The following is a 288,358-nucleotide window of genomic DNA, read 5'->3' as shown; positions in this document are numbered from 1 at the left end:
GAGAGAAGATATAAAGAAGAAGAGGAAAGAAGATACAAAGAGGAGGAGAGAAGATACAAAGAAGAGGAGGAGGAGGAAAAGGAGAGAAGAAAAAATTTCAGAATCCCAGAGAGCGAAAATTGGGATTCTGAAGCGACATATCCTGCCTCTGCTCTCTCCCCCCAAAAGGTAAAAAGTAACTGGGGGATAAGATGTGTATATGGTGCCAGGCCTGGAAGGTGCCACCATTAACCAGGTGTCCATGAAGTTCCAAACAAAACAGCCCTTTTCAGGGCTACCCAATACTCTAGAAAAGAAATAACGATCGATTTGCCAATGTGTGTAGGTAGAGTAGTGTGAATATAAACACTAACTCTTTTTAAAAGATGTGAGGGTATGTGTTTGTGTGTTTGCGTGTTTGTAAGAGCTCAGGTATGTTTGTGTGAATAGTAGATTATGGGTTTCTTAGCGTATGTGGAGAGTATAGTTTGGGTTATATTATATGAAATGAAAAAGTAGGGGGATGTTTTCCTTCACGTTCGCGCGTTGTTGGGTCATGATCTAGGTAAGATCCATTTTATGTTTTTAGGGGGATGTTTTCCTTCACGTACGCGCTTTAAGTATAAGAACCCACAGTATTCGTCGTTCAAACCATTCTTCATAGAAGATGGCTTCAAACCACCTGGATAAATTTCAATCATTGCAAGACGTCCTTGACAATTTGGGAATGATAGAACAAATGCTCGTACGACTAGTTGAAGATCACTATTCTTATAGTCCGCATAGAGTAAAAATGGAAATTAATAATTTAAGAAAAGCAAAGGATATGATAAGTGGTGTAATGAAGGAAATAAAGGAGGAGAAGGAGGATGAAGAGGAAAGGACAAGGATGAGAGCATAGAATGAAAAAATTGAAAAAGAAGAAGAAAATGAGAAGAGGAAGAAAGAAAAAGAGGAGGAAGAGAAGAAAGAAGAGGAGGAGAAAAAAAAGAAGAAAAAGAGTGTAGGTGTGAAAATAAGAAGTTGGTGGAGGAAAAGAAGAAATTAGAAGCAGAAGAAGAAAACCCAAAGGCCCTTTTCAGGGCCAGCCATATTTCTCGAAAAGAGATAGCCTTTCCATTGCCTACCCCTTTTTTATTTTATTTTTTATTTTTTTTAAAAAAAATCCCATGTTAATTTCCTTTGTCGCTATATGTTCCCACGATTTTTCTCCATGTTGAAATCCCCTTGACGCTCAACAGTCCCAAGATTTTTCTCCATGTTAATTTCCCTTGTCGCTATATGTTCCCACGATTTTTCTCCATGTTAAATTTCCATTGTCGCTATATGTTCCCAAGGGGTCTTGTAATGCTAATTCCCATTGTCGCTCTAGTATCCCCATTCACTACTTATATCATTAAATTCAGAGATAATTTGAGGACCATAATCCTAAATTTTCAGCTTGACATAGATCTTGTAATGCTATCAACGTAATTAACTTTTGTGCCAATGCAAACATTGTGATTGAAATATAGTCTTCTAAGTCAGCAAGTCATGTCTTAGTCACATTTTCACATAAAATTTTAAAATGATATTTGATCTAGTTCTCCTTGACGCTAAGCTCACAACACATTTGATTGTAGTTGCAAATTTAAATTTATGCTGATGTAACGAATATGAGCAATACTATCTGGTCGCTCCATAGAATATGGCATTCACGGTCGTCAAGTTTACTGAAAAAATATCAAAGATGATTAAATATGCATTATTTGCCGACTCTAGTCCTGATGGTTACCATTTACGTTTCTTTGCCGTGAAGTCATCTTTGCCATTTGTCTTTCTCGTTGGAGCAACTTCACATGTTGCATACTGCACCAGTCGTTTGCATTACCCATTCAAGTGCAAGTTTATTCCACGGAAATATGAAGTACACTCATACTCTCTACCGACACGATAATGTGAATTTCAAATTTGATATGAAACGTGAAATGGAACATAAAACATGTACTTAAAAGTTTCAGATCAGGATCAACTATGCATACTGTCTTGCCAAGGCTGGCCATAGTCGGTGAATTATTGAGGATGTTCGTGATTCTACTGGTCAACTACTTTTGTTAGCTCTACAGCTGTACCACGTCGACTTCGATAAGCTGAAATTAAATCTAACATCGTGTACTAAAAATGGCATTGGCATATATGATAACACGTAATGACATTATATACGGTAGGCTATACAAAATTACATTATCGGCACGACATTACAAAACAATAAACAGGCTCAGAAGTGAACCTACCTGTGTCCGACAAGAATCCTATGGTACTAATGTTTCTTAATAAAATGCAATTCTATATTGCTGATATAAATCTCTTGCTAAGTCACAAACAAGAATGAAAAATATTTGCATTATACTACGTAAGACGAAGCTACATAGAAAATATATAAAAATAAACGCAGTAGTACAATAATTATAGCTTATACTCATGAAATTAATAAATCACTCACATACTTCTACATCTGAAGATGTGCAAGTCCTTTAATTTATTGATGTGGTCCCTCTCAGACTCGATCATAGAGAGGACCCCTAGTGCCGAAATTTGAATTATTTTATGTGTTCTGTCGCCCCCACAGTATATGCAGTGCGTGTATATTCAAATAGAATTTTGACAGATTTATTAATTAGGAATAAGGTTTTGTACACAATATGTAGGTATTAGTTTAGGAAATTAGAGTTATGGCAATTAATAGTAAATCTGGTGAAATCAGTAATAAATATTTAATTTAGGAGTAATTTCGAGACAAGTCTAATGTAATTCAGGCAGTTTTGAGAGTAATTCTTTAGCACAAATAAAATATAATGTTAAGTAATAATGTGTATGTTTGTTTGGTGTTTGCATGTTTGTGATTAGTAGAGAAATAGTAAGAATTCTGGCAAATTGCCTGTTTGTTTTTTTTATTCCGTAATCCTGAATATCCATTTGTAGTCCATAAATTGTAACCATTTCGTAATCAAACGATTTTGTAATCCATTTCGTAATCATACGATTTTGTAGTCCGTTATTGTAAACTTTCCATAAGTTCTAGTGTCAAGTATTGTCTTGAATCTGAAGTCCGTATTCGTTCCATTTCATGATTAAGTAAGGTATTAAGTCTGTTGTCTTAAATCAGCATCCGTATTTGTTCCTTTTGGTGAATTGGTGGTTTGTTTTTTCAGGCAAATTGCCTGTTTGTGGTGTGTTCAATTTGTGTTGTATTCCGTAATCAACAATGAGTAGCCTCTCACTGACAAGACGTTCCGTAATGTGAAGATATAGTCTTACGGTGAGGCATTTATACACAGACGATTCAGCCATACATCGTCTGTGCGCTGGAAGTATTCATTTTTTCCCATCGAAATCACTTCACACGTGCGGCATAGTATGAACCGAATTCACTGTTTCCAAATATTTGTACGACATAAATAAATCATCCTTGGGTATCCTTGTAGACATGGAAATAGTATGCCCTCTTCCAGAGGAAGTGAAAATGTGAGCGCCTAGATATTGTGAGTGTGTGTGTGTGTGTGATTTGGATTTTTAACGTAGCTTTAACAATTTTTCAGTCATATCGCAACGATGTCATCAATGTGGCAGTTTATAGTGATCTCTGGCACTGGGGCATCATGCCGCAGACATGTAGCATGATGTCCCACCCAGTCATATTATCCTGACGCCAGGCCGATCAGTCCTAACACTAACCTCTTAATGCTGAGCGCCAAGCTTGGCAGCTGTTAGTACCATTTTTGTAAGTCTTTGGTATGACTCGACCGGGGATCGAACCAACGAACTCCCGCATCCGAGGCGGACGCACTAACCTCTAGGCCACCGGAGCGGTCCGCCAAGATATGACTGTTTAGTTTAGAAATTTGGACTCGTGTTAGTTACCACACCGCGTGTATACTATATATTGTACACATATCAGTAGGAAGTGCAGTCAAGGACAGCAGTACATGAAAGTAATTTCCAGCAACCAATTTCCCTTAAATAAGCTATGAACGAGACGAGCATGACTGTAACATCAATTACAGTCGAACATATCTCACACAAAAAGTAACCTAATTTCTTGAAATCAGCCAATTATTAACTTCCTCTGACTCCCAACATTGTATTATTGTGCGCTTTACGATAATGCAAATGTCAGGATGTTTATAACTGCATACGAAGCTATTTATAATTAATTTGTTTTTCATGTAATCTATGCTATCGACATCCACCTAAAAAAATGTACATGTACCTTTACGACGCCTGCTGCCTCTTTTATGCCGTTCTTTATTTCAAAAGTTGCTCCTCATAAAGCGATTATTAAAACAGCCTTTTAATGTTCCCTTGAAAATTTAACTTTTGTATATTTAGTATTGGCTATAGAATTACATACAACGGGTAAAGGTTGTGTTAAATAAGATCAGTTGAATGAAATTTAATATATTTTTAAAGAGACAAATTATATCAGCACAATACTTCCTCCATTACACGTTTTATAACTATTCCAAAATATGTAATAATCTCCTCTGTTACCAACGCGTATGTCTTGTACCGTTTACACTCCGTTTTTGTACGTTTGCATACCTAACTATTTGTCACGTGTACCGCTATGTCTTATCCGTTTCCGTTTCTTGCAAAATAATTCGCAAAAACTCTGCTTTTAAGCATTTAATTAGGTTAGGTATACTAACGATGAGGGAGATCAAAATTCCAATGCAGTTTTAAAAATTTCAGATTAGAGATATTAAGTATAGGTCTAACTAATTAAAAAGAACTGCATTTTGAAGGCGTTAAAACTGTTACAAAATGTTTGACATTGGTCATTAATTTGGGTACAAATGATCTGAACCTTTTGTTAGTAAATGACATGAATAAGAAGGGCGATAAAATCAGTATGATAAAGTATCATAAACGAACGTTACTACTAAAACAAAAGAATGGAGAAATGTAAATTTTGTGGCAAAGCCATTCCTTACAGAATTATAAGGTGCGACACTTTGTATGCTTATTCATAGCATTAGAGTAGGACCATTTTTCTTCTGGGTAAAATCAACGCAAGTGAGTAGCTCTAAATGACGTAATCATTACATTATGACGTCATATTTTACATACGTATGCAGTAGCGTTGTGAGATCTAGCAGATACTGAAGCTAAAATTACGAGGTTGCGAATTCTGTGTTTTGTTAAATAAAGAATAATTCTTACACAATTTTAATAATTGCAACAACGGTGTTGTGACATAAAATGATTATGTCAAACGAAGATATACGAGACCTTGCCGAATCTTTAGTGATTTGAAACCTGCTGTAAACCTGTCCACAGGCTTTTGTGATCTTAATAAATGTATTATACTAAAATAGTATTCTCCCACCAACATACAAATTCCTTTTTACGTATGATAAGAGGAGTCTGTGGTCTTCCAGTTGTGCAAATTTGATGTATTTTTTAAGAGCTATTCATTTTGTTGTATTGTCAATTAATGACGGCCTACTATTTCCATACTTTTCTACGCAATGACCCATACTTGGGGATCAATTAATTACGGACTACTATTTCCATACTTTTCTACGCAATGACCCATACTTGGGGATCAATTAATGACGGACTACTATTTCCATACTTTTCTACGCAATGACCCATACTTGGGGATCAATTAATGACGGCCTACTATTTCCATACTTTTCTACGCAATGACCCATACTTGGGGATCACTTAATTACGGACTACTATTTCCATACTTTTCTACGCAATGACCCATACTTGGGGATCACTTAATTACGGACTACTATTTCCATAATTTTCTACGCAATGACCCATACTTGGGGATTACTTAATTACGGACTACTATTTCAATACTTTTCTACGCAATGACCCATACTTGGGGATTACTTAATTACGGACTACTATTTCCATAATTTTCTAAGCAATGACCCATACTTGGGGATCACTTAATTACGGACTACTATTTCCATACTTTTCTACGCAATGACCCATACTTGAGGATCAATTAATGACGGACTACTATTTCAATACTTTTCTACGCAATGACCCATACTTGGGGATCACTTAATTACGGACTACTATTTCCATACTTTTCTACGCAATGACCCATACTTGGGGATCAATTACTGACGGACTACTATTTCCATACTTTTCTTCGCAATGACCCATACTTGGGGATCAATTAATGACGGACTACTATTTCCATACTTTTCTACGCAATGACCCATACTTGGGGATCAATTAATGACGGACTACTATTTCCATACTTTTCTACGCAATGACCCATACTTGGGGATCAATTACTGACGGACTACTATTTCCATACTTTTCTACGCAATGACCCACACTTGGGGATCACTTAATTAGTGACTACTATTTCCATACTTTTCTACGCAATGACCCATACTTGGGGATCAATTAATGACGGACTACTATTTCCATACTTTTCTACGCAATGACCCATACTTGGGGATATATATTTAACTATGAGTAACACGAGAAAATGCACACCAAACACCCATACGTTTTAGGTAAATTTAAGCTGAGTAAAAATTATCTTCACTAAAAGATTTTTTTTACATGCAACAATATTTCACAAATGATCATCCTTAAATACCTAATAATTGCATCCTAAATGGTGAGCCATCCTTCAAAAATAAATTTAAAAATGATCCAATTCACGATGCTGTAGTAAGATTGAAATATTTCGTTTTTGACTACTGATATTCTAACACTGGGATTCCTGATATAAATATAATATACTCGGTCATTCCGAACGTTGGAGATTAAGAGTAAATTAAGCAAATTCTTCCATGTTTACAGGAGTTGCATAAAGACCCTTTGTTACAGCTGTATAGACCCCAATCAATTAACTGCACATGCATAAGTCAAAATTTATCAAATATATCAGATTACATGACATTCGTAAAGGTTGAACGAGAATAAAATTCACATAAGGAAACAATTTTCGGGCGGCAAGCGACCCAACAAGGACATTCTAAGTTATTTATGCGTGGGTTTTTTCCGTGTCTTTGTATACATTTCTAGATTGGGTGGTTACTGAAATAGGTTTCATTTTACAAATATAATTATATACATGTCATATGGTGAAGTTACGGTATGCCTAACTAACAAAGCTTACACTTTTAAAATTCCCATATACTACAATAGTAATTTACATTTGTTTCTAATGCTGGTCATTTATAAGGGTGTATGAAATCCCTACACTGTTATACGTGTTTTTAGGCAAACAAATAGCAGAATTCTTCAATGATTTCTCATTAATGGTGTTAAATGCATGGGCAATAACCAACTAACCTAGGAGAAAGACCTTCAGTGTGTCAACATCCAAGCGTAAAGTCATTGAGAAAGACATTCAGTGTGTCAACATACAAACGTACAGTCATTGAGAAAGACCTTCAGTGTGTCTACCAGTCTGACTTCTCTCATGACACAGAAGACTGTACAGCTACGACCATATCAAATATCAATATCAAAATGGCAACTTGGATATATCTTATTGCAACAAAACTTTTAAAACTTGGAACTCAGCCACTAATAGTCCAAAAACCACGCTCATAAAATTAGAGCCTTTACCAAAACATTTTCCAAGCTAGACTCAGGGATGCCCATTTTTTCCGGATATACAAGAAAAATGATCCACTTGATAAACAAAAGAACAATTCTTTTTTTTTTCTCCCAGCTATATCAAAACTCTTAGAACAAGTTATTTGCGACCCTATCACTAATTAATTTAACAATATCTTATACCCATACATGTCTGTGCTCAGAAAGGGTTTCAAACATCAAACTACACTAATTCGACGTCTAGATGAATTGAACGTAGCCCTAGACGAGTCGGCTGCAAATAAGTATTTGGTATAACTCGGAGAGGGTTCGAATCCGCGACCTACCGCATCCGAGAAGGATGCACAACCACTTAGGCTACCGGAGCGGTCCACCTACGTATATTTTAGCGTTTTGAACTCTAGGAGACACTGAACCTAAAATTGCGATATTGCGACTTCCGAGTCTTGTTTTTTAAAGAGAATAATTCATATACAATTTGAATAATCGCAGCAACAATAGTGTGAGAGAGAATGTTAATGTCCACGAAAATTATGCGAGACCTTTTCAAATCTTTAGCGATTTGCAACGTGCTGTAAAATTGTCTGCAGGCTATTTAGTGATCAAATTTAATTTATTATCCTAAACAATATTCTCCAACAACCTACATGTATCCTTTGTAATTTGATAAGAGGTGTCTATGGTCTGCCAGTTTTGCTAATTTGACGAATGTATAAAAAATTATTAAATTAGTTCATTGCTAGTTAATAACAGCATACTTTTTCCATACTTTTCTTTACAATGCCCTTTACTTGGGGATAGATGTTCTTTTTCTTTTAAAACTGAAACTTCAGACATCAACATTAAAATTTGCGTGATAAATGGTTACCAATCATTTAAAGCCTTGTATGGAAATGATCCAATCAAATATACTTACATTATCGTTGATATTTTACTAACACAGCACATTACATTGCTATAATTTACTATGTAATTTCGAATGTTCGAGATTTGAAGTAATTTTATCAACTTCGTCCCTGTTTAGAGTAGTTATATAATGACCCTCTTTTGCAGTTGTACAGACCTCATTCAATTAAATGCAATTTAGCAAGTCGTAAATTAGCAAATACATCAGTTTACATGACATTTGTAAATGATGAAAGATTACAACAGTAACAAAAGCAAACAATTTACTGACGAGAAACGATCCAGCAGGGGCCTTCTGCGTTACTTGTGCGCGTTGTTTTTTCCTTGTCGTTTTATACATTTCTAGAGTGGGTGGTAACTAAAAAAGGTTTCATGTTATAAGTATTATTATATACATGTCATATGGTGGAGTTACAGTATAACGATCTAACTGAACTTACACTTCTAAAATTCCTATATACTTCAATAGTAATTGACATTTTTTATAATGCCAGTCGTCTATAAGGGTGTGTGAAATCCCTTCACTGTTATAAGTGTTTTGTAGACAATAATGTTAGACCAATGAGTGTTTATTGTTGATCAGAAAGGACAATTAAAGAAAGGAACGTTACTATTTTAGCTTTTTCCCCACCCCACCCCACCCTACAGCTCCCCACTGTAATTCTAATGTAACATAGTAATGGCTGGCTTTGCAAAATGTATCATCCAGAGTCAAAGTCGTGTTATTATGTATCATCCAGAGTAAGAATTGTGTTATTCTGTATCATCCAGAGTCAAATTCGTATTATTCTGTATCATCCAGAGTCAAAGTCGTGTTATTCTGTATGAAACAAGGTCAAAGTCTTGTTACTCTGTAGCATACAGTCAACGTCGTGTTACTCTCTATCATACACTTAACGTCGTGTTAAACTGTATCATACAAAGTCGTGTTACTCTGCATTATGCAAAATCAAAATCGTGTAAATCTGTTCATACAGCGGTCATAATAATGACGTTTATTTTCTGTTTTACAACGTCTTTTCAAAAGAAACAGACAACAGACGTTACCCCGACAGAAAACTACCCTTATATGAACAAGTACTGCAGGGTATCTCATCCCGATACTCAAAACCCAAACTTTCGGTTAGAAGTCGTGTCAAAGCCTTTGTCCTCTATTGATGCCCTCTAAACTAAAATGTCTACACATTTTCTAAATGTCAACACCTTTTCAAGTAACTTATATTGTAGTAAATTTAGAGTATGTGCACTTGGTTGTAGTGCCCCGTTTTAAGCAATTCTTAGATTTGTGTGATTACTTGTTTGATTATTGGAATTCGGCGCCATGGAAATATTCCTGGTCCGAACTAATGAGCTAATGAATAGGAGCAAACGTCACGGAGTGAAGTGTTAGTGTGTTTCCATGATGTCCCGGTTCACTAGTAGTGAATTCCGACCAAAACCGAATGAATGTCCCTGTCGTAAAATAGTACATATTAAAATCTAGTGGCATACATTGGTAACGTGACTGCAAGGACGGTAATTACGGTATTAAACCTGTAAATTACACAAGGGCATAAATAAAAAGGGACTTGACAGACACCGTTCATGTCGCCATGTGGGCGAATATGGTGCAATTATATCGGCGAAATGTGCCTGGAAAGCATCATTGACTGGCCGCAGGTGGCGGAGTTAAAATAGTTCCCATTGTTAGGGAATACTCATATATGTTCTAAGGCGTGAACGGTTGGTGGTACGGAAACATAATGAAGCCAAAACACGCAGATGTACGGTTGATAGATAGTTGGCAGTTTGGTTTATCTGTGGTCTTGCATTAATTAGAGGAAAATTTAGGTATAGAATGGACACGTCGGGCTTTCTGATTTACAACTGAGGTTGTATGGAAGTCTTTGGAAAGTCGGGGAAACTTATGACTTCTAGCGAGAATCGCGCCAGGGTTTGACAACCGCTCGGTCAAGTAAATACCCGTGTGCGTGTAACAAGATATCTGATACGCCAATCATGTCTACTGGTCCTTTGAGTAATTGCTAACTAATATGATCTAGGTTGATGATCCTTGAAAAAAGACAAAGAAAGCAATCAGCTCCCTTCATCAATGACAACCTAGGAAGGCTCAGCTACTTCATAAATATCAAATATCTTAAACGTCAAAAACCTGAAACAACTACAAAAGATAAAGGAACTTGGTGACCGAACTTAGACGTGAAGCCATCAAAGTTCTGTTCTTCGATCACTGCTCATGCGGAGGAGAACGTATAGATGTATGACCCTCCATTGTTCCCATTGTGGTAAACAAAGGCGTTTTATCAAGAAACTCAGTTATCCTACAAGACAAAGGAAGATATTATCTCCGATCAGGCCAGTGCAGAAGAGTTCTTAATTGAGTTCTCATTTATAGTGTTAAAGAAAAAGGCGATAACTTCCTAATTTACGACGTACATCCAAGCGTACAGTATCCACTTCATACATGTGTGGTGGTGAAATATATCAAAAACGTTACCGTACAACCTGTCTCCATATTGCATAGACAAAACCAACGATTTGCTCGCATTTAAATGACAATTGTTTCATGTATGATGATGATGATTTGGGCATACGATGCCAAGTAATTAAAAAATCGCATACGTGCATAAGGTAAATATACATACATTAATCAATTACCCGAAAAAGATTAAAGAGAGGCCCCCTAATCTATTGTTGTGATGCGCTCGTATTCAGGTGTAAAACGAAATTGCTGTTTCATTTAGGTGTCGCCAGGATATACGAGGTATTACATAACAATAGTTTACGTTGACTGAGAAAGAATGCAGCAGTTCATACATTATGTCATATGTGTAGTTTTGTTTCTAATGTTCGCATTTAGGAGGCTATAAGACGTCAATCTATATTGCATTCGAAAATGCGCATCCGTTGTATTTGGTGTCATCAGGTGGTGAAATCTATATAATTGGCGTAGGGGAGGAAGGTACAAATTATAGTCTGCGACCTGGTTTTTAAATTTGTATTCGCTTTATTTACTTCATAATGTATGGCTTTAAAAAATACTTATCTAGACCGCGCCAGAGACTTAAGTCCACATGCCTGGCAATATAATATACTATTAAATACATCAGTAAAATAGGAAACATGCGGTATACTCATCTCAGCCTAAAGTACTGGTCTGGTGCAACTATCTGAAGTCTATCTGTCATTATATATATATATATATATATATATATATATATATATATATATATATATATATATATATACCTCAATGCCTCAGTCTTCATATATTTCTGATAGAACTGGGACACATACCATGGTAAATTGGCAAATACAAGAACATTGCAAAACTTTAAAGAAGTTTCAACATTTTGAAATTGTCCAAGTTAAAAATTGAAGAAATGGTTGTCCTCGAAGTCCGTTTAAAGTTTTAAAATAATACACTATCAGTTTTTATAATTGTCTGGTGACACAGTAAGGCAATAAGGCGGGATAAATATCTGAGAATGCATGGAAAACGAAATGAAAGGAATTAGCACCATACTAGGTTTTTGTGACACGCTCAGATGAAAGAAAATTAAACCAGGTAATATCGTATGTCAGTCATTTTTTTAGAGACATCCAGAAACCGCTTTGGAATAATTGAACCGTATCAAAAGGCTTATTCTTTTGGCTATATTGGGCTTAGTATGCTTTGTGAATTGTTCTTTTTGAGAGGAAATCCAATAAATGCACCGATAGGTAAAGATATTTGGATTACCTTTATCCTAGAAATCTGATTCTGCTCATTAATCAAAAGGTAAACAATACTCGACGTTAAAATAACATACACCTGTGAAACATCAAATGAACATTTCCTTCAAAGAGATCACATGACCTACATATCCTGCCGGCGGCCATTATATAAAGTGTTACAATCCAATCAATGAAGCAAGCATAGAGTACAATGCAGCCTTTGACACAACATTTCCAATGTCATTAAAGTTTTTATTCAGTAAAACAGAAATTTAGACTGGCTAATATCTAGATGGATCTCATATGAATCCTGGTGAAAATCAGTGTGTGCATGCGTGCGTGCGTTTCATTCATATGAGACTTATATCGTATGTGTTAATGAACAAAGTCTCCGCTCTCGAAATATGTCCTATGTACGTATGTATGTCTGTATGTATGTCTGCATGTATGTATGTATGTATGTATGTATGTATGTATGTATGTATGTATGTATGTATGTATGTATGTGTGTGTGTATGTATGTAAGTATGTATGTCTCTGTATGTGTGCGTATGTATGTATGTATGTATGCGTGCGTGCGTGCGTGCGTGCGTGTATGTATGTATGTATGTATAAATATATTTGTACGAAGTAAACTGTCCATGAAAATATAAATTAGGTCCCTTGGTGGACTTGTAACAAGGAAGACGAACAATATTTCAAGCATTATTAGGACAAAAATATAGACATCATCATGACAGTGATTATACTTACATCTTCTGAGTCCCTTATTGGTGATTCAAACAATATACTGTACACAGATGTTTACATAGTCCATAGCGGATCAGAATTCCTCCACTTTCAATGAAATAACAATTGTACGGTGTTCTCTAAATGCATGCAAGGTATAGATGTATGCCATATTTGGGTCAGAGACGTGAGTATTACTATTACAATCATCGGCGAAATATGGGATTAGGCCACACACAAAATAGGCATCAAAACTAAACGAGGGTTAATTGAGACGAGGGTTACTTGAGACGCAGCTATCCATCCTCCTGTGTGTTCACGCAACCAACTATTCATCGATACAAGTATGTATACTCGAAGAAGTCAGCTACTTGAAAAAATTCCATGAATACATCGGACACTGAATATTCAAAGAACATTTAATTCCCTTTATTTTGGTATATGATTGATGTGTGTAATATGGGTTATAGAGCATACAACTTGGCCTTGCTCCAGATGTGCACCTTTCAAAAAAGTGCTAGCTCCATTTGGTCATTTTCAAGTCCTGAACTTCAGAGATAAATTGTATAAAAAAAGAGCCGATAACTTTTTTTACATTTTATATATTTGGTAATTCATTCATTGCACTTTCAGAAGCTGGTATTGTCTAGTCTGGCAAAATTGATTTCTCCTATTTTAATAGCTGCTATGGATAGTGTATTTTAGACTAATTCAGGCTGAATTTTTAGCATAAGGGAGCATTCATTTTAGTTAGCAGTGTGTTTAAATCATGTACAATTTCCAAAAGGTACAATATCCAAAGAAATATCATCCACATTACATTAATGTAGCATAGAGGTATGCCAACATTCTCTCCATTGTGCATGTTTTAAATGCAAATAACTTCACCTTACATACGTCAATCTCTCAAAAGTACATACTAACTGGTGAGCGCCCCCTAAGACAGTTTAGTACAACCATAGTACCAAAAATTACATCAGAGCCAATTGGACAGTTAGTATAGCCATGGTACCAAAAAAATGACATCAGAGCAAATAGAACAGTTTGGTATAACCATGGTAACTAAAAATGACATCAGAGTCAATAGAACATTTTGGTATAGCCATGGTAACAAAAACGACATCAGAGCCAATAGTATAGTTTAGTATAACCATGGTAACTAAAACCTACATCAGAGCCAATAGAACAATTTAGTATAACTGTTGTATTTGAAACATATTGCCAACTTCTATTGAAATATTTTGATCTGTGTCGTGTCCTTGATCACCCAAAATAAAATTCTCAATTGTGTGTCATGTTCATTTGAAACAGACTGCTTAATGTCTTGTTCGTTTGGACTTGACCCCCTAAAATGCATGTCTCTTTAAAGCTCATACTCGGGTTTAAGTTAGATAGTCCTTCTTGTATTTGTTATTGTTGTTGTTGTTGTTGTTGCTGCTGCTGTTGTAGGGTTTAACGCCATTTGCAGCACAAGATAGGCTATACATGGCGGCCAGTATAAATGGTGGAGGAAGAACCGGGGAAAACCCCGCACAAAACACCGACCCACGAGAAGCTACTAGCAAGCTTTCTCACATACCCACATTGGCCGAACCCGAGACTCGAACTCACGCAGACAGAGGTGAGATGCTAGTGATCTGTAACGGTGAGATCTTTAGACCACTCGGCCGCTCGGGGCCCTCTTATATTACTATGTTGTTAGCATATGTTGCAGAAAAAAGCTAAGTCCCTCCCATTTTTTTTGTCACATGTGAACATTGAATTTATTTCTTCAGCAAGCATATGTCTCAGTATTCAACTGTTCCAGCTCAGTAATTACATTTACGTGTGTAGGTATAGTTATGTGATCTGGTCAGTAATTACATTTACATGTGTATATATTGTTTATGTGATCTGGTCAGTAATTAAATTTACATGTGCAGGTATAGTTATGTGATCTGGTCAGTAATTACATTTACATGTGTAGGTATAGTTATGTGATCTGGTCAGTAATTAAATTTACCTGTGCAGGTATAGATATGTGATCTGGTCAGTAATTACATTTACATGTGTAGGTATAGTTATGTGATCTGGTCAGTAATTACATTTACATGTGTATGTATTGTTTATGTGATCTGGTCAGTAATTACATTTACATGTATATATATTGTTTATGTGATCTGGTCAGTAATTAAATTTACGTGTGTAGGTATAGTTACGTGATCTGGTCAGTAATAACATTTACATGTGTATATATTGTTAGTAGTAAGGTGGGGCACTATACGTACAATGGAAATTAGCATTACGGAGACCCCTGGGTGAATATACGTACAATGGAAATTTAACATGGCGAAAAATCGTGGGTTAATATACGTACAAGGGGAATTAACATGGGAAAAAATTGTGGGCCGATATACGTACAAGGGGAATTTAATATGGGAATAGAGTTTGGGGGTTGTTTAGGGACAAAGGGGAATTGAATATGGGATTTTTTTTTTTTTAAATTTTTTTTTTAAAAAAGGGGTAGGCAATGGAAAGGCTATCTCTTTTCGAGAAATATGGCTGGCCCTGAAAAGGGCCTTTGGGTTTTCTTCTTCTTCTGCTTCTAGTTTCTTCTTTTTCTCCACCAAGTTCTTATTTTATCTCCAACACTCTTTCTCTTCTTTTTCTTTTCTTTCTTTTTTTTCTGCTGCTCTTCTTTCTTCTTCTCTTCCTCCTCTTCTTTCTTCCTCTTTTCATTTTCTTCTTCTTTTTCAATTTTTTCATTCCATGCTCTCATCCTTATCCTTTCCTCTTCATCCTCCTTCTCCTCCTTTATTTCTTTCAACAGATCACTGATGATTACCTTCATTTTTCGTAAATTGTTTATCTCCATCTTCACTCGATGTGGTCTATAAGAATAGTGATCCTCGTTTAGGTTAACCAACATTTGCTCTATCATTCCTAAATTGTCGAGGACGTTTTGCAATTTTTCCATTTTGTCCATTTGGTTAGAAGCCATCTTCTTTTTTTATTCTTTGCAGAATGGTTTGAACGACGAATACTGTGGGTTCTTATACGAAAAGCGCGGACGTGAAGGAAAACATCCCCCTAATTTTTCATTTCATATAATAAAACCCTAACTATACCCTCCACATACGCTAAGAAACAATTAACAAAATCCATAATCTACTATCCACACAATCGTACGTGAGCGCTTACAAAACCCAAACTATACTCTCCACATACGCTAAGAAACAATAAACAAAATCCATAATCTACTATCCACACAATCCTACGTGAGCGCTTACAAAACCCAAACTATACTCTCCACATACGCTAAGAAACAATAAACAAAATCCATAATCTACTATTCACACAATCCTACGTGAGCGATTACAAAACCCAAACTATACTCTCCACATACGCTAAGAAACAATAAACAAAATCCATAATCTACTATCCACACAATCGTACGTGAGCAGTTACAAACACAAACACACAAACACATACCCTCGCACTATGAAAAAAGAGCTAGTGTTTATAATCACACTACTCTACCTACACACACACACACACACACACACACACATTGGCAAATCGATAGTTATTTCTTTTCTAGAGTATTGGGTAGCCCTTAAAAGGGCTGGTTTTTTTTTTTTTGAACTCCAGATGCACCTATCTAATGGTTGCACCTTCCTGGCCTGGCGCCACACACGCATCTTCTTCCCCAGTCTCCTTTCACCTTTCTTCTGGGGAGCGCAGAGGGAGGATGATTCGCTTCAACACCCCAATCCTCTGTTTCGGGAATATTGTACGACATCCTCTCTTCTAGTTTCTTTTCCTCCTCTTCCCTCTGTCTTCTCTCCTCCTCTTCGTTCTTCATTCTTTCCTCTTCTACTATAGCCTCCGCGGCCAGTTCATTTAACAGGCACCTGACATATTCCAGATGTATCTGGAGTTCAAGAAGTTTGCTTATTCTGCTATTCATTCTTGTGTTGATCTATCAACAAGGGTAGCTAGACTGCCCAGCGAGTTTCAATTTATAGTGAAAGCGCGGACGTGATGGAAAACATCCCCCTAAAACATAAAATTGATCTTACCTAGATCATAACCAAAAAACAACAACGCGCCGACCTAAAAGAAACACTCACTCACTTTTTTATGCTACCCATCACTATTTTAAAAATTTTTTATAAATCACTTCAATAGACTATCCACATACGCAAAGCAATCCAATCAAATTTACACCTCAAACACCAAAAAAAAAAGACATCATTTTAATCTACTATCCATACCAACTTACTTAACCACTTACAAACACAAACACACAAACACATACCCTCACATTTTTTTTAAAAAAGAGTTAGTGTTTATATTCACACTACTCTACCTACACACATTGGCAAATGGATTGTTATTTCTTTTCTAGAGTATAGGGTAGCCCTGAAAAGGGCTGTTTTTTTGTTTGCTATGGCATTCTTTTTTAGTTTCTAAGAATGCGATGTCCTCTGAGGATAGACTTTCTGGCGATAGGTCTGCTTCTTCGAAAAGAGAAGAAGAACTCTTTGGTGTCGATACGACAATCGACAAAGCCTCTGTCAGCTTCAGGTTGCTGCTGCTGTTGTTGTTGTTGCTGCTGTTGCTGCTGTCTCTGAAGTCTGTACTTCTCTGTCCATTCTTCTTTTTCCCTGTTCATTTCTTCTCTGAAGAGCTCTTCTATCAGGTCTTCAGTGATTTTTAACATTCTCACATTCTCTATTTCTTCTGGCTTCGGTATCAGACTGTGTCTGACCCTATGCAAATTCACGTAGGCTTCGTTGAGCTTAGCTAGTTTGGAGCACATCTTCGTAGGAGGATGAGTCGACAATGGATGGTTAGACTGGAAACAACTCCGGTTCTTAAAGTCAAAGCGCGGACGTGAAGGAAAACATCCCCACGGTTTTCGAGTCGCAACGTTCAATGAGTGTCATGAGAGGGATAGTAAGAAATGAAAGAGCATCAATCCAACATTCTTATAGCTAAACAAAAGACAAAGGCATTTTTTTCAAAACACAACATTTTTTATTTAAAAATCACTTAACACTAAACAACAACAACTCTAACATTTTTTAACAATAATCCAACACTAAAAGTTTCTCCACTAGGTAAAGAGGGATAACAGTCTTCCATGGTTTCTAGTAATCTAGGATGACTTCTCTCAAACTGTTGATTTCTATGGTATTATCGAATTCTGCATACAGGATGACGTTCACCGTTTCATCAGGGTCTCGGTCTTTAAACTGAATTTCCACACGAATCTGGCCGGATTTTATAGGGTGGAAATGTCCCTCGTCGCTGCCTTGGTCTGGAGTGAAATCGAAACCCCACAAAGCGTAGCCTCCTGCATAATCCTCGTACGTAATACCGTGACTGGTATTGGTTCCTAACTGTCCGGTGGCTTCGTACAGGGACAAGTACGATCTCAAGTAATTCTTCTTGGTAAAGTCAGGTTCGAAAGGTCGGGTACACAAGGTCTTGCCATCGCGACTGACTTCGATTTTGGACACGCCAAAGTGTTGAAAGTAGAAAGGATTTTTTTCGGCAGCTCCGTTGAAGGCTGTATTCTCGACGATACCAACGATCAAACGTTTGGGTAACTGTCCTTGGAACAGATGATCTTCGATCATGGATCGCTGTCCCTTGGGAATGGTGAAGGTTTTCACTTCCACGCGTCGTATGGGATACTTGGCGGTCGTTCTGCTCAACGTCTGACTGATGTCGTTTCCCACTTTAGGTAACACTTCCACACGGCGTACGTAGAGTCTGGCTTCTAGGATTTTGGTTTTGTAACCGTCACTATCAGCCATCAAATGGAAAGCGGCATTGCTATGCTACGATTCAGTCTCAGGCGGACATCCACCCCGTTCAGCAAATACTTTTCTTGCAACCACATGTCCAAATGCAAACGATCCATCAGTTCTAAACTTGTGTCGGCTCCCGTGATTCTCTTTCTTCGTTCTACAAATCCATCATTGTTGTCTTTCTTTTCATCAGTTTCCAATATTTCAAACTTGGTAGGTTCGTCAGCTTCCCATACCACACAGGCATTGAGATGAGTGTTCTTGGCATCTATTCCGTACGTCAAGAGATTTTCCAGGTAGGCACGATAAGGGTAAGTATCCATGCTGCTACTGACCAGTTTGTTATTCAAGTACAAGTCCACTCCACTGAACAAGGAATGCATGAAATTGTTGACGGGAGCTACTGCTTCATCGTCTATAGCACCTCCAGTCTTATCTAGAATTTTGACTTTCAGGTACAAGTAACTGCTATTCAGATCGATGTAATCTTCGGGCTGTCCTTTGATTTCAAACTCGATGGGAGCGGAATCGGTCAGTGAGGAGACGGGGTGAAATTCCACCCACTGGGATTCTTGCATCGTCATCATCGTGGGGGGCATGGCAAACAGATCCAGTTCCGTCTTGGAACAAGCGCAAGATTCTCGGTGCATCATTTTTTTTGTCTCTTTTCTCAATAATCGAAAACGTCTAAGTCTCGAACGGTTCTTCTTTTCTTGGCCTTTCTCGCTTGAAGTCTGGTGAAAGGGTGTTTTCTTCGTCGTCTCTTTCTGCCTTGTCCTTGCTGAATGCCTGACTCGGTAGCGTGCAGGGCATTTATAGGTGTTTCTCGTTGGCCTAAAATGTCTTTGCCCGTTTGCAGCAAGACATTTTTGCCTGCCCTCATGAAGGCTTCTTTAGGGTTTTGTTTGTCGATGATGACATTTTGGAGAAATTCTTTGCCTTGCGTCAGTGCCGCATCTTTCAAGGCGTGCAATCCGCGTGTCACCATCGGTTTCAACACTGGGGCCACCGAACGAAAGGCCGATTTTAACATGTCTCCTAAGCCGTGTCCTCGCTGTCGAGCAACCCCTCGGTACACTGGATACATGACTTACTTACGAGTCGTGAGAGAACCGTTTTCGAAAATGGAGTTTCACCGTGACTTTTCCTTTGGTGAATGGAATATTTTGTCCCAGATCTCCTTTTATAGCAATGTTGACCGTGTCCAAATACGACTTGCTGACAGGCAAATAGTGAGGATGGACAAATTCGCGGTGGACGTGGTAAGTGTTTCCACCTTCCTCGTCAGCGCCCGTGGCAGAATCTACTTTGAAAGGAATGACACGCAGTAACGGTACGGAGGTGTGTCCCACCACGTTGTACTCCACCACATCGGAATACACGAACATCAAATTCAGTCCTTGGATCAGTTCTACCGGGGCACGAAATAACTTGCTAAAAGACTCGTTGTCGTAAACGATGGGTAATTCGTTTTTCTTGAGCATGGCCTTTCTCATGTCCATGTCTCCGCCCAACATGTCAAACAATTCAGGACAAAATAAAATGGACACGATTTTACTTCGTTCAAATTTCATCAAGAAGCGACGAGCTGCTTTGTGGTACTCCATGGTGACACTTTTGTTGACATGCTCCAAAGCTTTCAGAAACACGACATTAAACCTGGAGGCTATGGTGCTGACCAAATGTTGACCACTAAAATAATAGCCTGGGGGAATGAACAAGTGATAGGTGGTGTACTTTTGATTATGTGTACGGGTTTTCTTGTCATATTTGACATTGCTATCCATCCACTGTTGCATTTGCTCGTCATGAACTTCCACATCAAAAAACTTTTGATTGGGAAGGACATTGAGGACTTGGGTCGGGTGAATCATTTCTACTAACGCCACTTCCCAATGGGCTTCGTGATCTAACTGGATGGCCTGAGGTAATTTGGCCGTGTAACAGCACAACGTGTTCTTGGGAAACACCTCCATGGAACTGTCACTGGGTAAAGTTAAGTAAAATTGGTTTTGGTGACTCATAATTCCAGAGTTTTGTGGCTGTCCGAGGGGTTACTGGACGTCAGAGGCGTGTCTACGTCTAAAATGGGGTTCTGGTTGTGGTTGAAGTGGTGACTGGCACTGGCATTGGACACAAGGTTCCCGGGGTTCCCGTTCGAGGTGAATTTCAGGGAGGGATTAGGAAGCAGGTAACCGATGCAACTGCTCAATAAAATGGTCCACAATTGTTTGTCTCCTTGTTGCAAATTCAAATTGGCGATGGCTGCCCCGATGACACAATACACCACGAAGATTTGGCAGAAAAAGACGATTTGCGTTTTAGGCACACGTTCTCCACACCACACCCACAAGGGTTGTTTTTGTAAATCTTGCACAGAAGAACTAGGTGAAGGAGGAGTGGTCGACGTAGCTGCGTCTGCTGTTTGAAAGGGCATGATGGTCACTTCTTTTTATAGTCGATGACTTGCGAAGCGTCGATCCAAGAATCAAAACTGGGTGGATATCCTTTCCAACGTACTTTGACTTCTTTGGCACGTCGTTTGCCCACTTTACGGGTTCTGCGTTCGAGAATGCTTTCGATGTCGTACACGTCGTCTTCTTTTTTGGTGACACGTTGTAACTCGGGCAAATAAAACGTTCCTTTGAGCACTTCTCCGTTCATGTCTTCCAATTTATAGACGGCAGGATGACGGCCATGCACTCGTCCAGTGACGCGAAACAATTCGGTCGTCCAGTTAGGTAAGTAACCTTTGTCGAAAGTGCGTTTGGTTTTGCCAATGCGCACCCAATCTCCTACGGCCAACATTCCACTTTTCTTGGGGACAGCCCTCGTCGGGGACGTACCAAACAGACGCTCAAACACCAGCACTTCGTTGTCGGGAGTCACGTCTTGCGGGGCACGTCCGATGCTTCGATGGTAAGATTGGTTGTACGCTTGCACCAGGTGCGGTAAGATGTCGATGTACTTCAGAGTGTGGTGATGCGTAAAATATTTCCACATGCGTTCTTTCAAAGTGCGTTGAAAACGTTCCACGATGCTGGCTTTGGTTTCGGGATTCTCGGTGGTAAAAAAATGAATGTCACGTTTCTTTAATTCCTTTTGGAAAGCTTGGTTCAGAAATTCGGTACCTTTGTCCGTTTGCCATCGAAGAGGGTGACGACCGCTTTGTTTCAACACCCGTTGCAGGGCTCGCACTAACTCGCTGCTCGATTTGGAAGTCAAGGGCACGACCCAGGCAAATTTGGAAAAGACGTTGATGACACAAAACAAATATTTGTAGCCACGATTGTAGCTGGCCAAATGAGAGACATCGGCTAAATCGGCTTGCCATTGATGATCGATGCCTTCCACTCGGGTGCGACTTCTGGCAAACTTGCGTCGAATGGGTTTGTGTAAAGTGTAGGTAGCTTGTTCTTGTAACCATCGTTGCACTTGAGGTAAACGGAGACTTTTCAGTCGAGTTTTGTCAGCACGATACAATTTTTGAACTCCTGCGTAACCTGCAGGATGGGAGGGATCGTAGTAAATGCTGGCTAAGACTTTTTCCTTTTTTTTGTGTTGGTTGGTGTGTTAATAAGACACCCACTCTTGGAGGATGCTACTCTTTTTCTCTTGGGGTATTTTCTTGGATTGCAATGCTTTGCGTGTGCGGCCAGCAATAGGTGTCGAAGAGGAGAAGGATGTCTGAGCGGGGGATATCGGTTCTTGTTTCACTTCTGTCTTCACTTCTGTCTTATCTTTCTTTTTCTCTTGTGAGGAAGAAGGGGTGGCCATCATCTTTTTAATCCATCCAATTCTGGAGGTAGGTGATGTTGTTAACTTGCGTACTTTTTCTGGTGGAGTTTGAAACCCTTCCTCTTCTTCTCCTTTTTCTGTCTTGGTCACGGGTACTGGTGGTACTGGTACTGGTACTGGTGATGGTGCTGGACTTTTCATCAAGGTCTTAAAATCTTTCAGAGTGGGTAGAGCTGTTTCGTCTAAAGCTTTCTGGTGAAAGAGTTGCAGTCGTTGCAAGAGTTGACCGTACTTTTGCGATTTTTCTGTTTCGGACAAATCTTGGCGATCCATCAAGGACTGCAATTCGTGTTGTAACTGGGACATCTCGCTCAAATGGGGATTGGGAGGTAAATGCGGGGTGTGTTGTTCTTGCCACCGATGGTATTCCATCCATCGTTTGTAAGGCACTAAAGCTAGTTTTCGTCCTTCCATGGGGTTGTCAGGGGTCGATTCTGAGATCTTGGAACTTCCGAGGCCTTTTTATCTTGCTCCCACCAGTCCTCCCAACATGGTTCCCAAGACTCCTTTCAGTATGGGGCCTAACAAGAGAGGTAAAATCCCTCCACGTTGCACTAACATCTTCTTTTTTTGACGAATGGGAATTTTCTTTTGAACCATTTGGCGAAGAACGTGACGATGTTTGCCTAAGCATTATTTCTGGTGTTTGGACAAAGGGATCGTGCCTTTCAAAACGTTCAAACAACATTCGCACACGGTATCGATGACCTCTTTGGAGGCTGTTTGAATGAGTTTTTTTCGTAGGGGTGGAGAAGCTTTGGACAGGACAGATAACATGTCCCCATGTTTGGCTAAACGTGGTGGCAGTCCTTTCCTTTTCTTTCCTTGGGGTTTTCTGGAGGGTGACATCTTTGAGTCTTCAGGAGCACCAAAAAACACTGATACCCGACTTGGTCACAGGCCTTTTTTATACTGGAACGCGTCGCCACTGATTGTCTTTACGTCGTATTAGTTTGAGGACAGGCATGACACGTCGTGCAGGGGTACGTAACGGACTAAATCGAGCCAGTTCTTGCTTGGACAAATCCAGTAAACTTTGTAACATGCCCGATCTTTCTTGAACTTTGATTTTGGGAGAAGGTACTTTGTGAGCAGCAACCACTGCCACTAAATTGGAAGGTCCTGCCACTGGGGAAGTTCTTTTGGGGGTCATCAACGGAGAAGTTCTTGGTGTGATCAACGTCTCCAAGTACTCTTCAGTTCTGGGTGTCATTAACGGAGAAGTGAACAAACGTGAAGCTGCCGGAGACGCAGACACCGCTGTGGCAGGTCGTGGTTTGCGAGTGTAAGGTTGCGTCCTGGCCGAAGTGCCTCTCTTGCGATTAGTTTTCTGTGGACTTTTCTTTTTCTGGGGGCTTCTTTTCTTTTTCCGGGCTGGTGGTGTGTCTGGTCAGAGGATGGTCCTGCCACTGGAGAAGTTCTCCTTGGGGACCATGTCTTTTTCTTCCTGGGGCTTCGTTGGACTTTTGTCTTGGGTATAACTTTGGGGGCATTAGGATCCCATCTTAAGAGTGAGCGAATGATGACCCCTCCTAGAGTACCGCTCCCTCCAGGTTTCAAAATGATTTGTTTTTTGGTTTGAGTGTCGATGCGGGGATCGGCCAGTTGGACCAAAGCGACTTTGTTTCGATCGAAAAAGCGTTTGGTTTGATGAGGAATCTGAATGATTCCTTGGAGTAATTGACGTACCGTCACCGTGAACCATCGTAAGACTTCTTTGAGACTAGCTTCTAAGACACGAGCTCGTGTTTGTGGATCTTTTTCTCGACTGATGCCATACAAGGCACGAATCAATTTGACGGGAAGATGCGACTGAAGGGACGTCATGTTCGCACTGAGAGTGAGACAGACGAAAAAGGGTCTGAGGTTTTTATAGATTTTTTTATGGGGAGTGAAATGAAGTCGAGGACGGAGACGTGTACAGGACAGGCCCTCCGTCTTGGCACCAGTGGTGAAACAAGTGGGTACGAAATCGCAAATCCTCGGGAGTCGTAGGTTTCAAATCGATGAGTAAATAGGCGTGTGGCGTTTGAGTGGCATCGTCGTACGCCTGAGTCAGCCAAGGCGTTCCTAACTGTTTGGCTAAGACTTGCACTTGCGATTTATCACGAGGGCTTTTAAACAAGACCACGTAATGCGCATTGAGACTGATGGTGCGATGGGCTTTACTTTGTTGAAACAAATTTTGGGTGATGTAAACGACACTGGCATTACGGTGATGCCCTTTGCGTGTGAACCACAGTTTAATTTCTTCTTCGTCTTCTCCTAACATGTCGTCGAAAATGACCAAATGGGTTAGACGGGAGTCAGAGACGATGCCGTCGTCTTCTTTAGGAATGCCTTCCACAAACACGATGGAATCGCCTTGACTTTCTCGCAAGAGGCTGTACGCCGATTGCCACTCTTTGTAACACCACACGATTCGTTGAGGTGGTCGATCGATCAAATGATGTTTATGTTCGATCAAACGTTTGACGAATTCGGTTTTGCCTGAACCGCTAGGTCCAGCAATGAGCATGTTAAAGGGATGGCGAAGATACAAAGCCTCCCAACTGGCACGATCTAAGTGTTCGTCGATGACTTTGACAGTAGAGGAAGAGGGAGCAGAGACAGCAGAGGTAGCCATGGTGTGAGAAATGTCACTTGTGACACGAAAAACAAACAAGACAAGAGTTTATATACTTTTTTCAGAACACGTTTATTGAATGTTTCAAACATGAATACGAAAGACAAAAATGCATAAAAGCCAAAGGCTTAAGTACAAGAATAAAAGGCACATGATAACCATGAACGTGGAATAAACACAAGTGTCTGTACAACATGTTTTGGGTAAAGTTCTAACCAGTTCTATAGTAGGGGTAAGGTCACACAAGTGTCCTTCCGAAAGGGTCTTTCAGGCCTGTCCACGACAGTCCTGTCCTGGGTGACGGGTTCTTCTGGCACCGTCACTAACACAGGTTGAAAAGTAACTTTTTTCCTTGAATAACTCTCGTGCATACTGGGCCACCTCTTGTGTCCAAGCCTCAAAACCCTGGTCTCGGTGATGTCCAACATTTGACTCCTAACCAATCTGGTTTCTTCTTCGTCAACGACATGGTAAGTTACTTCAATGAACAATGAACTATCGATCTTGCCTAGGGTTCCTTTTTATATACAGACCAATACCGACGTGACCGTACGGTAAGGTGAAGTGATTGGGAAGTCGCACTCCTTCTGGTATACAATTTGATAGACTTTTTCCAAGGGTCGACTGACGATGTGGTGAGTGGGTAAACGTACAATCTTGTTCGGTTGATAGGTGGTTACTTTAAAGTTTCCATCCTCTCCCGATTGCAAGGCTTCTTTCAATACCCCAAAGTTGACCACTCGACTGGTACGATGATTCAGAGTCAGTCCTTTCACTTTGCACGTTGTGTGCACTTCTCCTTGTTTGTCCCGGTATTCGTAGCCGTAATTTTTGGGACCACCACTGACGAAACTTAGAATCTTGTCGTCGGGATGCTCGTCTGTCCAGGCTCCTAAACGGTCTCCTTCGATGTCAGAGTGCTGTTGAATCGGGTGATGGATGTAAATGCAACTGCCCATGTCAAAGTACAGGACGCGTTCTTCTAACAGTTCTAAAGCTTCGTACAATTTTAAGCGAGCATGAGCTGTCACGTAAGCCGCAATGATGACATTTCCAAAAGGGTCGTCTTGTACAAAGTCCAGATCTTCTTCGTAATTGACCAAGATCAAATCCTCTCGAACGACGTCCACGTGTTTCATGTATTTGGTTTTGTCGTGAATCATCTGGAAATAGCGGGAAGGTTCTGTCAAATATTCCGTCTTGGGTAAACACGGTCGTTGTGCCATTTTACCCCACAAGCAATTTAACATCACTTTGGCAAACGATCGCCTGCCTTCGTTTTTTTCGATGTGGTCTAAAGAGATGCCTTCTTGTGCGTAGTATTTCTCTTTGAATTGTATTTGGTCTTCGGGAGTGTGACACCAGGAAGGATAGCCGCTGGCTTCTTGCTTCAGTTTCAAAAAGGCATCCACGTAGTCGGCGAAAATGCCTTTCTGAGTAGGGTCACCCTTGTGGTACTGTTGTGTCTTGGGAAAGTGGCAAATTTCGTACACTTCTAACAGTTGGTATCCCATGTCCAGAGCTTTGAACAATTCCACGCTGACCCAGGTTCCTGTCAAGGCACGTTCTTCCTGGCTGTGATGGCAAGGTTGGTCCTGGTTGCACGTTTCGGCACAAGTACGGTACAAGGGAAACATCAGTTTGCCTTGACAATGGTGAGGTAAGACGGGATGGTATAGGTTCGTGGGAGGCAAAACTTTACACTTGATCAAGCCTTCGTATTGTCGAATGTTTTTCAGGACGATGTGTTCCGTGAACAATTGCGGGTGCCCTACAGGAAAGCGACAATATTTGCACACGTAGGGATACAGCGAACACACGTCCAAGTATTTGATTTCTTCTCCTTTCTCTTCGTCGGCTTGGTACAGCAAACAGGTGGCATTGGTCCTTCCTCCGTACAAACTATCCCTCGGGTTCAGCGGGTCCATGAACTGGTAACTTTCCACGAGGCGTTTAAACTCGGGATCGGTTTTCAAACGGTGATCGTACTCGTGTTCCCACATTTCCACCACTTGGTATCCTTGCTGTTCTAACTTTAGGCGTCGCTGACAAGTGTCCTGGTACAAGTCTTCCATGGTTCGTTGCAAAAACTGATTTTTAGTGTCACGGTCAGGGTAACAGACGGGACATCCGTGAAATAAGCAACCGTTAAACTCATACACGATCTTGGGGTTTTCTAAGTCCCAGCCATCTACCGAATACGTTCCGATGGTCTTTTCGCCTCCTCCGTTGCGGGCATGCTGAATCCATTTGTCTTCCTTGTCGCACAAGTAATGTAACCAACGTAGGGCTTTGACCGAGTATTGACGCTTGACATAGTGGGTCGTTTGAGGACTGATGACAGCCACGGTGTTTTCAGGCATGAATCGTTGGCGGTATACTAAGGAACACGCTTTGGCAATGGTGCAAGCTTCTTTCAAAGGATCGACCCCTCCGTGTTCCATGAACAGTTCTCGAAATTTTCCACAGCAACGTCGTAAAATGTCCACGTCGGAACGACAATACTTTAACATTTCTTCCTGAAAGTCGAAGGGGTCAGAGGCATGAGCCTGGTACCAAGCGTAGAAAGCTTCTCGTTGTTCGGTACGCATGTTGTCGGGGTCGTAATAGTGAGCCTCAGGTAAATGGGGTAGAACGGCATGTTGATTGGCTTCCGTATTGAAAAAGTGTGGAAAGTACCCTTTAGCCATTTCTGTCATTCCAAACGTTTTAGGCATTCGACTCAAAGGCATGGCCAAGTAACTCATCGAATTTTTAAACTGTACTTGTCCCACTTGCATGAAAATGATTTTGGCTCCGTTCAAAGTGACTTTAGGACGCTCGGTGCCTTGTTCCGCATAGTACCTCAAAAGAGACTGTCCATCGTATCCGGAGAAATTGTGAGCCATCACCGTGGCATGACGATGACAATCTCCGTAACGTTCGATGTCCTCTTGGCTCCACGTCTTGTCGATGGGGTCTAAGACCCATTGGGCAAAATCGGCTAACGTGTTTGGTCCCCGATAGATTTTTTCACGTCCTCCAGGAATCTTGCTGCAGTGAGGGCAATGACTGAAGATAGGTTCCTGAATGCACTTCTCGCAAGCTCGATGAGCCACGCAGAAATTAGGGATGTGAATGCCAGTCTCTTGCATGCATTCGAAATCGAAAAAGATGAAATTGCCTTTCTTCTTGTGACCGTCCTCTTTCTCTGGTGGGGGTTGGTATTTTTGCACGTAACATTTGTGTTCCAAGTCCACGATGTGGTGACAAATGTGACATTTTTTCTTTCCTCGACATACGTGTGCCTTGGCATTGTTGGTAAGTATGCCTTGTCCACACGTAGGGCACAATCTCAGGAGTTGACAAGCACATTTCTTCTGTGAACCTTGTGTTTTCAAATGTTGCTGGTAACAGGCAGGGCTGACAAACGTGCGCAGACAAGTTGAACAAGTCACTGGTTCTTCGCTCAGACAGGGTGGAGAGGCCAAACATCCTGGGCATTTCAATCCACAATGCTTGTGTTGCTCTCGATTGTTATAACCATAATCACATTTCTCACAATGATAACTGTATCCCAGGAATCCGGTGATACTGGTAATGGTATCGAAATGGTCATCGTAATAATAAAGGTGAATGTATTTTCCGTCCTTAAAATCCTGGCCTCGAAACAACAGAGACCCGCGCATTTCTTGAGGGTGCACTTTCAAGGTGTAGCGTGGAGCTAGGGCATCTTGCAATTTTTGCATCTCAGCAATGCCACAGGGTGTGTCTTTGGACAGGACAGCTTGTTGCAACAGGAGTTCTGCTTCGTTTCGTTGTTTGGCTCGATCGGATCGTTGAATAGTGTTCCAGGTTCTTTTCCATTCTGTCGTGTAGTTCTTGTTGGCATAGGTTCGTCCCACCACGATGGCACGGGCTAAACACATCTGGTCATGAGGATTGTGAATTTGGACAAGACTACGCTTAATGCTGCGAAGCTCGTTCACCAATAACATCTTTTTGCGTCCTGTCCCTTGAGGAAGAGAGACGTGGGCCATTTTCAGTGTGGCTTTACCATCGGTGATGTCAAACTGGTCATTAGATTGTTGTACGTGTTGAATCTTGTCCATGATTTTGGAAGGGGTTAGTTCTGCAGGTCTGCTAAACTCGATCCAAACAGGGGATTTCAAACCGTCGTGATCTATGGATAGTGTCAAGCGATCGTCTTCTTTGGGTTGACATTGTCGCTTGAGTGCGGTGAGCAAAGAATCCCACATCTCGGTGGTGAACCCTTCTGCTTTCTCCAAGGGTACGTCGGCCTTGAAATCTTTAAACTTCACCGTGTAGGTGTAAGCCGTGGTTCTAAATTTTCTAGAGGAGCGCTTTTCCGTCTCTCGAATGGAATAGTATTTTTCAGGGTTGACTAAGGGTGACGAACTTGGTTTAGAGGTTTCAAATTCTGGTTCACTCATGTCCTCTTCAAAATCACTGGCATGAATTTGTGCCAAGATTTCAGCCCTGGTACGAGGCGATAGATCACGTTTCTGCCTCTTACTTTCTTCTTCTTCTTCTTTCTTCTCGAATGAATGGGATCATTTCATCTTGAGTGCAAAACGTCAAATGACTCAAGTTTAAACACCATAGACTAATTTATAGTCTTGGCAAACCAGCGTATATAAAAAGGGTGTGTGTCTTGTCCTTTCACTATTCATTTCACTCTCAAGCCGAGCACAACGATGGAAGAGACTACCCAGATGGAACGTTTCGTCAGAGCTTTGCGAGGGGTCATTAGAAAATTCTCTTCAGACCAGCCGACGGACTACTCTCTTTCCTTTCGAGATAAAAGTCAAGATACTTGCTATATCTGTCAGAAGAAAGGGCATTGGTCTTCAGAGTGTCCAGACCGTCAAAAAAGAACAAAAACAGGGGCTAAAAAAGACAAAAGTCAAGATACCTGTTATTATTGTAAAGAAAAAGGACATTGGTCTCCAGATTGCCCAAAAAAGAAACAAGAGGAGTCAGAAGAAAAGAAGGATTCTTCAGAAGAAGAGAGGGATTCTTCGGAAGAAGAGAGGGATTCTTCAGAGGAAGAAGAGGAAGAAAGAAGACAATTCTATTTAAAAGAGGCAAAGAAACAGGAGAAGAAAAGAAGAAGGGAAGAAAATGAGGAAAAAACGGTGAAGAAATTCAAAAAACAGAGAGACTAAATAATGAGAAAGAAGAAGTGTACGAACTTTTTAAAGTGTTCTGTGGTGAATTGTGAATTGGATTGTAAAAAATGGATAAAAGAATACATGAATGATATAAGGTAAGTGTCTTTGAGTTTTGATTTTAAAATAAGAAGCTAAACTCAAGCACTCATACACAGACACGTACTATAGGGGTAAAATGGGTGGGGTTTATTTTTGAGTTATTGGCAAATTGAAATTGTATTTCTTTTCGATAAATGTGGGTGGCCCTGAAAAGGGCCTTTTTTCTTTATGGTGTAGGAGTGAGTTTAACCAATCAACTTTAACTGCCTTAAGCCTTTGCCACGGCCAAGGCCTACTTCTGATGATTGGGTTGAAATCACTAAGGGTGGTAGGACAGGCTTAGTCACAGGGTTGGCGTGTTTAGCTCGGGAAGGTCGTATTCTCTTCGGTCGTGATAAAGAAGTCCGATACATTTGTTTCAGACTTCTTAACTCCGCTAAAATGTCCAACAGTACCGTAGCCGTTTGATTTTCACCCTCTTGTTTCTTTGCTGCTACTTCTTCTTGCTGTTGTTGCTGTTGTTTTTTTCTTACCTCTTCTTGTTGCTGTTGCTGTTGCTGTAGGAGAAAAGCTTGTTCCGCTTCCTTTTGTCGTTGCATAAATTTCTCCAATTCTTCTTTCTGTTTCTGTCTAAAATTCTCCACTTGCGGTAATGAAGAAGGTAACGAAGGTTCCGGAACAAATTCTTGCGAGGTAAGAAAATCCACAAAATCCCAATGTACCTCTTCTGAAAGTAAGTCCGGGTTCCCTTGGGCAGTCTCCCCTGCTGGTGCACCCCAATGGATCGTTTTCTGAGTTTCCGTCATGTTGAATCACTGTCGCATAGATTGACTGCACACAAGCGCTAACGAATCTATATAGACCACGTGACGTCACAGACTGCTCTCTTCGGATTGGATGCGGGCTGACTGAATTTTGTAACGCGTGTTCGGATTGGTGAATGAATTCAATCCGTTTCAATCCTTCCTGTACCTATAAATAAGCGCAGTTCACTGCATTGATTCACCTATTCTCGTCGCTTCAAGATGTGGACCACAGTTGAGTCATCCATCCTTGTGTCTTCCATGATGTTTAGGACGGACATGCTCATGTATGTCAGGTCCAAGTGGACTGTTGTTGATAGGACAGATACTAGTCAATGGATGAGGAGAGTTTACATAGAAAGACAAGGATGTCTCAAGAGGGTACTTGTGTATGGACCGGCAGTTAGAAGGAGTTTTAGAAGAAGAAGAAGATGTGACAGATGCCATCTATGTTAATATTAATATTAACATAAACCCAAAGGCCCTTTTCAGGCCAGCCATATTTCTCGAAAAGAGATAGCCTTTCCATTGCCTACCCCTTTTTTAAAAAAAAAATTTAAAAAAAAAATAATCTCATATTCAATTCCCCTTTGTCCCTAAACAAACCCCAAACTCTATTCCCATATTAAATTCCCCTTGTACGTATATCGGCCCACAATTTTTTCCCATGTTAATTCCCCTTGGACGTATATTAACCCACGATTTTTCGCCATGTTAAATTTCCATTGTACGTATATTCACCCAGGGGTCTCCGTAATGCTAATTTCCATTGTACGTATAGTGCCCCACCTTACTACTATTGTTTATGTGATCTCTTCAGTAATTAAATTTACGTGTGTAGGTATAGTTATGTGATCTGGTCAGTAATTACATTTACATGTGTATATATTGTTTATGTGATCTGGTCAGTAATTACATTTACATGTCTATATATTGTTTATGTGATCTGGTCAGTAATTAAATTTACGTGTGTAGGTATAGTTATGTGATCTGGTCAGTAACTACATTTACGTGCGTAGGTATAGTTATGTGATATGGTCAGTAATTACATTTACATGTATAGATATAGTTATGTGAACTGATCAGTAATTACATTTGCATTTGTGTGTAATGTTTACGAGATCTGGTCAGTAATTACATTTACATGTGTAGGTATAGTTATGTGATCTGGTCAGTAATTAAATTTACGTGTGTAGGTATAGTTATGTGATCTGGTCAGTAATTACATTTACATGTTTAGGTATTGTTTATGTGATCTGGTCAGTAATTACATTTACATGTGTATATATTGTTTATGTGATCTGGTCAGTAATTAAATTTACATGTGTAGGTATAGTTATTCGATCTGGTCAGTAATTAAATTTACGTGTGTAGGCATAGTTATGTGATCTGGTCAGTAATTACATTTACATGTGTAGGTATAGTTATGTGATCTGGTCAGTAATTACATTTACATGTGGATGTATTGTTTATGTGATCTGGTCAGTAATTACATTTACATGTGTATATATTGTTTATGTGACCTGGTCAGTAATTAAATTTACGTGTGTAGGAATAGTTATGTGATATAGTCAGTAATTACATTTACATGTATAGGTATAGTTATGTGATCTGGTCAGTAATTACATTTACATGTGTATGTAATGTTTATGTGGTCTGGTCAGTAATTACATTTACATGTGTATATATTGTTTATGTGATCTGGTCAGTAATTAAATTTACGTGTGTAGGTATAGTTATGTGATCTGGTCAGTAATTACATTTATATGTGTATGTATTGTTTATGTGATCTGGTCAGTAATTAAATTTACATGTGTAGGTATAGTTATGTGATCTGGTCAGTAATTACATTTACATGTGTAGGTATAGTTATGTGATCTGGTCAGTAATTACATTTACATGTGTATGTATTGTTTATGTGATCTGGTCGGTAATTACATTTACATGTGTAGGTATAGTCATGTGATCTGGTCAGTAATTAAATTGATGTGTGTATGTATTGTTTATGTGATCTGGTCAGTAATTATATTTACATGTGTAGGTATAGTTTATGTGATCTGGTCAGTAATTACATTTACATGTGTATGTATTGTTTATGTGATCTTGTCAGTAATTACATTTACGTGTGTAGGTGTAGTTATGTGATCTGGTCAGTAATTAAATTTACGTGTGTATGTGTAGTTTATGTGATCTGGTCAGTAATTACATTTACATGTGTATATATTATTTATGTGATCTGGTCAGTAATTAAATTTACATGTGTATGTATTGTTGATGTGATCTGGTCAGTAATTACATTTACATGTGTAGGCATAGTTTATGTGATCTGGTCAGTAATTACATTTACATTTGTAAGTATAGTTTATGTGACCTGGTCAGTAATTACATTTACATGTGTATGTATTGTTTATGTGATCTGGTCAGTAATTAAATTTGCGTGTGTAAGTATAGTTTATGTGATCTGGTCAGTACTTGCATTTACATGTGTAGGTATAGTTTATGTGATCTGGTCAGTAATTACATTTACGTGTGTAAGTATATTTTTGATCTGGTCAGTTATGACATTGCCTTGTGTACGCTTATATTTATATGATCTGGTCAGTTATTACAATTACGTGTGTCAAGCGTATTTTGATATATTCTGATGAGAAAATGCATCGACGTGTGTAGGTATATTTTTATATGACCTGGTCAGTAATTTCATTCACGTGTTTTAGAATACTGTTATACGATCTGATCAGAAATCGCATTTACGTGTGGTGTTAGCATATTTGTAGCTTGCCCAAAACCCGGATGTACAGCAAAACATAGTGTTGGAAACTAAAATTATGAAGCATATGTAATTCCTTAGACATCTAAAAATCATATATTCTGTAACGGAAACAGAAATAATGCTGTCTTAGAATCCATTGTTACGGTGAGGGATAGATGATGTTTATTTTTTAACCGTACAATACATTGGTACGGTGAGAGATAGATGATGTTTATTTTTTAACCGTACAATACATTGGTACAGTGAGGGATAGATTATGTTTATTTTTTAACCGTACATTGTTACGGTGAGGATTAGATGATGTTTATTTTTTAACCGTACAATACATTGGTACGGTGAGGGATAGATGATGTTTATTTTTTAACCGTACAATCCATTGGTACGGTGAGGAATAGATGATGTTTATTTTTAACCGTACAATCGCAGTTTAATAGCTAACATGCAGTAACACTAGCCAAAACGTTCACGATAATATTTTATTACTGCCTTCTTCCTCGGGAACTGTTCGCATATAATGGTCTCAGGTGGGCATTTTGGCCGAGCAGCAGGTGATGGCACTAAATTCTGCCAGACCCCGCATATTACTATGACGTCCGTACGGGTTACAATCACGGGCGTTTTGTGTTACAATCAGGTAAGTACCTGGCGCATTTCCTGGACGTGTTTGATATTCTCACGTATGTACGTGTTAATAGTTATACTGCATTTGTATGGGAACATATGAACGAGCTTTTCTGAGCTATACTGCAATACTTTATGAGATTTTGTAACCTTTGTATTTCTAGTTAGCAGAAAAGCTTAGAACGTACATTTTGAGAAACGTTAAGATGCGGACTGGCAAGTAGATTTATTGTCGTTATTATTGGCAGTGATGCATGACATTGTTATGCCCCATTTGATGCATGATCTTTTTTGGACCCATGCTTTTGACAAGGTTGCCACACTAGCACAGTAGTCTTCCTAACTGAATGGTTGTTGATTCTCCCATGGATTTCTGCCTTTTCTGCAGCCGTTTTCACCAGATATCCCACTTCATTTATTCCCATTTATGTGGGGTGATACCTGTAAATTTAATAAGTGTCTCTTGTCAGATATGTTTTATTTCAGTTATGTTGGAGTGTACACTTATAATTGTCATGCTTTTTATGCTTTGCTTTCTTACATTTTCCAACGTTTTTTGTGCACAAGAATTATATTATATTAAAGAGTTTTTGCATTTTTTCGTTTGCATTCATATCTATTTATTTTAATTAATTAATTTATTCAATCTTTCCTTAATTCATTTATTTATTCATTCATTACATCATCTGAAATTTATGTACGACTCTGCTGGTTTTTTCTTCCTTTTATGTTCTACTTTGTAATAAGACCATTAAATGAATCAGTAGAAATATACTTACCATATTTGGGAATATTCTGTCAGTTACTACATTGGAATTGTGTTCAAATGAAAGGGACTGTCGTCATCCATCATTTTGAGGGTCCCCGTTTCAAATACTGTAGTTAACGATAAACTAGTTCTCGCTCATGCGCTGTTCTGGTGGAAACCGAATGCGAGGTACTGTGAATCTGTTGTCATCCATTACAGTACCGTCAAGGTTTGTATAATCCCTCTCAGCATATTGAAAATGCTGTGTACCGGTCCAATTTATGAATACTGATACATCTTAATTTTCTTTGCTCGTTTTGGCCTCGAAATCCAAACATTGTCTAAGCAGCAGAGGGGGCGAATCCGACAACTTTTTAGACAAAATTTGATTGAGGCTTTAAAACGACAAATAGAGCCTTCCTTCGAAATCTCACTTTTCGAACAAAAAAAAAATAAAGTCTCCGTTTGGCAAATGGAGCCTTAGCGTTTTTTACTCGAAAACGCTATATTTCGCCACATCATCTCGTTGGTGTTTTCCCGTGGTAATCATCGGGCGTCCCGCGTCGATGTCATCGCCCCCTCTGCTGCTATGATCTTACAAACAGAGTGATCACTAACTCCTCCTCTTGTAGGTCAATTAGGTTATTTGACTGATCGGTAATTCTAAAATTAATTCTCGTTAAAAACCGATCATGGCATCGCATATAGACCGGATTAATCGGACTCTCAACGATTAAAAATCCCGGAGGGGCTGTTGGTGAAAATGAATAAAGGATATATCCCTGTTGAGCCTGATTTGATTGCTTGGTATCCACCTGGTAACTCCCTTCGATAACATCACATACTAGATTGATTGCTATCACCGATGCAATATTTACGTTGTATGGAGCAATATGCCTACCACCATCTCCGTTATCGTATCTGAGGATAGTTGATGGGGGGGTGTCCGCGGGTGGATTCTTAGGCCATCCTAGTATGGTTCTTATTGAACTGTTATAAATATCAACCATATACCCCGGTGTGCTTATTTCAATCGTCGACGATAACGTCGGTTCATGAACCGTAATAGCGATTTTTGATTCTTTTCCTGTGATCGATTTTATCCTGCGTTGAAATTCTTTATTGATTTGCTCTATTTGGTATGACCCAGTTGGTATTGTAACCTCCTCCCAGTTTGGGGTCCCATCGGGTTTATTTGTCCGTGCAAAAACCAGCGAGTTATTAGGTTGTTGTCCGTTAAATGCGTTCGCTCGAATATTAGGCCAACTGTGATATATTCGCAATTTTGCCAGCGCTATTTCCTTCACTGGAACCGGCGACGGGAAGTTCACACTGAATTCGGGTTTCGTTGACGTTATCGATATCATATTTGTTTGTACCGGAGTGGTGTTCTCCGCGATCCGTTGAAGCAACTGAAACCCTTCGGGGTTCAGCGACATTATTATTATTCGTTGTCTTTAGTGTCTAATTTCAGCAACCAGGTGGTTCCGGCTTCCAGTTAAAAATCCTCGATTTTTGACATCGCGGAGCTATACAACTGGACCATCGTGGAGAATTCAACATCGGATACGAACAAATTATCAATCGATAATGAGATCAACCCGGATAATTTCGAGTACGCGTCGGATACTATTTGATGTTTTACTGTATACTCGTCGAGTTTTTTCTGAAAACACGATGATATCTTTTTAGTGATTGCGTTGGCGACTCCAGCAATTGTTGTCATCGCGGAGATAGCGATTGGAACAGCGATCGGGGCTATCGTGGTCACCGTGGATAAAATAACACCGGTGCCAGCTACTATACCCGACACCGAGTACACGACCGCGTCGATGGCGGTTATTTTACGATGGTATTTTTTTATTTTTGCACGGTATTGTTCGGAAAGCGTTTTTAAGTTCGCGGAGAATTCTTTTGCGGTATCGAATCGATATTGATGTGACGTCGGTGATACCTCTGATTCAATTACCCTGGTGGTCGTTTTATTCTAAAAGAGCTAGTGTTTTTAATTACTTAGATTCGCTACAAATTCCACATACCATGTGATGTTTGCCCGGGCTAAATTTCCATCAACGGCATAAATTGTAAACTGTTCAGTTGCGTTCTTGTCTATAATTGTTGATATTGTATTGTTAAACCCGGATGAACTCGACGATAATATATTAAACTGCATCATTGAAACCAGTGTCAATCGATAAATGCCCTTAACAGTTGCGGTAGTATTTACTGTATTCTGTGTAGGAGTCCAATCGAATGATCCATGCCGAATTGTGTATACTGTGTTGATGATGTTCTCATGAGGAATTTTTATTTTTTCGAATTGCTCTGCTACTCTCGGTAGTCCGTCTTTAATCGCTTCAACATCAGTTCCGATTATTTCTATTCTCCGCAAATTCGCGTCTATATTATTCTTGTTCGCTGCAACCCTAGTAATGAGTATATCTATTTCCTGTATATGCGCGTCCACATTATTCTTGTTCGCTGCAACCTTAATAATGAGTGTATCTATTTCCCGTGTATGCGCGTCCACATCTTTTTTGTTCGCTGCAACCTTAGTAATGAGTGTATCTATTTCCCGTGTATGCGCGTCCACATCTTTTTTGTTCGCTGCAACCTTAGTAATGAGTGTATCTATTTCCCGTGTATGCACGTCCACATCTTTTTTGTTCGCTGCAACATCAGTTTTGACTGTTTCTATTCTCCATTCATGCGCGTCTATATTATTCTTGTTCGCCACAATATCAGTTTTGATCGTTCCTATTCTCTGTTCATGCACGTGTATACTTTTTTTATTCGCTACAATATCAGTTTTGATCGTTTCTATTTCCCCTGTATGCGCGTCTATATTTCTTTTGTTCGCTGCAACATCAAGTTCGATTGTTTCTATTTCCCCTGTATGCGCGTCTATATTCCTTTTGTTCGATGCAACATCAGTTTTGATTGTTTTTATTTCCTGTCCATACACGTCTATATTTCTTTTGCTCGTTGCAACATCAGTTTTGATTGTTCCTATTTCCTGTGTATGCGCGTCTATATTCCTTTTGTTCGCTACAATATCAGTTTTGATTGTTTCTATTTTCCGTCCATGCGAGTCTACATTATTTATGATCGTTGCAACATTAGCGCCGATTATTTCTATTTCCCGTTCATGCACGTCTACACTCCCTTTGTTCGCTGCAACATCAGTTTTGATTGTTTTTATTTCCCGTCCATACGCAGTGATATCATTTATAGTTGTTGTGATTTCATCCAGCTTGGTATTTTTTTTACCAAAGAATTTATCAAAGTTGTCATCGATCCTGTTAACATTTTTTCGTAACGTGTAAAATTGGCCCGACAGCGTTGTAAACTCCGAAATAGTATTTTTTATTGTTGTAATATTCGGTTCGGTTACCGTCGGGGTCCCGAAAAAACTAGCGGTAGTGAGCTGTATATCGGTGATAGATTTTTTCACCTCGGTGGCAGATTTTTTCACCTGCGCGTCGAGTTCGGTCACCGATCTATCCAACCTTATAAAACCGTCTTTGACTAATGTTACCGCCGATATATGTTCACCCGGTTTGAGTCGTCCGTCGCCGGTATACAACGCGATAGTGTCCTCGGCGGCATCACGCTGTCGTGTTAAAACATCATCCAGGGACACATTACTGGATTTCAATTTACCCTGGCGGTCTTGAAATACGACTATTTCACCTGGGTCAACACTGGTTAAATTCAACGTATCGGCAATTTCATCCTCGATTAGTTTTTTTATGTCATCGGTGGAGAGTGTTTCCGTGGATTCCTTCAGCGCCGAAACCGGTCGTCCCCAAATATCAATCATCGTTATTGTAAAAAAAAACGGCGTTTCTAATTAACCCGCCGGGCCTCTACGACCCCACTAGTGTATTCGTTTACAACTACATGAGGTGGTTTTCGCGATGATGAAATCGCCGCGAGTACGTTCAATGCCTCACGGCCACATATCGGTGGGTCACTTAATCGCTGTGTTGGCAACGTGGAATAAAAAGCCCGGGCTGAACACGCCCGGATATACCGCATAAACTCGTTCGGCGGGGCTAACCCGTATGAATCAAAATAGACGATTGCACGCGGATCAATCGCGTATGCAACCCAATGAGTTCCCGCTCCGGAGGACCCATCGAGGTTAATTATGCCGGTTTCAATATTCCTTGGTGCCGCCGGTAATTGATCCCTCATAAAAACACCTCTGAAGTTTTTTATCGCTAACGCGTTTGCGGCGTCTATTAAATCAAAATTAGACATGGGAGTCAATGACTCCCGAGTCAATAAACGGTTCCCGGTAGTCTTAGACCCTTTCCCGAGTACCATGAATACGGGGTTCCCGGTAGTCTTAGACCCTTTCCGGCTACGGGTCGTTTTTTTTTATAGCCTTTCCCGGTTGCCTTCTTCAATGCCATCCCCGCCGCGGTACCAACGGCTCCTAACGCCGCCGCCTTAGCCACTGCTGGTGCGGCAGCGGCAATCAACGCTGGAATCGCGGCTAACAGCGGAAATATCCCACCGGTCTTTTCCATGTTTTTGATCGCTGCGGCTGAAAAATCTACCTGAACACCCTTTTTATTCTCCATCGCATTATTGAAATGTTTTATTTGACGCGCCGTCAACGATATCTTATGATTACCACCTGCCATCTGTGACGGCTTCAGCGTTATTGTGGTCCCGCATTGTTTAGCCGACTTTGATCGTAATTTCTTGACTTGACCATCAGTCAACTCTACACTGACGACACTATACGACATTTTATTGTAAACGCGTTTGTGCTTTCAATTACATGTTTTCCACTGGTGCATCAATGATTCTCATTCGTCCACCAACACCTTCTAGCAGCATTGATTTATCGCTGAGGATGACAGCAACCGCTCTGTAATTAACACCACCCGGGGCTATACGAGCTCGGAAGTGTATATCAACGACGGACTGTCTCGTTAAATCAAGATGTTCCAACGAAAAATAATAAATCGGATACAGCTTTTTAAAATCAAGTTGTGATATTTGCAAACCAGTGTCGACGTTTTGATCACGACCCATGTATGACAGCAATCGATGATACACACGTGCGACATGGTTGTCGCCGTAATTAAGCTGTATATCCTCGGATGGTTCCTGTTGTCCGTTTATTCTCAGCGAAACATCCCTGACTCCTAATTTATCAAATATCATATGGCTGCGTTCTTGACTGCCCAATCGTTCCCTATTCTGTAGCGCTATAAAAATATGACGCGGGGCTGAAACACCCTGTTTTGATGCCAGGTGCCATGTAAACGTATCGGCGACGTTATCCTCTTTAGCATCAGTTGTTACCGCTAGCCAACTCAACAACGATTTTCCTCCCTGTTCCATAAATGCTAACAATCGTGCTTCCGTGGTAACTGATGGAGTCAGCACCGGCATCCACAATGCCATTTTAGTTAAAATGACTTTACCGGCAGCGACGCCAGCAGCATGCCATATTGCATTGTTATCATCGCCCCTTCGCGTCAGCGCGATTGTATGCTTAGCCCCATAGATAACCCTCCTGACATTTCTGCAGAATCCAAATATGTGATGGAGTGGAATCGCGCATGAAAACTGTCGGCGTGGTCTTTGCAACATTGTTACTCGTGCTGCGAATCCCATATTGTAATTATCGTTAAGACTTTTTATAACAGTGAAATTAGCGTCTGGTCTTGCTCTGCGGTCTGGGTTATTTGCTTCAACCTGGTCAACTGCGGTATTTCTTTCCACCAGCACGTTAACGTATTGAAGATGATCAGCGTTATCGGTGGTGTCCTTCGCAAACATCATAGATGGGCCCGTCGATCTCGTATAATCGTCCGAGTATCTCGCTAACCCAATTATCGTCGTTGCAACATCAACCTCGCGTTCTATTGATTCAATTTCTCGCCCGTCAATAAGATATCTGGCGCTCTCAAATAACGCCATGATACCGTTGTTAACGAAGCCAACTCGAACATGATCGTTATCTGCGTATGGTGCATTATCGGCGGCATTTGTCACGAGTTCTCCCTCAATTTCGATAAACGCTTCACATGGCAGAAAGTATCTACTGGTATCTTGGACTTGAAGTTCAATTCGCGATCGTAGGTCGGGTTGCGCTGCATAATAAGAATAATATTGATAATCACGGACAGAATCATCCCTGCGCACTGGGGCATCCATATCAAACGCGGGATCAGCGGTTCGCGCAAACATTCTATTATTTATCATGTTGATGTTTTCAATTGCGATTTTCTTTGAATTCTGTTTAAGACCACTCCCCCGCTATTGTGTTCATGGGCGCGTTGGTGGATGACTGAGCCGCCAACGACTCTAGTTTTTCTTCCACGGCGTTATTTATTACTTTACTGACATTTGCAGGCATCACCGTCGTTGATGGCATCACCGGTGGTTTCTGTTTTTTTCTCCTGGATTTCACCAACGACATTAGTTTGTCCTTTGCTGCAGAAAGCGCCTTTCCGGCAACATCTCCAATGGCACTAATACCCTTATCACGAATAACATCAATAGCCTTCATTCCTAATTGTTTGGCTAACGGCGCTACTTTTGGAGCCATTCTTGTAAATAACCCCGCAATGGTGCTACCGAGACCATCTCCATAGTACGCGCGGTAAACAGGCAATCGCGAGTTTACCACGTAGACGAGTACTGGTTTATCATGGTTGTAGTGTATGATCATCCTTATTAAAAACACCAGTTTTCCAATTAGTGATTGATCACCAGTGATCAATTATCCACGAGTTCGTCTATGAGCGTTCGATATGAATTAATGTCTATGATACCACCTGCAAATAACCGCTTGCAAATATCAGCAGCCTCATTGATTATTTCCGTAGAGTTATTTCCGGCTCGTTTTCCTCCAATTAATACCTCTAGCCGTGATATATCACTGAGAACACTACCAGGACAGGTAACACTAGCGTTTTCAACTAGACCACTACCACTTGGATACCCCTCTCCGCTTGTGTTTTTAGAACCAGCTTTTTTTTGACGTTTTTCTCGGACTTCTCCTTTTTGTTGTTGTTGTAGTATATCATAATCATCAATCCCCCTTCTAAATTCTTTATATCCCAATTCTTTTGTATCCAAGCGATCAACCCCTTTATTCGTTTTATACAACCAATTAACCCAGTCATCTCGTTTTATATTACTGTTTTTATACTCGTCTTTTAAAAAGTCTTTTCTTGAATGATAGCTTTGAGCGGCAAAATTACCAAAAATCCTATAATTGTCGGGTTTCAGTAATTGAGGTTGTTTTATTTGTGCTATAGCCCCTTCAGTGAGTTTATCTATAAAGGGGGTTCCTTTTTGAGTGGAAATTTTTTGAAGTTCACCAACATCACCCTGTTCAGAATCATCAATATCAGCTAATCGTTCATACTCTCGTTGGGTTTTTATATCACTGGAAAGTTGTTTTATCCGTTGCTGTGTTTGTTCTGTCTCTGCTGCTATCTTTTCAAGCACAGGAAGAAGAGGCGCTTCTTTCCGTTCGCCATCCTTAGGAATATCCCCGTATATTGCTCGTTCTGTTGCAGCTGTAACATCCTTAGTCGCTTTAGTTACCGGGGCAAACAGTTGTTCGCTTCCAACAGTAAAATCGGTTTGTAGTTGCTGCCGCGTTTGAAGTTGTTCTCGGACCCTGTCTCGTAACGGTATGAACTTTTTAAGCGCCGCTAGCCGCTCTCTGGCTAGCCGAGTAGTGAGTGATTCGCCTACCATTATTGCAATTGCGAAGCAATTTCTAATTTCTCGCCGGAGGCTCCGTCTATAATCCTTCTAATGTTTTTGATCTTGCTAGAAATCTCCCGGCGTCGTTCATAAACACGTCCGAGTTTTTTTCGTATTATTTCAACGGCAGTAAATAGTCCAATGAATGCATTTGCGTCATTGTGGTACAAGTTTTCATTGATCGTATGTTGTAATCGTTTTACAAAAAAGTACTCGCGGGCCAGGGTAAAACGCCCCCGTTTCGATTGTTCGTTAATAATCTCATAATCGGATAATATTTTTTCACTGTCGAGACCATCAGATAATTCAATTCCTTGATTTTTTAATTTTGAAATCTCGGCTAATATATTATTGATGTCTTCGATATTCATTATTCCTATAGAACATCTTGTTTTTAAATAAAAAAAAAATGAAAACCCGTGTATCAATCCCGAGGTGTTTAATAATTCGTTTTCTTCCGGAATGGACAATTTATTGTCAGCGCCATAGGCGCCGGTGACTTCGTCAGCGCCATAGGCGCCGGTGACTTCGTATCTACATATGAAAATCGAATTATATGCCCGGTCTTTTTTGAGATTGCTGTTTGATATACTCGTTCTGCTACTTTTCGTATTGAGGCGATACAAATGTCAAAGTATCTACTGGCTTCATTCATCGACTGAAATATTTTTTCCTCGTGAGTTGTTGTATCAAATGACTTTACGGGTTTTGCTTTCTTTGGGTATTTACCGGTTTGGCCTTTTTTGGTATTTTGACTCTGCGAGACAGCTTGCAAGTTTATAAGAGAATTATCAGTCTTATTATTATTAATATGATCAATCACAAGTCCATTTTCGATTAATCCGTTAAATGCTTCAAATACCGCCCTATGAACATGGTACTTCTTCTTTCCGGCACCAAACATCAGATACCCCTGATTACTTACGGTACCAACCGGCTTCTTCAGTTTGCGGTTTCTAACAATGCCGTCGCGAGATGCCTCGTAATTGACGAGCACAGGATGCGGCTGAAATTCTTGGTCCATTTGTATAATAATACTACTTGTCTAATTTATTATTTGGTTTAATTATGAATCTTTCAACGTAGTCTTGGGGGGTTTTGATGACGAAGTCAGCGGTGGGGTCAATGACGGCGTTTTTTATTCGCTTGTCATAATAGCGTTTTAGTTCCCTGTATCGCTTTCCGCCACAATTGATACACAACTGTGATTTTCCTCTTACACCGACGTGACAAACCAAGCACGGGAGGGGGCCAAGAGAACCATTACGAACGCTTTGTAAATGATACCCGCAGAATTCACCTCTACATGATTTATTGCACGGGGTTGTCGACCCAATCATCAACCATTTGCAGTGATTCATTATACTATATTCTTTCATTTAAATACTTGTTTTAATTATATGGATGAGTTCGAGAGATTAGCAGCAATTAAACCCTGGAAAAATATTAAGTTCAATCTTGATAGAGTCCTCAAGGACGCACCAAAAGCGTTAATAAACGATAGAACCCTGTTGAGTAAAATACGCGATTGTATCGATGAATTCAAGCGTGATGGCGCATCTCATAGTTGGTCAACATTTCGAATTGATGGCGTTGTTGATGCTACCATGAACGACAACCGCGCAGCAACGATAATATCACAACTTGACGGTAAAAGGTATTTCTTCAGAGTAAAATTCATTGTCCGGGTGGAATCAGGTAATTGGATCATACGTGATAAATTTGAACCAGTTCTCAGCGACATGAAAACAGTCATTGTTAGCCGCGACTCCAAGCCGGGGCTGTTAACCGGAATTGACAGACCATACTATGAACGAGCGTATCCTGAAACAGCAGTTGTTTATGGAATATACCCGTTAAATAAGAAACCTGATATCGGAAAACTGAAACCGATGAAACAGTCAACGGGGATAAATTGTGTAGCAGAACGAATAATAGAACATTTCACAAATGAATGTCGAGGAAACAAATTGACTGATTTACGACGTAGCAAAATCAACCAGTGGGAACTAACCGTAAAAGAGCGTGGAGCGACCATCAGCGACATAGCGAGATTAGAAACGTCGTTGAGATTTCCAATAACCGTTACAACGATAACCGGTGAAGTATTATACGAATCAAAGTACAAATCAAATGGGGCCCCAATCAAAATTATTGATCATAACGAACACGCATGGACGCCCGCGATCACAATATTTCCACGGGATAGAACAGTAAAGTATATACCCGAAGAATTCCTGGAAGAGAACGGTTTTCTCGCGGAGAGGAAACTATTTGATGCTATTGCTTGCTTGTGTAAAAACGACCCTGTATCAGTGTGGTTACTTCGCAGCGCTGATACCTTTGATCAGTTTGTAAGACCAAACGGCGAATTATATCGCACTGAAGCGTTTCATAACAGGATGAAAAAAACCGCCATAGAATTTGAAGAGCATGATGAACAACTGCTAACAAATTGTTTTACGATTCCATCGGTTGCGGCTCATGTTGCAGCAAGGAAAAATGCGTGGAGACCAACGCGCAAGGAATTTCTACCGGATGTACAATCCAGTTGTTTGGAATACTATCACGGTGGACTATGGAACACTGAATACAACCGCGACGCTATGATTTCGGTTGATATGGTTGCCTGTTATCCAGCGAGTTTTCTCGGGTATGGATCCGCCGCTGAGTATTTCAAACGATTTGGACACCCCAGACATGAAATGACTCGTGTTGCTATTAATGGACCACTGCCTGATTTTGATTTAACCGGATTCGCTCGCATAGTATCATTTGAGTTCGCGGCAGGACTTCATCGCTGTTGCTATATTTGGATCGGTAGACACATGGCTGAAAAGAAGTGGTTGCCAATAGCGCTGCTACGGTATATGATTGATTGTAGCATGCTAGTTTCGTTGATTGTCAGTGACGCAATTATATCATACCGGGCGCAGACTGAAGTCTGGTTACCAGAACCGGAGCGTCTAGATAGCATAATTGACGAGTCCAGAAAAAACATTGATGCCGACGAGGAATATATCATCGAATGGTCCAGGAGGATATTTAACCAACGAAACAGAGAGGCAAAAGATCTCGGTAGAAGAATAATTGGTAAGTTTACACAAGGTGGAAAAAACCACGACTACAAACGATATTGCTCACGGCTGATTATAGATGACGCAGAATATGATTTCGTAATCAAGGACGCAGTGGCAAAAAATAGATATGTGAACTGCAAAACAGCTTTCTTGTCCAATGGAACAAGGTTGGGTACAGTTGTTACCTACAGCGACGGAGACAGCCCGGCGTATCCACATTTGAGGGCGTCTATGCTGGGTTATGCCGCTATCAATTTATTCTCGATGATAAATAGATTCCCCGATACCGCGGTTAGAGTAGCCGTTGATTCGTTTTATATAGACGTAGCGTATAAGGGAAACTTAGCCGAGTTTACTAGTCCGGACGAGAGTTGGGGTACATGGAGAATTAAAAATGAAATACGACGCGATTATTCCCCGTCAGCAAATGTCACCGTTGAAAATAATTACTTACGCGGTGATAATTTATCAGAATGGTCTAATGCACCACCGTGTTCTGATCCAATTTGTAGACACAAGACGGTTTATTTAAGCGGCTGTGGCGGGTCAGGAAAGACGACTCGGGCAATTGAATTATTTCGAACGCGGGCAAGTATAATCGTGCTTACACCGACCCATAGACTAGCGCGAGAGATAAAACAACGAAATGTTGACGCCGTTACTTATCACAGCTTTTTTCGATACAGCGGCGGTGAGTGGACTCCTGATCGAATGGGTGAAAAATTTATTCCTGGGGTTATCATTTGGGATGAGATATGTACTGTTTCGTTAGATGTTTTACAAATGTTTCTTGATTGGTTGCTGCTCGCGAATACAGCGGTGATCATGTGTGGCGACCATGGTCAACCACCACCATTTGTCGGCGAGGGTCCACATGATTGGTTAAAGGGTTTTGTGGACTATTATGAAGAAACCGATACTGATTACCGAGCACTTGATGAACAACTGCGCGGGGTTAAACAATTAATCAGATTACAGCCGGATAGAATTCAGTGTGAAATAATCCGCGAGGTGATTCCGGAAACGCCGTTAAATGAATTCTGGGAAACATGGAGACCAAACGATTTGATTGTAGCGAGTAGAAAGATAGTCAGAGACACACTTCAGCGGAAGTTGTTTACGTTGCATAAGGAAAAGTTTCCAACGCGTCCAGTGCCGTTATGTTATAGACCCGCGGACACACGGCGGCAGAACATTGAAGTTGAAATTCCAGGCCTGACAGCGTCAGGGACAGAAAAACAAATTCTCGTGCTGAATGATATTGTGCTCGTTGATATCAGCGTCGTCGAGGACGCGCTACGTGCTGATAAATCCCCGTGGACGCTAGGATACGCAACAACAATACATTCCTCGCAGGGACTAACCATCACGGACACAATTGTTTGGATGGTTGATAATCGCATCGAATGGTCGAATCTAGTCTATCTTGCAGTGTCCAGAGTACGAAGGATAAATCAGCTTCGAAGAATTGTTATTGACGGAGCCGGTGACGGAGTCACTGACGAAGCCGGCGACAAAGTCACCATCGATGCAAGCGTCATTGATAGAAAACTCTCGGGTTACCGCCAACAGGATAAAAAAAAACAGCGGCGTTTTGATATTGATGCCGAATTAATAATCTCGCTACGACAACAACAGAATAATCACTGCGCGAGTTGCAATTGTATAATGAGTTGGCGTTATTCGGATAAAGACACTCGCCAATTTACCGTGGATAGGATCGATAACAGTCTCGGTCATGTCAAAAACAATGTGAGGTTGACCTGTCTTGAGTGCAATAGACGCAACGGCGCTAGTTAAGACCACGCGGGGGTAATTGAGTATCGTCAGGTATCACTTGTAGTTGCTCGCGCGTAAATCCACGCTGAGGAGCAGTTGAATCCAGTCTATAGATCGGTGGTCTACCAGTTGATCGTGTTATCGTTGATATGTTATGTGTGGTAACACTCCAAATAGGATCAGTAGCTCTTTTTTTACCGCCTTCAAGCTCTCCTGGTTCATACAGATATCTAACAGTGACATCGCCGAGAATCGGCTTGGAAACGCTATCTATTTTTGATCTTCCGGGTATGTACTCGTATTTAATCGCGTCGCTGGGCTTCATGTTGATTGCTCGGGTAATCTCGTTATTTAACGCTGCAATTACACCTGGCAACCTTTTGACCCATTCACGAGATCGTTTTTCTTGGATGAATTCCTTCGCGTATTGATACCCAAATAACCGTTCAGCAAGAGTCCGATTGAATCGTTCAACAATTGCCTGATCACGATGTAGCGCAGTATGACCTCGTCGTATCGCGACGCTATGATGTTTCAGCGTTGATAAAACAGCGCCGCGAAATTCACTACCGGGATCAACTTGTAATAGATTTGGCCAGCGCAGAGGGCCTCTTCGATAAATTCTTTCAAACGCAGCGGCTACTTCAGTTGCCGACTTTGTTTTTAACGGCTCCGCTTGTTTGTATCGACTCGCAACATCAACTACGGTTAGCGCGTATTTGTAACCGTTGTCATGCGGCAGAAATAGTATATCAGCCTGATGAACTTCATTAGGTACGCTGACATCAAAGCGCGAGAAGTTGATTTGTTTAGGCGGTGGTAGATAGATTTGCCATATAGCCTGTTTGGATAACCAATTAGCCGCAGTGGTCTTTGTTACCTTTGCAGCGCTTGCAAGCTTACCAATTGCGGCCTTCCCCTTCCAGTATCCTCTCGGAGAATAATAGATGGATTTCATGTTGTTATTATAAACGCTATCGTTTTCAATTACCAGCGCCAGAAGCTCCGCTTCCAATCATTAATTTACCTTTCATAGCCGATTTTACCAACCATGAGGCTAATTTTTCTTTGACGGATTTATCAGGAATAGCATTTAGCGCGTGAATTAATTTTACATCCGCGATATGACGCTGTTGCAGATCGCTACTTTTGTAGTAAGCAACATCATGAGCATGACACGCCTTATCGATAGCGTTTATTGGATACTCACCGGGTTTGGGCTGATTTTGATCATCGAGTCTAATATCTAATCGTGTTCCGGGGCCACAGTAGTTATATCCTGGGAGGTGCTTTTCTCCTGGATACTTTGCCCACGGTGTTCCGGGGAGTTTTGCCAATTTGGCTGCGATGTCACCTCCTCGCTTTTTTTTAAAACATCCCCGGGTCTAATAGAAATAAATCTAAATTTCTTTGTACCGCATTGTACACACTTACCAGTAAGCGCCGATCTGTTATTTCTTGTTGTAGCGGTTGTCATATCATTTGTGCCAGTACGCACTCTACACTTCACACAATATAGATCCATAATTTATGTATAGAGATATGAATATAATTGATTTTTCGGCGACTAAAACAAGAGAACCAGTTAAGCATGTTGCAGCGTTACCAAACTCGATCCGGATGATTATCATCGGACCATCTGGATCCGGCAAGACGCAATTGTTACTCAATTTAATAATGAGATGGATGAAGTGGGATAAGTTGTATTTGATTGCTCCTAGCGTGGATGATCAACGATGCTACGAGGTGTTGAAAGATTTCAACGAGAATGCATCAGCGATCGCTAAAAAAAATGTTATTGAGTTTATTACGGATATCAATGATGCACCGGGTATTGATGATATTGATGGCGACGTTAACAATCTAGTCGTGTACGATGATGTTATGTTAGACAATCAAAAAAACCCAGCTAGGATATTTTCCAGAGGCAGGCATAAAAACACTGACGTGATATATGTCACTCAACGATACACTCAGATTCCAAAAGTAATCAGAGACAACTGTAATATTCTTGCTGTATTTAACGGTGTTGATACACACACGCTACGAAATATCTGGCAAACTTGGTGTGGCGGTGACATGGACTTTAATGGTTTTCGAAACTTTTTTAGTCATGCTCAGTCGACCCCACATGGATTCGTAACGATAAATTTACATGATCCTCGCACACGATATCGTATCGGACTTGACCAAATATTCGGTTAGTTGTAAATAATTTTCATTGTAAATAACCACTTAGCAGCAGAGGGGGCGATGACATCGACGCGGGACGCCCGATGATTACCACGGGAAAACACCAACGAGATGTTGTGGCGAAATATAGCGTTTTCGAGTAAAAAACGCTAAGGCTCCATTTGCCAAACGGAGACTTTATTTTTTTTTTGTTCGAAAAGTGAGATTTCGAAGGAAGGCTCTATTTGTCGTTTTAAAGCCTCAATCAAATTTTGTCTAAAAAGTTGTCGGATTCGCCCCCTCTGCTGCTGTCTAAAACGAGTAAGTCTGGGACAATTGCAAAGCAACTGGAGTGTGAGAACCCATTTCATCTGCGGAAAATGAAGCTTCTTCGTCATCTTGGCCTATCAATTCAAAAGCTCTTAATTTTCAGTTGTACGTTTTTCGAATTTAGCCGTTGGACCAACTTGTGAAAGGGCCGGTTCTAAAAGAGCCGTGATCAGGGCCGGGATCAGAGCCGGGTAAACCCAAGAGGTGAACATAGGAGCTGCCTATGATTTGGGTGGGGATGCCACAAACAAAGTACAATTTTAGGTATTCGTTTATCATTATTAAATATGTAGGCTAAATAATCAGATTAATAAATTATCAAGCCGAACGTATATGAATACTAATGAACATTTTATAATATGATGCCCGGATGAGGGAGGGGGGCAAGGTGGAAGGCTCGCCTTGCACAGGTACTGGACGAGATAAACCTTTCCATGGTCTATTTTTAGGACTCTGTACACCACGACACACAATCGGAACCATTCGGTTAGCTAATCATTATGAACATGTCTGCTAAATAAGTGTTTAAATGATCCGAAATTATATTTTCAATACAGCGTGTGACACGTTTGTTGTCATGAAGTTATTGCTGGACACGATGGCGGATATCATGTTGAGTCATTTGCTTGGTTGAAAGTTTCTCTTTTGACTCACTGAATTTCATCCACATTGTCAACTTTATCGTCTATACTTTCAAATGGCTCAGACAGTGTGTCGGGTATCCACTGACAAATCAAACGAATCAAAAGCTTCTACTACATGAGTGTCCAGTAGTTTCTTACACTCGTTTTGTTATAAGATAAATGTGTCGTACAGTATGGAGAATTTCTATACCGCACAATTCTGATAATTACAAGTTAATGGAGAACAAAATTAGAATATACTAGCATGTTAAATAATATAGTCTATATATAAATGGGCAATGCATGCAACGAGATAAGACTGAGAGAAAGGAAGGTGAGTTTTATTACAAAACGGGAGGTAACTGCTGCTTGTTGCATTATTTAGTGACAAGTTCTGCACATGGTTCTTGTGACAACGATCTCTCTCTCTCTCTCTCTCTCTCAAAATTGAGTTATGGTCTTTTAACTCTTACACTGTCTGTTTATATGAAAACATGGAGCGGTTTAGTATCGTTTGGCATGTTTATTGTTGTGGTTTTGTTTGTTGATTTTCTTTATGGGATTTTAGTTTATTTGTTAGGATATATTACCTCTGATCCTATCAAAGTTTTTCGGGTTCATATATGCATACGTCTGTATGTCTGCCTGCCTGCCCGTCTGTCTGTCTGTATGTCTATAGATAGGTAGGTGGGTGGGTGAGTGGGTGGATGGGTTTATAGGTAGGTAGGTGAAAGTGAGTTTCTCATCGAACAGAGAAGAGCTGAAACGGGATTTGCATGTATAATGTGCACGGGCAATGGTTAAAAAAATCGTAAAGAATTCTGGAAATATATACAAATGAAGGTAATGTTTCCGTAATTGCTTTGTAACATGCACAGACAATATAACAACAAATATTTTTTTTTTTAAAATTAACATTTCAACGTTCTTTATTGATGGTGTAACAATTATAATTGTATAGTTGTAACTATATATCACAAGAGAATGGACATTAATCGTTGCTTTTTTTAGTAGACTAAAAATAACTTAAAGCAAAAGTAAAGATATGAGAATGACGTTAAAATTTAAAACCTCAACGTATGCACCCATACACGAGGAGACAGTCTGTTTGTTTGGTTGTGTTTCCATTTTGAATGAGATTATCCTGCGGGTTATACAATTTCAAAACTACTATGACTCCCGTCCTAGAGAGAACGGCGGTATGACCCGGTAAGTTGTTGTACTAAGTACGTCTTGATTGATCGAATAATTTACTCATGAAGATGAAAAACTGTCCATGTATCTGCCCATGTCTTCATCCATAGATTAATAATTCATTAATGTATTTGTATCCATACCATAGAGACAACTCAGTAAAACAAGTACAATCAAAGACACGTTACAGAGAATTTAAGTGCCAAAAAATAACATGAAAACTATATATATATATATATATATATATATATATATATATATATATATATATATATATATATATATATATATTTTACTACAGAAATACTAATAATTAGGTATACATATGAATACATACAATGATACTGAATTAAAATAGAATAACATAAATTACTATATACAATGTATAGTGTGTATTAGCACCCACATACAAGCAGAGTAGAACAAGTCTGCCAGAGAATAATGTTAAGGCATTAATGAGAGTTTACGACGATCACTCTGTTTACCATCAATAGCGAACAGATTTGACCCTGAGCTAACGACTCATTATGTGACGGTAGATGTAGGTCAACATTGGTAGTTGGATATGCATTATATACGGGTGACCATGGTGTGACAAGGTCAGTACAATATGGAAAAGTGACAAAGACAACTGAACCGAGACAATTATTACTTTCCTTTGATCGTTATTCGTATATCAATGTTTCATTATTAAATAACAATCGTTCATCGAAAATGCAAAATAACCAAAGGTTGTATGCTATTCTGACAATTCTATCTGACAAAACAGTCATACAGTTCTGAAAATTCTATCTGACAAAAGAAGTCAAAGGATTCTAAAATATCTGTCTGACAAAAGACATGTTAAGGACGTGAAATTCAATTTGACAAAAGAAGTCATATGATTCTGAAAATTCTGACAAAATAAGAATCTGAAAATTCTATCTGACAAAAGAAATGATATGCTTCTGAAATTTCTATCTGACAAAAGAAGTCACAAGGTTCTGAAAATTCTATTGACAAAAGAAGTCATAAGATCTTGACAATTCTATTTACAAAACAAGTCAAATGAGTCTCAAAATTCTGATAAATGATGTGATAATGTTTTCTATATCTGTGACCATTACAGATAAAGTAAACGTTTCAGGAGATAAAAAAAGGAATGTACATCTCACTGATTTCCAAAATGAGATGAATTTTTTTGCTGTTGTCATGAACAACACCTCTCATTTTATTTGTTTTGTATACGTCCTCTATATTCATTTACATATTGGGAAATAACGTACACAGTTAGCATGTCCATTTTCGAAACAAACGTTTCATTTTTGTTATTTTGTTATTTGTTTTGATTTCTTCCCCGTGCATTTAAATATTGTAATACCTGAACAGGTAGCAAAAGTCGTACAAATTAAACCGGTCAAAATCTCCCCACTTTGCGTTATTTAGCCTTTTCATTGTTATTTTATTCAAATCATGTTGACTTCTCTGAGACAAGGTCAAATATGGCAAACATGTTAACTTCTCAAAGATAACATCGAATCTCTCAAACACGTTGACTTCTCTAATACAAACAATAATCCTATCGCCTTGATTCCAGTAATTTAGTACACATATGATATGAAATACTCACTTTTCATTTATATTTATATCCCCTTTTCCAAATTTAAAATTTAAAATTGAGCTAAAGTTGCGATCCAAAATTAAATTTTAATAAAGCTATCTAGCAAATGCATTGTTCAAAATGTTGCGGAAAAGGAGCATATAACAGACAACCAAAACTAATGATATATTTTGGTACATATCACGGAACATGGAGGACATATGTACATGGTCCAAAAAGTTCGTTACGTTACAGCTCAAAAACAAATTGCAAAGATATTAAAGCTTACGGGAAGCCATGACTCAGTCTGTTTTTCTTGAATTGTTCAGGGAAACAAATTTTGAAATGTTCAGTATATTTAAAATGTTATTTCAAAGACGCGAATTTAAAGCAACTGTAAGACTTTAAATCCCTGCTACAAAATATGCATTGAAACAAACACTATCTTTTCTAAAGAAATCTAATAAAGACAAATCATAATATAGTATTACCATCTTCACTCATAAACGGTTCGTTTCGACTATAAATATATATTGGTTATATAACTAAAAATGATTGAAACTACAATAAATTCCCGACAAACTTGCATAAATACAACTGTACTGTATGATTATGGTGCACTTTAAATACATACAATTCTTTTCTCCCCTCTTCTGAGTGCACGGAACCAAAACCCGGTTCTTCTACCTCGTGCAGTATACACTGTAGAATGGCAATCCGAGGTCGTTAACTCTTTGACAATTCGATGTCAAACACAAAGTTTTCACTAACGCCCGAAGGAGAAATGACCTCCCAAAAATGGGTCATTTCCAACATATGCGTTCCTTCTGACCTCCCAAAAAATGGGTCATTCCCAAGATATGCTTTCCTTCTGACCTCCCAAAAAATGGGTCATTCGCAAGATATGCTTTCCTTCTGACCTCCCAAAAAATGGGTCATTCCCAACATATGCGTTGCTTCTGACCGAAACGGCGATAATATGTAAATAGCGTACGGTAAAATAGCCATGATGGCTACCAAACTTTCACTTACTTGGTCGCTTGTTAGAGAGCTCCAAGCCAAGCTGAAAACGCACCGCCGTCTTAACGGCTTCATCACAAAAGCAAATTAATGCTAGCCGAGATTGTCTATTCCCATCAAACTTCTTCAGCTTCTTCCCTTTTTACATCATGATTATTGGATGCCTCTTTACTGTTTCCGTTAGCAGAATTCTGGGATGCATTGTTTCTATTTCCGTTAGTAGGTGGTTGAGTTGCATCATTTCCGTTTCCATTAATGGCAGACTGTTGATGTATTACGAGCTTTGTTTTACCGTTTTCTGTCTGTTGCTGCGACACATTTACCGGACCGCTTGTTTGGATAACAATTGGTTTTTTCCATGGGTTGCTAGGCAACAAGAAAATTTTATTTAGTTCTGCCCCGTTAGAACCCGGTGCGTTCATCCTAACACCACTTTTTAAATAAGAAATATGTCTGGTGGCCGCCCCTCTTAAAGCCGCCTTCACCGCACCTGCTTCTCCAAAGTTTTGCACGTGACCAGATAAAAGAACTCCATGGTGTAAGCCTAAATTATAGTGGGGATGAACGGGGAAATTTGGCTGTGGAAAATGTAATCCGTTCCCAAAACCCACTCGGTTGGGGATTATTTTGTGCCTATTAGTTCCAGCTGATGGATGAATTTCGGACACGGACTTGCCTGCATTTTGAGTGTCACGACCGTGGACCACTTCGGTAACTACAACGGTGTGCTTAATCACTTTTATATTGGGGTTATGTCTCTCAGCCATTTGTTCTTGGCTCTTGAGAAGAGAACTGACAGGGAGTAATCGTCCACTTTTTGTTCTTACATAGATGCTTTCTGGATTAGTTGCTTCCACATTCTTGACAACAGAGGGCACTGCTTCGGTTGTCAATCCGTTGGTATCACCAAGGAAAGGACTTTCATCAGAGTAAGGAACTTCGTTATTATGTCCTTGATCCGGATTGGGTTTTAAATCTAGTCCATTTTCCCCCTGAATTGAGTAAATAATAATAATAATAATAATAGCATTTTTTTTAATTAGTAGCTGTAGGAGATTATTATGACATCATTAAAATTAAGAACAACAAAATACAAGAATATAAAAAAAATATCGATGAAGTTATAGTGAACTGCTCTTATATGTATGTTTCATATCATTTTCATGGAATAATCTTTGAGTTGTTTAAATAAACATTAAATATGTCTATTTGTAAATTGAAAGTCGCTAATTATATCATATCCGTGTCCCTAAAGATTTCCAATAGTTCATATCACATCTGCTCCGTTTTAAATGAGACGGGATGTTTCTTATTGTCGGATTGTAGGCACATCATCATACGACAAGATCGAATAACAATTTAAAAGTACGTAAAATCGAGATTATTAAATCAAAGAGAGGCAAAACAGTTAACAATGATAATGTGTTGCTCTTCCTAAAGGTTGCTTCTTTATTCGACACTATATGACCAGACAATTGATAACGTGCCGTTAAAAATATACATACATATATAAACACACACACACACACACACATGCCTACACAAATACATGCATAGGGATATTGAAACGGAAAATACATAGCATCATTATCAAACAAATGAAAATTACCAATTTATCAATATATTTATGGCAAGTTGATTAATATAAATATATAAATACTTATATTCCCATTTTATTGTCATCTCATGAATGTACAATGAATATAATAAACAAAATGCATCATACTGTACCAAATGACCTAACAAATCTCTCTCTCTCTCTCTCTCTCTCTCTCTCTCTCTCTCTCTCTCACACACACACACACACACACACACACACATATATATATATATATAGATATATATATATATATATATATATATATATATATATATATATATATATATATATATATATATATATATATATATATATATATATATATATATATATAGTTATTAACTTCATTTGATAAATAGATAGTATATAGTTGCATAGATACAATTAAGTTGGTCAATTTAGTTCCTGTCCTTTTGACTTGTATATATATATATATATTCTCTGTGGCAACAAAATGTTTTAACCAGCCTACCAAACACATGCAAATAAATCTGTACCTAATCACGTACATTTACCACTATATTTAGCTTAGGTCAGATCAGCGTGAGAAAACGAAAAATTACATCAAAAATATTTTTCCCATTCAAAATCAACTTAATTAGAAAGACTGAAAACAAGCTTATAAAAAGAAACTTACGTTCCGACCACTAGGTACCGCAATTGTAGCACTAATCAACGTCAAGCCGACGATAAAGGCTGCTGCATTTTGTCCTAGAGCCATCGTATCAACAGAGAGTTACCAAAGGAAAGAATCAGAACACTATGAAACGGAAGCATGAAGATGTCCCTTTTATATACGTTGTCAGTCGTGAAACCTCACCATGCTATGCAGGCGGTCTCAATCTCAATGCATCTTGTGAGACATTAATTGTCAGTGAGATTCAATAAAAGAATAATATCATAGCATGTGCTTAATGAAGTATCCGTTGTACAATTACATTATTAAGGTGCCACGATCGTTTTACTTGGTCTATAGCGGACGTGATTTTATTTGTCGGTATACTGAATTCACAGGTGAACAAAGCTGACTTATTAATAGTCTAAGTCCCCATATAGTAATTATAATTTATTTAGTATCAGTGCCCGTCAAATCATTAGTATGTCTTCCTATCTACATACATATATACACATATAAATCATGAAAAATAAAATATTGAAAGAAAAATCGCGATACACGTACATCATGAAACCACTTTTCTTAAGGTGTGATTGAAATTTTAACCTATACAAAAAGAAGGCAGGTGTAAACATTCCAATTACAGAGCTATCCCACTATTTTCTCTTTAGGAACAATTATGGACATGATTGTATTCAAGCATTTAAACAACGTCTTCGTGAAAATGACTTTATTCAAGAACCTATGATTTGCATCATATGATACGTCTGTTCATCAATGAATCAAAATTTAGCACAACACTTGTTCATGCATAAATAGGTGTCAAGCAACGTGGTCGTGTAAAGAAACTGAAAATCATTTGTCACTTGCAGAATGGTCCAAAAGTTACTTATCGGATAGTACTATTTTGCGGTTTAAAATTCACGATAATCATAATTGAAACCAATTTAAGCAAAGGTTACACCGGGATCTACATCAGAACCACTTCTTCTCTTCTTTTGTATGTAAAGTGTATTGCTGATAAAATGATTAATCGTACGCGATTATTTTCTGATATTCACAAACATATTATCCCCTCCGCCTCCTCCCATTGAAAATTCATGAAATCGAATGTTCTTAATATACTGATCCTGAAACTTGGAAAGTAAAGGTCAAACCAATAGATAGTCAAATGAAAGATATATATATATATATATATATATATATATATATATATATATATATATATATATATATATATATATATACATACATACACACATTTATCACTTTTAAGACCACACTTTCAATTATGCCAATATTGTTAGAGAGGGTTGTTTAGGATATGATAACACTGGTATTGTTAGAGAGGTTGTTTTGGAGAAGATAAGACTGGTATTGTTAGAGAGGGTTGTTTTAGAGAAGATAATACTGGTATTGTTAGAGAGGGTTGTTTTGGGGAAGATACTACTGGTATTGTTAGAAAGGGTTGTTTATGAGAAGATAATACTGGTATTGTTAGAGAGGGTTGTTTAGGATACGATAATACTGGTATTGTTAGAGAGGGTTGTTTAGGATACGATAACACTGGCATTGTTAGAGAGGGTTGTTTTGGAGAAGATAATACGGGTATTGTTAGAGAGGGTTGTTTTGGGGAAGATAATACTGGTATTGTTAGAGAGGGTTGTTTAGGATACGATAATACTGGTATTGTTAGAGAGGGTTGTTTTGGAGAAGATAATACTGGTATTGTTAGAGAGGGTTGTTGAGGATACGATAATGCTGGTAGTGTTAGAAAGGGTTGTTTTGGAGAAGATAATATTGGTATTGTTAGAAAGGGTTGTTTAGGATACGATAATACTGATATTATTAGAGACGGTTGTTTAGGATACGATAATACTGATATTGTTAGAGATGGTTGTTTAGGATACGATAATACTGGTTTTGTTAGAGAGAGTTGTTTTGGAGAAGATAATACTGGTATTGTAAAGGAGGGTTGTTTAGGATACGATAATACTGGTATTGTTAGAGAGATTTGTTTACGAAAAGATAATACGGGTATTGTTAGAGAGGGTTGTTTTGGAGAAGATTACACTGGTATTGTTAGAGAGGGTTGTTTAGGATACGATAATACTGGTATTGTTAGAGAGGGTTGTTTAGGATACGATAATACTGGTATTGTTAGAGAGGGTTGTTTTGGAGAAGATAATACTGGTATTGTTAGAGAGGATTGTTTTGGAGAAGCTAATACTGGTATTGTAAAGGAGGGTTGTTTAGGATACGATAATACTGGCATTGTTAGAGAGGGTTGGTTTGGAGAAGATAATACTGGTATTGTAAAGGAGGGTTGTTTAGGATACGATAATACTGGTATTGGTAGAGACGGTTGGTTTGGAGATTATACTGGATTTGTTAGAGAGGGTTGTTTTGGAGAAAATAATGCTAGTATTGTAAGGGAGGGTTGTAAAGGAAACGATTACGCCAATGTCTTTCGGGAGGGTTTTTAAGGAGAATATCATGCCAATGTCTTTAGGGAGATATGTTAAGGAGAAGATTCGAAAAGGTTAGAAAAATTACAGTTAGAGGCAGAGAGAATTGGCACTAGACTCACTAGATATAACAAATTATAATATTTAAATAAAGAGACCCATTGGCAAATATTAAGTGACAAAATAAAATTTATAAACGGAACTTTTATAAAATAATTAATAGTCACTAAGCAGATTACACAGATGATAATGCTGTGTAAGCGCTTTCCTTATAGTGCTGATGGATGCATTTTAGACAAAAACGTTAGTCATTATTAGATTGGGTCATACTATTTGAGGGTATGATTGAAATGTTTCGAAGGCGAGGTAGAAAATTAAAATAATAGATACAATTCCTTGTTTTCCTTTATTTCTTCTCCATATGCTGAGCTTTCGATGGAAAATAAAGAGGTGGAAATTGTCAAATATGCAACTGTGTAGATACAAGCATTGATATCACAATTATACCTAGATCGGTATAAAATATGTGTATCAAGAAAAAAACATTTCTCAAATACATGGTCACAGATTGTTTAAGGACTGGGTCATAGAGTGGCCAATGACTGGGCCTCAGACAGGCCAAAGCCTTGGTCATACATTGGCCATAAACCTAGTCCTAGACAGACCAGGGACTTGGTCACAGATTATCCAATGACTGGACTGAAAAACCTACCAAGAACTGTGTGCCATAGATACGCCAAAGTTTTTTTTCCTCGACAATTATGGCATCTTGGTGACCTTTCCGTTTTTGCAACGGAAACAGCATTTTGCTAATTACTCGGAATCGATTCTACAATTTTCTGAGCAGTGGTATGGTGACTAAGAACTCTAACATCTGGTATGTCATGGTCATGTAAATCCTATACCAAACATTATTCCTACGCAAAAATATCTTTGTTTTCGGAATCAATATAATGCATATTTTTTTATATCTGACTCTCAGGAAATGAACAAGCTTTTCATATTTCCCATATTCTTGTTGTGAGAGCTGGCTGAAAAAGAAATTCTAAGTATGCGAGTTTTCCACGTTTTCAGAATTATTCTTACTAAGAGCGAACGAAACATGCTGTGATGGGCTCTTAGCAAAGCCATCATATATAGACGGCATCAAAGTACAGCCATGTCATTCCGCCAATGCTCTTACTTCAAGAATTCCCTTAAAAAAAGTATATTTATTTCAGGTGGCCTGAATGTATGTAGGACGAGGTATTCTTTAGTCTACGGCATCTATTTTATGGTCGCTGGTTGACAGTTTGATTTGCTGGCCAGACACATCCAAAATCATCAAGAACCTATTCAGAAGACAAACGTATAACCTATATGACTTAAAACAGAATTTATTAAAAATACTTAGATCGGACATCCACTGTTTTGCAATTCGCGTGAAACTTTTTGGCTAGTTCTCTGTACGTAATTGCACGACATACATTTCCCACGCCATTAATATTGTTGGCTGCTACCGCATCGCGTAACTGGTTATACGAGTCACCAGTCGCAAATTCGAAGTCAATCCTGCAGATCACATCTCGTATTTATGCCGATAGCTGCATTTCTTGCTTTATTAGCAACATTTTAGTCAGTCCAATTAAAGAAACATATGGTCCGAATCGATTGCGATTTGTCTTTGCGGAGAAATTTCAGTAAGCAAAATGCAAGAGCTTAATATAAATTACCTCAGTGACATATCTCCCATGCCGATATATACTCATTCCCATTTTATTCCGTCTGCAAAAAAATTATTATGTGTCGGATGACCTACCTACAACACACTCACGGATCATAGGAAAGCGCATAAAAGGGAAATGCACTCAGACGAGGTGTCAAATTATGACACGTTCATCACTGATTGATGCCTTCATGCAGCCGAATATCTGATCTTCATGTGGCTGTTTGTTTACACAATACAGATGCTGTTACATGTATTCAGTATATTAGAAGTGCTTCCTCTTTTATACAATCGTTTGTTTTATACATTTCGCGATTAAACGAGCAATCTTCTTGCATTGACACCTTAAGACAACAATGTGTCAAAAATAGTTCATTGCACAAATTTCACTTCACAGATAATTTAACTTCATAATCAGGTATAACTCATTGTATGAAATAGCAGCATCCGTACCTCCTCTGGCTTTATTTCCCTACCTTAACTTGTAATGGTCTTTACAACAGTAGACAGGCACCTCGAGTGGCCGAGTTGTCTAAAGTGCTCACCGTTACGGATCACTGCCATCTCGAATCTGTCTGAGTGGGTTCGAGTCTCAGGTTTAGCCAATGTGGGCATGTGAGAAAGCTTGCCAGCAGCTTCTCGTGGGTCGGTAGTTTTTTCCTCCTCCATTTATACTGGCCGCCATGTATAGCCTATCTTGTGCTGAAGACGGAGCTAAACCCTACAACAACAACAACAACAAAGAACGGTAACTCTTAATGTCGCTTATGCATAGTTATTTTGATATTTCACAAAATTTGTTCAACCATTAGGTTTTACCTATACGTTTCATAAATTCGGTCCTTTTCATACATTGCTGCTCAGTGTTAGCATAATATTCCTCTAAAACATGGAACACGGCCAGTTGTCTGCGTATCATAGACATGTGCAGTTAATTAGGTCTTATCGACAGTCATTGATTGTAGACTTTTGACTGATCGGTTCTTATCTGTGTAGGACAGGTCGGAGGAGTAACGGAAAGGTCGATTGCAGTTTCGGTGCCTTTGAGAAATATTGGTTCCGTTTACATATTTTGGTTAAGTACTCTGTTATTCATCTACACCGTCTACATATAATAAATTTGGTTCCAACCAAAACAGCCATACAAAATATACATATTTACTACGACAAAGACTGTAAACACCATATTTTGGTATGTATATGGTATTACACCATACACCATGCATCATGACTTTGTCTCAAGATAGTCCAGACTGAGTTCGTTGTCACATATATTTTGTCTGATATGAAAACGCTGCCGTTATGACCATACTACTCGTGTTCCTTCTATACGAGCAGCATGTTTCAAAGATTGGCTGTTTTTTAAACAAATTCTATTAATAGTACAGTAGTTCGAATGAAATTCATGCCATTGATTGGTAAGTGAGTTTCTATCTATCTATCTATCTATCATTCTGTCCGTCTGTCCGTCCATGCATCCATGCATCTATCTATCTATCTATATGTCTATCAATCATTCTGTCCGTCTGTCCGTCCATGCATCTAGCTATCTATCTATCATTATGTCCGTCTGTCCGTCCATGCATCCATGCATCTATCTATCCATCTATATATCATTCTGTCCGTCTGTCAGTCCATTCATCCATGCATCTATCTATCTATCTATCTATCTATCTATCTATCTATCTATCTATCTATCTATCTATCTATCTATCTATCTGTTTATCTATCCCTAAAGTCAAACTGCACATGTTCCATCGCACTTTAAAACAAGGTTATATTTTATTGCTATGGAATGCAACCATAAGGTTTTGTCCGGATGAAAACCACGGACCTGATTACTCACACGATGCTTGCTATATTACCCTGCAAATCATTTCTCATCTTTTTTGTCCAGTAAGATTAATAAATTCTTACCGTCGTTTATAATAGTAAGTTAGCATTCATGTACATAGGCTTTTTATTAAAGAATTGTACTGAGTAAACAAGTTTACCTATTGTATAGTTTTATTGTACGTCTCTATCCTTTATAACTAACTCCGTTTAGGTTTGCTTGTGAAAAAAGGATACCAAGCCATAGACATTTGGTTCTTTATAAACATAATTCTTACTGTAAGACAATAAAGATTTCATAAGTGAATAAAATTGTATAAACTCGAGTAAATTGTTGAATGCATATAACGAGGATCTAACTTTCAGGATTTCTCATATGTGTAGAATTTAAATTAATTTTCTGATGATAAATTTCTGTTTATGTACGTTTGTTGCATGTATGCCTATTGTTCTCGTTCTATGTCATTGCTTATAATGCTTGCAAATACTTAAAAATTCAAGTATTTTTACTCGACCTGCTTAGAACCTTGCTCGACCTGACACCATGGAAGACCAGATAAGATGATAACGCTTGAGACTTATGGTGATCCTCAAGAAGGTAGATGTTTAGAGAAAGGCCATAATCTCTCTCTCTCTCTCTCTCTCTCTCTCTCTCTCTCTGTGTGTGTGAGTGTGTGTGTGTTTAGACAATGCACTGCAGCTGTTATGGAATTAGCCAACGTGTATTGTATTGCTCTAAAAGGAACTTGCGTCATCCGCGAAACTGACTAATAAGAATCAGCGACGGGTTCATCGATGAGGGACGCTTTGCAATCAAATCATCGCTAGATCGTTTCCGTAAAATCGAGCACTAATCTCGAATATGGTAGGAATATATATTCTTTGGACCAGTTTTGTGACTAACATCCGGCGGGAGTACACCACATAAGTTTGGAGGTGAAAAGTCAACATCATATGGTGACTTTGTCTCGTTCCGACGCAGTACGAACAATGTTCTCAATGACAACGAATTATATCCGAGGTTTCTTAGTCGAATTGACGAAAAGACCAATGATGCTCCAATTGGAGGCTTGGCTGTTTTCTGATTGCTGATATAGTCATGGATACCTAACCAATCACGAATCATACAGCCACGATATTACGGACTTGCTGCTGTGTGTCTAGGAATTACTTCCGGTCCATACGAGTTTGATATTTATCGGACTGCAGCTTATCTATCTTGACCTGGAACATCTTATAAAAGACAAGCGTATGAGCCCAATGAACGGTCTTGTTAAAGTTTTGATGGGAGCCTTCGTTGCTAGACAAAAAGTTTGTAGACGCTACGACGTTGAAGCTGCCTCGGTAAACAGTCCAGCAAATCAGCGATTCGACCAGATTGTGCAAGCGGTTTGAATATTGGCTAGTCTTTCTTGACCAACGAGTGTACGGGTGGGGAACTTTGTAAATTACCAATAACGCCGTGTGAAGAGATGGACAAAACTCGGGACGCATAAAGCGGAAAACCTCCTCGGTCGATCGAGTTAATAAGAATCTGAAGTATACTGGTAATGATTACAGTATGTTTACCATCTACACTACATAAAATTCGGCCCTTTTTATGCCATTAGTGATCAACGTTAACACATAAGTAGTTAAGTGGGATACTATACGTACAATGGGAATTAGCATTACGGAGACCCCTGGGACAATATACGTACAATGGAAATTTAACATGGCGAAAAATCGTGGGTCAATATACGTACAAAGGGATTTAACATGGAGAAAAATCGTGGGACAATATACGTACAATGGAAATTTAACATGGAGAAAAACGCTGGGCCACTTTAGGGACAATGGGAATTTAACATAGAGTTTGGGTCTGTCTAGGGACAAGGGAAATTAACATGGGTAATAGAGTTTGGGCTTTTGGGATTTTTTTTTTTTTTTTTAAAAAAGTTTTTTTAAATTTAAATTTAAATTTAAATTTAAATTTAAAAAAAGGGGTAGGCAATGGAAAGGCTATCTCTTTTCGAGAAATATGGCTGGCCCTGAAAAGGGCCTTTGGGTTTATGTTAATGTATTCATTAACATAAATGGTACCGCATTGGTCTTCTTCTTGTCCTTAGGCTACGTCTCACTGTTGGTCCGTAAATCAACACTCTTTTCAGGCATCCTTGTCTTTCTACGTAGATCCTACGTATCCACAGGCTGGTGTTTGTCCTGTGGACAACGGCCCACTTGGATCGGACATACATGGGTATGTCCGTCCGGAACATCATGGAAGACACAAGCGTAGAAGATTGCACATCGGTCCACATCTTGAAGCGACGAGAACAGGTGAATCAATGCACTGAACTGCGCTTATTTATAGGTAGAGGCAGGATTGAAACGGATTGAGTTCATTCACCAATCCAAACACGCGTTACAAAATTCAGTCAGCCCGCATCCAATCCGAAGAGAGTAGTCTGTGACGTCAGTTGGTCTATATAGATTCGCTAGAAATTGTGTGCAGTCAATCTATGCGACAGTGATTCAACATGACGGAAACTCAGAAAACGATTCATTGGGGTGCACCAGCAGGGGAGACTGCCCAAGGGAACCCGGAGTTACTTTCAGAAGAGGTACATTGGGATTTTGTGGATTTTCTTACCTCGCAAGAATTTGTTCCGGAACCTTCGTTACCTTCTTCATTACCGCAAGTGGAGAATTTTAGACAGAGACAGAAAGAAGAATTGGAGAAATTTATGCAACGACAAAAGGAAGCGGAACAAGCTTTTCTCCTACAGCAACAGCAACAGCAACAAGAAGAGGTAAGAAAAAAACAACAGCAACAACAGCAAGAAGAAGTAGCAGCAAAGAAACAAGAGGGTGAAAATCAAACGGCTACGGTACTGTTGGAAATTTTAGCGGAGTTAAGAAGTCTGAAACAAATGTATCAGACTTCTTTATCACGACCGAAGAGAATACGACCTTCCCGAGCTAAACACGCCAACCCTGTGACTAAGCCTGTCCTACCACCCTTAGTGATTTCAACCCAATCATCAGAAGTAGGCCTTGGCCGTGGCAAAGGCTTAAGGCAGTTAAAGTTGATTGGTTAAACTCACTCCTACACCATAAAGAAAAAAGGCCCTTTTCAGGGCCACCCACATTTCTCGAAAAGAAATACAATTTCAATTTGCCAATAACTCAAAAATAAACCCACCCATTTTACCCTTATAGTACGTGTCTGTGTATGAGTGCGTGAGTGTAGCTTCTTATTTTAAAATCAAAACTCAAAGACACTTACCTTATATCATTCATGTATTCTTTTATCCATTTTTTTACAATCCAATTCACAATTCACCACAGAATACTTTAAAAAGTTCGTACACTTCTTCTTTTTCATTATTTAGTCTCTCTGTTTTTTGAATTTCTTCACCGTTTTTTCCTCATTTTCTTCCCTTCTTCTTTTCTTCTCCTGTTTCTTTGCCTCTTTTAAATAGAATTGTCTTCTTTCTTCCTCTTCTTCCTCTGAAGAATCCCTCTCTTCTTCCGAAGAATCCCTCTCTTCTTTTGAAGAATCCTTCTTTTCTTCTGACTCCTCTTGTTTCTTTTTTGGGCAATCTGGAGACCAATGTCCTTTTTCTTTACAATAATAACAGGTATCTTGACTTTTGTCTTTTTTAGCCCCTGTTTTTTTTCTTTTTTGACGGTCTGGACACTCTGAAGACCAATGCCCTTTCTTCTGACAGATATAGCAAGTATCTTGACTTTTATCTCGAAAGGAAGGAGAGTAGTCTGTCGGCTGGTCTGAAGAGAATTTTCTAATGACCCTTCGCAAAGCTCTGACGAAACGTTCGATTTGGTTAGTCTCTTCCATCGTTGTGCTCAGCTTGAGAGTGAAATGAATAGTGAAAGGACAAGACACACACCCTTTTTATATAAGCTGGTTTGCCAAGACTATAAATTAGTCTATGGTGTTTAAACTTGAGTCATTTGACGTTTTGCACTCAAGATGAAACGATTCCATTCATTCGAGAAGAAAGAAGAAGAAGAAAGTAAGAGGCAGAAACGTGATCTATCGCCTCGTACCAGGGCTGAAATCTTGGCACAGATTCATGCCAGTGATTTTGAAGAGGACATGAGTGAACCAGAATTTGAAACGTCTAAACCAAGTTCGTCACCCTTAGTCAACCCTGAAAAATACTATTCCATTCGAGAGACGGAAAAGCGCTCCTCTAGAAAATTTAGAACCACGGCTTACACCTACACGGTGAAGTTTAAAGATTTCAAGGCCGACGTACCCTTGGAGAAAGCAGAAGGGTTCATCACCGAGATGTGGGATTCTTTGCTCACCGCACTCAAGCGACAATGTCAACCCAAAGAAGACGATCGCTTGACACTATCCATAGATCACGACGGTTTGAAATCCCCTGTTTGGATCGAGTTTAGCAGACCTGCAGAACTAACCCCTTCCAAAATCATGGACAAGATTCAACACGTACAACAATCTAATGACCAGTTTGACATCACCGATGGTAAAGCCACACTGAAAATGGCCCACGTCTCTCTTCCTCAAGCGACAGGACGCAAAAAGATGTTATTGGTGAACGAGCTTCGCAGCATTAAGCGTAGTCTTGTCCAAATTCACAATCCTCATGACCAGATGTGTTTAGCCCGTGCCATCGTGGTGGGACGAACCTATGCCAACAAGAACGACACGACAGAATGGAAAAGAACCTGGAACACTATTCAACGATCCGATCGAGCCAAACAACGAAACGAAGCAGAACTCCTGTTGCAACAAGCTGGCCTGTCCAAAGACACACCCTGTGGCATTCCTGAGATGCAAAAATTGCAAGATGCCCTAGCTCCACGCTACACCTTGAAAGTGCACCCTCAAGAAATGCGCGGGTCTCTGTTGTTTCGAGGCCAGGATTTTAAGGACGGAAAATACATTCATGTTTATCATCACGATGACCATTTCGATACCATTACCAGTATCACCGGATTCCTGGGATACGGTTATTATTGTGAGAAATGTGATTATGGTTATAACAATCGAGAGCAACACAAGCATTGTGGATTGAAATGCCCAGGATGTTTGGCCTCTCCACCCTGTCTGAGCGAAGAACCAGTGCCTTGTTCGACTTGTCTGCGCACGTTTGTCAGCCCTGCCTGTTACCAGCAACATTTGAAAACACAAGGTTCACAGAAGAAATGTGCTTGTCAACTCCTGAGATTGTGCCCTACGTGTGGACAAGGCATACTTACCAACAATGCCAAGGCACACGTATGTCGAGGAAAGAAAAAATGTCACATTTGTCACCACATCGTGGACTTGGAACACGAATGTTACGTGCAAAAATACCAACCCCCACCAGAGAAAGAGGACGGTCACAAGAAGAAAGGCAATTTCATCTTTTTCGATTTCGAATGCATGCAAGAGACTGGCATTCACATCCCTAATTTCTGCGTGGCTCATCGAGCGTGCGAGAAGTGCATTCAAGAACCTATCTTCAGTCATTGCCCTCACTGCAGCAAGATTCCTGGAGGACGTGAAAAAATCTTTCGGGGACCAAACACGTTAGCCGATTTTGCCCAATGGGTCTTAGACCCCATCGACAAGACGTGGAGCCAAGAGGACATCGAACGTTACGGAGATTGTCATCGTCATGCCACGGTGATGGCTCACAATTTCTCCGGATACGATGGACAGTTTCTTTTGAGGTACTATACGGAACATGGCACCGAATGTCCTAAAGTGATTTTGAACGGAGCCAAAATCATTTTCATGCAAGTGGGACAAGTACAGTTTAAAGATTCGATGAGTTACTTGGCCATGCCTTTGAGCCGAATGCCTAAAACGTTTGGAATGACAGAAATGGCTAAAGGGTACTTTCCACACTTTTTCAATACGGAAGCCAATCGACATGCTGTTCTACCCCATTTGCCTGAGGCTCACTATTACGACCCTGACAACATGCGTACCGAACAACGAGAAGCTTTCTACGCTTGGCACCAAGCTCACGCCTCGGACCCTTTCGACTTTCAGGAAGAAATGTTAAAGTATTGTCGTTCCGACATGGACATTTTACGGCGTTGCTGTGGAAAATTTCGAGAACTGTTCATGGAACACGGAGGTTTCGATCCTTTGAAAGAAGCTTGCACCATTGCCAAAGCGTGTTCTTTACTGTACCGCCAACGATTCATGCCTGAAAACACCGTGGCTGTCATCAGTCCTCAAACGACTCACTATGTCAAGCGTCAATACTCGGTCAAAGCCCTACGTTGGTTACATTACTTGTGCGACAAGGAAGACAAATGGATTCAGCATGCCCGCAACGGAGGGGGCGAAAAGACCATCGGAACGTATTCGGTAGATGGCTGGGACTTAGAAAACCCCAAGATCGTGTACGAGTTTAACGGTTGCTTATTTCACGGATGTCCCGTCTGTTACCCTGACCGTGACACTAAAAATCAGTTTTTGCAACGAACCATGGAAGACTTGTACCAGGACACTTATCAGCGACGCCTAAAGTTGGAACAGCAAGGATACCAAGTGGTGGAAATGTGGGAACACGAGTACGATCACCGTATGAAAACCGATCCCGAGTTTAAACGCCTCGTGGAAAGTTACAAGTTCATGGACCCGCTGAACCCGAGGGATAGTTTGTACGGAGGAAGGACCAATGCCACCTGTTTGCTGTACCAAGCCGACGAAGAGAAAGGAGAAGAAATCAAATACTTGGACGTGTGTTCGCTGTATCCCTACGTGTGCAAATATTGTCGCTTTCCTGTAGGGCACCCGCAATTGTTCACGGAACACATCGACCTGAAAAACATTCGACAATACGAAGGCTTGATCAAGTGTAAAGTTTTGCCTCCCACGAACCTATACCATCCCGTCTTACCTCACCATTGTCAAGGCAAACTGATGTTTCCATTGTGCCGTACTTGTGCCGAAACTTGCAACCAGGACCAACCTTGCCATCACAGCCACGAAGAACGTGCCTTGACGGGAACCTGGGTCAGCGTGGAATTGTTCAAAGCTCTGGACATGGGATACCAACTGTTAGAAGTGTATGAAATTTGCCACTTTCCCAAGACACAACAGTACCACAAGGGTGACCCTACTCAGAAAGGCATTTTCGCCGACTACGTGGATGCCTTTTTGAAACTGAAACAAGAAGCCAGCGGCTATCCTTCCTGGTGTCACACTCCCGAAGACCAAATACAATTCAAAGAGAAATACTACGCACAAGAAGGCATCTCTTTAGACCACATCGAAAAAAACGAAGGCAGGCGATCGTTTGCCAAAGTGATGTTAAATTGCTTGTGGGGTAAAATGGCACAACGACCGTGTTTACCCAAGACGGAATATTTGACAGAACCTTCCCGCTACTTCCAGATGATTCACGACAAAACCAAATACATGAAACACGTGGACGTCGTTCGAGAGGATTTGATCTTGGTCAATTACGAAGAAGATCTGGACTTTGTACAAGACGACCATTTTGGAAATGTCATCATTGCGGCTTACGTGACAGCTCATGCTCGCTTAACATTGTACGAAGCTTTAGAACTGTTAGAAGAACGCGTCCTGTACTTTGACACGGACAGTTGCATTTACATCCATCACCCGATTCAACAGCACCCTGACATCGAAGGAGACCGTTTAGAAGCCTGGACAGACGAGCATCCCGACGACAAGATTCTAAGTTTCGTCAGTGGTGGTCCCAAAAATTACGGCTACGAATACCGGGACAAACAAGGAGAAGTGCACACAACGTGCAAAGTGAAAGGACTGACTCTGAATCATCGTACCAGTCGAGTGGTCAACTTTGGGGTATTGAAAGAAGCCTTGCAATCGGGAGAGGATGGAAACTTTAAAGTAACCACCTATCAACCGAACAAGATTGTACTTTTACCCACTCACCACATCGTCAGTCGACCCTTGCAAAAAGTCTATCAAATTGTATACCAGAAGCGAGTGCGACTTCCCAATCACTTCACCTTACCGTACGGTCACGTCGGTATTGGTCTGTATATAAAAAGGAACCCTAGGCAAGATCGATAGTTCATTGTTCATTGAAGTAACTTACCATGTCGTTGACGAAGAAGAAACCAGATTGGTTAGGAGTCAAATGTTGGACATCACCGAGACCAGGGTTTTGAGGCTTGGACACAAGAGGTGGCCCAGTATGCACGAGAGTTATTCAAGGAAAAAAGTTACTTTTCAACCTGTGTTAGTGACGGTGCCAGAAGAACCCGTCACCCAGGACAGGACTGTCGTGGACAGGCCTGAAAGACCCTTTCGGGAGGACACTTGTGTGACCTTACCCCTACTATAGAACTGGTTAGAACTTTACCCAAAACATGTTGTACAGACACTTGTGTTTATTCCACGTTCATGGTTATCATGTGCCTTTTATTCTTGTACTTAAGCCTTTGGCTTTTATGCATTTTTGTCTTTCGTATTCATGTTTGAAACATTCAATAAACGTGTTCTGAAAAAGTATATAAACTCTTGTCTTGTCTGTTTTTCGTGTCACAAGTGACATTTCTCACACCATGGCTACCTCTGCTGTCTCTGCTCCCTCTTCCTCTACTGTCAAAGTCATCGACGAACACTTAGATCGTGCCAGTTGGGAGGCTTTATATCTTCGCCATCCCTTTAACATGCTCATTGCTGGACCTAGCGGTTCAGGCAAAACCGAATTCGTCAAACGTTTGATCGAACATAAACATCATTTGATCGATCGACCCCCTCAACGAATCGTGTGGTGTTACAAAGAGTGGCAATCGGCGTACAGCCTCTTGCGAGAAAGTCAAGGCGATTCCATCGTGTTTGTGGAAGGCATTCCTAAAGAAGACGACGGCATCGTCTCTGACTCCCGTCTAACCCATTTGGTCATTTTCGACGACATGTTAGGAGAAGACGAAGAAGAAATTAAACTGTGGTTCACGCGCAAAGGGCATCACCGTAATGCCAGTGTCGTTTACATCACCCAAAATTTGTTTCAACAAAGTAAAGCCCATCGCACCATCAGTCTCAATGCGCATTACGTGGTCTTGTTTAAAAGCCCTCGAGATAAATCGCAAGTGCAAGTCTTAGCCAAACAGTTAGGAACGCCTTGGCTGACTCAGGCGTACGACGATGCCACTCAAACGCCACACGCCTATTTACTCGTCGATTTGAAACCTACGACTCCCGAGGATTTGCGATTTCGTACCCACTTGTTTCACCACTGGTGCCAAGACGGAGGGCCTGTCCTGTACACGTCTCCGTCCTCGACTTCATTTCACTCCCCATAAAAAAATCTATAAAAACCTCAGACCCTTTTTCGTCTGTCTCACTCTCAGTGCGAACATGACGTCCCTTCAGTCGCATCTTCCCGTCAAATTGATTCGTGCCTTGTATGGCATCAGTCGAGAAAAAGATCCACAAACACGAGCTCGTGTCTTAGAAGCTAGTCTCAAAGAAGTCTTACGATGGTTCACGGTGACGGCACGTCAATTACTCCAAGGAATCATTCAGATTCCTCATCAAACCAAACGCTTTTTCGATCGAAACAAAGTCGCTTTGGTCCAACTGGCCGATCCCCGCATCGACACTCAAACCAAAAAACAAATCATTTTGAAACCTGGAGGGAGCGGTACTCTAGGAGGGGTCATCATTCGCTCACTCTTAAGATGGGATCCTAATACCCCCAAAGTTATCCCCAAGACAAAAGTCCAACGAAGCCCCAAGAAGAAAAAGACCAGGTCCCCAAGGAGAACTTCTCCAGTGGCAGGACCCTCCTCTGACCAGACACCACCAGCCCGGAAAAAGAAAAGAAGCCCCCAGAAAAAGAAAAGTCCACAGAAAACTAGTCGCAAGAGAGGCACTTCGGCCAGGACGCAACATTACACTCGCAAACCACGACCTGCCACAGCGGTGACTGCGTCTCCGGCAGCTTCACGTTTGTCCACTTCTCCGTTAATGACACCCAGAACTGAAGAGTACTTGGAGACGTTGATCACACGAAGAACTTCTCCGTTGATGACCCCCAAAAGAACTTCCCCAGTGGCAGGACCTTCCAATTTAGTGGCAGTGGCTGCTGCTCACAAAGTACCTTCTCCCAAAATCAAAGTTCAAGAAAGATCGGGCATGTTACAAAGTTTACTGGATTTGTCCAAGCAAGAACTGGCTCGATTTAGTCCGTTGCGTACCCCTGCACGACGTGTCATGCCTGTCCTCAAACTGATACGACGTAAAGACAATCAGTAGCGACGCGTTCCAGTATAAAAAAGGCCTGTGACCATGTCGGGTATCAGTGTTTTTTCGGTGCTCCTGAAGACTCAAAGATGTCACCCTCCAGAAAGCCCCAAGGAAAGAAAAGGAAAGGACTGCCGCCACGTTTAGCCAAACATGGGGACATGTTATCTGTCCTGTCCAAAGCTTCTCCAGCCCTACGAAAAAAACTCATTCAAACGGCCTCCAAAGAGGTCATCGATACCGTGTGCGAATGTTGTTTGAACGTTTTGAAAGGCACGATCCCTTTGTCCAAACACCAGAAACAATGCTTAAGCAAACATCGTCACGTTCTTCGCCAAATGGTTCGAAAGAAAATTCCCATTCGTCAAAAAAAGAAGATGTTAGTGCAACGTGGAGGTATTTTACCTCTCTTGTTAGGCCCCATACTGAAAGGAGTCTTGGGAACCATGTTGGGAGGACTGGTGGGAGCAAGATAAAAAGGCCTTCGGAAGTCCCAATATCTCAGAATCGACCCCTGACAACCCCATGGAAGGACGAAAACTAGCTTTAGTGCCTTACAAACGATGGATGGAATACCATCGGTGGCAAGAACAACGCACCCCGCATTTACCTCCCAATCCCAATTTGAGCGAGATGTCCCAGTTACAACACGAATTGCAGTCCTTGATGGATCGCCAAGATTTGTCCGAAACAGAAAAATCGCAAAAGTACGGTCAACTCTTGCAACGACTGCAACTCTTTCACCAGAAAGCTTTAGACGAAACAGCTCTACCCACTCTGAAAGATTTTAAGACCTTGATGAAAAGTCCAGCACCATCACCAGTACCAGTACCAGTACCAGTACCACCAGTACACGTGACCAAGACAGAAAAAGGAGAAGAAGAGGAAGGGTTTCAAACTCCACCAGAAAAAGTTCGCAAGTTAACAACACCACCTACCTCCAGAATTGGATGGATTAAAAAGATGATGGCCACCCCTTCTTCCTCACAAGAGAAAAAGAAAGTGAAGACAGAAGTGAAGACAGAAGTGAAACAAGAACCGATATCCCCCGCTCAGACATCCTTCTCCTCTTCGACGCCTATTGCTGGCCGCACACGAAAAGCATTGCAATCCAAGAAAATACCCCAAGAGAAAAAGAGTAGCATCCTCCAAGAGTGGGTGTCTTATTAACACACCAACCAACACAAAAAAATGGAAAAAGTCTTAGCCAGCATTTACTACGATCCCTCCCATCCTGCAGGTTACGCAGGAGTTCAAAAATTGTATCGTGCTGCCAAAACTCGACTGAAAAGTCTCCGTTTACCTCAAGTGCAACGATGGTTACTAGAACAAGCTACCTACACTTTACACAAACCCATTCGACGCAAGTTTGCCAGAAGTCGCACCCGAGTGGAAGGCATCGATCATCAATGGCAAGCCGATTTAGCCGATGTCTCTCATTTGGCCAGCTACAATCGTGGCTACAAATATTTGTTTTGTGTCATCGACGTCTTTTCCAAATTTGCCTGGGTCGTGCCCTTGACTTCCAAATCGAGCAGCGAGTTAGTGCGAGCCCTGCAACGGGTGTTGAAACAAAGCGGTCGTCACCCTCTTCGATGGCAAACGGACAAAGGTACCGAATTTCTGAACCAAGCTTTCCAAAAAGAATTAAAGAAACGTGACATTCATTTTTTTACCACCGAGAATCCCGAAACCAAAGCCAGCATCGTGGAACGTTTTCAACGCACTTTGAAAGAACGCATGTGGAAATATTTTACTCATCACCACACTCTGAAGTACATCGACATCTTACCGCACCTGGTGCAAGCGTACAACCAGTCTTACCATCGAAGCATCGGACGTGCCCCGCAAGACGTGACTCCCGAGAACGAAGTGTTGGTGTTTGAGCGCCTGTTTGGTACGTCCCCGACGAGGGCTGTCCCCAAGAAAAGTGGAGAGTTGGCCGTAGGAGATTGGGTGCGCATTGGCAAAACCAAACGCACTTTCGACAAAGGTTACTTACCTAACTGGACGACCGAATTGTTTCGCGTCACTGGACGAGTGCATGGCCGTCATCCTGCCGTCTATAAATTGGAAGACATGAACGGAGAAGTGCTCAAAGGAACGTTTTATTTGCCCGAGTTACAACGTGTGACCAAAACAGAAGACGACGTGTACGACATCGAAAGCATTCTCGAACGCAGAACCCGTAAAGTGGGCAAACGACGTGTCAAAGAAGTCAAAGTACGTTGGAAAGGATATCCGCCCAGTTTTGATTCTTGGATCGACGCTTCGCAAGTCATCGACTATAAAAAGAAGTGACCATCATGCCTTTTCACACAGCAGACGCAGCTACGTCGACCACTCCTCCTTCCCTTAGTTCTTCTGTGCAAGATTTACAAAAACAACCCTTGTGGGTGTGGTGTGGAGAACGTGTGCCTTAAACGCAAATCGTCTTTTCTGCCAAATATTCGTGGTGTATTGTGTCATCGGGGCAGCCATCGCCAATTTGAGTTTGCAACAAGGAGACAAACAATTGTGGACCATTTTATTGAGCAGTTGCATCGGTTACCTGCTTCCTAATCCCTCCCTGAAATTCACCTCGAACGGGAACCCCGGGAACCTTGAGTCCTGTGCCAGTGCCAGTCACCACTTCAATCACAACCAGAACCCCATTTTGGGCGGAGACACGCCTCTGACGTCCACTAACCCCTCGGACAGCCACAGAACTCTGGAATTATGAGTCACCAAAACCAATTTTACTTAACTTTACCCAGTGACAGTTCCATGGAGGTGTTTCCCAAGAACACGTTGTGCTGTTACACGGCCAAATTACATCAGGCCATCCAGTTAGATCACGAAGCCCATTGGGAAGTGGCTTTAGTAGAAATTATTCAACCGACCCAAGTCCTCAATGTCCTTCCCAATCAAAATTTTTTTGATGTGGAAGTTCATGACGAGCAGATGCAACAGTGGATGGATAGCAATGTCAAATATGACAAGAAAACCCGTACACAAAAGTACACCACCTATCACTTGTTCATTCCCCCAGGCTATTATTTTAGTGGTCAACATTTGGTCAGCACCATAACCTCCAGGTTTAATGTCGTGTTTCTGAAAGCTTTGGAGCATGTCAACAAAAATGTCACCATGGAGTACCACAAAGCAGCTCGTCGCTTTTTGATGAAATTTGAACGAAGTAAAATCGTGTCCATTTTATTTTGTCCTGAATTGTTTGACATGTTGGGCGGAGACATGGACATGAGAAAGGCCATGCTCAAGAAAAACGAATTACCCATCGTTTACGACAACGAGTCTTTTAGCAAGTTATTTCGTGCCCCGGTAGAACTGAACCAAGGACTGAATTTGATGTTCGTGTATTCCGATGTGGTGGAGTACAACGTGGTGGGACACACCTCCGTACCGTTACTGCGTGTCATTCCTTTCAAAGTGGATTCTGCCACGAACGCTGACGAGGAAGGTGGAAACACTTACCACGTCCACCGCGAATTTGTCCATCCTCACTATTTGCCTGTCAGTAAGTCGTATTTGGACACGGTCAACATTGCTATAAAAGGAGATCTGGGACAAAATATTCCATTCACCAAAGGAAAAGTCACGGTGAAACTCCATTTTCGAAAACGGTTCTCTCACGACTCGTAAGTAAGTCATGTATCCAGTGTACCGAGGGGTTGCTCGACAGCGAGGACACGGTTTAGGAGACATGTTAAAATCGGCCTTTCGTTCGGTGGCCCCGGTGTTGAAACCGATGGTGACACGCGGATTGCACGCCTTGAAAGATGCGGCACTGACGCAAGGCAAAGAATTTCTCCAAAATGTCATCATCGACAAACAAAACCCTAAAGAAGCCTTCATGAGGGCAGGCAAAAATGTCTTGCTGCAAACGGGCAAAGACATTTTAGGCCAACGAGAAACACCTATAAATGCCCTGCACGCTACCGAGTCAGGCATTCAGCAAGGACAAGGCAGAAAGAGACGACGAAGAAAACACCCTTTCACCAGACTTCAAGCGAGAAAGGCCAAGAAAAGAAGAACCGTTCGAGACTTAGACGTTTTCGATTATTGAGAAAAGAGACAAAAAAATGATGCACCGAGAATCTTGCGCTTGTTCAAAGACGGAACTGGATCTGTTTGCCATGCCCCCTACCATGATGACGATGCAAGAGTCCCAGTGGGTGGAATTTCACCCCGTCTCCTCACTGACCGATTCCGCTCCCATCGAGTTTGAAATCAAAGGACAGCCCGAAGATTACATCGATCTGAATAGCAGTTACTTGTACCTGAAAGTCAAAATTCTAGATAAGACTGGAGGTGCTATAGACGATGAAGCAGTAGCTCCCGTCAACAATTTCATGCATTCCTTGTTCAGTGGAGTGGACTTGTACTTGAATAACAAACTGGTCAGTAGCAGCATGGATACTTACCCTTATCGTGCCTACCTGGAAAATCTCTTGACGTACGGAATAGATGCCAAGAACACTCATCTCAATGCCTGTGTGGTATGGGAAGCTGACGAACCTACCAAGTTTGAAATATTGGAAACTGATGAAAAGAAAGACAACAATGATGGATTTGTAGAACGAAGAAAGAGAATCACGGGAGCCGACACAAGTTTAGAACTGATGGATCGTTTGCATTTGGACATGTGGTTGCAAGAAAAGTATTTGCTGAACGGGGTGGATGTCCGCCTGAGACTGAATCGTAGCAGTGCCGCTTTCCATTTGATGGCTGATAGTGACGGTTACAAAACCAAAATCCTAGAAGCCAGACTCTACGTACGCCGTGTGGAAGTGTTACCTAAAGTGGGAAACGACATCAGTCAGACGTTGAGTAGAACGACCGCCAAGTAGCCCATACGACGCGTGGAAGTGAAAACCTTCACCATTCCCAAGGGACAGCGATCCATGATCGAAGATCATCTGTTCCAAGGACAGTTACCCAAACGTTTGATCGTTGGTATCGTCGAGAATACAGCCTTCAACGGAGCTGCCGAAAAAAATCCTTTCTACTTTCAACACTTTGGCGTGTCCAAAATCGAAGTCAGTCGCGATGGCAAGACCTTGTGTACCCGACCTTTCGAACCTGACTTTACCAAGAAGAATTACTTGAGATCGTACTTGTCCCTGTACGAAGCCACCGGACAGTTAGGAACCAATACCAGTCACGGTATTACGTACGAGGATTATGCAGGAGGCTACGCTTTGTGGGCTTTCGATTTCACTCCAGACCAAGGCAGCGACGAGGGACATTTCCACCCTATAAAATCCGGCCAGATTCGTGTGGAAATTCAGTTTAAAGACCGAGACCCTGATGAAACGGTGAACGTCATCCTGTATGCAGAATTCGATAATACCATAGAAATCAACAGTTTGAGAGAAGTCATCCTAGATTACTAGAAACCATGGAAGACTGTTATCCCTCTTTACCTAGTGGAGAAACTTTTAGTGTTGGATTATTGTTAAAAATGTTAGAGTTGTTGTTTAGTGTTAAGTGATTTTTGAATAAAAAATGTTGTGTTTTGAAAAAGAATGCCTTTGTCTTTTGTTTAGCTATAAGAATGTTGGATTGATGCTCTTTCATTTCTTACTATCCCTCTCATGACACTCACTAAACGTTGCGACTCAAAAACCGTGTGGGGGATGTTTTCCTTCACGTCCGCGCTTTAACTTTAAGAACCGGGTTGTTTCCAGTCTAACCATCCATTGTCGGCTCATCCTCCTAAGAAGATGTGCTCCAAACTAGCTAAACTCAACGAAGCCTACGTGAATTTGCATAGGGTCAGACACAGTCTGATACCGAAGCCAGAAGAAATAGAGAATGTGAGAATGTTAAAAATCACTGAAGACCTGATAGAAGAGCTCTTCAGAGAAGAAATGAACAGGGAAAAAGAAGAATGGACAGAGAAGTACAGACTTCAGAGACAGCAGCAACAACAACAACAAGAGCAGCAGCAGCAGCAACCTGAACCTGACAGAGGCTTTGTCGATTGCCGTATCGACACCAAAGAGTTCTTCTTTTCTTTCCGAAGAAGCAGACCTATCGCCAGAAAGTCTATCCTCAGAGGACATCGCATTCTTAGAAACTAAAAGAAGAATGCCATAGCAAACAAAAAAAAACAGCCCTTTTCAGGGCTACCCCAATACTCTAGAAAAGAAATAACGATCGATTTGCCAATGTGTGTAGGTAGAGTAGTGTGAAAATAAACACTAACTCTTTTTTAAAAAATGTGAGGGTATGTGTTTGTGTGTTAGTAAGTGCTTAAGTAAGTTGGTATGAATAGTAGATTAAAATCATGTTTTTTTGGTGTTTGAGGTGTATATTTGGAGTTAGATTGGATTGCTTTGCGTATGTGGATAGTCTAATGAAGTGATTTATAAAAAATTTTAAAATAGTGATGGGTAGCATAATAAAGTGAGTGAGTGTTTCTTTTAGGTCCGCGCGTTGTTGTTTTTGGTCATGATGTAGGTAACATCAATTTTATGTTTTTTAGGGGGATGTTTTCCTTCACGTCCGCGCTTTCACTATAACTTGAAACTCGCTGGGCAGTCTAGCTACCCTTGTTGATTGATCAACACCAAAAATGAACACGAGACTGTCTAAACTGTTGGAACTTCATGTGCATCTGGCATATGCCAGGCGCCTGTTGAATGAACTGGCCGCGGAAGCCATTGTGGAGGAGGGAAGGATAAGAGAGGAGGAGGAAAGAAGAAAAAAAGAAGAGGAGGAGAGAAGATATAAAGAAGAAGAAGAGGAAAGAAGATACAAAGAGGAGGAGAGAAGAAACAAAGAAGAGGAGGAGGAGAAGGAAAAGAAGAGAAGAAGAATAAATTTCAGAATCCCAGAGAGCGAAAATTGGGATTCTGAAGCGACATATCCTGCCTCTGCTCTCTCCCCCAAAAAAGTAAAAAGTAACTGGGGGATAAGATGTGTATGTGGCGCCAGGCCTGGAAGGTGCCACCATTAACCAGGTGTCCATGAAGTTCCAAAAAAACAGCCCTTTTCAGGGCTACCCAATACTCTAGAAAAGAAATAACCATCAATTTGCCAATGTGTAGGTAGAGTAGTGTGAATATAAACACTAACTCTTTTCTAAGATAGTGTGAGGGTATGTGTTTGTGTGTTGGTGCTTGTAAGAGCTAAGGTATGTTTGTGTGAATAGTAGATTATGGGTTTCTTTATTGTTTCTTAGCGTATGTGGAGAGTATAGTTTGGGTTTTGTAACCGCTCACGTACGATTGTGTGGATAGTAGATTATGGATTTGTTTATTGTTTCTTAGCGTATGTGTTTGTGTGTTTGTGTTTGTGTGTTTGTGTTTGTACCCGCTCACGTACGATTGTGTGGATAGTAGATTATGGATTTGTTTATTGTTTCTTAGCGTATGTGAAGAGTATAGTTTGGGTTTTGTAAGCGCTCACGTACGATTGTGAGGATAGTAGATTATGGATTTTGTTTATTGTTTCTTAGCGTATGTGTTTGTGTGTTTGTGTTTGTGTGTTTGTGTTTGTACCCGCTCACATACGATTGTGTGGATAGTAGATAATGGATTTGTTTATTGTTTCTTAGCGTATGTGGAGAGTATAGTTTGGGTTTTATTATATGAAATGAAAAAGTAGGGGATGTTTTCCTTCACGTACGCGCTTTAAGTATAAGAACCCACAGTATTCGTCGTTCAAACCATTCTGCAAAGAATAAAAAAGAAGATGGCTTCTAACCAAATGGACAAAATACAAACATTACAAGACGTTCTAGACAACTTAGGAATGATGGAGCAGATGTTGATAAGACTGGTTGAAGACCATTATTCCTATAGTCCCCATCGTGTAAAGATGGAAATTAATAACTTAAAAAAGGTAAAGGACAAGATTAGTGGTGTCATGAAAGAGATAAAGGAGGAGAAGGAGGATGAAGAGGAAAGAATAAGAATAAGCAAATGGAACGAAAAGATTGAAAAAGAAGAAGAAAATGAGAAGAGGAAGAAAGAAGAGGAGGAAGAGAAGAAGAAAGAAGAGCAGGAGAAAAAAAGAAAGAAAAGAAGAGAAAGAGTGTTGGAGATAAAATAAGAACTTGGTGGAGAAAAAGAAGAAACTAGAAGCAGAAGAAAACCCAAAGGCCTTTTTCAGGGCCAGCCATATTTCTCGAAAAGAGATAGCCTTTCCATTGCCTACCCCTTTTTTTAAATTTAAATTTAAATTTAAATTTAAATTTAAAAAAACTTTAAAAAAAAAAAAAAAATCCCAAAAGCCCAAACTCTATTCCCCATGTTAATTTCCCTTGTCCCTAGACAGACCCAAACTCTGTTAAATTCCCATTGTCCCTAAAGTGGCCCAGCGTTTTTCTCCATGTTAAATTTCCATTGTACGTATATTGTCCCACGATTTTTCTCCATGTTAAATCCCCTTGTACGTATATTGACCCACGATTTTTCGCCATGTTAAATTTCCATTGTACGTATATTGTCCCATGGGTCTCCGTAATGCTAATTCCCATTGTACGTATAGTATCCCACTTAACTACTCACATAACATAAAATTCAACTAAAACACGGAACTCGGCCAATTGTCTTCGTATCTATGGCATATGTATTTAATTAGGTCTTATCTGCAATCACCGCTGCCATATGATTGATGACTTATTATATGCATGAGACAAGCCGTTGGAGTGGCAGTACTATAGCATCCTCTGCAATTAAGAAATATTTTGCCTGTTTACATATAGAAAATAGTCATGGCCGAAAGTTAGGTCTTAAATAAGAGCATTTGGAATGTCTAGTTTTGGTTCTGAACCCTATTGGTCATGCAATCAAATGTTTTGTTTTAAAAAAATAACTTTACTATTACGGTATATTAATTGGAATATTTATGTTATACACTGATGTCTACGTTTCCATCTCTCGAACTATCTCTAACAGCAAAATGCACCTGTCTGAACTAATATTGGATAATGTTGCTCCTCTTATAGTTACAAACAAACCAAAATAAATCTTTACAATAAAATAACCATCATAGTTTGTGTGCGTGTGATTTAATGTTGAGCGCAAAGCGAGGCAGCTGTTGGTACTATTTTTATAAGTCTTTCGTATGACTCGTCTGGGGATCGAACCCACACCCAAGACTGACGCTCTTACCACTAGGCTACTGGAGCGGTCTAGTTTGTATGCATACATGTATGAAATTCTACTTCGTATCTGAATAAAAGCTTTTGCAAATTAGTTCTCATTTTCAGGACTGTACTTATGCATTGGATTTAAAGTGATTGTCTCTGTCCGTATGTATGTATGTATGTATGTATGTATGACGGACGGACGGATGGATGGACGTTTCTCTTTCATTTCATTTCTTTCTAATGCGTTTCGCTACATAACAATTAAAGTAGTCATTCTTAAATATATTACATTGTCAAATCAAAAATACATATAGGTAAAAATTAATTCCTGTTGGTATTTAAAATAATATTGCCCAACAAATTATGTCAGAAACAAACATCAACAAGCTCTGAGTCATATCGGAGTCTTTGTACAGCTGATTTCTGTAACCCAAAGTCACATCGAAGTCTTTTTACCGCTGATTTATGTAACCCAAAGTCATACCGAAGTCTTTGTACCGCTGATTTCTGTAACCCAAAGTCACATCGAAGTCTTTTTACCGCTGATTTCGTGGGTTCGAACCCCGGCCGAGTCAAACCAAAGACTTACAAAAATGGTACTAACAGCTGCCAAGCTTGGCGCTCAGCATTAAAATGTTAGTGTTAGGACTGGTCAGCCTTTTGTCCGGATAATGTGACTGGGTGGGACATCATGCTACATGTATGCGGCATGATGCCCGAGTGCTAGACGTCACTGTAAACTGCCACACTGTAGACATTGTAGCAATATGACTGAAAAATTGTTAAAGCTACGTTAAAAATCGTAATCACACATACACACACCGCTGATTTATGTAACCCAAAGTCACATCGAAGTCTTTTTACCACTGATTTATGTAACCCAAAGTCATACCGAAGTCTTTTTACCGCTGATTTATGTAACCCAAAATCACACCGAAGTCTTTCTACCGCTGATTTATGTAACCCAGTCACACCCAAGTCTTTTTACCGCTGATTTCTGTAGCCCAAAGTCACACTGAAGTCTTTTTACCGCTGCTTTCTGTAACCTAAAGTCACATCGAAGTCTTTTTATCGCTGATTTATGTAACCCAAAGTTACACCGAAGTCTTTCTACCGCTGACTTCTGTAACCCAGTCACACCCAAATCTTTTTTCCCGCTGATTTCTGTAGCCTAAAGTCACACCGAAGTCTATTAACCGCTGATTTATGTAACCCGAAGTTACATCGAAATCGTTTTTACCGCTGACTTCTGTAACCCAAAGTCGCATTGAAGTCTTTTTACTGCTGATTTCTGGAACCCAAAGTCACATCAAATTCTTTTTACCGCACATTTCTATTTCGCTCGCTTTTTATATACTAGAGGTATTAGTTGTACTACTTAGCAAGTTAGCAGCTGTAGTTGTTTCTCCTTATAGTGCTTTGAACCTTGATTAGGGACTTATGTACATTTCATTCTTATGTACATTTCATTCTTATATAGATTTCATTCTTATGTACATTTCATACATTTCATTCTTATATACATTTCATTATTATGTACAGTTCATTCTTATGTACATTTCATTCTTATGTATATTTCATACATTTCATTCTTATGTACATTTCATTCTTATGTACATTTCATTCTTATATAGATTTCATTCTTATGTACATTTCATACATTTCATTCTTATATACATTTCATTCTTATGTACATTTCATTCTTATGTACACTTCATTCTTGTGTACACTTCATTCTTATGTACATTTCATTCTTATGTACATTTCATTCTTATGTACACTTCATTCTTATGTACATTTCATTTTTGTTGTTGAGTTTAATTATAGTGGCGTGCGCACAATTGTGCATGTGGCACTTTTTTCTGACTGCATTCTTATGTACATTTCATTCTTATGTATATTTCATACATTTCATTCTTATGTACACTTCATTCTTGTGTACATCTCATTCTTATATACATTTCATTCTTATGTACATTTCATTCTTATATACATTTCATTCTTATGTACATTTCATTCTTATGAACATTTAAACTGTGTTTTTACTTTTGGTGCATGACAGTCGATTGCATATGACCTATAAATAGATGTTGACAAGCTTTAAAATCAATCTTAATCATAAACCAATTTATTAGATTGGGGCAATTTCCCATTGGATGATTGAGTCAGGTGGTTTCTGTTGCAACGTGGGGGGGTATTGTAAAATATGTCAAGGGGGGAGGGGGTATTGAGACATAGATCGAGTAGGAAATTATTGCGGTGTAGAGCCGTAAGGGCGTTTATAATGACAGAAGCTGTGGACAATTACTGCCTTCTCGTTTTCCTATGTTCTTGTTTTAAAACCAGTCTGCAGATGTGTTTAATGTTTTGTTTAGATATAATTTGAAAGGAATCATTTGTTTTGTTTGGATATTCATTGGAATTACTCATTGACTCTGAGTTAAATTCAATTTAAGGCAGCGCGTCTAATATAAGAAGACTTCCAGCCTAATAGTTGTGTTAACTAACCACACTTTCGGTACCGTCAATCAAAATCGTAATTTTAAGAAGCTTACAGACCTATTTGGAACAAAACAGTGACACTTTAACCTCTTTGTAACACAACATAGGGGTGATGTGGCCTATTTACGGATAAATGATTCAAGTACGTACAACATCTGGAAAATGTACAGACGTGTCAGATTAACATGACTATATCAGCGCTGATATTCTGTTAAAACATTTTCATTTAGCATAGACGTGTATTTCCAATGGGAAAAATAAAATTCAACCATAATACAATAAAGAATATATTTCTTGCCAATTAACTTTGTCACTTTAAAATGAAAGGAAACAGTTAAGAAAATAAAAAGAAATTGAGAATAGTAAAAGAGAGACTGTACGTGCATAATTTAATGATGACATATGATTATATATGGTAAAATCGCTTTTTCTACAACACAAATATGAGTGCATACAAATATTGGCATATTCACTCACATTAAAATATACACACAGATACATATATGCACATTCACATATCCACATCACCCTATATACATACAGATATATAATGGCAAGCAGATGGAGCAATGTTTGGGGTACTACTCTGAATTGTACTCCAGAGAGAACCACGTGACCAACTATGCCCTCAACGCCATTAAAAACATCCCGCTCATGGCCGAACTGGACGAGAAACTTACTGTGGCAGAACTAAAGAAGGCCTTAAAGAAACTGTCATTAGGTAAAACCCCAGAGAAGGATGGCATCCCAGCAGAAGTCATCAAGTGCGGCTGCAGCGTGCTGCTCAAACACCCGCACGGCCTCCTCTGCCAGTCCTGGGATGAGGGTACAGTGCCACAGGATAGTAGAGATGCCAACATCGTAACCCTGTACAAGAACAAAGGCGACAGAAATGACTGCAACAATTACAGGGGAATATCCCTTCTCAGCATCGTGGGTATAGTCTTCGCACGCGTCATCCTGAACAGAGTGCAGACTCTTGCTGACAGTGTATCCAGAGTCGCAGTGCGGGTTTCTCGCAGAGAGGTACACAATCGACATGATCTTCTCCGTCAGGCAACTGCAAGACAAATACAGAGAACAACACAGACCCCTCTTCCTGGCCTATATAGGCCTCACCAAGACGTTCGATCTGGTCAACAGAGACGGACTCTTCACAATCCTGGCGAAGACTGGATGCCCTCCAAAGCTGCTAAGCATGATCCAGTCCATTAACGATGACATGAAAGGCACAGTGCAGTACGATAATTTAATGTCCGACCCCTTCAACATCAGCAACGGAGTGAAACAGCGTTGCGTCCTAACCCCCATGCTCTTCGGCATCTTCTTCGCTGTTCTGCTCAAGCATGCCTTTGGGACATCCATAGTTGGGATCTACCTGCACACGCGATCAGACGGCAGGCTGTTCAACCTGGCACGACTAAAAGCAAAGAGCAAAGTGCGTGAAGCAACCATCAGGGACATGCTCTTCGCAGACGGTGCTTCCCTAGCTACTCACACAGAAGCTGAGCTAAAGCACCTGATGGACCGCTTTACTAATGCATGCGATGAGTTTGGGTAGACCATAAGCCTAATGAAAATAAACGTCATGGCTCAGAACGCGGCCCTCCCCCCACCAAGCATCATCATCAACAACTACGAACTTGAGGTAGTCAGGCAGTTCACTTACCTCGGCTCTACCATCACCAACAACCTATCGCTCGATGCTGAGCTCAACAAGCGGATTGGAAAGGCATCAACAACTCTCTCCAGGTTGTCGCAGAGAGTGTGGAACAACAGCATGCTGACCCTGAACACTAAGATCTCCGTGTACCGTGCCTGCGTGTTAAGCACTCTCTTGTACGCCTGTAAAACCTGGACAATGTACGCCTCACAAGAGAAAAGACTAAGCACCTTTCACGTGCGATGTCTCCGACGCATACTTGGGATCACCTGGAGCGATCGAGTAACAAACAACGAGGTGCTTGAACGTGCCGCGATTCACAGCATGGCCACACTCCTCCGCCATCGTCGCATCAGATAGCTGGGCCATGTACGTCGGATGGGTGACGGACGGATCCACAAAGACCTTCTTTATTCGGAACTTGCCTCTGGGAAAAGGTCGATCGGACGATCACATCTCCGCTTCAAGGATGTCTTCAAGCGCAACACGAAAGCCCTTGACATCGATCTCAACACCTGGAAAGAGCTCTCTCTAGACAGGCCCAGCTGGCGACACTCTCTGATCTGTGGTTTGAAAGCATGTGAGGACAAGCTAAGCTTGCTAGCTGACGAAAAGTGATCTCAGATGAAGAAGAAGCAGCTCCAACACACACCAGACCCAACCTTCCAGTGCAGCAAGGAATGCCACTCCCATGTAGGGCTACATAGCCACAGCAGACGCTGCACAACCACCAACCGGGACTGATTCTTTTCAGAAACGTATTTCAACGCAAAATTCTATGTAAAATTATGCAGCTGCAACCATCTCAGATTTGGAAATTTTGAAGTTTTATAGAGACTGTGTTTGTTTGCTTTGAAGTTTCATTTGTAGATACGTACTAATAACAGTTGAATATTTTGATGACAGTGGGAGGGTCTGGATTTATCGGTATGATATTGCAGAGCAGAATAACTGACGTATCACCACTTGTCAATCAAGCTATGCGAGTAACACAATCGGCAAGCATAAATTAGACACACCTCCATACCATACATCGTTTATGTCTGTCATTTTCCTCCAACAAGCTGACAGTCGCGATAATACATTTGTTATCGTAAGTATTTAAAGATCTTGCAATGTTTCGTCGATTTTTCGATCGATAATGGTGTAAAGAAGTTAAATATTGGCTTTGTAATTCTAACAGTCCATATCCAGATCGTCTAAATGGTGTTACATGTATTTACCGAAACCTAGAGGAAACGTGGATGGGAAAAGACAGTCTATAAAATAACTAAGGTCTTCTAATGAATAATTCCAAACCATACAGATATGGTCTAGAAATCTGACCAAAACATTTGGTTTTAAAGAGGAATTTATTTAGAAAGTCATTTTCTAATTTTCACACAAATAAAGATGGACAAGAAGTTGCCATAGGACTACCTATTGCAGTTCCCAAATGTTGAGGTTTTTTCCATCTTTTTTTAAATCTTTTGCATCTCATGTTGCCGCACATTTTAAGAACAGTTCCCATAATTTGCAAGATTTTTCATTTCAACCTATCGATATAGCTGATTCTGAGACGGATTCACTCTCTTAATACAGTATATCCAAAAGGTCTAAATTCCAAAACTCTATACGACATTCATTATTTTATTAAATTATAATGTGTTATGTTCTTTAAAATACGCCCCTTTCTTCAAGTATTTAAGAATATTTTATATTATTCTAATTTATATAATAACTTAAACAGTGAAAATTATAAACTATTATCATAAAAATAATTTTGCTAATTAATTTAAAAAGAAAGGAGGCATCAAGAAATAATTTTTCGATACATTATGATTAATTCTTTATGGAATACTTATTTACGTATAATATTGTAAGTATTATGCAGATCATAACTTTAATTATATAAATTGAGTTTTGATGAAATTTTGAACAATCTTCAACATTGTATTAAAGTATAATATATTAAAAATAATGTTCAATTGTAAAATATTTAAGGTCTTTGAATATTGATCTGCAATGGCACGAACTTAACACACTGCCCGCAAGTCTACATGAGCAATAATGGATTAGTGGAAAGTTTCCAAAGCCCAGCTGGAATATATGGACGATAAAAATAAAGGATAACATAGAAAAATAAAACTACAAGGCTACAAGACAAAAACTCAAATAGAAGAATCGTGCTTCACGTGCAAGATGCAAACTGCAGAGAACTCACTGATTTTGAGAAATGTTTCAAAACAAGAAGAGTTGAAACAAAAGAAGGCTCGTTCTTAGAATGCACTTACAAAGAGGGCACCCAAGAAATAGGTCTATCGAGAATTACCATGGAAAGAAAACCTTCAGTGGTATCAATAATGAATGCGATTAAATGGGTAAACAAAGACTTCACCAAAATAACTGACGAGCTAAACAGAAAGGAAACAACAGGCTATGTTTTAAGAAGATTGGGAAATCAGCCGACAATCCCGTACGGAGAAATGGATATAGGAGGGGAAACCCAGTGATTTGTTTTCGAAACTTTGAGATACTGAACATTAACCAAAATAATCAAGCGAAGATTGATATGTATGCAATGGGACGCTTTCATTAGTTATCTATTTATTAAAAGCATCTTACAAACTGCGCTTGGCACGGTTGTAAACTGGCGGAAAGTCTTCAGGGGTAATGTATATGTTGTTACATGTAGTGACATGATATTTTATTATATATTACCTTCACGCATTTCAAATTTTCAACTTCTAAAAGGAAACAAAATTGATACGAGTAGAGTATCTATGAACATAATTTTTTTAACAGTGTGTGTGTGTGTGTGTGTGTGCGTGCAAATTAACACTGAATGAATAGACATAAAACCCGCACTTATTTATTCTCATTATCGTCACAAGGTCAGCTATCGTGTCTTTACGACAATGGCACTACTTTGTATGCAGCTGCTGGGGACAGACTAAAATCAAATGTTTCCGGTTGGATGGTGCTAAGTAGTTCTATGGAAATTTAGAGGTGTCGTTTGGCTGTGTCTCTCACTGTGACATATCCATGAAAGGGACTGCATTTTACCATGGACTGATGGGGAAGAAGTCATTCTTTATTTTGAGATGCCTTTTATTGTGGTTGTGAAAGTAGTGTGGTGGAAGAGCACTGGTAAAGTAAGTATGAAATGTGGTCAAAAACTATGTTTTCATTGAGCCGGAAATAGAACCATGACCTCAGTCCGAGCAGCAGAGGAGGTCAAGAGAATTTTTGCTTAAACGTCATTTTAAAAAAATAAAGCTTCCTACGAAAACGAAAAAAATAAGGTCAATAACGACAAACCGAAGTCTCTAACTTTACCGATAGTTTCTCTAATTGGGTTAGTTTTTCTTTGTTACTTTATCTTTGTCGTTCGTGTTTTCTAAATTTTTATGTGTGTTTTGTTTACCCATCAGACGTTTCATTAAGGTCACACCCCCTCTGCTGCTATTAATCTATGAGCAATTAAATCAATCTCTAAACCAAATATTTTATCAAGACCTATACGATATCGTGATCGAGGATCATGTAAATGTATCGTTATAAATCCGTGTGGAGTAGCTTGTGCTTTTGAAGAAGCTTTTGAACTTAATCATGTACATATCCCCACTACACCAAGTCTGATGAATATTTCGCATAGTATGTGTATCAACTCTATTAAACACAACTAAAATATTGCAGTTATCTCTGATCACGTCAGGTATTTGCGTATATCGCTGAGTAACATAAATCACGTCTGTGTTTTTATGTCTGCCTCGAGAAAGTATTCTTGCTGGATTTGATTGCTTGTCCAGCATTACGTCGTCATATGCTACTAAATTATTGATAAATCCATCGAGATCATCTACAGATGGGACTTCATCAATATCGGTGATAAAATTAATAATATCATCATTATTATTGATATATTAATCGTCCATTTGCGTTTTCATTAAAATCATTAAGTACCTCATAACATATCAACTGAAAGAGCCACTAAATGCAACTTATCCCACTTGAGCCATCTCATTATCAAATTAAGCAATAATTGTGTTTTACCCGATCCGGATGGACCTATTATTATCATTCCGATGCAATTCGGTAATGCTAAAATATGTTTGACTGGCTCTTGCTTTCGTGTCGCTGAGAAATCAATGACATCCATGTTGTACAAATATAAAAAATAATATGAATTTATATTGCGTTCGATGCAGAGCACCCACCCCCACAAGTGGATTAACAACGATAATAACAAAAAATAAAAATCGTGCATTTACAGGTAAATGTGTAAAATGTGGTACAAATAAATATAAATTTATTTCTAATAATAAAATTAGTGGTGATATCGCTACTTCATTAGAAAAATTACCAGAAACTCCATGGGCTAAATACCCAGGAGAAAAACATCTTCCTGGATATAATTATTGTGGTCTTGGAATCAAACATGACGAGCGAAATCAGCCAAGACCTTGAGAGTATCCTATAAACGAAATTGATCAAGCATGTCATGTTCATGATGTAACTTATAAGATTTGCAACAACGACATATTGCAGATGTGAAGGTGATTCACTCGTTAAATTCCATAAAAAAATAAAATTTCTAGCGTGGTAAGATTCACGGGTAGACCTGCAGTCTACAGATTAGATTCAACTACTCCTCAACGTGTATTTGTACGCGAGCAATTACACGTAATTCCTGAAGACACACAATTACCACCGCTTCACATCTTCGCGTGTCTTACCAAAATTAATATTAATTCTGTACGGTAAATTGTCTTGAATTATTTTTTGAATATTGCCACAACATTACTGTGTTACAGATCGCACAATGATTATTCTGTTGTTGTTTTAATGTCACGATAAATTCAGCATCAAGATCAAAGTCGCGATTATTTTTTCATCACACCGTTTATAACTAATTTTTTTCTTACTATATCATCACCATTGCCAGCAATGGTTTCCTGAATTTAATTATTATTTTATTATGTCCATGACAATTCTCCGCAGTTGAGATATTCTTCTGACTCGAGACACTGCGAGATCAACTAAATTTGACCATTCGATACGATCATCGACAATCCAAACATTTGTACCAGAGATGGTTAATCCTTGTGATCAATAAATTGTCATAGCGATCCTATCGTCCATGGAGGTTTTCCATAGTTAACGCGCTCTTAACAAGGCTGACAGGAACTAAAACAATATAATTTAATACAATATTTTGTTTCTCTGACGATCCTAATATATCAACGTTGATATTTTGTCGCCGTGTATATGCTGGTCGATAAGAAATGATACCGGTAGATTTGAAAAAGTTTCTTTCTGTAACAAATAATTCTTGTTGAAGTGTCTCTCTTTCTGCTTCCAACTCTCAAATCATCTGGTCTCCATAAATTCCAAAAATTATTAAGAGGAGTTTCTGAAATTTTTTCACGCAATATTTCACATTGTATTTTATTCGGTTGTAGTCTGATTAATGTCTTAAACTCTCCTAATTCTGGATCAAGTGCTCTATGATCATCAGTTATTTCTTCATAATAATTTAAAAAATTATTTAACCATTCGTGTGGAGACAATCCAACAAAAGGTGGCAGTTGACCACGATCGCCACACATTATTATAGCAGTATTTTTTGTCAATAGCCAATCAAGAAATATTTTTAACGTTTCTAATGAAACGGTGCATATTTCATCCCAAACAATAATCCTTGGAATATATTTCTGTCCCATTCGTTCAGGAGTCCATTTGTCTCCCTTCTATCGAAAGAATTTGATAAGTGCATGATTTAATATTTCTTTCTTTCATTTCTCTTGTGAGTTTTTGTGTAGGTGTTAATTCAACTATTTCTGAACAACTGTTCAAGAATAATTCGATCATACGAGTTGTTTTACCACAACCCCAGACCAATGAGGTAAACTGTTTATGTCTAGCTACAGGATCAAATACAGATGGTGCACGTGATAATTTTGATATTTGACTTTTTTTGGTAATAAATATCCTTAATTTCAACGTCGGCGGATTCAGAATAATTGAGTATATTTTCTTATTTTATTCTCCACACGGATTTATAACAATAAATTTACATGATCCTAGATCGCGATATCGTATAGATCTTGATAAAATATTTGGTTGAGAGATTGATTAAATTACTCATACATTTATAGCATCATATTTAGAAAAACACAAAAAAAAATCTAACCCAATTAGAGAAACTCTTGGTACGTTAGAGGCTTCGGTTTGGCGTTATTGACCTTATTTTTTGTGGTTTTCGTAGGAAGTTTTATTTTTTCAAAAATTACGTTCCTGCAAAAAGGTCTGTTCACGTCCTCTGCTGTTGTACGCTTCTTTTACACTGTGATTTAAAGAAAACACAGTGTAATACCTGATAAGCTATAGTATGTTGCTGTACTATTATGGCAGTCACATCTATGAATCCTAGTGTCAGTGCCATTGAAATGTTTGTCTGAGTTCAGCTGGGACCCTTGCGAAAATGCCGGGGGGGGGGGGATTCCCTTATAATGTAAAATAATTCCGGATAATTCAATGCCAGAGTATTGTGGACTTTATAACTAGTACCATGGCACTAAAAGATATAACTTTTGATAGAACAGTCTTCGTCAGATACACATGCACGCACATATTGGTGCAAGAGTTACGTACTTGAAATTGTGTTGCTAATGGTGCAGAACGGTGAAATTTTACGTATCTGACATGGTGTTACTAGTGCTGCATAACTGTAAAGCACTTCAAACATATCGGAAGGTGCTGCATAGAGTACGTTTGGTTATATTCATTTCATGCTTATACGTTCTGTCAGACGTGTGATGGGAACATCTCAATTTAGTCTTGCATGCATTAGATATAGTTTGCACAGAAATAAAATTAATACAGTTATGATGTTGCAATAACAATCCTACAATCGGCAAAAGAAATCAACCTACTATATAAAGCATTATCAATTAAACGACTGGATAACTTTGACCCCTGTCCAGTTCTAGCAGAGTTATCTTTCTTAAAGGCACTGGCATACCTGAGTAGTGAATGGGGTCAACCTAGGGACAATGGCAATTAGCATTACAGACACCCCTGGGTCACTCTGGGGACTATGTAAATTTAACATGGAGAAAAATCGTGGGTCACTCTAGGGACAATGGGAATTACCATTACAGGGGAATAGAGTTTGGGTCTGTCTAGGGACAAGGGGAATTGAACATGGGGAATAGAGTTTGGGTCTGTCTAGGGACAAGGGGAATTGAACATGGGAATAGAGTTTGGGTTTGTCTAGGGACAAGGGGAATTGAATATGGGATTTTCTTTTTTTTTTAAATTTTTAAAATAAAATTTTTTTTTTTAAAAAAAAAAAGGGTAGGCAATTGAAAGTCATTCTCTTTTCGAGAAATATGGGTGGCCCTGAAAAGGGCCTTTGGTTTTTCTTCTTCTTCTTCTTCTTCTTCTTCTTCTTCTTCTAATTTCTTCTTTTTCTCCACCAACTTCTTATTTTCTCTCCTACACTCTTTCTCTTCTTTTTTTTCTCCTCCTCTTCTTTCTTCTCCTCCTCTTCTTTCTTCCTCTTCTCATTTTCTTCTTCTTTTTCAATTTTTTCGTTCCATGCTCTTATCCTTATCCTTTCCTCTTCATCCTCCTTCTCCTCCTTAATTTCTTTCATCACACCACTTATCATGTCCTTTACCTTTCTTAAGTTGTTAATCTCCATTTTTACTCTATGCGGACAATAAGAATAGTGGTCTTCATTGAGTCTCACTAGCATTTGTTCCATCATGCCCAAATTGTCAAGGATGTCTTGCAATGTTTGCAATTTATCGAGGTGGTTTGAAGCCATCTTCTCTGTAGAATGGTTTGAACAACGAATACTGTGGGTTCTTATAGTGAAAGCGCGGACGTGATGGAAAACATCCCCCAAAACATAAAAATTGATCTTACCTAGATCATGACCAAACAACGCGCGGACGTGAAGGAAAACATCCCCCTACTTTCTCATTTCATATAATAAAACCCGAACTATACTCTCCACATACGCTAAGAAACAATAAAGAAACCCATAATCTACTATTCACACAAACTTACGTGAACCGTTACAAACACAAACACTAACACACAAACACATACCCTCACACTAAAAGAGTTAGTGTTTATATTCACACTACTCTACCTACACACATTGGCAAATGGATAGTTACTTCTTTTCTAGAGTATTGGGTAGCCCTGAAAAGGGCTGTTGGTTTTATTTAACTCCAGATGCACCTATCTAATGATGGCACCTTCCTGGTCTGGAGCCACACACGCATCTTCTTCCCCAGTCTCCTTTCACCTTTCTTCTTGGGAGTGCAGAGGCGGGATATGTGGCTTCAGAATCCCAATTTTCTGTCTCTGGGATTCTGAAATTTCCTCTCTCCTCTTCTTTGTTTCTTTTCTCCTCCTCCTCCTCTTCTTTTCTTCTTCTTTCCTCCTCCACCTCTTTCATTCTTGCTTCTTCGACAATGGCCTCCGCGGCCAGTTCATTTAGTACGCGCCTGGCATATTCCAGGTGCATCTGGAGTTCTAGCAGTTTCACATTTCTGGTGTTCATTCTTCTGGTGGTGTTGATCAATCAACAAGAGTAGCTAGACTGCCGATCGAGTTTCAATTTATACTGAAAGCGCGGACTTGATGGAAAACATCCCCTAAAAACATAAAATTGATCTTACCTAGATCATGACCAAAAAAAAAAACAACGCGCGGACCTAAAAGAAACACTCACTTTTTATGCTACCCATTCCTATTCTAAAAATTTTTTGTTATTAACCACTTCAATAGACTGTGGATACGCAAAGCAATCCAATCTAACCCCAAATCTACACCTCAAACACCAAAAAAAGACATCATTTTAATCTACTATCCATACCAACCTACTTGAGCACTTACAAACACACAATCTTATACACAAACACATACACTCTCACTATTTTTTAAAAAAGAGTTAGTGTTTATATTCACACTACTCTACCTACACACATTGGCAAATTGATGGTTATTTCTTTTCTAGAGTATTGGGGTAGCCCTGAAAAGGGCTGTATTTTGGGGGTTTGTTTTGCTATGGCAATCTTTTAGTTTCTAAGAATGCGATGTCCTCTGAGGATAGACTTTCTGCGGATAGGTCTGCTTCTTCGGAAAGAGAAGAAGAACTCTTTGGTGTCGACACGACAATCGACAAAGCCTCTGTCATCTTCAGGTTGCTGCTGCTGTTGTTGCTGTTACTGTTGCTGCTGTCTCTGAAATCTGTACTTCTCTGTCCAATCTTCTTTCTCCCTGTTCACTTCTTCTCTGAAGAGCACTTCTATCAGGTCTTCAGTGACTTTTAACATTCTCACATTCTCTATTTCTTCTGGCTTCGGTATCAGACTGTGTCTGACCCTATGCAAATTCACGTAGGCTTCGTTGAGCTTAGCTAGTTTGGAGCACATCTTCGTAGGAGGATGAGTCGACAATGGATGGTTAGACTGGAAACAACCCCGGTTCTTAAAGTCAAAGCGCGGACGTGAAGGAAAACATCCCCCACACGGATTTCGAGCCGCAACGTTCAATGAGTGTCATGAGAGGGATAGTAAGAAGTCAAAGAGCATCAATCAAACATTCTTATAGCTAAACAAAAGACAAAGGCATTTTTTTTCAAAACACAACATTTTTTATTCAAAAATCACTTAACACTAACCAACAACAACTCTAACATTTTTAACAATAATCCAACAATATAACATCAAAAATGACAAACATTTTTTCAATTCACAATCTACTTTAAACAGGGCTGACAACGTTGTGAATGAAATTGTGATTTCCACTGTTGGAAATCATTAGGCCATTGATGGACATTACGTTTCCTAGCTTGAGACAAAAGAAAAGCATAATGGTCACAAAACCATCGATTTACTTTCACATCATTTCTTGAAGAAGAACGAGGATCAAAATGAGTTACTAAATGTTCTAAGGAATAGCCTAGGCTGCGATGATGCAGAAAATACACACAATATTGTCCACACACCAAGGAATCTGTGCCTTGTAATTTCACATTATTGAATCGGGTGGTTTGAGCATTTCTTCTCATAAAGTCGATGATATCGTCTTCCAAAGGAGGCAATCCGTACGAATCGAAATATTCCACACATCCTTCTTGAAGAAAGTAAACGGCTACCCAGTGGGTTCCTGGGAGATGACTGTCGTCCGTGTTGATGACATAAGCTAGATGGTCTTGAGGTTTGCGATGAGGGAGTTCTTCTTTAGCACAGACGACAGGATTCCAAGAAGCCGTGTACGAACTGTGGTTCAAAAGGTAATAAAGTTCCCAGGTATCCATTGATTTGTGTGTTTTTTTCTTCTTCTTCACAGGTAATAATATGTCATCAATTCGATCCTGACTTTTTGCTTGAAAATGTCTGACAAATAACCGTTTCTTCGTTTCGTCTCCTCACTCTGATTCAGGAGAGCTTCGATACGATGGATCTCTTGAGTGGTTAACAGTGGACAAGAATGTTCACGCAAGTCTTTATACCAATGATGTAACACGACTTCGTCCGAGATGAGACTCCAAGCTTCGTCCAGGTACTCGTCCAATTTTTCTTCTTGACTCAACATCAGGCATTTATCGTGTTGAATTTGACTGGGATGATCGTTTTGACATCCATAATACTCTTTTTTGATCAATTCCGTCATTTTTTCGGCCAAGTGTTTGGCACAACAGCAGACTAAATGGGCTTCTTGTTCTGGCCATCTCGACTTCATCATGATATCTTCCTCGTCTTTGTCTTGGAATTCATTTTTCATGGTCTCCTCACATTCCATGTCCAAAGTTTCTCCATTTTGTAAAGAGGGATAACAGTCTTCCATGGCTTCTAATAATCTAGAATGACTTCTCTCAAACTGTTGATTTCTATGGTATTATCGAATTCGGCATACAGGATGACGTTCACTGTCTCTGGCAGCTCTTTTGCAAACTGAAGTTCCACACGAATCTGGCCAGATTTTATAGGGTGGAAATGTCCCTCGTCGCTGCCTTGGTCTGGAGTGAAATCAAAAGCCCACAAAGCATAACCTCCTGCATAATCCTCGTACGTAATGCCGTGACTGGTGTTGGTTCCTAACTGACCGGTGGCTTCGTACAGGGACAAGTACGATCTTAAGTAATTCATCTTCTCGTCACTAAAGTCAGGTTCGAAAGGTCTGGTACACAAGGTCTTGCCATCGCGACTGACTTCGATTTTTTTCATAAAAAAGTGTTTAAAGTTGAAAGGATTTTCAGCGAAGACTCCGTTGAAGGCTGAATTCTCGACCATACCAAGGATCAAACGCTTGGGTAACTGTCCCTGAAACAGATGATCTTCGATCATGGAATGCTGTCCAGCAGGAATGGTGAACGTTTTCACTTCCACACGTCGTATGGGATACTTGGCGGTCGTTCTGCTCAACGTCTGACTGATGTCATTTCCCACTTTAGGTAACACTTCCACGCGTCGTACGTATAGTTTGGCCTCCTCGATTTTGCTTTTAGGATTGCCACCAGTAGTAGCATCAACATCAGCCAACAAATGGAAAGCGGTACTGCTATGATTCAGTCTCAAGCGGACATTGACACCGTTCAGCAAATATTTCTCTTGCAACCACATGTCCAAATGCAAACGATCCATCAGTTCTAAACTCTTTCCACCTAGGATTTTGCTTTGTCTTTCCACAAAGCCGTCATTGTCTTTTTTTAATGTGTCAAACTCCTTCGCTTCGTCAGGTTTCCATAGCATACAGGCATTGAGATGAGTATTCTTGGCATCTACTCCGTATGTCAAGAGATTTTCCAGGTAGGCACGGTAAGGGTAAGTATCCATGCTGCTGCTGACCAGTTTGTTATTCAAGTACAAGTCCACTGAGCTGAACAAGGAATGCATGAAATTGTTGACGGGAGCTACTTTCTCGTCAGTGTCTATAGGGCCTCCTGTCTTATCATGAACTTTGACTTTCAGGTACAAGTAACTGCTATTCAGATCGATGTAATCTTCGGGCTGTCCTTTGATTTCAAACTCGATGGGAGCAGAATCGGCCAAAGAGGAGACGGAGTGAAATTCCACCCATTGGGATTCTTGCATGGTCATCATGGTGGGTGGCATGGCAAACAAATCCATTTCCGTCTTGGAACAAGCACAAGACTCTCGGTGCATCATTTTTTTTTGTTGCTGTGTCTCAATAATCGAAAACGTCTAAGTCTCGAACGGTTCTTCTTTTCTTGATTTTTCTCGCTTGAAGTCTGGTGAAAGGGTGTTTTCTTCGTCGTCTCTTTCTGCCTTGTCCTTGCTGAATGCCTGACTCGGTAGCGTGCAGGGCATTTATAGGTGTGTCTCGGCGGTCCAAAAGGTCTTTGCCCGTTTGCAGCAAGACATTTTTGCCTGCCCTCATGAAGGCTTCTTTAGGGTTTTGTTTGTCGATGATGACATTTTGGAGAAATTCTTTGCCTTGCGTCAGTGCGGCATCTTTCAAAGCGTGCAATCCGCGTGTCACCATCGGTTTCAACACTGGGGCCATCGAACGAAAGGCCGATTTTAACATATCTCCTAAACCGTGTCCTCGCTGTCGAGCAACCCCTCGGTACACTGGATACATGACTTACGAGTCGTGAGAGAACCGTTTTCGAAAATGGAGTTTCACCGTGACTTTTCCTTTGGTGAATGGAATATTTTGTCCCAAATCTCCTTTTATAGCAATGTTGACCGTGTCCAAATAAGACTTGCTGACAGGCAAATAATGAGGATGGACAAATTCGCGGTGGAAGTGGTAAGTGTTTCCACCTTCCTCGTCAGTGGCTGTGGCAGAATTTACTTTCAAAGGAATGACACGCAGTAACGGCACCGAGGTGTGTCCCACCACGTTGTACTCCACCACATCGGAGTACACAAACATCAAATTCAGTCCTTTTTCAGTTCTACCGGGTAACGAAAATACCTCGCAAAATGGATGTTGTTGTCAATCTCTGCTTTCTCTATCTTTTCGGTCTGCTTATCCGTGACCAAATTGAGGTCTCCACCCAAAATGTCATACAATCCAGGGCAAAATTTAATACGTATACTTTTTTCCTCACTTTCAAATTTGATGAGTAGACGATGAGACTGTTTGTGGTACTCGATGGTGACACGTTTACCTACTTTGGTCAGAACTTTGTCAAAGGTTGCATAGAATTTGTCAGCGATGGCCTCCACCAGATGTTGACCACTAAAATAATGGCCTGAGTTAATTTTAAAGCGATAAACGTAAAGAGGAGGAGAATGGTCACTGCTGCTGCGGGGTATTGGGTCCCTCGCAAGATGTGATTTATGCTGAGGACTGCCCGTCATCTGTTGCTGCAGTGCTGGGTCCAAAATTTCGACGTCAAAAGTGTTTTGAGTTTCAGTGATGTTTTTGATTTGTGTTGGGTGAATCATTTCTACCAAAGCCACTTCCCAATGGGCTTCGTGATCTAAGTGGATGGCCTGAGGTAATTTGGCCGTGTAACAGCACAACGTGTTGTGGGGAAACACCTTCATGGAACTGTCACTGGGTAAGGGTAAGTAAAATTGGTTTTGGTGACTCATAATTCCAGAGTTCTGTGGCTGTCCGAGGGGTTACTGGACGTCAGAGGCGTGTCTCCGCCCAAAATGGGGTTCTGGTTGTGGTTGTTGTTGTTGTTGGAGTGGTGACTGACACTGGCACTGGACACAAGGTTCCCGTTCGAGGAGAATTTCAGGGAGGGATTAGGAAGCAGGTAACCGATGCAACTGCTCAATAAAATGGTCCACAATTGTTTGTCTCCTTGTTGCAAACTCAACTTGGCGATGGCTGCCCCGATGACACAATACACCACGAAGATTTGGCAGAAAAAGACGATTTGCGTTTTAGGCACACGTTCTCCACACCACACCCACAAGGGTTGTTTTTGTAAATCTTGCACAGAAGAACTGGGTGAAGAAGGAGTGGTCGACGTAGCTGCGTCTGTGTGAAAGGGCAGGATGGTCACTTCTTTTTATGGTCGATAACTTGCGAAGCGTCGAACCAAGAATCAAAACTATGTGGATATCCTTTCCAACGTACTTTGACTTCTTTGACACGTCGTTTGCCCACTTTACGGGTTCTGCGTTCGAGAATGCTTTCAATGTCGTACACGTCGTCTTCTTTTTTGGTGACACGTTGTAACTCGGGCAAATAAAACGTTCCATTGAGCACTTCTCCGTTCATGTCTTCCAATTTATAGACGGCAGGATGACGACCATGCACTCGTCCAGTGACGCGAAACAATTCGGTCGTCCAGTTAGGTAAGTAACCTTTGTCGAAAGTGCGTTTGGTTTTGCCAATGCGCACCCAATCTCCTACGGCCAACTCTCCACTTTTCTTGGGGACAGCCCTCGTCGGGGACGTACCAAACAGGCGCTCAAACACCGACACTTCGTTGTCGGGAGTCACGTCTTGCGGGGCACGTCCGATGCTTCGATGGTAAGATTGGTTGTACGCTTGCACCAGGTGTGGTAAGATGTCGATGTACTTCAGAGTGTGGTGATGCGTAAAATATTTCCACATGCGTTCTTTCAAAGTGCGTTGAAAACGTTCCACGATGCTGGCTTTGGCTTCGGGATTCTCGGTGGTAAAAAAATGAATGTCACGTTTCTTTAATTCTATTTGGAAAGCTTGGTTCAGAAATTCGGTACCTTTGTCCGTTTGCCATCGAAGAGGGTGACGACCGCTTTGTTTCAACACCCGTTGCAGGGCTCGCACTAACTCGCTGCTCGATTTGGAAATCAAGGGCACGACCCAGGCAAATTTGGAAAAGACGTCGATGACACAAAACAAATATTTGTAGCCGCGATTGTAGCTGGCCAAATGAGAGACATCGGCTAAATCGGCTTGCCATTGATGATCGATGCCTTCCACTCGGGTGCGACTTCTGGCAAACTTGCGTCGAATGGGTTTGTGTAAAGTGTAGGTAGCTTGTTCTTGTAACCATCGTTGCACTTGAGGTAAATAGAGACTTTTCAGTCGCGTTTTGGCAGCACGATACAATTTTTGAACTCCTGCGTAACCTTCAGGATGAGAGGGATCGTAGTAAATGCTGGCTAAGACTTTTTCCATTTTTTATTTTTTTGTGTCCGTATGTTAATAAGATACCCACTCTTGGAGGATGCTACTCTTTTTCTCTTGGGGTATTTTCTTGGATTGCAATGCTTTGCGTGTGCGACCGGCAATAGGTGTCGAAGAGGAGGATGTCTGAGCGGGGGATATCGGTTCTTGTTTCACTTCTGTCTTCACTTCTGTCTTCACTTTCTTTTTCTCTTGTGATGAAGAAGGGGTGGCCATCATCCTTTTAATCCATCCAATTCTGGAGGTAGGTGGTGTTGTTAACTTGCGTACTTTTTCGGGTGGAGTTTGAAACCCTTCTTCTTCTTCTTCTTTTTCTGTCTTGGTCACTGGTAGTGGTGGTACTGGTACTGGTACAGGTACTGGTGATGGTGCTGGACTTTTCATCAAGGTCTTAAAATCTTTCAGAGTGGGTAGAGCTGTTTCGTCTAAAGCTTTCTGGTGAAAGAGTTGCAGTCGTTGCAAAAGTTGACCGTACTTTTTCTGTTTCGAACAAATCTTGGCGATCCATCAAGGACTGCAATTCGTGTTGTAACTGGGACATCTCGCTCAAATGGGGATTGGGAGGTAAATGCGGGGTACGTTGTTCTTGCCACCGATGGTATTCCATCCATCGTTTGTAAGGCACTAAAGCTAGTTTTCGTCCTTCCATGGGGTTGTCAGGGGTCGATTCTGAGATCTTGGGACTTCCTCCCACCAGTCCTCCCAACATGGTTCCCAAGACTCCTTTCAGTATGGGGCCTAACAAGAGAGGCATAATGCCTCCACGTTGGACCAACATCTTCTTCTTTTGACGAATGGGAATTTTCTTTTGCACCATTTGGCGAAGAACGTGACGATTTTTGCTTAAGCATTGTTTCTGGTGTTTGGAGAAAGGGATCGTGCCTTTCAAGACGTTCAAACAACATTCGCACACGGTATCGATGACCTCCTTGGAGGCCGATTGAATGAGTTTTTTTCGTAGAGGTGGAGAAGCTTTTTACAGGATAGATAACATGTCCCCATGTTTGACTAAACGTGGTGGTAGTCCTTTCCTTTTCTTTCCTTGGGGTTTTCTGGAGGGTGACATCTTTGAGTCTTCAGGAGCACCAAAAAACAGTGATACCCCCGACTTGGTCACAGGCCTTTTTTATACTGGAACGCGTCGCCACTGATTGTCTTTACGTCGTATTAGTTTGAGGACAGGCATGACACGTCGAGCAGGGGTACGCAACGGATTAATCGAGCCAGTTCTTGCTTGGACAAATCCAGTAAACTTTGTAACATGCCCGATCTTTCTTGAACTTTGATTTTGGGAGAAGGTACTTTGTGAGCAGCAGCCACTGCCGCTAAATTGGAGGGTCCTGCCACTGGGGAAGTTCTTTTTGGGGTCAATAACGGAGACGTTCTTGGTGTGATCAACGTCTCCAAGTACTCTTCAGTTCTTGGTGTCATCAACGGAGAAGTGGATGAACGTGAGGATGCTGGAGACGCAGTCACCGCCGTGGCAGGTCGTGGTTTGCGAGTGTAAAGTTGCGTCCTGGCCGAAGTGCCTCTCTTGCGACTAGTTTTCTTCTGTGGACTTTTCTTTTTCTGGGGACTTTTTCTCTGTTTCTTTTTCTGGGGGCTTCTTTTCTTTTTCCGGGGTGGTGTCTGGTCAGAGGAGGGTCCTGCCACTGGAGAAGTTCTTCTTCTTCTTGGGGACCTGGTCTTTTTCTTTGTCTTCTTGGGGCTTCGTTGGACTTTTTTCTTGGGGATAACTTTGGGGGCATTAGGATCCCATCTTAAGAGAGAGCGAATGATGACCCCTCCTAGAGTACCGCTCCCTCCAGGTTTCAAAATGATTTGTTTTTTGGTTTGAGTGTCGATGCGGGGATCGGCCAGTTGGACCAAAGCGACTTTGTTTCGGTCGAAAAAGCGTTTGGTTTGATGAGGAATCTGAATGATTCCTTGGAGTAATTGACGTGCCGTCACCGTGAACCATCGTAAGACTTCTTTGAGACTAGCTTCTAAGACACGAGCTCGTATTTGTGGATTTTTTTCTCGACTGATGCCATACAAGGCACGAATCAATTTGACCGGAAGATGCGACTGAAGGGACGTCACGTTGACGTTGTGTGAGACAGACGAAAAAGGGTCTGAGGTTTTTATAGATTTTTTTTATGTGGAGTGAAATTAAGTCGAGGACGGAGACGTGTACAGGACAGGCCCTCCGTCTTGGCACCAGTGGTGAAACAAGTGGGTACGAAATCGCAAATCCTCGGGGGTCGTAGGTTTCAAATCGACGAGTAAATAGGCGTGTGGCGTTTGAGTGGCATTGTCGAACGCCTGAGTCAGCCAAGGCGTTCCTAACTGTTTGGCTAAGACTTGCACTTGCGATTTATCTCGAGGGCTTTTAAACAAGACCACGTAATGCGCATTGAGACTGATGGTGCAATGGGCTTTACTTTGTTGAAACAAATTTTGGGTGATGTAAACAACACTGGCATTACGGTGATGCCCTTTGCGCGTGAACCACAGTTTAATTTCTTCTTCGTCTTCTCCTAACATGTCGTCGAAAATGACCAAATGGGTTTGACGGGAGTCAGAGACGATTCCATCGTCTTCTTTAGGAATGCCTTCCACAAACACGATGGAATCGCCTTGACTTTCTCGCAAGAGGCTGTACGCCGACTGCCACTATTTGTAACACCACACGATTCGTTGAGGTGGCCGATCGATCAAATGATGTTTATGTTCGATCAAACGTTTGACGAATTCGGTTTTGCCTGAACCGCTAGGTCCAGCAATGAGCATGTTAAAAGGATGGCGAAGATACAAAGCCTCCCAACTGGCACGATCTAAGTGTTCGTCGATGACTTTGACAGTAGAGGAAGAGGGAGCAGAGACAGCAGAGGTAGCCATTGTGTGAGAAATGTCACTTGTGACACGAAAACAAACAAGACAATAGTTTATATACTTTTTTCAGAACACGTTTATTGAATGTTTCAAACATGAATATGAAAGACAAAAATACATAAAAGCCAAAGGCTTAAGTACAAGGATAAAAGGCACATGATAACCATTAACGTGGAATAAACACAAGTGGCTGTACAACATGTTTTGGGTAATATTCTAACCCGTTCTATAGTATGGGGTAAGGTCACACAAGTGTCCTCCCGAAAGGGTCTTTCAGGCCTGTCCACGACAGTCCCGTCCTGGGTGACGGGTTCTTCTGGCACCGTCACTAACACGGGTTGAAAAGTAACTTTTTTCCTTGAACAGCTCTCGTGCATACTGGGCCACTTCTTGGGTCCAAGCCTCAAAATCCCATTCTTTCCAGGCACGGACATCTGTCCAATGGGGATGTAAGTCACAAGCTACACACACATCGTCATACACGTCTTGGGTAGCTAAAAGTTGACGAATCTTTTTTTCCCGTAGAGGTCGAGAAGTATCCAGATGAAAACGCAAGGCTTTGAGCAAAAGGAGTTTTTCGTAACCATTTAAGGCCATTGAGGTGGTAAGTACTGATCGTAAAGATTCCACAAAGAATCGTCTGGTAAACGAAATCCCAGAAAACAAGTCACTAAGACACACACCACTTGTCGACCCAAATTGAATGGATACAGTTCTTGTAATAATCGATGGTAATGATCCATGGTTTGAATATGGTCATTGAGTTCCTTCCAAGGAATCTGTTCAATGACATGTGACATAAGCCGTGGCATTGCAGCCTGTTTTTATATTCTCTTTTTTCGGATGCAATACACGTACTTTCTAGCCAGAGATCTTCGTTCTCCAGTAGGGAATCTAAATCTTGCATACTGTAACCGAAACGTCAGAGTTCGTTTAGAAGTTTCCTCTTCTGCTAAGTAGATTCCACGTAACAAATGTTGGTAATCCTTTAACTCGTCTTCCTCAATGCGTTGCACTAGGTGAATCTCGAAGTAACCATAATTATGAACATGTCGATCATTAGCGACCTCAAAGTTTTGAACAATGTCTGACCATTGAAACAATTTCTGATGAATCAGTTCTCTTATATCATTCAGGTACCAGTGGTTAAAGATCTGGTGACGTAACGGATGCAAATGTTCTTTACGTTTGACTTGTATTTTCACCAGCTCTCGGTAAATCCTTACTCTCAACTCCTCAGGCAAGCCCAAAATGTTCTCTTGTAAAGTATCCATAAGTATATACACTGTTTTGGGAATCCTTGGGTGGTGGCCAATAGCCTCGCTTACCTTTGTGCCTGATGTAATATCCACTCATAATCAGTCTTCTTATACTTTGAAACAGAGCATAATTTAAAAACGGTTCAATAACTTTGAGTTTGCGTTTCACTTGTATTTTGATCAGTTCTCGGTAACTGCATTCTCTCAACTCCACAAGCAAGGCACGAATGTTCTCTAGCAAAGTATCCATGAATAGGTCATACTAAATCCTCTTTTGTCTGACACAAGACATGTACTGTTTGCACAGACATGGTTTTAATTCATTATCGAATTTAAATCGTTTCATCACTAATCTACACATTACAATTCGTTCAGAAGTTTCTTCTTTCACTAAGTTGACATTGCGTAAAAGATGTTGGTAATTCGTTAACTCTTTCTCTGGAATTGGATGGAGTACGTTTACAATGTAGTAGATAGAATCGTCAATACCAAACCAATTCTTTTTATAACCAGGAGGTCGTTGATCAATGTCTGTCCAATGGAACAGTTTCAACTCAATCAGTCCTTGTATAGCATTCAGGTACCAGTGGTTTAAACACCGGTGACGTAACGGATGGAATTGTTCTTTACGTTTCACTTGTATTTTGACCAGCTCTCGGTAAATGCGTTCTCTCAACTCCACAGGCAAAGCACGAATGTTCTCTTGTAAAGTATCCATGAACAGATTATGATAAGTTACTTCAGTGTCTCGGTCCCACTAAGGGTAAGTAATGACAATTCGGTGACCATCGAGCATGTTCTACGTAGGCCGAATTTTGCGGTTCCCAGTAATGAAGTGACACACCGCAACTGAAGCACTTGACTTTATCTCCTTCGCCCAAGTAGAAAAATCCGGCTCTGGCTAATTCTTCGGGGGTCGGTCCTCCCAGATACTTAGGCCATTTTCCTTTGAACGATTGAAGACGATTTTCAAAGTCGCAGTATTCCGACAAACGCACAGGAAACGAATATTCGTCTTTCACAGGTTCGTTTCGATGAGGGTTGATTGACATGGGCAGGAGTTTGCTCAGGGCTGGATGACATCCGTAGGGGGGTAGACGTGAAGGTGAACATCCCCCTTTAAAACGAAACCCAGTAAAATGTCCAAGAGGACGAGCGGCATCACTTTCGCATCCCTCAGGTTTGACACGCACAGCATCACTTTCCATGATAGAGGTCGTGAGAACAAAGTTCCCATGATGCTTTACGGCATAGCTAAGGTCACATGGTACAGCATCGTACCCATCGCAAGGCTCACAATCGCATTCCACTTCCAAAGCCTCACACTTTAATTGTGCCTTTCTAAACAACTTGTTCTGTGTTTCTCTGAAAGTATTCATCTTGTTCGCTCGGTCTTGGTAGTCACAATGAACTATCGATCTTGACCATAGCCCCTTTTTATACTAGTCGCAATGCAGTCTCCAGCTTGTACATCTTTCCTTTTTTATGTTTTTTATGTCTTGTTCTGGAAGGTACCGTCTCTAAGGTACCGTCAACATTGTACCGTAGTGTGATGGGTGGAAAGGCCATAGAAAGGTAAGGGCAGTGCGGAGACCATCGAGTATGTTCCAGAATAGCTGAATCTTTATAGATACATAGATCCATTCGTAACTTCAGTCTGCAAGCGAAACACTGTACCTCGTATCCCAATCCTGACTCAGGTCCCAAGTAGACAAATCCTGTTCTAGCTAAAACATGCGAAGAACGTAATCCATCCCTATCCGTAGGCCATTTCTGAAACGTGTCCAATCGACGGACACAATCACAATAGTCAGGTAAGAAGATTGGAAAATGGTAGGGTTTGAACTTGGAGTTCTCATCGGGTTTCTCACTCGATTCTTGCTGTGGCGAAGTCATCCTTCTAGCGGGTGACTATCCTCTTACAACCAATGTTCTATACCAACGTGTCCATACGGTAAGGTGAAATGATTGGGAAGTCGAACTCGCTTCTGGTACACGATTTGATAGACTTTTTCCAAGGGCCGACTGACGATGCGGTGAGTGGGTAAACGTACAATCTTGTTCGGTTGATAGGTGGTCACTTTAAAGTTTCCATCCTCTCCCGATTGCAAGGCTTCTTTCAATACCCCAAAGTTGACCACTCGACTGGTACGATAATTCAGAGTCAGTCCTTTCACTTTGCACGTCGTGTGCACTTCTCCTTGTTTGTCCCGGTATTCGTAGCCGTAATTTTTGGGACCGCCACTGACGAAACTTAGAATCTTGTCGTCGGGATGCTCGTTTGTCCAGGCTCCTAAACGGTTCTCCTTCGATGTCAGGGCGCTGTTGACTCGGGTGATGGATGTAAATGCAACTGTCCGTGTCAAAGTACAGGACGCGTTCTCCTAACAGTTCTAAAGCTTCGTACAATTTTAAGCGAGCATGAGCTGTCACGTAAGTCGCAATGATGACATTTCCAAAATGGTCGTCTTGTACAAAGTCCAGATCTTCTTCGTAATTGACCAAGATCAAATCCTCTCGAACGACGTCCACGTGTTTCATGTATTTGGTTTTGTCCTGAATCATCTGGAAGTAGCGGGAAGGTTCTGTCAAATATTCCGTCTTGGGTAAACACGGTCGTTGTGCCATTTTACCCCACAAGCAATTTAACATCACTTTGGCAAACGATCGCCTGCCTTCGTTTTTCTCGATGTGGTCTAAAGAGATGCCTTCTTGTTCATAGTATTTCTCTTTCAATTGTATTTGGTCTTCGGGAGTGTGACACCAGGACGGATAGCCGCTGGCTTCTTGCTTCAGTTTCAAAAAGGCATCCACGTAGTCGGCGAAAATGCCTTTCTGACTGGGGTCACCCTTGTGGTATTGTTGTGTCTTGGGAAAGTGGCAAATTTCGTACACTTCTAACAGTTGGTATCCCATGTCCAGAGCTTTGAACAATTCTACGCTGACCCAGGTTCCCGTCAAGGCACGTTCTTCCTGGCTGTGATGGCAAGGTTGGTCTTGGTTGCACGTTTCGGCACAAGTACGGCACAAGGGAAACATCAGTTTGCCTTGACAATGGTCAGGTAAGACGGGATGGTATAGGTTCGTGGGAGGCAAAACTTTACACTTGATCAAGCCTTCGTATTGTCGAATGTTTTCCAGGTCGATGTGTTCCGTCAGCAATTGCGGGTGCCCTACAGGAAAGCGACAATATTTGCACACGTAGGAATACAGCGAACACACGTCCAAGTATTTGATTTCTTCTCCTTTCTCTTCGTCGGCTTGGTACAGCAAGCAGGTGGCATTGGTCCTTCCTCCGTACAAACTATCCCTCGGGTTCAGCGGGTCCATGAACTGGTAACTTTCCACGAGGCGTTTAAACTCGGGATCGGTTTTCATACGGTGATCGTACTCGTGTTCCCACATTTCCACCACTTGGTATCCTTCCTGTTCTAACTTTAGCCGTCGCTGACAAGTGTCCTGGTACAAGTCTTCCATGGTTCGTTGCAAAAACTGGTTTTTAGTGCCACGGTCAGGGTAATCCGTGCAATAAGCAACCGTTAAACTCGTACACGATCTTGGGGTTTTCTAAGTCCCAACCATCGACCGAATGCGTTCCGATGGTCTTTTCGCCCCCTCCGTTGCGGGCATGCTGAATCCACTTGTCTTCCTTGTCGCACAAGTAATGTAACCAGCGTAGGGCTTTGACCGAGTATTGACGTTTGACATAGTGGGTCGTTTGAGGGCTGATGACAGCTACGGTGTTTTCAGGCATGAATCGTTGTCGATACACTAAGGAACACGCTTTAGCAATGGTGCAAGCTTCTTTCAAAGGATCGACCCCTCCGTGTTCCATGAACAGTTCTCGAAATTTTCCACAGCAACGTCGTAAAATGTCCACGTCGGAACGACAATACTTTAGCATTTCTTCCTGAAAGTCGAAAGGGTCCGAGGCGTGAGCCTGGTACCAAGCGTAGAAAGCTTCTCGTTGTTCGGTACGCATGTTGTCGGGGTCGTAATAGTGAGCCTCAGGTAAATGGGGTAGAACGGCGTGTTGATTGGCTTCCGTATTGAAAAAGTGTGGAAAGTACCCTTTAGCCATTTCTGTCATTCCAAAAGTTTTAGGCATTCGACTCAAAGGCATGGCCAAATAGCTCATCGAATCTTTAAACTGCATTTGTCCCACTTGCATGAAAATGATTTTGGCTCCGTTCAAAGTCACTTTAGGACGCTTGGTGCCTTGTTCCGTATAGTATCTCAAAAGAAACTGTCCATCGTATCCGGATAAATTGTGAGCCATCACCGTGGCATGACGATGACAATCTCCGTAACGTTCGATGTCCTCTTGGCTCCACGTCTTGTCGATGGGGTCTAAGACCCATTGGGCAAAATCGGCTAACGTGTTCGGTCCCCGAAAGATTTTTTCACGCCCTCCGTGAATCTTGCTGCAGTGAGGGCAATGACTGAAGATAGGTTCTTGAATGCACTTCTCGCACGCTCGATGAGCCACGCAGAAATTAGGAATATGAATGCCGGTCTCTTGCATGCATTCGAAATCGAAAAAGATGAAATTGCCTTTCTTCTTGTGACCGTCCTCTTTCTCTGGTGGGGGTTGGTATTTTTGCACGTAGCATTGGTGTTCCAAGTCCACAATGTGGTGACAAATGTGACATTTTTTCTTTCCTCGACATACGTGTGCTTTGGTACTATTGGTACGTATGCCTTGTCCACACGTAGGGCACAATCTCAGGAGTTGACAAGCACATTTCTGCTGTGAACCTTGCGTCTTCAGATGTTGTTGGTAACAGGTAGGGTTGACAAACGTGCGCAGACAAGTTGAACAAGGCACTGGTTCTTCGCTCAGACAGGGTGGAGAGGCCAAACATCCTGAGCATTTCAATCCACAATGCTTGTGTTGCACTCGATTATTAAAACCATAATCACATTTCTCACAATAATAAACATATCCCAGGAATGCAGTGATACTGGTAATGGTATCGAAATGTTCATCGTGATAATAGACATGAATGTATTTTCCGTCCTTAAAATCTTGGCCTCGAAACAACAGAGACCCACGCATTTCTTGAGGGTGCACTTTCAAGGTGTATCGTGGAGCTAGGGCATCTTGCAATTTTTGCATCTCAGGAATGCCACAGGGTATGTCTTTGGACAGTCCGGCTTGTTGTAACAGGAGTTCTGCTTCGTTTCGTTGTTTGGCTCGGTTCGATTTTCGAATGTTCTCCCAGGTTCTTTTCCATTCTACCGTGTCGTTCTTGTTGGCATAGGTTCGTCCCACCACGATGGCACGGGCTAAACACATCTGGTCATGAGGATTGTGAATTTGGACGAGGCTACGCTTAATGCTGCGAAGGTCGTTCACCAATAACATCTTTTTGCGTCCGGTCCCTTGAGGAGGAGAGACGTGGGTCATGTCCAATGTGGCTTTTCCATCGGTGATGTCAAACTGGTCATTAGATTGTTGTACGTGTTGAATCTTGTCCATGACTTTGGAAGCGGTCAATTCTGCAGGGGTGCTAAACTCGATCCAAACAGGGGATTTCAAACCGTCGTGTTGTATGGAAAGTCTCAAGCGATCGTCTTCTTTGGGTTGACATTGTCGCTTGAGTGAGGTGAGCAAAGAATCCCACATCTCGATGATAAACCCTTCTGCTTTCTACAAGGGTACGTCGGCCTTGAAATCTTTAAACTTCACCGTGTAGGTGTAAGCCGTGGTTCTAAATTTTCTAGAGGAGCGCTTTTCCGTCTCTCGAATGGAATAGTACTTTTCAGGGTTGACTAGGTGTGGTGAACTTGGTTTAGAGGGTTCGGATTCTGGTTCACTCATGTCCTCTTCAAAATCACTGGCATGAATTTGTGCCAAGATTTCAGCCCTGGTACGAGGCGATAGATCACGTTTCTGCCTCTTACTTTCTTCTTCTTCTTTCTTCTCGAATGAATAGGATCGTTTCATCTTGAGTGCAAAACGTCAAATGACTCAAGTTTAAACACCATAGACTAATTTATAGTCATGGCAGACCAGCGTATATAAAAGGGTGTGAGTCTTGTCCTTTCACTATTCATTTCACTCTCAAGCCGAGCACAACGATGGAAGAGACTAGCCAAATCGAACGTTTCGTCAGAGCTTTGCGAGGGGTCATTAGAAAATTCTCTTCAGACCAGCCCACGGACTACTGTCCTTCCTTTCGAGATAAAAGTCAAGATACTTGATATATCTGTCAGAAATAAGGGCATTGGTCTTCAGTGTGTCCAGACCGTCAGAAAAGAAAAAAAAGGGCTAAAAAAGACAAAAGTAAAGATACCTGTTATTATTGTCAAAAAAAGGACATTGGTCTCCAGATTGCCCAAAAAAAACAAGAGGAGTCAGAAGAAAAGAGGAATTCTTCAGAAGAAGAGAGGGATTCTTCAGAGGAAGAGAGGGATTCTTCAGAGGAAGAAGAGGAAGAAAGAAGACAATTCTATTTACAAGAGGCAAAGAAACAGGAGAAGAAAAGAAGAAGCGAAGAAAATGAGGAGAAAGAAGAGGAAAAGACGGTGAAGAAATTCAAAAAACATAGAGACTAAACAAGGAAAAAGAAGAAGTCAATGAACTTTATATTAAAGTGTTCTGTTGTGAATTGTGAATTGGATTGTAACAATGGATAAAAGAATAAATTAATGATATAAGGTAAGTGTCTTTGAGTTATGATTTTAAAATAAGAACGTACACTCACGTACTCATACAAAGACACGTACTAAAGGGGGGTAAAATGGGTTGGGTTTTTTTTTTGAGTTATTGGCAAATTGAAATTGTATTTCTTTTCGAGAAATGTGGGTGGCCCTGAAAAGGGCCTTTTTTGGTGTAGGGGTGAGTTTAAGCAATCAACTTTAACTGCCTTAAGCCTTTGCCACGACCAAGGCCTACTTCTGGACTGCGTAATGTTGATGATGATTGGGTTGAAATCACTAAGGGTGGTACGGTAGGCTTAGTCACAGGGTTAACGTGTTTAGCTCGGGAAGGTCGTATTCTCTTCGGTCGTAATAAAGAAGTCTGATACATTTGTTTCAGACTTCTTAACTCCGCTAAAATGTCCAACAGGACCGTGACCGTTTGATTTTCACCCTCTTGTTTCTTTGCTGCTACTTCTTCTTGCTGTTGTTGCTGTTGTTTTTTTTTTTACCTCTTCTTCTTGCTGCTGCTGTAGGAGAAAAGCTTGTTCCGCTTCCTTTTGTCGTTGTATAAATTTCTCCAATTCTTCTTTCTGTCTCTGTCTAAAATTCTCCACTTGCGGTAATGAAGAAGGTAACGAAGGTTCCGGAACAAATTCTTGCGACGTAAGAAAATCCACAAAATCCCAATTCACCTCTTCTGAAAGTAAGTCCGGGTTCCCTTGGGCAGTCTCCCCTGCTGGTGCACCCCAATGAATCGTTTTCTGAGTTTCCGTCATGTTGAATCACTGTCGCATAGATTGACTGCACACAAGCGCTAACGAATCTATATAGACTACGTGACGTCACAGACTGCTCTCTTCGGATTGGATGCGGGCTGACTGAATTTTGTAACGCGTGTTCGGATTGGTGAGTGAACTCAATCCGTTTTAATCCTTCCTCTACCTATAAATAAGCGCAGTTCACTGCATTGATTCACCTGTTCTCGTCGCTTCACGATGTGGACCACAGTCGAATCATCCACCCTTGTGTCTTCCATGATGTTTAGGACGGACATGCTCATGTATGTCCGGTCCAAGTGGATCGTTGTCGACAAGTCAGACACCAGTCTGTGGATACGAAGAGTGTATGTAGAAAGACAAGGTTGCCTCAAGAGGACACTGATTTATGGCCCTCGAGTAAGACGCAGCTTGAGGACAAGAAGATGCCGCAGATGCCCTTTATGTTAATGGATACATTAACATAAACCCAAAGGCCACCCATATTTCTCGAAAAGAGAATGACTTTCAATTGCCTACCCTTTTTTAAAAAAAAAATTTATTTTAAAAATTTAAAAAAAAAAAAATCCCATATTCAATTCTCCTTGTCCCTAGACAGACCCAAAGTCTATTCCCATGTTCAATTCCCCTTGTCCCTAGACAGACCCAAACTCTATTCCCCATGTTCAATTCCCCTTGTCCCTAGACAGACCCAAACTCTATTCCCCTGTAATGGTAATTCCCATTGTCCCTTGAGTTGCCCACGATTTTTCTCCATGTTAAATTTACATAGTCCCCAGAGTGACCCAGGGGTGTCTGTAATGCTAATTCCCATTGTCCCTAGGGTGACCCCATTCACTACTTACCTAGTTCTGACCTCTTCACATTGGCAATCTAGCATTGCTCTCTAAGACAGCATGTGGCACGCATGCTGATGTTATCGTTGCGGTCTATGTAAAAACAAAAGAACAACCAACCAAACAAAAAGGGTACTGTGATATCATAAACTAGGTTTGCCAGTGGCCAGAACTTTGAGTATGATCAAAATGCTCCCCCACCCCCCAGTGGCATATTCCAAATACTCACGGAAATTATTCACGTATGTTGGGCCGGCCTAAGGACTATTGGAATAATTTGGCCCCGCGTGTCAGTACTATACATATACATACATACATACATACATACATACATACATACATACATACATACATACATACATACATACATATATATATATATATATATATATATATATATATATATATAGAGAGAGAGAGAGAGAGAGAGAGAGAGAGAGAGAGAGAGAGAGAGAGAGAGAGAGAGAGTAATTTTTACATCGATGGAAGAAAAATTTAAGTTCAGTGTCATATAAACTTGGTTAAAAGTTTATTTCCAAATGCCATGCTCACAGGGTTCCCCAACCGTAAATCAGGGGTGTGTGTGTGTGTGTGTGTGTGTGCGCGCGCGCGCCAAAATGATCCAAATCGGGCCCGCTTTAACTAAGACCATTACTGCACTTATGTCCATCAAATTTAACGCATTTACATTCAAATATGTCAAGTAACTCAGTGGTGTACTAAGAGTTAATTATGTAACGCCAGAGCTGTCTTAATTTTTATTATGTGATGTGCATTTGTACTTAGATGATTTGCAATCGTTAAGCCTTGATGTATGCACACTCGGAGATCAGTTGCCTTTCAGGAGAAAATACTGGCCACTAGCATCTTCCCTGGAATTGAAGGTTTAATTCCCAGATACTCGAGCTTCAGACGACCCTGTTCTGTGTGTATGTGCCTGTAATAATAATAATAATAATAATAATAATAATAAATAAATAAATAAAGAGGGTAATACGATTAGCTGAAGAACTAATCTACCTTGAGGACCTCATACAAGGAATTTATTATTTCAACTGCATCTCTGATGCGACTTGATATTTTAGGTTCTGAATAAGGAAATCTCTTTTGCCACTTGACTTTTTAGGTCTGCAAGAAGGAAATCTCCGATGCCACTGGATATTTTAGGTTTGGAAGAAGGATATCTAATGCCACTGGATATTTTAGGTTTGGAAAAAGGAAATCTCTGATGCTACTTGATATTTTAGGTTCGGAAGAAGGAAATCTCTGATGCCACTGGATATTTTAGGTTTGGAAGAAGGAAATCTCTCATGCCAATGGATATATTACGTTTGGAAGAAGGACATCTCTGATACCACTGGATATATTACGTTTGGAAGAAGGAAATAGATCGGGCATTTCTAATCTCAGCAGGAATGCTACTACAGAGCAAAGTTCCATAGTACTGGAAACTTTTTTGAATAATTCTTTAGTTGGTTTGGGAATTTTATACTGTGTAGTTGAAACAGATCGCAAGTGTGGAGTATTACCAAGTAGCCTATACTGGGATAGTGATTGTAAATATTTAGGAACACTATTATTGGATATATGGAACATTAATTTGGCTTTTCTCAACCAGATTCGGTCTTTAATAGGTAGTATTTTTAACTTACCAGCTAATTTTTCCTTGCTTTCTTTCTTGATTTGATATTAGCCCAAATGCTCTTTTTTTGAAGATGTGCTAGTTTTAGATGAAATCGAGTTCCTTAGTAAAAGTGGTATGTCATTAATAAATAACATAAATAGTAATGGACCTAGAATTGAGCCTTGTGGTGCTCCACATCTAATTGTTCCAGGTTCAGACATAATATTAACAATCAAAACATGTTACGTTGTCTCACTTAAGTATGAAGTTTTCATCATATTGGTAAATTTTCAGTTATATGTTAATTTTTCTTCAGATTATTTGGATTCTAAATGAATTTGATGATCGGTCACGTCAAAGGCTTTGCTGAAATCTACAGGTCATATTACTCTACCTTGATCAAGTGCTTGAAGCCATTTATTAATATGGGACATCAAGGCAGTCTCACCTGAATGTTTCTGTCGAAAGCCTGATTGGTTAGGGTGTAACAGCAAGTGTTTGGTAAAATATGACATGAACATGAACATGTTTTCAATCAATTTTGACAAGTTTGGTAGTATTGAGATTGGCCGGTAGTTATAAGCATCATCTTTAGAACCAGATTTGTGAATAGGCATTACTTTTGCAGTTTTCCATATTTTGGGAACAGATGAGGTTGCAATACTTAAACTGATTATGAATGTTATGCTATCTGAAATAGCTGAGGCAGAAGTTTTAATGAGTCGTGGACCAGTCTTGTCAAGTCCTGTATTTTTCTTGGTATCAAATTCAATCAGACAGTTTTAACAAGGTTTTTGACACTGCTGGGATAGATAGACAAACTTCCTTAGGGAATTGTGCTGCTGCAGAACTTGTTTAGTTCATTTAAGTGGTTTTCTGTCACTGGGTCTTTTACTTTGTGGTAATGTTGGTGAAAAGATCATTAACAACATTTGCAATGTCAGTGTCATCAGTGACTATGGTGTCAGTTACCAGATGTGAGTGAATTTTATTTGTCTGATCTTTGTGTTCTTCCAATGGGTTCATTGAAAATGTTCCAAATAGAGTTTTTGTTGCTCGTTTTGTTTTCAAGCATTGATGGACAATAAGTTTGTTTTAGCTTTTTTATCATACTTGTTATTTTATTTCTCCATACTTTATATTGTGCATGGTTTCCGTTTCCCATAGCCTTGAATTGTCTCGTGTTTTCGTGGCATCTGGAATTTCAGTGCTAGACCAATTAGGTTGGATTTCATACTTTACTCGATGAACTTTCAGTAGTGCATGTTTAGAGACTATATCCATAAATAGGTCAGTCCACACCCTCAGATCTGCGTCTATGTCATCAAAATTTTAGATTATATTCCATGGAACTAGGTCATCCAGAAGGTTTTTTTCATAAAACGTTTTGAACGTTGTGAAAGTGATAATTGTGTGTGTATTTTCCTACTTCTCGTGCATTTAACCTTTCTTTCAAAAACGTAAAAGAGTGGTCACTAAGGCAACGATATATATATATATATATATATATATATATATATATATATAGAGAGAGAGAGAGAGAGAGAGAGAGAGAGAGAGACAGAGACAGAGACAGAGAGAGACAGAGAGACAGAGATGAGATAGATAGATAGATAGATGGATGGATGGATGGATGGAAGGATGGATGGATGGATTGATATTGAGAGGGAGAGAGTTATATAAATGGGAAATACTGTCAATGTTTTGTGTGAGATCTCTTTTCAAGATGCATTCAGACAAAACGTTTGAGGAAGAAAGGTGAACAGGCACTGAAAACATTTATCTATCAACATTTTTATACAAATACGATGTAAAAAGGGGTCACGGTGACCCAATATTGCTTACATTGGCAAGACGCATATGTACATAAAGGTTGATTAAGTAACGTTGACTGAAATAGAGAGTTCAAGTCAAGACAGGTAACACATATAAAAAATAAAATGATGGACGGGTGAAAAAAGTGAATCCTAAACAAAATGTGGTATGCACATTTGAGTATATGAAAATACGATGTAAAAAAGGGGTCACAGTGACCCAATATTGATAGAGTATATGAAAATAGGTATGGGTTCTACTATAACTTAATTGTTCCTGTTTTGAATTTTAATCAGAGGTTACAGCACCTAGATACTTGAAGCTTCACTGTGCACAGCGTCTGTCCATTCACTCTTATTCCATTTTGGAAGCCACTCGTGTTGTTTGTCATTAGCTTGGTATTTTCAGCGCGCTGATCTCCATCCCGTACATTAGTGATGCTTAGTTGACACCAATCACTAAGGTTTCAAGTTCTTGTCCATCTCCTGGTAAGCCACTGAAAACATCAGCGAAGCGCGGGTTGGTGATTGTTCTGCCTCCAATACTGACACTGCCACCATGGTCTTCCAAAGCATCGGACATGACCCTTTGCAGGCAGATATTGAAGAGAATGGGTGAGAGAAGGCGCAAGTCATATTCCAAGAGTGTTTCTGAACCAATCTCATAAGCTGCCATTAACGAGAATCGTGCTAGTTGACTTGTAATAAAGGTTTTCTATGGTTCTGATTATGTTGCGTTCATGCTGGATATTCGTTCGGTTGCCCACAAGGCTGCATGCCATACCTTTCGAAAGCCTTCTTAAAGTCAGTGAAGACATGACTGAGGTCCTGTTGATGCTGTAGATATTTTCACAGAGGATACTAAGACTGAAGATCTGTTCTATAGTGCTACATCCTACTATGAAACATGCCTGTTATTCAGCAATTATATGCTCTGTTTGGCGTTTCATTCTGTTGCAGACTTCCTTTCTTAGGAAGAGTGATGATCAGAGACTGGGTATATGCGGTGGGCCATTTTCCGGTTAGCCGGATTTTGAAGCAGATTGTTGTGAGGACATTATTAATGGAGATCATCCTGCTTGAAGACGTTCTGCTGGTATATTGTCTACCCCAGTTGCCTTTCCTTACTTTAATGCCTTTATTGAGCCTCTTCTTTTCCCCGAGGATCAGATGGTCAGCCTCTGATGTGGTTAGTGTTTGGTCTACTACAGCAGCTTGGTCTCAAGAAATCTCCTGGTTGTAAGGCTCTGAACGGTATTCCGTACACCTGATAAGAAATTTTTGATCTTCTGTGATATTATTGCAAGCAATGTCCTGGATCGTGGTAGATCTCCTCTGTTTCTGTCAGGTCTTTCACCATCTGGCATGCCTTTTTACTGTTATTCTGGTTCATGTTTTCTCGACTTGGGTTACATTTGTCCTCTATCCAGCTTTCCTTCGCTTTTAAAAGCTCTTCTTAATTATATTGCTAGTCTCCTTCACGGTCTTCTCGCTTCCTCCCCAGTTTTCCACCACAGAGGCTGAGGATACCTGATGTGAACCAAGGCTTCTTTACCCTGTTATGCTTGCCAAGAACCTCGCTGGCTGTGCCTATTACTGCCATGTTGAAAGTGGTTATCGGGTAGTCTAGGCTTACTTCTTCAGCACCAAGAATTTGGAGTGGTGCAAATGTGTTACTTTTGATGCATCCAGTTGATTCTCTTTGTTGTCAGTTTCCACATTTGACAAAGCTGACAAGGTGATTGATTTGCTCATGACTTCAGGCTTTAGGACTTTCTGCATTATGATCTTGAGTAACAAACCAAAATTTCTGCCAATGAATGGGATCACTGGTTTTGTTCGTCTGATAGACCTTGAGGAACGACAGTATCCCTCGTGCTTTCAAGTTAAAGACATTAAACTTGGCTCTGACAAAGGGATCTTTAATTGACTTTTCGACCACGCCATCTGACTTGCAGGTGGGTTGAGCGGCCTTCTCCTCCTTGACAGCACTGCAGTAGGCCATGATAAAGGGCAGAAGTTGTATTACTCTCTCTGCTGGTTCCACATTTTCCAGCCATCTATAAAAAGGAAATATTAAACAGCTAATCAGCAAAATCAAACATAAACAGTAATTGTTTATTGTTTTCAACAAGTACTACTAGTACTTTATAATATCTTGTCTATTTTTATACTAATCACCACCGACCCCAAGTTACAGCCAAAGAGCATACATGTATCAATGAACCTGAATCAATTCACAAAATGGATTGCTTATTAAATGACATCTGAAACATAGGTACAGCAAGCTAATAGCATACGTATTCCTACTAATATTTGACGACAATTATACAAATAAATCCCAATCAAATGCAGATTGTTAGATTGTTTCACGCTTTAACAGCATGAGGCATCCACAAATAGAAATAACAAGTTTAAATGTACACGAAATTATGATATCAGTGATAAGGGAATGTTAAGTTAATACCAACTTGTGCTTGCAGAACCTCAAAGGGTAAGGAGCACAGCCGATCACATCTTGAAAGTCTTGTCCTCTTGCTGGAGCACGCATCCTCCGCATCCCATGCAGCTGAAATGCAGCCTGCGTGAAAGACATTGTGCAGTGTATGCGTTCCACAGGTTTCAACATTCAAAATCTTCGGATTAGTCTGTAGCTCCATTCTCTTCGTCCGATCTTTCTGAACCTTAGGGTTCACATTAGGACCATCCATAGAAAGCTGCAGTAGATGTCTGTAGCCAAACGTTTAGACTGAATCGCTCAGCTGTCTGTAAATATCATCTGCTGTCGCATGTCCAAGAAATTGTGAGGCGTAATAAAACGTTTGCATCCCATTATCACTACAGACTCTGGTGTGCATATACATTTGTTTTTCTTGGAGATGACCATTCAAGCTGTCATAAAAAAACCACATATGTCTTTCCTTTGAATTTCTGCTCTAGAAGAGCAGACAAATGTGGTGCTATACCAAAGGTGGCAAGATAAACAGACTTCCGTTCTCCACATTCATACTGCTTAGCAATGGCACTGTCAGGAAGCATAATCTTAAAAATTTTCGAAAATGTCTTCACGCGAATTAAAACAGAAATGGCTTGCGACAAGTTCAAAAGTCCAAATATTTCTTCTTAAAGAACATCTGATGCATTTCCAACGAAAATACTCAGACTGGTCAAATTCGGGCCAATGCGAGCTGGGGCTCCGCATGTTGGAACAGTAGTAGCACCTTGCTTTCCAGTAATGGACTCCTGATGTGTACAAAAATCTGCAACTAGAACAGCATGTCGACTGTATTAACGCCGAATGTGTATTTCCATTTGCAAGGCTGGTCAGTGCAGTCTCCCACTGCTGAAATATCAATGACCTTTTTTTGCATGGAAAGGATTATGCATACCACTTTTTTCACTTCTTCGAAGCCAATCTCGATATCCCTTCCGTTCAAGCCATGTTTCGTTGAAGCAACAAGAACTCTATTTATAGTGTCAGCTAATAATTTAACTTTCATTTTGTTTTACTTGTTGACCTTCTGGAATCGGGTCACAATTAATACTTCCAGTTCAGTAGCCACGAATGTAGTTCTAGTCTAGTTTTAGAACATTTTTCTCTCTCTCGTTTTGGTGATGATAGAAGAGCTTTATTTATGCTTTTTTGGTACGGATTTAAAGGTAATTGTTTATTCTTGAGAATATGAGCTCAGGGTGTTGTTGTCTGTGTTTATTTCGGCGACAGTGCACAGTGAGTAATAAGGCCTTGGTGATGATCCGGAAGTGAAATCTGTGTTCTGTTTACATGCTGCTGTGTTGACAGTCCAGCATCTCAAAAAAAGAGCAGGTCAACCTTTGACGAGAACTTCACCTTGAAGTCATCTTTGAAGGTATTTAGATTAACATATGATTTGTATTGATTGTCACACAGTGGAAAGGTCAGTACTGAGAAACAAATGTACAGAACATATAGTAAAATTAATTGTGTTCTATGTCCTGTCAGGGCAGCATTGATTCAACTTTAAATCGCTATAAAAATTTTATTATTAACGATAGACACATGAGATTTCACACCATGTGTATATTGACTGTTGCAATTAGAAAATACAATTAAAATTAAAATAATTTAATTAAAATTGTTTGGAAATTAATTTTAAAAATTTAAAAATAAATTGTTCCCTATAAATTCACAGAAATGGTATCTGTTGGAGATGACACTCATTATTATTAGCTGCAATGTATTCCAACACCATAAAGAAGTTGCAATGGAGGATTTTTTCAAAGCCTGTCAGCGAAAATCTCATTAAATTCTGTAATAGCACATAGTAGTGTTTGTAAAATATGGACAGGAAATGTAACAGCCAATGGATTATATGGCCTATTGTCATATAAGGATTCTGTGACAAAAACATGGAAGAAAAAGCATGTTCAAAGACTGGCACTGATGGTGAAGTTGAGAAGTCTGACTATACCAAAGGAGCTAGATGCATCCCATGTATGCCATAATATTTTGTGTGTGAATGTGGATCATCTGATTCTAGAGCGTCATTCCGTTAACAATAATAGGCAGTATTGCAAAGGTTATGGTCATTGCATCGGCCATGGTGACTATCCAGACTGCATGATAAAGTTGAAATTGTAATATGGAATAAATCCAGGTATCATGATATATCCTTTACACCCACCCACATCCATATCAATTTATATTGTGATGGAATTATGGATGGATGGATGTGTTGAGTAACAAGGAGAAAGGAAAGAGTGTGGTCTTTATTTTAGTAGACCATGCTGGTATGACAGTGCTTTTTTAAATACATTCCTCCCTCCCTCTCTTCCTTCCTTCCTTCATTTCATTCATTCATTCATTCATTCATTCATTCATTCATTCATTCATTCATTCAGCTAGTCTAGTAAGTCATGTCTTGTCATGTCATGCTATTTTAATTTTGAATTTTTTAATCTTTATTTATTTTGCTTTTTAATTTCTTTGTTTGTGTCTTCATATTCAGAGAAAACTGTTTTGACGTCTCCATAGGTCTCATCAGGTGGTAGTAGGTAACACAACTGCACATAACATGCATTGTGTTACCTACGGATTTCCCCACTATAGTTTTCCGTTCTGTACAATGTGTTCTTCATTGTGTCTTTGAGCACTTTCATTTTACACATGGAATTAGGATAACTTTTTCTGTCTGCAGTGTCCATTGGCTTCTGATAACCTTTGCATAGGAGTGATCGCCTCTTAGTGTCTAGCAGTCCTTTGCAGTAGTCAGACTTCCTATTGCCTTGCTGTGTCCTGTATCATATTTCCTCGTCTTCCTAGAATACGTTTCCTGGTTTGTGGATGCTTTTGATACAAGTGATGGTAAGTGCAGTCTTTATTCATTGTCTTCAGTGATCTCAGAGTCCTTGTTGAAAGTTTACCTCCCAAGTGTGTCACTTTTATTTTCAGTGATGATCCCAGGCTGTTATTGAGTCTGTGTATTGTTGAATGCACTCTTGCCTCAAAGTTTCTGGAATAGTTCACATTTTTAGGTAATGAAACACTGATTGATCTGTTCACCGCCTCACATGTCTGTGTGTTTGTGTTCAGTCGCAGTCTTTCTACAACATCACAGGAGAGTTTCATTTTCAGAACTTCTAGCAGGATATTCTTATCGTTTTCTGTCCTGTTGAGATGAATCACTTGATGAAGGCCCAGGTATACTGATCGCATCCACCAGCTGTTAGTACTTCCTCCCCCACAAACCTTTGAATAATGCCGGCATTTTGAGCAGTCCCCTGAATAACAGCGCAGAGTGGCATCCAGTACATGGGAAGTTGACATTTAATTTTTGTAACATCACCACTATTGTCCTCCATCATTTGCTTGAAGATTAAGCCGCAACGTGCTTCAATGTCTTGGCTGACAATTTTCTGTTTGAGCCTTTTTCCTTCTCTTGTTCTCATTCCTGGAAACATGTTTTCACTAAATATTGCAGAATTACACTGTTTGAACTGTAAACGACCCAAATGGATGGGATCCGACAGTCTTTCTACTTTCCACATTGGATGCAGAATGGCGTAAGCATTTTGGAAGCCAGCACCAGCCTGTGCATCTCCATCTGTTGTTGCATGTTTAATGAGAATCTCTTGCAGCACAAACTTGTTTCCCATTTCTCTTGCCATTTCATACTCTGAATGTGGTGCAACTGGTGACAGATTTGCTGTGCAGTCAACATGGCCTTCTGAACACTGCACATCGAAACCTTCCCCTTCAGCCATGCACCAGTCCAACACAGCTTGTTTTCTACTGTAGTCCCCACAATGTATTGCTTCTCTGTAACAGTTTCGCAGGCAAATCCAACAGCTTGTGATGAACTTTGACCAGGTTTCTTTTCATGTCCAAAGCTAATGGCATTGTATCTTGCATCAAAAGTAACATTTATTTGCTCAGGATGCTGAACACCACGCATAACATTAACTTGTCTGACTAGTTTCAGCTTGTGTGTCATGTCCATTTCATTGAGCTCCAAAGTTGCCTTGCCTACAAGGTTGGAGACCGTTTGCATAGATGTTCTGCTAGGTGGCGGAATGTCAGTGGCTGCAAGTAAGTATCTAACCCTGGTGTTGCCAATTGGTGTATCTTGTAGTCCAGCTTGAAACATCATATTTACAGCAGCAGGATTTGGCCCAGGTTTATTTGTTTTTATCTCCTCATACAACTTATACTCTGTTGACTTAAATCTGCAGATTTTACACATCATAGTATGTTTCCAAGCAAGTCCCCATTTTATTTCATTAGCAATTTTGAACTCTGGTCTGCCACATATGTTGACTTGATTACCATGACGATGAATGATATCAATCCACATTTCAACATTTTTTTTCATGCAGATCGTACGTGTCCCATCGTGCTCATTCAAATTTGTCTCTTTCAGGTCCAGTTTTGCTTTGGATGATGGTCGTAGAATTTTTGCAGACCCAGGTGTGCCATTACAGTCTGTTCCCTGAACTGACTTGAGACCTCCATTTGTCGGCTTTGTCACTGCTATGAGAGAGAACTTGTCTGCATCAGTTCTTCTGGTCACTGGAACAGATGCAGCACTGGAAATTGGTACTGTATCATCAGTCACATATGTGACTCCTTTGTTATGTGGAGTATATCCAGGTTTTAAAAAAATTGTCTTCCTCTTCTTGTACCCTTTCATGGTTTTAGTTACAATAACTGCATGTAAAATACAATAATTATCCTCTCTCTCTCTCACTTATATAACTAGGAGAAGGCATGCTAGCTTGGTTTCAGAGAACTTCACCAACTCTTCAATACTACTGGAAGCCTAACATCTGAAGACTCCTCCTCTTCATGGGTGGAAATGATGTCATGTACTTGGTTAGACCTAGCTTGCGTATTTAGATGCTACCAGATTTCAGGTGTTACCTTTCATTGACAAGCTTTGGTTTAATTGCTTCACACCTGATAAGGAAAACCATTGATGTTTATGACAAAGGAATGGAGAGACTTTGCCTTAGAACAAAATTTGTCCACTTCAGGTTTTAAATGTTCATTAAAATTTAAGTTAAATTTAAATTTTCATATCAAAATATGTATCATTCTTTAAAATTGAATTTTCTAAGAAAGTTAAACAGTCAAGTTTAATTTCTAGTAATTTTCAGATTGGTGTTAGACCTAAACACTAATTACAGTTTATTTGAAGTGTTTATCTTGATTAGCGAAATCACAATTAAACTTTAAGTTTTGTGCATTTTTTAAATTCGGCCATTTGGAATTGGCTTGTGCTTGTGTTACACTGGTGACAGCTAAATCCTGTAACTGTCCTATTCAAGGATGAAATTCCTTAAGACTTAGCAGCAGTATTTAAGAGACATTGATTTGATCACGGATGGAAGTTTTGTCCATGGAGGTAAAATTGTCTAACCCTGTCAAGAATCGGGTCGCAATTAATACTTCCAGTTCAGTAGCCACGAATGTAGTTCTAGTCTAATTTTAGAACATTTTTCCCTCTCTCATTTTGGTGATGATAGAAGAGGTTTATTTATGCTTTTTTGGTACGGATTTAAAGGTAATTGTTTATTCTTGAGAATATGAGCTCAGGGTGTTGTTGTCTGTGTGTGTTTCGGCGACAGTGCACGGTGAGTAATAAGGCCTTGGTGATGATGAAGTGAAATCTGTGTTCTGTTTACATGCTTTTATGTTGACAGTCCAGCATCTCAAAAAAGAGCAGGTCAACCTTTGACGAGAACTTCACCTTGAAGTCATCTTTGAAGGTATTTTAGATTAACATACGATTTATATTGATTGTCACACAGTGGAAAGGTCAGTACTGAGAAACAAATGTACAGAACATATAGTAAAATTAATTGTGTTCTATGTCCTTCTGTAAATAACTGTGTAAATGGTCACGTGGTGCACACACCGCCCCCCCCCCCCACTAAATATATAACTTGCATTCCCTGAATGCACGTTGCACAGGATGTTGTATACAGAAACCAGTCGAATGCAATTTTATATACAGGATGTTTTATAAGGGAGACCACTCGCGCTCAATTAGTAGGCGACACGTTCACTCGCTGTCCACTAAAAACTTTGAACACCGATAAATATTTTTTAAAAAATCCAATTATAGACAATAGAAATGCATAACATCTGGTTCAGATATTTTATTTTGTTCCCACTCTCACCAATTCAAGTACATTCAAGGACACGAAAAGGGATTTTAAAATCCAAAGATATTCAAGGTGCGTACGAACCGTTTCAACAAAGAAATTTATGCCCAAACATCAAAACATGATGACGAGGAGGAAGTGACGAGTTCAGCTATTCAGTCAGGAGCAACATATAGCAATAATACGGTTTTCAAGATAGCCGCTGTAGGGTATTACACAACACTGTGTTTATTGTCAATAATACGATTTTCAAGATAACCTATGTAGGATAATACACAATGCTGTGTCTATTGTCAATAATACGATTTTCAAGATAACCGCTGTAGGGTATTTCACAACGCTGTGTTTATTGTCAATAATACGATTTTCAAGATAGCCGCTGTAGGGTAATACGCTGTGTTTATTGTCAATAATACGATTTTCAAGATAGCCGCTGTAGGGTAATACACAACGCTGTGTTTATTGTCAATAATACGATTTTCAAGATAGCCGCTGTAGGGTATTACACAACGCTGTGTTTATTGTCAATAATACGATTTTCAAGATAGCCGCTGTAGGATATTACACAACACTGTGTTTATTGTCAATAATACGATTTTCAAGATAACCTCTGTAGGGTAATACACAACGCTGTGTCTATTGTCAATAATACGATTTTCAAGATAGCCGCTGTAGGATATTACACAACGCTGTGTTTATTGTCAATAATACGATTTTCAAGATAACCGCTGTAGGGTATTACACAACGCTGTGTTTATTGTCAATAATACGATTTTCAAGATAGCCGCTGTAGGGTATTACACAACGCTGTGTTTATTGTCAATAATACGATTTTCAAGATAGCCGCTGTAGGGTAATACACAACGCTGTGTTTATTGTCAATAATACGATTTTCAAGATAACCTCTGTAGGGTATTACACAACGCTGTGTCTATTGTCAATAATACGATTTTCAAGATAACCGCTGTAGGGTATTTCACAATGCTGTGTTTATTGTCAATAATACGATTTTCAAGATAGCCGCTGTAGGGTAATACACAACGCTGTGTTTATTGTCAATAATACGATTTTCAAGATAACCTCTGTAGGGTAATACACAACGCTGTGTCTATTGTCAATAATACGATTTTCAAGATAGCCGCTGTAGGGTAATACACAACGCTGTGTTTATTGTCAATAATACGATTTTCAAGATAACCTCTGTAGGGTATTACACAACACTGTGTTTATTGTCAATAATACGATTTTCAAGATAGCCGCTGTAGGGTATTACACAACGCTGTGTTTATTGTCAATAATACGATTTTCAAGATAGCCGCTGTAGGGTAATACACAACGCTGTGTTTATTGTCAATAATACGATTTTCAAGATAACCTCTGTAGGGTAATACACAACGCTGTCTATTGTCAATAATACGATTTTCAAGATAACCTCTGTAGGGTATTTCACAACGCTGTGTTTATTGTCAATAATACGATTTTCAAGATAACCTCTGTAAGGTATTACACAACGCTGTGTTTATTGTCAATAATACGATTTTCAAGATAGCCGCTGTAGGGTAATACACAACGCTGTGTTTATTGTCAATAATACGATTTTCAAGATAACCTCTGTAGGGTATTACACAACGCTGTGTTTATTGTCAATAATACGATTTTCAAGATAGCCGCTCTAGGGTATTACACAACGCTGTGTTTATTGTCAATAATACGATTTTCAAGATAACCTCTGTAGGGTATTACACAACGCTGTGTTTATTGTCAATAATACGATTTTCAAGATAGCCGCTGTAGGGTAATACACAACGCTGTGTTTATTGTCAATAATACGATTTTCAAGATAACCGCTGTAGGGTAATACACAACGCTATGTTTATTATCATTTTCAAAGACTAGTCATGACTGCATGTCGGCCTTTAACAAGAATCTAATCAAATGTGAGATAGCTTGCCAGTAGCTTCTCGTGGGTCGGTGGTTCTTTCCGGGGTTTTCCGGGTTCTTCCTCCACCATTAATACTGGCCGCCATGTATAGCCTATCGTGCTGAAAAATGGCGTTAAACCCCAAAACAACAACAAGTAATCAAACTGAAAAGAAATCCTAGTATGTACAACACCTGCAGCTGGTGCTTTGAAGCGATACTAATTTACACAAAATCATACTTAGAACTGAACTCTAGACATTATTATTCTAAAAATTTTATTATTAATTTTCTCTTTTTATAAAGCAGTAGAGAATATATATCACCGTCTGAAGATTATTTAAGAACGTTTTGTGGCGATTTCCTTTTAAAAGTATTGTCCGTATTACAATATATGCAGGGGAGATAATTATTAAAAGGTAAAATCATTTATTTAAAATTGAGTTGTCTCCTTTCACACATAAAAATTTACCCCAAAGGCCAGTGGCTCTATGCTTACCAATTTCAGAGAGACCACAGAGTATTAGTATAACATACTCTGTTTGGAAGGGGAAACATGCCACAGATGGGGAGAGTTTGGAAGGATTTTTTTTATTATTATACCTAATAATCCATTAAAAAATCTACTTTAATAAGAGTGGAAAAAATCTGGATATTCCCAAAATAATAGTTTAAAACAGATTAGGGGTAGGGGATAGGGAAATTTGCCAGGTACCCAGGAGGGCAAAATCCAACCAGGTCAGGATGGTCAAGCCGGGTACCCATCAATCCCTTTTAAGGATTATGCCACACTGACATCTCGTAATTTGACTAATCTGGTTATAGCATCTTTATAAAATATTTTTTATAACAGCAAAGGAACACATTTTATAATATTACATTATGCAGTGGAAAACAGATTAAATGTGCCTTGCACAAAGACACAAGGCAGATGATCTGGGTTGATTCAATGATGTTAATCGAACTGATAACCTTCTAGCCGTGAACGCAATGATCAACACTGTTAAGCAGCTGTTGCTCGGATGCCAAATGCCTGCTGGCAATCTGATCTATTGCGTCATGCCTCAGATGCCAAATGCCTGCTGGCAATCTATTGCGTCATGCCTCATATGCCAAATGCCTGCTGGCAATCTGACATATTGTGTAATGTCTCATGCCAAATGCCTGCTGGCAATCTGATCTATTGTGTAATGCCTCAGATGTCAAATGTCTGCTGGAAATCTGTTCTATTGTGTCGTGCCACAGATGCCAAATGCCTGCTGGCAATCTGATATATTGCGTCATGCCTCAGATGCCAAATGCCTGCTGGCAATCTGATCTATTGCGTCATGCCTCAGATGCCAAATGCCTGCTGGCAATCTGATCTATTGTGTCATGCCTCAGTTCTTCACATCCTTTGAACACTGGATTAAGAGTACAGCCCTTTTATAGGGTATAATCATTTGTTTCCTAGGCATAATGTTAATCAATGAGATAACACATCATGTTATTATTATGTGATAACACATCGTGTTATTATTTTAGTCATTACAGGTTACATCAGACTAGTGCCTTTGTTAAATGCAGTAAGGTCAATATTTCTAACGAACAATCGTCTTTTAAATTTTAGAGTCGGTCTAAGAATCGTATTCAAACCTTCAAGCAGGGCCCTGAGTGTAGCCTATCGTGTGCTGAAAAATGGCGTTAAACCCTACAACAACAACAACAAACCTTGAAGCAAGATAATGACAAGAACATTGTTTTAAAAGACCGCTGACGTTCAAATTATGAGAATAAAATTATTATCTAGTACAGAATTCTAAGAAAAGGAAAAGGATTTGTATATTAGCTGTAAATGTTTTACTTGTAACATATTTCGGAGTCTGATTAATATGACAACTGAACATACTCCATAAATACTGCCTTAAACCATGCGAATCGGTCTCCTGTGTGCACAAAACATAAGATCAAAATATTAATATGCATACCAGACATCCTCAATGTTTCTACAAATCAATATATTCTATACATTATTTCCATAGCAACAACGGGGCCCTGAGTGGCCGAATGGTCTAAAGCGCTCTCCGTTACGGATCACTGCCATCTCACCTCTGTCTGCGTGGGTTCGAGTCTCGGATTCGGCCAATGTGGGTATGTGAGAAAGCTTGCCATTAGCTTCTCATGGGTCGGTGGTTCTTTCAGGAGTTTTCCCGGGTTCTTCCTCCACCATTAATACTGGCCGCCATGTATAGCCTATCGTGTGCTGAAAAATGGCGTTAAACCCAACAACAACAACATAGCAACCTCAATTATTGAATGTAGAAAATTCCAGGTGTAATAAGAGTATGAAGAAAGGCACACTAAAAGCCATGACTGTTTAATAGTCCAGTATGTAGGAAGTTGTAGGTATGATCGATTCCAGAAACTGCTGACCAACGGTACTAAATTACCTGAACCCTTGGTCATAGTTTACAAACTTTGTTACTGATATCATTAATGGCTTTAGACTTATCAAGACCCCGTACATATTTCTTGTTAAAATTGCAAGCCAGCATCACAATTTGGTCAAGGAACTTACCCAACAGCCAAAGTTACACTGCAAACTTAGCTTTTATTCTTTCTGCAACAATGATTTCGACAGATACCTTTTGACCCTCAAATCAATAGGCTTCTTCCATACCTTCAGTGCAAGCCCTGCACAAACCTTTATCACAATACGTTATTAAGAAAACAAGTCTCTTGAAAGGAATGATCTCTACTGGCCTGAAAAATTTTCCAGCAATATGACACATCTTCCTTTTAACTGCAGAGGCTTTGTACCATCTCTGGTATTTTTCAACAATAATACCATTAACTGCTTTGGTGGACATTTTAAAAATCAGACTGACACTATTTTCGTTCAGGATCAACAAGACCTCGTTTCTGACCAAAAAGTCTTCACAAGAAAGTATTCTGGGAGAAACCCCACGTCAGTATGGTTTTCTGTTAAAGAGGAGTAGCAGTAACAAAATTTTCTAGATGGCTGCCATGGTAACCATATTGGACATTAGATCACTATTTCTCATTAAGGATCGACTAGACATTGTAAGTTTTTCAGTAAAAGCCTTAGGTTCATATGACCATCAGTTCAGGAGAAGCTAAAAGAATTTTCAATTGAACACAAGATTCAAGCCATTCTCATATAACAACAACTAAACATAAATGGTCCTTTAGGGAAAACCTAACGTTGACACAACCATCCATTGAGAAGGTGCAGCAATTAGAAAAATGTAACATAGCTGTTGTGGTGACTGTACTCTATATCCAAGCAGCACCAGTTTTTCTTTTAGGACCAATAAGACCATGCGATGAATGTTATTGTAAAGTTTCATGGCATTCCTCCAAGTATTCTAGAGGAGTATCAATTACAAACTTATGCAATCTCATGCTCGGACGATGGACATTATGGGACTATCCCACAAGATCTTTTGTTTCATGAGCAATGGACAACAGACTGACCATCCTATAAGCTCTTTCACTTCACAAGCAGATGATGGACAATAGACCATCCAATACCAACTGAGCTAAACTCATTTTTCTTTAGTTTCGGACCATAACATGGGTCCAACATTCTCTCCTGGTGATCAGTGGCAACTAATGGAAGCAACCTTTCTGCCCTGAAATGTATCCCGTGACGATGTTCCAGCTGCCCTGAAATGTGTCCTATGACGATGTTCCAGCTGAGGCCTCCTTTTTTAACAGTGCAGCTTATAGATGTATTAAAAAATTGGACTTGGCACAGTAAAATAGTTATCCCTGTTTTGGTAAACATTTTTGGGATGTAAAACTTACTCAGCACTATAAGGCCAGGATTGTTTGGATGTAATGTTCAACCCTATACATAATTCAGTTCACAGTAACTCTGACCTCGACAGCAAAATCAAACAGATTCTTTCGTACCCAACGTAAAAGTCGTCCACAAATTCTGATGAAGGTACACGATAGGCAACTGAAAATTTTGTGCAGAAACCTTTTCACTTGTACAAGTCACACTGACGTTGACTTTTGACCTTTCCCGAAGTGCAACCTGTGCACAAAGTATGTTCATGGTCTGTGATGTAGAAATATTGCTGTTGCACAGAAACCAGTTTCCTTGATCCTGCAAACATTTTAAATGGGCCTATTCCTTACACCAGTGCAAGCAATCCACAAAATTTGATCCATGTGTGTAATGCAAAAAGTCATTTCTCAGAAACCATTTTCTTTTCTTTCACTCAGTTACCTTGACCTTTGACCTTGAAATAGGCTTCTTCCTTACCCCAAGTAGAAGCTATCCATAAATTTTGCTGTACAACTCTGAGGTTGTCATCTAGAAATGGAAATGTAATGATTATACAGACAGACAAAATGAGAGGCTAATAGCGTAATATGCATAACTAAATGGTGGTCATTTAATTTAATCATCTTGCTCAACACGTTTGCCCGATTTGCCTAAAATACCACTAACGGTTTAAGAATTATGCTCTGGAAATAAAAATGTACATGGACAGATTATATACAGACAACAAAAGTTCTATTTCCCCCCACACACTAACATGTTACATACTGGTACATTGGCAACAACACAAGTCCCCTGAAAGGACTGGTAATCGACTGCCTAAAAAGAATTTATAGAAATTCAAGCAGAGACCATACTGTATTTTGTTCTCCTTTAGGACCACAAGAAATCACGAGAAACGTTCAGTGAAATTGTCCTGTTGATACGAGCATCCATTTAGGATTAGCAAGAACAAAATTTTCAAGATGTCCACTATAGTGGCCATAAAGGATTTAGCACCAACTCAACTAATACAGCTAAAATGAAACTTAACAATTTCTATAATCAGGTGAGGTAACTACACTTGAACCGATTAAATACTCATTAAAGATGATATCTGAGCGATGTTCCTTGTTCAAAGTGTTACTTCAGCTAACTTGGAATATTACATTTGCTCGGCCATTTAAAGTTATTTAGCTTTGAAGATCGTCGACTCAACTGAAATACTGTGCAATATATAGAAATAAACGTTGTTGTTGTGGATTTAATGCCCTTTTTCATCACATGGTAGGCAATACATTGTGGCAAGTATATTTGGCAGAGGTAGAACATGGGATAACCTCCGGAAGAACCACTCACGTACAGGAAGCTAATGGAAAGCTTTCTCACAAACCCACTCTGTCCAAACAAAGAGATTAACCCATGCAGACAGAGGCGAGATGTAAATGATCTAGAAATGTAAGCACTGCATACCACTTGGCCACACATTTTGACTCGGAACTTTGATTCAAAACTGATATACATCTTCCTTAAAGCCCCAATACTGCCATTTACCATTTATCATAAATTTCACAGTTTTTCCAATCTAACTCATATTTGTTTGGAAGGAAATGTATTTTTCATTGTAAAAATAAAGGCAGTAAAACCAAAACTTTGCGTTATGCGATTTTAAGTTACATGACAAGTCTTGAGAATGTACCTATTATATAAGTCGTGGGTTACCTGTAATACAATTAACAGTACTATGGAACACCTGTAATACCAAATACCCGGTACTGACACATTTCCAGTATTTTCAGAAGAAAAAAACATTCATTTGCATGTATGCATTATTAGATGCTACAAATATTTTCAAAATACTTTAACAGAATACTTCTGTGCATTGAAGAAAAAACTCCAAAACTGCTTCAAAGTGAGATACATGTATTTATTTGTAATCAGCATATTTCTTGAACAATTCATTTTAACAAATTTTATTATATTGTCATAACTGCTATGTAACCATTTTTGGAGAAAAAAATATACACGATGAAGGGAGGTACAGATATTTACAATGTTATAATCAACAGTTCATTATCTATGTTATTTACATTTGACAAGGTACTTTGTCTATATATGCTGTGCTTATATACAGTTTAAATCTACAAGTGTCTGGTATAGTGATAAAGTGAAGATGAATGGAGTCTGCCCAACTCTGAAATCAAGCAATTTTAAATCGAGAACGCTAATTGCATATTTGACAACTTATAAATAGCATACTTGTACAAATATTTCATAATTTGAACTGTAAGAAAAGTAAAGCAGTGTGCAAAATTCCTTCATGGTTAGTTTTGAATAGTTCTGATGTAAATATTGATATTTAGAACTTTATTAGATACTAACAATCAATCAGAAAAGCCGATAGTCTTCAAATTCCACATGCATTTTGAAGACATGGATTACAGGATGAGATACTCAAATTTCATAACTGCATTTCATCGACAAAAGAGGTCATGGGTCAAGTCTGAAAAAACTGCAACAATTAGAGATTGAACTACCGAGTTATTATTATTAATAAAATAATAAAACTAAGTCTGGGATTCTTTTTAATAATTAAAGTAACAGAATGTCAGTGGGAATAGGATGGGGAGACCCTCAGCTTCGTATTTTTGGAAAATGAAAAGGGATAACAAGAACCGTTCGCTTTCTCAGAACTGCTTAGCAAATATCAAGTTTACAATTAATCAGTTCACAATTCTGATTAATACTATACATGCTTACTTTATAAGGTGACACTGCAAACAATAAAGACCCAGATCCGCTGTAGCATAATATCCCTGCAGATCAAGGTCTATGTTGTGCTTACCACAGTTCACTCCAATGAAACTGCAGAGACCCAGATCTGCTGCTGCATTTTATAATGGCACATCTGGGTCTGTCCAGTTTGCAGTTGAACTAGTTTTATAAGCGAACATGTATGGTTATTCAATGCCATGTCCCACCTCTTATAATCACCTCTGTGCTATAACTATCTGCACACTGTAATTAAGAACTATAATCATAAAAATCTGTAAATTAATTAATTAGAAATATTTAAATATGTAACTTATCTAATACTTGATTACACACATTTCCCACAACATAATTACATAAACGTTATACAAAGTCTTTGAATACCAGCTTAAACAATTTTAAACAAACATTTCAGCAAGGTAAATTCACATTTAGTGAAAACAAATAAAGAAAAATGTTCATTCATTTAAAAATCAGTAAATATTTAAATGTATATAAAAACAAAGTTAGTTCAAGTTCCACTGGTGATCTTTATCGATATTTCTTTTTATATAAAAATCTGTTCTTGGTTATTGAATATTGCCGTGTTTGTCAATGGTCTGGTACTGAGTTATGGGCAGACTCCATTAAGAAATTATTGCTAAAATACTGTTTCTACTATCTACATCAAACTTCTGCTTAACAAGTGAAGAAAAAAAAATCATCACAACATCAGGAAGTTAACAATAACAACATTATATGAAAAAAATGTACAACATGGTCAGCGCTCAATGACATGATTTTAGTCTAAAACCAAACCAAACCAATATTCTGTAAACAAGACCAATTGTAAGCTGAGTGTTGCACTTGTGTGTGTTCAAGAGGTAGACATAACATGAGGGAGTTAAAAAATTATCTTTTCTGATTAAACAAAAGTACCACGAACCCAAAACCAATCAACTTTTCCAGACTACAAGTCAGCAACAAGTCTGGTGATGTAGAACTAATGTTATTGTGCAGAAACCCTTTTTGTTCTTTCTATCATAGTGAACCCGACTTTTGACCTCAAAATCAAGATGTTTCTTTATTACTGCAACAACAATAGATCTACAAAGTTCAGAAAATGTATGTAGCTGAGAACCAAAATCTTGTGTGACAACAGAACTGGTAGCAGCTGGATGGACAGACAGACAGACAGACATACATCACATTATGCTTCTCCTTCTGATGATATGGCTTCTTCACTGTCATAATTACAGCGGGAAACAGCTTGGCGGACTTTGGAGTAAAACTATGTTCCACTGAACATGCCAAATTTCTAGCCATGGTATCCTTATATCCACTCTATACTAAACGTCTCATAGTCACACAAATGTAAATTTCATCTTTTAAAATGGGTAATGGGGATATGAGAAGACTGTAATACAATCTTTACCTTTTATATCTAGGCATATACCATATTTCTTATATTAAGAAGACGGTTATTTAATACATGGCTATTTAAGAGATAAGCCTGCTACTTCTAGGTTACGCTCGGAGTGCAATATTGAACATGTACATTTATTATTGATCGTATTTATCTATTAACTTTCACCAAAGTCTCTCTTAACTTAAATCTGGTTATATCTGTGCCACTTTCCTTTAGCAACGGCAAGTTTCTTGTCCAGTAACTGAAACCAATTATGTTTGCACGACTTTCCTTTAGCAATGGCTAGTTTCCTGTCCAGAATTACAAAGATGTCTTCTTTCAAAGGGAACAAACAAAATCAATCACTTTTTCAACCAATCTTGATGTTGGTGCATACATGATTATGGTGCAAAGATGTCTCAAATACAATACAGTGAACATCCATGTGTAAAATCGTATTTACGTTAGAAACATGGAAGTCACTATAGCAGATTTTTCAACTGATGAAACTGAATGTGACAACCAGATATGCGATTCTGCTAATGAACCTAAACGTGAAAACCATCTAAAAACAATTTTAAATTTAGGACAAAAGCAGTAGTTGGTTAACAAGCAAAATTACATTCTTAATATTATACTTGTAAAAATAAAAACGGTCTCAGACTCCCCCTTTACTTCTATTATGAAACCTGCAAATTTATCCAAACTGTAAATAAAGTTTTCTTATATGCATTGTCTTCTGTATATGCAATTGACATACACTGGATGGTCCAATATGGAAAGGCCGGTATGGACCACATGTCATACTAAAGCTATTCCGATAACAAATTTGTATACATTCTCCATATTATAAAATCTACCCTATCTTTAAAAATAAAATAAAAGAAGGCTGTCCCGCTACAGAATAAATTTAGCACAATAATATTAACTATGAAATGGGAGTCGATCACAAATCAACAAGCGTATGTACAAGTTTTACAGTAATTTTTTAGAGGCCATTCTTTTACTAATTTTACATTTAGCACAATATTTTCTACTCTTACTTTTTCTGACCTGTGTAAATATGATTTTCTTCAGAGCTGATGGATCAGTTTTACCCACTGGTTTTGGAACAAATTATGTTTTTAAAATTTGATAGGGTACTTTGTAAAAATTGCAAAAACACAAACTTGCAGTTCCAAACTTGCCTTGTAATCAACAACATGCTTAGGATGTGTTTGATATCACAGCATTATTTGAGGGCACATCTTCACATGGAAAAAAGTACATTATTTTCAGATATGCATGGAACATCTGGATTTTGAATCTGTAGCATACATTATGTTGATCAAACATGGCATTGAACAACAATGACTGTGCTTCCATGAGGAGCAATACAATGACAGCTTCAAACTAACGATTCATTTTTGGTGGTTTTTTTGGTGTGCATAATATGAATGCATTAAAAGTTTTCTTCATTCATATTTAGTTGATTTGTCCGAGTAAAATACCCAATATACATTTTTAACAATTTTGTAACATACCCAATATCAATTTTTAACTGATTTGTCTGTGTAAAATGCCCAATATAAATTTTTAACTGATTTGTCTGTGTAAAATACCCAATATAAAATTTTTAACTGAATTGTCCGTGTAAAATACCCAATATAAATTTTTAACTGATTTGTCCGTGTAAAATACACAAACCGCTTATCCTAAGTTCTGTTTAGTCATTACATTTCATAAAGCAGGACTGAGTTTTTTAAGCAATATATTAACATCGCCAAGGTCGTATACTAAGTGCTATCTTAATTGGCTCGTCATTTACCAACGATGTATTAACTGGTTCAAGGTCATTTACTTTATTTTCTCCTGTAAAGCTTCTACCCAACAATCAACAATAGGCTGTAATGATCTGCATTGGTATTATTGGTGAACTGTGTACTATTGGTGAAATGTCCCCGGTTTGACCCTAAAGAAATGACAAAAGAGATACCATATTTGTCAAGCATGCCTTTTATTGGGGGAACCAAAAACTCTAGTCTTAGGGTCAATAAAGAATATGGACAGGCTTACCAATGAACAAACACGCACACTTACCTCAGAGTGATAACCATATCGCGCTTGTACCAAAATGATCGCCACGTCAATTTTGTACCAAAGTGATTGCCATGTCAAGTTTGTACCAAGGTAATCACCATGTCAATTGATTGCCATGTCTAGCTTGTACCAGCCATGCCAAGCAATCGCCATATCAAGCTTGTACCAGTGATCGCCATGTTAACTTTGTACCAAACTAATTACCATGTCACGCTTGTGCCAAGGTGATCGCCATGTCAATTTTGTACCAAGGCGATCGCCATGTCAAACTTGTATCAAAGTGATCACCATGTCAAGCCTGTACCAAGGTGATTGCTCTGTCGAGCATGTACCATGGTAATGAAAATGTCAAGCCTGTACCAAGGTGATTGCCATGTCAAGCCTGTACCAAGGTGATTGCCATGTCAAGCTTGTAACAAAGTGATGACAATGTCCTGCTTGTACCAAGGTGATTGCAAATGTCAAGCCTGTAACAAAGTGAACTTGACAAAAATGAATCTTCTTCACTATAATGAGAACAGTAAAAACCATCATTAACCAAAATCCCAATTATTCAATCAAAGGTAAATCTGCATTGAGAAAGTGTTCGGTCTATTTACAACTTTCAATTCCCAATCATTAATCCGAACCATTGGTATACTCTTTATCAAGTTCATGAGATCATAACTATGCAGATAGTCACAAGATTTAGGAGACAAAAGATTCGAGCAGATTTAGATTTAATGCCGTAATTTTTCTACACTATCAGTTAATTACCGAGTATAAAGACACACTAGGACTAAACTTTCTATCTACAAAGTAATGAAGTGGAGAAACTTGACATCATAGGACCGTCCAACAGTCCGTAAGAAAATTATGATGACCGACTGTATTAATGTTGGCGATGTTCATTAGCAAGTGAAGCTGAATTAAAATATACAGTATATTATACTGACCATCATGATTGCAAATGCTCAGTGAAGATTTGCATAGTTTATTTCACAACTGTCATAGTTGTGCAAGATCAAGGGAATAAATGCTGGAAATGTACATGCTTTTAGTCTTCATAAAGCCTGGATTTATCCATTACTAGACAGGACTTTTAATCTTCATAAAGTCTGGATTTATCCATTACTAGACAGGACTTCTGGTCTTCATAAAGCCTGGATTTATCCATTACTAGACAGGACTTCTAGTCTTCATAAAGCCTGGATTTATCCATTACTAGACAAGACTTTTAGTCTTCATAAAGCCTGGATTTATCCATTACTAGACAGGACTTTTAATCTTCATAAAGCCTGGATTTATCCATTACTAGACAGGACTTCTGGTCTTCATAAAGCCTGGATTTATCCATTACTAGACGGGACTTCTAGTCTTCATAAAGCCTGGATTTATCCATTACTAGACGGGACTTCTAGTCTTCATAAAGCCTGGATTTATCCATTACTAGACAGGACTTCTGGTCTTCATAAAGCCTGGATTTATCCATTACTAGACAGGACTTCTAGTCTTCATAAAGCCTGGATTTATCCATTACTAGACGGGACTTCTAGTCTTCATAAAGCCTGGATTTATCCATTACTAGACAGGACTTCTGGTCTTCATAAAGCCTGGATTTATCCATTACTAGACGGGACTTCTAGTCTTCATAAAGCCTGGATTTATCCATTACTAGACAGGACTTCTGGTCTTCATAAAGCCTGAATTTATCCATTACTAGACAGGACAGAGACTACATGATCTCCTTTGGATGGATTGCCAGTCTACTATCTGTTTACAAGAAAGCACAAGCAGGCTGCCATTTTACAGCTGGGCTAATTGAAACTGAAGCAAGCAATTAGCTCCTGTACCCCAACTAAAGGATACCCGTGTAGACTGTGCTTGTCTAAATATTACACATCCTCTTCTTTATGACAGTCATTTGCTACTCAAGGAGCCTGTTGCACTTTAAAGACAGTACAGGAACTCTTTAGAGGAAGTCAAGTTTTACTTCAGGCATGTGACTGTTTAACAGCTCCCTGCCCTTGGACCCAGTGAAAAAAATTCCTGGAACACTGGGCACGACCACACTTATCTGGGCAGGACTGAAATCCACACCTTCACTAACAAGGCCACACTAGTTCTAAGTATCATCATAGTAACTGTACCTGAGAGGAACCTCTACATAGGAGACACCTGTTCATTATGGACAAGTATGAAACCTCATCAATAGGTTATCATGCAGTGTCCTGCAATATCAGGCTTCTCTTAACTCAGGCAAATATACTGCTATCCCGTAACCTTGTTAATTTAAAACAAGATTTGTACTACAAATTGGCAGTAATTATTTTAAATTGTTGCTGGTAACGTCCAATAAAGAAAAATATTTGTCTTTCACCGAATCAAGAATATTCTGACTATACTGAAACATGAATTTTACTTAAGTTATCCGTTCTTAATTCTTGCATCAAAGAAAATTATCTGAAGACAAAGAGAAAAAAAACAACTTACAAAAAACCCAAATACAATAGTGTTACTGAGGTAGTCAATTACTTCCTTTCTACTTATATTCCATGTTACTGATTTATACTTACTCGATTCAATGCACAACTTTTGTGGGTAACACAATGAAATAGAAAATGACACTTCACATTTAAGCCAATGCCAATACTGGTCTTTGAAAGTGATCACTGCAAAGTTTTGGATTGTGCAATGACACTGTATTTACTATTTTGAGTGTGTGCATATAACTAGGGAGGAGGCATCTACATAGAAATTATAGCAACCTTGTATATGATTACATCATAAGCCGACACAAAGACAATTGGGTTTTGCTAAAAATATGTTGCATGCCAAAATTAGCTACTCATTTTTACTACAACAAACCTCCCAACATTTTACAGCTCACAAAAGCCCTGGATCATAAAAAAAACTACAAACACCAAACATGTCCATTGTATTTAGACATATTCGAAACAATCAAGGTGATATATTGATCCCTGCCCTGTATTCAAGGTTGTAGAGACTTGAGCTTTTAAATGTCTGACATATGTAACCATGATGATGACTCGGATGAGAATGGAATTAATACAATTCTCCCGTTAAAGAGAAAATACAAACACTGATGTTAAGGTACCTGACCTAATATACACAGAAAACTATGTCATAAAAGTATGAGAAGAACATCTATGATGTGATCTGTCAATTTTTCTAACTATGAAACACGTTCTCCAGTTACACTGGATCGATAAAATCTGTGCTGCTGACAATAAAAATTGATTGCTTTAAAGATTCCCTGATTAAAGAAGTTACTCATCCATCCATTTTATCAATGCAGCATCCAAACAACAACAATAAAATGATCACACGGTCAACATATCCTTCACGCAAAATGCGGACAGGGTTGAATACTCCATTTCATCAGATTCTGTGATTAAAATTTAACACCAAGGTTTCTTCTTCACCTTTATGAACAGAAATCTTCAGGACTCCGTGTTTTCTACTGAAAATAGTTCCTTATGCAGCGCTGGAAATTCCATGTCTGGCTCCCGTTGTTTAAATTTGTTTAGAACGGCAATATGTTGATTACTCAAAGATCGGAGAATCCACGTACACTGATGAAGCTTGGAAAGAAGTTCGTCATCTTCAGGATGATTATTTCCAACTTCCATTTTCAATGCTGATAAAACTTTCTCGTGCAGTTTTTGAATGTCTGCTACTTCCTTAAGTCCTGGTCGGTCTGTAAAAAAATATATATATATACATCTATATCAGTATTTTGGGCAAATGAAAAATATGAATTGTAACTTTTTAATAACAAAAAAGAGCCAGGTTGAAAAACATTCAGGTAATTCACCATTTTTTGATAGAGCACACAGTTTTATGGATTCTGTGGTTGCCGCAAAAAATGAATTTAAAGATCCAAATCAACAATGTTTTTTTATGTTTTTATGGGTTTTTATGTCTGTGTGCAAAAATAATATTATCTCTTACCCATTCTAGAAATTTAAAGACACCCTAAACAATGGTCTTTTTTGTGTGGAAACAATATGGCACATTCCCCACTCCAAAATTTAAAGAACCAATGAACAATGGAATTTTTGGTGGAAACAACACGGCACCTTCCTCTCTGTAGAAATTTAAAGACCCAATGAACGATGGTCTTTTTTTGTGTGGAAACAACAAGGCATCTTCCCCTCTCCAGGAATTTAAAGTCCCAAACAAAAATGCTGATTTTTCTGTGGAAACAACGGGGCACTTTCCCCACTTCAGGAATTTAAAGACCCATTGAATAATGGTATTTTTGTGTGGAAACAACAGGGCACCTTTCCAACTCAGGAATTTAAAGACCCAATGAACAATGGTCTTTTCTGTGTAGAAACAACAGGGCACATTCCCCACTCCAAGAATTTAAAGACCCAATGAACACTGGTCTTTTTTGTCTGGAAACAACAGGGCACATTCAACACTCCAGGAACTTAAAGACCCAACAAACAATGGTCATTTTTTGTTTGGAAACAACAGGGAACATTCCTCACTCCTGGAATTTAAGTACAGTTAATGTCATATTTTACAATACCACAATTAACATTCAGTTAATGTCATATTTTATAAAACCACAATAAACAAAATGTTGATACGTCAGATTTTATATATCACAACTTAAAGTAAAGTTGATGTCATATTTTGTATCATCACAATTAAATAAATTCACACACACGGCAAATACAGGATATTAGTCAGCAGTTCTATTAGAACAATCAATAGTCAATAACGATAGTTTGTCACACGGAAGGTACCGAAGAAAGAAGGCCCTTCATTCACAGCTGACTGCTGTATGAACAAATTCAGTAAGACCTACAGTGTGACCCCACTATAGCGCATTCTGTTATAACACAAATTGGGATACAACACGGTCGTGGCGTGGCTCTGGAAATTTCATACACATGTGCACATAAAAAATCTTTATTGAAAAGTACGAAAAAACCTAAAAAGTTTGTTATCATTTTGGGGAAAAGATCATGCATGAATAATACAAGAACAAATTCAGTAAGACGTATCTTACTATTTTAAAAAAATACTGAAATTAAAATGTTTTTATGGGCCTGATCATTTTTATGATTTTTGTGCTCTCAGAGATCACAAAAAATAGCAATAATGAAAATAGGTATTGAACTACTAAAATAAATATCAACTTTCAAATCTTTATTTTACTTCGAACATAAAAATTTCTGGCTTGTTGCACATCCAGTACCACAAGCATCTGAATATCTCTTTCAAACATTGTAAAAGATCATAAAATCACAGATATCAGTGAAAATGAAGAACAAAAATTCCAAACAGAATCCCGTTTCAGACCCAAGATCTTAATAAAATTGACAGGTGAATGACATCTATCCACTCTGCAAACTGGACTAACAGGTACACATCCACTCTGCAAACTGTCCTAAAAGGTACACATCCACTCTGCAAACTGTACTAAAAAGTACACATCCACTCTGCAAACTGGACTAACAGGTACACATCCACTCTGCAAACTGGACTAAAAGGTACACATCCAATCTGCAAACTGTACTAAAAGGTACACTTCCACTCTGCAAACTGGACTAACAGGTACACATCCACTCTGCAAACTGGACTAAAAGGTACACATCCAATCTGCAAACTGTACTAAATGGTACACATTCACTCTGCAAACTGGACTAAAAGGTACACTTCCACTCTGCAAAGTGGACTAACAGGTACACATCCACTCTGCAAACTGTACTAAAAGGTACACATCCACTCTGCAAACTGGACTAACTGGTACACATCCACTCAGCAAACTGGACTAAAGGGTACACATCCACTCTGCAAACGGTACTAAAAGGTACTTCCACTCTGCAAACTGGACTAACAGGTACACATCCACTCTGCAAACTGTACTAAAAGGTACACATCCACTCTGCAAACTGGACTAACAGGTACACATCCACTCTGCAAACTGGACTAAAAGGTACACATCCACTCTGGTGGCGCTCACCAGATAATATGTACTTTTGAGAGAGTGACGTATGTAAGGTGAAGTAGTTTGCATTTAAAACATGCACAGTGGAGAGAATGTTTGCATACCTCTATGCTACATTAATGTAATGTGGATGATATTTCTTTTGGATATTGTACTTTTGGAAATTTTACATGATTTAAGCACACTGCTAACTAAAATGACTGCTCCCTTGTGTTAAAAAATCAGCCAGAATTAGTCTAAAGTACACTATACATAGCAGCTATTAAAATAGGGAAAATGAATTTTGCCAGACTAGACAATACCAGCTTCTGAAAGTGCAATGAATGAATTACCAAATATATAAAATGTAAAAAAAGTTATCGGCTCTTTTTTATACAATTGACCTCTGAAGTTCAGGAAGTGAAAATGACCAAGTAGAGCTAGCACTTTTTTGAAAGGTGCACATTTGAAGTAAGGCCAAGCTGTATACTCTATAACCCATAGTACACCCATCAATCATACACCAAAATAAAGGGAATTAAAGGTTCTTTGCATTATACCTAAGATATACAAGGTCTTTTTTAAATAGCCAGTATAACCAGTGAGGAAAGCCGGGGACATTCTTTTTCTTTAAAATCCTAACCCTATGCAAAATGCGAAACTGTATAGCGCCACCTTAAAGAAAATAAAAAAATGTTTGCAATTATTTTTTTTAATTTTCATATAATTATATATGATGTTCTGAGTAAAATGGTACATTCATATTGATGTTAAGCATGAAAATAAGCTAATTATGATCATTTTTCTCTTGCTTACATAATTTGCCATGAGGTATATTTGTGTGAGTAGTGACCTTAATTATGGGGAAATTAGAAGACTTAGAATATAGGAATAGAGTCAACTTAAATTTAAAACTGTTGCAATAAGTGACAGAAATATATGGTGAAAATGTTTCTTTTCATTTATTTGCAATGAAATAAAAAAAATAAATGAAGAGAAAGTGAATTCGCTTCTTCCATATTAAACAATTGGCAAATATTTTACACTTTGACCTTTGACCTTTATGAAGCTGATGAGTTACCTCCCTTTTCTAATTGTAAAATTCATTGTTGATATCTCAGAAATAATTCTGGCTAGTTTCATGTTCCTGTCATTCAGCATAACATTGGTTGCTATGTTTACAAAATGTAATGTGCATTCTTAAAATAACTCACTTTTATCATGGAGGGGGGGTAGGCTGGACTTGTTAGAGACTCTGACACTCATAAATACTGTTCTGTGGGGAAAAGGGCAGGAGAATTATTCATAAGGATTGTTTTGATGCTTGTGACTTAAATGTTTCAGCCATATAAACATAATTAAATCATACAAAAATAATACCTACATTTTCTTTATGGTGGCACTCACCAGATAATATATACTTTTGAGAGAGTGACGTATGTAAGGTGAAGTAGTTTGCATTTAAAACATGCACAGTGGAGAGAATGTTTGCATACCTCTATGCTACATTAATGTAATGTGGATGATATTTCTTTTGGATATTGTACTTTTGGAAATTTTACATGATTTAAGCACACTGCTAACTAAAATGACTGCTCCCTTGTGTTAAAAAATCAGTCTGAATTAGTCTAAAGTACACTGTACATAGCAGTTATTAAAATAGGGAAAATGAATTTTGCCAGACTAGACAATACCAGCTTCTGAAAATGCAATGAATGAATTACCAAATATATAAAATGTAAAAAAAGTTATCGGCTCTTTTTTATACAATTTACCTCTGAAGTTCAGGAAGTGAAAATGACCAAGTAGAGCTAGCACTTTTTTGAAAGGTGCACATTTGAAGTAAGGCCATGCTGTATACTCTATAACCTATAGTACACCCATCAATCATACACCAAAATAAAGGGAATTAAAGGTTCTTTGCATTATACCTAAGATATACAAGGTCTTTTTTAAATAGCCAGTATAACCAGTGAGGAAAGCCGGGGACATTCTTTTTCTTTAAAATCCTAACCCTATGCAAAATGCGAAACTGTATAGCGCTACCTCTGCAAACTGTACTAAAAGGTACACATCCACTCTGCAAACTGGACTAAAAGGTACACATCCACTCTGCAAACTGTACTAAAAGGTACACATCCACTCTGCAAACTAGACTATAAGGTACACATCCACTCTGCAAACTGTACTAAAAGGTACAAATCCAATCTGCAAACTGGACTAAAAGGTACACATCCACTCTGCAAACTGGACTAAAAGGTACACATCCAATCTGCAAACTGGACTATAAGGTACACATCCACTCTGCAAACTGTACTAAAAGGTACACATCCACTCTGCAAACTGTACTAAAAGGTACAAATCCAATCTGCAAACTGGACTAAAAGGTACACATCCACTCTGCAAACTGGACTAAAAGGTACACATCCGCTCTGCAAACTGTACTAAAAGGTACACATCCACTCTGCAAACTGTACTAAAAGGTACACATCCACTCTGCAAACTGTACTAAAAGGTACACATCCACTCTGCAAACTGTACTAAAAGGTACACATCCACTCTGCAAACTAGACTATAAGGTACACATCCACTCTGCAAACTGTACTAAAAGGTACAAATCCAATCTGCAAACTGGACTAAAAGGTACACATCCACTCTGCAAACTGGACTAAAAGGTACACATCCAATCTGCAAACTGTACTAAAAGGTACAAATCCAATCTGCAAACTGTACTATAAGGTACACATCCACTCTGCAACCTGTCCTAAAAGGCACACATCCACTCTGCAAACTAGACTATAAGGTACACATCCATTCTGCATACACATCCATTCTGCAAACTGGACCAAAAGGTACACATCCAATCTGCAAACTGTACTAAAAGGTACACATCCAATCTGCAAACTGTATTAAAAGCTACACATACACTGCAAACTAGACTATAAAGTACACATCCACTCTGCGAACTGGACTAAAAGGTACACATCCAATCTGCAAACTGTACTAAAAGGTACACATCCACCCTGCAAACTGTACTAAAAGGTACACATCCACTCTGCAAACTGTACTAAAAGGTACACATCCACTCTGCAAACTAGACTATAAGGTACACATCCACTCTGCAAACTGTATGAAAAGGTACACATCCACTGCGCAAACTGTACTAAAAGGTACACATCCACTCTGCCAACTGTACTAAAAGGTACACATCCAGCAAACCATGCTAAGCAGCACCTATCCTCTCTGCAAGCTGCCATGTAGTTAGTTCAATAAATCAGCCCCCCCCATCTGTGTTGATAATGATGGGCAATATGTGGGTCTGACGTCACCTATTTATTCAAGTGTGCAATTTTGCTGCATATAAATCTTCCATAGTTTATATATTTACCAGTCTTTGGTAACAGCCACATCTAGGGCAAAATTCAAAACGGCCACAGGACAGAGGTTTGTGTTATTCCACGTGGATTTACAAGTCGTCAAATACAAGATTTGATCTGAAAACTGTATGTTCATATTGCCAAAAGAACCTTTCAGCCAACAGTAGCGTGACAGCCACAAGAAATACCAGCAAGTGTATAAAATGTACACAAATATATGCTAACAAAAGTGGCAGGAGATATTTACAGGTTTTAATTAATAGGCGATATCAGCCCCTAACTGCTAGTCAATATTATTATAAGTGTGAAGTGTGGGGCTGATTTATATGCCTACTATACTGTATCTATCTTCTCTGTAACGTGTGCTATGCAGTAACTATCTACTCTGCAAACTGTTATACAGCATCTATCTACTCTGCAAACTGTGTTATATAGCATCTATCTATTCTGCAAAATGTGTTATACAGCATCTATCTACTCTGCAGACTGTTATACAGCATCTATCCACTCTGCAAACTGTGTTATACAGCAGCTATCCACTCTGCAAACTGTGTTATATAGCATCTATCCACTATGCAAACTGCTATGAGGTATATCCACTATGCTAACTGTGCTTTTATGCAGGGATGCTGCCCAGAATTTTCTTAAGATGGGTACGACACCCCCCCAACTACCAACCAGAGAGAGGGAATCAGGGTGAGACTGCTGAAAGGGAGCAGATGGATGACCACACAATCATAAAGTATATGCATATCGACCGCTCCGGTGGCCTAGTGGTTAGAGTGTCCGCCTCAGATGTGGGAGGTCATGGGTTTTATCCTCTGCCGAGTCATACCAAAGACTTACAAAAATGGTACTAACAGCTGCCTCGCCTAGCACTCAGCATTAAGAGGTTAGTGTTAGGACTGGTCAGCCTGGTGTCAGGATAATGCGATTGGGTGGGATGTCATGCTACATGTCTGCAGCATGATGCCCCAGTGCTAGATATCACTATAGACATCATAGCGATATAACTAAACAATTTTTAGAGCTACGTTAAAAGTCCAAAGCACACACACATATGCATATCGACTTTAAGACAAGCATTTATTGACTTATATCACATCTCTGACAACAAATATCCAAAGTATCTGCTAGGCTGATAATATTCTACTCTTTACACTGCACTACACTTCTTCAATGCCTCTGAAAAAGGGAAATGGTCTGTATGATCCCCTTGTATCTGAATAATTAGTATATTCATTGTTTGTTACCAAAATCCACTCTCACAATCTCCTTTCTGTAATGGGAGAACAACTACAATTTAAACAAAATAGGGAACTAGTCTTCATGATATTTGAAAATAATTTTCCAGAAGTTATTATTTTGTCCCAGAATATTTGTTGTAGTATCACATTTGTTGCAAGACTATTCAGCCCTGGTTGCAGCCTTAGAAGAAGATAGGTTTATCTCTGTAACCAGTTCCATTAGTAAATTGATTATCTTTCTTATATTCTCAATATAGAACATGTAACATCCATCATTTTGGGTTCCTTGTTTAACCTGTTTTAGGTAATCAAAATGTCTTGGAATTTCAGTTCCTTTTCTTCTTTATCTCAGCTTCCGGTTCCATGTGCCGACGTCTTTTGTCATCAGTTTGTGCGATGTCTTCAGTTCAAGTCACAACATGAAAGCTTTCCTCTTGCTCTCTAGTATCGACCATAACAGACGATCTTACCCATAAAGAAATCTGTTCTGATCAATTTCGACATTCATGAAAATTGCTGCTTATTATGCTCTATACAATTCTGTTATGGCTGATCAATGGATCAATTTGTTGTACCCCTCAAGAAGACAATTAAATTGGAACCCCTGGATAGTTTCTGCAAAAACTGCAGATCTCACTCATACAAATGCTTGTATTCAAACACTAAATCTACCTTAGTATGTAGTGTGATTGAGATCACCAACAAAATAGATGAACAAAACTTAATCTGACAAATGCTTTTAATTTTTGTGTTTAAGTATATATAAAAAAATAGCACACACTGGGTATAACCACAAATAATTTTCATGACCTTTCCCCCATTGGTTCTGAGAAGTCCCAAGGCTTGGCAGAATCTCGGATGACACATCTATCCACTCCGCAAACTGTGCTACGCAGTTATCTAACCACTTTGCAAATTGTGCTATGAAGTACCAATCCACTATGCAAACTGTGCTATGCAGAATCTATCCACTCTGCAAACTGTACTATGCCATATCTATCCACTTTGCAAACTGTATCATGCAGTATCTGTGTCATATCGCTATGATGTCTGCAATGTGGCAGTTTATAGTGATGTCTAGTGGTCTAAGGTTGACATTGCCCGGGGTGGGAGTGGGAGACAAGCGCCCCAATCCTCCAAAATGCCCCATATGGCCTGCGTCTCTTACTGCCTCTGTCAACTAAAATCCAGCTCCTGGCCTTCGCGAGTGGCTTAGATCTGAAGCCCAGCAGACCATGTTTTCTATGAACAGGAGAAGGGGTGAAGGCGGTCCACTGGTGCCTTAAAACCAGTTGCTTCGGGTAGATGGGACTCGTAAACCTTGGATGGTAGCTCATCTAGGAGAAGGAAAACTCCGATTCCAAACCTCTGCTGCCTTGTGGCTATACCCACTCATGGGAAAGGCTAAGGGAGTAAACCCTGACAGAAAATCCGGAGATGGAGTCCCTAAGGCGGTATGACATTGACTTCAACTTTGACTGCAATGTCTAGCACTGAGGCATCATGCCGCAGACATGTAGCATGATGCCCCACCCAGTCACATTATCCTGACACCAGGCCAACCAGTCCTAACACTAACCTCTTAATGCTGAGCACCAAGCTTGACAGCTGTTCGTACCATTTTTTAAGTCTTTGGCATGACTTGGCTGGGGATCTAACCCATGACTTCCTGCATCCGAGGCAGATGCTCTAACCGCTAGGCCTCTAGAGCGATCGCTATGCAGTATCTATCCTCTCTGCAAACTGCTATGCAGTATCAATTAACTATGCACACTGTGCTATGCAGTATCAATCAACTATGCACACTGTGCTATGCAGTATCAATCAACTATGCACACTGTGCTATGCAGTATAAATCAACTATGCACACTGCTATGCAGTATCAATCAACTATGCACACTGTGCTATGCATTATGATATATGATTTATATATGATTTTTATATCCAACAACTTGACCAAAATCTGAAATTTGTTCATGATACCAAAATAACCGTGAAAGATAAATGTCTTCATCTCAGATGACGGAAAAAAATGGATAGGATGAAATTAACCCAATACATGGTCGACAACGCATAATTATGTTCATACCTGATATATTGCATAGAATTCATAATAATTAACTTCCTATCTGATGTAATGTATACAATGCATAACAGTTTAAGTTCATGCCTGATATATTGTACAAAGTTCATAATAATTAAGTTCATAACTGCTATACTGTATACAATGCATAATAATTAAATTTATACCTGATCGCACTAAAAGAATAGCACTAAACAAGGCAATCTCGCTTTCAGTGAGGTTCATAGACTGAATTGTTTTCACAAAATCAAAGATCTGGAGTTTCAGCTGTTCCTCCTCTTCACCTGAAATTTAAAATAAAAGACATTTTCCTATCATGTAATCTTGAATAGCCATGTGGATTAGAGTGCTGGACAAAACTTGATTTAAAATAAAAGACATTTTCCTATCATGTAATCTTGAATAGCCATGTGGATTAGAGTGCTCGACAAAACTTGATTTAAAACCAGAACAAAATAAACCAAACATATTCAATGACCAGATGTGACCAATTTTTTTGTTGGCATTAACTGTGTGAATTGTTGTAAAGGAAAAGGGTTCGGTGACAATGAGGATAATAGTATATGAGTTGTGGTATATCTGTAAAGGAATTAACAATTAAAGAATCAAATGCTGAATACATAATAATAATGAAACAAGTCTATAACTTTGCTACATAATAATAATGAAACAAGTCCATAACTTTGCTACATAATAATAATAATGAAACCAGTCCATAACTTTGCTACATAATAATAATGAAACGAGTCCATAACTTTGCTACATAATAATAATGAAACCAGTCCATAACTTTGCTATATAAAAATAATCAAACGAGTCCATAACTTTGCTACATAATAATAATGAAACGAGTCCATAACTTTGCTATATAAAAATGATCAAACGAGTCCATAACTTTGCTACATAATAATAATGAAACGAGTCCATAACTTTGCTACATAATAATAATGAAACAAGTCTATAACTTTAGTATATAATAATAATGAAACGAGTCCATAACTTTGCTACATAAAAATAATGAAACAAGTCCATAACTTTGCTACATAAAAATAATGAAACGAGTCTATAACTTTGCTACATAATAATAATAATGAAACCAGTCCATAACTTTGCTACATAAAAATAATGAAACAAGTCCATAACTTTGCTACATAATAATAATGAAACGAGTCCATAACTTTGCTATATAAAAATAATCAAACGAGTCCATAACTTTGCTACATAATAATAATGAAACGAGTCCATAACTTTGCTACATAAAAATAATGAAACGAGTCCATAACTTTGCTACATAATAATAATAATGAAACCAGTCCATAACTTTGCTACATAATAATAATGAAACAAGTCTATAACTTCAGTATATAATAATAATGAAACCAGTCCATAACTTTGCTACATAATAATAATGAAACGAGTCCATAACTTTGCTACATAATAATAATGAAACGAGTCCATAACTTTGCTACATAATAATAATGAAACAAGTCCATAACTTTGCTACATAAAAATAATGAAACGAGTCCATAACTTTGCTACATAATAATAATGAAACAAGTCCATAACTTTGCTACATAATAATAATAATGAAACCAGTCCATAACTTTGCTACATAAAAATAATGAAACAAGTCCATAACTTTGCTACATAATAATAATGAAACGAGTCCATAACTTTGCTACATAAAAATAATGAAACGAGTCCATAACTTTGCTACATAATAATAATGAAACAAGTCCATAACTTTGCTACATAATAATAATAATGAAACCAGTCCATAACTTTGCTACATAATAAAAATGAAACCAGTCCATAACTTTGCTACATAATAATAATGAAACGAGTCCATAACTTTGCTATATAAAAATAATCAAACGAGTCCATAACTTTGCTATCTAATGATAATGAAACGAGTCCATATCTTTGCTACATAATAATATTGAATGCTGAATGCTGAACATGCACTTAAGAAACAATGAAAATCGAATTTCAGCCAAGGTATCATTAAGATAAAAATGACAACTAAAGTTGTATAATATCCAATAAAGGAGTCTCATTTATAACCAGAAATGAAAGTGAGTAGGTCCAGCTACCAGTGAACTTGTTCTGACATGACAAAGAATGCTGACAACTTGACTCTGTCAATTATTCAATTCAGATAACGGACTTCTGTGTAGAATGAAAGTGAATGGGTCCAACAATCATGCGGCTGTAACTTTAAAATGATACAGCGTAATCACAATCACCATCAGTTGATTTCCTATCAACCACCGTCAGCCAATTTCCTACTGATCACCGTCAGCCAATTTCCTATCAACCACCATCAGCCAATTTCCTACTGATCACCGTCAGCCAATTTCCTATTAACCACCGTCAGCCAATTTCCTATCAACCACCGTCAGCCAATTTCCTATCAATTGCCATCAGCCAATTTCCTATCAACCACCGTCAGCCAATTTCCTATCAATTGCCATCAGCCAATATCCTATCAACCACCATCAGCCAATTTCCTTTCAACTGCCATCAGCCAATTTCCTATCAACCACCATCAGCCAATTTCCTACTGATCACCATCAGCCAATTTCCTACTGATCACCGTCAGCCAATTTCCTATTGATCACTGTCAGCCAATTTCCTATCAACCACCGTCAGCCAATTTCCTATAAACTGCCATCAGCCAATTTCCTATCGATTACTGTCAGCCAATTTCCTATCGATCACAACTATTCTAATTCTGTTCAAATCAAATAATATATAAAGGATATGTTGTATGGAAAAGAGAGCAGTTGGCCTATTAATCAATGATGATTTGGATTGATGACAATCAAACTCGATCAAATCATCATTAATAACCAGCCAGGGTCTCATCAGTATCAAGTCACATTAATGGGAGTTACTGTGAGGATATTAAAGTAGAAAGGACAGAAAGGTCAAAGGATGGACAGGCCCAAGTTAACATCTGATATCTACTTAAAGGAAACAGAATAAAGGTCACTGTGATGTATATTTACAGCCACTATTTGAGCATGAAAATATCCAACATAATATATGTCATTAAAACAACGCTTTATCGACTGTATTACACTTTTCATATTGAATTTTTATATCCTGTTCATCAAAATCAATACTCACTATTCCACTGAACAAATGGAACACATCAGCCCAGTGTTATTATACAAGTAACATAGCAAATGGAACACATCAGCCCAGTGTTATTATACAAGTAACACAGCAAATGGAACACATAGCACAATGTTATTAACATTTAACACAACAAATGGAACACATCAGCACAGTTATTAACATTTAACACAACAAATGGAACACATCAGCACACTGTTATTAACATTTAACACAACAAATGGAACACATCAGCACACTGTTATTAACATTTAACACAGCAAATGGAACACATCAGCAGTGTTATTATTAAACATGTTTCATGCGTGTAACAAATTGCTAAATAAATAATCAAAAGATTAGTCCTCTCAAAGTCCATTTCAACCAATTCTGTCTGAAGAAACCTTTGTCATGTGTCGAGATAATCCATTCTGTGATTTGACTTAAGGATTGATGTTTCCAGATGAACAAAGACCTTATCTGAGAAAACAACTCCACTGCCCTATATGTTCAAAACTGGATCAGAAGTGAAATTATATTTTAAAATATGAGGTATTTCAAGGTTTCTCAAGGTTTTACATATTTTTCAAGGTTCAAGACACATAGCTGTTTCAAGATTATTTCATTGGACAGAATAACATTTATTCAAAAATTTGATAAAGTATGAATTGAGTTAATTTCTAAATAAAGTGAAATTAATGTCAAAATTAATAAACAATAAAAAAGCAAATGCCTGCAAGTGTTAAAAAATTCTTGAATGTTATGCTGATCTATCTATAAAAAAACTGTTTGCAAATGAAGTAGAGCTAAACATCCGTTTTAAAAAAAATTTTTGTTGTTTTTAATTATTTGGGTTACCTTCAGATTTTTAGATTTTTTTTTAGGTTTCTAAGGTCAAAGTTAAATTGTAGGTTTTAAAATGTTTTTGAGGTTCGCTTCTAACCCTGCTCCATTTTAACTGATCCATCGCATGTGCAATAACAGCAGGGCTTAAAATCAGCAGCAATCTGCAAGCCTCAGGCTAGAAGATTTCCGGACAGATTCACAATTCAATAGTTTGATCATTTGGAAAATTTCAGTTGTCACCAGCCAGGATTTGTGAAAAGGACTAGTGAAAATTCAGTAGGATTTAAAGCTGTACCAATTAATCGGCCAGACACATAATCGGCAAAAAAGTGGAATCGGTACAGCTTTAGTAGGATTAGTGAACTTCTGAATCTAACTGACCTTCTCGCTACAAATTATTTTCAATTATAGGCCTGAGCAGATCAATCCAACATGAGTAAGGCTGGCACAAAAAGTGGTAAGAGTCCGTGTTTCTTTAAACGAGACGGCAACCTCTGCTTGCAATGTGCTTTAAAACATCGAAGAATGCTACTACCTTCTGACCACAATAAAAGCCAGCCAGTCATGGAGAGTTCACAAGGTACCAGATTCCATTCAACAAACTGAGGATTCCTTTGGATCAGTCAGGTCCCCAATGGTAGTTTGTTTTTTCTTAATGCATGGAAGTCAATGTTGGTACATTCTTTTATATAGATTTTATACATCAACACTCAACAAATATTCAATATAGGTGAACAACGATTTATGACGTGTTCCTGAGGTAATGGCATAAATTGAAGTAATGCAAATGTACCAAGTGAACTGTGTGCCAGTCAAAGCACATGGCACCAGTTATAGCTTACAAATGAGCACAAAGGTGTAAATTTAATTTTGTTTTCATTAAATATGGTGCTTAAATGAAAGCATGTAACTTGACTGACATAAATTAAGCATCCCCTGTACACAAATCCACAAAATTTGGAAACCACAAATATGCATTTTTCTTTTACAAACTGCTTAATTGCATACTGATGAATTCAAAGTGATTAACAGTACAGAAAATGTGTAACACTCATACAATGGCAAATGGCTATTTCAGGTAAATAAATATGAAAGCATGAAAAGAAGTTCTTTAAAATTCCAAACTGAGTTAAAATCAGATTGCCTCAACAACTGTCATTTATTATACTAATGCAAATTTTTAATATTTTATGTCTTTTAGTTCATCTTGGCCTCAGCTAGATGATACTGAACATTGATATTATAGTAATTGACTGATTCAGCATGCCTTCCTGATTACCACTTTACCCCATGGAATAAAGTTTGCCAGCATCCCTACCTGATTACCACTATGCTCCATGGAATTAAATTTGCCAGCATCCCTACATGACCACCACTATACTCCACAGAATAAAGTTTGCCAGCATTGCTACTTGATTACCACTATGCTCCATGGAATTAAATTTGCCAGCATCCCTACCTAATTACCACTTTACCCATGGAATAAAGTTTGCCAGCATCCCTACATGGTTACCACTTTACCCCATGGAATAAAGTTTGCCAGCTTCCCTACCTGACCACCACTATACTCCATGGAATAAAGTTTGCCAGCATCCCTATATAATTGCCACTTTACCCCATGGAATAAAGTTTGCCAGCATCCCTACATGGTTACCACTTTACCCCATGAAATAAAGTTTGCCAGCATCCCTACCTAATTATCACTTTACCCATTGGAATAAAGTTTGGCAGCATCCCTATCTAATTACCACTTTACCCCATGGAATAAAGTTTGCCAGCATCCCTACATGGTTACCACTTTACCCCATGAAATAAAGTTTGCCAGCATCCCTACCTAATTATCACTTTACCCATTGGAATAAAGTTTGCCAGCATCCCTATCTAATTACCACTTTACCCCATGGAATAAAGTTTGCCAGCATCCCTACATGATTACCACTTTTCCCAATGAAATAAAGTTTGCCAGCATCCCTACTGGACCACCACTATACTCCACGAAATGAAATCTGCTACAATGGAGTCAAGGCTAATGAGACCACCCCACCCAATACAAACACTTACCACAGAAAAAGTGAGTACTGTTCTAAACAGTCATATATACTTACTGAATGATGAGAAGGCTTCCAGAGGTAGAAAATATTCTCCGAAGACAACACTATCCGAGTGGGCATCGTATACCCGACAACACCGCATTAAGGCCAGCTCAAAACTTCCTGTAAAACCAAAAAAAAGATGTAATAAATATGTTGAACCGAGGCAAGATGTCTGCAGGTTTGGGGCCGTATTTTTTTTACAATCAAGTAAACTTATTTTAATTTGATGAAGACCTTGTTATTTTTTGTGCAGGCAAAATTGCCAATGAAACATCCTTAAAAGGATATGATGTCTCGCTACAAAACTAGATTTATCCATAAGTTAGTGCTTACGAAAACACGTCCTACAAGCTATTAAGTGAAAATAGAACTATCAAGAAAGTGATATTTTTAAATAGCAAATTACCCAGATAGTACTTATTCAATCATCAATGATTAATCTGCTACCTCCTGAATCCAGCCCTCCAGAAAAAAGATGAAATTTGCATTCTCCAGCTATCTTTATACAATGCGATCATTGTCACAGAAACACGACTTACAAAAAAAATCTGCTTTCTCTTTTGCATTCCCTGATAACATCATGATTAAGAGAATAGGAAACGGGAGGTTGGAATGATGAGCATCAAGCCTCTACCATCGGCAACCTTCGAATGACAATCAGCTGGATATGAAAGGGTCTTTGGATGGCAAAGTGGTCTCGGGCTCAAGCTTTTACAGATTAAGTTTAAAAAGACCCATCTGCTCTACGAACTTTCATCCACAAGTCAACCTGTAGAAGTCCATTTCGCTTAATATCTGGTGCTACTTTCTTTAAAAGTCCAGACTGGTCCGATCCCTAATATAAAGAAACCTGTCTGTTTTCCTGGAAATGTGTCATGCAGTTGCTATAAAAATAAGACCAGGAAAGTGCACACAGCTCTATGGTGGACACATTACTCTTACGCTAGGATTCTTTTTTTTTAGAATATTCTCAATTTTGTTTTACGATAAGTGAAATTAAGAGATGTTAATATAAATTACAAACACAACTTTTATTGCTTTATTTTTATTTAATTTTTAACATACCGGGAAAGTGTAATATGGTGAAGAAAAAAACCTTAATGATTATGCCAAAGGCATGATGTTTGGCATGTATTATGGAGGGAAGTATCACAGTTTAATTGGAAGGAACGCCTACTCATCAAACTGCTGCACAATTTCCCAACTTATAATTATAATTGGGATTCTGGGAAAATAGTCTCCTTTCTTTAACCTTCTCTGGTGTCTGATATCTTACCTATCACCGGGGGAGTGTTCTAATGCGCTCTCCGTTACAGATCACTGCCATCTCACCTGTCTGTGTGGGTTCGAGTCTTGGATTTGGCCTATGTGGGTATGTGAGAAAGCTTGCCAGTAGTTTCTCATGGGTCGGTGGTTCTTTCCGGGGTTTTCCCGGGTTCTTCCTCCACCATTAATACTGGCCGCCATGTATAGCCTATCGTGTGCTGAAAAATGGCGTTAAACTCTACAAAAACATTACCTATCACCAAAAGATTTTCATGCACCTCCTTCTGGATGAATAAGCATTACCTGGTTAGATCTAATAGACTCAAACCTGTTTCTTGAATTTGTATCTGTAGCATTTGGCAACATGATTTATGCTCACAATCAGCAATTTTTTTTCTCGCCATTTTTTATTTCTTCATCAGCTGTAATACGGTCGACAACAAAAAATGTTTTTTTGGGCTTAATGTAACGAGCTATAACACCTGACAATCGCTAAATGACAAATATTTCTCACCATTCATAGTCAAGACAGTGATAAATCTATCTCACCATTAACAATACAACTGACAAACCTGTACATCACAGGCAAGACAAAGTGATATTGCCATCTCACCATATCACAGGCAAGAACCATTCAGAACACAAACAGTGCATTCTATTTAAGATTCAACCTCAAAAAAAATGCTGTCACAGGTGTAAAGTGCAAACAACCATCATTAGGCCATCAAAAAGAGGTCAATCCAGCTTGAATAACAAGTGGTCTTCCAAACCTGTAGTCCCACAAGTTAGGTTTCACCATATAATAAAGATGATATAATCAAAAGATCAATACAGTAAAACTTTTATCATCCATCACCCATTCAAACCATCAGGCCATTGTTTTTTTTTGTGATTTATATATCACGCATGCACTATCCCGCCGTTAAGCTTTTTCAAATGGCAGAGAAGCGTAAGTGAGTAGCGTCGGGATTATCCCCAAAAAATTGAAATAATTAATTGTACAAGAAAAGGTGAAAGTGCTAGAAGTATACCATTGGTTTATGAAATAGGAAGAAAGCAGTAAATGACAAAAAGCATGATACAGACAAAATTGAAAACCATGTCGAAAACGGAAACCACTGACGGTAATGTTAAAGGTCGTTGTTATTGTAGGGTTTAACGCCATTTTTCAGCATATGATAGGCTATACATGGCAGCCAGTATTAATGATGGAGGAAGAACTCAGGAAAACCACGGAAAAAACCACCGACTTACGAGAAGCTACTGGCAAGCTTTCTCACATACCCACACTGGCTGAATCCGAGACTCGAACCCAAGCAGACAGTGGTGAGATGGCAATGATCCATAATGAAGAGCGTATTAAAGGTCATAAAACAATGAAGCTGGCAAAAAATGAACAATTGGATACTGTAATGTTTCAATGGTTTGTTCAAAAATGCAGCCAAGGAACTCCATTGTCAGGACCTATAATAATCAAGAAAGCCATTGAGATGAATAAAAAACTTGGTGGAGATTCTTCATTCAAGGCTAGCATTGGATGGTTGGACAAATTTAAGTTTCGTCATGGTATTCGACAGTTGTCAATTGAGGATATAAGATGCAAAAAGATCACATCACTATAACAGTATGTGCTAATACCAGGTGTAGTCTTAAATTCCCTTTCCTCTTTATAGGAAAATAAAAAAAGCCTAGATCCTTTAAAAATATTAATTTAAATGCTTTGCCAGGGGAATATTTCTCTCCCCCAAAAATGCGTGGATGAGCCAAGATATATGTCATGATTGGTTTCATAAAATATTTGTACCAAGTACAAGATTACATTTGGCATCAAAAGGTTTACTGCAACATGCAATGCTACTGATGGACAATGCACCTACTCAACCCATATGTGATTTAAGAGCGATGATGGCAAAATATCATGCCACTTTCTGCCATTGTACACATTTCTCATTCAACCAATGGACCAAGGTGTGATTGAATGAAACGTCGTTATCCCAAAACATTCATTCGGAAATTTGTTTCAGTAGAAAATGAATTGGGTGTAAAAGAGTTTTCATTTTCATTGTTGCTGACGTCTGGAATGATCTTCCAGCTCAAACACTACAAAGAAGCTGCAATAAGTTATGGCCTGATAAAGATTCAACTGACACTGAAACTGACACTGAAACTATTCCCAAAAAAGCTGAAATTTTGAGTTGTGTTCGAATGTTCCTCGTTTTGAAAACATTTCGATGGGGGAAGTAAATGATTGGCTGGATATAGACAAAATGGAAATCGGTTGGGAAATTTTAGACGACTTTGAAATTGTACAAACAGTGACAATCTTGGATGACTCTGAACCTAAAGAGGAAGAAGAAAAAGCTGTGCCAATTGAACAACAAACACAATTAGACACAGTGAAGCCAAAACTATTCTGTCAAAGTGCATTGAGTGGTTGAGATGCAAGAAGAAGCAGACGCTAAACAAGTGTTACTTATGTGTAAAATTTGTAACTGTAAAGAAACTGACTGACTTTAAAAAATAAAAAATATAATTATGTACTGTACAATTATAATTTTTTAGAGTTTCTTTATGATATCGGAACAATGTAAGTCAAAATATAAAAAACAGGTACATGTACATATGTAGATATTATGAATTTTTGATGACCCAGTCTATTGCATAGTACTTTTATTCAACCGATTTTATTATCCGTATATTCCCATATCTGTCATGTTCTCAGTCCCGCACCCTGATAGAAAATCCAAGTTTTACTGTACTGTGATATCAAATTTAAACAAACCTTGCAATTAGAACAACTTGCCATTATACTTGAATCCAGTGGGCAATCCCTACTATTTATACACACTGATGTAGGTAATCTCTACTATTTATACCTCACTGTAGTAGGCAATCCCTACTATTTATATGTCAGTAAAGTAGACAATCTCTATTTATACCTCACTGAAGTAGGCAATCCCTACTATTTATATCTCACTGAAGTAGGCAATCTTTACTATTTATACCTCACTGAAGCAGTTAATCTCTACTATTTATACCTCACTGAAGTAGGCAATCTCTACTATTTATACCTCACTGAAGCAGGTATTCCTTACTATTTATACCTCGCCAAATTAGGTAATCCCTACTATTTATACTTGAAACCAGTAGGTAATCCCTACTATTTATACTTGAAACCAGTAGGCAATCTCTACTATTTATACCTCACTTAAGTTGGTAATCTCTACCATTTATACTTGACCCCAGTGGGTTATCCATATTATTTACAGATGAATCCAGTGGGTAATCCCTACTATTTATAAATGAACTCAACCGCTCCAGTGGCCTAGTGATTAGAGCATCCGCCTTGGATGCGGTAGGTCGTGGGTTCGATTCCCGAGGCGAGTCATACCAAAGACTTTAAAAAATGGTACTAACAGCTGCCTCGCTAGGCGCTCAGCATTAAGAGGTTTGTGTTAGGACTGGTCAGCCTGGCATCAGGATAATGTGACTGGGTGGGACATCATGCTACATGTCTGTGGCATGATGCCCCAGTGCTAGACATCACTATAAACTGTCACACTGCAGACATCGTAGCAATATGACTGAAAAATTGCTAAAGCTACGTTAAAAATCCAGATCACACACACATCATACATATACATGAACTCAATGGTCAGTCTCTACTATCTATACTTAAAACTGGTGGTCAATTCCTACTATTTATATTTGAACCCAGTGGGCAATCCATATTGTTGATGGGTTGACTAATCACTAATGAAACCGTGTTAACAAACAATCAAAGTCTTGAAAACACTAATGGCTTGTAGGGTGATGTCATACTAATGTCTTGTAGGGTTGATATTATACTAATGCCTTGCAGGGTTGATGTCATACTAATGCCTTGTAGGGTTGATGTCGTACTAATGTCTTGTAGGGTTGATGTCGTACTAATGTCTTGTAGGGTTGATGTCATACTAATGTCTTGTAGGGTTGATGTCATACTAATGGCTTGGAGGGTTGATATCACACTAATGGCTTGGAGGGTTGATGTTATACTAATGGCTTGAAGGGTTGATGTCATACTACTGGCTTGTAGGGTTGATGTCATACTAATGGCTTGGAGGGTTGATGTCGTACTAATGGCTTGGAGGATTGATGTCATACTAATGGCTTGTAGGGTTGATGTCATACTAATGGCTTGGAGGGCTGATGTCATATTAATTTACACAAGATCACATGGAAGAACATGCTGCCTACTACTGGTCATTTAATGTAAGCCAACACTTTCTGTGTGAACAATATAGTCCAAGGGAAGAAACTCTTGTCTGATACCTCATTTAACAATTGAAACATTACTTGAGGAATTTTTTTTAGGTATTTCCTTAGTAAAAGTAGTTTTCTTCTGTTGTTTCAGGTATTTCTTTTAGTGGAATATCCAAAGTAACAAATAAAAGTCTAATAATTTCTCTAAATATGTGTTGCCTCCCTGGACATAAATCCATCCTGAAAGGTCATTACAACTATCCCAGACCTGCCAACCATGACGAGTCCGTCTCAATAAGGCAGTTGATTTTGTTCCGTAAGTTTGACCAGTTTTCAGCAAGGTGCAACAAAATATCAATAACTGCTATTGTAAAGCTGGAAAACGTAATTAAAAGTTCGACGCATCAACAATAAACATTATGTTCAACTGAAAAGTTTGTAAAGTATGCATAGACTTTATTTACCACTAGTACAGTTGCACAAACACTAGTTCCAAACCCTATGCAACTCAATGGCTCGTTGCTATCTCTCTACTTGTCATAATTCTTGGAAATTCTTTTCCATTTGACATGACAACAGCAATCATATCGACTGCCACGAGCCATACTCAAATTGGCATGTGATGTCCAATAAATGTAATTGTGTCCTTTCCAGCTTTTATTCACAAGAATTTGAATACTATTTATTCTTCTGTGTTGTTTATTAACATTTTTCTAGAAGCTTATTTCCCCTTTCGTATTAAACAAGCATCACTTTCTGGATGCCATTTTTAAACATTCTATAATCAACAGTTTGATCATGAAGATGCTTCATATGAACAAATAGGTGCATTTTAAAGCGTCTGGGGTGCTGCTGTAAAGTTAGTCTGGTTCCCTGACTAATTAGTCTGGTTCCCTGACTAATTTCACTAATTCTAAGATAAGACCTGGATCCAAAAAAATACACGGATGAATCAATGGTCCAGACTTTTCAGCAACAATAATTTTTCCGTAGTTTGTGCAAGTATGCCATATGTCCATATTTTAATGGCAATTTTCGTTAAGACTTACGGCAAAATCATAACAGTTGTCAGGGCTGCTATCCCATGTTACTAACTTTAGAAAGACTATACAGTTTGTTGCTATAATGAGAAATACAGACTATAAAAAAGAGACAGGACACTATGCCACAGACATAGATGGGTTGGCATCCATACTGGAAATACTGCCAATAGACAAAAATGAGAATATATCATTGTTAGATCACGCAATTTATGAAAATTAAAGATCAAATTTGTTCTAGATTACAAAGAAGCAAATCATCTTTAATGTGTAACAATTTGTGCTTGAGATCTGAACTATTTTCAAGAACTCAGTAAGTATTCTCTTTTGCTACTTTCATGCATGAAGTGGAGCCACAATCTGAAATTATGGAGTCAACCTAGCTTAATACCTGCTTTTAACAGCATGATCTGGTCATCCTGTGACAGGTCCATGAAACCGGGAACCATTTTTGCAAACTCGATAATTTGTTGAACAGCTATTGTAATTTTTTCAGCAACCTCTACCCACAGCTGTTTATGACCCTGAAAGATAAGAAAAGTCAAATTCGTAAAGTTAAAACACGGAATTTTGATTTAAAAAAGTAATTTCAAGTTAAAACACAGAATTTTGATTTAAAAGGTTCTGGCAATCATCTCTAAATAAAAACATACCTAAAAATAATTTGTGTTTGTAATGCAAACTAAAAACTCAGTCCAAAACAAGAGAACCAAGTGATCTAATCTCTCTCACCCAGACAGTTGAGCTGTCAGTGTGTGGATACAAATTCACATATACTGAATTGCTATGGGGAAAGAGAGTTTTGGTCACCAAGGTTAGGACCATGTTTATCAATTTTAATGTCATTTAACTTCATTCATAGACCTCTAACACATATGCATGAGGTATAGATTTCACTTTCTTGGCATAAAATGGATGATTTCTTTATATAATCAGCAATCTCCTCAAATCACTTGCTGCCTTGTGGGGGCTTGGCCTTCATCCATAACTGAAAAGTACATACACTTACTTGACTTTAAAAGGAGAGTTACTTTGTGTAGTCACTATCAATTCTTACATCAGTAATTACCCTCCTATGAGGCCCCACCTCACTGTCCTAGCCTGGAAACCACCCTCCAAGAAAGCTGATGCGCCTCAGTGGGTATGGTGTTGGTTCCAATACCACAACGATGTGGATTCAATTCTCACCTTCTGATATGCCTGGATCGTCATTAATATTAACAAATCTCTCACAGACTGAATTCACTGTTATCTTGATGATGCAAGCTTACACAGCAAGTTTAATGAAAATTTGATTAGAGATATGGTCCCTATAGTGTTCACAAGACTACAAGGCAAGTTTAAAAAGAATTAGATTTAAGCTATGGTCCCACCTGTGTTCACAGGCATACAAGGCAAGTTTAAAAAGAATTAGATTTAAGCTATGGGCCCTACTGTGTTCACAGGCATACAAGGCAAGTTTAAACAGAATTTGATTCAAGCTATGGTCTCAACTGTGTTCACAGGCATACAAGGCAAGTTTAAACAGAATTTGATTCAAGCTATGGTCCCTACTGTGTTCACAGGCATACAAGGCAAATTTAAGCAGAATTTGATTCAAGCTATGGTCCCAACTGTGTTCACAGGCATACAAGGCAAGTTTAAACAGAATTTGATTCAAGCTATGGACCCTACTGTGTTCACAGGCATACAAGGCAAGTTTAAACAGAATTTGATTCAAGCTATGGACCCTACTGTGTTCACAGGCATACAAGGCAAGTTTAAAGAGAATTTGATTCAAACTATGGTCTCTACTGTGTTCACAGGCATACAAAGCAAGTTTAACCAAAATCTGATCAGATTTAGTCTCTCTTGTGATCACATGCCTACACAGTAAGTTCAATCAAAACCTGATCTGATACGGTCTCTAGAGTGTTTACAAACTCGGCCAATAAGCTGCAAAATCACCTGAATAACGAGTGGATGTCATTCATCATCTAACTCATCCAGGATCTTGATCAAGGTTACATAACAACTCTGATCATAAGCATGGTTTGCATGATGTTCACAAACTCAGCCAATCAGAGGCCTGATCACCTTACTGATATGTCACACATAAATTAACTCGTCTGTGATGAAATAAGCTTACAAACCAAACTGAATCAGAAATCTAGCCTTTAATGTGGTCACAAGTGCAGTCAATCAGATGTAAAATCACCTCATTAATATGCACAGATGTCACAGATGCATGAACTCTGTATACCATTTCTATACTTAATTTCAAAATACTGCTAATTGAGGGTTGACCGACATGACATCTGTTTTTGTCCACCCAGCATGTACCTCAGACTCATATTCAACATATATAAAAAATCACTCCTAGTTATTTCATACATATTTACCATGCTTTGAAAATCTCATCTATTTCAGTACAAATGTCATCGAGGCCCTGAGTGGCAGAGTGGTCTAATGCACTCTCTGTCACTGCCATCTCACCTCTGTCTGCGTGGGTTCGAGTCTTGGATTCGGCCAATGTTGGTATGTGAGAATGCTTGCCAGTAGCTTCTCATGGGTCGGTGGTTCTTCCCGGGTTCTTCCTCCACCATTAATACCGGACACCATGTATAGTCTATCGTGTGCTGAAAAATGGCGTTAAACCCCACAACAAATTGCTATCATAAGCTACTGAATAAAATTGTCATCATAAGATGAATCATGTCAGGAGTCAGCAATTTAGAGTTTCCCATGTAGGTTTCATTTTAGCCATGCCTTCGTAACACATTTATGCTGAATGCATCATTCAGTTATAGCGACATGAAAATCTAATTCAGACCTGCCAACCCAAGCAAGATCTTCTCAGTAAGGCAAGTTTTTTTCTGGAAGTTAGATCAGTTATTAGTAAAGTGTAACAAAATATCAGGGGCCCAGAGTGGCCGAGTGGTCTAAAGCGCTCTTCGTTACGGATCACTGCCATCTCACCTCTGTCTGCGAGGGTTTGAGACTCGGATTCAGCCAATGTGGGTATGTGAGAAAGCTTGCCAGTAGCTTCTCGAGGGTCGGTGGTTCTTTCTGTGGGTTTTCTGGGTTCTTCCTCCACCATCTGGCTGCCATGTATAGCCTACCATGTGCTGAAAAATGTCATTAAACCCTACAACAACAAAATATCGTACCGATATTGTCAAGCTGGAAAACATTCATTTAAAAACGCAGAAGTGAGATTCAAGATTGGTAAGTATAATGTTCAACTGAAAGTAAAGTTTACTTGTCTCTTAATAACCTCCAGTACAGTTTCACAAGCCGCAGTTCCAAACCTACACAGGCTTTCATCTTTCCACCAGGATACATACTCAAATGAACACATCTCCACCAAATTTAATTTTAGCCCTTCCTGCTTTCCCCACCCAAGAATCTGAATATTCCCCTTTATTCTTCTGTGTGACTATTAAAATATTTTTAAGGGGTTTATTCACCCTTTGTTCTGAAAATGTATTGCTTGTTGGACACCATTTTAAAACAAATAAATATGCAACAACTTGATCAAGCAGACATTTTGCATTACAAAATAGGTCCAATTTAAAGCATCCAAGATACTCCAAAAGCATTAGTCTGGTTCCCTGACTGACTCCACTGAATCTAAAAATTAGTCTGGTTCCCTGACCGACTCCACTGACTCTAATATGAAATCTGGACCTGAGACAAACACAGACAAGCTGGTACCAGAATTTTACCACAATCACGTTTACCAAATTTGTGCTTTTATTCTGCAAGTCCATATTTTAAGGGTCAATTCCGTAAGACAGCAAAATCGTAAGGGCTCAATCATGTGACCCAATGAGCCATGATTTTAGCAAAATTGTGTAAACAAGGTTTTGTGTACTAACCAATTTTTTGTGTCTAACAATTTCAAATTGTGTAAGAAAGGAAAACCAAATGCTATAATGGACTGAAAATCTAATGAGACCTTAATCTGCATTAAAATATGCCATCAAATTTCATTTGTCTACTTCCAGTGATTTGTCTACTTCCAGTGATTTTGCAAAATTGTGTCAAGGTTTGCATGTCTAAAAAAATTCAAAAATGTGTTCAGAGAAAAATAAAACCACAAAAAAACCTGCTGTAATGGCCTGAGAACATCAAGATTTTTGTTAAGTCAAGCTGACAATGTTTTTATGTGTCATGAAAGCCAGACACAATTTAAAAAAGTGAAACTGTAAAGGGTGGGTCTGGTGGTCCTCCCTTAGTGGGGTTTCACGGGCTGGCACCCCTGGTCAGATTCTGAGAGCATGCTGGATCAAAGATAATGAAAAAAATTTGACCTTGTCGCAGAGAATCAGATTCAGACCAGGTGAAAAGCAGAATTCCTTGTTGGATAAAAATTATCACTTAAAAGTTCAAAGATTGTATACAGAATTTTAAATGTCCTGTAATGGCCTGAAAATTTGATTCTGTCATCTACACATCAACACAAACTTTCCTACCAATACATTTTGTCAACTTCGAGTGGCTTTTGCTACATCGCATTATTTTGTTTTTTTCTCTAAATTGTCCAAAAATGTGCAAAAACACTGAAAAATTGTTATGCTGACCAATTTCTTTTACAAATGTACAAAATCATACATATATACTATCCAAATTTCACCGACAAGCTGCAGGACAGACAGACAGACAGACAGAATCATATCAGAACATGAACGGACATAAGAAACTCAAATTGGATCTGTGGTGGATTAACAGCCTTATTCAGGTTATGTAGAAACAAAATTATGCAACAAAAAATTCTTCACAGGCTTTACTTTCCAGCCAAAATCAATTTTTCTGCAGGGTTGGAAAAACAATACCTACCAGACTTTTATAGTAATGGATGGTCTCAACATTTGGCGGGTTGGATTTCATCTGTAAAATATGTTCGGCACTATATATACAGGTTCTTTGATGTGCCTCCAGAATGGTTTTCCCCAATGTCACTGAATAAAGAAATTGACACAATGAATAAAGAAATTGACACAGTGAATAAAGACATCAGAGCACTGAATAAAGAAATTGACACAATGAATAAAGACATCAGAACACTGAATAAAGAAATTGACACAATGAATAAAGACATCAGAACACTGAATAAAGAAATTGACACAATGAATAAAGACATCAGAACACTGAATAAAGAAACTGACACAATGAATAAAGAAACTGACACAATAAATATTTATTTAAACAAAATTCCCTTGACAGGGCTAAGGCTCAACTGGGAGAATTTCAAGGAATTCAAAATAAAACAATTTCTTCCTTTCAAGTGCTGACTGTTTAAGCCATTTTTTGATATTCCTCAGCAATTCACAAATTTTTCAAATTAGCAGCTGTGGAGGGCATACTGTCAGTAAAAATGTTGCCATTTTCATTCGGAATGAAACTGACATCTTCAGGTGAAAATATCATGCTATAAGTTCATCCACTTGAGGGACAGCAATGACAAGATTTTGAAGACAGACATCATGGCAGCCATACTGGCTTTATGACTGGCCCCATTTTCATTCGCGAGGAACTAGGTATAATAAAAACTATTGCTGAAAATCCCATTTTCATCCAGCCATCCATTTGAGAATTGTAGAGATAACAATATTTTTACACATAACCACATGGTAGATATAATGAAGACTAGAAATTTTCATTTAGAACCACAACTTGACACCACAAGAACTCTTCCAATGCAAAAATAACCTTCCATGTAAAAAGGAATAAGAAAAGAATAGATTTTCAATATGGCCTCATTCTGGACATCAGATCTGCATTATTGTCATATAGGACACAACTAGACACAATAAAGACACTAGACACAATAAAGACACTAGACACAATAAAGAACTAGACACAATAAAGACACTATACACAATAAAGACACTAGACACAATAAAGACACTAGACACAATAAAGACTAGACACAATAAAGACACTAGACACAATAAAGACACTAGACACAATAAAGACTAGACACAATAAAGACACTATACACAATAAAGACACTAGACACAATAAAGAACTATACACAATAAAGTCTTTTAATGAAAACCCCGTACTGATATGGCAATCCACATAGGAATGGCAATAACAAATATTTTAAGACAGCCACTGTGGTGGTAAACTGGACATCGAAAGTGACAGTTTTAATTTAGGACCAACTATACATCATAACGCTAAACATAAACCAATGGATGTTGCGTGGAGGTCAAAGACACTAGACACAATAAAGAACTAGACACAATAAAGACACTAGACACAATAAAGACACTAGACACAATAAAGACACTAGACACAATAAAGACTACACACAATAAAGACACTAGACACAATAAAGACACTAGACACAATAAAGACACTAGACACAATAAAGACTAGACACAATAAAGACACTATACACAATAAAGACACTAGACACAATAAAGAACTATACACAATAAAGTCTTTTAATGAAAACCCCGTACTGATATGGCAATCCACATAGGAATGGCAATAACAAATATTTTAAGACAGCCACTGTGGTGGTAAACTGGACTTCAAAAGTGACAGTTTTAATTTAGGACCAACTATACATCATAACGCTAAACATAACCCAATGGATGTTGCGTGGAGGTCAGATTGGCACCATTTTCATAGAAACCCAATTGTACATCACAAGACAACTTCTGCTGAAAACCCCATGTCAATATGACTTTCTATTCTGGAAGAGTTGTGATAAAATGTTCAAGATGGCTGCCCTGGTAGCCATATTCGATCTCACATCAGCACTTTTTCAATTAGACATCATAAGAAGTCTATTAGCAAAACCCCGAGGTTTAAATCACCATCCACTGGATGATTAGCAATAACAAGATTTTCAAGATGGTTCCCATGGTGACCATTCTGGACATATTTTATATTTAGGACCAACCAGACATCATACGAAGTCTTTAGTCTTTTAGTGAAAACCCAATTCTGATATATCCTTTCAGAGGGTATAGCAGAGATGCTGTCAGGATTTCATCCAGGGGGGGGGGGGGGAGCACAGGCCTCCCTCACTGTCACCAAAAAGGGGGAGATGAGAAAACAGCCAAAGTTCAACATTTACCTAACATGCAAATATCCCTCTTTATTCCTGCTCCATTCTGTTGATCGTTTCTGACCTTAATCTCTACATGAATATTGTATTGTGCTGAAACCCACCCTTCCCCATCCCCCTTTCACAGTCTGCTGTCTGAAGGGGCATATGTATAGCTTGGTTAGCCAGCTGGGATGGTCTAGTCACCCCCGTCCATGACTGGATTCTTTAGAAGGAATTGTTCTGCTTGATTCATTTGTTCAACATCTTCCTGAAGGTTATATTCAACAGGAAGAGAAGTCAACCCTCTGTGGAAAACCAATTAGATTTTCCTCTGTGTAAAACCAATCAGATTTTCCTCTGTGGAAAACCAATCAGATTTTCCTTTGTGGAGAACCAATCATATTTTCCTCTGTGGAAAACCAATTAGATTTCCCTTTGTGGAAAACCAATCAGATTTTCCTCTGTGGAAAACCAGTCAGATTTTTCTCTGTGGAAAACCAATCAGATTTCCCTCTGTGGAAAACCAATCAGATAGATCCCAAAACAACTGAGATCCTGACGAGTCAATATGCGAGTGCATCAGCACTCCTTTCCAGCTCTTCTGCACATGATGGTGTTAGAACCAACGAGATCACGAACAAAATGCACTATTTATCTGGAAATAGAAAACTGTTTGGGACATGCCAATTGTGTACCCTAGGAATTACCATATCAGTTTAAATGGGAACCAGGTACTTTTAACTTCCTTTATGCAAAGGTTCAAACTACAACAGAATGATTGTCCTAAGGCTGTATGAATTTATTTAAACAACCATTCATATCAAGCTGAACACATGTGTAAACAGTTGCCTACCTGAATGGAGACAGATATCACAACAAGTGCTACAATACCTCTACCTGCGGCATGACCCATGTCATGACAAGCACTTTAAAGGTTAACAATAAAAATTGTATACTGTGAAGAATTTATTTGTATATGCTCAACATTATAATTATTTGTAACCATTCTTGCACATGGCTGATCTCAAAGTGCACGAAATTATACAAATTTGGTGTGATTCCCACATATTTTGCATATCTGAAGTAGTGATAACAAGACTTTTTAAATGACTAATTTATAACAAGACTTTTTAAACGACTAATTTATAACAAGACTTTTTAAATGACTACTTTGTTTGTCCTATTAGACTTGCAAACAGCACCATTTTCATTTCATGCAAAGGTTCAAACTACAACAGAATGCTTGCTACAGGGCCCAATGTGCCAATCAGATTTAGTTTAACAAGCATTCATGTCAAGCCAAAGAACACAGACGTGTAAACAGTTGCCTACCTGTAATGGAGACAGATACAATACAAGCACTTTAAAGGTTAACAAATAAATAAAAATTCTATACTGCGAAGAGTACATTTTTTATATGCTCAACATTAAAATTACACTGGACAACAAATTTTTACAAAAGTCATGTTACTGAAATAAAATTAGTCAATTCTTATCAATTTTTATGTGCTGAACACGAATATGACAGTCAAATTGCAAAATTGGCTCTAGTTTTTTTGTAATCTGCAAGAAATTAATGTTTACATAACGAAATGCATTCCAATAGTAAAAGGTCAACTGTAATAGCCTACCTATAAAAAAATCAAGTCATTGACTACATCTTAGATTTCTTCGCCTGTCTCTTGTACAGCTGTTCGGGAGCATCTCTGAGGAGTGTCCAGCAGTAGTCAGCCAGCATTGTAGTGGACCATTTTCCCTGGTATCTTTGTTCCATTGTTGCGATATCTTGATGAAAACGTTCGCCGTGTTCATCACTAACAATACCACAGTTGCTAGGAAAGAAATCCAAATGGGAATGAAGGAAGTGAATCTTTAGAGACATATTGCAGCCAAGTTTCTTATACTTCATCAACATGTCTTCTACTAGTTCCTTATAGTTTTCTGCCCTAACATTTCCGAGGAAGTTTGTAGAAACTAGGCGAAAAGCATTCCATGCTTGTTTCGCGTCACCTTCCAGCAAGTTGTTGAACCGGTCATCTTTGAAAAGCTCTCGAATCTGAGGACCCACAAAAACTCCCTCTTTAATCTTTGCTTCGCTGAGTCGAGGGAATTTTTCATGCAGGTATCGGAATGCTGGCAAAGTCCGGTCAATGGCTTTCACGAAGTTCTTCATCAAACCTAGTTTGATGGGAAGGGGTGGTAGCAAGATTTTCTGAGCCTCAACCAGAGCTGGGTGTTGGATATTCTTCTCTCCAATGGCTACATTCTGCCTGTGAGTCCATTCCTTCCTCATGTAGTGCATTTCCCTTGCTCGGCTATCCCACTCGCATAAGAAACACATGTATTTTGTATATCCTTGCTGCAGTCCCATTAAAAGGGCAACTACCTTCAAATCACCACAGAGGTGCCAGCTGTACTTGTTATACTCAATGGAATTCAGTAGCTGCCTTAAGTTATCGTATGTCTCTTTCATGTGGACAGCATACGCTACTGGAATAGATGGAAGAATGTTTCCATTGTGCAAAAGCACAGCCTTGAGACTCAGTTTCGAAGAGTCCACAAATAGTCTCCATTCTTGTGGGTCATGAGTGATTTTTAAAGCATTCATGAGGCCCTCAATATCGGAACAGAATATCAGATTACTTTCCTTTCTGAAGAAAGGCTCCAATTGCTGGTGGCGCTTTCGATATGCAGTAATTGTGACATCTTCTTCTAGAAGATTCCATTGTTGGAGTCTTGATCCTAGCAATTCTGCCTTGTTCTTTGATAAGTCCAAATCACGAATCAGGTCATTTAGTTCTTCCTGTGTTATTCTGTGTGGGGTTGATGATGCACCACAGTGAAAATCTGGATCACTGCATGCTGATGGACCAGGAGAAGAACAGGTCGACTCACCTTTGTCTTCGTCAGATGAATCAAGAGAATATTCTGCTGGAGGTTCTGGAATAGGAAGTCCCTCACCATGTGGAACTGGTCTCAATGCAGACGGAATGTTTGGGTAGACTATTCTCGACTTCTTTCGCTTCGTTATTCCGCCGGAAAGAGGAGGAACCAAGCAGAAGTAACAGTCATTTAGGTGGTTGCTTGGCTCTCTCCACACCATTGGGACTGCAAATGGCACTGATGACCTTTTGCAATTCAACCACTGTGAAAGCTGTGTTGTACATGTAGCACAGCATATATGCGGAGCCCAAGGCTTGTCTTGGTCACCAACCTTGCATCTGAAGTAAAGATGATATGCCTTCTTCACTTGAGAATTGATACTTTTCTTCTGGTTGGCAAATGTCACTTCCCCACAAATATAGCAAAAATTGTCCGCGGTATTAACACACTTTCGAGGCATTACTGTTCTTTATTGTACGTAAATGGATAAAATAATAAGTTTTATGTAACAGTAGCTTGAACTGTCTCGCACAACGTCTAAAATATTTTAAATGCTGAACCTATCTGATTGGGCTTTATATAGTACACTGCTTACGTCAGCTTCAGCAGCCGCCTGGCATTAGTATAATAGGCCTACACATGTATAGTACACTGCTGACGTCAACTTACTTCAGCAGCCGCATGGCATTAGTATTGCATTGCATCAGAAAATGATGCAATCAACTGTGGATGATGTGAGCATGATGGTATTATGCAATGTTACATCATTATTCCGGATGTTGCTGCAGTCCTACTGGAGAAATTTACACAGTGAAACATAGAAAATGAGGTATATGAATATCTTCAAAACGAGAGCCAATACAAATTTTTCACGGTTATATTCGTGTTCGGCACACCAAAATACTACAGATTAGGGCCTTTTCAAGTCAGTAATGATTTCACTGTTGACCAGTGTTATTTGACAGTTCTCACACAAGGCTGAACTCAAAGTACACGAATTCATATAATTTAGCGTGATTCCCACATCTTGTGCATCTCTGAAGTAGTGATAAGATTTTTTTATTGGACCTGCAAACAACACTATTTTCATTTCGGATGAACTAGACCATGGGATGAACGTGTTTCAAGACAATCTGTCAAGTAGTTGCTGTTCTAGGGTTTAACGCCATTTTTTAGCACAAGATAGGCTATACATGGCATCCAGTATTACTGGTGGAGGAGGAACCCTGGGAAACTCTGGATCACTGCCATCTCACCTCTGTCTGCGTGGGTTCAAGTCTCAGACGCAGCCAATGTGGATATGTGAGAAAGCTTGCTGGTAGCTTCTCGTGGGTCGGTTGTTCTTTCCGGGGTTTTCCCGGGTTCTTCCTCCACTATTAATACTGGCCCCCATGAATAGCCTATCTTGTGCTGAAAAATGGCGTTAAACCCTATAACAACAACAACAACATAGGAAATTCATGAACTAGAAGTTACTGGCCATTCATTTCTGGGGTTTAGGAGCTGGGGTTGGTGATTGCAATCATTTTGATCCACGATATTGCTTTTGTTATATCTGTTGTTTTTTCTCTCCAGATAACGGATGTAATACAGTTTTATTTTGCCATAGATCAGAGTAGGATATTTTCCAGCTATTGATAGAATTCTTTTTAAAAAATGGCATAAATGTGGTATACCATGGTACATATCATGGCATGTTCAGAAATACCACAGTATACCACGGTACATAATTTTGTATGGTACCCAGCTCTATTAAAACAAGCTGCTAGCAGTTCACTATGCCTTGTGAACAAGCAAATATGGCGCGTGAAGGAAAGTTTTAAATCCGATAGCTAATAATGTACCTGAATCCATGATGTCAACTGTCCTGACAATAGCAATGGGGTGCGGTGAAGTGGTTGATACTGAGGCTGGATATACTGGGGTACCCTCGGATGTAGGTGACACTTCAGGTGTCTGGTCTTGGGACATGGGATACGTGTAGCCATTAGCAGTGTACATGTAGTTGGGATCTGTTCCATACCTGCTCAAAATTGAAAATAAAATATAAGTATACTTGACTGCTGTACAAAAGGTCAGGCAGTGGTTATTGTAACAATTCCTCAACTAAACAATACACCAATGACCAATCCCCTTACACTATTACGATTGACAATGAAAATGCAAAATCATTGTTCCAATAACAATACTGGCTCATTGAAATGTTAATTGCTCCTGGTCTTTCCATTTGTACTCACTTACAAATCAAGTCCAGCTGCAGACTGCACAGACCCAGATCTGCCATCGCATAACGCACCAGCAAATCTGGGTCTGTGCAGTTTGCTAGCGGTTGTCAGTAGAACAAACACAGACCCTGGTCTGCAGGCGCAATATGCAATGGCTGAATAGGATCTATGTTTTTTGCAGTTTGACTTGACTTACAAGCAAGGATGTCACATTACTGTTAATAAAATACAACATTTATGAAACAAGTTGAAGAATATATGCTAAATGGCTAAATATAAACACTGCTTTGTGGCACCGTACTTTAAAAATGAAAAATCTTCTATTATTGCATATCAACAGAAATCTATGAAATTAAATTACTAGTTTCTTAAATTTCATACAAAATGTGCAAAAATCCTACAGGACACATAACAAAATAAGTTGCTATTTTTGTTCCATTTTATGGCAAAATATTTAGTGGAATGACCTGCAATGCCTTTGAATATCTCAGCTGTATCAACATATGGAGAAAAATCATATGCAAGTACAAATGATGGTCTTGACATGATGCCTGTATCCATTAAAAAATGATGGATGTGATTCGAAGACGTAACTCATTAATCCTTGCTGCCCTGATAATGTGCCTTACTTTATGTCCCTTTTTGCCTGTGTCCCACGATAACATGGCACTGTTTACCAGTTTTGTATACTGGGTGCCCTGTTCAAATGGCAGTATTAGTCTAGGCCTGTATCCTAAATATAGCACAAACCATTGGTTGATTCTAACTATTTGCTAATCATGCATATAGTTTAACCAATCAAATTTCAGCGTACACAGAAGAAACAAAGTAGTACAAAGGAAACAAAATTTGACTTTGATAGTGCCAGAAACTAGTGGAGTTGAAATTGATGGAAAGTGATGAGATTTAGCCACTGGGATCAGAAATTTACTAACAGAACTTTCAGGATTTTCATTACATGAAGTTAACAATGACATCGAGATACCAACTGAAGATGACAGCAGGATTGATAGAAATCAGACTGCTGAAGACATTGAAGAAGGAAATGAAATAAGAGATGACCAATGGATTGTAAATGATAAAATATGTGTTGATAAGAGGCCACTGAAAGAACCAAAATCAAACAAACATATGGATGGAAATGAAGTCAGTCATACTGAGCTTTTTCTTCAGCATTTTTCATAGAGCCAATGGTTGTAGAGATGAAAGCAGGAGGAAAAAGAAAACCCAAACAAATGGAGATATGTTACGGAGAGAAAAATTAATTTGTGGTGTGGAATGAAATTTTTAATGAGTATTCAGCATCTCGATTGTGTCAGATTACAACATGAACATGAATGGGGTGGACACTGCTGACCAACTGAGGACACCACAGAACACATACTGAGCAATCCAAAAATTGGTGGTTGTACCTTGTTTGATTTTTGTTTGCCATCACTATCGCCAATGGATTTGTTCCAATGAGAAAATCTGAACAGCATATCAAGGTAGGTGGACAAAAGCACGTAAAAATAAGAGCACGTAAAAAAAATAGACGATTCCAAGATGAATCAGTTCAGACTTTGAGACTACCAGGGCAGATCTAGCAACAAAAACAACAGAACACTATCCTAAGAATGGCACACACAAAAAAAAAGAAGGGACAATTTTGACAATATAGCAAACAGAAGTGACGACAGGAATTTATGAACATGTACATATATCATGTAGACCTTTCGAAGAATTGGTAAAGAACAACTTGCTGGTGTTTGGGAAAAGGAATTTAGTCATATTTTCCATTTGCAGCATTAGTGTACAGCATTAGTGTACATCATAAGTAAACACCATTAGTGTACAACATTAGTGTACAGCATTTAGAATTTGTTCTGAATGTTTTGCTGGTTTTTAAATGTTCCATGAAGAATTCTAAATAAAAGTAAGTGAAATATAGGGAAAATATGCCCGTCATAGCTGCTTGCAGTTTCTACATGAATTTAAAGTTAAAACAGATGACAAACAAAATTTCTGTCTACACAAAAAAAAATAGAGTTATTTCGTGCATTGAAGTGTGAATTTATAAAGGATTCTGTGTATCATTAATGACAAGAAAAAGCAACTTGGTAAGGACGTCATTCTGTTTACCTTCATTTCTGCATGTTCCATTAATTTATACCACTATATACATCATCTGAAGGATAACAACTTTGCTGAATTTCAGTTTAACTGAATGAATACAAAAGCAAAAGATTAATAACTTTTTTCGAGTAGCCAAATCTGTAAAAATTGGATATCAAGCGTCATAAATACTAATACGACCATGCAGGTGATCCCCCTGTAAATATGCCGTCGTGGACCGCCTTGCTGATTGGCTGAGGAGTTATAGAGTTAATCCCCACAACAGAAAATATTCACGACACAAAGCCTTAACCCAAAACTTGTGGTATTTGATTAATCTACAAGCTATACGTGTACAAAAATATAATAATCTAAAAGCAGAAAAATGGTGCAAACTATAAAATGAAAAAGGCAATACCTTATAAGCCAGAGGAAGCTAAGCTATTTTTTATTTTAAAAAGCACATACAAAAGAAGTCAAAAGCAAATATGCAATATGTGCATAACGAAATTTCTGAATGAAATATCCCTCGAGATGTATTTAATACAGTCAATATTCAAGGATGATGTAAAATGATGAATTGCGAAAAGTCATGCAAGATATATATCTCCACAAGCCATTTAAATAGTGCAAGCTTAATTCCTTTTACCAGATCAGCTATGTTTGTCACGTTTTGCTTGTTGAAGTCTTTTAGAAGAAACTCTTGTTGGAGTCAACATAAAAACTCCCTCTAAAGTACTTATGCACTACTAAATGATAAGAATTTCCAGGAATTAAAGCTAAAACCATTTCTTCTTACTGCTACTCAATGAAACCATTTCTGAGCTATAACAAGATTTAGGTTCTGTGGTGGGCATTTTCGACACAAGACTGATACCATTTTCTTCACTAGAAATCATTATTAGTCTTGTGTTCAAAATCTTGTGTATAGGTCTATCTATTCCAGAAATGTAGCATTAACTAGGTTGTCGTCAAGAGCTGCCACTGTGGTCACAATGGTACCATTCTCATTTAGGATCACGGGGCCCCGAGTGGCCAAGTGGTCTAAAGCGCTCTCCGTTACGGATCACTGCCATCTCACCTCCGTCTGCGTGGGTTCGAGTCTCAGATTCGGCTAATGTGGGTATGTGAGAAAGCTTGCCAGTAGCTTCTCGTGGGTCGGTGGTTCTTTCTGGGGTTTTCCCGGGTTCTTCCTCCACCATTAAAACTGGCCGCCATGTATAGCCTACCATGTGCTGAAAAATGGTGTTAAACCCAACAAGAACAACAACAACAACAACATTTAGGATCAAGTAGACATGGTAAGATGTCTTCTCATTGAAACCTCATTTTAATATGACTTTCTGTTTAAAAGTAGTAGCTACTGTACAGCAAGATTTCAATACAATCTTTGGTTCAGAAAAAGCCTAGGTAAGACTTTAAAAATGGCTGTCCTATTTAATGTCAGACTGGTATTATTTACAACCAAGACCAACTAGTCATTACAAGAAATCATGTAGTGAAAACTCCATGGCTGCCATTGGCAAACTAAGTATACTAGCTGCCATGGCAAACTATACTGCCAGCCATGGCAAACTATACTGGCTGCCATGGCAAACTATATTGGCTGCCATGGCAAACTATACTGGGTGCCATGGCAAACTATACTGGCTGCCAGATAAGCAGAATTTCTTTTAGAACCAACAAGACATACAAAATGGCTTCTAGTGAAAATCCCATATTAATATGACCGCCAAGTAGTTTTGAAAGAATAACGGGTGGATGGATGACAGACACGAGGCCATCCCATAAGCTCTAATAGTCGAACACCAGTAGAGTTAAAAAATAACTTGAGAAATAGTCAATATCAAAGGATGGGTGAAGTTGTGTCATGCATTGTTAGTCACCCAATATGGAAAGATACAAAGTGGGCAGAAACCTACTTGAAGTCAACAACCTAATCACTGAATCAACTTCTCACAGAGACAATAACTGTTTAAGAAAGTCGTTATAAAAATAATCCCACTAACAGTACCGATACATAACAGGCAATGCTGGACTTTCTCAGCTTACATCTTATATAAATAACTAGTTTTCACACGGCTAATGAATTTAATGTTTAAAAGATGTCTTGCAGAATTTAATCCATTTTGCCAACAATTAAATTTTTCAAAAGGAAGCAATTTTATCTTATTGACAAGACTGCATGGTACCTGTAGCATTATTAAGAGTTTGTAACTATAATTTTCCTCTTCAAATCAATTTGTATCACCACTGTTTTATCTCTGGTAGTTAAAATGAGATGCAACTTAAGTATTTTAATCAGCAAATAAGGTGCTTACTTGGAGCAGATATTCATGTACAATCATTATTACATTTCAAGCAGCTGAAAATATGCATAATGGTGTGGACGATAAATACAGAATTTGCACAATTATCAAATTAGGTCATAGTGACTTATTTTTGGCATGGTTCAGTTAATCTCCCTGAGATGCATCCATATATCAGTCTTCATTTGTGTATGTCAAATAGGTCAATTGGTTTTAATGAGACTCTGACACACAATTGGCTATATTATGCAGAGGAAATGGAAGCTAAGTGCCTGTCCCAAGGACACACAAAGGCAGCTGACCTGGGTGGGTATTGAACCCACAACCCTTAGATTATCAACTGTATGTTCTACCAACTAGGCTACTGTGGCTGCAATGAAGAATTAGCTGAAAATAGAACTCAAGTAGATTACAGTGATCTACTTTTGGTATGACTGAATTACCGTGTACACATACACACACACCAACATGAAGAGAAGGAAAAATAGTGTTAAAGATACAGACAGCATAACTAACAGCTACAATACAAAATTGAGTGTGAAATTGGGTCACAGTGATTTAATTTTTGATATGGCTGACCTACTTTCACAAACCTAATTTCAAGAGTCTGGGGTTGAAAACTCCATAGGCCAGGACAACTAAGCAAGAGACCCTTGATGGGACTGACATCCTACTGGGAGAAAAGAATTTCCAGAATTCAAGATAAAACCATTTTTTCCTTTTAACTGTCAAGTACTGAAACTATCTCTGACGTTCTTCCAGAATAACATGAATTTCAAATTAGCTGCTGTTGTACACATACTAGATGTCAGCTTGGCACCCATTTCATTTATGTCTAAGTGGACATCATTAGCAGTCTTTTGGTGAAAACCACATCAAAATGATCCTCCATTCTGTGGAGTAGTGAAAAAAATATTTTCAAAGACAGTCATGGCAGCAACATTTCCATTTTCATTTATAACCAAGTATCGGTAGAGTTGTGATAACCAAATTTTTAACGTGGCTGCCATCCATTCAGGAGGAGGAGCAAAAAAAAAAAAAAAAAGACTTTCCAGATGGCTGCCATGGCATCAATTCTATCATCAGATCAGAACCGTTTTCATTTTGGATAACTAGACATCACAAGATGATCCATTCTGGAGTAGCAATAACAAGATTTTCAAGATGGCCAATGTAGCAGCCATAATGAACGTCAGGTTAACACCATTTTCAATTGAGAACAAGTCAGTCCTCCAACTATTTTATAAGAAAGAGATGACAGATAACAGACCCTCCCATAATCTCTTCAGATTTATGTTATGTAGAGCTAACAATTAAAGCTAAGAAGTCACTGTTCCACTATGAAAGTGTCATCTGCCAACAGAAGAAGAAAAAAATTTAAAAATGATAAATCAATTTTACATTTTTTCCCAGCAGCAAACATTTGATTATTTAATTGTTGCTCTGGGTATCTAAAGCAGGTTTCCCCAAAGTATCTCCATATACTACTTCTGTAGTCGAGTGTTGGGTTATTTCTATCAGCAAAAGGCCAATAATCCATACGTGTTGGTACCCCATATTATCTCCATATACTACTTCTGTGGTCAAGTGTTGGGTGATTTCTATCAGCAAAAGACCAATAATCCATACGTGTTGGTTCCCCAAACTATCTCCATATACTACTTCTGTAGTCAAGTGTTGGGTAATTTCTATCGGCAAAAGACCAATAGTTCATACGTGTTGGTACCCCATATTATCTCCATATACTACTTCTGTAGTCAAGAGTTGGGTGATTTCTATCAGCAAAAGACCAATAATCCATACATGTTGGTTCCCCATATTATCTCCATATACTACTTCTGCAGTCGCGTGTTGGGTGATTTCTATCGGCAAAAGACCAATAATCCATACGTGTTGGTTCCCCAAATTATCTCCATATACTACTTCTTTAGTCGAGTGTTGGGTTATTTCTATCAGCAAAAGACCAATAATCCATACGTGTTGGTACCCCATATTATCTCCATATACTACTTCTGTAAACGAGTGTTGGGTGATTTCTATCAGCAAAAAACCAATAATCCATACGTGTTGGTTCCCCAAATTATCTCCATATACTACTTCTGTATTCAAGTGTTGGGTGATTTCTATCGGCAAAAGACCAATAATCCATACGTGTTGGTACCCCATATTATCTCCATATACTACTTCTGTAGTCAAGTGTTGGGTGATTTCTATCAGCAAAAGACCAATAATATGTGTTGGATATTCACAATCTGATTCAACAATCACAGTCCATTTTACTCACTCAGGATGAACCCTTAAACAAACAAAACTCGTGAAGGTTCATCTCTTGCCAACACGCTAATTTATGTAAGTGGCATCTATTATCTTTCAACTGAAACTGAATGTCTATAATCTAAAAGTATGCTTATATACTGGCCAGTTGAAGAAATCAGGCACTTGCCATGAAATGTGTGAGAAATATATCTTTTGGCCAATTTTAGCTCAAGTACAAGAATCAAACCAATCGCAACAGCTGTTGCATACAATACTAGTTGTAGTATAATGGCTAAACAAATCCCCACACTGAAAGTTTACACAGTCATCAACATTTGGTATAATTACTTTTCAAGTGATGCATCCATGCAGCAATTTTCACAAGTGTAGATAAAACAGGATCAAAAATGTTTATTGCAAACAAATAAATGAATTCATCTGGGTCCATGCTAGGTGAATTCTAAATCACATTTCACCTGAACATGGTTAAAAAAGGAAAGGAGATACTGTTTTATCACGAGTGAGCGTCTACATCCCTCTTTCCTTGAATGCTTTTGTATTCTCAATACAACAGGATTTCTTGTTCTTTTGTTCAATAAGAAATACAAAACAGCTTAAACTGCAAGGAGGGATACAGCTGGTGGAAATGAATTTAATTATGTATATGGTACCTTGTATTACTGCACTGCAATTATCTTTCCCAGGCGCTAATCCCCAGTCCAAGTTGATAATAAACTCTTCCAATTAGTGCGTGTGTGATTTGTATTTTTCATGTAGCTTTTAAAAAAATAATTCAGTCATATTGCTACGATGTCTTCAGTGTGGCAGTTTACAGTGATGTCTAGCACTGGGGCATCATGTTGCAGACATGTAGTATGATGTCCCACCCAGTCACATTATCCTGACACCAGGCTGACCAGTCCTAACACTAACTTCTTAATGGTGAGCATCTAGTGGAGCAGCTGTAAGTACCATTTTTATAAGTATTTTGCTGAATTAAAATAAATTTTAAATATTTTCCTAAAGTTGTATGGCTGTTTCATTTATTTTCATATAACTGGCTCAACATTTCAGTGAAATTACAGTTTCAAGTGACTGATTAAAAAATTCTGACCACCCTACACCCACTTCTATCTTACCACCACATTGCCCTACTGTCAGAAAATAGGTCACTTCAACTAATAATCAGAGTGCAGCATGCACCTGTAAACAAACATATGAACACACAAAAGGGCAGTACTCTATCCAAATTGTGTTTAACATGAAAACATAATATTATGGGATATAGTGGGTAAATGACTAATTCAGGGAAAACTTGGGACTCATGAAAACCAAATAAAGAACATTGGAAACAACCAATGAGTACAGAAGCAAGAAAAGCTAATGCACACAACATCAAACCTATTAGTATTTAGTTAACTAAAAGTCATCACATTATTTATATAGGTCATGGTGATCCATGTGTTTTGCCCATCAATGCTGCATTAGTATACAATAACATTTTAATAAAAAGAGCTTTAAAATGACAAAACAGACTTGATTCAAGCTTAAGATCATGAAAAAAATGTTTCAACTTATACCACAAAAAAAAATGATTTGATTCAAGTACTATCTTGATCAAAAAAGGGGTTTTAACTTGTTACAAAGAGAAAAAGAAAAGTGTAACATGATCTAACTTGAGGATAAGATGTTTTAACCCACAAACGCAAAAAAATACAGTATCGTTGCTGTGCAATGCTTATGGGACATGATGCTATGTGTATCAAGGACCTTGGAGGAAAATCATGTTTTGTACGGAAAATTCTACCAGGATAGTTTGTCAGAGAAAGAACCCCAGACTGATGGGAAGATACTGGCAAGCTTTTACACATACCCACATATCCTAGACTTGAACCCACCTTGACAGTTGTTGCTGTTGTGGGGTTTAACAACACTTTTCAGCACATGATAGGCTATACATGGCAGCCATATTAATGGCGGAGGAAGAACCCAGGAAAACCCCAGAAAGAACCACCGACCCACGAGAAGCTACTGGCAAGCTTTCTCACATACCCACATTGGCTGAATCTGAGACTCGAACCAGCGCAGACAGAGGTGAGATGGCAGTGATCCGTAATGGAGAGCGCTTTAGACCACTTGGGGCCCCCCCCACCTTGTCAGAGGTGAGATGTCGGTAATCTATAAATGCGAGCTCATTAGACCACTTGGCCAACCGAGGCCTCTAATTGATCTGATGTTCATGTACTCTGCATTTATTACAATCTTTTTATATAAAACAATAACATACGACATAAGCTACCTTTGAAAGTTCATGAGTGAACACTGAAGAAAAATTAACAAGAGATTAGTGCAGTCTGGTTGAAATAAAACAAAATAAAAAGTACTGCAATGGGCCACTGAATTACATTATCCCTTTTTGCAACCTTGACCTTGTGACATACAATGTGGTTTAATACACAGGACACTATCAATTCAAGATATACAACTGGGTAAGATTTCATTAAAATGTCTTCATTCCTTTAAAGCTTGTTGCTGTACATGAATAGAGGTTGGCGTTTTCCCTTCCCGTGACCTTGACCCTGAGGCAGAGCTTATTACTACGGTATGTGACACACTGTCAATTTATTATTTAAAACTGGTTCAGGTTTCATCAAAATATGTTAACTGCTTTAAAGGATAAGGATAAATGTAATAATTACATTTAAACTTGTTGCTTGAGGCAGGTGTACGGCTACTAGTATAGTATACAACACACAGTTTGGACACAATCCATATACTAGTATAGTATGCAACACACTGTCTTGACACAATCCATATACTAGTATAGTATGCAACACACTGTATGCAACTCAGTCTAGACACGATCCATACACTAGTATAGTATGCAACACTGTCTAGACACAATCCATATACTAGTATAGTATGAAACACACTGTCTTGACACGATCCATATACTAGTATGCAACACACTGTTTAGACACAATCCATATACTAGTACTGTATGAAACTCAGTCTAGACACGATCCATACACTAGTATAGTATGCAACACTGTCTAGACATGATCCATATACTAGTATAGTATGCAACACAGTCTTGACACGATCCATATACTAGCATAGTATGCAACACACTGTCTAGACACGATCCATATACTAGTACAGTATGTAACACACTGTCTAGACACAATCCATATACTAGTATAGCATGCAACAGTCTAGACACGATCCATATACTAGTATAGTATGCATCACAGTCTAGACACGATCCATATACTAGTATAGTATGCAACACAGTTTAGACAAAATCCATATACTAGTATAGTATGCAACACACTGTCTTGACACGATCCATATACTAGTATAGTATGCAACACACCATCTAGACACGATCCATATACTAGTATAGTATGCAACACACTGTCTAGACATGATCCATATACTAGTATAGCATGCAACACACTCTCTAGACATGATCCATATACTAGTATAGTATGCAACACACTGTCTAGACACAATCCATATACTCTGTACAATGATACATCAATAAGTTAAATTTTCCCTTGCATGATCTGGACCTTAATGTAGCGGGTAAAGCTATTGTGCAAAATACACGACCAAGTCACGATGTATTTTTTTGGGCAAAATGTCTTCAGCAATTCAAAAGTTAGGCTCCTTACAAGAACAGACTTTACAGAATCGCGTTTTCCATGTTGCAATCTTCACCTCGAGACCAAGGCTATGGTATGCCAAACTCAAACTGTCTATTCAGCAGGATACATACTTCAGTAATGTTTTCTGATAATGTCTCCAACAATTACAATGCTATGACCAGCAAATGCTATCAAATGGATAGACAGACAGACAGACAGACAATGCCATAACATAATAAAACCATCTCAAGACTACCATGTAAGAGCCACATAGACACAAATCATGTTGATAAATGCGGAAGAGGCTATTTTGATTACACTGCAGAACAGTTTATGATGTCTTTGGTGAAATGTAGGTCGCAGTGAACTATTGCTGAAAGGTTGTAGTATCAACCGAGATGCATACTATCATCTACTTTGACCATTCTGGTATGAATAGTTTCAGATAAAGGCCAACTCATTTAGACATGAAATATGGGTCACAGTGACCTAGTTTGATGCTGGAAGGATAGTACTCATCAAGATGCATCCCTACACCAAGTGTGCTGGATCCAGGTATAACAGAACTGATATCGGATGCATAAAACTTACTTTGTCATGAGGTAAATGCAACATTAACCAGTAAAATTTAAAATGTCACAATTACCTTTTTGTTGCCAAGGTGTGGTATTAACAGACGCACAGAATCATCTGGTTTGATGATTCTAGCATAAGTAAAGCTTGAGAAACAACAAAACTATAAAGTTTTTAGCCCAAGTCAATGAAGCATGAAATATGGATCCGAGTGACCCACTTTTGTGGTGATGGTATAAATCTCATCAAGATGCATCCACCCATTAAGTTTCATGATTCCAGGTTTTAAAAAGGCAAGGAGGAGTGAAAAATACTGAGTAACATTCAAAACCACAAAAATAAAAATTTGCACCAAGTTGACCTAATATGATCCCTCCCTAGTGGGCATGTGCTATGCAACCCAGTCAAAACTGTTACCTAAGACCAAGGATAGTCGAGATGCAGTCAGGTTGTACATTTATATATGCTTTTATTTATATGGCTGCTAAAATCTGGGGCTAGTATGATTGATCTCTACTACAAAAGGTGTGAACTAATATAGGATGAGTCCAACAAATCACTGAGCTGTGCTAAAATGATTGGAATACCTCTACATTTAAGGCAGTTGGTGGAAGTTGATTCTTGATGTGGAAAGTCATCAGAATATGGTTGCCATGACAAACTAACACTCGTCGATATTCACAGAATTTTATAACAATCTGTCTGTTCTAAATAAAAATAAAAAACCAAATCCTGAGAGAAAAAGACATTCCACTGCCTGAAAAGAATTTTCAGGAATCAAAAGCTCTTTCTGCTTTTGTGCTGCCAAGTACTGAACCTATTTCTAATATTTCTGAGTGACAATATTTTCAATATGGCTATCAAACCATCCATTATCAGATGTAAGCGCCGCATCACTTATACTTAGGATCAAGCAGGCATCATAAGAATTCCTTCTGCGAAAACCCCATGCAAATATGACCATCCATCCAGGAAGAGTATTGATAAAAAGATGGCAACTGTGACAGACATATTGGAAGTCAGAATGACACCATTTCATTCAGGGCCAAAAACTACGCGATGAACATGCATAATAAGTTCCATGGCCACCTCAGGTACTTTTCTGATCTTTGAACATATGAGACAAGAAGCCAACTCATAGACTTTTCAGGTCTATGACCAGTTGAACTAAAAATGACACAGTGTATCATCTACCATCCAAGTTCACAGCTACCATACTGTATGTTCTTCGACTTGGAAATGTATGTAAACCAAAGTAACACGTTAAGATCTGAAAAACTGAAAGATAATTTTACATTTTTTTGGGGAATATACACTGCATATAAGCCCTTTAACTTGACCTAGCATAAATACTATCACTCATTACAAGAAGGGCAACACAAAAAGTATCAATTATATTTATGGGCATTTATTTTCAACCCAAATCCCTACGACTGGTTACATGTGATCATTTTCACAGCAGTTTGTTACAGAAATGGACCCCTGCAATATAAAACATCAGGCAACTCAAATATTTGAATGAATACTCCAGAAAGAACAACAACATGGAGAGGTAGGTTGATGGAAGGCAAATCAAAAAAAAAAAAAAAAAACTGTGAGGTTAGTAACGCTGCATTTTCGCTCTTCAAATACAGTATTCAGTAGTGCTCAAATTTTCCTGTAGTGAATTTATATCAAAATGTTCCTTCTAACAGCCCAACTCCTCCCTCCTTTCAGAACATCCTTAGAAAATGTTTAGCTTGAAGTGCAAAATGCTAATAAATCAAAACTTGAAAAACCTTGAAAGAGCCCAAAAGTGTTATTGCAGCATTGATCAAAGATTTGTTTTAAAGAAACAAAATGTCTCCTGAAGGTTATAACAACTAAAAAAGTGTTTAAATTTAAAATGGACAATATACCTATCATATTTCAATACTTTTGGGCTCTTTCAAAACAAAGAACAAAAAATAAACAAAAATCCAAACAGAACAAGGTTTGCAACAATTCAACTCTCATTTACCTTGTCACTAAACACCTAAATGGAAATGACAATATAAAATAACTGTTCACAAAATAGCTACATTTTTTTAACGAACACTAATTAATTAATTACAAACTAATTAATTTGGTTCTTTTATAATTACAAATTTTCATGAATTGGACTTCAAAAATTAATTCTGATAATGAACTTTTAAAGATGAGAGCAAAATCTTAAATTAATTTCAGGGTTGGGAACAGGCAGGTCTACAATTACCTTATTTTGTACCTGCATACCTACAATATCAGTTATGGATACATACTAGACTCAGATTGACTACACCTGAGGGCGACATTTGTTAACACCAAGTCTGTCATCTTCGCTAGCCAACATTCCAATATGTTAACCCTATCTACACCTTGGAGAATAGAGCTGACATTGAACAACTCAACTTTGATTGGATGCTGTGGCACATCCAATGAAATTCACAGACCCAAAGCACTGAAATATACTCCTGATCCACCAAGGTGCAGATAGGGTTAACATATTGGAAACTTGGCTAGCGAAGATTCAAGTTTGTAGGCAAGATCATTAAAACTGAATTTAGTGATTAGAACCTGATGTAAAAGTAATGGACATAAATCAATCAATTTGTTTCGTTAGCCCAAAACTTGAAGGCAATTTGTTTCATTAGCCCAAAACTTGAAGGCAATTTGTTTCATTAGCCCAAAACTTGAAGGCAGTTTGTTTAGTTTGATACTTGTCAACATTACGTCATCAGTCAGGGCAACTAGCTATTCGTGTGAGAGAAAAAGTTAATTACCATTACATTGGCATAGACCTAGTCAAATTTTACTTTAAATCAAATGGCATGAATTATCCTTATTCATAGGAGCAAATTATATGAGATGTGCTAGTAACACTTGTAAACCCAAAAGCTAGTGCAAATGTGAATCAAAGTAACAAAATAAATACTGAACACTGTGTCTTATCTTTCTCAAAGATCTAACTACACTGACCCTCAAGTTTCCTTACCCTTCCAAAAGATCCTATGATGTTGAACCTTGGATTGGCTTATCCTTCCAGAAACTTTAACAAGACTGACCCTTGTGCTGGCTTACCCTTCCAAAAGATCTAACTACACTGAATTTCGAGTGTTTGCTTACCGATCCATAATATCTACCTATATAACATTTTAACATATTCAATGAATTTCTAAAATTCTTACAACAGTTGGAGATTATCATGAATCTTACATGATTAGAATTTTGCCTTTAACAAAATACCAATTGCATTAATAATGAAAACAACCAGAAATGTGGCCTCTTTTGTGAGAAAATGATTTTGTTGGGGGCTTGTAAGAAGAACCATGGGTATTCCAGCATGTTTCAATTCAAACGTAATTTATCTAGCATCTGTGACAGCAAAACATTTAATTAAATTTTACAGAAGCTAAAACTAGACCAGAATTAAAAACGACATTTAAGTATTGAACTGGTCATTTTGAAAAGCATTTGCATGTTTATTTTTCATAGTCAACCGAGATTCAAATATTGCTTGTTGCAGACCTTGCACGAAAACCAAAGCAAAAGAAACCAAAGCTTACGTGAGGTACGTGTTGTTATTTGGTGAGTGCACAAAATCACCACTGGGAGAGATTGGGCCATACCCATTCAATCGGCCCTGTTTCACCAAGTTAGCTTCATCCTCCACCTTCTCTCGCTGTTTCTTCGACATCCGACCAAACTTCACCGCTGAGAGATTAAAAGACAATTTAAAAATGTGGTAAGTAAAAAGGACATTTTAGTTTCTAAAACAGCAGATTAGAAAAACACAATGTAAGGTGCACATGCAATAAAAACAAGGATTATGTGCAATGCTATTTCTCACCTGAACCATACTATCGTGTAAGAGATACCAAACTATACGCATGCTCATCAGGCAGTCTGTCCAGAACGTTTGTTGAAGGTAATGAGCATCAATCCTGTAGTACTACATCCTCCTATCACTTTGGACATTAAGGTCCAGTAAGAATCATTAGTACATCCATGCCTAGAATTTTCTGGCCAAAACAGTAGCCACAAATATTTGCTATCCTCATTACTGTACTGATCTGCACTTTTCCCCATATGCCACATTTCACCTCTTTTCTCCCCTCAACTCCTGTGCCACTTTCACTTATTTACCGTTCTCTCCCTTAACTCAGATGCCACTTTTCACTTATTTACCATTATCTTCCCTCAGCTATGAAGCTACTTTTCAGCTAAATTGACCTTTCTTGAATATTCTTGTAATCACTGTTTTTTTAAACTGCAAAACTATATTCTTTGAACTAGTACATCATACTGGTGCCAATTTACTACCGTCTCCACCCATGTCTACACAGGAAATTTCTGTTTAAAAATGTTACTTCCCAAAATTCACAAACATTCATAATAATTATGTAAAATCCTGAATGGCTGCCATCTCTGCATGATGTTATCAGCATACATGGATTTTTCTACCATTGTCAAAACATGATTCCTGGAATTGGATCTTTGTATGCAAAAGAGCTAAACTTCCGAATCTGATTCCAAACATTTGAATTCACACAAATTTATGAAGAAAAGTGGACTAACCTCGACAAATATCCCAATAACAAACAAATGTCACTTCAAAAACAGTAATATCAGTATCACCTGTATCAGATAAATCAAACACGTCAATCACTCACACTCACATCAAAGGCAATCAGCATGGTAAATGATACTCGGCTAATAATTGGTTATTAAAGTACATGTGTACAATCTCTTCCTTAAAATATGGTCCGTAAGTCGCTGGATCAATTACTTTCGGACACCCCTGGGTTAGCAAAAATGGTATAAGAGTAGTAAAAATTCAATCAAACCACGATTACTTAGGATAATGTCGTCGTACTCCCTGTGAACCAACGACATGACCAGCTACCCCTTGCTCAATGCAATTAGCAACCAGTCATTATTCGATGTCTTCAGAGCCAAACAAATTATGAAGATAGTAACCAATCTGCCTGTGCCTGTCTCATGTACTTACAAGAACCAACAGACTTTACTAAAAATACAGCTAATGATGCCAGTGATAATGATGCTGAATGAACAATTGCGACTCGCACAAAAATGAGTGAAGGATTGGACTGAATTATTTGCTGTTTTGAAAATACTGGAAACAATTAATTCAATTATTTCAAGATTATTTCACTAACAAACATGGCTAAAACTGAAAAGTGCTTTCATGAGAATTTAAATATTTTGACAAGTTTCACCTGAAATGAAGCGGTTTAAACAAGTATTGAAACAAATTTTTATGTATAGTATTATTTCTTCTTCTTTCTTTCATTTTCAGTGATAACATTGTTTGAATAACTTGTGCTTTTTCTTGTTTCTCTCTATTCCTACTGATTTCAAAACATATCAATTTATGTAATGAGTGGAAATGATGGCTACCGGATACAAAACATACACATATACAGTTCAACACGACTTATAATTCATTTTTAAAGGGTAAAAATAAGGCACAGATGTGTTACATTTGTAACCAGTTTACAGAAATAATATTGATATATCGTAAGATACTGCAGACCTCAAGAATGAAACACAGGTAAAAATAAAGGGGTGTGGGCTTTTTAATCGTATGTGGCTGATTTTCATTGGATCTTCAAATTTGTGACTCAGGGCAACAACGAAATCCCCACATAAATTTTAACTCCATGAAAAGGTTAAGACGAATACATACATTCAAACCCTTCCGTCATTTTTAAAAGAGGTGTCACTTGTTCAGGGTTGTGATCAAGTAAGAGCCTAAGAGATCTAAAAGCTTACCCTAATCCCTAATCCCCACCCATGTCATTTCCCAAATGCCTTAATCCCCACCCATGTCATTTCCCAAATGCCCTAATACCCACCCATGTCATTTCCCAAAAACATCTTCACAATTGCAGAACGAGTGTAAAGTTTTGCAGATTTATTGTTTTTAATTTCACGAGTAATCTAGAGAAAAAAATATCACCCATGACCCACACTTCTGTAATGACTCTACTGAGTAGCCAAGTTCCCCGCCTCTGTAATGACTCATAATGAGAGTAGCCCTGGGTTCCCCATTTCTGTAATGGACCCTCTGTAAGTACTCCCAAGCCCCCACTTCTGTAATTACTTTCCTGAAAGTACCTCTCTCCCACTTCAGTAACAATTCCCGCTGAGACGACCCAAGGTCCCTTACTTCTACAATTACTCTTAGTGAAAGTAAAACGGGTTCCCAGTTTGTAATGACTCAATCCTGGGTCACCCACTTCTTAACGGTGCCTACTCAAAGTACCATGGCTCCCCCAATTCTTTATGAATCCTACTCAAAGTACCATGGGTTCTCCACTTCTTTATTAGTATTTTCAAAGTACCACGAATCCCCCACTTCTTTATGAATCCTACTCAAAATATCATGGGTCCCCCACATCTTTATGACTCCTACTTCAAGTACCATGGGTCCCCCACTTCTTTATGAATCCTACTCGAAGTAACATGGATCCCCCACTTCTTTATGAATCCTACTCAAAGTACCATGGGTTCTCCACTTCTTTATTAGTATTTTCAAAGTACCATGAATCCCCCACTTCTTTATGAATCCTACTCAAAATATCATGGGTCCCCCACATCTTTATGACTCCTACTTCAAGTACCATGGGTCCCCCACTTCTTTATGACTCCTACTTCAAGTACCATGGGTCCCCCACATCTTTATGAATTCTACTCAAAGTACCATGGGTCCTCCACTTCTTTATTAGTATTTTCAAAGTACCATGAATCCCCCACATTTTTGTGAATCCTACTCAAAGTATCAATGGGTCCTCCACTTCTTTATTAGTATTTTCAAAGTGCCATGAATCTCCCATTTTTTTATGAATCCTACTCAAAGTATCATGGGTCCCCCACTACTTTATGGCACCTACTCAAAGTACCATGGGTCCCCCACTTCTTTATGGCACCTACTTAAAGTACTATGGGTCCCTCACTACTTTATGACTCCTACTCAAAGTGTCATGAGTCCTTGACTTCTTTATGAATCCAACTCATAGTATCTTGGGTCCCCCACTTCTTTAGCACCTTCTTTAAGTACTATGGGTCCCCAGTTCTTCATGACATATTTTCAAAGTACCATGGGTCCCCCCATGTCTGTAACAAATACTAGTGAGAGTAACCCCAGGTCCCCACTTCTGTAATGAATCCTGTAATGATTCTAATTTAAAGTACTCTATGGTTCTTTCACCTTCAGATTTTGTTATGTCCTCAATTTATATACTATTTATGGTCATACACTATCAGCCTGTATGCTATTTACAGCCAACTGCACCTAGAACACAGTATACTGTACTGTAAATTGCCCCAACAGTCAGTAAATTTATAAACTATTTATGGTCATACACTGTATGCTATTTGTGGCCAATTCCACCTAGAACACAGGATACTGTACTGTAAATTGCCCCAACAGTAAGTAGATTTATATACTATTTACGGTCATAGATCCTCACCCGTATATGCTATCTGTGGCCAATTACACATAGAACACAGTATACTGTACTGTTAATTGCCCCAACAGTAAGGAGATTTATATACTATTTATGGTCATACCCCCTACGCTATCTGTGGCCAATTACACCTAGAACACATACTGTAAATTCCCCGTTATCAGTCAGTAAATTTTCATTTATTAATACCAGACAGTACCATATAGTTCGCTTTCGGACCCCATCGTGCACTATCCATTATGTCATGTCCAGCATCGGTATACTAGTATTTGTCAGACTACATATTCCTGTTTGGTGGCTCTGATGAGGTATAGTGGTGTTGGTATGGCGAAAATAGTTTTCTCATTAGTGCTCTCAACGTATTACTTATGATGGAGGTCAGCACTGAGAATGGATCTTGCTATTCCCACGGCTTGTTGGGATTAGCACTGTTAGACAGGTTTATCTTCTTGTAATAAAAGTCATGTATCAAATGTTCTGAAAGGTCTAGGACAGCCTGTGGCTATTGAGACTTGAGTCTGGATATTGTCAACTGGGCTGCCACAAGGTAAACCTCAAAGATCTTACTGGATTGGAATGCTGGGTCAGCTATCAAGCGTCATACCTTGTCCTCTTGACCTTCAGGTCAGACTAGATGGATGCAGATGCACTTCCGCAGATTTTTCATGGTCTTGCTAAAGATGAAATTATTCAGCACAATAGTTATTGTCCAACTTGTATTTGCCTTTGGTCCAGAGGTCCATATGCTTTGAATGTAGGGCACCATCTAGCTGCTGACGTCAAATTCTAATGCCCAGATGCACAAGCCAAAGCTTGCATTGAGCTGGAGGTTCCATTCTTAAACAACTTATCACCCCTTCTACAGGAAGTTGGTATCCAACTTCATCCAGCTGTTGTATCAACCTCCTAGCTTGTCGACCTGGCTATGCTGGTAGCCATTCTTCCTGGATGGTCAAGGTTTCAGGGCCTAGTGGGTAATCACTGGCATCATGAAGATCATCAGGGTATTCCTAGTCAACCTCTAGGAGTTAGCCCTTTCAAGAATCTGTAGTCAGGCTGCCTAATTGTTTTTATTCTGCCAGTTCAGGGTCAATCCATTGGCAGCCTCCTGCAGCCACGTTCTACGTCATTGCCCAGCCAAAGGGTTTTTACTGCTTAGGCGTACAAGGAATGACTCGTAGACCAGGAAACTTATAAACCAAATAATATGTGCTGATGGAAAATAGATGACCCACCTGAAAACTGCCCTCAACACAATGCTTAACTCATTCAGCTCCGGCACTGCTATCAGTATCACTGCTGCTATGCCCCAGCACTGTTATCAGTATCACTATTGCTATGCCCCAGCACTGTTATCAGTATCACTGCTGCTATGCCCCAGCACCGTTATCAGTATCACTGTTGCTATGCCCCAGCACTGTTATCAGTATCACTACTGCTATGCCCCAGCACCGTTATCAGTATCACTACTGCTATGCCCCAGCACCGTTATCAGTATCACTGTTGCCATGCCTCAGCACCGTTATCAGTATCACTACTGCTATACCCCAGCAATGTTATCAGTATCACTACTGCTATGCCCCAGCACTGTTATCAGTATCACTACTGCTATGCCCCAGCACTGTTATCAGTATCACTGTTGCTATGCCCCAGCAGCATTAAGCTGTGTCTAGCTGCTTGTGCCCCAGAGAGTTTTACCTGTTTGGGAAATTTTGTAAACATCATGTATATGCATTCACTCTTACCTTAATTTCTCTTCCTATATCCAATAAAAATCCACAAAATTTTCACCAATTATTCCAAATGAATTTGTCTACAGTGATGTATTTTTTTCTTCCTATTTGTCCAAGTCTTTCACAACTTATTTATACACTATTTACAAAATTATGTGCAGCATTTTTAGAAATATCACGTCATCAGCCTTTAATTTCATCATCGCTGTCAGCATCCTCTTCTTCTGACGATTCAATCTCAGAAACGTCCTTGTCCGAATCTAAATCTCACAAAATATCCAACTGCCGAATACATCTTTCCTCTGCTTGCTCAGTATTTTCTACATCATTTTCACTCTCATCGCCATCATTACAATTTTTTCATGAACGGAACACGTGTAGTGCAATTGCTCTCAATTATTAACCGTTGGCTTCTGAACAGTTCAAATTTGACCAAAGAAAAGTAAAATCATTTCTGATTGGTTTAATATTGGTCTGATTCTTGGAGAAAAAAAGGTTTGTAACCAATCAGAGACTTTGTATCTAACACACATTCACCACAACTGGAGATGGGATCGGCCAATGAATGCAGTAAACAAACCACAACTACAGGCGGGATCAGCCAATGAATGCACAAACCGTCACGTGTACAGATGGGATTGGGGCCAAATGAGTTAATCCAAGGTGTGGTAACTGACAGACAACAAAACGGTAAGAGTATACCACTGTAATGATAACCGCTAATGAGATGGGCATATTTCAGCATTTGTTTACAACATATGAAATACCACTAATGGAACATGCATCAAGGCCACGAACCTCGAAACCTTCAATGCCTCAGGATGAGCATACTGTAAGATTTCCAGTCTAAATACCATCAACAAAGATTCACCCAGGTAAAAGCTGTGTACTAGTAAAAGCCATATCACAATCTAAACTACATTATTATTTTTAAAATAAACTGTACCCAAGAATCAACATCCTGTCTCAAGACAGCAGCTTTAAAAATTTGTCAATTTCTAAGACATAAATATTACAAGAATTTTTTTTTTGCTGTAACTGTAAAAAAAAATTCACGCATGACATACTTTATGGCATGGTGTTTCTGCTTCAGTTATCAAAGTTTTGCTGTTTTGTTGTTGTTGTGTTTTTTTTGTTGTAGTTTATTTCCATTTATTCATATATTCCCTCAACATGAAGAAGAAATATTTAGCCATACATTACAGATATGCCAAACAATCTGGTATCTTTTCCTGAATTTGCTTACCATCCCTCGACATGCCCAAGGCAAGGCATTTTTGTAGACGACAATACTGGCACCGGTTTCTGTTGACACGATCAATGACACAGTTTTTATTCCTCGGACACTGGTAACTCACGGGCCCTGACTGGCTTCTGCGGAAAAAACCCTGCAATAATAACAAATCACTGTAAGAAAAATAACCAGGATCATATCTCCAAATCAACCTGTTTTCACAATAGAACAAGTTCTTCCACTAGGGTTGAAAGGATAGGAAACATACTTATCAAGGAACGAATTAAAACAAGAGTCCCTCGAAGGGACTGACACTCTACTGGGTAAGAAGAATTTCCAGGAATTCAAGGTAAGACCTTTTCTCCCTTTTAACTGTTAACCTTCTTGGATATTCTTCAGCAGTAATGAAGATTTTCATATCAGCTGCTAAGGTATACACTCTGGAATTTAGCATGGCACCCTTTCGTTCAGGACCATGCTGATATCAGTAAAATCCCTATGACTGTAATAATGATCATCCATTTAGATGGAGTAGTGACAACATTTTTAAGACAGTCATCATGACAATCATACTGGATGTACAACTAGCGCCATTTTCTTGGTAAAAACCATATGTCTTAATAACCATCCATTCTGGGGAAGTAATGACAACATTTTTAAGATGGACGTGGCAGTCATATGGGACATATGACTAGCACCATTTTCATTTAGTATATCATAAGTCTTTTGGTGGAAACCCAATGTTGATAAAGCCATCCATAGGACAGGAGCAAAGATGGCCGTATTTTTAAGATACATTTAAGGAGTAAGAAAACAAGATTTTCAAAATGTCTGCCTTGGCTGCTATACTGAATGTCAGATCAGCACAAATTTTAGTTTGGACCAGCTCGGCATTATAAAATCTTTTTTTGTAAAATCTACGTGGCTATGTGACTATTTGCTCAGACAAATAGCAATAACAAGGTTTTCAAGATGGCTAACATGATGGCAATATTGGACAACAGACCAGCGCCATTTTCATTTAGGACCTAGAGGACTTCATAGGAAGTCTTTTAGTGAAAACATCATATACCTACAGTGACACCATTCAGTAGAAGAAGCCATAAGGTTTTCAATATGATCACTGTGTGGGGGCCAAATTGAATATCAGTTTGGCACCATTTTCATTTACGACCAAACAGGCAAAATAAGAAGTCATTTAGTTACAAACCTTTTTTTAAATGACTATCCATTCAAGAGGAGTAGCAATAACAATGACAAGATTTTTACTAATCATACTGGACATCTGACCATTTTCATTTACGACCAAGTGGAAATTAAAGAAAGTCTTTCAGAGCAAACATGTAGATACAACTTCCCATGAAAAGTAGCCATAACAAGGTTTTCAAGATGGCCACTGTGTGGAGGCGCTGATGCATTTTCAGATCAGCACCATTTTCAATGAAGACCAGCTAAACATGGTTCTATGACCAGTACAGTTACAAATACATACATTGATATTGCTAGGATTTTATCTAATGGGGGGAGCTCCCCTTTGGTACAAATATAAGGGGGCAGTAGAAAAAAAGGGATGGGGGGGGGGAGGAAACAGCACCAGTTTGATGATTACCCAACATGTCGATATCCATCTCTTTTTTCTTCCTGCCTATTAGCACTGTACTGAAATCAAAATCTTTAAATGATGTCACCTCCGGTTGAATAAGCATCACTCTTTGATTGTCTGAACTTAATCTGTGCCTTATCTGTGTACAAATATTGTGCTCTGCTAAATAGATAGCTTGGACCAGCTAGAATACGATGGGATACTGTTTAGAATGGTTATTTTCCACAATCTGATTAAAATCTGATCTCCGCTGTCCTACGGGAAGATCTAATGACGACTGCTTAAGGGCCATGTTCTAGTGAAATTTGAATTAAGCAAATGGAAATGCAGCTTTCAAAAATCTGAGTGAATCAAATAATTTTGGCATACATTCATGCTCTTCATCCACACTGCTCAGTCTACAAATGCAAAATCATAAGACTTCATCTGATTTGTTGATAAATTAGCAATTAACATAGGTTACCAGAGCATGACCCATAAGCGGTCACTGTCAGATCTTCATGTAGGACAGCTCAAATATGATTTTCATCACACTGAATTTTCCATAGCTCATAGGTACTGTTTTGTGCATACTTCTGCTATAAAATAAGATTTCACACTAACAGAGGCTCTGCCAAATCTCACTTTCTTAAATCCATGCTTTGCAGACTATTACGCCAGATATCTTGTCTGCTCCATGATGATGTCTTTGGATTTCAAGTCCATCGATGCTGTAGTGTCCGATTTAAGAGATGTTTTGATCAAATAAATAGCCTTTCTTTTTAAGTTCCTTTTAGATTCAGGTTATCTTGAACTTTATAGTTTTGTAGCACAAGATCCCTCAGGATTAATTTGTTAGTGGAAAGAAACGAAAACTGCACTTTAAAGTGTCTTCATTTTATTTATGGTTGATATTGTACTTTTTCTATATTTATTTTCAAAATATTGCCGAAAGAGGGGCTGACCTACACACTGTCTGTTTTTGTCCATTCAGTATTTACATCAGACTCATATTCAACATCATTTTCGGGTTTAAAATCACTCACCAACATCTTCATTAATACTTTTCAACGTGGTTCATCTTAGATGACAATTTCTTTTGGCAAGTAATAGCTGATGCTAGTCACGATGACAATGATTTTAAAAGTTATGAACTACATCAGATTATTGGAGCTTGGAAAATTAGTATCAGACGACATTGTCAATTTCAGTGTGAGAAAGGTGCGCTCCTAATACAAAGCCATCTGACTTGGCATGTTGTAGTTCACAGCTCAAATTATGGTTCCCTTATTAACAGCACAAGTTTGGTAATGTTTCTAATTAATCATACCTCAGCGTACTGTTGAAATGAATAAGGTGGAAAACTGTCAAATCTTAAATGTTCAACAAATGTAAGGCATTCCGCATGGTTGATTCCACATTTGTCCTATTATATGTTCTCTCTTGTAAGGAAAAATATAAAAATAAACTTTTATCATGACAGAAGAAACTTACCAATCATACGGAAATTATGTGTCAATAACCAAATCATAATATAGATCTTACATGTTTAATTTTTTCCGTTTAGTTTCCTGTTTGTCATTATTGGAGCATTTGGCTATTGCGACAAAAAAATAAATTATACAAACCAATTTCTTTCAATAATAGTTAGCCAACTTTACTCGATAAATCGATAAAATGACAACTGTCATATTTACATTTCTCTAACATGTTGTTATGACTTTATGCAAATAGAAGACCTATCAATTGCAGTAATACCAAGTTTGGTCAAGCTGGTTTAGTACTTTCTACTGCATATTGCAGAATCCTCTAATTAACACGAAAAACTTCATCAAGTTCTAATGGACCTATTTTAAGTACATTTAGTATAATGAATCCTTTGTTTGAAAAAAGCTCTCCATGCTATATATTAGAATGTAGAGACACATTAATTTCCTTATTTCTTTCACACAATATACTGTTAAGTACCATATGAAATCCAGCAGGAAAAAGAATGATAATGGACAATCAACAACAAACAATTTACAACAAAACTGCATTCATATTTGACTGATGTGAAAAAATATTGCCCAAGTTCCAATAGTTAAACCAGCATGGCCAGATCAGGTCAAGTGTTGGGAGAGGGGTTCGAAAATTTCAAAAGGGTCCCAACTTTCCTCAAAAGGGCACCAAAGCAAACATCTATATGGCTATTTACTCACAGTATGCATAATACCAAATAAGCGTGAACAAGAATAAAACAACGGTCAAATTTCAAGTGACTGTACGTTTGTGTTTATGTTATGTTTTTCTTCGTGGGGTGGGCCAGATCTGGCCCTGATGAGTTCTAAGTAAGATCTTGTACCATTTCTTCGGACATCCAGTCACAGGATCATAGAGGTGTGCTTTTTATTATACTTGAGATCATAGAGTTGGGATCATAGAGGTGAGATTTAAACCCGAGATTTTTATTATAAAAAGGAAACCATGCCATTCATTTTCTTATCTGAAATTTTTTAAAAATCATTTTTACGAATGAAATAAAGAGAAATATCCTGGTCACAAAGAACAATCTTGCCATATAAATTAAATGACCAGTACCTTGCATTACACGTGTATATTCATATTTATATATATATATATATTATACCGTTATAATATTTATGGATCAACTGAAATGAGATGACCTGACCCATGACCGGGACTGTTACCACTTACACAAGTAGTATTTACACACCATTTACCATTTAAGTCTACTTTTATTCCACGACAACTATTTAATACAAAAGACATAATTAATGTGATAAATACAAAGCATGTCTGTTTGTAATTCGGTGCAACAATACGACAAGTACTTCTGCTAGTCAGATATCAAAACATGGTTGGCACTTAATTACGTTCTTGCAGAAATGCTTGAAGGCATAGCTGTTATGGTAGATAACTTTACTTCATGTCTGAATACATGAGGGTACATTGCATTTATGATGATTACACTGAAACCAAGCTAAAAGATATATGAATTTCACTGAATAAAAAACTTATTTAATTGGTATTTAAGTGCTGCCTCCAGTTTTTGTTGGCATTTTCACCGATCAAAATTTTGTTGAATATTGTTATTTATGGTGTCCTAAGAATGTATTTGGAATGAAAATTTAACAAATAATATGACTTCTTATTGAAAGTTGAGAATTCATAATGCTGATTCAAATTTCCTGATCATATCTACCATTTTTGACAACAGAACAAGCAATATTAACTTATATATCAAGATTTTAGTTACCAATATTAATCATGAATTTCGTCCGGTTCAACAAATAGGGGTCAATTTTTGGTTACTTTGTAGTTTAAAAAATGAGATCCACATTTGACCTTGCATTATAAGCAGGTTTATGAGCCATCAGGGCAATGTGATTCACATCTGACCTTGCATTATAAGCAGGTTCATGAGTCATGAGGACAATGGGACCCACATTTGACCTTGCATTATAAGCAGGTTCATAAGTCATCAGTGCAACGGGATCCACATTTGACCCTGCATTATAAGCAGGTTCATGAGTCACGAGGGCAATGGGATCCACATTTGACCTTGCATTAAAAACAGGTTCATGAGTCATGAGGGCAATGGGATCCACATTTGACTTTGCATTTAAAGCAGGTTCATGAGTCATGAGGGCAATGGGATCCACATTTGACCTTGCATTATAAGCAGGTTCATGAGTCATGAGGGCAATGGGATCCACAGTTGACCCTGCTTTATAAGCAGATTCAAGAGTCATGACAGCAATGGGATCCACATTTGACCTTGCATTATAAGCAGGTTCATCAGTCATCAGGGCAATGGGATCCACATTTTACCTTGCATTATAAGCAGGTTCATCAGTCATCAGGGCAATGGGATCCACATTTGACCTTGCATAATAAGCAGGTTCATGAGTCATCAGGGCAATAGTATCCACATTTGACCCTGCATTATAAACAGGTTCATGAGTCATCAGGACAATGGGATCCACATTTGACCTTGCATTATAAGCAGGTTCATGAGTCATGAGGGCAATGGGATCCACATTTGACCTTGCATAATAAGCAGGTTCATAAGTCATCAGGGCAATAGTATCCACATTTGACCCTGCATTATAAGCAGGTTCATGAGTCATCAGGACAATGGGATCCACATTTGACCTTGCATTATAAGCAGGTTCATGAGTCATGAGGGCAATGGGATCCACATTTGACCTTGCATAATAAGCAGGTTCATAAGTCATCAGGGCAATAGTATCCACATTTGACCCTGCATTATAAGCAGGTTCATGAGTCATCAGGGCAATGGGATCCACATTTTACCTTGCATTATAAGCAGGTTCATCAGTCATCAGGGCAATGGGATCCACATCTGACCTTGCATTATAAGCAGGTTCATCAGTCATCAGGGCAATGGGATCCACATTTGACCTTGCATAATAAGCAGGTTCATGAGTCATCAGGGCAATAGTATCCACATTTGACCCTGCATTATAAGCGGGTTCATGAGTCATCAGGACAATGGGATCCACATTTGACCTTGCATTATAAGCAGGTTCATGAGTCATGAGGGCAATGGGATCCACACTTGACCTTGCATAATAAGCAGGTTCATAAGTCATCAGGGCAATAGTATCCACATTTGACCCTGCATTATAAGCAGGTTCATGAGTCATCAGGACAATGGGATCCACATTTGACCTTGCATTATAAGCAGGTTCATGAGTCATGAGGGCAATGGGATCCACATTTGACCTTGCATTATAAGCAGGTTCATGAGTCATCAGGGCAAGAGTTATCAAGGAGTGGTGTATTTGGGCAGAGAGAACATGCCTTAGCTATGGTGTGCCAAAGACTAAAGGAAGGAGGAAAAAGTAGTGTGCAAACGTTAAAATGTGCCTCTGATAACATCTTTCAATGATGACAGAGTTTAACAGACCCAGGAAGGAACAACAGACCTAACTTCAATGGCTTTAATTACCATATAAGATAGGTGAGGGACTGATAAGCTCTCCTGGTGTTGAGGACAATCCAGTTGGAAAGGATGGCTGCCTAAATATCACTGGATCCCCTTGCAGGTAGGAAAAAAAATGTTACCTACCTGATCAACTCCATTTACTAAATAGAATCTTCAAGTTCTATCTTTGCACAAAAGTCGATCTTTATCATCACCATTGTATATACAAATGAGACAATGGATCTTAACAGGAACTAGTGCTACCGATGGCAACTGGTTTTTTGCCAGAAACCCAAGCTGCATATGTACAGAAAAGGACATACAATTATCACTGAGCTGTAAAAATCTTATTTGTACAGACAAGGCAGGAAGTTCACTCCTCCTAATAGATTCTAAGGACAGCCAAAAGATAGTTGCAATGGCAAAGTTCGTGAAATAAGGTTCATCCAATGGTTTGTATAGGGAATTTGACAACAACCACAAAACACGAGATTCCACCAATGCAATGGTGAGTGAGATACAGGCTGCTTCAGTTCTAAGTACATGACAAGACCGGAAAGATTAGCATCAAATCGAATTCCTGCAATCTTGGACATCTTGTCAGACAGTGCTGCCCTATAGCCCTTAAAAGAGATCAAACATTATTTTCTTGGAACAGGTAGAGAAAACAGTTGGTCACTGCACTTTGTGAGGGACAGCTAAGACCAATGACATTAGATTCTTTACTTTGCATCGGATGTGGTCAATCTCTTAGCCAGGACAATACAGCTTGCCTGAAAACTGATCTGTTGGATTCATCGCTTGAGATGAGCCAAGCACAAAGGTGGTGAATCTCTGGGCTGCTGTGAAGAGGAGATCTCCAGCGCAACAACATCAGATTCCTCCTCTAAGGTAATGACCTATGGGGGTCTACCAACAGTCAAGTAGATTGTTCAGCCACAATCACTGGGTCCACCAGGATCAGCTGAGCAGTGGACCTGACTTTGAGGACCACTGCGGAAGACATAAGCAAACAGAATGGATCTCCTCTGATGCCTAACCAAATCTCTGGGAAGAGAGCTAGCCAAATACCCATAGTAATCTAGGGAACAGAGATGCATGGCAGAAGAGGCAGGTCCCAAATGCACCCCAAGAAGGTTCTTACTGTGATCCAGTGTGACATTTCAATCATCCAGGCCAACATCCCTGCAGAGCCTGAGTCACTGTAGCTGGTCTGGAGACAGAGATTCCTCCTAATGCAGACCTCCTGCTGTGGCAGGCTGCCACATAAAGATTGGCATGTGAGGAAATGGTGACTAGAGAGAGTCTCAAGTTCCAGTGCCTCCAGTGTCTTAACTGGAAGACTAGCCCAACTCCCTGTCAAAATGGCATTGGTGGCCCACCAAGAACTTATAATGGACCTCCCAACCATAGCCGAAAGGAGTAAAAGGAGATCTGAGCATGAGGTAGTCCCAAATCTCTCCAAATGAATGAGACCATTCTTATCTTCAACCTGTGTGCTTTTGACACAGATCTCCTCCACCTCTGAAACTTGACAGCTGGGAAGATGTAGAGAATCCAAAAGGATGAGATGCTATCTTAGTCTGTTACTCAGTAACCTCACTACAAAGCATCTTTGTCGAGTTCTTGCTCATAAACGGAAGGACTATTCAACACCCTGAGGAGTCCGTCTCAGTAAGGCAGTTGATTTTTCCCCGTAAGACTGACCAGTTTTCAGTAAGGTGTAACAAAATATCAGTAACTGCTATTGTAATGCTGGAAAACGTAATTAAAAGTTAGACGCATCAACAATAAACATTATGTTCAACTGAAAAGTTTGTAATGTATGCACGGACTTTATGTACCACTAGTACAGTTGCACAAACTGCTCATGGAGTGACGAGACTGCCCTGGATAGCAGATTTTGTGGGAAGATGAGAATGCATCTTGACCTTTGTGGAGTGTCTGAAGGACTCTATGTTCTTTTTGTTATAATCTTTCTAGGATGTTCTAGCTGTGGGAGAATGGAATTTTATTATGTGGACCAGAAATTTCTGTTCCTAAAAGGTCAGGTCATATATTACTGCTATTAATGTGTCTAGATCCCTCCCTCCCCAAAAAATTGTCTTGCTTTAATTTGCAGCAAAACTAACCATATTTCTTCATTTTAGCTGAAAGAAATTACCCGTCTAGACCCCTCCCTCCCCAAAAAACCGTGATCAAGAAAAGAACGTAGCCAGGTCTTCATGAAGAAAATCCCAGACTCCTTTGTCCCCAACGCTGAAAAATGTTAGTCTTTAATGTGTTGCATAATCCTTAGAGACCAAAAAAATGGCATCCTTTGACTCTCCAAACAATTAACGATTCAACTTTTCAAATACCGATTTCAATACTGAATGCAGAAAAACTCCTTTATCATTAGCTTTTATATTTTGCTGAATAAAAACAAAATTATTTATACACCACCTATGGAAATAAACTGAAACAAATCTAACGTTTGAAAACTATGTAGCACGTGCAACTTGTAATGGTTCTCATGCTTTTCTAAATATAAATTTCCAGGTTTTTTCCAGGATGAAATTAAATTTTTCATGGTTAATTCATTTGGCCCCAGAGGTTTTTGTCGTTTTTGCCTGAAATGCGAGTAGGAAAGACGTTTTGGGGGCTATTTCTAGATTCACTGTAATACATTGGCGTTCAACAGATTTTCCGTGAGAATAATACCTAGTTGTATTAGAAACGTCGTTTTCCATTGGTTATTTTGCTGCACATGAGCAGAAGGGTAAAAGTTGGATTTTTAAAAATTTGTTTGCTTAACACTTTACCTCATACAACCGTCTTTGGACGCCTCTACAAAAGTCGCATTGAAGCGACTTTTGACGCTTCTACAAAAGTTCCATAGAAGCGCCTTTTGACGTCTGCTGTAAACATCAGCCATTTTAAGCAGGTTTTCGTAGCGCCACCTTCGGGGAAAACCCCTTATTAGATACTACATTCATATCTGTGAATAACAATTACGTCAGATCACGTGGTCACTGTTTATGTACTGGTCGATATCTACTATTTAAAGTAACTGGGTCATAATCTCCACTCTCCAAAATGGCGGTCGCGGATTTCATTCAGGACTTACGAAGTTTTCATGATTAGAATCACAACTATGAAAGATTCAGTAACCTAGGTAAAGGCTCTGATATTGATATAGGCTGCAACTAGTTTTTATAAATTATCAAATTTAGATGACTTAGTGATGTAGACACAGACGAAAAACTTGTAAATTTCGAGTATGAGAAATGGCAGCTACGGTTGGTCACATGGCCTCACTGACATGACGGTGAACGAATTCTCTCCAGATTTTAAAGCACATAACAAATTCTTCCGTGATAAATAATTACACAGCTATAACAATCGGACTTTACTCTTAAACTGTAATAGATGTGTACCAAAAATGTAAAATGGTTAAAATTGCTGTTAAACGTAACATACACTACATTGCTTAATAGTTCACAGGCAAGCTATGAGTATGCGGTCGACTAGGTAACCTGTGTTCTATGTATAGTGCGCTGCACTTTGTCACTATGCTCTATGAGGTAAAGGGTTAATGGACCCATCATTTTCGTATGGAGACCGCTCTTTTTTCCAAATGCCCACCTTATCCTAGTTTTTGCAAAGGTTCACCTGTCTGTGTGCACTTCAGACCGGTCTGCCTTAGATCTGAGGCCAAGAGGTCTAAAATCCGGACACAAAATCGCATTCCGACCACGAGCAAATTTCGGGTGAAAAAAAGCAGGTCCAAAAAATTATGTTTTTCCCTCTGTATTTTGTAGTGCAACTAGAACTTCCAGATTATTTGGCATCATTGTAGAGCTATATTTGTCTGCTCTTTTGTAATACCACCCACGGTGGTGTATCTTAAATGACCTTGATGCTGCAGAGCTCAGAAGTAGGGTACAACCTCATCACACCTAAAGGTGGGATTGGGGCTGAATGAGTTAACATATAACCATTAATGAATGGAATTAAAGAACATTTTCGATTATAAAACATGCATTTTCCAGATCTGAAGATGTTTCTCTTTCTCGACCGCAAAACATATATGTCAGAAAAGATGATCATGTAAAAAATTAAAAAATGAGTCACACAAAACAAATCTGACTATATTCCTATAAAACGGCATTTAAAGCCATTTCAATGTACAGAATACAAATTCTAACTTTGCTTTGCTGACCTGCATTATGTTGCTATGTGGAAACAACATAATGAGCTTAAACTATTTTGTTTCATTTCAAACCTTTAATTCTAAAGAATTCTAGAGCAATATATGTGCATGTTATACAAAGTAAACAGTTCCTATCGCATTATGACCCTCCCCCAATAAATGCAAAGTATTAGAATCTTATCTTGTAACGAAAAGTAGTTTAATCCTGAATTTATGTGGGATAATAAAATCTAAAACAAGATTTTTCAACCAACCTAAAGTCCTTAAGTCGATTTGGTTAAAAATTCCATCATTTAAAGAAATTTACAAATGGGTTTTCAAAAGACCTTCAAAATTATATAGTGTTATATAAACAAGGACTGAATTTTCTGTAAAATCAACTTGTCTTTTGTAGTTCAATAAACCAGTCTCCAAACCTGTATTGATACATGGGCTCTTATTGTTTATGAGTATACTATAAAAGGGATAACAATTTCCCATTTCTCCTGAGTTCTATTTAAGATCTGAAACCAATGCTTTAAGCTACATGTCACTGTTAATAGTTTCAAACCAAATGTTCAGCTCAGAGATTCAAAATTTTTCTAATCCGGGTTTCCTCCGAATATTCCAACCCCATTTTTCACATTTGGACATTTAGGATGGAGTGTGGGTTCAGAGCAATTACATATAAAAAAATTTGAATCTGCCACCACCGTAAGATAGCTTACCAGTGGGCCTAGCAAATTTAAACTATGTTACATCGACTTATACCTGCATGAAATCAACAGGAAAATTATTTATTTCTCAAAAATGGCATGTATTATAATCACTATTTCTCTAATCCGCTGACAGACTAGATGAAACTTGGCACAGAAGAAACTTGACCCGGTACTTGCCATTTGCGTTAATAGTCACACAACTTCACAAATCTTAACTAACAACATCGGAAGTCCAATAGTCACGTGACATCAACAACGAACTCCTTTTTAATGTTGTTGTAAAAAATTTTAAATTATATTAAATGAAGTCTGACACCTTTAGTAGAAACCAGAAAGAACAAATCATTCTCAACATATTTATTTCGAGAACAATTACAAGAAACTTGGCCATTCTTATTCATCAAGCAGAGTAGTCTGGTTCCCTGCTTTGTATGCTCCCTGTGTGAGATAGCAAGTCAACATGGTAGTCACATGATACAACAAAACTCTGGAAGTTGGTCTTTGAGTAAATATAGAAAATTTTGTGCCCCTTCTTTTTGTATTTTTATTAAAACCAGTATATGACTTTCACTGAATATTTTTCTCTACAATATTTGAAAATGACGGTTGTGAGATTTGTTGTTGTTGTAGGGTTTAACGCCATTTTTCAGCACACGATGGACTATACATGGTGGCCAGTATTAATGGTGGAGGAAGAACCCAGGAAAACCCCGGAAAGAACCACTGACCCACGAGAAGCTAATGGCAAGCTTTCTCACATACCCACATTGGCTGAATCTGAGACTCGAACCCACACAGACAGGGTTGTGAGATTCTGTGTGCTCATGCAACTAGCAATCGAAATCGCTAGTACCAGCTCAAATTTCATCAACGCATCATTTTTATCGTCTTCCAGCAGATTAAAGACATTTAGATTTTAATACTCGCAATTTCTGAGAAATTAAATAATTTTCATATCGATTTCATGCAGGTATAACTCAATTTAACAATGTTTAAGTTTGCTAGCCAATCCACTAAGCGGCTATGCTTTAACACCACCATGTTGGCCTCCTGTGATGCTAGACTGGTTTTCATACCTTTCATATAAAAAAGGATACGGATATCAAGGTGACTGAGAAACAAAAAGTCTACTAGAAGAATCAAATCCATTGAGTGATTGGATTGTCTCAACAGAAACAGTTATGGGAAGCACCCAAATGATCCTTACTGCAACCTCCTAATATTCTGGTTAGAACTGTATAAATTTTACTCACGATCAGTTCAGTTACGACTCAATTATGTAACTGTTTCGGGAGTCAAGTTGTGGAGGAAAATTCAAGGGTTTTTCCAGACTTTCGTCAATATTAGCAAAATTCAAGGACTTTTCACGGTCAGGAATTTTTTTTATATCATTTCTCCTGACATTTTCACGATTTCCCAAAAACGCGGGAACCCTGTAACTACTTAAGTTTTGAAAAACTTCTTGATGTACCATGAATTCTATAACACTGAATTCTGTATCATATGCACTTTTCTTTACACTGCACACTTATTCTGTGACACTAAATTCTGTATCATATATACTTTGTACACTGCACATGAATTCTGTGACACTAAATTCTGTATCATATATTCTTTGTACACTGCACATGAATTCTGTGACACTAAATTCTTTATCATATATACTTTGTACACTGCACACAAATTCTGTGACACTAAATTCTGTATCATATATACTTTGTACACTGCACACGAATTCTCTGACTGAATTCTCTATCAAATGCACTTTTCTTTACACTGCACATGATGAATTCTATGATACTAAATTCTGTATCATGCACACTTTGTACACTGCTAAAAGGCATCAAACACATGGGGAAAAAAACTGACCCATATCTCTTGTCATCAAAATGGCCCCATTTATCCTATCACCAAATGATTCATTTATCTTGTCCTCCATTAATCCTCTAATCCTGTGACCCATTTCTCTCTCATCAAAACGACCCATTTCTCTCTCATCAAAATGACCCATTTATCTTGTCATCTAAATGATCCATTTATCTTGTCATCTAAATGATCCATTTATCTTGTCATCAAAATGACCCATTTTTCTTGTCATCTAATAGCAACACAAAGTATGAATATGACCCAGAGCAAGATGTGTTTTGAGAAGCAGATAAACATGGATCTTTTTTTTCACTGAGTGTTATTAATTTCTATACGAAATGAGGCATACTGTAAAAAACGTCTCAGTCCAATAAAAATTAAAAACAACTACCGACTCAAGTTATACATAGATCAGCACAGTCTTGGCTCATTTCATTTCCTGCAAGTCAGGTAAATTTTCAGCATGATGTAATAAATTATCATATACCGCTATTGTCAAGTAGAAAATCGTGCATTTAAAAACTCAGAAGTGTGATTCGAGAGTGATGCAGCGACAGTAAACATTGTGTTCAACAAAAAAAAAATCTGGACCTTAATTACCTCCAGTACAGTTTCACAAACTGGTTCTAAACCCTATGGAGCTCAATGGCTTCTTGCCATCACTCAACTTGATGTAATCCTTGGGTTTTCTTTTTAAACTTCATGCGACGTGGTGACTGCAAAATCATCTCTCCCACTCCCTCCATGAGACAGTCTCAAATCAACACTTGTCCAATGAAAATAATTGTTGCCACTCCTGCTTTTTGCAAAAGAATTCTGAATATTCCTTTTTATTTGTCTCTGTTCACTATTTGAACTTTTTAAGAAGCTATTTTCCCTTTTGGTTTGATGCCAATTTTGGAAAATTTAAAAAGTAACCGCTTCATCCTGTAGATGTTTTGCATGAAACAGTTATGTGCAGTTTAAAGCATCTGTTGTTGTTGTTGTAGGGTTTAACGCCATTTTTCAGCACAAGATAGGCTATAAATGGCGGCCAGTATTAATGGTAGAGGAACAAAACAGAAAAACCCCAGAAAGAACCGACCCATGAGAAGCTATTGGCAAGCTTTCTCAGATACCAACATAGGCCAAACCTGCGACTCGAACCCATGCAGACAGAGGTATGATGGCAGTGATCTGTTACAGTGAGCGCTTTAGACCACTCGGGGCCCTTTAATGAATCTGAAGTACTTTGATAAAGTTAGTCTGATTCCCTGACCAACTCAACTGAAACCCGGAACGAAATCAAAACAGACAACCCAGTATTGTAACTCAATTCTGTCTGGTTCATCTCAATATCTACTCCAAAAACTTTAAAACACTGCTGCTCAGATCATACTTAGAGTACCATGATCAGAGCACATCTCCCTGCTGCTCTGTACCCTACACTGGCTATCCATTCAATCCAGAATCAATAACAAAATTTGTTCTCTGTGCTACGTTTCAATGACGGACTCTAGTCCAACATACCTATCCGACCTCACCCATGTGTACACACCAGCAAGATACTTGTGTTCCTCTTCTGACAATCATATACTCATTATTCCCACTATGAAAACAAAGTCATATAGACAGCGTTCTTTTGCATACCAGGGCCCAGCAACGTGGAATGAATTGCCCACTGAACTTAGACACAATGACACAGTGATCACATTTAAGAGTGCTCTCAAAACTCACTTATTTCGACTGCAAGAACAAACTTAAAGACCTAATAATGTTTCCTACCTTAAATATTTTCTCAGCACGTTTTTTTAAATTTTGTTGTTTTCTAATTTCATGGTGTCTGTGTTTGTAATCATATCATTATATATGTTTTTTATCTTATAGCTGTTGTCTAATGATGTAAAGCGCTTAGATCTTCTAAAGATTAGGCGCTATACAAAGTCCTCATTATTATTATCTGGATTTTACCACAACAATTGTGTTTTTGTAACTTGTGCTATTATACCATATTTGAAGGATCATTTCTGTAAGCGTTACGGTCAGAGTGTAAGGGATGACATGTCTGAGTTGTAAACAGATCAGTGCAGTTTTGATTTCATGTTTAATCAGTTTCATGAAATAACCAGAATTATGAGTTAATTTATGAGTTAATTATTAGTTAATTTATGAGTTAATTATGAGTTAATTTATGAGATCAAGAAAAAAGCTGGACCATACCTTACATCCTTCACAGGTGATGACGCCATAGTGAACACCAGATGATTTGTCTCCACACACCTTACAAGGGATCACTTCAATCTGAGCTGCAATAATGGAAACAAAGTAAATGTTTTAGCTATTCAGCAAAGATACAAACTGGATTAACTGGGCAATGTACTAAGTGATCTGATATATGTACTGACTTCGTTTGTTTAAAAATACAGCGGGTTACTTCGCAAATGCTGTTGAATAAAAATAATTATGATACAAGACGAAGTCTTAATTATCAAGACAATATAAACAAACCTTTCTGAATGTGTAAATCAGATTGGTAACCAAAACTAACACAGGGTGCATTTGATAATACTGTGCTATTCAAATGAGTGTTCTCATAGTCATCAAGCAGTATCACTGGAAGAATGCAGAACTTTTCCCCGATAGCTTCGTTTATATTGTTCGAATGCACCATAATAAAACACAAGACTGTGGTAATGGCAGGATCAATATGATGACAGTCTTACAGTAAATGCTTAGGAGATAATTACAAATTTCTGTTTTCATTTTTAAACTATGAAGCTTTGACTAAAGACACAACTCTCTATTTTGAAGGCATGTTCGCAAATATTTTTACTTCAACAGAGTCCTTGCCACGGTCTAATATTGGAGACTGGGTCACTCCATCACATGTGACTATAGTGTAACAAAACCCCTATAGGTCTTGTTCAGCAACTTGAAATTAATGTAAGGATCCTGCTTTTGATGTATCTACCCTTATTCCATATAGATGAATTAGTTTGCCTCGTATCCAGCTGTTGATGTATCTATCCTTATTCCATATTCTTGTGTGGATTGCTCGAGATGATTTACAGTTTTCCTCATATCCAGCTGTTGATCTCATGCAGGAAAATCATAATAAAGTAATCATACCTGCCTGTCTCATTCCACTTGGTATTCTTATACAAGCACAACTCGTACGATTATTTTTACAGATGATGATGTATACTGGTACATAAGGCTATGATAAATAAACAGAATGATCTTCATGATGAAAGACATAAAGTACCTGTCTCTGATAAAATTTTCTCCATTAGGTCATTAGGCCAAATCACCCCTAGTGTTCAATCATTAAATGACACGCACATCCCTTGTTTGTTTGTATCTAAAACTGGTAAATGACTTGACACTTACTTACAAATGTCAGCTATGGTGTCTGGTGCATATAACTTTCAGTGTAAAGTATTAATCATCACATCCGGCCAGCTGTCTTTTTTTGACATCATGTAGATATTTTCATATTTCATCTCACGGTCGGCAAAAATGTGATGCCATCTGTATTAAGCTTATCTCTAGTTGCCGTGGTCTTCACTGTCATTTTATCATGTTCACTGTATATTTCACGGAATAAAACTGAACGCTTCGCCGTTTTCATCTTCTATGATTCAAAGTTTTCTTATACAATACTTTAAGATGGCTTTTCTGGAATTGTACACGTTCTTCAGTAAACTTTTCATTGTGCTAGTACCAACTCAATCCCTAACCTAGTCAATTTATGAAGACATTCAGGATATGTCATTTGAACATTTTTCCAGGGTCTTCCTCCACCAGACATACTGGCGTTATCAATAACATATAGTGGATATTTCAGATAGGCTATACATGGCAGACAATATTTGGCGAAGGAAGAACCCAGGAAACTCTGGTAAGAACCAATGAACCATGGGAAGCTACTGGTATCTTTCTCACATACCCCCATTAGCCAAGCCTTAGACTCAAACCACATGAATAGAGGTGAGATGGCAGTGATTGGTAAAGGTGAGGGGTTTAGACCACTCGGCCACCTACCAATATGTACTATCAGCAATCCAAACAGCTAATAAACAAACTATTTATAAGTATGAAATGTGAACAATGGGAGATGTCTGCTCTCTTGTCAGCACATAGACAATGCATATATATGTTTGAGGATCCCGATATTTACATCGCCTATTGGCAGGAGGGTTCTCAGGCAAAACAATGGGCCTGTAATGGTAAATATTACTCTGCCTTGTTCATGACATTACCCCCAACTCAAACTGTTTTTATTCAATATGTTACAATTCAAGTCTAATATTGACTTTCTGTGTAAATCTTCCTTCTAGAGCGGTTGGTGGAAAGATAGAAAAAGACGCTGTTAATTTCTCATTTTTTCCAGAGGTAACATTTTGCACTTACATCAAAAATTCTTGAATTTCGTCATGGCTTTATGTCCTCTTTCAACTAATGATTTGTCTGGAAGTGAAAATGATTTTTCTGGATTCAGTTCAGATGAAATACCTCATTTAATTAATAAAGATGCCATTTATGATGATGGAACTGACATTTTTTCTTCAGATATCGACAGGAAAATGTCAACAGACTCGAACGACACTAATGATGATCAGCAAACTGGTTCGCTGATATGCAAAAACAATCGACACAAGTAAATTTACTCAGCAGTCAGAACCATCACATAATTTGCCAGAAACAGCACTGGAACCAGACAATTTCCATTTGCAGTTGAACTTTTAGAAAGATTGCAAATAAAGCAAACAAATTTGCAGCTAAACAACAGGATGATCATAAAAAACCTGTGATCCAAACTAGGCAGATACAAGTGATGTTTGCCTTTGTTGGAATGTTTATTATTATCGGCATAATAGTGGAAGTGGCCAAAAGTGCTTATTGACCAAATGACATATTTCTCTCCAAAGGAACAAAAGATTCAATGCCACACTATTTTGAAAAAATTATCCAATAAATTCTGATGACACTTAAGATTTTCATGCAGAACAGCGTCATATATTCACAGATTTATAAATAACTAAAAAGAAAATGTGCATTTCTTTAAAAACATAAATTTCAAAACAGACACACACTCACATACTGAGACCATGATAGAAAAAATAAAAATATATACATGCATGCATACTTATTTTTTTGTCAGTGTATCCCTTGGGGTTGCAATACTGAGAGTCAAAAATCTCCCTGGTATCAGAAATGGGGTCAGATTGAGAAGAAAACACCTTGGTGTCAAAACTGGGGGTCTAATCAAAATTAGGGGTCTATGACGGTAAAGGTAAAGACGATAATAAAGATGATAATTTAAAAAAAAAAAAAACATGCACAAAATATATATTAATGATGACATACTAAAGTTATGTGTTATTTGAAGGATGAACTACTCTCATGTGCATAGCTGCCAACCCTCCAGGCTCGCAATTAGTGAAAATAGGGATAAAAATTAGTGAATTCTAACATGAATTCGTGAAGGGATCTTCAAGTCTGGGAATATTTGTTGCAAATAATTGTTTAGCATGGTCTCCAGCTGATAAAGGTAGATTGTGTTCAACAAGCTTACAAACAATGCTTTAGCGTTGGTAGCTTGCAGGTCTTCTGTCATGAGCTGAAATCTGCTGTGAGTTTTTAATTTTCCCAACCTCTATGTGCTTTTTACTACCAGTTTGCTTCCTCACATTGTCTATGCCACCATGCCCAATGCTAAAATTTGTGGCACACTGCGTGCAAAAAGTATGATATATATCATGTTTGATGGCAAAATGCACAGCCAATTTTTGGTATGTTCCAAACTAAACTTCACTTATTGTGGAATACATTTCATTTTCCTTGTTGGTGAAGACATTTTCAAGATGCGGTGCCGAATGCTAATTCAAATCAGTGTTTGCGGTGCATGTGCAGAGCAAACTTCCAGTTAGGACCCAGTATCTCTCAAAAGCATTTGTAAAACTACTCTTATACAAATAGATTAAAATATGCTAAAATGCCTGCTACCAATCAGCTATAGTTCCACTAATATTGTGACGCAGTACCGGCCTGTTTCAGCAACTGCCGATATCATAAATAGCGCTTAACGGGAAGTCGGTTATTTTTATTAAAGATTTAAAATAATTGAGAATTGGGGAATTCATGATTTTGTTGCATGTGGCATAAATCTGTGAATCGCTGAAAATGTCGTGAAATTCACGCCCAAATCGTGAGGGTTGGCAGCTGTGCTTGTGCATGTCAAGCACACACACACACAATATCCATTAACTAAAAACCTAGGAAATTCCATTCTATCCAGTCTATATGCACAAAACAAAAGCAGAAATCTAAAATCTAGCACATACCATTGCGCTTTACTTTTAAAATGCCTACATTATAAATACTGTACACAATACTTTATTATAAGCATCAAGTCACATATGCAACTCGTATTGGCACTTGCAGGTGTCAATACAGGTAAATATATACAGTACCATTGTACTTCATACGTATTTTTGTACATTTTTTTGGGTGAAAAACTTCAAAAATATGTTTAAAATACTCCATACTTCTGTGACTCAGCCAAGTACATGTTTGCATGTTACAACTTTATAATTATCCAAATTGTCAAAATCACAGGTGTAGAATAATTAACAGTTGACGAGCATCCAGTCAAGGAACACCGCAAACAAGTTTACAGCCTCTAAAGTCTACATTAAATGTTCACAACTCCTGTAGTCTTCTTGATATATATTTGTCATCTAATATCCACTTGTGACTTACAAAGAGAGTCGCATGTCATGTTCATTACCTGTTCAGGTGTTTCTTGCTTATAATATTTAGAAATATATCCCAACTGATTTTTTTTGCTGCAATATTTGGTTGATATCAATTACTCAGCTGTCCTGAAAAATAATCAAATTCAGAGTTATGCACCAAACCCATGACCATAAATAATGCCCCCCCCGCACCCCACCCCCCGTTAAAATTCCTCTTATGTGAGGGGCTTCCATTTCTTGAGCACCTGTTGTCACCTGTATATAGGCTTAACATTCTCCATTTATACATTTAATTTTTAAATACCACATGCCGTCAGTTTTTGTCCATCCAGAATGTACAGGATGCGTATTCAACATCATTTCAGGCCTCTAAATCACTCAAAGACATTTCACATAACACTTTCCCAGCTCAAATAATCTTGTACACCTTAAAACTTTCAAAGTCACTATCATCAGCAAATATCCGTCTAATCAAACATCATCATCAAGATGAATCCTGTTCAAAATCAGCTTAAACTGAATTCTCCGGGTATTTCCTATCATGCATTTGTAAAACTTCTTTGATAAATACAAGGCTAAAACTATGACAAAATGCTTGTTTCAGGGCCCAATGTACCAAGCCAACTTAGTTTAACAGCCTATCATGTCGGATGGTGTAAACAGTTGTTTACCTGAAACAACTCAGGATTCAACAAAACATTACCAAACCTCAACCTGCCATGTGATATGTGTCACAACCAGCACTATAAAAAAACTTTTCATTAACTGATCCCAATAAAAGTTCAGATTATAATTTCTTAGAAAAATTCAATAAATGATCTGTCAAGAAGATAATGCAATTTACAGGTATGATTGCCCTCAACGAACGACAGAAAGGAAAAGCAATACCTTCCAATGGAGCCAATCAAATGGGGCCTGCAAGTATGGATGCATTGTGATAGTTTGTCTGGTTTCTGTCGCTAGTTTGAATTTTACGAGGGGAAGGAGTGTGCGTGTGTGTGATTTGGATTTTCAACATAGGTTTAACAATTTTTCAGTCTTATCGCTACAATGTCTGCAGTGTGACAGGTTATAGTGATGTCTAACAATGGGGAATCATGCTGCAGACATGTAGTATGGTGTCCCACCCAGTCACATTATCCCGACACCAGGCTGACCAGTCACAACACAAACCCCTTAATGCTGAGCGACAAGCGAGGCAGCAGTTAGTACCATTTTTATAAGTCTCTGGTATGAATCGGCCAGGGATTGAACCCATGACCTCCTGCATCCGAGGCGGACGCTCTAACAACTAGGCGACGATAATGGTCCACCCAGGGAAGGAAGATAAAAATCAAGTCAATGACAACATGAAGGGTCTCAGATACCTAGGTATCCAACGGCTAAAAAAATATAGAGGGCAAATATTGCCTGCATACTTTTAAAACTTTCTCAAATCCATCCGAAGTTTCTTGAGACATAGTACATATGCTAGTGGCACCATCAGGAAAAAATGAAAAGGCTTCCCAGAGGAATTTAAATACCAACTGTACATAGGTAACAAGGAGACAATCTTATCAGATGGGAAGGACACATGACTGCCACATTGTGGAAGGACATGAAACCAGTTCTACTGACAGCAACAGACCCAACAATTCTATCAACAGCAACAAACCCAACAGTTCTATCGACAGCAGTATACCCAACAGTTCTCTCAACAGCAACAGACCCAACAGTTCTATCGACAGCAACAGGCTCAACAGTTCTATCGACAGTAGTAGACCCAACAATTCTATCGACAGCAACAGACCCAACAGTTCTATCTAATGCAACAGGCTCAACAGTTCTATCGACAGTAGTAGACCCAACAGTTCTATCTAATGCAACAGACTAAACAGTTCTACTGGTAGCAACAGACTCAACAGTTCTATCCACAGCAACAGACTCAACGGTTCTATCAACAGCAACAGACTCAACAGTTCTATCCACAGCAACAGACTCAACAGTTCTATCCACAGCAACAGACTCACCAGTTCTACTGATAGCAACAGACTCAACAGTTCTATTGACAGCAACAGACCCAACAGTTCTATCCACAGCAACTGACCCAACAGTTATATCTACAGCAACACTCAACAGTTCTATTTACAGCAGTATACCCAAACAGTTCAATCAACAGCAACAGACCCAACAGTTCTATCGACAGCAACAGGCTCAACAGTTCTATCAACACTAGTAGACCCAACAGTTCTATCGACAGCAACCAACCCAACAGTTCTATCGACAGTAGTAGACCCAACAGTTCTATCTAATGCAACAGACTCAACAGTCCTATAGACAGCAACAGACTCAACAGTTCTATCGACAGTTGTAGACCCAACAGTTCTATCGACAGCAACCAACCCAACAGTTCTATCGACAGTAGTAGACCCAACAGTTCTATCTAATGCAACAAACTCAACAGTTCTACTAGCAGCAACAGACTCAACAGTTCTATCAACAGCAACAGACTCAACAGTTCTATCCACAACAACAACAGACTCAACAGTTCTATCCACAGCAACAGACTCAACAGTTCTATCAACAGCAACAGACCCAACAGTTCTATCCACAGCAACTGACCCAACAGTTCTATCCACAGCAACCGACTCAACAGTTCTATCCACAGCAACTGACCCAACAGTTCTATCCACAGCAACTGACCCAACAGTTCTATCCACAGCAACAGACTCAACAGTTCTATCCACAGCAGCAGACTCAACAGTTCTATCGACAGCAACAGACCCAACAGACTCAACAATTCTATCCACAGCAACTGACCCAACAGTTCTATCCACAGCAACTGACTCAACAGTTCTATCCACAGCAACTGACCCAACAGTTCTATCCACAGCAACAGACTCAACAGTTATATCCACAGCAACAGACTCAACAGTTCTATCCATAGCAACAGACTCAACAGTTCTATCCACACCAACCGACTCAACAGTTCTATTGGCAGCAACCGACTCAACAGTTCTATCCACAGCAACAGACTCAACAGTTCTACTGGCAGCAACAGACTGAACAGTTCTATCCACAGCAACCGACCCAACAGTTCTATCCACAGCAACCGACTCAACAGTTCTATCCATAGCAACAGACTCAATAGTTCTATCCACAGCGCAACAGACTCAACAGTTCTATCCACAGCAACAGACTCAACAGTTCTATATACAGCAACAGACTCAACAGTTCTACTGGCAGCAACAGACTGAACAGTTCTATCCACAGCAACCGACCCAACAGTTCTATCCACACCAACCGACTCAACAGTTCTATTGGCAGCAACCGACTCAACAGTTCTATCCACAGCAACAGACTCAACAGTTCTATTGGCAGCAACAGACTGAACAGTTCTATCCACAGCAACCGACCCAACAGTTCTATCCACAGCAACCGACTCAACAGTTCTATCCATAGCAACAGACTCAATAGTTCTATCCACAGCGCAACAGACTCAACAGTTCTATCCACAGCAACAGACTCAACAGTTCTATCTACAGCAACAGACTCAACAGTTCTACTGGCAGCAACAGACTGAACAGTTCTATCCACAGCAACCGACCCAACAGTTCTATCCACAGCAACCGACTCAACAGTTCTATCCATAGCAACAGACTCAACAGTTCTATCCACAACGCAACAGACTCAACAGTTCTATCAATAGCAACAAACCCAACAGTTCTATCGACAGCAACAGGCTCGACAGTTCTATCAACACTAGTAGACCCAACAGTTCTATCGACAGCAACCAACCCAACAGTTCTATCGACAGTAGTAGACCCAACAGTTCTATCTAATGCAACAGACTCAACAGTTCTATAGACAGCAACAGACTCAATGGTTCTATCGACAGTTGTAGACCCAACAGTTCTATCGACAGCAACCAACCCAACAGTTCTATCGACAGTAGTAGACCCAACAGTTCTATCTAATGCAACAGACTCAACAGTTCTACTAGCAGCAACACTCAACAGTTCTATCAACAGCAACAGACTCAACAGTTCTATCCACAACAACAGACTCAACAGTTCTATCCACAGCAACAGACTCAACAGTTCTATCAACAGCAACAGACCCAACAGTTCTATCCACAGCAACTGACCCAACAGTTCTATCCACAGCAACCGACTCAACAGTTCTATCCACAGCAACTGACCCAACAGTTCTATCCACAGCAACTGACCCAACAGTTCTATCCACAGCAACAGACTCAACAGTTCTATCCACAGCAGCAGACTCAACAGTTCTATCGACAGCAACAGACCCAACAGACTCAACAGTTCTATCCACAGCAACTGACCTAACAGTTCTATCCACAGCAACAGACTCAACAGTTCTATCCATAGCAACAGACTCAACAGTTCTATCCACACCAACCGACTCAACAGTTCTATTGGCAGCAACCAACTCAACAGTTCTATCCACAGCAACAGACTCAACAGTTCTATTGGCAGCAACAGACTCAACAGTTCTATCCACAGCAACAGACTCAACAGTTCTACTGGTAGCAACAGACTCAACAGTTCTATCCACAGCAACAGACTCAACAGTTCTATCCACAGCAACAGACCCAACAGACTCAACAGTTCTATCCACAGCAACCGACCCAACAGTTCTATCCACGGCAACCAACTCAACAGTTCTATCCACAGCAACTGACCCAACAGTTCTATCCACAGCAACAGACTCAACAGTTCTATCCACAGCAACAGACTCAACAGTTCTATCCACAGCAACCGACTCAACAGTTCTATTGGCAGCAGCCGACTTAACAGTTCTATCCACAGCAACAGACTCAACAGTTCAATTGGCAGCAACAGACTCAACAGCTCTATCCACAGCAACAGACCCAACAGTTCTATCCACAGCAGCCGACCCAACAGTTCTATCCACAGCAACCGACTTAACAGTTCTATCCACAGCGCAACAGGCTCAATAGTTCTATCCACAGGAACAGACTCGACAGTTCTATCCACAGCAACAGACTCAACAGTTCCATCCATAGAAACAGACTCAACAGTTCTATCCACACCAACAGACTCAACAGTTTTATTGGCAGCAACCGACAGAACAGTTCTATTGGCAGCAACAGACTCAACAGTTCTATCCACAGCAACAGACTCAACAGTTCTATCCACAGCAACAGACTCAACAGTTCTATCGACAGCAACAGACGCGACAGTTCTATCAACAGCAACAGACTCAACAGTTCTATCGACAGCAACAGACTCAACAGTTCCATCCACAACAGTAGACCCAACCAGTGATACTGCCAGCCAGAAACAGAAAGATGGAACAGTGCGACAGGTTAAACATCCACAGTCAGTCACAAACTGTGGTTTGACGTAAGTGACCAACTTGGGGCCAAATATCCAGTTGGAAGAGCATTTAAAAAATGGTAGCGATACATGTTCCACTTTATAGTCAACATCTGCATCATTACAATGGTGGAGATTAAGGAAAGGAGGAGGAGATTCCAACTGATGTTCAGATCAATTTGAACATGCAGCAAATGGGAAATTTTAAGTGCAGAAAGATTGCCATGAAGTGAAACTCTAGCCACAGTGATAATGGCCAATAATGACACATACAGACTGTTAATACTTAAAGGAAAATAAGTCAACCTGTGAATACCGCAAAAAGGATGATGAAAAAGAGAAGAGAGAAAATAAAATTCTGGCTGTGGCAAGTGCAATGTCCATCCCTGCTGCATAAAATGTCATGGTGTCTCATCAAGGCATGGTCATATTGTAAGGCATGGTCATATTGCAAGGCATGGTCACATTGGGCTGGTCTAATACATCTGTAAATAGTTTTTTATTGTCATGTTAACGGAAGTGTCTGAGAACAAGTTGTTTAATAGATAGTGAATAATTTTTCAAGATCAGTTCTTCAATGAAATGAAAGGATAATTTTTTCCCATTAAACTTGAATGTTTAACTAGATAGATTTACCAATTGCTTAACCGTATCACTGATTTGAAAATTAGTCATTTTAATTTCATATATAATTTACGACACTACAGACCGGTATTCCAGTCACACATATCTGTCTCATTTTGAAGATACATTCTCTGATTGGTCAGTATCAGGGGTTCGCCTATTATAAATATATATTTCGTACTATGATTAATTTGCATACCATTTGGATACATTCAGTCTTTAAAGCAAGTTCTAAACAAGAAAAGGGTTTTCCAGATCTATAAATAAAAGTCTTGAAAGTCACGAAAGTACATCCAAAATGGTGGAGTCATCTGAAACTGAGTCGGAATTGTCTGGGCATGAAATACTTGAGATTATTGGAGATTTTGATCTTGTACATATCAATCAAAAAGACAGGGAACATTCAAATCACGAATGAATGGATATTTTTGGTGACAGTGATAACAGTGAGGAATCTGAAGGGTTTGAATTTGCCATTATATATGAGATACCTGAATTTCAACAGCCAAGGTCACACTACCAGGTAAAGTTGGGGGGGGGGGGGGCCAGGTCGCCTAAAAAATGAAAACTTCACCTTTTTCTGTTAAGAAAGTGAAAATGACTCTGCCCTGTGATTTTACAGATGTACACTGAGTGACCATTGTTTCCGATATGCTCCCTCACCTATGCTAGTTATTTCCAATGTTGTGTGAAATGTAGGCATCAAGCCAACAAATAAGCTGGTGTTGATTTCAGCTGTGCTGACAAATTCTTTGCACATTCACAAGTACGTGTTTTCATAGAGTACATACTGTTAGCCCTTTCCCTGGGTAAACTAATGCAGAGACGTGCTATATACACCTCTGGTTACAGCAACTACCACTGGCCAATCTCTGCAAGTTATCATTTGTTCATAAAAAAACAAAAATTTGCATTTCAAAACTTAAACAATAGTAATGGTGACCTATAATTTTAACTGCCATGTGCATTTATTGTCTTCATAAAATCAGAAATAATGGAGGGCATCGCTGTGTCTGGGAAGTACATCACAATTCAATTATTTGGCGTCCCACTCCAGGGCCGTAGAGAGTGATCACTGACACTGGGGTAAGAAATACCCGGGACTCTCCTATATCTTGTTCAAAAAATTTTCTTTTACAAAATTAAAAAGTGTTGTTCAGCCCGGGCTCCCTTACGGGCTCAAGCCCCTGGGATATATCCCCTGTTGCCCCACCCCCCTCTTGTCGATCCTGTCTGACTCCAGTACCTCTGTGATAGATAAACCTTATAAAAAAAAGAATGGCTTGTGAAAAGTGTAATGTTCGCTTGCTAACACATAAAAGTATTCTTCTGGCAATGATCTTAATTCCTGTACAGGTGTACGTGTATAGGTAAATCAGGTGTTTGCCCAAGAACTCTCCTGGACTTTTGCTAAATTCATCTAATGTAAACAAAGTCAAAACAATTGTTCTAATTCACATTAGCACAAAAATAAACATAAAACATTGTACATGTTAGATTTTTAAACACCTGTACAAATATCGCTACACACCTGTGGATTTGCCTGAATTGTATTTATTCAAGCTATAATTTGTGAGAAACACCACAGTGGATCAACAAAAGACCATTTATTACTTTGTAATCACTTTATTTCACATATTATAGAAAACACACTGAAACTTACCTTTAGATTTACCTGTATAATCACTTGTAGGAATCAACTTATTTGTATTGCTATCACAAGAAATGAAGTTTGGACAAGTCAATGAAACTGTATTGCTAATATTTATTAACATTATTGCACAAAGTCATTGATATGTGTGTGTGTGATTTGGATTTTTAACATAGCTTTAACGATTCTCCAGTCATATTGCTACAATATGTGACAGTTTATAGTGATGTCTAGCACTGAGGCATCATTGCCTTAGACATTTAGCATCATGTCCCACCCCATCACATTATCCTGACAACAAACCGATCAATCCTATCACCAACCTCTTAAAGCTGAATGCCTAGCAAGGAAGTTGCTCGTATCATTTTTTATAAGTCTTTGGTATGACTCGGCCTGGGTTCGAACCTGCAACCTCCAGCATCAGACAAGTGCTCACACATGATTGAAAATGTATTGCTAAAATTTATTGACATTATTATTTAATATTGCTAATATATATTAACATCTTGAAAGCTTCTTAGTGTCAAATGGTAGTCTTTCCCTGGGAGTTACTAAGTGGTGAAAGAGTTATATATATATATATATATATATATATATATATATATATATATATATATATATATATATATATATATATATATATATATATAATGGGGGGGGGGGGGTATTTTTGACCATGGGTGAAAAAATGATAGGGTTGGCAGTGAGACACAGGGATGAGTGGCCAACCAGAAAGACATTTTTTGTTTGACCTAATGACAAATAACAATGTAAAACCCTATAATAGGCCCAAGTATGTAAAACAGGCCATGTAAGACTGTGAATAACTTGAGAAAATGTTTTTGACAAGGTGACTGAAGTGTGCTTGTAAATTCTATAATTAGTACCTACTGAAGTGCAAATATTTTCAAGCTCTAAATATATAATAACCTCAAATCTTTGACACAGTCAAGAGAAAAAATGGTGCTACGCATGCACATGTTTTCATCTATTTTTAGAAACAACGATTTTCTTAACCCTTTACTTTGTGTAACCACTTCTGGATGCCTCTACACAATTCGCATGCAAACATGTTTGGAGGCCTCTGCATCATCCGCATGGAAACATGTTTGGAGGCCTCTGCAACATCCGCATGGAAACATGTTTGGAGGCCTCTGCATCATCCACACGCAAACATGCTTGGAGGCCTCTGCATCATCCGCACGGAAACATGTTTGGAGGCTTCTGCATCATCCACATGAAAACATGTTTGGAGGCCTCGGCATCATCTGCATGGAAACATGTTTGGAGGCCTACTGTAAATACCAGGTATTGTGAGATGGTTTTTGTAGTGCCACCTTAGAAGAAAACACCTGATTAGATACCACAGGCATTGCGACAAGTGAACATTACATCACATCACATGGTGGCTATTTAAGATATAGTCATAACCTGCTATTTAAAGTAACTTTGGTCCGATTCTCCACTCCAAAATGAAGGCTGCACATTGTGTTCAGTACTACCTCGAGTTTGACTAAATAGAATTACGACTATCAAAGCTTCAGTAACTGGGATGTAGGCTCAAATACTGATGTAGGCAACACTAATATTAGGTAATCTATAGATGATTTAATGACGTAGACATAAAATAGATATGGTAGATTCTGTAGTTCAGAAATGTCGGCTTTGGTTGGTCACACCGCTTCACTCTATCATAGGCTTGACAGTAAATGAGTTCTCCAAGATTTTAAAGTACATAAAATATTCTTCCATGAAAAATAATTATGCAACAATAAAGATCAGATTTCAGTCTTAAACATTTGTATACATGATAGAAGTGCACCCAAAAGGTAAAGGAGTTAAAATTGATGTTGACATATACTATACTGATATACCTTTAACAGGCAGGTCTATTGACTCCAACAGGTAACAGGTATTCTATTTATAGGGGACTCTATTGTGTGATTTTGGTACATGTATATCAACTGGCAACAGGCAGTTTAGCCTGTTACAATAATCCATTGATATGATTCCAAATTCATGGTTTTAATATTTTTGTCTATGTACTTGTAATACTGTTTCACTCTCTTTGTTTCATTTTTTTTTTAATTAGTGACTTAAAAAAAAAACTTTGACAATATAGTAATTCTTGAAGTCCAAACCTACCAATGTCACATACATTACAGACCTAAATGTTTAAATCTGTATTGCTAAAATATTCAATCACTTACTCAGACTTTGCTTTCTATAAATTTGATATTTTCTTTACTGTATGCGCTAAATAATTTGGAAACAAAGCTATTCCAATGAAAAGGTACTTCCTAGACACAGACATACACACAAACCGCTGACACTGAATGAGGAGAAAAAAAATTGACCATCAAACCCACTTTTACTTTATCACTCATTGCCCGAACAGTGGGTCAAATAACGTAGTGGTTACCCATTATGCCCTTAACCGTTAGTTTAACTGATACTGAATGCACTTTACAACTCCCCCGTCTTTTCCTGAAAGAATTAGTTATGAAAACATCCTCGTTTCAACATCAAAAAATGATATTTAAACCTGGAACCTAACAGGTGCAAAACAACAGACATGAGCAAAACTATCTACCCAGCAGGAAAAGAGGCTGGCAAAAATCTAAAGATGGCTCTCTTTCAAGACTCGCCAAAACATCTAAGCCAGATAAGATGATCATGTACAAAACCACAAAATGTATCACACGAAACAAGTTTGATTATATTCCAATAAATTGGCATGTAAAGTCATTTTAATGCACAAAATAAAAATTCTATCTTTATTTTACTGACCTGCATTATGTTGCTAAGTGGGAACAACGTAATGAACATACATTAGTTTTGTTTGCTTTCAAACCTTTAATTCTAAGAAATTCTATAGCAATATATATATATATATATATATATATATATATATATATATATATATATATATATATATATATGCATCTCATAGAAAGTAACATTCCTATTACAGTATAAAAAAACAACAAACAAAAATAATTAGAATCTTGTCTTGTAACAAATAGAGTTTAACCCTAAATTTTTCCATCAATAAAATCCCAAGCAAGATTTATAAAACACCCTAATCTCCTTAAGAAGATCTGGTTAAAAATCCATCAGTTAAAAAACAATTTCAAAAAGGGTTGATTTAAATTTTGACTAAAGACCTTCAAAATTAAATTATATACTGTTGTATAAACAAGGTCTGAATTTTCTGTAAAATCAACTTGTCTTCTTGTAATTTGTTAAACCAGTCCCCAAACCTGTATTGATACAGGAGCTTTAAGAGTTTTTTAATATATAATACAATGGACGACAATTTCTCATTTCAGTTCTAAGATTCAACAATTTGGACTACAAATTTGGATTAAAACGAATATTAGTCCGTTTCCTAGTCTGGGTTTCCTCCAAATATTCCAATCCCATTTTTTTTTCATATTTGGACATTTAGGTTGGGGTGTGGGGTCCTTGCAATTGCATATTGAAAATTTGGAATTTGCTGCCATGGTGCGGTAGCAACATATGGTAGTCACTTACCAGCAAGCCTAGAAAATTTAAACTTATGTTATATCGACTTATACATGCATGAAATTGATAGAAAAAATATTTATTTTCTCGTTATATCTTTATTCCGCTGACAGATAAGGCCAAACTATGGCATTGAATTAACCTGACCCGATACTCGCCATTTGCATTACTAGTCACTTCACGAATCTCAAACAATGACATCGGAAGCCCATTAGTCACGTCATATCAACAATAAACTCCATGTTAATGTTATTGTAAAGAAATTCAATTATATTAAATGAAAGTCTGATACTTTTTGTAAAAACCAGCAATCTGGCCAGTCTGATTTATCAAGCAGAGAGCACATGTCAACGTGGTAGTCCCATGATACAACAAAACTCCAGAAGTTGTTCTCGGAATATATTAATATGGAAAACTTTGTGTTCTTTCGTTTTTGTATTTTGATTACAACACATATATGACTTTCATTTAACGGTTTTTTTCTTTTCTTCACATTTGAAAATGTGGGTTGCTAGAATTGTGTACTCATGTGACTAGCAATGCAATCCCGAGTACCAGGTCACATTTCATCAACTCCGATTTTAATACTGTTTCTGAGACAATAAGTAATTTTCATATCCATTTCATGTACGTATCACTCGATCTAACAACGTTTAAAGTTTGCTAGGCCATCCGGTAAGTGGCTACGCTTTACCAACACAATGTTTGCCTCTTGTGATGCTAGAGTGGTTTCATAGCTTCCATGTAAGGAAAGATACGCATATCAAGCTGACTTTGAAAATTAAACTTTACTAGACGAATCTAATCCACTGAGAGTTTGGACTGACTCAGCATATATGTTTATTGCAAGCACCCAAATGATACATACTGCACCCTCTGAATATTCTGGTCAGAACTCGATAAATTTAACTCATGACCAGTTTAGTTATGACTCAGTTATGTGATTGTTTCTGGCATCAAGTGGTGGTGGAAAATTCCTGGGTTTTTCCTTGAATTTCATCAATATTTGCGAAATTCCAGGACTTTTCACAGTCAGGAAAAAAAATATCATTTCTCATGACTTTTTCCCAATTTTCCAGTGGCATGGGATCCCTGAACACAACACAAATGTTAAAGAAAGTAAACATCCTTTAATTTCATCTGCCACAAAACAAAACAGCATCATTATTTTATTTTCAGGATCTCCACATCAAATCGATTATATAAATGCAGGCCCATTCACTGGTTGAAAGAGGCGTGGGCCAAGTCGAGAAATTCAGGCCCCTAGGCCCAGATTATAATAAAATTCAGAAAATGAACTGAATGCCAAAGCCCTTATAGAAACACTTTAAAGACAACTAGGTACAAAATTATATTTAGTATTTTCTAAATGTTTATTTGAAAAATGCTTATCAAGGCCCGTTACAGGTTGAGGCCCAAGTCATATCCCCTCTCCTCTACGGGAATGTATACTTTCTTAGTAAAATAAATGCCAATGACAGCTGTGCATTATGATAGAATTTGTGGGCATGACAAAACTTGTAAATGTCCCCAACAATTTGCTTAAAATTTTAGCCTTAAATTTTTATACCAGTCGATTAATTATACGTATACTCATCTGAAAGTCAGATCAGTAAGGATTCATTCAAAGCTGTGCACTAATGACCCTTATTGTACATCTTTGTGACACTTAAGCCGACTCCACGACAACGTAATAAGACATTCCAGATTCGTTCCCCACATATGGTTTAAATTCTTTCATGTTCATTTACTAACCACTTTTAAGCAAAAGTTTCACTCTAGGTTCACATCTTGTCTACTGGTACCAAATATATGGTTTACACTCTAGGTTCACATCTTGTCTACTGGTATCAAATATATGGTTTACACTCTAGGTTCACATCTTGTCTACTGGTATCAAATATATGGTTTACACTCTAGGTTCACATCTTGTCTACTGGTACCAAATATATGGTTTACACTCTAGGTTCACATCTTGTCTACTGGTATCAAATATATGGTTTCACTCTAGGTTCACATCTTGTCTACTGGTATCAAATACATGGTTTCACTCTAGGTTCACATCTTGTCTACTGGTATCAAATATATGGTTTCACTCTAGGTTCACATCTTGTCTACTGGTATCAAATATATGGTTTACACTTCTGGTTCACATCTTGTCTACTGGTACCAAATATATGGTTTACACTCTAGGTTCACATCTTGTCTACTGGTATCAAATATATGGTTTCACTCTAGGTTCACATCTTGTCTACTGGTATCAAATATATGGTTTCACTCTAGGTTCACATCTTGTCTACTGGTACCAAATATATGGTTTACACTTCTGGTTCACATCTTGTCTACTGGTACCAAATATATGGTTTACACTCTAGGTTCACATCTTGTCTACTGGTACAAAATATATGGTTTCACTCTAGGTTCACATCTTGTCTACTGGTATCAAATATATGGTTTACACTCTAGGTTCACATCTTGTCTACTGGTACCAAATATATGGTTTCACTCTAGGTTCACATCTTGTCTACTGGTATCAAATATATGGTTTACACTCTAGGTTCACATCTTGTCTACTGGTACCAAATATATGGTTTCACTCTAGGTTCACATCTTGTCTACTGGTATCAAATATATGGTTTACACTCTAGGTTCACATCTTGTCTACTGGTATCAAATATATGGTTTCACTCTAGGTTCACATCTTGTCTACTGGTACCAAATATATGGTTTCACTCTAGGTTCACATCTTGTCTACTGGTACCAAATATATGGTTTACACTCTAGGTTCACATCTTGTCTACTGGTACCAAATATATGGTTTCACTCTAGGTTCACATCTTGTCTACTGGTACCAAATATACGGTTTACACTTCTGGTTCATCACACAGTGAAATAGGTAACATATCAATTCATAGTTACGGTTTGTTGAAGTCCAGAGTAAAACAATACCCAGTAATCAGAACTGTAGCTTTTTTCACTGTGACACACCAACAGTACTGCCATCCAAACAGATACAAATCAACAGAAAAACTTCATTTAAAAGTAGCTATTAAATGATCTGTAACGTACATAAATTGTATGTGGGGAGCAAATTTTGGAATGCCTCTATTTATTGTGATATATATATATAATCAGCAAGTGAATTGAGATATATATAAAAAAAGGCACACAACTGGCAAAGGGGCAGATTCCAAGTCGCATGAATTTAAGTCACCTTGTAATTTTGTACAACAAAAGTGTGGTCAATAATTTCCTCTTTAGCACACAAGTTATCGTCCGTGTCTGTGGCAGCTGTTTTGCATCTGTAGGAAGTACAATGTGAAGGACTTGGTTTTTAATATCTGTCCCTGCATGCATATTTTTTAATATCTGTCCCTGTATGCATATTTTTTAATATCTGTCCCTGTATGCATAATGACACAGATGAGGCCTTCCACAGTTTTGAAGAGACACTGTAAAGCCTTCCAAATTCAAAACAAAGACATGAGATTGGAAATATAACATTTTAAAAGCCAACCCCTGGCGAGAAAAAAGTGTAATCCAAGTGGACAAAAATAGTAATCTGAGCAGAAAAAGAGTAATCCACATATAACATGATAAAAATTCAATGATTTATTTATACCTGTGGACTTTTAACATCAATTACTGCTTCCAAGTTTTCGTATATAACATTTTGAGCTTTAAAAAGCAACAGACTCTCATACTGCATTTCAAAACACTTTGTACCAGCTCAGACTATGAATATTTTTTGCACACCAGTAGAGCACTAAGTGCCGGATTACAGAGCCTGAATCTGAATTCAGTTTTACTTTTGTTAACAATACTGAACAATCTCTCAGTCAGCATTAGAATTAGAAAAGGCCCATTACCACCGAGAGACCTTCTAAAGGTTAAAAGACCGTCAAAATCATATGTATATCAATCATATCAAAATCATATATTTATCAATAATGTACTGTATCGTAGGCGGTGTCATGAATCATACCGTTGCATGGCACTGCTGAATCATTTCACCCCTATGAGTGATCCCCATATTTTTTACCTAAATGACCCTGTTTAATCAACCTATACAGGAAAGCGCAAGCACAGATATTAAACAAAAAGAATAATATACCTTTGGCTGGTTGCTGTTGGTAAGTTGTAGATGGTGTTGCCGTCACACCTACAGATAGAAAAAACAAACGTAAGAAAATCAACCAATCAATTAATCAATTTACATACTCGACACATGTGCCTAAAGCAAGTATGACTACTCTAAACGTAATGTGTCTATTAACGAGCCAGGGCCCAAAAATTACAGCGGTCAAGGTTTGGAACCAATTTGCTTTCGCCACAGACCAGTAATATATATGCAGCAATAACCTGTCAGACCATTAATATTTTCTATAAATTGAAGGAAATATGTTTTTTTTTCTTTAAGTTAAAACATCTCAAAAAAGTCATAAAACTGCAATGAAGCAACCAAAAGTCAATCAACGGTGAAAAACTGGTGGTGTGAAATATTATTATAAATTTGCAAATTTAGTACAAAACGCTCTGATCGCCAGTCTAAGCTTGATATCGCGAGGAGTAGCTACAACAAGATTTTTTAGGATTGTTGCCATACTGAATGTCAGACCAGCACCCTTTTCATTTACAACTAATAGACACCGTATGACGTTTTTAGTGGAAAACCTGATACGACCATCCATTCAAGAGTGGTAGTATTAAAGCGATTCTTTAGATGACCATGGTAGTGACAATAATGGACGTCCAAGTAGCACCATTTACATCTAGGACCCACCAGGCAATGGAATGTTGTTGTAGGGTTTAAAGCCATTTTCAGCACAAGATAGGCTATACATGGTGGCCAGTATAAATGGTGGAGATGAACAAACCTGACAACAACACAGACCATCCCATAAGCTCATCTGGTCTATGACAAGTAGAGCTAAAAATGAAATAACAGGATATGAAACCAGGAAACTTGGCAACCAAGTCAATGAAAATATTTGAACTTCATCTTCTGTTGGGAATGTGAACCTACTTCACCCTGTCATTTTTTTGTGATGCACGCTGACAGCACACCTCTTCCTCAACAACTGAAACACAAATGGGGTCCATAACATTGGCTGAACAAAAAACGGGGGTATAGGTACCAAAGGACATTAAAAAATAAGTACAGTGGAACCCCACAATAACGAGATAATTGGGGTAAAAATAATTGGATCACGTTAATAGTGAGGTCACGTTAATGCGGGGTTTTACAGCATTTTACTTTTTTCAGACAACAACGCATTGGCACATATGTTTATTCATGTCTAATGTATATCATGAAGATATCAACACCATTTACCATCATGCCATGCAATTCATCCATAATGCATGTAATTCCATGCAAAAATTGCACACAGATTACAATATTCAACGTCTAATATATAGCATGAACAGAGTATTAACATTGTTTACTTACCATCTAATATCGTACCATCGTGGCATGCATACATATTTAAACTATTCAGCAATTTTGTCACAAATCATTATGTGTCTGAATTCAATGGAAAAAAATTAACAGCAAATTTAGGTTAAGAAAGACCAAGCACATGTATGTTTCATTACATTCCAGGGTCTATGAACAGTGTCTGTAAAAATTTCATACTGCGAAATTTTCTCATAAGCATTTCCATGTACCTTTATCCATTATAAATTCCCAATAATTAACACTTGTACGCCTATTCATTTGAACGACTAATAATTAGAATAATTAACAAACAACAATCCTTTCATACATGGATCTTAGTTTTGTGATGAATAATGAATAATGAATAATGAATGATGAATAATGAATAATCAATAGATGCATCTAAAAGTGTGCTGCCCTTTTTCTAAAGTTTATAAATCCAGTCAAGCCTAGATTTGACAGTTTTTGCCATACAGCATACACCTATTGTTCAAATAACATGAATTCTGTTGTTGTTGTGGGGTTTAACGTTATTTTTCAGCACAAAATAGGCTATACATGGCAGCCAGTATTAATGGTGGAGGAAGAACCTGGGAAAACCCTGGAAAGAACCACCGACCCACGAAAAGCTACTGGCAAGCTTTCTCACATACCCACATTAGCCGAGCCCCGAACTCACGCAGACAGAAGTGAGATGGCAGTGATCCGCAACAGTGAGCACTTTAAACCACTCCGCCACTCGGTGTTCCCTTGAATTCTGTAGTTAAATATTTCTAGGTTCTACTGAATAGAGCACTCTGAGATGACAAATACTGTCAACTGATCATCTCATTCTAAATTATTATCGACAGACACCTACAAGCTTTCATGTTCCATATATGCTGTCAAAAAGTTCCAGAATGCCAAGTTCTCCAACGTGCTGTTTTTGTAAGGTCCCCAAATTCATGCATTTTGTCTTACCTTCATCAATTACCTTCTACTTTATCTGTGCCCAACGTTGCAATCTAACTGAGCAGTATCAGGATTGCATCATCAGCAAACAAATCTGTATTTGTGGAATAATTATTTAACAGAAGATCATTTAGATAAAGAAAGATGAGATGGCTAAATGCCATTTTTCAGCAAGACAGGCAGAAAGAACCCAGGAAGAACTGTTGACCTACAGGAAACTATTGGCAAAGTTTCCTATATACCCACGTTGACCAAATGGGGCTCGAACCAACATGGACAGAGCAGACCTGTCAACCCTGATGAGTCCGCCTCATTAAGGCAGTTGATTTTTGTCCGTGCAATTGACATGTTTTCAGTAAGGTGTAACAAAATATCAATAACTGTTATTGCGAAGCTGGAAAACATAATTAAAAATCTGATGCAGCGATGATAACATCATGTTCAACTGAAATCTTGTAAAGTACGCATAGACTTTATCTACCACTAGTACAGTTGCACAAACTTTAGTTCCAAACCTGTTGCAACACAATGGCATGTTGCTATCTCTCAACCTGACGTAATTCTTGTAAATTGTTTTTCCATTTCATATGATGACAGCAATCATTTTCCACACATTCAAATTTCATAAGACTTACAGCAAAATCGTAAGGGTTGGCAGGTCTGACAGAGGTGATATCCAAGTGTACTGTAAAGGCAAGCACTTTAGACCACTAAGGTACCCAGGGCTTCCTAAAAGAAGAGCCTTGTGGGACACCTGTGCAATTCTGCGAGTCAATACTGAGATCTTTGTTTATATGATCTAAAATAGTTTTTATTAAAATGTGAAATCTGTCACATTTCAGCTTTTGCATCAAAATTGCACAATCAACTTGATCAAAGGTTTTTGAAATCTGGAATCCCTTAAGCTACTCATTAATCTGTAAACACACAAAGCGCTGTTGATATATGATTTACTCGCATTTTAAGCATGAATAGAAACACAGTGATATTTTACCCCTGGTACATTTTATACAAATTTAACTCCATTTTATTTGTAAAGATGGTAATTACGGCTTTTCGCAGGTGTCAAACAGCTTATCGACCAAGATAAACTCCAGGTACATTCGATTAATCCCTCTACTTGAACATTCTCAGTTATCAAGTACCACCATTTCAAACACGCACCAAATAATAAATAGCATTATTCTATACTTGTTACCATAGTATTGATTGAACATATCAAATGTGTCATCAGTTAGCTAATGTACCGACATCCATGGACTTTGTGCTGAAAATAAAACTGTTTCTAAAATATTCAAAATTTACTTTATCCACTTCTTCTGAAATGTTAAAAAATACATATGCTTCTTATGTAGAGCTCTGTTCCATTTTTTTTCCTAATTTTATTGACTGAAGAATCAATTACATGTCTTTTAAAATAAATGTCTTTTTAACATTTCATTGCCAATACGACTGGGAAAGGCATTTTACTTGTTTCGTTTAACTTTGTCAGTAATTGTTTCAACTGGTATTAAATAGCTATATACATGACTTGTATACACAACGGAAAAGCCATATCAGTTAATCTGTCACGCACTTGCCGTATGCATTAAAACCCAAATCCCTTTACACAAAATGGAATCGCCCAATATCTCATTCCAGGTTCAGTGCACTTGCCCAGATATCTGTGTAAATAAACCACAACGTTCGATAAAAGTACTAGTCTTGGCGATCGGTTGAAGAATTTGATACAGCGAATATTTACAAAACTGAGCAGGAAATGCTATTTCTTGTTAAAAGGCAACAGGGAGATTATACGAGTTGCTATGGGGGTGTGTCAAACTAAGCACTAAGCGAATTGTCCAGCTCTCAGCTGTCTTCGAACTGCTGACGTGCATACAGCTACCAAATATTTATTAAAGCAAATTCATTCCATATAACAGCCTTTAGAAAAAACGAGTACAAGCTAATACGCTATAAAAATTAAATTAAAAAATGCGAGGGTTGGGACATTGTCTAAACTGGTGTAATTATTTGATTGAAACACTTTAAATCAACCCTCATTCGAGTATCGCACATGTGATTTTAGCGCCATTTTCCCTCCCCACGTATGCAAAACCTTCACCACTTGAGAAAATGGTAACTGACGATCAGACCCTTGCAAGAGTTAAGCAACCCACCTGAAACGGTCGTAGCCATGCTCGTGGATCAACTGTCATTAATCCGACCTAATATCCCCAGGTCCGACCTAAATAATCATGCACAGAAAGGCAACATCCGTCCAATTCCAAAAATAACCTATTCGATTGGCAGTGGGTCAGTCACATTGTATTATCATATCATTATCATATATAATTCTTGCGCCATTGCCAGGTGGTTTGAAGAATAATACCATACATTGAGTGTATTTTTTAGACATTTTATCTAAAAAATAATTTTGCATTATTCATGCATAAAACAACTCATATAAAAGACCTTAAAATGTTTTATAGCTTATTATTTTTAGAACTATTTTGTTAATAAATGTTGACGGTTATTCGGTCGACCCAATTATCGGCCACCGCCAGGGGGCGTATTACATGTCATATGTCGCAACCGAAATATGCACAAACAGGTGCATAACTAAATCGCTGTATATTTGGGGATTTAGACGTTCAACGTCGCATGTATTTCCATTGCTAACCACGACCACTTAACGGTTTCTATACTGAATGAGTGTATCAATCTAATGATGAGAAGAAGAAGGCCAGAGCATGCACGTCGAGCCCACCACCAGCGGAAAAGGATTTCAGTGCCTCCCTTTCCGCTTAAGCGAAAATAAATAATGTATTATCACGAGTTCGTATTGCAATTCATATGTGGATATTCTTCAAACGTTATCATTACTGTTACATTTTTGGTTCATGTTCTTACTGTTGTGTTAGTATTATGGCTTGTAGAAGATGATGAAAGGGCGACTGCGATAACCATGATAATGTATAAGGGAATATAACCAGTGGCGCACAAAAGGTAAATGTCGCCCGGGGCGACGATAAGGCGCAAAGGGGTTTTGGAGCCCCAAGACTGGCGCCCTAGGTACCCCCCCCCCCCCCGTTAGTATGCTACTGAGTATAACGTCCACAAAGATTGTAATTAATGAAAGAATGAACAAGTAGGTTATATTAGTATATATAAAAAAATCAAACAGTTGCATATAAACAGTTTAAATGCAAATGAGTATCTCTAGTCTAAACGTATGTTTCAGTGCACAGTGCACTATTCTGTGCGTGTATGATAACATTGTCACAGCATATATACCCACGTGTATGCAATAAATTCTGTTTTGATACACAGAAGAACATGTACATACTGTTTGTAAATAGCAGCGTATCAAGTGACGGATGTTAAGTTCATTACTTAGGTAGACAACACTATATTGTCACCATCTAATAACTTTTTTTTGAATGTTAATTCATTTCTGCACTCTTTAAATACACTGTTGCATGTAAGCCTGCATTTATTACTATATAATGTAGTACAAACCGGCAATACAAAGAATCGGTTTTGGGGTGTTTGTTTTCTGTGTTGGGTATGATGAAATATTTAATTCGGCCCAGCTAATACTGCTATAAATATGTCTATATTTGAGATTGATGGTTATTTTTATATTAACTATGTACTTTTAATTGAATAATAAATCTGAATATTAGGGGGACAGTGACTGATATTTGATTCAAAGATAAAGCTGAATATAAGAAAGAAAATGACTTGCATTTTATCTAATATTCGATCAAGCTGAATAGCAGGGCACAGTGACTGATATTTGATTCAAAGATAAAGCTGAATATAAGAAAGAAAATGACTTGCATTTTATCTAATATTCGATCAAGCTGAATAGCAGGACACAGTGACAGGTAGGGCCAGATTAAGGTCTTCCAGGGCCCTAAGCACTGAAAATAGTATGGTCCGACCCACTCCGGTGAAACAAAATGTGAAACTCTTTAAATAAAAAAAAAACATTAAAAGCTGAGAAAATGGAAAAATACCAGTGTTGCCATCATTCCAAATCGGGATACTTATACATGCAGATTGAAGTGGTCATATATAATTTATACAATTTTTTATCACTAACAATTGCTTTAAATTATTTATGGTGCCACTGTTGGGTTGGTGTCCTAATCACGTGTTTAGTGTGCTTAATGGGTAATCCGGCCTTGAAAGCAGTGCACAGTGACTTACATTTGAGAGAATGACAGAGGGACAGTGACTAGCTAAATGAATAGCTGGGGGACAGTGACTGGCGTTTGACTGAATGTTAAAGCTGAAGGGTAGGGTGGCACATTGACTGGCATTTTGAAGGATGAAGCTGAATAGCAGGGGGACAGTTAGTGAAGGCCTTAGACCGATTGGACTGATTTGGCCCAATCAGACCCCACGCGTTAGTAATTTTTAAAATGTTAGCTATAGAGAGAAAATAATTTTAAAGCGATGGATGAAAATTTTTAAAAATCAATATCATATAAAACTTGTTTAAAAATTTACTTCCAAATGCCGTGCTCATAGGTGACCCCGCGTAAATCCAGGGCCCCCGCCAAAATGATCAAAAATCGGGACCCTCGTTTGCCAAGGCCGTTCCAGGGGACAATGACTGGTTTTTGACTGAAGGTTCAAGCCAAATAGCAGGAGGACAGTGGCTAGCATTTGATTGAATGTTAAAGCTGAATTGGACGGGGACAGTGATTAGCATTTGCATTTACGTAAGCACAGATATCAACAATAGCAGCATACAGGGAAACTGTTTGGAGATAACATTGAAAGATGAGTTAATTTTAAAAGCAACATAAAGGCAATTATTAGCGCTTTTATTGTGAAAATGTTAAAATTCAAATTAAAATATGCAATAAATCAAAGTTCCAAATTACTATGAGTAAATGCATATTTTTGCACACAAAAATATATTCCATCGAAAAAATAATGATTATATTTATACAACTTGCTTATACTATAAGTAAAATAACTAATTTGACTGAAATCGTTAATTTAGGAAAAATATAAAATTTAAAGATAAGTTAAGCAAATGAACAGAATTTAATTTCGTCACTTCAAAATAATGGAGGGAAAATAGAACTGGCGATACACGTCCAAAGCTTTATAAGGCCCGTAAGCATAAGTATTGATTCCATTCTCCCAGATAAGCATTTCATTTTTATGTCCAGCGGTGACATGTTTGTTTTGGTTATCTTGTATAATCCCGTTCAGTGGGTTTCGCGCTTTATGATGTACCGTTAGTAGTTATATACGCCACTTGGGGGTCGATGGGACACGGCATTGAAAAAGTAACCTGAAAATATATAGGGTAATAACGGGAGTGTAACATGTGTGACGTCAGGGTGTTTATAGATTACTAGTATTTATAGGGACAGAAGACTTTATAGAGTCAAAAGGGTATATAGGGGTAAACAAAACATACACAAACAAATACATAGAAACACAAAGTGAAATATTTTTTGGCAAGAGTAGAAGAGTCTATCTTTTAGAGACATGGTACTGGTACTGGAAAGGACTGTTGGGGTTTCTTAATCAAAGACAGTTCACATACGGAGCATCGCACTGGTCTTCTTCTTTTCCTAAAACTCCGTCTAACAGAGAGACTCTACATCAAGACACTTCATGCAGCCTTGCCTCTCCACATAAATCCTTCTCTTCTAAATAGCAGTATCTGTTATCTGTTATCTTCATGAGAGCCATTAAGATTTCACATACTTGGGGTAGTCCAGCCTGAAAAGCATCCCCGAAATTAGGGTATCTATGTAGGCACATCCGTAGCTCCGTCCCAGCAATTATACGCTGGCTAGGATTAAGTGATGTCCCCTCGTGTTTTCTAAATAATAATCGTTTTTTTTATCTGTTTTATCTCCTATCCACCTTTGAATGTGTTGTTGTGTTGAGATGAAATAATAATAGAAATTTAATTTTGGAGGGTAAATTTTGACGAGGTTATGCTTTGTTCTGTTCAGTCATATTGTGTTAGTTTTCCCTTAGCTTGCATAAGCCTAGGTTTCCTCCTCACGATGGGGGTGGGGGGGGGGAACAACGTAAGATGGCTTCCATGGCCTGGTCCTCGCTTGTGGAAACTTAGGTAGACGAGTCAACGTTTTATACACACCTTGTCATGAGAACAGGTGAATTCATGAAGCGAGCCACTGATATTTATCGTCTAAGATCGGATCGAAATGGATTGACAGCTTTCATCAGTCTAAATGCGCAGTACAAAATTCAGTCAGGGCGCGGAGTCTCTCTTCCAATCAGAAGAGAGTGTTGCGTGATGTCACATGCAGTATGGAGGTGAGCTAGCGTCCGTGCACAGTGAATCAATCATGCGGAATAGTTTGAGCATGGCTGAAACTAAGAAGACGATGTACTGGGGTACAACTACGGAGGGGACGAGGAGTGATGGCATGGTGGCTACCAGAACACAAAACAACCACAATTATACTTCCAGAGGAGAATGATTTCAATAGGAAAAACAGAATGCTTACAGCGCACAGACGATGTATGACGACTTCGTCTGTGAATACATACCTCACCGTAAGATTAGATCTTCACATTACGGAACGTCTTGTCAGTGAACAGTCTACTTTAAGGACTCGCACATCTTCAGCTGTAGAGGTATATGAATTATTGATTTCTTGTGTATAATTTATAACTATTGTACTACCACGTTTATTTTTGTATGTTTCCTATGTAGCTTTGGTTTACGTAGTATAATGCAAATATTTTTATTCTGCTTTGTGACTTAGCAAGAGATTTATATTATCAATATAAACCTGAATTTTTAAGAAACGTTTAGTACCGTAGGATTCTTGTCGGGCACGGTTAGGTTCACTTCTGAACCTGCTTGTTGTTTTGGAATTATTGTGCCGATAATGTAGTCTTTATAACTTATTATATGCTCCTTTATTTTCTCCGTTAACTTTACATTATCAGAATCGTTCAGTATTTTACGATATTGCACACCTTCATATTGCACCCACGCGCAGGACACGCGTGCCCAATAGTGTATTAGGAACTACTTTGTAAAACAATCATGTAGTCCATAATCACGAAATTTCGTAGGATCGACAAAAATACCAAAAACTATTCATTCCAGATCAAATGGGAAACTTGTTGCAATGCGCATTCGTACACAACATGACTCCAAATTTCAATTTTAAGTAGACAAAAACGCCATTTTCTTTCGAAACTGAAGTAACAAGTTCAAATTTATCTGGGCGGAGTTATGTGCGCATTAATAATGTTGTTGTTGTGTAATGATGACTCTGCGATTGTGTATTTAGTTTGGAATGCGGCATACATTCATTTACGTTGTTTCTTGTAGTGTATTTTGTTTATATAATTAAGCCTTAGGAAGAATAAGAAAATGAGCATATAATTAAAAGGTTACTGCATTTGTATGGGAAAATATAAACTTGTTTTGTCGGATGGATTTACTGCACTACCAAGTTCGTGCAGTATTCCATCCAAAAAACTCGTTCATATTTTCCCATACAAATGCAGTAACCTTCATATATATAACGGCATTATGTTTTATCGTATATGACCGTGTCATGCATAGTATACGGTGTTAGATGTATTTTCAGCTGAGCCGAGTGACCGGAGCGATCCGAGTTATCGGAGTGATCGGAGTCGACGTGGTACCAGCTGCAGAGCTAACCATAGAAGCTGACCATAGCAGTTGTGAAGCTGAACCATGGCAGCCGTAGAGCTGAATAAACAGTGTTGCTGATCGAGTAGCAGGTGGTCGGGCGTTGCTAACCGAGAATGGTGGGCGCTGACTGCTTGATTGAACAAACTGGAATACCAACGGCTTGATTGACCAGTGTGACTGGTAGCCGAGTGTGCTGTTGACGGAGTGTGTAACGCCATACATGTAATCTTTTAGCCGTGGGATAATTTTGGGGTTTTGTAAAACCCAGTGTGGTTTTGGAACTGTACAGATAATTTGTATATATGTCCCTTTTGTTTACATAATTTCACTATTTGAGTGAATACATTTTACTATGTGAGTAAAATACTACATGTATTTTACTATTTGAGTAAAACACATCAGTCTTTTCGTTGTGAAATGACTGAATCATTCACCCCTTGTTCTTGCACGTTGTAAGGTCATTTATTTGTATTTTCATCATTAAGTCCGTGCGTTTTATGTTAATTGATCCAATATTTGGAACATATATACGCACATATTAATCATAATTAATTGCTCATTCAAGTCGTTCGTTGTTATACATTGTATTTGTATCACCATCAAAAGTGTTCTGTTGTAAATCCGAAATCCCACCCGGTTATCTTGTTACATCCAGATCTTCCTCTTCGACCTCTTCATTTGCTCTTATGGTCTTTGACGAAAAGTTAGATCGTCCAAGTTTTGAGGCACTGCATCTTCGCCATCTTTTTAACATGTTGATTACTGGACCGACTGGTTCAGGCCAAATCGAATTTATCAAACGTTTGATAGAGCAGTGAGTAAGTGAGAACAAGCGACTGTTAACAGAAGAAGTCGACCATTCGCGGGTTTTACAATGACGAGGAGGGATGAGGACTTTAGAATAGGTATTACAATGAAAGGGAGGGATGAGGACTTTGGGGTAGCTTTTACAGTGACTAGGAAAGATGAGAACTTTGGAGTAGGTTTGAGAATGGAATGTGAATCATTGCCTGTTTCGATGATGGAGTCAATTTTCCATGAATGATGAATTAAAAAAATAAACTTGTGAAGTATATTAGTATTTTCACATTTTTTTTCTGTGTTCATGTTGTTAATATTCATCTACTTTCTTAAAATTGTCGGATTCTATTTTGAAATGCCTGATCAGAGAATGGGCAGGATCATGGTGTTGTACTGATTCATTCTATCGATATTAATGAAACCTCGTGCTGCTTTGTTCACAAGTATACGTAGTTGTAAGCTTTTGTTTATTCTATGTCAATAATGATTGCACTAAAAACATCGCAGGCATAGCCGATTAAATCTCTCTCTCTCTCTCTCTCTCTCTCTCTCTCTCTCATTAGATGCAACATACTAGTGCACTCGTAACAAAGATCGCTCTAAGACTCATTGTGACAACGAGTTGATGTAAAAAGAAACCGATTTTTAAAAACAAATTCTCTAAGGGAGGTAATTCCATTTTAGGTATGAATATAACCGAAAGAGTTATCAATCAACCAGAGACGTTTAGGCAAATGGTGTTCTCTCTAATAATCTCAGTTAAAACTGGCCATCGTAAATGCTTTTGATGACAAGTCGAATATTTCATTTTATGTATCTAAATAAATAAATGGTATACATTACACTGAATGTAGCAAATTATTTAGTCTCTGTATTCAGTGATTTTTCACCGAATGAGTAGCTATACTTTTCACGAGCAGGCCCACACAGATTTAGATAAAATCAAGCATGAAATTAAGCTATATGCTATATACTGTCCCTCACTACATGTATACGTATTTGTGTATGTGCACATGTATATATGGTGCGTGTGTGTGTGTGTGTGTGTGATTATTATGTTTAGATGATTATGTTTTCTGGCAAAAGATGTTTTCTAGCCTTTGGAAGTATAGTCAGTATATCTTCTTTTCGCATATTGACAAATTATTTTTATATATCAACGTTATTCAGCTTCTGTATGTATTTGTGGCTTACTTTTACATAAATGGAAACAGCATAGAACATATGTTGTCGTGTAATGCGATTACAGATCAGGATATGATTTTGTGTAATGCGGTGTCAAACCAGGGTATGATGTTGTGTAATGCGGTGTCAGAGCGGGGTGTATGCTGTTCTGTAATGCGGTGACAGATCAGGGTTTATATTGTTGTGTAAGGCGGTGTCAGAGCGGGGTATATATTGTTATGTAATTCAGTGTCAGAGCGGGGTGTATACTGTTGTGTAGTGCGTTGCCAGATCAGGGTGTATGCTGTTGTGTAGTTCGTTGCCAGATCAGGGTGTATACTGTTGTATAGTGCGTTGCCAGATCAGGGTGTATACTGTTGTGTAGTGCGTTGCCAGACCAGGGTGTATACTATTGTGTAGTGCGTTGCCAGATCAGGGTGTATACTGTTGTGTAGTGCGTTGCCAGATCAGGGTGTATACTGTTGTGTAGTGCGTTGCCAGATCAGGGTGTATACTGTTGTGTAGTGCGTTGCCAGATCAGGGTGTATACTGTTGTGTAGTGCGTTGCCAGACCAGGGCTTATACTGTTGTGTAGTGCGTTGCCAGACCAGGGCTTATACTGTTGTGTAGTGCGTTGCCAGATCAGGGTGTATACTGTTGTGTAGTGCGTTGCCAGATCAGGGTGTATACTGTTGTGTAGTGCGTTGCCAGACCAGGGTGTATACTGTTGTGTAGTGCGTTGCCAGACCAGGGCTTATACTGTTGTGTAGTGCGTTGCCAGATCAGGGTGTATACTGTTGTGTAGTGCGTTGCCAGACCAGGGTGTATACTGTTGTGTAATGCGGTGTCAGAGCGAGGTGTATACCGTTGTGTAATGCGGTGACAGATGACGGTGTATACTGTTGTGTAGTGCGTTGCCAGATCAGGGTGTATACTGTTGTGTAGGTCGTTGCCAGATAATAGTGTATACTGTTGTGTAGTGCGTTGCAAGATCAGGGTGTATACTGTTGTATAGTGCGTTGCCAGATCAGGGTGTATACTGTTGTGTAGTGCGTTGCCAGACCAGGGTTTATACTGTTGTGTAGTGCGTTGCCAGATCAGGATACATAGTGTTTAGTAATACGGTGACAGGTCAGGATGTATACTGTTGTGCAGTGGGTTGCCAGACCAGGGTTTATACTGTTGTGTAGTGCGTTGCCAGATCAGGATACATAGTGTTTAGTAATACGGTGACAGATCAGGGTTTATATTGTTGTGTAATGCGGTGTCAGAGCGGGGTATATACTGTCGTGTAGTGCATTGCCAGACCAGGGTGTATACTATTGTATATTGCGTTGCCAGATCAGGGTGTATACTGTTGTGTAGTGCATTGCCTGACCAGGGTTTATACTGTTGTGTAGTGCGTTGCCAGACCAGGGTGTATACTATTGTGTAGTGCGTTGCCAGATCAGGGTGTATACTGTTGTGTAGTGCATTGCCAGACCAGGGTTTATACTGTTGTGTAGTGCGTTGCCAGATCAGAATACATAATGTTTAGTAATACGGAGACAGGTCAGGATGTATACTGTTATGTAATGCAACGACAGACCAGGGTATATACTGTTTATTTTACAAATTGTTTTAATCTAAGTACTTATACCCTGACCTGATATGTACAGTGAAGTTAAATGTAAACCATGATCGATATTATGGATGAGACATTTGTTAACAAGTTTTAAAGATTACCTAGCTATTAACACCTTCAACCAAAAATATATACATATACATGACAAATATTTAATTTTATGAACACCTGAATCAGTTTTCATCATTTTCGTTGTCGTCGTCGTCATCATCATCATCATCATCATCATCATCATTAGTAGTAGTAGTATTTAGCTCAAATAAAAATAAAGTCATTCAGAGGCGGGGGGGGGGGGGGCGGTTCGACTGGTTTGGAAAGGGTCAGTAGGTCCTTATCTTCGGTTTTAAGTTTGATCAGCAGTGAGGATGCTGTGGACCTCTCGTGGAGTTTTCAGGATCCAGGTCGTTAAAGTGGTTATGGAATTGGGCATAGACAGTAGCAATGGTGAGGGTTTGTGACAAGACAAGTCACAGTATTATACCCTTTTGGGGCGAATATATTTCATTCTTAAATATCATATCAATATTAGACCTGTTTCCTGTTCATTACAGTTGTTTAGTACGGTTTCTGTATCACCTCAGTAATAAATTAAAATTAATAGTTGAGGCCGTGCTACTATCTACCTTTAACTTTGTTTAAAAAGTGAAACAAATCTTTATTTTAAAAAATAAAACACAAGCTGGTCACAGAATGACATCGGAACAGCACGGTCCAATGCGATCCCAACTGAGTCACGGTTAACCAATGGATGGACAACTGTTGTCAACTGTTCGTTTAACCGGTGCATTGTTAGGGCACACCTGGGGGAAAAAAATGAATTTGGATATTTTTATGAAATACGTCATAACTTATGCGCTACATACAGAGAGACAGACAGACAGACAGACACACACACACACACACACACACACACACACACACACAAAGAGATGACCGGTGCAAATTTAACAGAAGAAGAATGGGGAAAATAATGGACTAGAAATAAATCAAATAGATACAACTAGTTGTTGGAATGTACAACGTGATATCAATGATCAGCAAATTTATTCTGATCGTCAATTAAACAGCGTACAAAATGACCGGAATGAAGACTACATAATTTGAATGGCAGCCGATTTTCTATGATTTAAATTGGGACTACCGCTGTTTGCTTTTAGCGGTATTTTGAAAACATTGAAACAAATCAATTCAATAAGTCAAAGAAAATGATGGATCTGAAAATATTGGGAAAGAAGTTCTTGAGATGTATGTAAGAAATATTTTATGTTTTTAAATATCTCTGTCGCCTTAGAATGGCATAAAGGATTTAAAATATATATATATATATATATATATATATATATATATATATATATATATATATATATATATATATATTCAATTCCACAAAAATAAAAGAAATACGTGTAGTGAAATTTAATATATACATTTGAATTGATGAAAAATTAAAATCTATTTTTGCCTTGAATATTGGAATCATTTGCAAGAGAAGGAACATAACATTGGTCGCGCGTGTGCAGATACGCACACACTAACGCACGTACACACACAGACACACAGACACACACACACACTATGCATAAAATATGATTCCCGCAAGCACGATAGCATTGACTGTGAAAGTTACTATATCTTTATGACATGATATGCAATGATCAGCCAAGCGTCAAATATCAGTGAATTGTTCATATTCCAACTCAATTGTCTTATTTCTTTACCCATTCTATAGTAGATTCAAGTTTGAATGATATGGGTATTGAAGGTTTGTTGTCCCTTTTTTACATTCACCGCTTGAATTAATGTATACATCGTGTGCTTTTACACATCACAAGGACATACCCAACATGCATTGTTTAAAAACGAAGTTCGTCATTAGGTTATTGTCTTTCTAATTTATCACTGAAAGAAATTTGAGGGACGACGCTACCTGCATTTTTGGAAATTGCATTTTCGGTACACAAAAGGTGAGTGTTTATACATCATGTTCCAAAGTAGATTTATTATTTTGTGCAGATAGCTATCTCTGGAACGGCATTAACGCGGAGGAGGGGAGAACTAAAGTTTCCACTTGAAATTTGTTCCACTTAAACTTCCATGGTACGTTTGTAAGACGAATACTTCAGTATAAAACAGTACAAGAAGATCAATGTCTTTTGACAAGCAATACAACTTACAAACTGTAACCAGCGTATATGGTACGCGTTACTTCCAGTTAATTGTAACCTCACAGTGCAATTCATTTATAAAAGAGCATTAACAATGTCCGTAAAACACATGAATATTATTTCATAACATCATTTATAGTTGTGCATACGTATGAGTATAAAGTAAAGTTAAGAATTAGACTCAAAATGTGACACCACTTTTTTTCTTTCATGCGTAGTTAAAGGAGATGAAACGACAGAAGGATTAAAAATTAAGAAAATGCAAGAATCTAATTGGCTATATTGTTTTTTATCGTGAGATCTAAATCCATAAAGAATAGTTTTCCAAACATAGTAGAAGGGTTTAATACGCATATAGTGCCCGCAAATAAGAAGTACAGAAAACAGGAAAAGTGAGAACTGTTTTAACATCAGGTTTTTTTTTTTTTTTTTTTTTTTTTGTTGTAACGAATGTATACTTGTTTGCAGTTATTCTCCCCAACCTTAACAAGCACGTGTTGGAAGTGTAAAGAGGCTGCATCTAAGGTGACTCCGTGTGTGATGGCTGCAACAAGATGCTTCAAGATATGTAGGTGCTATTTGTTCAGCTTATTTTTTCAAAATTTTAGCAGATAAACTCAACTTGGAAATTAACGAAACTCTGAGGTTATGTTGCCCCTTGAGGTTGTTTTTTGTTAAGTTGATCTTTGAGGTAGCCCTTGTTTTAATGCAATTTGAGGCAGCCCTTGTTGCCCTTGAGGTAACCAAATGCAAGAGGTGTGCTATTTTTGGCTTCCTCGACCGGGGTAAAGAGGAAGGGGTCAAAGGTTGGATGAACACTATTTTGATTTTAATAGTCATTTTTTTCTTATATTTTCATACCAAATGTTATTTATGTAGTCATGGTATAAAGACGGATAGTGACCTCGGGGGTGGGGTTGCTTAGCTGGGGTGGGGATGAGTATAAGCCCGTGGAATATGTAGTACAATGCATGGAGATTTGATACGTCTGGCTATTAGAGTTGATACAGTTTCTTGTTACAACAACCAGAGAAAGGAAACCTTAACTTTGCGAACATCATATGTGGTATGAATATTCACAAGGAAATCCAACATTAACAAGTGTAACATGGATGATGATCGAGAGAAAAGTCATTCAACCGAATTGTAAGAATATATTCTAGTGCTCTCATACAATACTGATGATTCACTGAATGACTTATTCTCCTTCGGATGATGAGCTTTGTGCTGGGGAAAAAGAAGGCTGCTTCTGCTGCGGATGACGATACTAACCTTGATATGAGGAATGCCTATGTAAAGGCAATGAAAGGAAAATCAAACGATAGGAAGCTCTAAGGTATGTTCGGTACTTGACCCCGAGAGAGAGAGAGAGAGAGAGAGAGAGAGAGAGATCTGGGATATCCAAATTCTCCTTTTTCCTCGCCGTAGCTTCCGTCGACGTTGTCAAGTATTTGTTGTCTAGTAATACCTAACACACACGCACGTACACGAGCACATATGTCTCAAAATTAAACTTTCAAATACAGCAATAAGTTGAACGTACCAGTCTTGCACGCATGCGCTTCATACCTTAATTTTGACTTCCAGGCAGCCGGAGAAAACTTCTGTCATTGCTAACCGGAATCGTTGTTGCGTTCCTGATTCTCGACCACAGCCAGAGATTACGTGAGCTTTATATTCGTGTCTTATAGATCGAGTAACAAACAGACGTATTCACAGTTAAGCCCAGATTTTAATTTCATCAAAATAAATGCAAAAGAGGAAACAAACGATACATTTTATTGCATGACGATTTGTTTGGGCTATATATATATAATGCAATACCTTTTGGAATTACAATAAAAATAAAACCTGTGACAACCTGTGGACTCGATTTAGCCCAAACAAATCGTCATGCAATAATATATATATATATATATATATATATATATATATATATATATATATATATATATATATATATATATATATATATATATATTACTCAGAAACGATTCCAGTATGTGCATGCAGCAAAATGTCTGTATTTCTTTCTAGTGAATATGTTTTAAATATATGCCTTTTAACCAACATAAGCCCGATTTTAGAGCTTTCTTTCTATTTGTCTTTCTTTCCCTTTTTAATCAATCCAATTTCTAAGCTTAGTTGGAAGGAAACGTTTTTGTAAATCAGAGTACAGTATACGATATATTATAAACGCTTACAGTGTTTAATAATTTTATATGTGAACAGTAAAGCAAATGCCTGATTATGGATTATATCTTTAACACATGAAGTCATTCAACCATGTTTGATTAATCAGTGTACATGCTGTTACACCTCTGCCTTGTGAATGATTAGGAATAGAATTCCTACCTGAGCAAAATCGTGTTTCTTAAATAGACTTTTATATTTTGTAAATTTACATTTAATGAATGTACTTCAAATAATGCCTTCTTGTCACATCTAATGTCATGATCGATTTTATCAGCTATTTTACTGCTCGTTACATTTATATTTCGTACCTAAATGACTGATGTAGTGACCCGTGCTTCTTCTTCTTTGATGGAAAAGAACTTATACATACATACATACATACATACATACATACATGGATGCATGCATGCATGCATGCATACATATATACATACATACATACATACATACATATATGCATGCATACACGCACGCACAGACATACACACACCCAAATACATACATACATACATACATACATACATACATACATACATACATGCATACATACATAGATACATACATACATACATACATACATACATACATACATACATACATACATACATTTTATGTATTATGTTGCCCTAACCGTATTACTGTTTAACTTAACTGCATAATATGTTCGTATTTCGGCAGCATATGATTTTAAACAAACAGGGTGTACCAATTTTATACTTATATTATACGAATGTAGATTTAGGTTTACTCTGGTCTTAGTTGGGTGTCTATTAAACACTAACAATATGGTAATTTAAGTTCGGATCTCTCTCTCTCTCTCTCTCTCTCTCTCTCTCTCTCTCTCTCTCTCTCTCTCTCTCTCTCTCTCTCTCTGATACTCATATTCAACATGACATTTTCTTATATTTGTCACGTGAAATGCTTTTCAAAAATGAAAGATCCTTTATGGTCCGCATTATTCGCGAATAATTATCCTCTGGAAATAGTAATGACCAGTGCAATCATGGAAAAGAATCAAAAGCTTTTAATTTAGAGACCGTGAAAAACAATCGTTGCATGGTATCACAGTAGCCCATCAACCACAAAATATCGTGGTTTTACTAAGCTCACATGTACATGCAATATAATCCACTTTGATAAAAAAAATTAAATTTCAGTATCCGTTCAGTATTTAATATCAGTCATTTTCTTTTCTCAGTAAGACTGGTCAATAATCGATGTGTTGCTTCAGGACAATCATTTGACGGTTTGAAAAGTGATAAAAATTACAATAACTAAATACACAAGATTAATGATCGTTTTTAACGTGTTCCTCTCACGTTCACGAGAGAAAATAAAATCTACAGTATTCGCACTCCCTTGCGTTTGTTTTTACCCCCCCCCCCCCCCACACACACCGATTCAAGACTCTAAAAAAATGTACAAAACCTAAGTCATTTCATCCATCAATTTATAATTGCTAACCTGAGTGTAGCCAAGTGGCCCCAAACATTGTCATCTTATCTGGTTTCTAGTCCTGCCCCCTATATTTATCTGGTTTCTAGTCCTGCCCGCTATATTTATCTGGTTTCTAGTCATGCTCGCTATATTTATCTGGTTTCTAGTCTTGCCCGTTTTTAAGAAAAACTGTTGTCTGTTTCAAATATTTGCAATGTCTTGTTTTAATATCTCTATAAAAATATAGAACAAATTCAAAAAGTGTAAGTCTTACACGCGTTGTCTAAAGGATGTTATTCCCAAAGTTACAGAAATATGAGCAATTAGTCCAAGTTTATCGAAGACGGCTAACTACATGATATCTGTTATCGGAATGGAAAAGACTGGCGCACGCAAATCTAGAACTGTGTTAGTAACAAAAGTCCCGTTTGGTTTGAAACGCGCAGAAGATGACATCCATGTTAGAAATTATATATTGATGAACGAAATGACTAAGTTTTGTGTATTTAAATATCCTTGATGCTTTCCTTTTAAAATCGGTAGCTTGGTGCAAACAAACGAGAGGCTAAGCGAATACTTTAGAATAATTAAGACTTTTGTTGAGTATATACGAAAAATGTAGAAATTTCAAAGTGATATTTTTTCGGGTATCTTTTTCTACTTACAACTCGAAAACACGTGAGTCAGTTCTTCTGTTTTTTTTTTATTGCGGAAATAAAGTTAAAATGAATTAAACCTTTAATAATCTTTTTTTCCCGTTTGAAATGAAAATAATTCCAAATTATTCTTCATTGGGAGCTTGCTCGTTGGCTTTTTCATTACAGATACAAAATTGATTATACCAAGAGAGAAGAAAAGTCAAATAGACAACAAATATAACTGCACCAGCTGGTATGGTGAAACGTTTGAAGATAACCTTAGAATAATCGAGAATTATCCCCTGAAAGAGGCAGACATGTATCTAGAGAAACTCGGGGCAAAGCAAGATGGTCCGAATCAATCACTTCCGTTTCCGGTTTTAGTCACCGCAGCGAGTGCAGACTACTATGGTGTCACTCAAGCATTACTAAAATCCATAGACGAGATTATCCGTCCCAAATATCAGGACACAAAAGTTATTTTCTTTGATCTCGGGCTAAATGAAGACCAGATGAAAAAGGTATATTTCTGTCACTTTTCAGGTGTATCTAAATGGTTTGCTTCAGTCTAAGTCACCAATTCAACACCTCAAGTAGTTATACAAAGGCAATAATATCTCAGAAACATCTATTGCGGATTATATTATTATTATATAAATGCAATAAACTGACAATGAACAGTGCGAAACTAGTATCTATGACTACTATAACAATGAAATATCCGGGATATAATCTGCGCTTACATAAATTTACGTAGAATAACAGCTGTCGTTATGGCTCAACATTTTCTAGGTCAATACAAATATTTTCCAGTATCAACAACAACTTGAAATAAACTAGCTGACATATAATAGACTTAAAAGATTGAATTCCTGTAGAAATAGCCATGTAAAGTTTCGCAAACAACCGTTTCTCTCTTTTATTTTTTTTGTCTTGACTATGTTTTGTATTTGCCTTCGGAAAAGACTCATTAAAGAGTCGAAAGCGCTCATGCCAGCTAGATACTAGTTTCGCACTGTTCGTTGTCAGTTTATTGCATTTATTTTAATCAATCCCTGACACACGTGATCCCTTGCTGGACCCAGTGGACTTGAAAGGATTGTTATTTGCCATATGATTTGTATTCTTTATAATTATATATTTTAGCTACATTGAATAACAGTAACCTGAAAATGTATTAAGCTACAGGTAGGATAAAATTCTCCATGCGGTTTATAGTTTCTAGCACAATACCAAATAATTTAACTTCCTGTGCATGTGCCTGGTGTCTGTCTCTCTCAGAATGTTTTGTATGGCATGATATTAAAGTTGGAGAGACCTTAAGTTATTTTATAAGTGAATTTCTTTTTGTTATATTTCTGTTTCGGTTGTTATATACAGAGACAGACAGAAAGACATACAGACAGACATGAAGATAGGTTTTAAGTTTAACTTATGTAAGTAAACACGCAGCGGGTTTAGTCAAGTTTCGGTTTTAATTTAGCATTCGGAGAATTGTATGCAGGATAAACGTTCCAAATTCCGTATACGTAACCACTACTGCGTCTGTTTATTAGCACTGTCTGTTTTGCTTTAGACTGGTTCCAGAAGGCGGGGCAGTCCGCAGTTTACAGCCGTCAGTAATGAGAATAATTTCCAAGGATTTAATGGGCTTTTTAACAATCCTATTCACAAACACTGAATATATTGTGTACCGACTGTGTGTTTGTAATTAAAGCAAACCTACAACACATTGCAACAATCCCTACTCGCCATTCAAAGTCTTTAAGAGTTAAAAAGATGGCCTACTCGCCATTCAAAGTCTTTAAGAGTTAAAAAGATGGCCTACTCGCCATTCAAAGTCTTTAAGAGTTAAAAAGATGGCACTTTAACGAAATAGTACGCATTTTCATACACTTGATGGCCTCCTTTTCTATTTATAAACTAGATCAGCCATCAAGGGAATAATGAAATAACAAGTCGATTTGATAACAATAAGTTTATTTAAATTGTGAACCCAGTTTAAAGGTAAGAAAATATTGCTACAATTATCGTCAGCGTTTTGATTATACTTAATTAGTTTTTGATTATATTACATTAGTTTTTGATTATATTTAAATAAAACGTGTGATTTGGTGACGTCAACACAAAATTGCACGAAACAGATGATTACAGGTGTTTTCATGCTTAACAATTCTTTTTCATAATATTTAAGATGTAAGTTTTGCGAATGCTAATTTGATCATGTAAGAATAACAATCAAAACCATACACATCTTGTTGTGTGCTGAAGTTGACAGGAAGATTCGGAAAACGACTTTGAAGGTTAGGTTTCCAACTTTTAAACTTCGTTTGTGGGAAAATGGGCACACAACAAACCATGTACGAATTTTATATCCAATATATTACAGTGGATTAAGATTTCTTACGAATAATAAGGAATAACTACACTGAATGAGTTCCTTGCATATTTTCTTTATATTTCTATATCTTGGAAATGACATATACAAACTTTCCATGTCTTTTCTGGAAGTTTTATTTCATGAAACTGACTGGCATTTTGAGTGCACGTGATTTTTTGACTCGTTTGACATCCTACGCAAAAAGCAAAGAGACATGAACTCAACAAACAGACGATTTTATTTTTAATGCTATTTTTTATTATTTAATTTTTTGTTAGTTTTTTTTTTTGTTTTGTTTTGTTTACTGCAAGTGTCTAGTCAACGAGCTTCAAAGAAAAAATCAGAGCACAAAGAAAGGAGTAACAGCTTAATGACCAAATCATTCTATAGTGATATCAATAAATTATTTCGCGCCTATATTATTAGACATATACCTTCTCTCGAACTCAAGAACTCAAAAGGTTATACTACTTTTTTTTTCAAGAAATATATTTCGCATTATTTCAGCTGAAGAAATATTGCAAATGTGAAGTCCGTAAATTTCCATTTGATGCCATGCCGACACATGTGAAAATGCTTCATAACTATGCATGGAAACCAATTATTATAATGGTATGATGAATCTTTATTTCTCAGTCTTGCTTCTTTGTTATATATTTTCCCTTTTTCTACAAACTTATGCTAGTAATTACTTGTATATTCCTCTAAATAGAATTCTACACATAACCCATGACGCCATTACAGCATAAATTGCCTTGTCTATGTGTTATATCAGATAAGTGACACACACACACACATACAAACAGACACGTCGACCGCCATTACTACCAAGCTTAGTCTCTACGCATTCAACAGTGTCGGTGGTCAGCGATCATTTGAATATACAGTCTGTAAGCAATTTCGAAAATTACACGATGAAATAAAGTCTGAAATGTACGTAAGTTGTGTGAATGTTGATGTCTAATATTTGAATTGACTCCGTATTAGCGTAATTTGCGTGTATGCGATCTTTATGATGTATCTGAGGACCATGTATTCATGGTAACAGCAAGGCGGGACAAGGAGAAATGCGGAGAGCACGACACTATTTCTTATCTAATTTGAATTCGTGAAACTCGCCGTTTGATACATTTTATTGACATTTGGAATATTCTTATATTTGTTACTGGCTTCTTTAAATGGAAACCTATTTGTTTACTCTTATGAATGGGAACATTTATGTAATGGCTGGATTTGGATCTAGTTACTTTTATGAATGGGAACATTTATGTAATGGCTGGATTTGGATCTAGTTGCTTTTACGAATGGGAACATTTATGTAATGGCTGGATTTGGATCTAGTTACTTTTATGAATGGGAACATTTATGTAATGGCTGGATGTGGATCTAGTTACTTTTATGAATGGGAACATTTATGTAATGGCTGGATTTGGATCTAGTTACTTTTATGAATGGGAACATTTATGTAATGGCTGGATTTGGATTTAGACGTTTAAAGCCTCGGTATTTATGTGGCATACATAATTAGCCTTGCATATTTTTAACGTTGGTCAAGATTCGCGTTTAGTCAGTTTATTGGGTACTGCGGTAGGGCAATTTTGTTCCATGAAAGCGCTTTTAATTCTTAGACATTTCTCACAAAGTATTAGGTCCTATGTATTTGAGAGACCACGCAACTTTAGTACTCAGTTCCATGTATTTGAGAGACCACGCAATTTGAGCACTCAGTCCAATGTATTTGAGAAACCACACACTTTTAGTACTCAATTCTATGTATTTGAGAGACCAAGAAATTTTAGCTTTCAATCTCATGTATTTTGAGAGACCACGCAACTTTAGTACTCAATCTCATGTATTTTGAGAGACCACGCAACTTTAGTACTCAATTTCATGTATTTGAGAGACCACGCAACTTTAGTACTCAATCTTATGTATTTTGAGAGACCACGCAACTTTAGTACTCAATCCCATGTATTTTGAGAGACCACGCAACTTTAGTACTCAATCTCATGCATTTGAGAGACCACGCAATTTTAGTACTCAATCCAAGGTATTTGAGAGACCACGCAATTTTAGCAAACAACTGATTTAACTCTTGATATCTTTAAACTGCTGGTACATCGACATTACAAGACTGTGAATGAAACTTTTATAGAAATGATTTGAAATACAAATTTATTTTGGAGGAAGTTGCTATAATTACTTTTTATTTGCAGAAAATGCTGATGGAGTTCGGTTTTGTCTGGTGGATGGACAGTTCTGTCAGATGGACAACAAATGATCTAGAAAAACCCATAGTTTATTGTCAAGAAAATGGTATACTCTTCTTTACGTATGGAAATTCTTTGAATGTAGCCTGCCATACAAGTCCAAGCACTATGAAATTTCTCGGAGAAGATGCATGCAAGTTTAGACACCTAGGAGAGATAGAAGCAGGTTTTGCTGCATACTTTTATAACAAATTAAGCTTCACTGTCGTGAAGGCATGGACGTCATGTGCATTACTAAAAAAATGTATATCGCCTTCCGATGCTACTTTTGTTTGCTTTTCATGTCATCAGAATATGGGAGTATGCCACAGATATGACCAATCAGTGCTAAGTATAATGCTAAGGCGATTATACCATGCTCACAATGACTACCCCTTGGTAGGAAAGCCTTTCCGCTTGAAAAATATTAAAAGAGGTCATAGAATAAAATATTTTCCGGAATAACTGATGTTTGCTCTCTCGGTCTCAAGTCATAGTTATAGAGAAATGCAAAACACGCTTAATGCGTTTTATATTTATTACTTTATAAAGATTTTATGAACAGTGTTTATTCATATATGTATAGATATCGTGAATACTGAACATTTTATCATATATGTGTATATCGTGAATACTTGATGTTTTATCATGTATGTATATGTATTATATGCTCATTTTCCCCCCATTAACTTTACATTGTCAGAATCGTGCAGTATTACCCGATACTGAACCCGCGCACCAATACACATATTATTTTCACGTGCATAAAGGAACAACATTCTATTGTAAACAAACAATGGACGCAGACGCCAGCACTTTTGATTTGTAAACAAATCATGTACACTCGCGTAAGAGGCGCTTTACGTTGTGGTTGCTTAAATTTGTTTCTGAATGAACTAAAACAGATGTTTCGTGGCGTGCCACATACCATCTGCTTTGGCACATTCCGCGTTGATACAATGTTTCGGATTTAGGCTAGCTACAGTATACAACAGACGCAAGAAAAATTCCTTACAAATAACATACAAGTGACAAGTCATATACTGTCTTCTTTAGCTGGTGATAGGAATGGCAAAAAAATATACTTACAGTTTTACATCCTGAATTTCCTCAAAATGTACTTTCTTAGTTCTGCAAATCCGAATTACATGCGCCATGTCATAGGTTCTCAATCTTGATTACACATTTCGAAATTGTACTGTAATTTCGATGATAAGTGCAATTATATCCTCTTTACTGCACTCAAAATGAAATAAGCATTAAATTCCATAGCGTCTTTTTGATAATTGCAATTGAAAGACATCATATTTTTCCCACATTATGAATTCAAACATTCAATAACAGAAACAGAAACACATTTGCAGATGTCAACACGCTTCTTCCTAACTTCTTCAATCGCATGTATTTCGTGTAGAATTGTGACATACGAATCCAGTCCATTATCACGAACTTTCGTAGAATCGAAAAAAATACCAAAGTCTATTCATTCCAGATCAAATGGAAAAGTTGTTGCAATGCACATTCATTCACAATATGACTCCAAATTTCAACTTTAACTAGACACGCATTTTCTTTCGAAAGTTATGTCGAGCGCGCGACTAAGTTCAAATTTATCTGGGCAGAGTTATGTGCGCAGTAATAATGTTGATTTGTGTAATGATGAACATGCGCTTGTGTATTTAGTTTGGAATACGGCATACATTCATTCAGGTTGTTTCTTGTAGTGTATTTTGTTTATATAATTAGGCCTTAGGTAATTTCCCAAGGTCGTGCAGTGTTCAATCAAATAAACTCGTTCATATTTTTCCATACAAATGCAGTAACCTATAATTATTATATGCTCATTTTTTCGTTAACTTTACATTGTCAGAATCGTGCAATATTACCTGATATTGAACTCGCGTGCAAATACACATATTATTTTCACGTGCATAAAGGAACTACATTCTATTGTAAACAAGCAATTTCCACAAAATGTACTTTCTTAGTTCTGCATATCCGAATTACATGCGCCATGTCATAGGTTCTAAATCTTGATTACACATGTCAAAATTGTACTGTAATTTCGATGATAAGTGCAATTACATCCTCCTTACTGCACTCAAAAGTAAATAAGCATTAAATTACATAGCGTCTTTTTGATAATTGCAATTGAAAGACTTCATATTTTCCCACATTATGATTTCAAACATTCAGTGACAGAAACAGAAACACATTTGGAGATGTCAACATGCTTCTCTCTCGCGTCTTCAGTTCGATGTATTTCATGTGGAATTGTCAGATAAAAATCCAGTCCATAATTAGAAAATTTCGTAGAATCGAAAAAATACCAAAATCTATTCATTCCAGATCAAATGAAAAAGTTGTTGCAATGCGCATTCATTCACAATATGACTCCAAATTTCAATTTTAACTAGACACGCCATTTTCTTTCGAAAGTTATGTCGAGCGCGCGACTAAGTTCAAATTTACCTGAGCACAGTTATGTGCGCAGTAATAATGTTGTTGTGTAATGATGACTCTGCGCTTGTGTATTTAGTTTGGAATACGGGATACATTCTGTTACTTTGTTTCTTGTAGTGTATTTTGTTAATATAATTAATCATTAGGTAGAATAAAAAATGAGCATATAATAAAAAGGTTACTGTATTTGAATGGGAAAATATGAACTCGTTTTGTCCGATGGATCTACTGCACTCCCAAAGTCGTGCAGTATTTCCATTCCAAAAACTCGTTCATATGTTCCCATACAAATGCAGTAACCTATAAATGTTATTAAAGGGAAATACATTAGTGATTCGAGTTTGGAAAAAAAGGTTTGATTATGTCACGATGTTCTTGGCCTTTCCCATATGAAACATAATATTATTTCAAGAAAATGACGAGAGATGGCCGATACATGCAACGATGTACCATCAACATTCCTTCGAGTTGACATTTTCAACACTCTTCTGCAGTGGCATCAAGGTCTTAATGTCATTCACCACCCTAGCCTACTTGAAACTTTGGATCTGGAAAACAAATATTACACCAGACAATATATTCTGTTTTGAATTCGCTGCATTGAAACCAGTTTTGACGTGAATTATATCTAAACTGATTGGCGAAAATATTAAATAAATGTCGAATTAAAACGATGGAAATATTAGTTCACCGACTGTTTCACAGATAGCATATGAAATAGTTTAGAATTGTGAAGGCAATTAAACTATTTTTTACATTTTAGTTTTCATGCAATTCCACAAAATCTTTGTCTTAAAATGTTTATTGTAAGTCAGAATCTTTATAATACTCGGCAGTCTAATTTGAAGGCAATGCCATTTAAATACCACTGAAGGGGAAATGCTTAATTTTGCTGAGCAATTTAATGATTGGTTTGAAAGCTTATATCTTAATGGCTGAAATGTCTATTAGAAAAGTTATTAGCTTATCTAACTTCTCCGGACAGTACAACATTTATTTTTGTTACAAATATGTGATGGACTTAATTTTCAATGAAACTGTGAGACAAGTTATTAATTCCATATCTGTGCATTGTATAACTTACGTGTTTGCCTCACCAAAGAAGCTAGCTGAAGGTATCCAAATGAGGAATCGTTTCAGTACAAAATGGTTGCCAATCAATCAATATAAAACTATATTAATATAAGATTTCCTTTTCTTCCACTATGTACTACATGTATAGCAACGGAAATAATATAGATGATATCAAGGGAAGGAACCTATATGAAACAGATGTACAACGCAGATTTTTGGCTGAATACGTATGTTTTTAGTTTGTTGATGATGGTGTTTTGAACGAGAAAATCCCGTTTTCATTGATGCGTGTCGAGCCAAATCAGTCTATTAAACCTTCGTGCTCGCTTATTTAGGACGTTACGTAGGATCTCATGTATACATGAGGAGTTAAAAAAGCTGTCAATAAAAGCAACGCGCTAGATTCTGAATTTTAAAAAGAATTTAAAGAATAGAATTCTTCTGTATAATAGGTCACTTGATACTTTTGCATTTAAGTAGACGCAGTCCAATCTAAGCAAACTTATTCTCTGGCAGTCCTTTGATTTTGCTCCAGAAATAAACGACTTCAAAAGAAAACTCTGTTGAAGCAAAACTGTTATTTGTATTTATTCATAGCCAAGAAAATATTAGTAAATATCTCAAAATGTGTTGTTGTTTTTTTTAAATTATTTAACGAAATTTTTACAAAGAATAAAATCAACCATGGAATAATGTTTTCAGTGAGTGATGACTTTGTAGTTATTCTGAGAAATCTTGACTCCAGTCTTCATGGTGCCATCTCCTATATCAGGACCAGACTGGTGAAATTACCAGTTCATGCATGAAGTCTATATGAGGCCAGAGTGGACTTGATGACCAAATCCTTAAACAAACGTTACATATTATGGCAACATAAATGAAAGAAAGTCCGTGGTAAGGAGAGGTGACATCAGAGGAGAGCCATCTACGGCTGATGAGAGGTAATATTACAACAGTATCCTGTTCCACTTCCGAAACCGATGTCACTTCCCATGGGAAAACAGACCTGGGATGGGTCAGGACACTCCATATAACACTTTTGTCCTAGTAGGCTGCCATCTGGACACGTTAAGTTCTGAGCTTCTGCAAAGACAGAGGTAAAGTGTGACGAAATATGTCGACCATCCCCATACTACGTACTTAAAGCCTTACCCATCGGTTCGATCCTTGTGGAGGGATCAAATTGGAACATTTAAAGATTATTTCCACGCTCGAATTCTCTATCTCAAATGATGTACGTTATTCGTTGTGTTATGATAAGATGGTCTAAGAATATAAAATAAAGAAGCGAAATTGACAAGTTTAATCAAACTAAAAGGTCTAGCACACAATATAAATTAAAAATACCTAAAAGCGGCATTATACATGAGTGGTGAAATTACACTGGCAAATTTTCTGCACATGTGAATAAAAATATCATATTTTGACCGTCAACATTTTAGTGCTACAAAACTCATCGAATTTTCAGAACATGTTAGCACTAATTCCGTCGGACCCTAGTCGCACGAAATATATGCATCTGAAATTCTAAAACCATAAAATTATTACTTTGTAATCCGCCATGTCCTATCCACTAGTGATTGGGAAATCCCCCAACGAACGTCAAACAAAACCAAAAATCACAAAATAAGCATTTACTCTGTAGGCAACAAGCTTAGCAAGTTTCACCATAAAACATCACAGCTAAGCACTTTTCGATAAGAATGTTTCTAAGCCCCTAACACCTGGAGACAGATGAGCTTTCTAACGTGATATTCAGTTCATATATGATCCGGAAAATCCTTCTACACGTACTAAGTATAAACGTTTTATCGCACTTACTAATTTTATCATTAGTGTAGCTAAACTTGTTGAAATAAAATGTAAGTGAATCAAACAGGCACGTTAGAGAGACCACAAAGTTAACTGATGATCAAGATAAATTGTTATCCACTGTGCGTTACGCTGGCAAGTAAGGATTGCCGAATAATGTCTGCATTAAATTTTGAAAAGCACAAACCATTGTAAGCCAATTATCATTTTTGTTAACTAAATAGGATCGTATATTATTTAAAACTGAATAGGATTTAAGCAATGACCTATACTATCTCAGGTTCTTTTACAGTAGCTCATTTGGTCATAAATCATTTTTTATAAACATGCATACAGGATACATTTCATTCTCTTATTTATTATTTATCCAGAAATGTTAAGTTACAGAGTCAATTGGAATATATGGCAGCTGTTGATTTTTCTAAAAATGAAAGAGAAAGAGACGGTGTCAGGCTCGTTGTTGATTAAGTTAAGTGTGCTACACGTGGAAAAAATCTCACTAGTGACATATATAGTATACTTGGTTGATGAATGAATTTTACAGCAAGGTAAATATATGAGGTGTGGCATTTCATTATTAAGGACAGAAACCGACTGGATTGAACTTTGTTGAAGTCTTCCTGAAATTTCTTTAATTGTTCCATACTAATGCCTATTGTTCTGTATTTCTTTCAGTGTCCACATGGTGTAAATTATCTTGACTGTTTGATATCTTATCTCTGATCTTTCTCTTACATTTCCTTATATATATATATATATATATATATATATATATATATATATATATATATATATATATATATATATATATATATTGTTTACTTGTTCACCCCATGTATTGATGTCTTCATAATTCATATCCAGTGTCGTGGTATTTCAGAAGCACTACGTGGCTTTGTTTTTAAATTGTGCTGCATATAAACACTTTCTTCAAACTTTATAACAAGCCCAAGTAACTCATACTGCTTTTCCTGCAACTCCTAAAGCAGCTGCTGCTACGCTCAAAGCAGCTGCTGCTACGCCCATTACTCCAGCAACGGTAGTCATGCTAAGTTCTACACAGTGCGATATTATAGAAGTTACTTTGTTTTTCTAACATTACTAAGGCGTTCAGTCTCAATGGCAAAATAACATTTAATCTTATTAACGCTTTTCAACATAAAACATATTCTTTGCATAGTCTTGGCAGTAATTTTTTTTTGTTCTCCATTTATGGAGTGATACGTTTGTCAGATAAGAGTCCATAATATCAAGTAATCAAAATACTGGCTAAAAAAAACTGGATTAATCACCAATTTCTTCAATGTCAATCTTTGACGGAGAATCAATTATAAAGCTCGTCAGTTTTGTGCACGCACATGCTGTCTGATACAGCGATAGAAGAGGTTATTGTTGCATTGAAAACTGTGTTGAAAAGGAGTTTTCATTCAGTAATATTTGGTAGGTTTTTCATTGGCATCTACAGCATCGACGTTTTCTTCTTCGGTATTAGTTTATTGTCATAGAATAAACATTTTCCAATTTCCCCAATCGATGGTTGACCGATTGATGTTTAATACAAACGTTTTTTTCGAAAACATGCTGTAGACGAATGTATGCGTTGTGTGGTAAGAATAGCTTAAAATAAGTTTTGTTGTTGTTTCAATCGACAATTATTTCTACAAAATTTAATCACAAAATATCTGGAACTGGATTCCTTTCTTCTTTATGATAGTAACTAGCATAACAGGCTGTCGTTGAGGCAATATTTTTTCGGACGTACAATGTAAGCACCTGCAGTCGTTGTATACATCAGAATGGTTGTGGTTGAGGTATATACTTTTAGGCTGACATTGTAACCACCTGTGATCACAACATTAGCATGGCTTTTGGGATTACAAGGTAACCTCAAGAGATCTTTGTATATGTAAGCTTCAGACTTAAAATAACAATGCCACCTATCCAGCAATAGCCCATTTCATGCAGACTTTGGTGAACTTCGTAATTTGCTCGGAATTTTAATCACGTGGTGGGTGGTCAGCTGACCGTAATAGGTGGTGGGCAAAATATGGCTAACGCTTCAGCATCAGCATCAACTTCTGTAACTACTTCAACATCGTTTATCGAGTTGAAAAATGCATATTCAACAGAGATGCTGCCGCAGATATTGACGAAATTTAATATTGGAACCATCCTGTCTTATTTTCTGGAAACCAGGGCGGATTTCAAACCCATACGAGAGAGTAGCTTTGAGCTGTTTACATCTGGACGTGTACATGTGAGTAAGGAAACGGTGTCGAAGTAAACAAATGTAATCCTGGCAATCAAAGAGCAAGTTGTTCAAACTATTTCTGTGCATCCGAAACGTCACTATAATAAAATGCGTTTCATATGAGTTTATCAGATTTGTTTTTGAAAGAGTGTCGATAATTTACATAAAAATTTCAATCGTTTAATTAATTTTATTTCTGAAATATTTCTGAACAACAATGGACGCCATTTTGTTATGTACATGTGCCCACCAGCGTTGGATTGGCTGGAGTATAAAGTAACTCGGGAGGTTATTCGGATAATTACGGAGCAACTCGGTTAAATTCGGTATGAAATGGGCTATACATTCACTTGTTTGAATCATCTTTTGTCATATTCAGTTGGTGCAGATTTTTCATTTTAAGTCTTAAGACTTTTCCGCTTTCTTTTCATATTAACACATGTTTTGTTCCTAACTCAACGTGGATCTTTGTTCCTTTTCGAGAATTCTATTTTTAAATTTCAGTCAGACATTTTTTATCAATGCTTTTACTTTTTCACCTTTACTTTCATTTTTTTAAAAATACAAGTAAAAACAAACATTGTTTTAAAGCTATTTATAAATTGATTAACACTGTATTTTATCAAAATTTAGCACTTGGTGAGTGATTTCCAAGCTTTTTTTGGCCGCGACCTTAACATATATTGCTTTCTGAGCCTGACGACCCCGTTTCCACAGTTTAAAAAATTGTGCCACCCTTAAAACAGGTCGCGACGACCATCCACGGTGCCCCATAACGTCCTCTCGAAACTGGTTTGGGTGGCGACCCGGGGGTAGGGAACCACTGCATTATGTTAGACCCATCTTAAAATTGTATTGAACGCAACAGTGGTATATTTTATAAGTGCATTTTAAGTGCATTGAAAATAAAATAATGGAACAAAAATAAAAGAAACAGGATTCACTTAAGATGCAAACAGCAAGTATCATCAATTGATACAAACATAAATTGGAAAGTAGTACAACATATTTGACATAAGTAGTAAATGGGGTCACTTTAGGGACAATGGGACTTAGCATTAAAAAACACCCTGGGTCACTTTAGGGACAATGGAAATTTAACATGGAGAAAAATCGTGGGTCACTTTAGGGACAATGGGAATTTAACATAGAGTTTGGGTCTGTCTAGGGACAAGGGAAATTAACATGGGGGAATAGAGTTTGGGTTTGTCTAGGGACAAGGGGAATTGAATATGGGATTTTTTTATTTTTTTTAAAATTCAAATTTAAATTTAAATTTAAATTTAAAAAAGGGGTAGGCAATTGAAAGGCTATCTCTTTTCGAGAAATATGGCTGGCCCTGAAAAGGGGTTTATGTTAATGTATCCATTAACATAAAGGGCACCGCATTGGTCTTCTTCTTGTCCTTAGGCTGCGTTTCACTGTAGGACCGTAAATCAGGACTCTTTTGAGGCATCCTTGTCTTTCTACGTAGATCCTACGTATCCACAGACTGGTGTTTGTCCTGTGGACAACGGTCCACTTGGATCGGACATACATGGGTATGTCCGTCCGGAACATCATGGAAGACACAAGCGTAGAAGATTGCACATCGGTCCACATCTTGAAGCGACGAGAACAGGTGAATCAATGCACTGAACTGCGCTTATTTATAGGTAGAGGTAGGATTGAAACGGATTGAGTTCATTCACCAATCCAAACACGCGTTACAAAATTCAGTCAGCCCGCATCCAATCTGAAGAGATTAGTCTGTGACGTCAGTTGGTCTATATAGATTCGCTAGCGCTTGTGTGCAGTCAATCTATGCGACAGTGATTCAACATGACGGAAATTCAGAAAACGATCCATTGGGGTGCACCAGCAGGGGAGACTGCCCAAGGGAACCCGGACTTACTTTCAGAAGAGGTACATTGGGATTTTGTGGATTTTCTTACCTCGCAAGAATTTGTTCCGGAACCTTCGTCTCATTCTTCATTACCGCAAGTGGAGAATTTTAGACAGAGACAGAAAGAAGAATTGGAGAAATTTATGCAACGACAAAAGGAAGCAGAACAAGCTTTTCTCCTACAGCAACAGCAACAGCAACAAGAAGAGGTAAGAAAAAAAAACAACAGCAACAACAGCAAGAAGAAGTAGCAGCAAAGAAACAAGAGGGTGAAAATCAAACGGCTACGGCACTGTTGGACATTTTATCGGAGTTAAGAAGTCTGAAACAAATGTATCAGACTTCTTTATCACGACCGAAGAGAATACGACCTTCCCGAGCTAAACACGCCAACCCTGTGACTAAGCCTATCGTACCACCCTTAGTGATTTCAACCCAATCATCAGAAGTAGGCCTTGGCCGTGGCAAAGGCTTAAGGCAGTTAAAGTTGATTGGTTAAACTCACTCCTACACCATAAAGAAAAAAGGCCCTTTTCAGGGCCACCCACATTTCTCGAAAAGAAATACAATTTCAATTTGCCAATAACTCAAAAATAAACCCCAACCATTTTACCCTTATAGTACGTGTCTGTGTATGAGTGCGTGAGTGTAGCTTCTTATTTTAAAATCAAAACTCAAAGACACTTACCTTATATCATTAATGTATTCTTTTATCCATTTTTTACAATCCAATTCACAATTCACAACAGAACACTTCTTCTTTCTCCTTGTTTAGTCTCTCTGTTTTTTGAATTTCTTCACCGTTTTTTCCTCATTTTCTTCCCTTCTTCTTTTCTTCTCCTGTTTCTTTGCCTCTTGTAAATAGAATTGTCTTCTTTCTTCCTCTTCCTCTAAATATTCCCTCTCTTCTTTCGAAGAATCCCTCTCTTCTTCCAAAGAATCCCTCTCTTCTTCTGAAGAATCCTTCTTTTCTTCTGACTCCTCTTGTTTCTTTTTTGGGCAATCTGGAGACCAATGTCCTTTTTCTTTACAATAATAACAGGTATCTTGACTTTTGTCTTTTTTAGCCCCTGTTTTTTTTTCTTTTTTGACGGTCTGGACACTCTGAAGACCAATGCCCTTTCTTCTGACAGATATAGCAAGTATCCTGACTTTTATCTCGAAAGGAAGGAGAGTAGTCCGTAGGCTGGTCTGAAGAGAATTTTCTAATGACCCCTCGCAAAGCTCTGACGAAACGTTCCATCTGGGTAGTCTCTTCCATCGTTGTGCTCGGTTTGAGAGTGAAATGAATAGTGAAAGGACAAGACACACACCCTTTTATATACGCTGGTTTGTCATGACTATAAATTAGTCTATGGTGTTTAAACTTGAGTCATTTGACGTTTTGCACTCAAGATGAAACGATCCTATTCATTCGAGAAGAAAGAAGAAGAAGAAGAAAGTAAGAGGCAGAAACGTGATCTATCGCCTCGTACCAGGGCTGAAATCTTGGCACAAATTCATGCCAGTGATTTTGAAGAGGACATGAGTGAACCAGAATCCGAACCCTCTAAACCAAGTTCACCACCCTTAGTCAACCCTGAAAAGTACTATTCCATTCGAGAGACGGAAAAGCGCTCCTCTAGAAAATTTAGAACCACGGCTTACACCTACACGGTGAAGTTTAAAGATTTCAAGGCCGACGTACCCTTGGAGAAAGCAGAAGGGTTTATCATCGAGATGTGGGATTCTTTGCTCACCTCACTCAAGCGACAATGTCAACCCAAAGAAGACGATCGCTTGACACTATCCATAGATCACGACGGTTTGAAATCCCCTGTTTGGATCGAGTTTAGCAGACCCGCAGAACTAACCCCTTCCAAAGTCATGGACAAGATTCAACACGTACAACAATCTAATGACCAGTTTGCCATCACCGATGGTAAAGCCACACTGAAAATGGCTCACGTCTCTCTTCCTCAAGGGACAGGACGCAAAAAGGTCCTACTGGTGAACGACCTTCGCAACACCAAAACAAGTCTCGTCCGAATTAACAACCCTCAAGACCAGATGTGCTTAGCCCGTGCCATCGTGGTGGGACGAACCTATGCCAACAAGAACGACACGGTAGAATGGAAAAGAACCTGGGAGAACATTCGAAAATCGAACCGAACCAAACAACGAAACGAAGCAGAACTCCTGTTGCAACAAGCTGGCCTGTCCAAAGACACACCCTGTGGCATTCCTGAGATGCAAAAATTGCAAGATGCCCTAGCTCCACGCTACACCTTGAAAGTGCACCCTCAAGAAATGCGCGGGTCTCTGTTGTTTCGAGGCCAGGATTTTAAGGACGGAAAATACATTCATGTTTATCATCACGATGACCATTTCGATACCATTACCAGTATCACTGGATTCCTGGGATATGTTTATTATTGTGAGAAATGTGACTATGGTTATAACAATCGAGAGCAACACAAGCATTGTGGATGGAAATGCCCAGGATGTTTGGCTTCTCCACCCTGTCTGAGCGAAGAACCAGTGCCTTGTTCGACTTGTCTGCGCACGTTTGTCAGCCCTACCTGTTACCAACAACATTTGAAAGCACAAGGTTCACAGAATAAATGTGCTTGTCAACTCCTGAAATTGTGCCCTACCTGTGGACAAGGCATACGTACCAATAGTACCAAGGCACACGTATGTCGAGGAAAGAAAAAATGTCACATTTGTCACCACATCGTGGACTTGGAACACGAATCTTACGTGCAAAAATACCAACCCCCACCAGAGAAAGAGGACGGCCACAAGAAGAAAGGCAATTTCATCTTTTTCGATTTCGAATGCATGCAAGAGACCGGCATTCACATTCCTAATTTCTGCGTGGCTCATCGAGCGTGCGAGAAGTGCATTCAAGAACCTATCTTCAGTCATTGCCCTCACTGCAGCAAGATTCCTGGAGGGCGTGAAAAAATCTTTCGAGGACCCAACACGTTAGCCGATTTTGCCCAATGGGTCTTAGACCCCATCGACAAGACGTGGAGCCAAGAGGACATCGAACGTTACGGAGATTGTCATCGTCATGCCACAGTGATGGCTCAATTTCTCCGGATACGATGGACAGTTTCTTCTCAGATACTATACGGAACAAGGCACCGAGCGTCCTAAAGTGACTTTGAATGGAGCCAAAATCATTTTCATGCAAGTGGGACAAGTGCAGTTTAAAGATTCGATGAGTTACTTGGCCATGCCTTTGAGCCGAATGCCTAAAACGTTTGGAATGACAGAAATGGCTAAAGGGTACTTTCCACACTTTTTCAATACGGAAGCCAATCAACACGCCGTTCTACCCCATTTACCTCAGGCTCACTATTACGACCCCGACAACATGCGTACCGAACAACGAGAAGCTTTCTACGCTTGGTACCAGGCTCACGCCTCGGACCCTTTCGACTTTCAGGAAGAAATGCTAAAGTATTGTCGTTCCGACGTGAACATTTTACGATGTTGCTGTGGAAAATTTAGAGAACTGTTCATGGAACACGGAGGAGTCGATCCTTTGAAAGAAGCTTGCACCATTGCCAAAGCGTGTTCCTTAGTGTATCGACAACGATTCATGCCTGAAAACACTGTGGCTGTCATCAGTCCTCAAACGACCTACTTTCTCAAACGTCAATACTCGGTCAAAGCCCTACGTTGGTTACATTACTTGTGCGACAAGGAAGACAAATGGATTCAGCATGCCCGCAACGGAGGAGGCGAAAAGACCATCGGAACGTATTCGGTCGATGACTGGGACTTAGAAAACCCCAAGATCGTGTACGAGTTTAACGGTTGCTTATTTCATGGATGTCCCGTCTGTTACCCTGACCGTGACACTAAAAATCAGTTTTTACAACGAACCATGGAAGACTTGTACCAGGACACTTGTCAGCGGCGCCTAAAGTTAGAACAGCAAGGATACCAAGTGGTGGAAATGTGGGAACACGAGTACGATCACCGTATGAAAACCGATCCCGAGTTTAAACGCCTCGTGGAAAGTTACCAGTTCATGGACCCGTTGAACCCGAGGGATAGTTTGTACGAAGGAAGGACCAATGCCACCTGTTTGCTGTACCAAGCCGACGAAGAGAAAGGAGAAGAAATCAGATACTTGGACGTGTGTTCGCTGTATCCCTACGTGTGCAAATATTGTCGCTTTCCCGTAGGGCACCCGCAATTGCTGACGAAACACATCGACCTGAAAAACATTCGACAATACGAAGGCTTGATCAAGTGCAAAGTTTTGCCTCCCACGAACCTCTACCATCCCGTCTTACCTCACCATTGTCAAGGCAAACTGATGTTTCCCTTGTGCCGTACTTGTGCCGAAACGTGCAACCAGGACCAACCTTGCCATCACAGCCAGGAAGAACGTGCCTTGACGGGAACCTGGGTCAGCGTAGAATTGTTCAAAGCTCTGGACATGGGATACCAACTGTTAGAAGTGTACGAAATTTGCCACTTTCCCAAGACACAACAGTACCACAAGGGTGACCCTACTCAGAAAGGCATTTTCGCCGACTACGTGGATGCCTTTTTGAAACTGAAACAAGAAGCCAGCGGCTATCCTTCCTGGTGTCACACTCCCGAAGACCAAATACAATTCAAAGAGAAATACTACGAACAAGAAGGCATCTCTTTAGACCACATCGAAAAAAACGAAGGCAGGCGATCGTTTGCCAAAGTGATGTTAAATTGCTTGTGGGGTAAAATGGCACAACGACCGTGTTTACCCAAGACGGAATATTTGACAGAACCATCCCGCTACTTCCAGATGATTCACGACAAAACCAAATACACGTGGACGTCGTTCGAGAGGATTTGATCTTGGTCAATTACGAAGAAGATCTGGACTTTGTACAAGACGACCCTTTTGGAAATGTCATCATTGCGGCTTACGTGACAGCTCATGCTCGCTTAAAATTTTACGAAGCTTTAGAACTGTTAGAAGAACGCGTCCTGTACTTTGACACGGACATTTGCATTTAAATCCATCACCCGATTCAACATCACCCTGACATCGAAGGAGACCGTTTAGGAGCCTGGACAGACGAGCATCCCGACGAGAAGATTCTAAGTTTCGTCAGTGGCGGCCCCAAAAATTACGGCTACGAATACCGGGACAAACAAGGAGAAGTGCACACGACGTGCAAAGTGAAAGGACTGACTCTGAATCATCGTACCAGTCGAGTGGTCAACTTTGGGGTATTGAAAGAAGCCTTGCAATCGGGAGAGGATGGAAACTTTAAAGTGACCACCTATCAACCGAACAAGATTGTACGTTTACCTACTCACCACATCGTCAGTCGACCCTTGGAAAAAGTCTATCAAATTGTATACCAGAAGCGAGTGCGACTTCCCAATCACTTTACGTTGCCGTACGGTCACGTCGGTATTGGTCTGTATATGAAAAGGAACCCTAGGCAAGATCGATAGTTCATTGTTCATTGAAGTAACTTACCATGTCGTTAACGAAGAAGAAACCAGATTGGTTTGGCTTGGACCCAAGAGGTGACCCAGTATGCACGAGAGTTATTCAAGGAAAAAAGCTACTTTTCAACCCGTGTTAGTGACGGTGCCAGAAGAACCCGTCACCCAGGACGGGACTGTCGTGGACAGGCCTGAAAGACCCTTTCGGGAGGACAGTTGTGTGACCTTACCCCCTACTATAGAACTGGTTAGAACTTTACCCAAAACATGTGGTTGTTGTACAGACACTTGTTTTTATTCCACGTTCATGGTTATCATGTGCCTTTTATTCTTGTACTTAAGCCTTTGGCTTTTATGTATTTTTGTCTTTCGTATTCATGTTTGAAAAAGAAACATTCAATAAACGTGTTGTGAAAAAAGTATATAAACTCTTGTCTTGTCTGTTTTCGTGTCACAAGTGACATTTCTCACACCATGGCTACCTCTGCTGTCTCTGCTCCCTCTTCCTCTACTGTCAAAGTCATCGACGAACACTTAGATCGTGCCAGTTGGGAGGCTTTGTATCATCGCCATCCCTTTAACATGCTCATTGCTGGACCTAGCGGTTCAGGCAAAACCGAATTCGTCAAACGTTTGATCGAACATAAACATCATTTGATCGATCGACCCCCTCAACGAATCGTGTGGTGTTACAAAGAGTGGCAATCGGCGTACAGCCTCTTGCGAGAAAGTCAAGGCGATTCCATCGTGTTTGTGGAAGGCATTCCTAAAGAAGACGACGGTATCGTCTCTGACTCCCGTCAAACCCATTTGGTCATTTTCACGCGCAAAGGGCATCACCGTAATGCCAGTGTCGTTTACATCACCCAAAATTTGTTTCAACAAAGTAAAGCCCATCGCACCATCAGTCTCAATGCGCATTACGTGGTCTTGTTTAAAAGCCCTCGAGATAAATCGCAAGTGCAAGTCTTAGCCAAACAGCTAGGAACGCCTTGGCTGACTCAGGCGTACGACGATGCCACTCAAACGCCACACGCCTATTTACTCGTCGATTTGAAACCTACGACTCCCGAGGATTTGCGATTTCGTACCCACTTGTTTCACCACTGGTGCCAAGACGGAGGGCCTGTCCTGTACACGTCTCCGTCCTCGACTTCATTTCACTCCACATAAAAAAAAGATCTATAAAAACCTCAGACCCTTTTTCGTCTGTCTCACTCTCAGTGCGAACATGACGTCCCTTCAGTCGCATCTTCCCGTCAAATTGATTCGTGCCTTGTATGGCATCAGTCGAGAAAAAAATCCACAAACACGAGCTCGTGTCTTAGAAGCTAGTCTCAAAGAAGTCTTACGATGGTTCACGGTGACGGCACGTCAATTACTCCAAGGAATCATTCAGATTCCTCATCAAACCAAACGCTTTTTTGATCGAAACAAAGTCGCTTAGGTCCAACTGGCCGATCCCCGCATCGACACTCAAACCAAAAAACAAATCATTTTGAAACCTGGAGGGAGCGGTACTCTAGGAGGGGTCATCATTCGCTCACTCTTAAGATGGGATCCTAATGCCCCCAAAGTTATACCCAATACAAAAGTCCAACGAAGCCCCAAGAAGAAAAAGACCAGGTCCCCAAGGAGAACTTCTCCAGTGGCAGGACCCTCCTCTGACCAGACACCACCACCCCGGAAAAAGAAAAGAAGCCCCCAGAAAATGAAACAGAGAAAAAGTCCCCAGAAATAGAGAAGTCCACAGAAAACTAGTCGCAAGAGAGGCACTTCGGCCAGGACGCAACCTTACACTCGCAAACCACGACCTGCCACGGCGGTGACTTCGTCTCCGGCAGCCTCACGTTTGTCCACTTCTCCGTTAATGACACCAAGAACTGAAGAGTACTTGGAGACGTTGATCACACCAAGAACTTCTCCGTTGATGACCCCCAAAAGAACTTCCCCAGTGGCAGGACCTTCCAATTTAGTGGCAGTGGCTGCTGCTCACAAAGTACCTTCTCCCAAAATCAAAGTTCAAGAAAGATCGGGCATGTTACAAGGTTTACTGGATTTCTCCAAGCAAGAACTGGCTCGATTTAGTCCGTTACGTACCTCTGCACGACGTGTCATGCCTGTCCTCAAACTAATACGACGTCAAGACAATCAGTGGCGACGCGTTCCAGTATAAAAAAGGCCTGTGACCAAGTCGGGTATCAGTGTTTTTTGGTGCTCCTGAAGACTCAAAGATGTCACCCTCCAGAAAACCCCAAGGAAAGAAAAGGAAAGGACTGCCACCACGTTTAGCCAAACATGGGGACATGTTATCTGTCCTGTCCAAAGCTTCTCCACCCCTACGAAAAAAACTCATTCAAACGGCCTCCAAAGAGGTCATCGATACCGTGTGCGAATGTTGTTTGAACGTTTTGAAAGGCACGATCCCTTTGTCCAAACACGAGAAACAATGCTTAGGCAAACATCGTCACGTTCTTCGCCAAATGGTTCAAAAGAAAATTCCCATTCGTCAAAAAAAGAAGATGTTAGTGCAACGTGGAGGTATTTTACCTCTCTTGTTAGGCCCCATACTGAAAGGAGTCTTGGGAACCATGTTGGGAGGACTGGTGGGAGCAAGATAAAAAGGCCTCGGAAGTTCCAAGATCTCAGAATCGACCCCTGACAACCCCATGGAAGGACGAAAACTAGCTTTAGTGCCTTACAAACGATGGATGGAATACCATTGGTGACAAGAACAACACACCCCGCATTTACCTCCCAGTCCCCATTTGAGCGAGATGTCCCAGTTACAACACGAATTGCAGTCCTTGATGGATCGCCAAGATTTGTCCGAAACAGAAAAATCGCAAAAGTACGGTCAACTCTTGCAACGACTGCAACTCTTTCACCAGAAAGCTTTAGACGAAACAGCTCTACCCACTCTGAAAGATTTTAAGACCTTGATGAAAAGTCCAGCACCATCACCAGTACCAGTACCAGTACCACCAGTACCAGTGACCAAGACAGAAAAAGGAAAAGAAGAAGAAGAAGAAGGGTTTCAAACTCCACCAGAAAAAGTACGCAAGTTAACAACACCACCTACCTCCAGAATTGGATGGATTAAAAGGATGATGGCCACCCCTTCTTCATCACAAGAGAAAAAGAAAGTGAAGACAGAAGTGAAGACAGAAGTGAAACAAGAACAGATATCCCCCGCTCAGACATCCTCCTCCTCTTCAACACCTATTGCCGGTCGCACACGCAAAGCATTGCAATCCAAGAAAATACCCCAAGAGAAAAAGAGTAGCATCCTCCAAGAGTGGGTGCCTTATTAACACATCAACCAACACAAAAAAATGGAAAAAGTCTTAGCCAGCATTTACTACGATCCCTCCCATACTGCAGGTTACGCAGGAGTTCAAAAATTGTATCGTGCTGCCAAAACGCAACTGAAAAGTCTCCGTTTACCTCAAGTGCAACGATGGTTACAAGAACAAGCTACCTACACTTTACACAAACCCATTCGACGCAAGTTTGCCAGAAGTCGCACCCGAGTGGAAGGCATCGATCATCAATGGCAAGCCGATTTAGCCGATGTCTCTCATTTGGCCAGCTACAATCGCGGCTACAAATATTTGTTTTGTGTCATCGACGTCTTTTCCAAATTTGCCTGGGTCGTGCCCTTGACTTCCAAATCGAGCAGCGAGTTAGTGCGAGCCCTGCAACGGGTGTTGAAACAAAGCGGTCGTCACCCTCTTCGATGGCAAACGGACAAAGGTACCGAATTTCTGAACCAAGCTTTCCAAAAAGAATTAAAGAAACGTGACATTCATTTTTTTACCACCGAGAATCCCGAAACCAAAGCCAGCATCGTGGAACGTTTTCAACGCACTTTGAAAGAACGCATGTGGAAATATTTTACGCATCACCACACTCTGAAGTACATCGACATCTTGCCGCACCTGGTGCAAGCGTACAACCAATCTTACCATCGAAGCATCGGACGTGCCCCGCAAGACGTGACTCCCGACAACGAAGTGCTGGTGTTTGAGCGTCTGTTTGGTACGTCCCCGACGAGGGCTGTCCCCAAGAAAAGTGGAGAGTTGGCCGTAGGAGATTGGGTGCGCAATGACAAAACCAAACGCACTTTTGACAAAGGTTACTTACCTAACTGGACGACCGAACTGTTTCGCGTCACTGGACGAGTGCATGGCCGTCATCCTGCCGTCTGTAAATTGGAAGACATGAACGGAGAAGTGCTCAAAGGAACGTTTTATTTGCCCGAGTTACAACGTGTCACCAAAAAAGAAGACGACGTGTACGACATCGAAAGCATTCTCGAACGCAGAACCCGTAAAGTGGGCAAACGACGTGTCAAAGAAGTCAAAGTACGTTGGAAAGGATATCCGCCCAGTTTTGATTCTTGGATCGACGCTTCGCAAGTCATCGACTATAAAAAGAAGTGACCATCATGCCTTTTCACACAGACGCAGCTACGTCGACCACTCCTCCTTCACCCAGTTCTTCTGTGCAAGATTTACAAAAAACAACCCTTGTGGGTGTGGTGTGGAGAACGTGTGCCTAAAACGCAAATCGTCTTTTTCTGCCAAATCTTCGTGGTGTATTGTGTCATCGGGGCAGCCATCGCCAATTTGAGTTTGCAACAAGGAGACAAACAATTGTGGACCATTTTATTGAGCAGTTGCATCGGTTACCTACTTCCTAATCCCTCCCTGAAATTCACCTCGAACGGGAACCACGGGAACCTTGTGTCCAGTGCCAGTGCCAGTCACCACTCCAACCACAACCAGAACCCCATTTTGGGCGGAGACACGCCTCTGACGTCCACTAACCCCTCGGACAGCCACAGAACTCTGGAATTATGAGTCACCAAAACCAATTTTACTTAACCTTACCCAGTGACAGTTCCATGGAGGTGTTTCCCAAGAACACGTTGTGCTGTTACACGGCCAAATTACCTCAAGCCATCCCCTTAGATCACGAAGCCCATTGGGAAGTGGCTTTAGTAGAAATGATTCACCCGACCCAAGTCCTCAATGTCCGTCCCAATCAAAATTTTTTTGATGTGGAAGTTCATGACGAACAATTGCAACAGTGGATGGATAGCAATATCAAATATGACAAGAAAACCCGTACACAAAAGTACACCACCTATCACTTGTTCATTTCCCCAGGCTATTATTTTAGTGGTCAACATTTGGTCAGCACCATAGCCTCCAGGTTTAATGTCGTGTTTCTGAAAGCTTTGGAGCATGTTAACAAAAGTGTCACCATGGAGTACCACAAAACAGCTCGTCGCTTCTTGATGAAATTTGAACGGAGTAAAATCCTGTCCATTTTATTTTGTCCTGAATTGTATGACATGTTGGGCGGAGACATGAACCTGAGAATGAGCATGATGAAGAAAAGCGAATTACCCATCGTTTACGACAACGAGTCTTTTAGCAAGTTATTTCGTGCCCCGGTAGAACTGAACCAAGGACTGAATTTGATGTTTGTGTACTCCGATGTGGTGGAGTATAACGTGGTGGGACACACCTCCGTACCGTTACTGCGTGTCATTCCTTTCAAAGTGGATTCTGCCACGAACACTGACGAGGAAGGTGGAAACACTTACCACGTCCACCGCGAATTTGTACATCCTCACTATTTGCCTGTCAGTAAGTCGTATTTGGACACGGTCAACATTACTATAAAAGGAGATTTGGGACAAAATATTCCATTCACCAAAGGAAAAGTCACGGTGAAACTCCATTTTCGAAAACGGTTTTCTCACGATTCGTAAGTCATGTATCCAGTGTACCGAGGGGTTGCTCGACAGCGAGGACACGGTTTAGGAGATATGTTAAAATCGGCCTTTCGTTCGGTGGCCCCGGTGTTGAAACCGATGGTGACACGCGGATTGCACGTCTTGAAAGATGCGGCACTGACGCAAGGCAAAGAATTTCTCCAAAATGTCATCATCGACAAACAAAACCTTAAAGAAGCCTTCATGAGGGCAGGCAAAAATGTCTTGCTACAAACGGGCAAAGACATTTTGGGTCACCGAGAAACACCTATAAATGCCCTGCAGGCTACCGAGTCAGGCATTCAGCAAGGACAAGGCAGAAAGAGACGACGAAGAAAACACCCTTTCACCAGACTTCAAGCGAGAAAGGCCAAGAAAAGAAGAACCGTTCGAGACTTAGACGTTTTCGATTATTGAGAAAAGAGACAAAAAAATGATGCACCGAGAATCTTGCGCTTGTTCCAAGACGGAACTGGATCTGTTTGCCATGCCCCCCACGATGATGACGATGGAAGAATCCCAGTGGGTGGAATTTCACCCCGTCTCCTCACTGACCGATTCCGCTCCCATCGAGTTTGAAATCAAAGGACAGCCCGAAGATTACATCGATCTGAATAGCAGTTACTTGTACCTGAAAGTCAAAATTCTAGATAAGACTGGAGGTGCTATAGACGATGAAGCAGTAGCTCCCGTCAACAATTTCATGCATTCCTTGTTCAGTGGAGTGGACTTGTACTTGAATAACAAACTGGTCAGTAGCAGCATGGATACGTACCCTTATCGTGCCTACCTGGAAAATCTCTTGACGTACGGAATAGATGCCAAGAACACTCATCTCAATGCCTGTGTGGTATGGGAAGCTGACGAACCTACCAAGTTTGAAATATTGGAAACTGATGAAAAGAAAGACAACAATGATGGATTTCTAGAACGAAGAAAGAGAATCACGGGAGCCGACACAAGTTTAGAACTAATGGATCGTTTGCATTTGGACATGTGATTGCAAGAAAAGTATTTGCTGAACGGGGTGGATGTCCGCCTGAGACTGAATCGTAGCAGTGCCGCTTTCCATTTGATGGCTGATAGTGACGGTTACAAAACCAAAATCCTAGAAGCCAGACTCTACGTACGCCGTGTGGAAGTGTTACCTAAAGTGGGAAACGACATCAGTCAGACGTTGAGCAGAACGACCGCCAAGTATCCCATACGACGCGTGGAAGTGAAAACCTTCACCATTCCCAAAGGACAGCGATCCATGATCGAAGATCATCTGTTCCAAGGACAGTTACCCAAACGTTTGATCGTTGGTATCGTCGAGAATACAGCCTTCAACGGAGCTGCCGAAAAAAATCCTTTCTACTTTCAACACTTTGGCGTGTCCAAAATCGAAGTCAGTCGCGATGGCAAGACCTTGTGTACCCGATCTTTCGAACCTGACTTTACCAAGAAGAATTACTTGAGATCGTACTTGTCCTTGTACGAAGCCACCGGACAGTTAGGAACCAATACCAGTCACGGTATTACGTACGAGGATTATGCAGGAGGCTACGCTTTGTGGGCTTTCGATTTCACTCCAGACCAAGGCAGCGACGAGGGACATTTCCACCCTATAAAATCCGGCCAGATTCGTGTGGAAATTCAGTTGAAAGACCGAGACCCTGATGAAACGGTGAACGTCATCCTGTATGCAGAATTCGATAATACCATAGAAATCAACAGTTTGAGAAAAGTCATCCTAGATTACTAGAAACCATGGAAGACTGTTATCCCTCTTTACCTAGTGGAGAAACTTTTAGTGTTGGATTATTGTTAAAAAATGTTAGAGTTGTTGTTGTTTAGTGTTAAGTTATTTTTGAATAAAAAATGTTGTGTTTTGAGAAAATTGTTTGATGTTATATTGTTGGATTATTGTTAAAAATGTTAGAGTTGTTGTTTAGTGTTAAGTGATTTTTGAATAAAAAATGTTGTGTTTTGAAAAAAATGCCTTTGTCTTTTGTTTAGCTATAAGAATGTTGGATTGATGCTCTTTCATTTCTTACTATCCCTCTCATGACACTCACTAAACGTTGCGACTCAAAAACCGTGTGGGGGATGTTTTCCTTCACGTCCGCGCTTTGACTTTAAGAACCGGGTTGTTTCCAGTCTAACCATCCATTGTCGACTCATCCTCCTACGAAGATGTGCTCCAAACTAGCTAAGCTCAACGAAGCCTACGTGAATTTGCATAGGGTCAGACACAGTCTGATACCGAAGCCAGAAGAAATAGAGAATGTGAGAATGTTAAAAATCACTGAAGACCTGATAGAAGAGCTCTTCAGAGAAGAAATGAACAGGGAAAAAGAAGAATGGACAGAGGAGTACAGACTTCAGAGACAGCAGCAACAGCAGCAACAACAACAACAACAACAGCAGCAGCAACCTGAAGCTGACAGAGGTTTTGTCGATTGTCGTATCGACACCAAAGAGTTCTTCTTCTCTTTTCGAAGAAGCAGACCAATCGCCAGAAAGTCTATCCTCAGAGGACATCGCATTCTTAGAAACTAAAAAAGAATGCCATAGCAAACAAAAAAAAAACAGCCCTTTTCAGGGCTACCCAATACTCTAGAAAAGAAATAACAATCCATTTGCCAATGTGTGTAGGTAGAGTAGTGTGAAAATAAACACTAACTCTTTTTTAAAAAAATGTGAGGGTATGTGATCGTGTGTTTGTGTTTGTAGGTGCTCAAGTAAGTTGGTATGGATAGTAGATTAAAATGATGTCATTTTTGGTGTTTGAGGTGTATATTTGGGGTTAGATTGGATTGCTTTGCGTACGTGGATAGTCTATTGAAGTGATTTATAAAAAAATTTAAAATAGTGATGGGTAGCATAAAAAGTGAGTGAGTGTTTCTTTTAGGTCCGAGCGTTGTTGTTTTTGGTCATGATGTAGGTAAGATCAATTTTATATTTTTAGGGGGATGTTTTCCTTGACGTCCGCGCTTTCACTATAAATTGAAACTCGTTCGGCAGTCCAACTACCCTTGTTGATTGATCAACACCAAAAATGAACACGAGACTGGAGAAATTGTTGGAACTTCATGTGCATCTGGAATATGCCAGGCGCATATTAAATGAACTGGCCGCGGAAGCCAATTTAGAGGAGGGAAGGATAAGAGAGGAGGAGGAAAGAAGAAACAATGAAGAGGAGGAGAGAAGATATAAAGAAGAAGAGGAAAGAAGATACAAAGAGGAGAGAAGATACAAAGAAGAGGAGGAGGAAAAGGAGAGAAAAAGAAAAAATTTCAGAATCCCAGAAACCGAAAATTGGGATTCTGAAGCCACATATCCTGCCTCTGCTCTCTCCCACAAAAAGGTAAAAAGTAACTGGGGGACAAGATGTGTATGTGGCGCCAGGCCTGGAAGGTGCCACCATTAACCAGGTGTCCATGAAGTTCCAAAAAAACAGCCCTTTTCAGGGCTACCCAATACTCTAGAAAAGAAATAACGATCGATTTGCCAATGTGTGTAGGTAGAGTAGTGTGATTATAAACACTAACTCTTTTTGAAAAAAATGTGAGGGTATGTGTTTGTGTGATGGTGTTTGTAAGAGCTCAGGTATGGTTGTGTGAATAGTAGATTATGGGTTTCTTTATTGTTTATTTTGTGTGTTTGTGTTTGTGTTTGTAACTGCTCACGTAAGTTTGTGTAAATAGTAGATTATGGGTTTGTTTATTGTTTCTTAGCGTATGTGGAGAGTATAGTTTTGGTTTTATTATATGAAATGAGAAAGTAGGGGATGTTTTCCTTCACGTCCGCGCGTTGTTGTTTCTTTGGTCATGATCTAGGTAAGATCAATTTTATGTTTTAGGGGGATGTTTTCCTTCACGTCCGCGCTTTCACTTTAAGAACCCACAGTATTCGTCGTTCAAACCATTCTACAAAGAAGATGGCTTCTAACCAAATGGACAAAATGCGAACATTGCAAGACGTTTTAGACAACTTAGGAATGATGGAGCAGATGTTAATAAGACTCGTTGAAGACCATTATTCCTATAGTCCCCATCGTGTAAAGATGGATATTAATAACTTAAAAAAGGTAAAGGACAAGATTAGTGGTGTAATGAAAGAGATAAAGGAGGAGAAGGAGGATGAAGAGGAAAGGATAAGAATAAGCAAATGGAACGAAAAAATTGAAAAAGAAGAAGAAAATGAGAAGAGGAAGAAAGAAGAGGAGGAAGACAAGAAGAAAGAAGAGGAGGAGAAAAAAAGAAAGAAAAGAAGAGAAAGAGTGTAGGAGAGAAAATAAGAAGTTGGTGGAGGAAAAGAAGAAATTAGAAGCAGAAGAAGAAGAAGAAGAAGAAAACCCAAAGGCCCTTTTCAGGGCCAGCCATATTTCTCGAAAAGAGATTGCCTTTCAATTGCCTGCCCCTTTTTTAAATTTAAATTTAAATTTAAATTTAAAAAAAAATCCCATATTCAATTTCCCTTGTCCCTAGACAAACCCAAACTCTATTCCCCCATGTTAATTTCCCTTGTCCCTAGACAGACCCAAACTCTATGTTAAATTCCCATTGTCCCTAAAGTGACCCACGATTTTTCTCCATGTTAAATTTCCATTGTCCCTAAAGTGACCCAGGGTGTTTTTTAATGCTAAGTCCCATTGTCCCTAAAGTGACCCCATTTACTACTGACATAGAAGAAGTTAGACAAAATGAATGAAAAACAAATCAATTAAAAAAATCAAATTTTTGTCAGTATAAGATCAGTTAAGATCATTGATAAAACGTTGAAACATCAGCCAAAAGTAAGAGAAAAAATTACAAATAGATTAAAGTCTAAAAAAAAACTTATTCGTAACAAATTGTAATAGCTGCCATTGGCATAGTTATAGTGATAACAATAACTTTATGATCAGGCTATACAAAAATATGGTAAAAAGTATTGTTTTTCATTGTCTGTTACATATCAACATCATCACACACCTACTCCACCTACGCCTCCTATATCGCATAGATCTCTAACTCTAGGTAAATACTTTTTTGTCAGTATTATTATTTGACTTTTCTAAATTGTCATGTGCCAAGCGTTGTTCGATGTGTATTATTAAAATTACAATTATATAATCGCGTTGTAATATGTGTGTTCTTGAACTTCCAAGTATCTAATCGCGTTGTAAGATGTTTATTATTGAACTTCCAAGTATCTAATCGCGTTGTAAGAAGTATATTATTGAACTTCTAAGTAACTAATCGCGTTATAAGATGTTTGTTATTGAACTTTTTAGTATCTATTCGCGTTGTAAGAGTTTCCATTTTTTGAATTTCTACATGTAAAATACAAATCACATAAGAGCTGATGTTTTGATTTAACTTTGCAATACCTTCATCTGTTAAACAATTTTAGTTTGTCTTCGCTTTATTCATTACATCTCTCTCTCTCTCTCTCCAGCATTATAATAAATACGGTCTACGTAAACAATCCTTAATTTAGCGACTCTAGAACTCTATTATACAAGTCATCATCAGCTTCTGCTACAAAGCTAATCAAACGCTTGTCTACAATACGAACCTAAGGCACGCAATTTTTTGGTCATAATACTAACGTGCTCTTAATACTGACTTATAAGTCTAATGCACCAAAATACAAAAAACCACGATACCGTGCTGATAAACAATGTATGTGACAGAATTTTCCGGATCATCTATATGAACTAAATATTTTATTCCCGTTATTCATTTGGGTTGACTTTACAAAAGGCCGAGAAACATTCTTATCAAATTATGTTTATGTGCGATTTTCTATGATGAGAATTGCTATGGTATTATATCCTAAAAGTCATCATTTTGGGGTGTGTGGTTTTGTTTAACAGTTCAATGGTTTTGAATATCAGAACACATCATGATTTGTTCTAGCGATACTCTAACGAAATCAGTGCCTTAAAACTTGTAATATGTATTATGGTTTTAAAAGCTTTAAAAAATGTTGATGGTGGCTGTGAACGTACATCTACTCAAAAATGCTAAAACTTATTGATTTTTTTGTTGTTGTTGTTTTGGGGCTTAACGCCATTTTTCAGCACACGATAGGCTATACATGGCGGCCAGTATTAATGGTGGAGGAAGAACCCGGGAAAACCCCGGAAAGAACCACCGACCCACGAGAAGCTACTGGCAAGCTTTCTCACATACCCACATTGGCCGAAAACTTATTGATCTATTCATGTACTAGACGTTGATAGTTATTCATCATCCAGTCATCCATTTAACACGAAATAGGTAGCCATAACATGTAGTCCAGAAAGCATATTTATTCTGCCGTGTTCCTTGCTTTACCATACCTCAAAACCCTTTTATTTGAAACATAACATTGCACATTTTTTATTCAATACTAAACTGTCAATATTGCCACATTAGAAGCCAATATAGAACAACCCACAAGATTTATAAAATAAGAAACCATTACAGAACACGCAGAATCTGATAACGGTAGCAAATTACGTTTGAATCTATCAAAAGTGGAAGATAACTTTCACGCTCCTCATTGAAAAGTTCTTTGACTATATTCTCTAAGGTAATACTAGTTTTATAACAATTTCATTTAAACTCATGTAATAATATTACCTCTAATGAAACGAGCTTCGTTTTAAAATCGTGTATTTAACGTTCAGTCGGGTACTTAATTATATAATCGACAAAAAATGAAACATTGAGAGGAAAATGCTCTCTAAATAATATATCAACCATTCTAATACGCATTTAAACGAATTAACGAACCATGGAGATAATCGCATATCAAGATGAAATGTTCTTCATGCTTACTGTCACGGTCTCTGGTGTAACACGCGGTTAAACGAATTACCTAGGTAAGAAGGAAAGGTCAGATGAAGGCGACACTAGTCACATACTACCTGCCACGCACTGTAGGCTTGCACCACAACTATTACTTGTCACTCATTTGTTTGATTTAAAATATATACACAAGTACTTTTACGCAGTTAATGATATTATCTAATTTATGACGGATAGGACATAAGAAGGTGAGAATGGTTTCATGTGAATTGCTTGTGTCTGTAAGCTTGAACAACGCAGTTAAATTACGGTAATTGATTTAAATAATTAGAGTTTTTCGTAATTAACGAATTCTCAAACTCATAAGAATAGGTCATATGACCTAGCGTGAGTGGTCTGATAGTAACCGTCACTGTGTGAGTTCTTGCATATAAGTATAAAATCTTAAATGAATAATTAATTACAAACTTAATGAATTTTTTAGCGGTTACCCGCGAAGCTGTTTGTATCGAGATAGACCCTTTCGTACAAAAGTGAGTTTGTGCCTGACTCACGATTGAAAGGATGCGGGTTTGAATTCTACCGTCGGACCAGCCTGAGTGAGCTACTGTGGTGTGTCCTTGGGCAAGGCACTTTATTCCAATCCGCTCCGCAATAAATAACCTACTTGTGTTGCTGTGCCGCAAAGCACCCAAAAAGGAAACGAAACTAAACAGAGTGCGTTTTTGTGAGCCGTTCCCTTGCCTGAGATAGCAGAGAACAAAGCTATTGTTTCCCGCTGCATTTAAGTAGTTTCTTACCAAATATTCTCAGAATGAAATACCCTTTTTTTAAAAAAAGGATTTTCAGACTTGTGCTTATAGTTTTAAAAAATGTCTCAACGAATTACTCAGAGTTTATTTTCTATCTGGAACTTTAAATAGAGATTGAATTTCAATTACAAATAGTTTCCGTTGTTTTCCAACGTGCCGTGCCAAGGGAGATAATTTTTCTATGGAAACAGGACACATTAATTACATAATTCAAGTCTTGAAAAGAACAAACATCACCTTACCTGCTACATGTACAACCCTTGATGCTTGCAAAAGACACAACACTAGAAAACACAGAGAGACCTTCATTTTGCAAGACTGTAACATCTATGGGGTGTTGTATTTGCATAACAATTTTATATACAATCAGAATGTAAACGTTTTACAAAACAGTCAACAAGTCGAGTTATGTTGACATTTTGACGGTCATTTACATTGCAACCCATTTCCCTGCCAAAGTTCCGTTAATTTTTGCTTTCCCATTACGACACAATAACTATGATTTCACTCAGTATTCTACCTACACCATAAAAGAAAGTTCAGTTCCTTTTATGCTCTTGTCTAGTCTTCCAAATATAAAATGTATCATTTAGAAGGGCTAAGTATGGAACTGTAAGAAAGGCAAACGTCAGAAATGTCTGGATGCTTCTGGTGTCTTTTTTGCGTGTTCAAAAGATAAGACGAAACAATCCATCAAGGAACAGCGCAGTCTTGACAGTTATTATGACAAATGTATGTTGATAAATATGTTAAAGCAGTAGTGATATGATTTTATATTCATGTTAAAACTGACAGGTTGGAAGACAGCGGCATGGATATGAAGATATGTATGTAGGTATATAATACGGTGTGCACAGACAGACAGACAGAACAGTCAGATAAATATAAAGATATTAACATAGCTAGAAATAAGCTAATTTTACAGCAAAAGATCAAGTTAAGTTTTGTTTCTTGTAAATCGTTATTGATTACAATAAATAAATAAACAAAGGATCGCTTATATAACAATGACTTTACATCCCGAATAGTACTCGACCTATATTCACGAGACTACTCTATTAGATTACTCTATGGTTTAAAGATAATACAATAACCCGACCAAATGTGAGCTTGTATGTGATTTGATAGGTCTCCTAAAACAATTGGATTTTGTATCTACAAACACAAGTATCTGAGAGACGTTGATCCACCCAACACCTTTTATTTACGACTTTTTTGTTCAGGTTATCGTGTTTCCGGCAGGTGAAGATACTGATTCATTCGTCTTCTTTTTAACACTTAATTTTGTTTTCAAATTCTCAACTGCTACAGTAACTGATTTTCTCAACATTAGTTCAGCAAATATATGGAATGAGTAATGACAAGTTACAAAACATTTCCATTTCAGCATAACAATTATATATTATACAGATCGTGTTCATAATTAAATTAAGAAGATCTTCAAGGATAAACACTGATATTATTTATGTTTTCGATGCAGACTGGAACTTGTGTAGTTTCGTCTGGTTGGTTGAATACCAATGATAACGTCATGAGAAAGTATACTTCAATCATCCAATCAATCATAACATCCTATCCCTGAAGCTAGAAACGCATCAGTCACGTGACAAAGACATACAAAATTCAGATAACAACTATTGCAAAGCGAAGTAGTGGTGAATTATTTCCATGTTTGGAGGAACATGTCTAGTAGCCGGACAGCAACTGCCGAGAAAACTCATCCGTCGGAGACAATGTTGTCTCTGTGGACAGGTACCATGGTATAGTGTACCTTCCAGACAGATTCCAAGAAAATGTAATGGTACATTTGAAAACAAAGAAAGGTTTTCATTACCCTGGTCGGTCATGGTAACACACAAAATAGACGTATCAATCATTTTTATTGCTTTTTGTTGTGATTCATCAATCTTTCTTGTAGAATTTTTAAGTAGCACATAAATGGTTGGTTGACGATACAATTTTTGATTTTTGAAATATCCGCATTTATACATCATACGTTCGTATATCCGTGCAAATGACAAAAAGGTATTCTGCAGAAAATCCGTACACGTGGGCAACGCGTAGTAGCAGCAACAATAGTAATAGCAGTAGTAATTGTAGTAGTTGCATGCATGCATTCAGATACGTAGGTACAAAACTTAAGAGTGAAGAATTGAAGGATCGAGGTCGACATCGTATATCCACTTTTGAGTTTTTACACGTATGTAAAATACACTTTGTGTGTATGAGAGAGAGAGAGAGAGAGTGTGTGTGTGTGTGTTTGCATTACCTGAAAATAAATGCACGTTTCCAGTAATACAGCAACGAAAAGGCAATAATTTAGATTCATATTTTAGCTTCGAAAGGCAAACGGACGACTGGTACAATACTACATCAATATACCGTACTAACAGAAATGACACCTTGTCAAAATAATAACGATTTTGTACGTTACTTAACAGACTGTGTGGATGTGTTTGTCATTTCTTTTGGACAGCTGTCCAACATGATGATTTCTAAGTTAACTATTAGCTAATTGAATGTTATGAATGAACTGACCGATGAAAGATTACAAAATAATAACTCTCCAGATCAAATGTTACAAGAAATATTAGCATGAACAAAAACCAAAAGCTTATAGTTCCATCACAATACGTACGAAAGGGTTGATCGAGTGGATGAAACTAAGGTAATCTTGAGAGGAAAAGTTAATTTAAAGAGTTTATTTGGGACCGACCATTACAGTTTATCAAAGGGGGAGGTGAGAGGCTGGGAATTTTTGTTTGAAAAATATTTGCTCTAATTAGCCTGAAAAAAATCTCCTTCTAATTTGTAAATAAATTTTTTTTAATAATAATTAGAATAATTGAAAAAGTAATTTATCTTACCAAAATAAATTGATTCACAAGACAATCCTTGACATCCCCCAATTTAAAGAAAAAAGAAAATAATAATAATAATAATAATAATAATACAAATGATAATTAATTAATTAATTATTTGATCGGCCCTAAGAGGTGGAGAATCAAAGGTAGTTTGAAGTATGAATTAGAGGTCTGGTAGCAATATATATATGTTCTTAAGAAATCGTGGACCCGTACTAATATGTATATCAAAGATTTCTCAAAAGTCAATATGCTATCTATCTCTCCGTGTATAATGTTATGTAATTTGTATCATCAAATATTTATACTGAGATGATGAAAGAAAATTCTTCAATATTGACTAGACAGGAGGTAAGTATATCTGAATATTCTCTCCTACGAACTATTTCAAAGTTACGAGCATAATTATATCGAACATCTGAAGTTCTAATAGTTTGCAAAGTGTATCCACATTTAAAGCTTCGACTACAGTGATTCT

General features: G+C 38.6%; 3 protein-coding genes and 1 long non-coding RNA gene across 9 annotated transcripts in view; 1 reads left to right on the top strand and 3 right to left on the bottom strand.

The window, feature by feature from the left end:
* The window catches only part of LOC149792874 (NADPH oxidase 5-like), a 162,177-nt gene extending 149,097 nt beyond the window's left edge, over nt 1-13,080 (bottom strand). Inside the window, exon 1 of the mRNA XM_089966670.1 lies at nt 12,943-13,080. The gene's annotated coding sequence lies outside the window, so the exon portion shown is untranslated. The remainder of the gene's footprint in view (nt 1-12,942) is intronic.
* Nucleotides 13,081-133,731: 120,651 nt separating this feature from the next.
* Nucleotides 133,732-236,690, bottom strand: LOC149792873 (putative nuclear hormone receptor HR3). 3 transcript variants are annotated; one of them, XM_089966666.1, is made up of 12 exons: nt 236,556-236,690; nt 232,120-232,167; nt 212,320-212,405; nt 196,838-196,979; nt 189,932-190,079; nt 188,368-188,382; nt 175,106-175,284; nt 168,149-168,270; nt 163,719-163,851; nt 156,789-156,896; nt 150,885-151,001; nt 133,732-141,763 (listed from the first exon to the last, which is right to left on the bottom strand). In XM_089966666.1, the coding sequence occupies exons 1-12, from the start codon at nt 236,572-236,574 to the stop codon at nt 141,507-141,509; spliced, it is 1,374 nt and encodes a 457-aa protein (XP_089822792.1). In that variant the 5' UTR covers nt 236,575-236,690; the 3' UTR covers nt 133,732-141,506. The 3 variants fall into 3 exon arrangements, with proteins under 3 accessions (XP_089822792.1, XP_089822793.1, XP_089822794.1); XM_089966667.1 differs by lacking the exon at nt 188,368-188,382; XM_089966668.1 differs by lacking the exon at nt 188,368-188,382 and having other exon boundaries at nt 189,995-190,079.
* Nucleotides 236,691-247,283: 10,593 nt separating this feature from the next.
* Nucleotides 247,284-260,712, top strand: LOC149792872 (uncharacterized). 4 transcript variants are annotated; one of them, XM_089966664.1, is made up of 6 exons: nt 247,284-247,615; nt 248,285-248,384; nt 249,404-249,481; nt 252,274-252,608; nt 254,975-255,079; nt 256,684-260,712. In XM_089966664.1, exons 2-6 carry the CDS (start codon nt 248,357-248,359, stop codon nt 257,179-257,181), a joined length of 1,044 nt encoding a protein of 347 aa, XP_089822790.1. In that variant the 5' UTR covers nt 247,284-247,615; nt 248,285-248,356; the 3' UTR covers nt 257,182-260,712. The 4 variants fall into 4 exon arrangements, with proteins under 4 accessions (XP_089822790.1, XP_089822791.1, XP_089822787.1 ...); XM_089966665.1 differs by having other exon boundaries at nt 248,285-248,388; nt 249,408-249,481; XM_089966661.1 differs by lacking the exon at nt 247,284-247,615 and having other exon boundaries at nt 247,964-248,384.
* A 116-nt stretch (nt 260,713-260,828) lies between these two features.
* Nucleotides 260,829-285,426, bottom strand: LOC149792871 (uncharacterized). The gene is made up of 2 exons (XR_016422651.1): nt 285,259-285,426; nt 260,829-261,336 (listed from the first exon to the last, which is right to left on the bottom strand). It is a non-coding gene; the product is annotated as an uncharacterized LOC149792871 (long non-coding RNA).
* Between the last annotated feature and the right edge of the window lie 2,932 nt (nt 285,427-288,358).

This window comes from Sinohyriopsis cumingii, chromosome 8, assembly GCF_028554795.1.
Source record: "Sinohyriopsis cumingii isolate HCF-2022 chromosome 8, ASM2855479v2, whole genome shotgun sequence".
NCBI classification, from domain to species: domain Eukaryota; kingdom Metazoa; phylum Mollusca; class Bivalvia; order Unionida; family Unionidae; genus Sinohyriopsis; species Sinohyriopsis cumingii.
The sequence above is the reverse complement of the archived record's forward strand: the minus strand, read 5'-3'. Positions and strand labels throughout refer to the sequence as shown.

What these genes read in the sequence shown, in the direction of transcription:
- LOC149792872 (XM_089966661.1), top strand. Translation starts at nt 248,267, where the DNA reads ATGTATACTTGTTTGCAGTTATTCTCCCCAACCTTAACAAGCACGTGT. An exon ending in AACAAGATGCTTCAAGATAT is followed by an intron (nt 248,385 to 249,403) that starts GTAGGTGCTATT and finishes TTTGACTTCCAG; the next exon opens with GCAGCCGGAGAAAACTTCTG. An exon ending in CGACCACAGCCAGAGATTAC is followed by an intron (nt 249,482 to 252,273) that starts GTGAGCTTTATA and finishes TTTTCATTACAG; the next exon opens with ATACAAAATTGATTATACCA.
- LOC149792873 (XM_089966666.1), bottom strand. An exon ending in CTTGGGCATGTCGAGGGATG is followed by an intron (nt 190,080 to 196,837) that starts GTAAGCAAATTC and finishes TTAATCTCTCAG; the next exon opens with CGGTGAAGTTTGGTCGGATG. An exon ending in TCCATTACTATAAAAGTCTG is followed by an intron (nt 163,852 to 168,148) that starts GTAGGTATTGTT and finishes CTTATCTTTCAG; the next exon opens with GGTCATAAACAGCTGTGGGT.